The sequence below is a fragment of the Bufo gargarizans genome, chromosome 8 (genome assembly GCF_014858855.1).
Source record: "Bufo gargarizans isolate SCDJY-AF-19 chromosome 8, ASM1485885v1, whole genome shotgun sequence".
Taxonomy (NCBI): Eukaryota; Metazoa; Chordata; class Amphibia; order Anura; family Bufonidae; genus Bufo; species Bufo gargarizans.
Window position 1 is genome coordinate 2,292,733 of NC_058087.1, and position 288,358 is coordinate 2,581,090.

At 48.7% G+C, this 288,358-nt stretch overlaps 4 protein-coding genes and 1 non-coding gene across 9 annotated transcripts; 4 read left to right on the plus strand and 1 right to left on the minus strand.

Moving 5' to 3' along the window:
- Window positions 1–834: 834 nt before the first annotated feature.
- On the plus strand, window positions 835–34,830 carry LOC122945245. The gene is made up of 7 exons (XM_044304248.1): window positions 835–968; window positions 1,100–2,730; window positions 16,880–17,045; window positions 17,612–17,816; window positions 19,206–19,816; window positions 31,338–31,483; window positions 32,068–34,830. Exons 2-7 carry the CDS (start codon window positions 1,220–1,222, stop codon window positions 32,864–32,866), a joined length of 3,438 nt encoding a protein of 1,145 aa, XP_044160183.1. The 5' UTR covers window positions 835–968; window positions 1,100–1,219; the 3' UTR covers window positions 32,867–34,830.
- A 37,346-nt stretch (window positions 34,831–72,176) lies between these two features.
- On the plus strand, window positions 72,177–77,912 carry NIFK (nucleolar protein interacting with the FHA domain of MKI67). The gene is made up of 6 exons (XM_044303959.1): window positions 72,177–72,332; window positions 74,377–74,505; window positions 75,862–75,970; window positions 76,059–76,270; window positions 77,302–77,364; window positions 77,433–77,912. The coding sequence occupies exons 1-6, from the start codon at window positions 72,219–72,221 to the stop codon at window positions 77,622–77,624; spliced, it is 819 nt and encodes a 272-aa protein (XP_044159894.1). The 5' UTR covers window positions 72,177–72,218; the 3' UTR covers window positions 77,625–77,912.
- A 13,981-nt stretch (window positions 77,913–91,893) lies between these two features.
- On the plus strand, window positions 91,894–196,368 carry CLASP1 (cytoplasmic linker associated protein 1). 5 transcript variants are annotated; one of them, XM_044303184.1, is made up of 39 exons: window positions 91,894–92,023; window positions 98,508–98,940; window positions 120,841–120,919; window positions 121,780–121,883; window positions 121,977–122,068; window positions 122,143–122,218; window positions 125,150–125,247; window positions 131,690–131,757; window positions 146,098–146,253; window positions 146,816–146,889; window positions 147,586–147,678; window positions 147,918–148,063; window positions 148,223–148,358; window positions 148,441–148,511; window positions 150,086–150,145; window positions 151,099–151,176; window positions 151,464–151,631; window positions 153,919–153,968; window positions 154,054–154,224; window positions 157,461–157,568; window positions 158,183–158,344; window positions 161,968–162,075; window positions 165,893–165,996; window positions 166,338–166,361; window positions 169,210–169,454; window positions 170,165–170,228; window positions 171,643–171,645; window positions 173,645–173,808; window positions 175,110–175,188; window positions 175,322–175,465; window positions 185,126–185,269; window positions 186,370–186,476; window positions 187,829–187,979; window positions 188,110–188,356; window positions 188,442–188,632; window positions 189,006–189,134; window positions 193,322–193,528; window positions 193,613–193,729; window positions 194,093–196,368. In XM_044303184.1, exons 2-39 carry the CDS (start codon window positions 98,746–98,748, stop codon window positions 194,177–194,179), a joined length of 4,500 nt encoding a protein of 1,499 aa, XP_044159119.1. In that variant the 5' UTR covers window positions 91,894–92,023; window positions 98,508–98,745; the 3' UTR covers window positions 194,180–196,368. The 5 variants fall into 5 exon arrangements, with proteins under 5 accessions (XP_044159119.1, XP_044159115.1, XP_044159117.1 ...); XM_044303180.1 differs by lacking the exon at window positions 161,968–162,075 and having other exon boundaries at window positions 169,207–169,454; XM_044303182.1 differs by lacking the exon at window positions 161,968–162,075 and having other exon boundaries at window positions 169,207–169,454; window positions 175,322–175,456.
- Window positions 120,332–120,456, minus strand: LOC122945915. Its single transcript, XR_006391184.1, has one exon. It is a non-coding gene; the product is annotated as a U4atac minor spliceosomal RNA (small nuclear RNA).
- A 51,158-nt stretch (window positions 196,369–247,526) lies between the features above and the next one.
- Window positions 247,527–267,398, plus strand: TFCP2L1 (transcription factor CP2 like 1). The gene is made up of 16 exons (XM_044304826.1): window positions 247,527–247,795; window positions 253,061–253,215; window positions 258,262–258,338; window positions 258,418–258,523; window positions 258,626–258,732; window positions 258,816–258,968; window positions 260,800–260,910; window positions 261,382–261,473; window positions 262,214–262,262; window positions 262,878–262,922; window positions 263,010–263,103; window positions 263,396–263,486; window positions 263,572–263,672; window positions 264,166–264,308; window positions 265,416–265,467; window positions 265,551–267,398. The coding sequence occupies exons 1-16, from the start codon at window positions 247,734–247,736 to the stop codon at window positions 265,586–265,588; spliced, it is 1,476 nt and encodes a 491-aa protein (XP_044160761.1). The 5' UTR covers window positions 247,527–247,733; the 3' UTR covers window positions 265,589–267,398.
- The last annotated feature ends 20,960 nt before the right edge of the window (window positions 267,399–288,358 follow it).

Here is a 288,358-nt window from a genome sequence, read left to right on the forward strand (position 1 = left end):
TATATTCTTGTACATAGGAGCAGTTTTATAGTAGTTATATTCTTGTACATAGGAGCAGTATTATAGTAGTTATATTCTTGTACATAGGAGCAGTATTATAGTAGTTATATTCTTGTACTTAGGAGGCAGTATTATAGTAGTTATATTCTTGTACATAGGAGGCAGTATTATATAGTGGTTATATTCTTGTACATAGGAGGCAGTATTATAGTAGTTATATTCTTGTACATAGGAGGCAGTATTATAGTAGTTATATTCTTGTACTTAGGAGGCAGTATTATAGTAGTTATATTCTTGTACATAGGAGGCAGTATTATAGTAGTTATATTCTTGTACTTAGGAGGCAGTATTATAGTAGTTATATTCTTGTACATAGGAGGCAGTATTATAGTAGTTATATTCTTGTACATAGGAGGCAGTATTATAGTAGTTATATTCTTGTACATAGGAGGCAGTATTATAGTAGTTATATTCTTGTACATAGGAGGCAGTATTGTAGTCGTTGTAGTCTTTGATAGGGGGGGCAGTATTGTTTTCTTGTGCATAGAAGCAGCAGTGACTGGAATTGTTCTTTAAAGGGAACCTGTCATGTTTATCACCCCATGAACAAACTAGCCCTTATTTTAATTACTAATTTCAATAGTATATTCCTCCCCCTTTTTTTCACACTAGTAATATAGTACCTTTGCATTCCTCGTTATTCATTTTCCCACCAATTATTCAAATGAACGTATGACGTCACAAATCACGCCCCATTTTTCATTTTCTTATTATCTACAGCTCTCTTTTTTTTTTTTATTGTGGCTCCGAAGTCTCGTTTCAAATCCCGCGCATGCGCGCAGTAACTCCACTCCCACAGCCTTGCCACGCTGGACTCAAATCAGCTCATTAGCGTGCGGCGCGTGGCTTCTTTACGTGTCTTTTATGAGGCTATCCGGTTGTCACACCACGAGGTGAATAAATCGAAGGTACTTTTTTTACAGTTAATAATTGTATATAATGAGTTATATTAGAACCAGATACCCACATGACAGGTTTCCTTTAAATAAGGAATTAAATGCACCATAAACAATAACTTTTCCATGTCTTTTTTCTGAAGGCTACGTCACCTGATTGGATCCATCCGGCAATGTCGCCACCATGGTGTCCGCCTACAGTGCTCAGTCATTCTGGCAGAATGTGAGTACTCTCATCAGACTGAGCAGCTGCTTTCCATGTTATGGACGCTCGACATCATCACGGCTGCTTACAGGGACCCCTCTACCTCCTTCAACATCCGTGTGTAAAACTCCCATGTCCATCTGCTATGACATACATCCGTGCTGACGAAACGCTTGAACATTCTAGAGTCATTCCAAGTCCCCAGAATCTGCTGTGCACGAACCATGGCTTACAGGAGCCCTCACTGAGCAGCATGCATCCATTAAAGAATGTGGTTTGCCATCTTGCAGGCGGGCACTTTAACCCTCTGCAGGCATGTCATGCAGGTAGTGCACCAGCGGGCACGACTGTTGAGCCCAGGCTGTATCGAAGCTTGGAGAACCTACACTGGGCAGAATCAAGTGTGTTTGCACATTATAGGAGCACGGATAGTGAATTCATTCTGCACTGTAGAAGCACCAGGCACTTATCAGATGGATCTGCAGGAAATATGCCCTTTGAAGGCCTGTCAGAGAGGGTGGCAGCCCACCGGGACCTTCCCATCCCTCCTTTTGCCAAGGTTCCTCAGTGGCTTTTTCTTACAGCGGATGACAAGGTCTCCTATGGTGATGCCAAACGGGAACTGAAAGAGAAGCTGAGAACTCACAGTTCCAAAATCGTAGAACCCAACAGGCCCATCCGCCCCCAGGCTGGTTTGCTTAACTGCATGGCCAGGGAAGCCGCGGACAGATTATGCCAGCCCTGCAAACACAAGGTACCATGTAATGCACTTCCAGGCAGCACAATGCCAGCGAGCAGGCGATGCACAAGTGTTCTCCATCACAGAACCAGCCCAGAGCACATTAAGCAGGAGGCCAGGAGAAGGCTACAGCTCCGAAGGCAAAATAGTTCCCCAAACCTAACATTATACCAAGAAGAGAATGAAAACAGGAGTCTAGTGAAGTCAAAGACTGCAGAATCCTTCAAGGAGCAGAGGCCATGCCCAGGCAGAGTGCAAGATGGCGATACCACCAGAAGGCCCAGCAGCTCTCCGGCCCGGTTCTACATCCCAACATTTGAAGAATTCAAGAGGATGCGTGGCAAGGAACAGAACTGCTTGTCCAAAAGTGCAGAATCCTTCACCAGTGCAACCGGGTCTCCAAGCATGGACCATGTGCAAGACTGCACTCCTAATGTGCATGATGGCAGGGCTTTGCTGCACCAGCCCCTGCCTGACGCTGCAGATCCGTCCACCGTGCGGGACAGTTCATTAGACCGCAGAGCTCACCCTTCATGCCGGCCTGCATTCACAGCTCCCATTTGTTCCAGTCCCGTTTCAAGGTTTCCATTACAGACGTTAAACATGCATAGCACGAACGAGGAGCTTGTGGTGTGTGAGCCCCATGTGTCTGACCCCAGTAGCTCTAGTGGACTCCCCGGCATGGCTGAGCAGGGTCTCCCTTCTGAAGCCCATTCTTCTTGCTGTCCATCTTTGCTTTTAGAAGCAACTGACCTATCCGGTTATGGCGCCAAGCTGCAGAAAATGAAGGACGGCCTCCTAGGATCGGCTCTGGATCTGATCAAGAAAAGGTAGAGTGATGTCTGAAAGTTGTATTATACATGCTGTGGTGACATCGCATCGAGGGGGTGACATCTGCTGGACCCCTAAGAGATGATAACTATTCAATTCTCCCTTTACACGTAGTTATGTCATAAAATGGCCCGACGGCCCAGCTGCCCGCTTGTGCTCCCTGGATCTAGTATGTCTGGGGCTGTTCTCCTGGCTTTCCCTGTATTTCGCTGCATTGGTTTTTCGCGAGTCTTCCAGGACCTGCTTCATGGTTCGGTTAGAAATCTAAGGGGGGGTCTTCACTGTGTCTCGTCAAGCTGTAGAGCCTTCCCTGTCCTTGCACCGTGCACAGTATTCCCACAGGGAAGGCTTATCGCTTGTGATTGTGGGGTCCGACCTCTAGAGGCGCTCCCTGCAGAGGGATAACGGAGATATCCGAGCCCAGACTCGGCCTAGTACCGCTATCTCCAGCCGGCCCAGAGCTGTGGTCACCTACTCAAACACTGCTGAAACCGGGACATGGGACCCCCATTCTCCTGGTCAGTGGGGATCCCCATCATCCTGCACCAAGCAATCCCAATCCCTCTCCAGTTTATAGGTGATAACCTGGCATCCCTCGTGCATCTCTTGTGTCAGGTGGAGGGGGATTCAGTGCAGCAATCTCTTGTGTCAGGTGGAGTGGGATTCAGTGCTGCAATCTCTTGTGTCAGGTGGAGGGGGATTCAGTGCAGCAATCTCTTGTGTCAGGTGGAGGGGGATTCAGTGCAGCAATCTCTTGTGTCAGGTGGAGTGGGATTCAGTGCTGCAATCTCTTGTGTCAGGTGGAGGGGGATTCAGTGCAGCAATCTCTTGTGTCCGGTGGAGGGGGATTCAGTGCTGCAATCTCTTGTGTCAGGTGGAGGGGGGATTCAGTGCTGCAATCTCTTGTGTCAGGTGGAGGGGGATTCAGTGCAGCAATCTCTTGTGTCAGGTGGAGGGGGATTCAGTGCTGCAATCTCTTGTGTCAGGTGGAGGGGGATTCAGTGCTGCAATCTCTTGTGTCAGGTGGAGGGGATTTCAGTGCTGCAATCTCTTGTGTCAGGTGGAGGGGGATTCAGTGCGCAATCTATTATGTCAGGTGGAGGGGGATTCAGTGCTGCAATCTCTTGTGTCAGTTGGAGGGGATTCAGTGCAGCAGTCTCTTGTGTCAGGTGGAGGTGGATTCAGTGCAGCAATCTCTGTGTCCGGTGGAGGGGGATTCAGTGCAGCAATCTCTTGTGTCAGGTGGAGGGGATTCAGTGCAGCAATCTCCTTGTGTCAGATGGAGGGGGATTCAGTGCAGCAGTCTCTTGTGTCCGGTTGGAGGGGGATTCAGTGCAGCAATCTCTTAAGTGGATTCAGTGCAGCATCTCTTGTGTCAGGTGGAGGGGGATTCAGTGCGCAAGTCTCTTGTGTCAGGTGGAGGTGGATTCAGTGCTGCAATCTCTTGTGTCAGGTGGAGGGGGATTCAGTGCAAGCAACTATTATGTCAGGTGGAGGTGGATTCAGTGCAGCAATCTCTTGTGTCAGTGGAGGGGGATTCAGTGCCTGCAATCTCTTGTGTCAGTGGAGGGGGATTCAGTGCGCAATCTCTTGTGTCAGGTGGAGGGGGATTCGTGCAGCAATCTCTTGATGTCAGGTGGAGGGGGATTCAGTGCAGCAATCTATTATGTCAGGTGGAGGGGGATTCAGTGCAGCAATCTCTTGGGTCAGGTGGAGGGGGATTCAGTGCTGCAATCTCTTGTGTCAGGTGGAGGGGGATTCAAGTGCTGCATCTCTTGTGTCAGGTGGAGGGGGGATTCAGTGCAGCATCTCTTTGTGTCAGGTGAGGGGGATTCAGTGCAGCAATCTCTTGTGTCAGGTGGAGGGGGATTCAGTGCTGCAATCTCTTGTGTCAGGTGGAGGGGGATTCAGTGCTGCAATCTCTTGTGTCAGGTGGAGGGGGATTCAGTGCAGCAATCTCTGTGCTCAGGTGGAGGGGGATTCAGTGCTGCAATCTCTTTGTCAGGTGGAGGGGGATTCAGTGCAGCAATCTCTTGTGTCAGGTGGAGGGGGATTCAGTGCTGCAATCTCTTGTGTCAGGTGGAGGGGGATTCAGTGCATGCAATCTCTTGTGTCAGGTGGAGGGGGATTCAGTGCAGCAATCTCTTGTGTCAGGTGGAGGGGGATTCAGTGCATGCAATCTCTTGTGTCAGGTGGAGGGGGATTCAGTGCAGCAATCTCTTGTGTCAGGTGGAGGGGGATTCAGTGCGCAATCTCTTGTGTCAGGTGGAGGGGGATTCAGTGCTGCAATCTCTTGTGTCAGGTGGAGGGGGATTCAGTGCTGCAATCTCTTGTGTCAGGTGGAGGGGGTCAGTGCAGCAATCTCTTGTGTCAGGTGGAGGGGGATTCAGTGCAGCAATCTCTTGTGTCAGGTGGAGGGGATTCAGTGCTGCAATCTCTTGTTCAGGTGGAGGGGGATTCAGTGCAGCAATCTCTTGTGTCAGGTGGAGGGGGATTCAGTGCAGCAATCTCTTGTGTCAGGTGGAGGGGGATTCAGTGCTGCAATCTTTGTGTCAGGTGGAGGGGATTCAGTGCAATCTCTTGTGTCAGGTGGAGGGGATTCAGTGCAGCATCTCTTGTGTCGGTGGAGGGGGATTCAGTGCAGCAATCTATCTTATGTCAGGGGAGGGGGATTCAGTGCAGCAATCTCTTGTCAGGTGGAGGGGATTCAGTGCTGCATCTCTTCTTGTGTCAGGTGGAGGGGGATTCAGTGCTGCAATCTCTTTGTCAGGTGGAGGGGGATTCAGTGCAGCAATCTCTTGTGTCAGGTGGAGGGGATTCAGTGCAGCAATCTCTTGTGTCAGGTGGAGGGGGATTCAGTGCTGCAATCTCTTGTGTCAGGTGGAGGGGGATTCAGTGCAGCAATCTCTTGTGTCAGGTGGAGGGGGATTCAGTGCAGCAATCTATTGTGTCAGGTGGAGGGGGATTCAGTGCTGCAATCTCTTGTGTCAGGTGGAGGGGGATTCAGTGCTGCAATCTCTTGTGTCAGGTGGAGGGGGATTCAGTGCAGCAATCTCTTAGTGGCAGGTGGAGGGGGATTCAGTGCAGCAATCTCTTGTGTCAGGTGGAGGGGGATTCAGTGCAGCAATCTCTTGTGTCAGGTGGAGGGGGATTCAGTGCTGCAATCTCTTGTGTCAGGTGGAGGGGGATTCAGTGCAGCAATCTCTTGTGTCAGGTGGAGGGGGATTCAGTGCTGCATTCTTGTGTCAGGTGGAGGGGATTCAGTGCAGCAATCTCTTGTCAGGTGGAGGGGGATCAGTGCAGGCAATCTCTTGTGTCAGGTGGAGGGGGATTCAGTGCTGCAATCTATTGTGTCAGGTGGAGGGGGATTCAGTGCTGCAATCTCTTGTGTCAGGTGGAGGGGGATTCAGTGCAGCAATCTCTTGTGTCAGGTGGAGGGGGATTCAGTGCAGCAATCTCTTGTGTCAGGTGGAGGGGGATTCAGTGCTGCAATCTCTTGTGTCAGGTGGGGAGGTGGAATCTGATCAGTTCAGTGCAGCAATCTCTTGTGTCAGGTGGAGGGGGATTCAGTGCTGCAATCTCTTGTGTCAGGTGGAGGGGGATTCAGTGCTGCAATCTCTTGTGTCAGGTGGAGGGGGATTCAGTGCTGCAATCTCTTGTGTCAGGTGGAGGGGGATTCAGTGCAGCAATCTATTATGTCAGGTGGAGGGGGATTCAGTGCTGCAATCTCTTGTGTCAGGTGGAGGGGGATTCAGTGCAGCAGTCTCTTGTGTCAGGTGGAGGTGGATTCAGTGCAGCAATCTCTTGTGTCCGGTGGAGGGGGATTCAGTGCAGCAATCTCTTGTGTCAGGTGGAGGGGGATTCAGTGCAGCAATCTCTTGTGTCAGATGGAGGGGGATTCAGTGCAGCAGTCTCTTGTGTCCGGTGGAGGGGGATTCAGTGCAGCAATCTCTTATGTCAGGTGGAGGAGGATTCAGTGCTGCAATCTCTTATGTCAGGTGGAGGGGGATTCAGTGCAGCAATCTCTTGTGTCAGGTGGAGGGGGATTCAGTGCTGCAATCTCTTGTGTCAGGTGGAGGGGGATTCAGTGCTGCAATCTCTTGTGTCAGGTGGAGGGGGATTCAGTGCAGCAATCTATTATGTCAGGTGGAGGGGGATTCAGTGCAGCAATCTCTTGTGTCAGGTGGAGGGGGATTCAGTGCTGCAATCTCTTGTGTCAGGTGGAGGGGGATTCAGTGCTGCAATCTCTTGTGTCAGGTGGAGGGGGATTCAGTGCAGCAATCTCTTGTGTCAGGTGGAGGGGGATTCAGTGCAGCAATCTATTATGTCAGGTGGAGGGGGATTCAGTGCAGCAATCTCTTGTGTCAGGTGGAGGGGGATTCAGTGCTGCAATCTCTTGTGTCAGGTGGAGGGGATTCAGTGCTGCAATCTCTTATGTCAGGTAGAGGGGGATTCAGTGCAGCAATCTCTTGTGTCAGGTGGAGGGGGATTCAGTGCAGCAATCTCTTATGTCAGGTGGAGGGGGATTCAGTGCAGCAATCTCTTGTGTCAGGTGGAGGAGGATTCAGTGCTGCAATCTCTTATGTCAGGTGGAGGGGGATTCAGTGCAGCAATCTCTTGTGTCCGGTGGAGGGGGATTCAGTGCTGCAATCTCTTGTGTCAGGTGGAGGGGGATTCAGTGCTGCAATCTCTTGTGTCAGGTGGAGGAGGATTCAGTGCTGCAATCTCTTATGTCAGGTGGAGGGGGATTCAGTGCAGCAATCTCTTATGTCAGGTGGAGGGGGATTCAGTGCTGCAATCTCTTATGTCAGGTGGAGGGGGATTCAGTGCTGCAATCTCTTATGTCAGGTGGAGGGGGATTCAGTGCTGCAATCTCTTGTGTCAGGTGGAGGGGGATTCAGTGCTGCAATCTCTTGTGTCAGGTGGAGGGGGATTCAGTGCTGCAATCTCTTGTGTCAGGTGGAGGGGGGGATTCAGTGCTGCAATCTCTTGTGTCAGGTGGAGGGGATTCAGTGCAGCAATCTCTTGTGTCCGGTGGAGGGGGATTCAGTGCTGCAATCTCTTGTGTCAGGTGGAGGGGGATTCAGTGCTGCAATCTCTTGTGTCAGGTGGAGGGGGATTCAGTGCAGCAATCTCTTATGTCAGGTGGAGGAGGATTCAGTGCTGCAATCTCTTATGTCAGGTGGAGGGGGATTCAGTGCAGCAATCTCTTATGTCAGGTGGAGGGGGATTCAGTGCGCAATCTCTTATGTCAGGTGGAGGGGGATTCAGTGCAGCAATCTCTTGTGTCAGGTGGAGGGGGATTCAGTGCTGCAATCTCTTGTGTCAGGTGGAGGGGGATTCAGTGCTGCAATCTCTTGTGTCAGGTGGAGGGGGATTCAGTGCTGCAATCTCTTGTGTCAGGTGGAGGGGGATTCAGTGCAGCAATCTCTTGTGTCAGGTGGAGGGGGATTCAGTGCTGCAATCTCTTGTGTCAGGTGGAGGGGATTCAGTGCTGCAAGCTCTTGTGTCAGGTGGAGGGGGATTCAGTGCTGCAATCTCTTGTGTCAGGTGGAGGGGGGATTCAGTGCTAGCAATCTCTTGTGTCAGGTGGAGGGGGATTCAGTGCTGCAATCTCTTGTGTCAGGTGGAGGGGGATTCAGTGCAGCAATCTCTTGTGTCAGGTGGAGGGGGATTCAGTGCAGGCAATCTCTTGTGTCCGGTGGAGGGGGATTCAGTGCAGCATCTCTTGTGTCAGGTGGAGGGGATTCAGTGCAGCAATCTCTTGTGTCAGGTGGAGGGGATTCAGTGCAGCAATCTCTTGTGTCAGGTGGAGGGGGATTCAGTGCATGCAATCTCTTGTGTCAGGTGGAGGGGGATTCAGTGCAGCAATCTCTTGTGTCAGGTGGAGGGGGATTCAGTGCTGCAATCTCTTGTGTCAGGTGGAGGGGGATTCAGTGCAGCAATCTCTTGTGTCAGGTAGAGGGGGATTCAGTGCAGCAATCTCTTGTGTCAGATGGAGGGGATTCAGTGCTGCAATCTCTTGTGTCAGGTGGAGGGGGATTCAGTGCTGCAATCTCTTGTGTCAGGTGGAGGGGGATTCAGTGCTACAATCTCTTGTGTCAGGTGGAGGGGGATTCAGTGCAGCAATCTCTTGTGTCAGGTGGAGGGGGATTCAGTGCAGCAATCTCTTGTGTCAGATGGAGGGGGATTCAGTGCTGCAAATCTCTTGTGTCAGGTGGAGGGGGATTCAGTGCTGCAATCTCTTGTGTCAGGTGGAGGGGGATTCAGTGCTACAATCTCTTGTGTCAGGTGGAGGGGGATTCAGTGCTGCAATCTCTTGTGTCAGGTGGAGGGGGATTCAGTGCTGCAATCTCTTGTGTCAGGTGGAGGGGGATTCAGTGCTACAATCTCTTGTGTCAGGTGGAGGGGGATTCAGTGCTGCATCTCTTGTGTCAGGTGGAGGGGGATTCAGTGCATGCAATCTCTTGTGTCAGTGCAGCATCTCTGTGTCAGGTGGGGGGATTCAGTGCAGCAATCTCTTGTGTCAGTGGAGGGGGATTCAGTGCTGCAATCTCTTGTGTCAGGTGGAGGGGGATTCAGTGCAGCAATCTCTTAGTGTCAGGTGGAGGGGGATTCAGTGCTGCAATCTCTTAGTGTCAGGTGGAGGGGGATTCAGTGCTGCAATCTCTTATGTCAGGTGGAGGGGGATTCAGTGCTGCAATCTCTTGTGTCAGGTGGAGGGGGATTCAGTGCTGCAATCTCTTGTGTCAGGTGGAGGGGATTCAGTGCTGCAATCTCTTGTGTCAGGTGGAGGGGGATTCAGTGCAGCAATCTCTTGTGTCAGGTGGAGGGGGATTCAGTGCAGCAATCTCTTGTGTCAGGTGGAGGGGGATTCAGTGCTGCAATCTCTTGTGTCAGGTGGAGGGGGATTCAGTGCTGCACTCTCTTGTGTCAGGTGGAGGGGATTCAGTGCTGCAATCTCTTAGTGTCAGGTGGAGGGGGATTCAGTGCAGCAATCTCTTGTGTCGGTGGAGGGGGATTCAGTGCTGCAATCCTGTGTAGGGGGGATTCAGTGCAGCAATCTCTTATGTCAGGTGGAGGAGGATTCAGTGCTGCATCTCTTATGTCAGGTGGAGGGGGATTCAGTGCAGCAATCTCTTGTGTCAGGTGGAGGGGGATTCAGTGCAGCAATCTCTTATGTCAGGTGGAGGAGGATTCAGTGCTGCAATCTCTTATGTCAGGTGGAGGGGGATTCAGTGCAGCAATCTCTTATGTCAGGTGGAGGGGGATTCAGTGCTGCAATCTCTTATGTCAGGTGGAGGGGGATTCAGTGCAGCAATCTCTTGTGTCAGGTGGAGGGGGATTCAGTGCTGCAATCTCTTGTGTCAGGTGGAGGGGGATTCAGTGCTGCAATCTCTTGTGTCAGGTGGAGGGGGATTCAGTGCTGCAATCTCTTGTGTCAGGTGGAGGGGGATTCAGTGCAGCAATCTCTTGTGTCAGGTGGAGGGGGATTCAGGTGCTGCAATCTCTTGTGTCAGGTGGAGGGGGATTCAGTGCTGCAATCTCTTGTGTCAGGTGGAGGGGGATTCAGTGCAGCAATCTCTTATGTCAGGTGGAGGGGGATTCAGTGCTGCAATCTCTTATGTCAGGTGGAGGGGGATTCAGTGCAGCAATCTCTTGTGTCAGGTGGAGGGGGATTCAGTGCTGCAATCTCTTGTGTCAGGTGGAGGAAGATTCAGTGCAGCAATCTCTTGTGTCAGGTGGAGGGGGATTCAGTGCAGCAATCTCTTGTGTCCGGTGGAGGGGGATTCAGTGCTGCAATCTCTTGTGTCAGGTGGAGGAAGATTCAGTGCAGCAATCTCTTGTGTCAGGTGGAGGGGGATTCAGTGCAGCAATCTCTTGTGTCCGGTGGAGGGGGATTCAGTGCAGCAATCTCTTGTGTCCGGTGGAGGAAGATTCAGTGCAGCAATCTCTTGTGTCAGGTGGAGGGGGATTCAGTGCAGCAATCTCTTGTGTCAGGTGGAGGGGGATTCAGTGCAGCAATCTCTTGTGTCAGGTGGAGGGGGATTCAGTGCAGCAATCTCTTGTGTCAGGTGGAGGGGGATTCAGTGCTGCAATCTCTTGTGTCAGGTGGAGGGGGATTCAGTGCAGCAATCTCTTGTGTCAGGTAGAGGGGATTCAGTGCAGCAATCTCTTGTGTCAGATGGAGGGGGATTCAGTGCTGCAATCTCTTGTGTCAGGTGGAGGGGGATTCAGTGCTGCAATCTCTTGTGTCAGGTGGAGGGGGATTCAGTGCTACAATCTCTTGTGTCAGGTGGAGGGGGATTCAGTGCAGCAATCTCTTGTGTCAGGTGGAGGGGGATTCAGTGCAGCAATCTCTTGTGTCAGATGGAGGGGGATTCAGTGCTGCAATCTCTTGTGTCAGGTGGAGGGGATTCAGTGCTGCAATCTCTTGTGTCAGGTGGAGGGGGATTCAGTGCTACAATCTCTTGTGTCAGGTGGAGGGGGATTCAGTGCTGCAATCTCTTGTGTCAGGTGGAGGGGGATTCAGTGCTGCAATCTCTTGTGTCAGGTGGAGGGGGATTCAGTGCTACAATCTCTTGTGTCAGGTGGAGGGGGATTCAGTGCTGCAATCTCTTGTGTCAGGTGGAGGGGGATTCAGTGCAGCAATCTCTTGTGTCAGGTGGAGGGGGATTCAGTGCAGCAATCTCTTGTGTCAGATGGAGGGGGATTCAGTGCTGCAATCTCTTGTGTCAGGTGGAGGGGGATTCAGTGCTGCAATCTCTTGTGTCAGGTGGAGGGGGATTCAGTGCTACAATCTCTTGTGTCAGGTGGAGGGGGATTCAGTGCAGCAATCTCTTGTGTCAGGTGGAGGGGGATTCAGTGCAGCAATCTCTTGTGTCAGATGGAGGGGGATTCAGTGCTGCAATCTCTTGTGTCAGGTGGAGGGGGATTCAGTGCTGCAATCTCTTGTGTCAGGTGGAGGGGGATTCAGTGCTACAATCTCTTGTGTCAGGTGGAGGGGGATTCAGTGCAGCAATCTCTTGTGTCAGGTGGAGGGGGATTCAGTGCTGCAATCTCTTGTGTCAGGTGATGGGGGATTCAGTGCAGCAATCTCTTGTGTCAGGTGGAGGGGGATTCAGTGCTACAATCTCTTGTGTCAGGTGGAGGGGGATTCAGTGCTGCAATCTCTTGTGTCAGGTGGAGGGGGATTCAGTGCTACAATCTCTTGTGTCAGGTGGAGGGGGATTCAGTGCAGCAATCTCTTGTGTCAGGTGGAGGGGGATTCAGTGCAGCAATCTCTTGTGTCAGATGGAGGGGGATTCAGTGCTGCAATCTCTTGTGTCAGGTGGAGGGGGATTCAGTGCTGCAATCTCTTGTGTCAGGTGGAGGGGGATTCAGTGCTACAATCTCTTGTGTCAGGTGGAGGGGGATTCAGTGCAGCAATCTATTATGTCAGGTGGAGGGGGATTCAGTGCTGCAATCTCTTGTGTCAGGTGGAGGGGGATTCAGTGCTGCAATCTCTTGTGTCAGGTGGAGGGGGATTCAGTGCTGCAATCTCTTGTGTCAGGCGGAGGGGGATTCAGTGCAGCAATCTATTATGTCAGGTGGAGGTGGATTCAGTGCAGCAATCTATTATGTCAGGTGGAGGTGGATTCAGTGCAGCAATCTATTATGTCAGGTGGAGGGGGATTCAGTGCAGCAATCTCTTGTGTCCGGTGGAGGTGGATTCAGTGCAGCAATCTATTATGTCAGGTGGAGGTGGATTCAGTGCAGCAATCTCTTATGTCAGGAAGAGGGGGATTCAGTGCTGCAATCTCTTGTGTCAGGTGGAGGGGGATTCAGTGCTGCAATTTCTTGTGTCAGGTGGAGGGGGATTCAGTGCAGCAATCTATTATGTCAGGTGGAGGGGGATTCAGTGCAGCAATCTATTATGTCAGGTGGAGGGGGATTCAGTGCAGCAATCTCTTGTGTCAGGTGGAGGGGGATTCAGTGCAGCAATCTCTTGTGTCAGGTGGAGGGGGATTCAGTGCAGCAATCTCTTGTGTCCGGTGGAGGGGGATTCAGTGCTGCAATCTCTTGTGTCAGGTGGAGGGGGATTCAGTGCAGCAATCTCTTGTGTCAGGTGGAGGGGGATTCAGTGCAGCAATCTCTTGTGTCAGGTGGAGGGGGATTCAGTGCTGCAATCTCTTGTGTCAGGCGGAGGGGGATTCAGTGCAGCAATCTCTTGTGTCAGGTGGAGGGGGATTCAGTGCTGCAATCTCTTGTGTCAGGTGGAGGGGGATTCAGTGCAGCAATCTATTATGTCAGGTGGAGGTGGATTCAGTGCAGCAATCTCTTGTGTCAGGTGGAGGTGGATTCAGTGCAGCAATCTCTTGTGTCAGGTGGAGGGGGATTCAGTGCTGCAATCTCTTGTGTCAGGTGGAGGTGGATTCAGTGCAGCAATCTCTTGTGTCAGGTGGAGGTGGATTCAGTGCAGCAATCTCTTGTGTCAGGCGGAGGGGGATTCAGTGCAGCAATCTCTTGTGTCAGGTGGAGGTGGATTCAGTGCAGCAATCTCTTGTGTCAGGTGGAGGTGGATTCAGTGCTGCAATCTCTTGTGTCAGGTGGAGGGGGATTCAGTGCAGCAATCTCTTGTGTCAGGTGGAGGTGGATTCAGTGCAGCAATCTCTTGTGTCAGGTGGAGGGGGATTCAGTGCTGCAATCTCTTGTGTCAGGCGGAGGGGGATTCAGTGCAGCAATCTATTATGTCAGGTGGAGGTGGATTCAGTGCAGCAATCTATTATGTCAGGTGGAGGTGGATTCAGTGCAGCAATCTATTATGTCAGGTGGAGGGGGATTCAGTGCAGCAATCTCTTGTGTCAGGTGGAGGGGGATTCAGTGCTGCAATCTCTTGTGTCAGGCGGAGGGGGATTCAGTGCAGCAATCTATTATGTCAGGTGGAGGTGGATTCAGTGCAGCAATCTATTATGTCAGGTGGAGGTGGATTCAGTGCAGCAATCTATTATGTCAGGTGGAGGGGGATTCAGTGCAGCAATCTCTTGTGTCCGGTGGAGGTGGATTCAGTGCAGCAATCTATTATGTCAGGTGGAGGTGGATTCAGTGCAGCAATCTCTTATGTCAGGTAGAGGGGGATTCAGTGCAGCAATCTATTATGTCAGGTGGAGGGGGATTCAGTGCTACAATCTCTTGTGTCAGGTGGAGGGGGATTCAGTGCTGCAATCTCTTGTGTCAGGTGGAGGGGGATTCAGTGCTGCAATTTCTTGTGTCAGGTGGAGGGGGATTCAGTGCAGCAATCTATTATGTCAGGTGGAGGGGGATTCAGTGCAGCAATCTATTATGTCAGGTGGAGGGGGATTCAGTGCAGCAATCTCTTGTGTCAGGTGGAGGGGGATTCAGTGCAGCAATCTCTTGTGTCAGGTGGAGGGGGATTCAGTGCAGCAATCTCTTGTGTCCGGTGGAGGGGGATTCAGTGCAGCAATCTCTTGTGTCAGGTGGAGGGGTATTTAGTGCAGCAATCTCTTGTGTCAGGTGGAGGGGGATTCAGTGCTGCAATCTCTTATGTCAGGTAGAGGGGGATTCAGTGCAGCAATCTCTTGTGTCAGGTGGAGGGGGATTCAGTGCAGCAATCTCTTGTGTCAGGTGGAGGGGGATTCAGTGCAGCAATCTCTTGTGTCAGGTGGAGGGGGATTCAGTGCTGCAATCTCTTGTGTCAGGTGGAGGGGGATTCAGTGCGGCAATCTCTTGTGTCCGGTGGAGGGGGATTCAGTGCAGCAATCTCTTGTGTCAGGTGGAGGGGGATTCAGTGCAGCAATCTCTTGTGTCAGGCGGAGGGGGATTCAGTGCAGCAATCTCTTGTGTCCGGTGGAGGGGGATTCAGTGCAGCAATCTCTTGTGTCAGGTGGAGGGGGATTCAGTGCAGCAATCTCTTGTGTCAGGCGGAGGGGGATTCAGTGCAGCAATCTCTTGTGTCAGGTGGAGGGGATTCAGTGCAGCAATCTCTTGTGTCAGGTGGAGGGGGATTCAGTGCAGCAATCTCTTGTGTCAGGTGGAGGGGGATTCAGTGCAGCAATCTCTTGTGTCAGGTGGAGGGGGATTCAGTGCTGCAATCTCTTGTGTCAGGTGGAGGGGGATTCAGTGCAGCAATCTCTTGTGTCAGGTGGAGGGGGATTCAGTGCAGCAATCTCTTGTGTCAGGCGGAGGGGGATTCAGTGCAGCAATCTCTTGTGTCAGGTAGAGGGGGATTCAGTGCTGCAATCTCTTGTGTCAGGTGGAGGGGGATTCAGTGCAGCAATCTCTTGTGTCAGGTGGAGGGGGATTCAGTGCAGCAATCTCTTGTGTCAGGTGGAGGTGGATTCAGTGCTGCAATCTCTTGTGTCAGGTGGATGGGGATTCAGTGCAGCAATCTCTTGTGTCAGGTGGAGGTGGATTCAGTGCAGCAATCTCTTGTGTCAGGTGGAGGTGGATTCAGTGCAGCAATCTCTTGTGTCAGGTGGAGGTGGATTCAGTGCAGCAATCTCTTGTGTCAGGCGGAGGGGGATTCAGTGCAGCAATCTCTTGTGTCAGGTAGAGGGGGATTCAGTGCAGCAATCTCTTGTGTCAGGTGGAGGGGGATTCAGTGCAGCAATCTCTTGTGTCAGGCGGAGGGGGATTCAGTGCAGCAATCTCTTGTGTCAGGTAGAGGGGGATTCAGTGCAGCAATCTCTTGTGTCAGGTGGAGGGGGATTCAGTGCAGCAATCTATTATGTCAGGTGGAGGTGGATTCAGTGCAGCAATCTCTTATGTCAGGTAGAGGGGGATTCAGTGCTGCAATCTCTTGTGTCAGGTGGAGGGGGATTCAGTGCTGCAATTTCTTGTGTCAGGTGGAGGGGGATTCAGTGCAGCAATCTATTATGTCAGGTGGAGGGGGATTCAGTGCAGCAATCTCTTGTGTCAGGTGGAGGGGGATTCAGTGCAGCAATCTCTTGTGTCAGGTGGAGGGGGATTCAGTTCAGCAATCTCTTGTGTCCGGTGGAGGTGGATTCAGTGCAGCAATCTATTATGTCAGGTGGAGGGGGATTCAGTGCAGCAATCTCCTGTGTCAGGTGGAGGGGGATTCAGTGCTGCAATCTCTTGTGTCAGGTGGAGGGGGATTCAGTGCTGCAATCTCTTGTGTCAGGTGGAGGGGGATTCAGTGCAACAATCTCTTGTGTCAGGTGGAGGGGGATTCAGTGCAGCAATCTCTTGTGTCAGGAGGAGGGGGATTCAGTGCAGCAATCTCTTGTGTCAGGTAGAGGGGGATTCAGTGCAGCAATCTCTTGTGTCAGGTGGAGGGGGATTCAGTGCAGCAATCTCTTGTGTCAGGCGGAGGGGGATTCAGTGCAGCAATCTCTTGTGTCAGGTAGAGGGGGATTCAGTGCAGCAATCTCTTGTGTCAGGTGGAGGGGGATTCAGTGCAGCAATCTATTATGTCAGGTGGAGGTGGATTCAGTGCAGCAATCTCTTATGTCAGGTAGAGGGGGATTCAGTGCTGCAATCTCTTGTGTCAGGTGGAGGGGGATTCAGTGCTGCAATTTCTTGTGTCAGGTGGAGGGGGATTCAGTGCAGCAATCTATTATGTCAGGTGGAGGGGGATTCAGTGCAGCAATCTCTTGTGTCAGGTGGAGGGGGATTCAGTGCAGCAATCTCTTGTGTCAGGTGGAGGGGGATTCAGTTCAGCAATCTCTTGTGTCCGGTGGAGGTGGATTCAGTGCAGCAATCTATTATGTCAGGTGGAGGGGGATTCAGTGCAGCAATCTCCTGTGTCAGGTGGAGGGGGATTCAGTGCTGCAATCTCTTGTGTCAGGTGGAGGGGGATTCAGTGCTGCAATCTCTTGTGTCAGGTGGAGGGGGATTCAGTGCTACAATCTCTTGTGTCAGGTGGAGGGGGATTCAGTGCAGCAATCTCTTGTGTCAGGAGGAGGTGGATTCAGTGCAGCAATCTATTATGTCAGGTGGAGGTGGATTCAGTGCAGCAATCTCCTTTGTCCGGTGGAGGTGGATTCAGTGCAGCAATCTCTTGTGTCCGGTGGAGGTGGATTCAGTGCAGCAATCTCCTGTGTCAGGTGGAGGGGGATTCAGTGCAGCAATCTCATGTTGTATAGCTGACATCTTGTTTGCTGTTGTATAATTTTGTTTTCCTCACAGTTGCAGCTCAGAAAATGCTGAGACACCAACCAGTGCACCATGTGACACCCTAAAATCCGATACCGTACCAGAGCCACCGAGCTGTCAATCACCTACTGTAGCCATGGCAACAAAAAGTTGTGACAGCACGTCAAGCCATGAGTTGCCCTCTGGCCCCAAGCCTAATGTAAGTATGGAGGCAGCCGTGCATGGTATAATCACCTCGCCAGTCATGTGACACTTCCTCCACGTCCGCCATCTTTTCCTTTTGCCAGCTGTGCCACTCTGCATCTCATCTTTATGTTGACCTCACAGTTCAAATTCATTTCTTGCCTCGATTTGCACAAAATACCAGCGCAGTGATAGATTGTGGTGATAATGCTGATGGTGGACTGCTGCGCCGTCTGATAAGGATGCGATGGTTACGGATCGGCTGCAGCAGTTGACCCCAGCAGTAGATTTGCAGGGTACGATGTAATTTCAGCAATGACATTCGGCCTCACATACAGAGACATGGGACGTCACGTCCTCAGATGTCAACCTCCATGCCGCATCACAAATCTGCAGCAGTAACAGAGAGTCGCCCACCTGCTCCCACCGACTGCGGCACTGGACAGTAACCGCGCCGCCGACCCCGCCGTGACAGCCGACAACTCACCAGAACAGCTGGGGGGGTGAAGTCACAGGAGTGGGCGAGCGGCCGCGTTAGTCACCTGCCTGTGATCCTCGTTAAATGCCTGCTTTGTTTTTCAGATCTGCAGCCCTGGGTGTCGGAGGTCCAGCTCAGACATGACTCATGAAGCCGGAGAGTCTGGAAAGGCCCAACGCGGGTGTCGCCTGCGCCCACACTTCAGTGACCCCATGCCCACTGACGCCGTGAAGAGGAAACAGTTAGAGCTGAAAATCGCAGCAGCTGCTCGTCACCATGCTCAGAAAAGGAGGCAGGACAGAGAGCACGGTACCTGAGGACCATGCAGAGGCATTCAGTGCTCAAGTGTCATGCGGAGCTGCATTTATAATTCTGCTGCTTTTCTGTTAGCTTTCATGCTCCCCTCCATACACTACACTGTGCTGTACTGCATTGTGTGGAGGTGATGTTTACACCAGAGTCAGCACAACCATCTGCACTAAATGTGCGCACGGTGGGCGCTCGCGGCCGAGCCATACAGTCTGACACTGCAGTGGTAAAGAGGAAGGCAGCAGAACTGTGCACGCAGCTCCGGATATGGCTGGATAGTTACACAGGGTGTTACCTAAAGGGGTCTTGTCAGGATCCAGCAGGCCCCATAATATGGATTACCTATCCTCAGGATCGGTCATCAATATCAGATCGGTGGAGGTCTGACACCCGGCACCCCCGCTGCTCAGCTGGTTGAAGAGATGGCCACGCTCCATGCCAGCGCAGCCTTCCCTTCATTGTTTACCTGCTCGCCGTCAACATCGGAGCAGTGATCAGTGTACTTCCATTCACTTCTATGGACGGCTCCTTCCTATACATTTTAATACTACAGAGCCGTCCATAGAAGTGAATGGAAGTACACTGATCACTGCTCCGATGTTGACGGCGAGCAGGTAAACAATGAAGGGAAGGCTGCGCTGGCATGGAGCGTGGCCATCTCTTCAACCAGCTGATGGGTGGGGGGTGTCAGACCCCCAACGATCTGATATTGATGACCGATCCTAGGTCATCAATATTAAAATCCCAGAAAAACCCTTTAATTGCAGATAAAAGAAGAAAGTTTGTAATTTACTTACCGTTTTGAAGAAGTTGGGTGGATCGGCTGCTTGGGAATCTGGTCACCAGGTTTCTGGACTATGGATGGGACGGCACTTCTGGTCTTCTGCTGTAGACGGGTACAGAATTATTCCTGCACATGGGATGTATTCAGGACAGCAGAAGTGACTTCCCGTCCACAGCCCAGGCCGGCAAAAGACGTGATGAAGGCAGAAGCTGGATGATCATGCCTGGTACTACAAATCGGCTTCTTTAAAAGGAATATCAGACAACGCGCATGGTGCAGCTTCTGGATAAAACAAAGGAGCCTTCAAATTGTGTGATGTCCCTCCCTCAGATAATAGTGCAGTTCTGCAGATATTGTGGACATTTTCTAGCACCTTGTGACACTCTTGTGAGAAGGTGTTGTGCACAAGAGTGTCACAAGGTGCTAGAAAATGTCCACAGTATCTGCAGAACTGCACCATTATCTGAGGGAGGGACATCGCTTTCTCTGATTTGATTTGGAATCCCTGACATGTCCCCGTGATCAATACACAGAGATTTTTTGGGAGAGATTGTCACTGTCCTTGCCCTACTCTATTACTAATTGTCTTCTTCTGTATTGCCCAGGAGCGGTTCTGATGAAGGCCAACACCACAACATCCTGCAGCTCCAACAAAGAAAGCACTTACGCCCCAGGTCGCTCCTACCGATCGCGGCATCGCTGGAGTAATATCAGCAGCCTGAGCACTGACAGTGGGATTGTTGGGGTCAACGATGAGAGGGATGAATGTGAAGGAAACACAAGACCCGTAAAGCCAGGAGAAGTGGAGAGGGTGGACAGTGGAATTGGAGATGCACTTTCCAGAAAGTGGAGAGCTCGAGTAGCAGAAGCTTCTCTAGAGGCATGGGAGGCGCACCGGCCATGCATAGACTGTGGGGAGAGCAATTTATCTATGGACTCAGAGAGCAGAGGCAAGAGGAGAGAGACACTGTGCATGAAGTGCGTCACCCGTAGGATGGAACGTAAAGAGGCTGTTTTGGAATTTGTCAACACGGAATCGAGCTACGGTGAGGATCTGCGTATAATAAAAGAGGAATTCTATGTCCCTATGCAGACGGCAGGACTGCTGACACGGGAACAGCTGGCTGTTGTGTTCAGCAACATTCAGGAGCTCATCGACCTCAACGAGAAGTTCCTGGAGGTTCTACAAGAGGAAATTGACCAAGCCTTTGACCAGGTAATAAAGACAACATGAGAAGAGAACTAAATACCGCAACAGATTAAGGGTATTCTTAGTTTCATTTTTTTCTGACGACCACCAATCCTAATTCACATAACTCCAGTTGCTAGTTTCCCCTGAATGCCTCAGCCCCACCACAGACAGAAAGAAAGTGAAACTTGACATAGATATAGCTGATCCATCAACATGAGCTGGCATCCCATGAACTTCCATCAACATCAGTACACTACCTTACATCCCATGAAATTCTGTCAGCATGAGGATACTTCCTGACATACCATGAACTTCCATCAACACCAGAACACCACATACGGTCCGGTGTTGTTCGCTGTGACACTTTTGCCGTGTATGCTGATTGCCTTGGGCAACGAGTAGTTTATGCAGCATGTGTGTGTACTGCTCCCTATATCCTGGTTCCTTCCCTGTCTGGTACTTGTGGGGTTAAGTTCCTGGCCTGGGTGTGGTCAATAGGTGCTATTTATCCTGTTGCTGAGGGCCAGGAGTTTTAGTTGTCCACCAGCCTTTGTTTGGTGCTGGAGCTATGATCCTGTCCTGGGTGTTCCTTCTGCCCAGTTCTTGAGGGTCACCTAGTGAGATATTGATGTCACCTTCCCTTCCTACTCTGTTTCTATGTGTGGTATGGTTAATGTTACGGGTTGGTGTTGTATGTCTAGTTGTTGTCCCATGTATGGTCTGTTTCTGGTGTGTATAGTCCTGCATGGATGCTAGACATTTCCCCTGTCTGTGCCTTCAGTGAGAGGGCTCTTGGGTTCCCTGGAGGGGGAACAACGAGTCAGTGTGCAGCTCTGCCTGAGGCCGCCATCCATCCTCTCCGCATGGGGGTCCAGGCAGTTACGGGTGTGCTGGGTTCTGTGTTTGTTGTTTGTTCTGTGTCCTGTATGGAGTTCGGGTTCCAGTACATATGCATGGGTTCCAGTAGTTGTTGGGTGGACTGCTGGTGTTTCTTCCAGCAGCTGCGGCAGGTAAGTGGCCTAGTATACTGGTGCTCTTGGTGCAGTTGTTGTTCTTGCCACTGGTTTCTTATCTGCCGTTCCAGTTTTCTACTCACTGTCATCTCTGTGTGTGTGTGTGTGTGTGTGTGTGTGTGTGTATTGGTGTTACTTTCATTGTAGGATGTTCTAGGGGTCAGGGTGACACTTACTAGAACACTTCTGAAAACTTGTTGTTAGATGTTCTAGGGGTCAGGTGGACCCGCATTAGAACATGACAGTAAGTTTTATCTTCCTCTTTCCTTTGTTTCTAGGCCTGAGGGAGATTCTGGTTCATCCTTCTGCTGGAGGAAACGGTCATCTCTAGTCCTGACACTATTATCAGGGTTCTACAGGGTGCGTTAGGGCCCTAGGTTCCGGTGTATGAACTTCTCTGCCATCGAGGCCTTTTCATACTTATAGTTAGTCAGGACTTGCATTAGGGTTGCTCTAGTACAGTGGTGGCGAACCTATGGCACCGGTGCAAGAGGCGGCACTCAGAGCCCTCTCTGTGGGCACCTGCACCCTGGAAAAAGTCTATGGTGTACCAATATGCCTTAGACTTTTCCTGGCATTCATCAGCACAGGACGCACTATGAACAGCACAGGCAGCGCACTGAATGTAGGCAGGATATTATAGCTAAATGATAAAGTATATGGAAGATATACTATAGTGGACTGTGTTCTTCAGGGTAAATTGTCATGTTGGCACTTTGTGATAAATAAGTGAGTTTCGGGTTGCAGTTTGGGCACTCGATCTCTAAAAGGTTCACCAGCACTGCTCTAGGAGGTGACCAGCTCCCTTTCCCCAGTGTCCAGGCCTAGTTTCTGTTCCTGCTTCCCATCGGTGTTCGGTGTGGAGTTTTCCCCCCACACCGCACCGTGACAATACCATGAACTTCCATCAACTCTGGTACACCACCTGACATCTTATGAACTTTCATTAACACTAGTACACCACCTGACATGCCATAACCTTCCATCAACAACAGAACACCACCTGACAACCCATAAACTTCCATAAACAACAGTACACCACCTTACATCCCATAAAGTTCCATAAACACCAGGATACTGCCTAATATTCCATGAACTGTCATCAACACCAGGACACCACTTGACATCTCATAAACTTCCATCGACACCAAGACACCAATTCAAATCCCATGAAGTTCCATTGACATGAGGACACTTCCTGATATACAATGAAATTCCATCAATACAAGTACATCGTCTGAGATATCATGAACTTCCATCCACACGAGGACACTTCGTGACATCTCATGAACTTCCATCAACATCAGGGCACCACCTAACTTCCCATGGACGTCCTTAAACATGAAGACACCACCTGACTTCCCATGAACTTCCATCACCACCAGAAGATTGCCTAATATTCCATGAACTTTTATCAACACCAGGACATTGCCTAACATAAACTTGATATCCCATGAACTTCCATCAATACACCGATGGAGATCCTATGAATTTCCAGCAACGCAAGGACACCGCCTGGCATCTCATGACCGTCCAATAACACCAGGATACCATCTGACATCTCATAAACCTCCATCAAGACCAGACCAGGACACCGCCTGACATCTCATGAACCTCCATCAAGACCAGGACACCACCTGACATCTCATGAACCATCAACACCAGGACACCACCTGATATTCCGTGAACTTTCATCAACACCAGGACACCGCCTGACATCTCATAAACCTCCAACAACACCAGGATACCATTTGATATCTCATGAACTTCCATCAATATGAGGACACTTCCTGACATCTCATTAAACTTCTATCAACACCAGGACATTGCATGGCATCTCATAAACTTCCATGAATATCATGACACTGCCTGACATCTCATGAACCTCCATCAACACCAGGACACCAACTGACATCTCATAAGCCATCAACACTAGGACACTACCTGACATCTAATGAACATCCATCCTCTCCACAATATTGATGGACATCTCAGGCTTCTTATAAATTACTACAGCCAAGGTTTCTTTCCCTTAGGATATAGTCAACTGCAGACAAGTGAAATACTAGCTCAGTCCCATGTATACAGTGCCCTGAAAAAAGTATTCACACCCCTTGATCTTTTCCCAAAAAAATTCACATTACACCCAAAAACTTAAATGTATTTTATTGGGATTTTATGTGATAGACCAACACAAAGTAGCAAGTATGTGTAAAGTGAAAAGAAAATAATACATGGTCTTCAACATTTTTAATAAATGCAAATCTGGAAAGTGTAGGGTGCATTTGTATTCAGCCCCCTGAGTCAATACTTTTAAGGATCACCTTTTGCTGCAATTCCAGCTGCAGTCTTTTGGGGTATGTGTCTACCAGCTTTGCAAATCTAGAGGCTGTTATTTTTGCCCATTTTCTTTTCAAAATAGCTCACGCTCATTTAGATTGAATGGAGAACGTCTGTGAACAGCGATTTTTAAGTCTTGCCATCTGAAAAGTCTTGTCTTCTTCTAACACATGAATATGCTTTGATTTAAACCATTCCATTGTAGTTTTGGCTCTATGTTTAGGGTTGTTGTCCTGCTGGAAGGTGAATTTCCCTCCTAGTCTCTAGTCTTTTTCAGCCTCTACCAGGTTTTCCTCCAGGATTACCATGTATTGAGCTGCATCCATCTTCCCTTCAAGTCTGACCAGCTTCCCTGTCCCTGCTAAAGAAAAGCCTCTTCACTACATGACTTATAGTTGTCCTGTGGACAGATTCTCCCACCTGAGCTGTGGATCTGTGCAGGTCCTCCAGAGTGACCATGGGCCTCTTGGCTTCTGCCCTAATTAGTGCTCTCTTTGCCAGTTGGACGGCCATGTCTTGGTAGGTTTGCAGTTGTGCCAATTTTGGATGATGGATTGAAAACCATTCCGTTCGGTTCCGTAAAAAACGAGAAAACCATTCTGTTTATGTGAGATGTTCAGAGCTTGGGATAATTTTTTATAACTTAACCCTGATGTACATTTTATTACAACTCTATCCCTGACCTGTGTGATATGTTCCTTGGTCTTCATGATGCTTTTTGATCACTAATGTTCACTAACAAACCTCTGAGGACTTTACAGAACATCTGGAGTTATACTGAGAAGACATTACACACAGGTGGAATCGATTTACTAATTAGGAGACTTCTGAAGGCAATTGGTCACACTGGATTTTATTTAGGGGTGTCAGAGTACAGGGGGCTGAATACGAATGCACACCAGACTTTTTGTTTTTTATTAATCTTTATTCCAACATTAAAATATACAATGAAAACATTACACCAAAATTAATTTACAAAAAACAAAACGGCTGCACACCATGATATATACAAACAATAGAGCTAAGAAATGGGGGCACCAAAATTAATTTAGACATTTTCAGAAACCATACCCCTCACCCACCCACGAATCCCACCCACACCCTGAGAGCAGAGAGGAAAGGGGGGAAAAAAAATCCTACTATCCTTTTAAAGTTCTCCATAAATATCTTCCACTTTCACCATAATCTTTGGTGGATTTGCATTTTGTTTACTTTGATATAACCAGCTTTCTCAATAGAGCTATAAAGATTCATCATATTCATCCACTCTCTAACAGTGGGCACATCTGATCTCATCCATCTTCTAGCCACTAATAAATGAGCCATAAAGAGGATTTATACACCATAATCTGATTCATTCTCGATATATTATGCAGAATTTCTCCCAACACACAAATAAAAATCGAAAAAGATAAATTAAGACCAAAAATGTCTCCAATCATTTCACTGAGACCCTGCCAAAATGGTTGTATTTTAGGGCAACACCACCACATATGAATAATATCTCCTTTAGAGTTTCCACGTCTTGGACATGTGTTTACAGCACTCGTTGAAAATTTTTGAAGCCAGGCGGGAGTCACATATAAACGGTGTAATATCATAAATTGAGTGACTCTATGCGCTGGGTTCCTTAAGCATTTACTTCCTTGCCAATATCTCCTCCATTGTTCCTGCATCTTTCCCCTTTATCTATAATTCCTCTTAATTTTTTATATAATATTGACACCAATTTATAATAACCTCTCCACTCTAAAATACTTGGCAGTGAGCCTACACTATTATTCACTAAACACTTAAAAAAATCGACCTGCTCCCATTTCATTAACAGTGCAAGATTGGACACAAGGCAATAAAGCTTCATATCCGGTACCTCCAACCATCCATATTCATAAGCCCTAGTAAACCAACTTAATTTTTTCCTCATTCTCTTGCCTGCCCACAAAAGATCATTAAACAATTTCTCAATTTCCTTAAAAATAGTTTTACCTAAACAAATAGGGCAGTTTCTAATGACATACAATAGTAGAGGTAGAAAAATCATTTTAATTAATCCTACCCCATCGGCCTTATTTATGGGTAGCTTATTCCAGATCTTTATCCTGTCTTTGATCTTACGAAACAGTGGGTCAAAATTCAGTTCTACAAATCTAGAAGCATCCTTTATTTCGAAGCCCAGATATCAGAAGTTGTCCTGGTGGCCCAGAATAGTTAACATTTCATCCACTACCTCAAGCTTATCACATAACAGTAAAAGTATTGATTTATTCCAATTGTTATACCCAAGAGACTTCCAAATTCCTCCATCATTGCCATCAACTGTTTTAAGGCCCCATTGGTATCACCAAGAAAAAAAAGAAAATCATCTGCATAAAGTGATATTTTATCCTCACTTCCCTTTACTCCAAATCCCTCAATACCTGCATTCTGTCTAATCTTGGCTGCCAATGGTTCCACCACCAGGGCAAAAAGCAAGGGAGAAAGAGGGCAACCCAGCCTCATACCCCTCTCCATGCAGAAATTCTCACAATTGACCATTAACAGATATGCGTGCTCTCGGATCGTTATAAATGATCTTCACTCATAACCAAAACAAAAGTAACCCAGGGTTTCCCACAAAAAGCCCCATTCCGCGCTATTGAAAGCTTTTGTCGCATCTAGAGACAGAATAGAGCAACCTTCAGCATAATCATTACCCACCCATTGAATATTAGCGAAAATTCTGAAAAGGTTTAAAGAAGTTGGTCTTTCCCGAATAAATCAGTTTCGGTCCTCATGCACCAAGTGCGTAATTTCCCCCTTCAGTCTCCTCGCCAATATTATAGCAAGGATCTTACAGTCGTTATTCATCATTGAGATAGGACCGTATAAACCCGGGTCCAGACTTTCCTTACCTTCCTTAGGAATTAAGATAATTGTTGCTTTTCCCGTTGAGGCAGGTAAGCATGCCAAGTTGTTGGAGTATAGAAAGACCTCCAACAGTCTACTTCCTCAAAACTCTCAATTTTAAATATAATTCTATGGGTAAACCATCTGGGCCCGCTGCTTTACCAGAGGGAGCATCCGCTATTGCAGCTAATACTTCACTCAATGAGATGGGACTATCTAATGCTTCCCGCTGACTGACACTTAGTTTTGGAATCTTAATATCCCACCAAAAGCATTTCAATCTGTTATAATCAATTTGAATATGCGTAGAGTACAGATCTTTATAGTATTCTCTAAACACATCCAATATTTTGTCTGGATCATTATATACTATGCCTCCTTTTTCTAGAATTGACGCAATATTTACCGCCCTTTCCATTTTGCTAATAATCCCGGACAAAAACTTTCCAGGCCTACCCCCTCCCAATATCTTCTAGTTTTAATAAATAAATCAACGTTCTGTGTCTTTTTTTTAAGAAAGTTATCAGATTTATGCCTCCAACCAAGCCTCTCTAGATTTCACAATTTTTTGAGTTAGCATTGTTTCCTACATTTTTATCAATATTAACTTTAAATCATCTTCCTTCTTCTTAAACTCTTTTTTTTTTATTCTATAACCTTTTTATTTAGTAGCCCTCACACATAAGCCTTTGCAGTGTCCCAGACCACATGAACCCCAGCAGAAACTTTATTTATCTCAAAAAAGGAAATCAACTCTCTTTTAAGATTGCTTTCCTGTCCCGCTAGGTTAAGCCTGATAGGATTAACCAAATAAGGTTTACAAGTACCATTGACAACTTCTAGCTTTGTATCTACCTTTATTAATACTGGGGAGGGGTCTGAGACACACCTTGGCCCATACGAGACCGCCACTTTACTCTGAAATGTCAATTGATTTCCAAAGACCAGGTCAATCCTAGAAAGAGACTCATGAGTTTTGCTATAACAAGAAAACTGTTTCACTATGGGATTATGGATCCTCCATATATCACACCAACCAAGTTCTTGGGGTAACTTCATTAATGGTGTCCGCCCCACCTTTTTAAACATATCTTTTTTGCTCAATCTATCCAAATCTTCATTCACTGTGCAATTGAAACCTCCCAGCAATAGCATTGGGCAATTTTGCTTATCCTGTAGAAAATCATACAGTTTAAGCAACACCTCATGTTTATAAGGTGGTGGGATATAAATTCCTGCCACCACCCATCTTATCCCCTCGAAGCATCCATACAGAAAGACATAGCGCCCCGCTGCATCGATCCTTCGAGAAATAATTGCGCATGGAATATCTTTAGGACTCAGTATACTAACCCCCTGCTATACCCACTGTAAGCAGAATGAAATTGATGAGCTATCCATTTCCTTTTAAACAAGCCCAACCTTTCTTTTAACATATGAGTCTCCTTTAAGCATACTATTGCTGGAAGATATCTACCTACCACACTAAACACAGCAAAGATTTTTTTACTTTCTCCCCCAAACCTGTAACGTTCCAAAATAAGACTTTAATCACGAATAACTTTTTTTTCCCTTTTTTGAACAATTTCCTTAAAAAAAAAATATATAATCTTTCCCCATTCCCCTCCGCCCCCCCCACTGGTGCGTCACTCCCATGTAGAGAATTCACACCCTACTTCTGATGCAAAGTCCACCTCTCCTCCCCATCTATTCCATTTACCCTCAATCACGTACATTGCCTTCTTCTACTATAGTAGCACATAGTACCACCAAATCCTAAACCCACAGTTTCCAACCACTTATTCACCTCCTGGGACGAAGAGAAAAATCTAGTTTGATCCTTATATACAATTTTGCAGGATACAACAGAGAGTAAGCTGTACCCGCCTGGCGGGTCTACATTTGACATCAATGTATTTCTCTCTCTCATTTTGAGTCATTTTGAGTCATCCGGACAGTGATACTTTTGAACCATGTATTTCCACTGACTCAAGTGATCTTATTTTACGCATAACAACCTCCTTATCCTTAAACGGTGTGATTTTTGCTATTACTGTTCTTGGATAGTTGCCCACTGCCTTTTTCATTGGTATCCTATATGCTCAACTGTAAATGAGTTAGAAGGATTCCCCCCCCCCCCCAACCATATCAATAATCCATTTTTGAATATTGTGTGCACAATTTGCACCCTCCGTTTTCTCAGGTATACCTATGACTAATATTTGATCTTCTATCCCTATCTTCCAACTCTGTAATTTTCTTACTAAGGGCCACTTTCTCCCCTTTCAGGCTCTTAAGATCTTTAACAACACCTGATATTTGATCTTCCAACTCGCTTACCCTTTGTTCTGCGCAGGTGACTCTTTCTCCAACCTTCTTGCAATCGTCTCTAACCAATTGCACTTAATCCTTTAATTCTCCTATTTGTCTCGTCATCATCTCCAGCACCAAGTTAGACTTAGACCCTGCCGACATAATGTCAGATAGTGTCGGAGAATCTACTGTACCGGTTGGAGATGTTACACCCCCTCAATGTCTTCCATGTCCTCACTACTTCCCACCAAATGTTTACTCTAAGGGTTAGATTTACTCTGTCTCTTATTCACTATACTAGGTGGAGCCTGTAGGAATCTGTCCAGTTTTCCTTCCCGATCGCTTTTTGTTCTCGTCACCTCTTGCCTAGGACAGGCGTACACACAAGACCTCCTCTGCTCCACCACTTTTTTCCTTATCATCCTTCTTTTTAATCATTGTTACCTCCAGACTGTTATCTCCCTCCACCCAAAAAATTTAAATTTGAATTCAATACAGCTCATCCCTAACAAAACCCTTCCTTCCTCATATAAGTGTAAACAAAAAACTAAATGAATCCATAAACCCTAATAACACGCAAACAATGGTTAGAAAATTACTTCATGAATATAAGTCAGTTTAGGCACGATAGAGATAAGTTCAAAGTTACGGTAGTATTCTTAAGACCAGGTAGTAATAGTAGGATTTCCAAAGGGTATTAGGTGCCCTTGGCCAATGGTTAGCAGTTAGTATATTCAGATGTTATACCATAATTATAAATGTGAGTACCCCAGTCAGGCATTAGTCCAGAGTTAGTCTTTTTAAGGAAAAAAGAAAATAAGGTTAACTCAAATTTTCATGCTCAGCCTTCAGGCAGAGGCCAAAGGAAGATACAAACAAACTCCAAAATATTCCAGCAAGGCACGACAAAGGAGTCCTTCAAACAGGGTTTACCTGGTTTTGAACAGTCAGAAAACCTTCAGAGTAAAGCATTTTAAATAGCTTCATGCAGTTAATAAAACAGGTGATTAGCTGTAAACGTGCAAAAAAAGAGTCAGCCACTCTCAGGGTTGTTGTCACTTTGAAATTAATTAAGCAGAAACCATTAGCTCTTCTTATATTCTGGAAATCTGCAGAGTTCAGCCAGCCAACATATAGCCCAAGCTCCAACTCCCACGAAACTCATCCTCCTTTGCATCCCAGGAAGATATATACTGTATATACACGGGCTTGCCTGCACTCCTTCGCCCAAGTCACACAACCTCCCCCCTTGTCAGGTGAATGAGAAATCAATTTCACCCAGGCGACCCCCCTCATCCGGACAATCCATCCATCTCCTCCGCTACAGTAAAGGATAAATCCCCGTTGTCCTCCAGATAGGAATTCTGCTCTCCTTACCACCTCCTAGTCGCCGCCAACAGTTCACCGAGGAGCGAAGCACAGCCGACAGCCTTCATCAGAGAAGCAGGCATACCATACAGGGACATCCGAGGCGGAGCTCTTCATCCGGACCTGGAGGCGCCAAAGGTTGAAGCAAGCGGAGGGCACGCCAAGCAGCGGCAAGCGCTTCAAACTAGCGCGCTCATCATAGAACAGGAAGGGGAGGTGAAGCTACAGCAGACGTGTTACGGCATCCATGTCATGCCGGCGCGCCGCCCCCGCACACCAGGACCACCTTTCGCTGCAATTCTAGCTGCAGTCTTTTGGGGTATGTTTTTGCCCCAATCTAAAGGCTGAAGTTTTTGCCCATTATTTTTTCAAAATAGCTCACACTCAGTTAGATTGAATGGAGAACGTCTGTGAACAGCGATTTTCAAGTCTTGCCATCTGAAAAGTCTTGTCTTCTTCTAACACATGAATATGCTTTGATCTAAACCATTCCACTGTAGCTTTGGCTCTATGTTTAGGGTTGTTGTCCTGCTGGAAGGTGAATTTCTGCCCCAGTCTCAAGTCTTTTTCAGCCTCTACCAGGTTTTCCTCCAGGATTACCCTGTATTGAGCTGCATCCATCTTCCATTCAAGTCTGACCATCTTCCCTGTCCCTGCTGAAGAAAAGCCTCTTCACTACACGACTAATAGTTGTCCTGTGGACAGATTCTCCCACCTGGGCTGTGGATCTCTGCAGCTCCTCCACAGTGACCACAGGCCTCTTGGCTGCTGCTCTAATTAGTGCTCTCTTTGCCTGAGCTGTCAGTTTAGGTGGACGGCCATGTCTTGGTAGGTTTGCAGTTGTGCCATACTCCTTCCAATGTTGTATGATGGATTAAAAAGTGCTCTGTGAGATGTTCAGAGCTTGGGATATTTTTTTATAACTTAACTCTGATGTACATTTCGCTACAACTTTATCCCTGACCTGTCTGGTGTGTTCCTTGGTCTTCATGATGCTTTTTGATCACTAATGTTTACTAACAAACCTCTGAGACCTTCACAGAACATTTGGAGTTATACTGAGAACACATTACACACAGGTGGACTTGATTTGCTAATTAGGAGACTTCTGAAAGGCAATTGGTCACACTGGATTTTATATAGGGGCATCAGACTACAGGGGGCTGAATACAAATGCACACCAGACTTTTCAGATTTTTATTTATTAAAAATATTGGAAATCATGTATCATTTTATCTTAACTTCATACACACTTGCAACTTTGTATTGGTCTATCACATATAATCCCAATAAAATACATTTAAGTGTGTGGGTGTAACATGAACACATGTGAAAAAGTTCAAGGGGTATAAATACTTTTTCAAGGTACTGTACATAGTCAGTCCCACTTTTAATAATACAGTCTAATCACATGGAATTTACAGTCTCTTGGAGAGCTTAATGGAATACATGGCTGTAATAGATCACCATAAACCTGCAATTCAGACCTCTGTATTTTGCACAATAAGATCCCGCTCGGACTATGAAGAAGCAACTTCTTACCCTCTCGCAATTCAGTACTTGACATATTTAGTCTTCTAGCTTCAGCAGGTTCGTGCTAAATTGTGCTTTGTTGCTGCCTGCAGGGGGACGATGACCTGATGACCATCTGCATTGGGGAGATCTTCCTGGAGTTTGTGAACATGCTTCCCTCATTCCAGACGTACTGTCTCCAACAACCAACCTCCATGGCGACACTGAACACTCTAGAGAAAGAGAAGGAGCTTCTCAGGTGGGCCAATATGGGACTATCAGATACAGAGGAGTCTGGAGGAGGAAAAACAAGTCTGGAGGATGGACAGAGGAGTCTGGAGGAAGACAGAGGAATCTGAGGAGGATAGGGGGGTCTGGAAGAGGACAGCAGAGTCTGGGAGAGGATAGAGGAGGATAGAAGAGTTTGGAAGAGGACAGAGGGGTCTGGAGGAGGACAGAGGAGTCAGGAGAAAGACAGAAGAATCTAGGGGAAGACAGAGGGGTCTAAAGGAGGGGACAGAGGAGCCTGCAGGAGCACAGAGGAGTCTGGAGTAAGGACAGAGATGTCTGGGGTAGGACAGCAGAGTCTGGACGGGGACTGGAAGTAGGACAGATAAAGGTCCATTTATATATTAGTTCAGCCGCAGGGTTGTCTCTGCTATTATGTTATTTTGCCCCCTATTGCTAATATAAGGGTACTGCAGCATCTGCCTTTAGTGGTAATAATCAGCTTTTTTACATGGAGGAGCATCTGAGGCTGGTGCTACAGCAGTGGATGTGAAGTAGAGTATTGTTAATCGTCTTGACCATATCTAAGTCTTCTTCATCTTCTCTTCCTTCCAGAATCTTCCTGAATGTCTCTCAGAATGATAATACTGCCCTGCGACGTATGAACCTACGATCCTTCCTCATGGCTCCCTTACAAAGGGCCACCAAGTACCCACTTCTGCTGAGCCGGATCCTCAAGAGCACAACCGAATTTCATCCCGATCACAGCAGCTTGTGGGAAGCCAAGAGCAGAATCGAATCACACTTAGAGCACATAAACATGAAGACCAGGCAAGAGGGGAATCCATGGACATTACGCTCCTTCCGCCGGGATAGCAGGAAGAACCGGGAAGTGACCAACATTGAGATGAGAGAGATGGCCATCAAGCAGGTGGGCTGGCCGAGAGAGGAGACGCGCTTTATTAAAGAGGGTCTTCTGCAGATGGCACAGCCTACAGACGGACAATGGGTAAAGAAAGGGTGCAAGGCTCTGAAGTTCCACCAGGTGCATGCACTACTGATGGTGAACGTGAAGAGAACATCCGATTCTGGCCTGGATGGCGGCTCTTCTGACAGAACAGTGAAAGATGCGGTTTTAGTGCTTATAAAAGACAAAAGCAATGGAAAATTTGTATTGCTCAGGGACCCCCTGAGACTGGCCCACTGTGTGGTGTCTACTGATCCGGACTGTGAAGATACCTTTGAGCTCCTGGAGGTCAGGAGGGAAGGGTTTGTTTTTCGGGACAGTGACAATTCCCGAACTCAGCACTGGTTCCAGCAGATGAAGATCTATTCCAGCGAGCTAGGATCCTGGAAGAAACGTCGTAATGCTCTCCCTAATATAATGATAAGCACAGCACAAAGCAGATCCTGAACCCAGAACCTATGGGGGACCAGAAACCAGAACCTATGGGGAGCTTGGTGCAGAAACTAGAACCTATGGGAAGCCCAGAAACAGGAACCTATGTGGAGGGGAGACCTAGAAACCAGAACCTGTGGGAGGGGGGACCAAGAAACTAGAATCTAAAGGGATGGTGTGTCCATAAACCAGAACCTATAGGGGGCCCAGAAACTACAACCTACGGGAGGGGAGACCCAGCAACCAGAACCTATAGGGAGGGGGAGTCCAGAAACCAGAACCTATGGGGGCCCAGAAACTGGGATCTATGGGGAAGAGGGCCAGAAACCAGAACCTATAGGGAGCCCAAAAAACAGAACCTATGGGAGGGAAGACTGAAACCATAACCTATGGGGAGCCCAGAAACCAGAACTCTTTGGAGGAAGGGTCCAGAAATCAGATACTATGGCCAGCCCAGAAATCAGAACCTTTGGGAGGGAAGACCCAGAAATCAGAACCTATAGGGAGAGGGAATGCAGAAACCAGAACCGATAGGGACCCCAGAAACCAGAACTTATAGGGGGCCCAGTAACAGGAACCTCTGGAGATTGGACTAGAAAGTGGAAACTATGGAGAGGGGGACCCAGAAACCAGAACCTATGGAAAAGAGAAGGCCCTGAAACCAGAACCTAAGAGAGGGGCCCAGAAACAGTAATCTTTGGAGAGGGGGGTGAAGAAACCAGAACCTATAAGGAAATGGGAGAACAGAAATCAGAACCTATGGGGGCATAGTAACCAGGACTTATGGGAAAGGGGGGCACAGATATCTGCACAAATGCAGCTGATCATCCTAGCACAGGTCCTGCACATATGGAGCTCAGCTGAATGTTCTATATGCGTCCCTCATCCTAGGCTCTAGCTGCAGCTGGCAGGTTGTGGTCATCCAGCTGTGGTCAGCAGGTCGTGGACATCTGGCTACGGTTGGCAGGTTGAGGCCATCCAGCTGTGGCTTCTGATGCAGAAGCACAATATAAAAAAATCCTTAGACCTCACAAGGTTCAGGAGAAATGTTTACTCATATTCTGGGTATTTGTGACGTAGTTCGCATGAACTTTGCATATTATTAATCAGGGGACTTTAGGATATGGCCTCCTCCATCTGTGATGTCTGTTTCATGGTGTTACATTCTACGCAATGTCATCTGTCAGTGGGCACAAAGAGAGATGTGGGGTAGGGGTGGGGGACCATGTGACATCATCATAGGTATCTAACCTCATTTCTTTATTTTACACTTATAGCGCTGGCATATTCTGCAGGGCTTTACAGACATTATCATCATCATGCTGTCCCCAGGAGCTCACAATCTAATTTACCGCTCAGTATGTCCTTGGATCACCAATTTCTGGAAACAGAAACACTTCGCCACTATGTGTTTCGGTGTCAGTCCACCACCTTCATCAGGCTTATGGCGGACCCCCACTGAAATGCGTAGTTGTTTTTATGTTTTTTAATCAATCCTACCTACCTGAAGTCCTCCGGTGCAGTGCACTGTTTTTTCTGCCGCTGGTGAAGTGTTCCTGTTTCCAGTCTTCTCGGGCTTCCTGCTGTGTCCGGTACCAGCGTAGCAGCCTGGTCCCCTGCCCCGTGGTAGGGCTCTACACTAGTGTTGTGCCTAGCCCTACACAACACCAGCGGGTAAGGTACCTCCCTCGGTGGCTTTATCCTTATCCCCTGAGGATAATACACAGGGAGCGCCCCCTCCTCTTTTTGTTATCACCAACATCTGACATCATCACTGTCTGACATCATCAGCATCTGACCTAATCAGTAGATGACATCATCACCGTCTGACCCCATCAGTAGATGACATCATCACTCTCTGACATCATCCAGCTGTAAATATTTATACACTGTCTTTTCCAGTACATTTCAGTGTTTGTTGGGTTTTCTGCACTTTCCGAGGTCACTTCGGCCTCTGCTGCGAAGGTTTCTGAAGGTGAAGCAGATTTCAGATTCATCTTGTGCATATAAATCTGTAAAATGCAAATGATGTGCAAAATCCAGCATCAGAAACTCTCGAAATAAAATCTCAGCAGCTTCGGCCGTGTGCGTCTGTTTTACTTTGCTAAGTGATTCTTGCAGATCGGCCATCCTGTTCTGCACTACTTCTGTGGCGCTCGGCTGCGTTCACACCTCCTGGAAATGCTGCAGATTTGGGATAAGGCATTTTTGGTAGGATGTGGCCCTCGTGCCCCGTTAGTTGTGGGGTCCCACCCCCGTAGAAGCAAAGATAAAATAAACGTAGGCACCCCTTCGGAACTGTGTGAAGTATCGCGTTGATTGTTATTTGGTTTTCATATGCAAGGCAACTTATTCGTGTACATGTGACGTTTCGGTCCTACATGGACCTTTTTCAAACACTGGATAACGAATTACAGAAGAATTCATAGAAGAATCAAAAGATTACAGAAAATAAAATATAGTATAACAACGTCTGTCTGTGCTATACTAGATATAACAATGGGGTGGCCTAGAATGGTGAACTGGAATGTTTTATAAGACGTATAAAGTCGTGTAGTAGGTCTAGTGTGAAGGACAAATTTAAGACGATGAACAACAATTAAGGGGGGCAATGTTTTCGAAAGAAATCGGGACCCAATAACCACTCGATCACTGGTAAGACTGAACCATTGGTGATTAACATCTCATCTCAAATACTAAGCCCAACGAAAACATCAGTGCTACGGAAAGGATAGTCCTTCTGTCCCACTTACCCTTTGACACGTTTCAATTTGAAATTGATCTGCAAAGGTTCTATAGGAATCTTAGACGTAAAGCCCATTTTTCAGATAATCCGACGTATACCACAACGGAACTGTTTCCCTCCTCCTAGATCAACCTTAAATCACTGGGACTTCGTTTAAAGAGCACCTTTATGCCCCCTAAATCCTCTCCGGGGGTGGAGGCATTCATCGCATTGGTCAATAAAGATACCGAATCACGTATATGTAAAATGAAAGGGGGCGATTATCGTGTATCCCCCATTCTCAGCAATGTGGAGAGGCAAGCACTCTCCACTCTAACCAAAAATCAGAACCTTATTATTAAGCCGGCAGATAAAGGAGGAGCGAGCGTTGTCACAGACCGAACGGACTATATTGCGGAGATTCGAAGCCAGTTAGATGACACCACCGTATACACTAAGCTCAATTACAATCCTACCACAACAATCACCAATAAAATCAAGACAACCCTCACACAACATCACATGAGGGGCACAATTAATGAACAATTAATGTCTTTCTTAACCCTTACCCCATTACTCCAGTTTTCTACATGCTACCCAAAATCCACAAGACTTTGGAGAAACCACCAGGACGACCTATAGTGGCATCCACAGATTCTATTCTATCCCCTCTATCTATCCTCTTAGAGAAGGCCTTGACTCCTCTTATAAAAAAAACACCAGGTCATTCCTTCTAGACACTGCAGCATTTCTCCAGTTGATAGGACGGATAGGTCCACTCTCTGAAACATCTTACCTGGTCACTTGGGACGTCCGTAGTCTCTACACATCTATAGAACATGATAAAGAGATTAGAGCCACCAAACTTTTACTGCAAGAGGCCGATGCACCAGAGGCACATATAGACTTCGACCTGGATCTTCTTACCTTGGTACTTAAAGAAAATCACTTTATGTTTGAGGATAAAAATTTTTACAGAATCAAGGGACCGCAATGGGCTCACATGTAGCGCCTCCATCTACAAATGCATATATGGCACGGGTAGAAATGGAGCATATCTATCCTAACCCTCTCTATATCTATCCTAACCTACTATTAACTAATATTTGGAAGAGAAAACCTTACACATATTTCATCAGTTCATCAATAATATATAGCTCCAATTCACTATACATCACGACCAACACTCAATTAGCTTTTTGGATACCTTAGTCCTCAGAAATTCTGATGGTACACTTACCACAGATCTATCTGGTAAACCAACAGACCGTAACAATCTCTTACGTTATGATAGCTGCCATTCCACCTCCACCAAATGTTCTCTTCCTAGATCTCAATTCCCAAGAGTCAACAGAATAGTCACCAATGAACAAATGAGAAATGAGAGAATACAGGAAATGACAGAAATTCCGTGCCAGAGGTTACCCCCAAACCATAATCCAAAAAGGCCTTTCTCCCACCATCAATTAACCAAAAAATCCCAGTAAAAGAATACCTTTTGTACATACCTTTCATCCCTACAAAATAACCAATATTATAAAACTTCATTGGAATATACTAGCCAGATCTCATCCCAAAATTGAGGAGTTCCAACCACCCATTCTTTCATGCACTCGACGCCCTAGGAACCTCCATGATCAACTGCTTAGGGCCGACATAGACTCTAATACAAAAAAATCAAGACAACAATTCCTAGGGACCACAAAGAAAGGCACCTTCCCCCGTCTACATTGTGCTCAATGTTCTGATATACAGAAGGGAGACAAGACATCCACACACAGGTAAAGAATACCCCATTAAAGGGAAAAGCCATCCCAAACCGCCAGCAGTACCTTCAAGTAGCCGGCAGTGAGTTTCTAATGATGATTTTCTTACTACATTCAGATGAGGCAGAAGTATGAAAAACGTTCTTTTATCCTCCGTCCGCGCTATTTTCCAGTCAGGCTTGAAGTCAAGGGGCCATTTCTGCAAGCGCTCCATTATTATACATCATCATATATCTCTTTATCCCTACATTATAGCACATTTAATTTCATAATAGATACATATAATAGCCCCCTTCTCTTTTCCAGTAGTTTTCCATTTATTTTTACCCATTTTTACACCACATGCCATAGCCACTTCCTGGTCAGAGGTGACATGTCCTGTCCACATAGTATTTAAATCCTATCCAGTGCAAACATAACCTAGGAGACCACATGGTGAGAAGTCATCTTTTTCCCTACCTCCGGCCCTTCACACAGACGCACTACACGACTTTATACGTCTTATAAAACATTCCAGTTCACCATTCTAGGCCATCCCATTGTTACATCCAGTATAGCACAGACAGACGTTGTTATACTATATTTTATTTTCTGTAATCTTTTGATTCTTCTATGAATTCTTCTGTAATTCGTTATCCAGTGTTTGAAAAAGGTCCATGTAGGACCGAAACGTCACATGTACACGAATAAGTTGCCTTGCATATGAAAACCAAATAACAATCAACACGATACTTCACGCAGTTCCTAAGGGGTGCCTACGTTTATTCTATCTTTGCTTCTACGGGGGTGGGACCCCACAACTAGAGCACCCAACTAACCGAGGGCCACATCGAGGGCCACATCCTACCAAAAATGCCTTATCCCAACACGATACTTCACGAAATTCCTTTGTTTGTGATAAGGCAATCTGTAGTGTAAAGTGACCTGCGGTACGAATTCTGCACGCACAGTCACACCTTCACAATCCATAAAGTGAAATCTGCAAGAAAATTAGCGCGAGGAAATGAAATTTACTGCAAAATCCGCAAAGGATCATTTTCATGAGAACGGATCCTGAAAAACAATCAGGATAAGGTTTCTGAGGAACCGCTCTGGAGGTTCTGAGGTCTTTTTACTAATCCGGCCTTGTTCACACAGCAGTTTTGGTGCAGTTTTCACAATCAGTCTTTCCTTTCCCACCTCCTCCACTGGTGTCCAGGTAAGAGTCCGGCCACACGGTCAGGTCTCCTGATGCAGATTTGGAAACCAGAATCAGAAGTGAATCCTAAAAGGAGAAAAGGTATAAGGGACGGAGACGACTTCTCCTCGGTTTTTTATTTAGTTCACTCCTGTTTTTAACTTCCAAAACTGCATCAGGAAACCTGACCGTGTGGCCGGAACCTAAAACTTCAAAATTCATATTTTTCCTCCCCTTTGAGTCTTGTAACGCAGCCGGCGCCATCTTCTTGCTTTGGTGGGTGCACGGCGGTCAGCGACTGTTATATTACATGGTAAGTAACTATATATTCTGCAACATGCTATCAGTATTGTAACACCTCGCTGATCCCAATACCTCTGATTGCTGTGCAGCTATAGAATGTGAGGCTGAATGTTATAGCGTTAGGACATCAGTGCGATGGATTCTGGGTCTTTACTGCGCTGCAGGAAGGATCTGCGACGTCTAAAAGGTTCACAGTGACTTCACCCTGACCAGAAGGCAGGGTAAAGCAGAGAGCGGGCAGAGGCTTTAATAGATCACCACAAAGCATCATTATACAGCTGCTCGGTGAGCGGCTCCGGCGTGGATCGAGGAGAGTAAAACTCGTGAGCACACATGACATGACACGCGGGGTTGTCCAGTTGTGGTCAAGCCTCCTCATTCCGAACATTGGAGGTGAACGCTTCATGTGATGGTATCCTGCAGCTGTGCAGGCTGAGGTAGGGGAAGGAAGCGCTGCTCCAAAAGCAAGATAATTTTTATATTCAGTATATATATACACACACACACACACAAAATATAGTTTTTTTTTCGTTGTGATATGTTGTTGTTAAATGCCCCAAATCATTGTATATCCCCCCCAGCAGGGGCAGTTTACTGATATTGCGGTAGAATCGTTCCGTTCTGTTCCATCTCATCCCGACACAAGATCTGCAAACAAAGAGAATGAAGATTCTCATCACAAAAAGGAAAACTCAGAAGCAGAATATCAAGTATAGGAAGTAAAGAAAAAAAACGTGGCACCAAAGCGGTCAGGATAATCAGCATAGTCAGCAAAAGGGTCCAAAAACAGAGCCCGGAAACCAGTGGCGTGCCTAGGGTGTTTGGCACCCGAGGCGGGTCCTTTCTCTGCCCCCCCCCCCATACTTAAAAAAAAAGGTACCCCGTCACAGTAGTATTGCCCTCATTGTACAATCTCCACAGTAGTTATACCCACATTGTGCCCTCTCACAGTAGTTATGGCCTCTCTGTGCCCCTTTCACAGTTGTAATGCCCTCTCTGTGCCCCCTTCATAGTAAAAATCCTCATTGTGTCCACTTTATAGTAATAATGCCCGCTGTGCCCCCTTCACAGTAATAATGCCCACTGTGCCCCCTTCACAGTAATAATGCCCACTGTGCCCCCTTCACAGTAATAATGCCCACTGTGCCCCCTTCACAGTAATAATGCCCACTGTGCCCCTTCACAGTAATAATGCCCACTGTGCCACCTTCACAGTAATAATGCCCACTGTGCCACCTTCACAGTAATAATGCCCACTGTGCTAGTAATACTCTCTGTGCCCCCTCCATAATAGAAATCCCCATTGTGCCCCCTTCACAGTAATAATGCCCAGGGGTGTAGCTATAGGGGAAGCAGCTGCTTTGGGGCCCTGACCCCTCAACAGTATTACACAATGAAACTATATACAGTGACAGTATAGACAGTGTAGGAAACGGATGTAACAGCGGCCGGGCCTGGTCTGAGAGAGCGATCTTTACAAGCCACAGGAATGGGGGCGGAATGAAAGGACGGGGTCTCTAAAAAAATTACTGGGGGAGGTGGGCCCCATTAAAAAATTTGCTGTGGGGCCCAGTCATTTCTAGCTATGCCACTGATAATGCCCATTGTGACCCTTTCACAGTAATAATGCCCACTGTGTGTGCCCCCTTGACAGTAATAATGCCCACTGTGTGTGCCACCTTCACAGTAATAATGCCCACTGTGCCCCCTCACAGTATTAATGCCCATTGTGCCCCTTAACAGTAATAATGCCCATTATGCCCCCTTTCGCAGTAATAATGCCCATTGTGACCTCTTCACAGTAATAATGCCCACTGAGCTAGTAATGCCCTCTGTGCCCCCTTCACGGTAATAATCCCCATTGTGCCCCTTCACAGTAATAATCCTCATTGTGTCCCCTTTATAGTAATAATCCCCATTGTGACCCCTTTACAGTAATAATGCCCACTGTGCCCCCTTCACAGTAATAATGCCCACTGTGCCCCCTTCACAGTAATAATGCCCATTATGTAGGGGACACTAAGGGGGCATTCTACTGTGTCGGAGCCACTAAGGGGGAATTCTACTGTGTAGGGGGCACTAAGAGGGCATTCTACTGTGTAGGGGGCACTAAGGCGGCATTCTACTGTGTAGGGGGCACTAAGGTGGAATTCTACTGTGTAGGGGGCACTAAGTGGGCAGTCTACTGTGTAGGGGGCACTAAGGTGGAATTCTACTGTGTAGGGGGCACTAAGGTGGTATTATACTGTGTATGGGGCACTAAGGGGCATTCTACTGTGTAGGGAGTACTAAGGCGGCATTCTATTGTGTAGGTAGCACTAAGGAGGCATTCTACTATGTAGGGGGCACTAAGGGGGCATTCTACTGTGTAGGGAGCAGTAAGGCAGTATTCTACTGTGTAGGGAGCACTAAGGGTGCATTCTACTGTGCAGGGGGCACTAAGGCAGTATTCTACTGTGTAGGGGGCACTAAGGGGGCATTCTACTGTGCAGGGGGCACTAAGGGGGCATTCTACTGTGTAGGGAGCACTAAGGGGGCATTCTACTATGCAGGGGGCACTAAGGCAGTATTCTACTGTGTAGGGAGCACTAAGGGGGCATTCTACTGTGCAGGGGGCACTAAGGCAGTATTCTACTGTGTAGGGGGCAATAAGGGGGCATTCTACTGTGTAGGGGGCACTAAGGCAGTATTCTACTGTGTAGGGGGCAATAAGGGGGCATTCTACTGTGTAGGGGGCACTAAGGCGGTATTCTACTGTGTAGGTAGCACTAAGGAGGCATTCTACTGTGCAGGGGGCACTAAGAAGGCATTCTACTGTGTAGGGATCACTAAGGGGGCATTCTACTGTGTAGGGGGCACTAAGGCGGCATTCTACTGTGTAGGTAGCACTAAGGAGGCATTCTACTGTGCAGGGGGCACTAAGAAGGCATTCTACTGTGTAGGGATCACTAAGGGGGCATTCTACTGTGTAGGGGGCACTAAGGCGGCATTTTTACTGTGCAGGGGGCACTAAGGGGGCATTCTACTGTGTAGGGGGTAGAAAGGGGCCACTCTACTGTGTAGGGGGCAGTAAGGGGACATTCTAGTGTAGGGGGCACTAAGGGGGCATTCTACTGTGTAGGGGGCACTAAGGCGGCATTTTTACTGTGCAGGGGGCACTAAGGGGGCATTCTACTGTGTAGGGGGCACTAAGGGGCCACTCTACTGTGTAGGGGGCAGTAAGGGGACATTCTAGTGTAGGGGGCACTAAGGGGGCATTCTACTGTGTAGGGGGCACTAAGGGAGCATTCTACTGTGTAGGGGGCACTAAGGGGGCATTCTACTGTGTAGGGGGCAGTAAGGGGCCACTCTACTGTGTAGGGGGCAGTAAGGGGACATTCTACTGTGTAGGGGGCACCAAGGAGGCATTCTACTGTGTAGGGGGCACTAAGGGGGCATTCTACTGTGTAGGGGGCACTAAGGGGGCATTCTACTGTGTAGGGGGCACTAAGGGAGCATTCTACTGTGTAGGGGGCACTAAGGGAGCATTCTACTGTGTAGGGGGCAGTAAGGGGCCACTCTACTGTGTAGGGGGCAGTAAGGGGACATTCTACTGTGTAGGGGGCACTAAGGGGCCATTCTACTGTGTAGGGGGCACTAAGAGTGCATTCTACTGTTTAGGGGGCACTAAGAGGGCATTCTACTGTGTAAGGGGCACTAAGGGGGCATTCTTCTGTGTATGGGGCACTAAGGGGGCATTCTACTGTGTAGGGGGCACTAAGGGGGCATTCTACTGTGTAGGGGGCACTAAGGGGCCATTCTCCTGTGCAGGGGGCACTAAGAGGGCATTCTACTGTTTAGGGGCACTAAGAGGGCATTCTACTGTGTAAGGGGCACTAAGGGGGCATTTTTCTGTGTATGGGGCACTAAGGAGGCATTCTACTGTGTAGGGGGCATCTTACTGTGTAGGGGGCACTAAGGGGGCATTCTTCTGTGTATGGGGCACTAAGGGGGAATTCTACTGTGTAGGGGGCATCTTACTGTGTAGGGGGCACTAAGGGGGCATTCTTCTGTGTATGGGGCACTAAGGAGGCATTCTACTGTGTAGGGGGCATCTTACTGTGTAGGGGGCACTAAGGGGGCATTCTTCTGTGTATGGGGCACTAAGGGGGAATTCTACTGTGTAGGGGGCATCTTACTGTGTAGGGGCACTAAGGGGGCATTCTACTGTGTAGGGAGCACTAAGGGAACTGGGCAGGATTGGATGGAGTTAGAGACATGGCTTAGTATGAAAAAGAGTTTCTGTGGTGATAATTTCCCTCCTTGGCCTTTCAAAAAGTTGGGCGTTCTATAAGAATTTACTATTTCTTGGGCCCCGCTGATAATTGAGGTCCCGGGCCCCCATTCTGGAGGGGTTAGATTGGAGCAGTGATTACGGATTACAGTATGGGGCTGAGCAGCGGGTGCATGTGTGACCACTGCTCCACCAAACTCCTCCTCACTATGGCAGGAATGGGGGGCTCTGGACCCATGTTTTAGTGATCACGAGGCCCCCAACCTATCACATAGTTGCCAACTGTCACGAATTTGCTGGAACTGTTACTGGTTTTCACAGACAGTCCTAGGCTGAAAATGGGTGGGGCTAATGATAACCCCGCCTGTAAGTGGGTATTCACAGGAGGAGTTGGGGCGTTTCCAGGGGGTGGGTATTAAATGTCCCAAATTTCTTAACCTTAGCGGTTAAGCGGGGTTCCGCTCTCTGACGCCTCCACCAATCAGCTGCCAGGGGGGCTTCGCGGGCTCTGTGACCTCTTCACTGTGTGCTGGCCATGGACTGATGGATGTGACGTCACAAGTCGAGGAAGAGACCACATAACGCATAGCGGGGAAAAATGGCGACTTTCCATCACTCCTCACACTGTGCAGACGGTTATGGCTCTTGGAATATCTTGGAATATGGTGACACTTAAAACTTAAATATGAAGCACTTGGTGCAGATCAATAGGGGGCGGATGTTCCTCTGCTGATATCACTGGCAGGTATGACTGTTGTAATTTAGCATTTTGGCCACTAGGTGGCGCTTGTGTAGGAAATTGCTATTTACCAGCAGGAGTCGCTTCCTTGGACTATTTCTGCTGTTCTGACACTGATGTTGTTATGTGTAGTCTCCGTCAGCGGTCGCTTTCTTAAGAAAATACTGTTGCTGTTTTGCAGATTCACCACTAGATGACGCCCCAGTTGTAGGTTGTTGTTATTATCAATGTTTACCAGCAGGTGTCACTGTATTGAGGACCTGTTGTTATTTTGCCGTTCCACCAACAGGTGTCGCTTCACTAAGATTTCTATTGTTGTTTTGCAGATTCACGGATAGGTGTCACTTTACTTGGGAACTGATGTCATTTTGCTTATTCTCCACTAGGTGCCGCTTCAGGAATAATTTGTTGTTGTTAAATTCAACATTCACCAGCAGGTGTCGCTTTTCGAGGATCTGATGTTATTTTGCTGATTGACCACCATAGGTCGCTTTAACCCCTTCCCGACACATGACGTACTACTACGTCATGAAAGTCGGTGACTTACCGCATCTTGACGTAATAGTACGTCATGGATAACTCTGGTCACCGTGCCGAATCGCGCGGTGACCGGAGTAAGCTGACTGCACTAATCGGCAGTCAGCCATCTTGGCTGAGGGAGACCAGTAGTTTCTCCGCCCCCCTGCAGCGCCAATCGCTGTGATTGGCTGGCTAGTGAAGGGGGGCACGGCTAGAGGTGGGAGGGGGCTGATGACATCATTTAAGTAATATTGGAGATATGGCACTTAATATCTGGAAAGTTTGCTCAAACAAGTCACTTTATTGATGCAATAACTTTTTTAAAAAATAATTAAAATGTCATACAAAGTACGTAATTTGTACAGAAATTAAATAACATAATGATAAAAATGTCACAGTTAACAGTATAAAAAATCACTTATAGTGTATATGTACACACATCAGACAGCAAATGGGTGCTTGTCTGTAGTCTGATTGAATGGATCCAGAAAGTTAAATTCCCAACACTAGAGCCCTGGATATGTTATTGCTCAGTAGTTTTCAATTGAGAAATTAATCGAATGTCACCATTAATTTGGTATAAAATAATCGCCGATTATCATTATTGTGGCGCAGTCGCAGGATTTTCGGATTTAGTTGTAGAAGTTATTCCGAATATGCTATATATCACAGTTCATGGAACTTATCGGATTTAAGTTCAGAAGTTGTTCGCTCTAGGTGGCGTCCCACCTTTTTTCAAGCTATTTAAATCCCTTACCTCCACTTCTCGATACGGTTTTTTCAGTCACCGTTTCCTCAGCGTCCCAAATATTCGATTTCTCCTTACTTGTAAATCAGAGTGTATCACTCTGAGGAGTTTTTGAGCTTGATGTAGGACGAGTTGATCACTTAGGAGGTTATTGGTAAGGGAGGTGTAGCTGTAGATCTCCTTGCGTACGCCAAAAAATGGTGGTAATGTGGGGTCCAGACTCCTCCCAGACGCGTTTCGAAGTCCCAAGGGGTGCTGACTTCTTCCTCAGTGGTGACCTGGCTCCCCCTAAACCACCTTTTTTATACCATCTTTGTTAATTGGTTCCAGATATCCCAAAGATCAGTCCTGGATCACAATCCAGGTACCATAGTGACAAAATCTGGTCTGGATTATTACAATATACTATACACATTGATAAAATTGAATATTTTTAATAATAAAGTCAATTCAATCAGAGATATAGCTCCCACATTTCTTCCATAAGTATAATACATCGAAATCTTGCTATTTTTGAAAACAACACATGTGCGGTAATGGTGCGGTTTCCATGCGTTTTTTTTGGGTCGATGCGGTTTTTTCAGAAAAGCTGCTGAAATTACATCCTTAATCATTTACATAAGGGATTTAATGTTATTTGCTTCCTTACTCTCATTATTCACAATAACATGAATTAAAATGTATAAATGAATATAAAAATATTTAATTAATAAAAAATATAGTAAATAAATGCACCTTCGCATATTTTTTACATCTAAAAGTAGATGAATCAACTGACTCAATCCAACATGGAGGGCTGTTGTCAGATTGGATGAACACGAGATTGTGGCTGAATAGGCGGTGGGTGCCGTCCACCAAGACACGGTCCGATGTACATGATTATTATACCATCCGACCATGTGTCGGTGGAAGGCAACCACCCCAAGTTTTCATCTGCTACAAGAAGCCAAAGATTTCTAACTCTGCATTTAATCCATGTGGTCTAAGGGTGTCCAGTTCAAAGATCCATCTTGATTCTATTCTGGACATTTTCTCCACATGGTTACCTCCTCTCCAATCTACTTCCACTTTCTCTATCGCTGCAAAACATAGATCTGTTTGTTGACCATGATGTTCTTTGAAATGTTTTGACAGTGGGTGGTCCATGTGGCCTTTCCTAATATTATTAAGATGTTCTGCAATTCTTTTCTTTAATGTTCTTTTTGTCCTTCCCACATAGATTTTATTGCATGGGCAACTTATTATATAAATAACACTGGTAGTGTTACAGGTGAGGTATTCTTTTATTTTATGTCTGAGTTGGTTAGTCGGGGATATTATTTCCTGTGTCTTTCGTGGGAACTTAGTCGATCGGCAGTTAATACAAGTGCCGCATCTATAAAAACCTTTGATATCCAACATTGTCTGTATCGTGGGTTTGTTGGTTTTCTTCATTTTTATTGTCGGAGCTACCTTTAATCCTAAATTGGGGGCCTTACTATACACAATGTGTGGTGTGATCGGGATCAATGGGCCTATCAATCTATCTTCTTTAAGAAAATGCCAATGTTTTTTAATTATATGTTGTATTTTTCGGTATTGGGCATTAAAGGGTAAGACCATTCTTATAGTCCCCTCATCTTTATTTTTCTTTTTCACTTTAGTTAGATTGAAGAAGGATTTTCTGTCTAATTCTCTCACCTTACTTAAAGATGAATCTACTAATATTTCTGGGTATTCTCTAATTACAAATTGTTCCTTCATTTTGCATGCTTCCTCTTCAAATTGCTCCTCTTTAGTACAATTACGTTTTATGCGTCGGAACTGTCCATATGGTATATTTAGCAGCCATCTTGGTAGATGTCCGCTGGTATAGGGGATCATACTATTTTTCGCAACCTCCTTCAGAAAGGTATTACAGATTACTCTCTCACCTTCAATTTGGATATTAAGGTCCAAGAATTCGATGTTTCCATCATATATCTTGGATGAAAGGTATATATTTCTGTCATTCCAGTTTAATCCATCTATGAAGGAGGTTAGCGAACCAGTGTCCCCATTCCATACTAGAATAATGTCGTCAATATACCTATACCATAGCACCAGGTCCGTCCCCAGTCGCAGTAAAACAGACCTCTCCTCCCAATCTGCCATGAAGAGGTTCGCGTAACTGGGGGCGAACCTGGTGCCCATGGCGGTACCGCACTTTTGTACATAAAAATTTGAGCCAAAACAAAAATAATTGTGGGACAGAATGAAGTTAACACTTTCTTCTAGGAAGCTTATCTGTTCTTTTTTGAGTCTACCTTCCATTAATAATTGATCCTTCATAGCTATCGTCCCTTGTTGGTGGTCAATAATTGTGTATAATGACCGTACATCTAATGTGCACATTGTCCACTTGGGGTCAAATTTTAACTTTTCTAGAATGTCTATAACTTGTGTCGTATCTCGAATGTAAGTTTTCATATTTTTTACTGTCGGCTGGAGGTGGGTGTCAATATATTTTGACAAATTGCTTGTAATTGTCATGGAACCATGAACCAGACGTACAACAAGAGATAAGTGGAAATAAGAAGGCTTTATTGAAAATCAAGCTGTAAGCAAAAGTCCAAACGGATGGCTAAACCGAAGCAGGGTCTTGCGTAGACAGAGGTAAGGAACCAGAAGGGTAGTCAGACGAAGCCTGGATCAGGAACCAGCAGGGTAGTCAGACGAAGCCAGGATCAGGAACCAACGGGGTAGTCAGACGAGGCCAGGATCAGGAACCAGAAGCAGCAGCAGTCTTAGAAGCATGTGAACACAGGAGGACCAAGCAAGGAACTGAAGCCACAGACCTCCTATATATATGAGCTAGGCATCCAGCTCCTCCCAGTGGGAAGGAGAAGCCGCAGGGTGGGAGGCTACAAGAAACCCAGAAACCAAGATGGCCGCCAGCACATGTCAAACGAAGGAGAACAGTAAGAAGGTAAGACCATGACAGTAATTGAACCAATCCCGGAAATTATGGGTCGACCGGGTGGTTGTATTGGGTTCTTGTGTAACTTCGGCAGACAGTAAAACATTGGCATTCTTGCCTGTGTATCACATATAAACTCATATTCTTGTCTATTTATTACATTTTGGGAGATTCCTCTTTCACACAGTTGTTTCAACTCCTCTTGATAGACTTTAGTCGGATCGACTTTTACTCTCATATATGTAGTCTCATCTTCCAATTGTTTAAGACATTCCTTGTTGTAATCTTCCTCACCCCAAATAACAATGGCCCCTCCCTTATCTGCTGATCTAATCACTATTTTTTCTTTCATTTGTAGTTCCTTTATGGCTTTTATTTCCTGATTCGAAATGTTACATCCCCTATTGTTATTTTTGATCTTTCTTAGGTCATATTCAACTGATTGACGGAAAGCAATGATTTCCTGACTTAATTCCTGTATAGGATACTTCTTAGATTTCTTTTTTAAGTCTGTATGGGTATATTCTTGTGTAACCGTCACTGGTCTCTCCACAGGGTTTTTAAGGTGGTATTTTTTAAGACATAACTTTCTAACAAATTTCTCGACGCCAATATAGGCATCGAAATGGTTTAATTTCTGCGTGGGTGCGAACTTTAGCCCCTTGTTTAGTAAACGCATCTGTGTTTCTGTTAGTGTTGTATTACTTAAATTGACCACTAAATTTTGTGTCATATCTTCTATCTGTGTTTTCGTGCCCCTCTTCCCCTTTCCCCGTCGTATCTTCTTCTTTTTCCCTCCCAATGTGTATCTCTCTGTTCCCGTATTGGGGATCTGTGTCTTGTGTTCTGAATTTCCTGTTGGCCTGGTGATTTGTGTCTCACCCTGTTCTGTATTTCTTGGTGAGTTGGTGTCCTTTGTCTCATGTAATTCTGTGCTCTTTCTCCATAATTGTGACTCTGATCTGTCAGTCTGTGTCGTAGATTGTAATGATGTGTCCCTGGTGAATTCTGTTGGTGATTCCGTACTGGGGAATGTTGTGACCTCTCTCGTGTGCGTACCCTGTGATGTGAAGGGGTCACATCTAAAAAATGCTCCTCTGTCAGTAAATCAAATTTGTTACTAACCGGGATAGTGTATTTATTACTCCGGTCGTCTTTTTCTTGTCTCTCCCTTGTTGTGTCCTTATTACTATTTTGTGTTGTCATATGTCTATTTGGCTCTTGTTTGTTGTCCGAATAATTTTTCATTATTTTTTTGGATTTCCTACTTATAATTTCTTGTTCTGTTTTATCAAGACTTTTTATTAACCTTTGTTGCCACAACTCGTATTCATCATCCCTGGACAATTTATCTATTTTATCTTTTACTAGATTCAATTGACTCATTATATTTTCCAACATCACAGTCCTCCTTTTTATAATTAGCAATACCAACATTTTAGACTGTTCCTTCAGCAACGTGTTCCATTCGATTTCAAATTCAGGGTCCCATAGGTCCTGAGCTGGTATCTTACTCAAACTCAGTCCCCTTGGGATAATATCACAATGGATATATTGTTGTAGGGATTTAATTTCCCATCTCTGCCTTAGTTGTTTTAACAGCAGAGTTTCAGCTTCTCTGAATAAATCAGTGGTTGATTGATTACAAATGGTCACACTTGCCTCAGAAACCTCAAAGTTGAACGCCTCTACATTTAGTCTCTTGCTTTCAGCATGATTCCAGATATCCATCCCAGTGGACCTAGTGAGCTCTACTCCAATTGGAGTTATAAAGAGTTAAAGATTAGCAAAATGGAGTGGCTCTACTACTCCGTAGGATAGAGAGGTGCTCAATATCTAGGTGTGAACTCCAAACACCAGAAAGTAAAAAATTCTAAGTAATATTGGAGATATTGCATTCAATATCTGGAAAGTTTGCTCAAACAAGTCACTTTATTGATGCAATAACTTTTTTTAAAAAATAATTAAAATGTTATACAAAGTACGTAATTTGTACAGAAATTAAATAACATAATGATAAAAATGTCACAGTTGACAGTATAAAAAATCACTTATAGTGTATATGTACACACATCAGACAGCAAATGGGTGCTTGTCTGTAGTCTGATTGAATGGATCCAGAAAGTTAAATTCCCAACACTAGAGCCCTGGATATGTTATTGCTCAGTAGTTTTCAATTGAGAAATTAATCGAATGTCACCATTAATTCGGTATAAAATAATCGCCGATTATCATTATTGTGGTGCAGTCGCAGGATTTTCGGATTTAGTTGTAGAAGTTATTCCGAATATGCATATATCACAGTTCATGGAACTTATCGGATTTAAGTTCAGAAGTTGTTCGCTCTAGGTGGCGTCCCACCTTTTTTCAAGCTATTTAAATCCCTTACCTCCACTTCTCGATACGGTTTTTTCAGTCACCGTTTCCTCAGCGTCCCAAATATTCGATTTCTCCTTACTTGTAAATTAGAGTGTATCACTCTGAGGAGTTTTCGAGCTTGATGTAGGACGAGTTGATCACTTAGGAGGTTATTGGTAAGGGAGGTGTAGCTGTAGATCTCCTTGCGTACGCCAAAAAATGGTGGTAATGTGGGGTCCAGACTCCTCCCAGACGCGTTTCGAAGTCCCAAGGGGTGCTGACTTCTTCCTCAGTGGTGACCTGGCTCCCCCTAAACCACCTTTTTTATACCATCTTTGTTAATTGGTTCCAGATATCCCAAAGATCAGTCCTGGATCACAATCCAGGTACCATAGTGACAAAATCTGGTCTGGATTATTGCAATATACTATACACATTGATAAAATTGAATATTTTTAATCATTTACATAAGGGATTTAATGTTATTTGCTTCCTTACTCTCATTATTCACAATAACATGAATTAAAATGTATAAATGAATATAAAAATATTTAATTAATAAAAAATATAGTAAATAAATGCACCTTCACATATTTTTTACATCTAAAAGTAGATGAATCAACTGACTCAATCCAACATGGAGGGCTGTTGTCAGATTGGATGAACACGAGATTGTGGCTGAATAGGCGGTGGGTGCCGTCCACCAAGACACGGTCCAATGGACGTAATTATTATACCATCCGACCATGTGTCGGTGGAAGGCAACCACCCCAAGTTTTCATCTGCTACAAGAAGCCAAAAATTTCTAATTTCAGCCCATGTCTTCTCCTAGGTCAGGGAGGGGACACGTGACACTGATGTCACCTCCTAGCTCTGCGATTGGCTGGAACAACGCTCCAGCCTATGGCAGCGCTATGCAGCAGAAAGAACCGTTGGTGCCTCTCTGCAGGCAGCCATTCTAGCTTGGTGACTGCTTGCAGAGAGGACCTGTGCCCCTCTGTGCTGCTTGTTGTCGGCTGGGACTTGTAGTACAACCACATAAATCAGTGCTGTCCATTCAGTGCTTTTCAGAAGAAGAAGAAAAAGAACATCTGGAACAGCTGTAGTGAGCTTTGGCTCATCTGTCCCTGTCCCCCCCTCTCCCACCCCCCCTTCTTAATCGTAGGTCTTCTGAGAGCTCTTTTGTGCGAGGCATCAGTCACATCAGGCAATGCTTCTTGTGAAAAGCAAACCCAGAACTGGTGTGTTTTTTATAGGGCAGCTGTAACCAACACCTCCAATCTCATCTCATTGACTGGACTCCAGTTGGCCGACACCTCACTCCAATTAGCTCTTGGAGATGTCATTAGTCTAGGGGTTCACATACTTTCTCCACCTGCACTGTGAATGTTTACATGGTGTGTGCAATAAAAACATGGTAACTGTGGCGAAACCAACCTCGCCACTGTGTTTTGGAGGGGGCTGGTTGCTAGCCTCTTGCCCCAGGATTATGGCCCATACTAACTTTAAAGAAAACAGGCCGGCCGCACAGCTTAAATCTGTCTGTAGAATTGTGTTTTATGTTATTATGCGTTCGGTTAGATTGTATGTCATGTGAGGGCACCCAGATAGCTAATATTATTGTATTCGTGTATTCTGAGTGCTATTCACCTAATGATATGCACTCAGACTTGAGCTATCTGGGAATATGTTAAATGTCTGTGGTTGCTGGGAGGGTGTGACATTGTGTGTTTAACTGGTGATTTCTGTCCTGTTGTCCCCGCATGTGTATTGGCGATCTCCCCTTTGTCCTGAGAGATAATTGGATTATCCCTCGGTTGTCTCTGGGACAGAGAGGAGGAAACCATGATGCATTGTGGGGATGTGTTATATCTGTTCGGTGTGTCGCAGTCTCCATTCTGGTCCCCTGGGGGCGTGTCTACCAGATGGGGACCTGCATAAATACGGGCGGGTAGCCCTCAATAAAGTGTTCCTGTTTTATCCTTCATCATGCTGAGACTGGTGTTTGGATAACTGATCAAACTGGGGGATTGCTATACGCTGAAGATTTGCTATACTCCCCTGGCATAACTACGAGCTCTTGTAAGAGCTGTTCCTGCTCTCTGGCTGTAGGAGAGGTTCACCCACTGGAGCCTGGAGCCTTGTAGTAGGTCCAGCGTGGGTGGAGGACGGTGAGACCCCAACCAAGCTGCGGCGGTTCGTGGGGTCTGCAGGGCGTACGGTGTCAAGTGGAGTGCTTGGAGTCCTCGGAAAGCACTAGGAGCATCTATCGACGGAGGTACCCGGTCGGGGTGCCAGGCGTTCCGTTACAGTAACATTTAACTCTTTGTGTGTTATTAGGTTAAGCAGACTGTGATTGTCTATTGTTGTGACTTAGATGAAGATCAGATCACATTTTATGACCAAATTGTGCAGAAATCCAGATCATTCCAAAGGGTCCACATACTTTTTCTTGCAACTGTACATATATATATAAAATATTTCATTGCGCAGCACTTCCAGAAAAACGTGAGTTTATTCACCAAAGATACAGCAACGTTTCAATCCTCTCAATGGGGTCTTTCTCAAGCAATAGTGATACAAAGTAATGCTCAAACACAGGTGTATAAACACCCACAAAGCAATTAATTAATGAAAAGAGTTAAAAATAAGTAATACAAATAACTTCAATAACGATATGAAAAAATACATAAGTGAAAGTCCATCATCTGAGTATACTGTAGGTGAATTGTGACTTGATGAAATACAGTGATTATATATCATATAATAATATAAAAGCCAGGATCCATCATCAATGGTGATAATTACATAATTAGAAAAACCTGTGAAAAGTAAAAAAACAGCTTTAAGCAATAAAAGTTACCAAGGGGGAACCTGCCTGACAGTAAGGATACCCCGCTACCCACGCCACTCACTGTCCGCCTAGCCCTTTTTTGTTTTGTTTTCTTTTTCTTTTCCTTTGCATCACTGTTTTTCTCTTTCTCCCTTCTTTCTCTTCTCCTCCCTCCTATTTTTCTTTTCCTTTTCCTTTGGGGTCTTCCAATTTTATCTGCTCTCATTACTTGAGTATGTGTTTATGTATGAAAATATTAGTTTACTAATTTCTTTCTATTTTTGTTTTTATCAACAGTTGGTGAACGGGGAGCAGGTGGTTTTCCTGGCCAGCCTGCGACCATCTAAAGCCTATCAAGGTCACTTTTATGATTTTTTTGGTCTTTGTATGTGTGACATGGCTTACTTATATATATAGTGTATGGGGGAGGCCAATGATACTCCATGTGTATTTCTCCATTTTTCACTTTTTCTTTTATTAATAAAGCAGTGAAGACTGAGCTAAGTGTGAGGACTACTGTCTCTATTGGTGTGAATGAGCCCCCTTTGCTATGTATATGGTAGGGGCCTCTAGCACCTGGTGCGGGATGGACACCCGCCTTGGGGTATCCTTACTGTCAGGCAGTGAGTTTCCCCCTTGGTAACGTGATCGGTGACCCTACACTACTATGTGGTGTCTACTGATCAATGGATGCCATTTTCCCCTCCTGATTTTCTCCAATACGCTCCCATCTTTATACACCGCGCACTCCTTTCATTATTCCCGCGATTGACGGCTATCGCCATACTCTTCGACGAGAGCTGGATGTTGCTGTCAGCAGCACGAGGAGATGATGCTGTTGATGTACTTCCATTCTAGTACTTTATGCCCGCTCTTTATATTATTTCTTATTTATGAACTGTTATTATTTATTTATATAACATTTATTTTATGGATGATACTAATGGAGTGAAGTATTGGGTGACCACCCGTGGATACTGTTTAGATCTACGTCACGATAATAAAGCCGTTTATGTTATCATATTGTAGATTATCTAGTTCTGGATAACATTCCTATAATCTTCTATGCGTCACCACAATAGACGACCATGGGATTTTTTTTTGGTGGTCACATGATAGTGCGGGCCCCTGGGTGCCTTGACAGTCTATGGTGAAGATACCTGTGACTGCAAGGACCTTTGGTGACGCACTATGTAGTTTGAGAGGATTGAAACGTTGCTGTATCTTTGGTGAATAAACTCAAGTTTTTCTGGAAGTGCTGCGGAATTCAAGATTTTATGTAAGTTAGGTGGGTGGATCGCCCCCAGCCATTTTCGTTCATTTTTGGCTGTGCTGCCCTTGTTTTGCATATATATATATATATACACTCACCTAAAGAATTATTAGGAACACCTGTTCTATTTCTCATTAATGGGATTATCTAGTCAACCAATCACATGGCAGTGGCTTCGATGCATGTCGGGTTGTGGTCCTGGTCAAGACAATCTCCTGAACTCCAAACTGAATGTCAGAATGGGAAAGAAAGGTGATTTAAGCAATTTTGAGCGTGGCATGGTTGTTGGTGCCAGACGGGCCGGTCTGAGTATTTCACAATCTGCTCAGTTACTGGGATTTTCACTGACAACCATTTCTAGGGTTTACAAAGAATGGTGTGAAAAGGGAAAAACCTCCAGTATGCGGCCGTCCTGTGGGCGAGAATGCCTTGTTGATGCTGGAGGTCAGCGGAGAATGGGCGACTGATTCAAGCTGATAGAAGAGCAACGTTGACTGAAATAACCACTCGTTACAACCGAGGTCTGCAGCAAAGCATTTGTGAAGCCACAACACGCACAACCTTGAGGCGGATGGGCTACAACAGCAGAAGACCCCACCGGGCACCACTCATCTCCACTACAAATAGGAAAAAGAGGCTACAATTTGCACGAGCTCACCAAAATTGGACAGTTGAAGACTGGAAAAATGGTTTCTTGAACATGACAATGAGTTCACTGGACTAAAATGGCCCCACAGTCAACAGATCTCAACCCAATAGAGCATCTTTGGGATGTGGTGGAACGGGAGCTTCGTGCCCTGGATGTGCATCCCTCAAATCTCCATCAACTGCAAGATGCCATCCTATCAATATGGGCCAACATTTCTAAAGATGCTATCAGCACCTTGTGGAATCAATGCCACGTAGAATTAAGGTAGTTCTGAAGGCAAAAGGGGGTCCAACACCGTATTAGTATGGTGGTCCTAATAATTCTTTAGGTGAGTGTATATATACACACATATAGTTGCAGAAGAAGAAAGAAGATGAACCTTTGGATGGCGCTGTCAGCAGGAGTCAGAAGCGGGTAGGTATTGATAACAATACTTTTATTTTCAGTCAACGCGTTTCAGGGGCGGAGGGCCCCCTTCATCAGGACAGTATACAATATAAAACAGCATTCACATGTGGCGGTTATTTAAACTAGAAAAAGGCGCGTGGGGCCAAACAAAGGTGGAGCAAGGGGAGGGGGTGGGGGGGGGCGGGGAGTGGGTGTGTATCTAAAGCTATGGAGAGTTGTCGCCGGGCACTCAGCTGTTTGCTGATCCTTTAGACATATATATATAGAATGGACCCATTTTGTTTTGAAACAGGAAAATAAAATATTTATATGTTAAGTTGCTCTGGGATATAGCAATGCTGTAGTAGTTTAAAATTGGGCCATATTTAAATTTATGAATGGATCGGTCTAGTAATAAAAGATATTTTTGGGGAAAAAAGGCTAGGCATGAAATGGTATAAAGCATGGTGGTTATATAGACAATGAAATACATATATATATATACATACAGTATATAAACACATATATATATATGCACATATACATGATAGGACACCTATACATGATAGGACACCTACAACCAAAACCATATATATCAAAATATATACATATATATACAATGCACAGAAAATACAACAACATATATATAAAAAAAATATAATAAAAAGGAAATAGAATTATATATATGATAATATACATCTTATGTCGAGATGAATTTTCCTGTTTCAAAACAAGTTGGGTCCATTCTATATATATATGTCTAAAGGATCAGCAAACAGCTGAGTGCCCGGCGACAACTCTCCATAGCTTTAGATACACACCCACTCCCCGCCCCCCCCCACCCCCTCCCCTTGCTCCACCTTTGTTTGGCCCCACGCGCCTTTTTCTAGTTTAAATAACCGCCACATGTGAATGCTGTTTTATATTGTATACTGTCCTGATGAAGGGGGCCCTCCGCCCCTGAAACGCGTTGACTGAAAATAAAAGTATTGTTATCAATACCTACCCGCTTCTGACTCCTGCTGACAGCGCCATCCAAAGGTTCATCTTCTTTCTTCTTCTGCAACTTACTTCTTCCCGACGAAAGCTTCCAAGGCACGGGGCTGGAACCTAGGCAGCAGCGCAGGCACCCCGCACGCTGATCGGGAGAATCAGCCCAAGCTTCATATAGGTGTTGTGACTTTTCACAACACCTTCTGGTAAGAGTTTTTATCTATCTCTTGCACCTATTAGTATACAATACCACACATGAGGCGCTGCCTCCTATCTCTCTTTTATCTTCACATGTGTCCGGAGCGGCGTTCATTTTAACTGCAACCGGAGGACATCCAAGTCCGTAATTTTACACTTGGAGGACCTGCAGCCCATTGTGTGGTGTGTTTACCGTATCTGACACGAAGAACTAAAGGTTCAGAATAAACAGAGACCAAATATGGAATACTTCTCTCAGCGGGTACAGCAGCGCGAATCCCTGGTGTCCCGCTATACTACCAAGAATGCAAATCTTACATCCCAATTGGACACCTTGAATATGAATATAATAGGCCAACCTCCTATAGACACCAATAAGATGCTTGAGCTTTTTAAAGAACTTGAGGACAATTTTAAGAGCGAACTGTTGCACTCTATAGACATCATGTTTCTGAAAATATATCTGCAAGAGAACATTTCACCTAGAGGTTTACGCATTAATATCCCTCCCACCTTCCCAGATGATCCAGTTTTCACCTATGAGTGGAACAACTATCTGGATCAGTGTGCAGCTGGCTTGATTAAAATCATCATAGATAAAAGAGAAAAAATTGCAGACACTTGCACCAAAGTCATTGAGAAAAATATATCTTCTCTGCGCAGCTTCTCCCGTCACCCTGATTTTTCTGTTATCAACCATAATCTTACCAACAGGCTCTATCAAAACGAACAGAATATTATAGCCAATAAATCCAATAAATTACAGAGGGACAGAATGGACAAAGATCAAAATAAATACAGATTAAGCAAGATTACAGAGCATGACACTCACCACCAGGCTACAAACAGGGAAATAGGGGGACAGACCAATACACCAGTTACAGCAAACCAACAGAGACCAGTACATTACGCCAACACTAGATCGCGGTCCTTTATCAACAACCGCTACAAGAAGAATAACGTTTCCAACCAACAGTATGATAAAGGTGAAACGAGGACGGACCCATGCCGCCCCCACCACATTGCTCGTAAAAACCCAGCCTCAACACCTCACCCCTTGGCTGCCAATACTCCTTCTAACAATCCTCACTCATCCCACACCAGACACCATCCCAGTCCTCACCAGTGGCCACCCCTCCTTACGGATGATCATCATCCTCCTTCTGCAGTACCCAGCAATCACATACCGCTCAGTACCCTGCCGACACTCATGCCCACCTCAGCAGCTTCTTCTCACACACACTCCAGCCATCACATACCACCCAACATCCTGCCGACCCTCATGCCCACTCCAGCCACATGTCAGCAACAATACTCCAGCAGACATATATCACCCAGTTCGTTGTCGGCATCCCTGCCCACCCCAGCAGCCCTCCAGCCCACACAAACCAACGCAAATGAGGATTTTATAGAGAAATTTAGGGCTCTAAAAACCAAATATTTTGAACACAAAAACCGATCACGACATTCATTAATAGATCCCCCTTCTCAAGAACCCTCCAATCCTCTAGAGGCCTCTAATCTTAGCCTCTCTTTTGAGCCCCTGGTGCCCTTGCCAGCTCCCCACCCTCCCACTACCATACGCATTAATCCGCTCTCCCCCACCCCCCATATACCCACATCCTCCCTAGATAGTCCCACCACGGACATCTCTTCACTGTGTAACCTCACCACGCATGACACATCACCATTAGCAACCGCAGTTAAAAATCAGGTTATTACCATAGACAACTCACATTCTGGTCCCTCTGCGCTAGTACCTTTTTTAGGGCATGCCAAAACCACCCCACCCCCTGTCAGTCTGGCCCAGCCTTCTCTACACCCCCCACACTACCAAAAAACTGCTTACCAGATCACACAATACTTCAGACCAATCCCCGGAAAAAGAAAACTAGAACACGAGGCTGCAGGGGAGGTACCCAAAAAAGGAAAATCGTCCAGGCATTAGAAAAAACTAAACATACCACCAGTGTCGGACTGGGGTACCTAGGGCCCACCAGTAAAAAAAATTTTGGGGGCCCACCATTTGGATACATTTAAATATAATAAATAATCTAACAAGTTTTTTTTTATATGAACATAGGCTGGCTGAGGTGCTGTACACTGAATATATGTATGTAGTGCAGTAAGACTACTGTGTTATGTACCACTTGTGCAGGGGGTGGGAGACTAGGGGCCCATCTTGCTCAGGGGCCCACCGGGGGATTCCCCTGTACCCCTGTGGGCCAGTCCGAGCCTGCATACCACCACCTCTACCATAAAAATCTTTAACCTTTCTTCCCATACACTGACTGCAATAGAAACTAAAGTCCTTGAGAAGGGATTATCTTTCTGCCCTTTCAACACTGTCAATCCCTTTGAGTTGTTCTTAGATATACAAAAATTTAGGCGAAATCTTACAATCAAAAGGCATTTTGAGGTTGAACATATTAAATTTCCCCCTAAAGAAAAAATAGACCAACCAATAGAGACGGAATCATCCTCATTTACACACCAAGATGTTAGACCAAAGTCCAATTTCTTTCCCCTTCAAAGTCAGGGACATCACATCCCCACCTTCTTTGACCTTATATCCTCCGACATCAAAAAAATGACCACCATACCAATCATGCCAAATAGAAAAGATAATCTTAGTAAACCAGAAAAAAATGCCTTGAAAAAACTCAGTGTAAATGAAAATATAATTATCCGCCCAGCAGATAAAGGGGGTGGGATAGTTATCCAAGAGTTTGCGGACTATGAGAAGGAGGCACAAAATATCCTCAATGACACGGCTTATTACGAAAAAGTGTCAGAAAATCCCTTCCCAGGTATAAATAAAAATCTCATAAAAATAATAAAGGACACCCATGATAGAAATTATATAAACAAAAAAGAAAAAAACTTTCTAATGCCAAGAGCCCCCTGCACCCCCTATTTTTATCACCTCCCTAAGATACACAAGAATACAACGCACCCACCTGGCAGACCAATTGTGTCAAACACAAAATGCGCCACAAGTAACCTCTCACACTATCTAGATCTTTTCTTGCAACCATATGTGCGCACACTACCCAGTTATCTTCACGATTCCAGTCAGCTAATTAGGGAACTAAAAGACATCACCTGGAAAGAGTCATACGCACTATTCACCATGGATGTCACAGCCCTCTATTCAAACATTGAACATAACCTGGGCACACAGTGTATAAAAACCGTTCTAGAGGGAGATCCCACCCTAAAACCACCTCAAGTAACTTTTCTTATAGACAGTCTCCGCTTCATTTTGGAGAATAACTTTTTTATCTACAATAGCGTAACATACCATCAACGCAGAGGTACCGCTATGGGGACGAAAGTAGCGCCATCTTTCGCGAATCTTTTTATGGGGGAATTTGAAAGGCTACACATTCAAAACACTACACCCCAGATCCAACAACTCGTATACTATAAAAGGTACATTGACGATATTTTTATCATATGGGATGGTGACGAAAATACTGCTTTACAGTTCTGTAATAATATAAGCAATACAGGTCGGGGAATCAAATTCACCCCGAAATACAGTAAAAGTGAGATTGAATTTTTAGATATCATTATATCCACCAAAAATAACCAACTGGCCACCCAAACATACTTCAAATCCATTGACACAAATAGTTATATTAATTTTTCAAGTTTTCATAACAAAAAATGGTTGGAAAACATTCCATATAGCCAATACAAACGAATCCGGCGAAATTGTACCCTTGATAGTGTTTTTAAAAATCAGGCAAAAATTCTTAAAAAACGTTTTATCGAGAAAGGCTACCCAAGGAAACTTATAAAAAATGCTTACAAGAGAACCATCACTGACACACAAGATACCTGTCTACAGCCCACAAACAGAAAAGGGACACATACAGAAATGAATATAAACTTTGTCACGCAGTTCAACACATCAAATAATAATATACGCACAATTTTTTCAAAATACTGGCATATCCTACTACAGGATCCATACCTTGCAAAACACCTGCCCCCTAAGCCCAGAATGATCTACAGGAGAGCCCCGACGGTTAAGAACCTACTTGCCCCCAGCAAGCCAAAACAACATAAAAAAGCCAGTTCGGCCATACCACAGATACCACCCAAAAAACTAGGCAGCTACAAATGTGGAAAGAGTCGGTGCCTATGCTGTAAAACCATAACCAATAAATGTACACATTTTTCGTCCAATAAGAATGGGACCACCTTCACGATAAAGCATCACCTGACATGCCAGTCCAGCTATGTAATCTACTTAATTGAGTGTAGCTGCGGGCTTCAATACATAGGCCGCACCACCCAGGAGTTGCATTGCAGGCTAAACCAACATAGGCACAACATCCAAAAACACTATCAAAAACATAGCCCCTCCAGACATTGTGCCTCCACATCAGAGAAAGAAAAACATCCCATCAAGATTACACCAATTGACCACATACCACAAAACCCATACAATCGGTTCAGTACACTACAGCGACGAGAAGTCTATTGAATGTATCAATTAGATACCCTTGCGCCTCAAGGGCTGAACGAAATAAACGAGACCATCCTCTAGTATAAACTTTCCCAAAGGACATCCTCTCGTCGCCTGGTAGTCCACCTTGAATATTAACAGAATACTCTATAATACTCTAGGCTACTATATTTATACTTCTTTCTGAATGTTGGATCCGACCAGGGCTAAGAGGGGCCTCAGTTTTACCTCCCCATTTCTATCTTTATGTAACAAACATCTGCAGTTCTACATCACTGCCTAAAAAATTCCTGCCAGTTACATTTGTGAAACTGTGTCCATGATGGACAATCAGGTGATTTTCCTATTTCATGACGTAAAGTCATGATTTTATTAAAGACACGGAGGCGAGTATTGCTATTCTCCTTCTTTACTCTGACCAATAGCAGCAAAGATAAAAAGAAAATATTGAACATTTGAACAGCCCCTCCCCATAGTCCCAGTATAACAGGCCACTCCGCCTGCAAATCCCCCTCTTTCTTTGTAACTCAAGTCCGAACATCCAACAGAACCGGAAAACCAAGAGTCCAGAACATCATGGAACAACAACCGCCTTCCAGCCGGAAGCGAAACGGGAAGAGCCGGAAACAGCGCCGAAGGATGCTCCTCGTCCTGTCCACATCAACCGAACGGCCGGAACCAAACTGCCGACGACGTAGACCAACAGACACCGCACACCGGGCCGGTCTCAACCTGAAAAGGTGAAAAACAGAAAATGACAGTAACAAAATTGGGACATGGTATCCAAAACCAACTGGTTGCGATAAACCTACTCAGGAAAAAACTCATAGAGTTAAGATCAACATGCGTATGACAACAAATCAATAATATCTGCAGAATAAACATCATTCATAATAATAAACATACATATAGGGAGGGAACTCAGGGTGGGCAATACTCGCCTCCGTGTCTTTAATAAAATCATGACTTTACGTCATGAAATAGGAAAATCACCTGATTTTATTACAAGACCCGGAGGCTCATATTGCAAGTTCAAAGTTAAGACAAATTCTCAATGATTGATGAGAAAACGTGAGGACCTGGCCGAAAGTAAAATTCTCTGAACGTGGATACCCTGGACCAGTCCGCCAATTTCAAAATGTCCTCCAACCTGGCGCCAGACACCGCCAAAGAAGTAGCGGATGCCCCCCTAGCAGAATGTGCCGAAAAAATGGAAGTGTCCACGCCCGCCAATTCCATGATCCACTTCATCCACCTAGCCAGCGTGGGAGTGGTCACCGGGGCAAACGGACGAATGGTAGAGAGGAAAAGATGAGAAAACTCCCGTGATCGATGAAGGGAAGTGCGAGCTTCATACTCCTTGAGGCATTCCACCGGACAGAGAGAAGGCGAGGCCGGGAAAGCCGGATAAGCGACTGAGCGTATGTGAGACTTGGTTCTCCTAGAGATGTCAAAGGAGACCCCCTCCGGAGTATACGAGCGGGCATCATAATCCAAAGCCCGGACGTCAGACACCCGCTTGCAGGAGATTAGACAGAAAAGAGTGACGAGCTTCGCCGACAGTTGCCGTAAGGACAGGTCTGAATTCTGAGGCCAAGAAGATAGAAAAGAAAGAACACAAGACACGTCCCAAGTCGCCGAAAATCTAGGTCTAGGAGGCCGAGACATCCGAGAGCCACGCAATAGACGGCATACCAAAGGATGTTGCCCCGCAGGATTACCGTCAAACCCCTGGTGGGACGCAGAAATGGCCGACCTGAAAAGGCTGATCGTGCGATAGGCCTTGCCCTGATCGAAAAGAGAAGATAGGAAGTGCAAGATCTCCGTCACAGGTGCCGAAACGGGATCCAAGTCCCTAGCCACGCACCAGCGATCCCAAGATCCCCAGGCAGACCGGTAAGATCTTCTGGTTCCTGGGGCCCAAGCGTTCTCCAAAAGGACTCTAGCTGTTCCCGAAACTCCCGGGACCTCCCAGGGTCCCCTGAAATTCGACACGCCAACAGGCGCAGAGATCCGTCCAGGAGAAGAGGATGTAGCTGGTGATTCGGACCTCGGAGGAGAGTCTGAGATGTCGGGAGCAGGTACGGGGTCCCTATCATCATCTCCAGAAGGTGAGGAAACCACGACTGGGAAGTCCAAAACGGGACCAGCAGAACCAGGTCCGCTGAATGACGGCGTACTTGAATCAGGGTCCTGGGAATCAGCTGGAAGGGGGGGAATGCGTAAAGCAGGCCCCGTGACCAATCCTGTAGGAACGCGTCCACAGCTTCGGCCTCCGGGTCCGGGCGCCAACTGTAGAAACGTGGCAGCTGCGTGTTCAGGCGGGAGGCAAACAGGTCGATACAGCAAGGCCCCCAAAGAGACGTTAAGGAACGGAACACCGCTGGATCTAACTGCCAGTCGCTGGAGTCGGAGAGATATCGAGAGCTCCAATCCGCCCGAATGTTCTGGACGCCCGGAAGATATTCCGCCAAGACAATCAACTCCTTGTCTAGACAGTAGTCCCAGAAATCCTTCGCCAACCGAGATAGGATGGTGGAACGTGTACCGCCCATGCCATTGATGTAACGCACTGCCGACACGTTGTCCATGCGAAGTTGAATGCAGGCCTTGGCCGTGTCTCTCGTGAAACTCTTGATTGCGAACGAACCTGCCAACAGTTCCAGCGCATTGATATGGAATCCCGCTTCGTCCGCTGACCAGCCGCCTCCGGTTGAGATCCCCTCGCAATGAGCTCCCCAGCCCGACAGGCTGGCATCCGAATCCACCACGAAGTCCGGACGATGACCGAAAATAGCCTTGCCGTTCCAAGCTTGTAAATTGTGGATCCACCAGGACAGCTCCTCCTTGGTTTCCTCGTCCAGGGAAATCCAATCCGCATAGGAAGCCCCCTTCCGGAGGTGGAAAATCTTCAGACGCTGGAGGGCCCAGTAATGTAGTGGGGCTGGGAAGACCGCCTGGATAGATGACGCCAGTAGGCCTATGATCCTGGCTAGTTGACGCAACGGGATCTGGGAGGACGACTTGACTCTGCACAACTCCTTCCGAATGGACCGAACCTTGGTCGGTGGTAGGCTGAGAGTCCCTGCCGTGGAATCCACCAGAAACCCCAGGAACTCCATCTCGCGAGCCGGGGTGAGACAGGACTTCTCCTGATTGAGAAGGAAACCCAGATCCAACAGGAGACCCATCGTCCAGCGAAGGTGATTTAGTAACACCGCATGATCCTGTGCCATGATCAGGATGTCGTCCAGATAGACGATTAGGCGAACTCCCCGACTGCGTAACCAGGCCATAGCAGGGCGCATCAGCTTGGTGAAGCACCACGGAGCAGAAGAGAGGCAGAAAGGGAGGCATGTAAACCGCCAAATTCTGTCCTTCCAAAGGAAACATAGAAGGTTCCTGGACGCGTCCTCGACAGGGACGGTAAGATAAGCGTCCTTCAGGTCCAACTTGACCATCCAATCGCCCACTTGAAGTAGGTCCCGAAGGAGATGGATGCCCTCCATCTTGAAATGGCGGTACCTGACGAACGCGTTGAGAGCGCGCAAATTGATGACGGGCCGTAGCTGGCCCCCTTTTTTCGCCACCAAGAAAATGTTGCTGATTATCGCACCAGGGGAAGCCGGAGCCGGCTCTATGGCCCCTTTGCGAAAGAGATCTGATAGCTCTGAGTCCACAAGCCTGCGGTTCTCTACCGACAGCACTGCCGGGTGTGGGGGCGGAATGGATAGGTGGGAAGATGTCAGCTCTATGTGGAAACCCCTGACCGTGGAGAGAATCCATCGGTCCGAGGTGATGCGTGACCAAGCTCGGGAAAAGAGCCGGAGTCTCCCCCTACACAAACAGTTAAAGAATTGAAATGAGGCATTGGTCTTACCATAAGGTCGTCTGGAACCAGGGTTTCCTCTGTATCCTCTAGGTCTCCAGGATCCTCCCCGGGAAGGGAAAAAGGAAGATGTCTCTCGCCTCTGCTCCTGGAACGCAGGTCTCTGGGAGAAGGAGCCTCTGCCCGTAGTACGGGACTGAAAATGGGCACGGCCGGACAGACGGCCCCTGAAACTGCCGGCCCTGGTAGAGACCCTACCGTGAAACACCCGTTTCATTGAACTCTGGGCTTTATCGAGTGCCGTAAAAGCACCGACAAACCGTCCTAAGTCCTTAATAAAGGACTAGCCAAACAGCAGGCCCTGGGCCTCCTTACCGGCTTCGGTAAGCGCCAAGTTGGATAGTTTAGGCTCAATCTTGAAAAGTATGGCCTTGCGCCGTTCAATGGCCAGGGACGTGTTAACGTTTCCTGCCACGCAAATCGCGCGCTGCACCCACTCGAGCATCTCTAGAGGGTCTACTTGCTTACCCTCGGCCTTGGCAGCCTCGGGCCAGGTCAAAAATCTTTGCCAGGGGGCCAAATACGTCCAGGAGCTTGTCCTGACAGGCACGCAGGGCCGACTCCAGACCCTTCCTCGGATTCCACCCAGATTTGGTGAGGAATTGGGTCATTTTGGGGTCTACCGCTGGAGTCTCGCAAACCCTGTTGGGAATTATGGGTCTGGGGCATTCAGCCCTAAGCTTGTTGCGCGCCTCTTTGGAGAGGGGGCAACGCACGCGGGCCCCCAAATATTTGGAGACATGCTCCAACGGAAACCACTCCGCTGACCGAGGGTGGTGTAGGGAATCCGGGTCAAAGAGAGGTTCCCCTGATGGGTCAGTCAAGGACACATCTGCTGCCGAAACCATGGAGCTGCACCCGGGTAAGGGGTTAGAATCTATGACCCCGGAAGGGTCGTCCTCTGCCTCCTCAAAGGCGTCATCTATGGCCTCCTCATCAGAACCGACCTCAGAGCCGGAAGCTGTATCCTGTTGTGCTCTAGCACTTTTCCAACTGCGCGTATGTTCTGCCTGACGCGTACAGGCTCTCTTGCGCGAACCCAGCGCGCCAACATTGGTGGAGACAACGTCACCGGTCAAGCGTGTTCTGGAGGCAAGCCCCGGCCCGGTTGGTTTAGAAACCGTAGCGGGCTGTGGGGCGGTAGAGGCGGCTGGATGGGAGGCAAGGGCCTGGGCAATAGACTGGGATATGACCGAAGTCATTGATCCCATAGCCGCAGCAATCGCATTGGATAAGGTATTTTGAAAAACCAGGGAAGGATCCGCAGAGGGCGTCCCAGTATCACAATCATCCCCAGAAGGGGTTAAATCAGCCTGAGGCATATCCTCTTCCATAGGGCCCTGCCCACTGAGATCTGTATTGGGCATAATCACACAGCCCGCCTCTATATCTGTAGTGAAGGGGTTAATCTGAAAACTAATCCTACCCTAAGTACTCCGCTGGTGAGGATTTTCCCCAGCCAGGGAGAGGAACTAGAGTGGGGAAGAAAAAACCTGACAGAGGGTAGGAGCCGGAGAGCAGAGAGGCTGCCGAGCACAGGAGCCGGAGAGCAGATGCAGAGCAGGGTGCGCCGAGACTCCGGAGCGCCGCACTGAAACCGGAAGCGGAAGCGCCCGAAATCTCGCGAGATCTCGGGCGGAGCGAAGCGCGGCAAGCAGGAGCGCCGGCGGCAAGATCAGAGGTGAGCCGCGGCGCGAAAAAGAAGCCGATGGGGGAGGGAGACCGAGGGGAAGTGCGCAGTGTGAAAGGGACTGAGGGAGAAAACTCAGTCAGATGTCAAAAAGTAAAAACCCTGATAGGGGAAGGGACAGACAGAAGGGGATGATAACCCCAAAGGGGATAATCGGAGACACAGGGGTACTCCTGAATAGCAGGGTCACCAGAGCTGTGCCAAGGAATTACGCAGCATCAGACAATGGGAGATCCCACAAAACAACCTGCAAACAATAGAATATCCCACAAAACTAAAAAAGGGGGGAAAAAACCAATAAGAGAAACAGTAATAGTAATCAGACAAATATCACAGGTACTTATCTCTGCGGTCAGCAGCAAAGAAAGAGGAGGATTTGCAGGCGGAGTGGCCTGTTATACTGGGACTATGGGGAGGGGCTGTTCAAATGTTCAATATTTTCTTTTTATCTTTGCTGCTATTGGTCAGAGTAAAGAAGGAGAATAGCAATATGAGCCTCCGGGTCTTGTAATAAAATCGATACAGCCCTATGAAATAACTACAACATTGTATCAGTAGCGCTGCAATGTATTCTCTCCCTCGGATTCTAATCAGGTTAATCTCCTAATATTGCCCTCCCCTACACAACCACAAAATTATCTATATATTTAAAAAAAAAAAAAAAAAATCTTTTAAAAAAAATTAGCTAACAACCCCCCTTCCTCCCCCCCCTTTTTTATTCACCAATATATGTATTTTTATATACAGTGGATGTACTTTTGTATATTTTTATATATATTAATATAGACCACGGTACAATTTTGTGTATATGCTGGTGTATATATATATGTATAAATTTTGTGTATATGCGTATACACATACATATATAATATAATTTATCCATTTATCGAGATATACATATTTTATATACGTTTTAATCAATATAACCACCATGCTTTATACTACCCCCTTCACCATTCATTGCATTTTATCCATTCATCTCGACATAAGATGTATATTATCATATATATAATTCTATTTCCTTTTTATTATATTTTTTTTATATATATGTTGTTGTATTTTCTGTGCATTGTATATATATGTATATATTTTGATATATATGGTTTTGGTTGTAGGTGTCCTATCATGTATATGTGCATATATATATATGTGTTTATATATGTATATATATATATGTATTTCATTGTCTATATAACCACCATGCTTTATACCATTTCATGCCTAGCCTTTTTTCCCCAAAAATTTCTTTTATTACTAGACCGATCTATTCATAAATTTAAATATGGCCCAATTTTTAATCATTACAGCATTGCTATATCCCAGAGCAACTTAACATATAAATATTTTATTTTCCTGTTTCAAAACAAGTTGGGTCCATTCTATATATATATGTCTAAAGGATCAGCATACAGCTGAGTGCCCGGCGACAACTCTCCATAGCTTTAGATACACACCCACTCCCCGCCCCCCCCCCCCTCCCCTTGCTCCACCTTTGTTTGGCCCCACGCGCCTTTTTCTAGTTTAAATAACCGCCACATGTGAATGCTGTTTTATATTGTATACTGTCCTGATGAAGGGGGCTCTCCGCCCCTGAAACGCGTTGACTGAAAATAAAAGTATTGTTATCAATACCTACCCGCTTCTGACTCCTGCTGACAGCGCCATCCAAAGGTTCATCTTCTTTCTTCTTCTGCAACTTACTTCTCCCCGACGAAAGCTTCCAAGGCACGGGGCTGGAACCTAGGCAGCAGCGCAGGCACCCCGCACGCTGATCGGGAAAATCAGCACAAGCTTCATATAGGTGTTGTGACTGTTCACAACACCTTCTGGTAAGAGTTTTTATCTATCTCTTGCACCTATTAGTATACAATACCACACATGAGGCGCTGCCTCCTATCTCTCTTTTATCTATACACACATATAGATATATATATATAAGTCAATTTTAGTTAGTACTAGTTTAGATTTTTGAACGCACACACGTGCCATCTGCGTGTGTGGGTCCTGCACCTGCTGAGCGCCGTCAGTACTGTCAATTACTGACTGCGTCTGCTCAGGTTTAGTGCCTTTTTATTTTTTATATTTTTTTGCCTTTTTTTCAAAAATGTTATCTAATTCTTTTACTTATCTTTTTCTCTTCTTTCTTTCTCTTTTTTTCTTTATCACAAATTTTATTTTAATTAATTCATTACAAGTCCCCTCACGTGTTAAATCACTACATACAACCCCCTGACACTCTTCACTTTACACACACCAATGTCCCATCCATCCCAGAGAATGTTCTCCGCTGAAGAGGCTTACGCCATCCTTGCCTCTGATACGGAGTCTGGAAGTGAGGGAGAAGAGGAGGCCACATTCCTCAACTCCTTCATCATCATCGTCATCCGGTGATGAGGGACCCTCAAGGAGACGCCCCAGGAGAGATGAAGTAGCCCCCCCCCCAGTGATCCCCTATGGTCCACACCGCCTGAGGATTAGGAGCCCCAAATTCCAGAGTTTGTGGGAAACTCTGACTGCACGGGCTTCACAGAGATAGATTTTTTCTAAATCTATTTCTCTGACGAATTCATAAATTGGATGGTGACCCAAACAAGATTTGAATTAATTTTGAAATTCCTACATTACAATGATAATACACAGTGTCCCCCCAAAATGACCCAAATTGTGACCGTCTATTCAAAATAAGACCCCTCCTGGAGCACCTCAACTTAATTTACAGAAGTGTTCACCCCAGAAAAGGTGACAGTAAGGCTCTCCTCCATGAGAACATGCTGGCAAGTACAAGGACAAGAGGGACATCTTTGTACTGACCACCATTCACACTGACACCAGTTCTCCTGCCCGAGTGCGAGGTTCCACTACCCCTGTCAACAAGCCTGACTGCATCCTTGATTACAACAGGCACATGGGAGCGGTGGATCTGTCCGATCAAGTTCTGAGGCCCTACAGTGCCATGCGTGAAACTAAGGTGTGGTACAAAAAGCTGGCCCTACACCTCGTACAGATGGCACTGTACCATGCATACATTTTACATCGAGCTGCAGGCCACACAGGAACTTTCCTTCAGTTCCAAAAGGCGGTAATCAAGGCCCTAAATTTCCAAAGTCAGGAAGGGGAGGCCCGAGGACTTCAGGAGGTCATGGTGCCCGTGTTGTACCAGGGGAACATTTCCCTGGTGAAGTCCCACAAACAGCGAAGAGGGGAAAGACCCAAAAAAGATGCCGGGTTTGTTACAATTGTTACAAAAGGGGAATACGAAAGGACACCATTTATCAGTGCGACACCTGCCCTGATGAACCCACCGCTCATCCATGGATTTCTAATGTCACCCTTTCTGCTCCCGGTAATATTTCCGTATCTCTGATTTAGTCCACCTCTCTGTATACCCACTGTCCAACAACCGCTACATAATCTTTTCTGCTTGGTAAAAAGTACCCTTTCCACCACTTAAAATGTCAGTACGGGGGTGCTCTTACCGAAAGTGGGGCACTTCTTGGGGTTTTTCATTTCTGGGGACCTCTGGACATTTTTTAAATGCGACATGGCAGCTAAAACCCATGTCTGCCAATTCAGGCCTGCAAAAACCATATATTGTACTTTTCCTGTAGCGGCGCCAATACAGAAGGCTACCAGCACATATGGGGTGTTTGCAAAATGGGGAGAAAATGGGGAACATATACTGGGGGGCATTTTCTCCTTTAACCCCTTGTGAAAGTGAAAAATTGGGGTCTGCTAGCAATTTTTCATTTTTACAAATGTGTGCTTTGAAATCCTCTCTCTAGTTTTTCTACCTTCTGTGAGACACCTGTTTGGTAAAAAGGACCCTTTCCACCACTTAAAATGTCCGTACGGGGGTGCTCTTTCCAAAATGGGGTCACTTCTTGGGATTTTTGATTTCTGGGGACCTCAGGAATTTTTTTAAATGTGACATGGCAGCTAAAATCCATGTCTGCCAACTCAGGTCAGCAAAATCCATATTTAGCTTTTTGTGTCTAGAGCCCTGCCATGCGCCCATACATCATTTTATGAGCACATATTGGGTGTTGGCGGATTCGCGGGGAAACGGGGAACAAAATGTGGGGTGCGTTTTGTCCTGTTACTTATTGTGAAAGGGAAAAATGTGGGTGTAAAGCAACTTTTTCTGGAAAAAACTTGAAATTTTTCATTTTCACAGCCAAGCGTTTCCTAATTCTGTGAAACGCCCGATGGTTCAAAAGGCTCACTACACACCTTGGAATATTGCTTGAGGGGTGTAGTTTCCAGAATCGGGTGACTTTTTGGGGGGTTTGCACTATAGGGCCACCTCAGGATGTCTTCACATGTGACATAGCTCTCAATTACCATTCCAGCAAAATCCGCTCTCTTAACGCCATATGGCGCTCCTTCCACTCTGAAGCCCGCTGTGCGCCCATGCATCAGTTTTTGAGCACACATGGGGTGTTTCTGTAAACCCCAGATTCAGGGTAATAGATTTAGAGTTTTGTTTGGCTGGTAATCCTTGCTTTGTTACTGGAACAAATAGATTAAAATGAAAAATCTGCCAAAAAAGTGAAATTCTGAAATTTCATCTCCATTTGCCATTCACTCTTGTGGAACACCTAAAGGGTTAACAACATTTGTACAATCAGTTTTGAATCCCTTGAGGGGTGATTTATGGGGGGTTTCTAATATGTAAACCCCAGAAAGTGACTTCATAACTGAACTGGTCTTGATGTTAAGATTTGCTTCTAAACTTCTAAGCCTTCTAACATCCCAAATAAATAATAATTCATTTTCAAAATGATCCAAACATGAAGTAGACATATGGGGAATGTAAAGTAATTACTATTTTTGGAGGTTTTACTATCTAGTATAAAAGTCGAGAAATTGAAATTTGGAAATTTGCTAATTTTTTTATTTGATATGTTTTAATATTTTTTTTACTCCATTTCACCAGTGTCATGAAGTATGATATGTGACAAGAAAACAATCTCAGAATGGGCTGGATAGGTAAAAACGTTTTTAAGTTACTACCACATAAAGTGACACATGTCAGATTTTCAAAAAATGACGTGGGCAGGAAGGTGAAAACAGGGGTTACATTATTTTTTTACTGTTGTCCTATTAGCGGTTCCGCAGTTTGTTGCAGTTGTTATGTTAAAGATTCACCAACAGATGACGCTTTTTGAGAATCTTTAATTGTTATTATGAAGATCTACCACCAGGGGTCACTTCAATTAGAGAATAGCTGATGTAATTATAAACTTTACCGACAGGTGTCGCTGTATGAAGACGCGGCAGCAGGTGTTGTGCTTCCTTTGCTATTTCGCACATATCCGCTAGATGTCACTAGTCAGCAGGGTGTCGCTGGAGGTGTGGCGAGTTCCTCCGGCCGCTGGGTGGCGCTGCCGCCGCTCACATCCACGTGTTCCGGACGGACTGTGGTGGTGATGATGGCGCAGAGTGCGGAGCCGCGGAGCTCCGGGGGCCCCCTGATCTCCCTGGACCCCAAACTGCAGGAGGAGTTCACGAAGAAAGTGCAGCGAGTCCGCAATAAACAGCAGGTAACGCCGACTGACAGGCTGCGGCGGGTGTGCTGTACATACATGTATACATACGCGTGACCGGCGGTGTATATGTGCGCTACAGGGCTGCAGACTACACACATGTGCCCGGGGGAGGGGTACAGACTGTACATACGTGTGCCCGGGGAGGGGTGCTGACTGTACATGCGTGTGCCTGGGGGAGGGGTACAGACTACATACATGTGCCCGGGGGAGGGGTGCTGACTGTACATGCGTGTGCCCGGGGGAGGGGTACAGACTGTACATGCGTGTGCCCGGGGGAGGGGTACAGACTGTACATGCGTGTGCCCGGGGGAGGGGTACAGACTGTACATGCGTGTGCCCGGGGGGGGGGGGGTACAGACTGTACATGTGCCCGGGGGAGGGGTACAGACTGTACATGTGCCCGGGGGAGGGGTACAGACTACATACATGTGCCCGGGGGAGGGGTACAGACTACATACATGTGCCCGGGGGAGGGGTACAGACTACATACATGTGCCCGGGGGAGGGGTACAGACTACATACATGTGCCCGGGGGAGGGGTACAGACTGTACATGTGCCCGGGGGAGGGGTACAGACTACATACATGTGCCCGGGGGAGGGGTACAGACTACATACGTGTGCCCGGGGAAGGGGTACAGACTTCACATACGTGTGCCCGGGGAAGGGGTACAGACTGTACATACATGTGCCCGGGGAGGGGTGCTGACTGTACATGCGTGTGCCCGGGGGAGGGGTACAGACTACATACATGTGCCCGGGGAGGGGTGCTGACTGTACATACGTGTGCCCGGGGGAGGGGTACAGACTGTACATGCGTGTGCCGGGGGGGGGTACAGACTACATACATGTGCCCGGGGGAGGGGTGCTGACTGTACATACATGTGCCCGGGGGAGGGGTACAGACTACATACATGTGCCCGGGGGAGGGGTACAGACTACACACATGTGCCCGGGGGAGGGGTACAGACTGTACATACATGTGCCCGGGGAGGGGTGCTGACTGTACATGCGTGTGCCTGGGGGAGGGGTACAGACTACATACATGTGCCCGGGGGAGGGGTACAGACTGTACATACATGTGCCCGGGGAGGGGTGCTGACTGTACATGCGTGTGCCTGAGGGAGGGGTGCTGACTGTACATACATGTGCCCGGGGGAGGGGTGCTGACTGTACATACATGTGCCCGGGGGAGGGGTGCTGACTGTACATACATGTGCCTGGGGGAGGGGTGCTGACTGTACACACATGTGCCCGGGGGAGGGGTACAGACTACATACGTGTGCCCGGGGAGGGGTACAGACTGTACATACGTGTGCCCGGGGGAGGGGTGCCGACTGTACATACGTGTGCCCGGGGGAGGGGTGCCTACTGTAAATACGTGTGCCCGGGGGAGGGGTGCCGACTGTACATACGTGTGCCCGGGGGAGGGGTGCCGACTGTACATACGTGTGCCCGGGGGAGGGGTGCCGACTGTACATACGTGTGCCCGGGGGAGGGGTGCCGACTGTACATACGTGTGCCCGGGGGAGGGGTGCTTCCTGTCTCTCCAGAATAGTATACATCCATGTAGTATGTGTCCTGTACATGCAGTGTGTATATTGTGCTCTGTACATGTTCACCCGTGACCCGTGTAGTATGTGCTCTGGCCGTGTCGGGATGTTACTTCCATTACTGCAGCGTCTCCTGATTCCTCCGTGTTGTGATCAGCGGCGCCTGCGTCCGTTATTGGTGTCTCCCGCAGCGTTCCATTCGTTTCTACGCAGCGTTACATAGATTGCGCCGTAGATTGTTGTTGCCGCATATGAGAGAGGCGCCGCTGTTCTCTGTGGTCTCAGGACAGGTCCCGGGTTTACCGCGGGGGAGGGCATGGACTGCTCCCCCCTCAGTCTGCTGATCGCCTCCACTCTTCTCTCTCTGGTTAATCCTGGTGCACACACTGATCTCCCTGTATAATGTGGAAGAGTGCCGAGCATGCAAGTCAATGGGGGGGGGGGGGGGCCGTCTGTGATCTGTTACTTATAACTTCTACCCCCTCAGGCGGAGACCCTCACCCCCGGCGTCCTGTACCTCGGACACATTCCCCGCGCTTTGGCTGAACCACAACTGAATGAATATTTCAGCCAATTTGGAACAATCTCCCGACTCCGGTTGTCCAGGAGCAAGAAGGTAACATAATCAGCAGCAGAACAGTGAGTGCAGCTCTGGAGTATAATACAGGATGTAACTGAGGATCAGTACAGGATAAGTAATGTATGTACACAGTGACTGCACCAGCAGAATAGTGAGTGCAGCTCTGGAGTATAATACAGGATGTAACTCAGGATCATTACAGGATAAGTAATGTATGTACACGGTGACTGCACCAGCAGAATAGTGAGTGCAGCTCTGGAGTATAATACAGGATGTAACTCAGGATCATTACAGGATAAGTAATGTACGTACACAGTGACTGCACCAGCAGAATAGAGAGTACAGCTCTGGAGTATAATACAGGATATAACCCAGGATCAGTACAGGATAAGTAATGTATGTACACAGTGACTGCACCAGCAGAATAGTGAGTGCAGCTCTGGAGTATAATACAGGATGTAACTCAGGATCATTACAGGATAAGTAATGTACGTACACAGTGACTGCACCAGCAGAATAGTGAGTGCAGCTCTGGAGTATAATACAGGATGTAACTCAGGATCAGTACAGGATAAGTAATGTATGTACACAGTGACTGCACCAGCAGAATAGTGAGTGCAGCTCTGGAGTGTAATACAGGATGTAACTCAGGGTCAGTACAGGATAAGTAATGTATGTACACAGTGACTGCACCAGCAGAATAGTGAGCGCAGCTCTGCAGTATAATACAGGATGTAACTCAGGATCAGTACAGGATAAGTAATGTATGTACACAGTGACTGCACCAGCAGAATAGTGAGTGCAGCTCTGGAGTATAATACAGGATGTAACTCAGGATCAGTACAGGATAAGTAATGTATGTACACAATGACTGCACCAGCAGAATAGTGAGTGCAGCTCTGGAGTATAATACAGGATGTAACTCAGGATCTGTACAGGATAAGTAATGTATGTACACAGTGACTGCACCAGCAGAATAGTGAGTGCAGCTCTGGAGTATAATACAGGATGTCACTCAGGATCAGTACAGGATAAGTAATGTATGTACACAGTGACTGCACTAGCAGAATAGTGAGTGCAGCTCTGGAGTATTATACAGGATGTAACTCAGGATCAGTACAGGATAAGTAATGTATGTACACAGTGACTGCACCAGCAGAATAGTGAGTGCAGCTCTGGAGTATAATACAGGATGTAACTCAGGATCAGTACAGGATAAGTAATGTATGTACACAGTGACTGCACCAGCAGAATAGCGAGTGCAGCTCTGGAGTATAATACAGGATAAGTAATGTATGTACATTTACAAGGTGAAGTGATTTCCTCTGCAGAGGAGACTTGTGATCGGAGGTCACCCCTTTATGTCAGTTCTGTTTTCCCTCTTTTTTGCAGACAGGGGGCAGTAAAGGTTACGCTTATGTGGAGTTTGAATGTGATGAAGTTGCTCGGATTGTGGCGGACACGATGAATAATTATCTGTTCTGTGAGCGGCTCCTGAAGTGTAAGTTTTGGCCGTTCCTCTCGTCCCCTCCTTGTGCTGATCCTTTGCTGTGGAGCCGGGAACGATCCTGCCTTCCTTTTCTCTTCAGGTGAATTGCTGCCCCCGGAGAAGGTCCCCCCCAAGCTCTTTGTCGGCTGTGACTCCATATTCAAGAAGCCGTCTCAGCCGGCGGTGAGGAGATACAACATGAAGCGGAGCGTGACGCAGGAGAAGAAAATGACGACGAAACTCCTGGAGAAAGAGAAGAAACTGCGGAAACGCCTGGCGGAGAAAGGCATCGACTACGACTTTCCCGGATTTGTAAGTGTCAGTGTGGCGTCCGGGCGTGATATGGTTAATACGGCCCGCGGCTGCTTCACGTGTGCGGCTGCTTCTTGTACCAGGGACTGGATGAGCCGCATGTGTTAAAGGGCCGGCGCAGGCCTGTGTAAATGAAGAGAGCTGTCATTGTAAAATTCTTCAACTTTGTAACTGGCTTTGGGTTTCAATCCTCTTTCAAAACCTCTGCTTGCTGTCAGTGAGTAGAGACAGTAGTGTAGTTTCAGAGGCTGAAAGCTTATACAGACCTCGCACTTCTCACAGCTGAGTTTGCACAGCCCCAGCACAGGGTTTGTTGCAGTGTGACAGTCTGGAGTCACAAGTGATGGTCTACACCGAGCGGTGAGACGTATGAGGCTGTGAACAGATTTTGGTGCAGATTTGCTGTGGATTTCGTAATTTGCATCGCAAAGGGGGGAAATCTGAGGTGACGGGGATGAGAAATCCACAGCGTGCTCCTAAAGCCTCATTCACACGTCCGTGCTCAAATCCGTGAGCAGGTGGTCAGTGATGCATCCGTGAAGGGTCCGTGTGTCCGTTTTTTGCTGTCCATGTTTCATCCGTGTTTCACTGACACTGCAATGCTGAAAAATAATTTTCAAAGCATCTCTTAATGATCCGTGAAACACTGATGCAACACAGATGGCATCCGTGTTGCATCCGTGGTTTTCACGGACCATAGAGATACTGGACGTGATGGGCCCGTGAACACGGACAGAATAGAGCTTGTATCCGTGCTAAAAACGCTGATGTCTTCATACACACATTAAATGAATGGAGGCGTGTGCAGCCTGCGGAGAACACGTACAGCACACGTCTGTGAAACACTGATGTGCGAATGAGGCTTAATTGCTGCAGGTTTTGTCTGCTGTGTCCTGTAATCTGCCGTGTGCATTCGGAGGTAAAGGTTTCTATTCACTGACAGCTAGAAGAGGTATTGAGGCACAGAATATATTAGAAGGTTCTGCCGCTGCAGGAGGTGCCCACAGTGATCTTCTGTCTTCTGCCCGCAGGCTGCCAAGAGGAAGGTACAGAGACCGTCCGCGGCTGACGCCGACACCTCCGTGAGCAGTCAGGTGAGTGGACGCTGAGCCGCGGGCACCAGACTGCCCCTGTCAGAGACTAATGAGCGCTTTGTGTTTAGGACGTGACCCCGGTGTGCACCCCGGCCGTGCTGGCGAGGAGGAAGTCTGCCCGTCTGGAAGCTGAGGAGGACAGCGACGACGACGAGATCACGCTGAAGTTACCCAGCGCCAAAACCTCGGAGAAACGAACAAAGCTCGTCAGGACCGAGAAGAGGAAGAAGATCAGGAAACTGAAGTTCCAGACAGATTAATAAAGACTGGCGGCCGCAGGAACTAGAGAGCAGCGGCCAGAAGAAAACCCCGCGAGGAGGGCGCCTCTCCTGTGTACGATGTCCCCGGAGCCTCAGCGGGCACAGATGGCAGCAGAACAAGGACTCCGTTAAGAGTCTGCTCAGCCGCTTGGACCTTACGCCCCCATTTTTCTTGGTGTCGCCCACATGTTTGTTTTCACTGATGGTCGGGACTTACCTCGCGGCGTCTTTTAAAAAATGATGTGGATTTTTGTCACTAATAAACCAGGATGGTTGTCTCTTTCTGTACCGGTGAGGTGGTTGTCGCTTTCTGTACCGGTGAGGTGGTTGTCGCTTTCTGTACCGGTGAGGTGGTTGTCGCTTTCTGTACCGGTGAGGTGGTCGTCTCTGTAGCTTCTGTCATTTAGATCAAGATGTAAGGCCTCTTTCACACTTGCGTTGTTCGGATCCGGCGTGTACTCCACTTGCCGGAATTACACGCCGGATCCGGAAAAACGCAAGTGAACTGAAAGCATTTGAAGACGGATCCGTCTTCAAAATGCGTTCAGTGTTACTATGGCAGCCAGGACGCTATTAAAGTCCTGGTTGCCATAGTAGTAGTGGGGAGCGGTATACTTACAGTCCGCGCGGCTCCCGGGGCGCTCCAGAGTGACGTCAGAGCGCCCCATGCGCATGGATGACGTGCCATGCGATCTTGTCATCCATGCGCGTGGGGCGCCCTGACGTCACTCTGGAGCGCCCCGGGAGCCGCACGGACGGTAAGTATGCTGCTCCCCCGCTTCCCACTACACTTTACCATGGCTGCCAGGACTTTAGCGTCCTGGCAGCCATGGTAACCATTCAGAAAAAGCTAAACGTTGGATCCGGCAATGCGCCGAAACGACGTTTAGCTTAAGGCCGGATCCGGATCAATGCCTTTCAATGGGCATTCATTCCGGATCCGGCCTTGCGGCAAGTGTTCAGGATTTTTGGCCGGAGCAAAAAGCGCAGCATGCTGCAGTATTTTCTCTGGCCAAAAAATGTTCCGTTCCGGAACTGAAGACATCCTGATGCATCCTGAACGGATTTCACTCCATTCAGAATGCATTAGGATAAAACTGATCAGGATTCTTCCGGCATAGAGCCCCGACGACGGAACTCTATGCCGGAAGACAAGAACGCAAGTGTGAAAGAGCCCTTAATTGGGGCTCTCAGTGGGGGAATTATTTGAGGGTGACACCTATAACTCCAGTCTTCATCTACTTTGTGGTGTTGAGATGCACACGCCTATTAACCCCTTCCAGACCAGGGCATTTACTCCCTTCCTGCCAAGGCCTAATTTTGCAAAGCTGATGTGTCGCTTTGTGGTAATAACTTTGGAATGATTTTACTTATCTAAGCCATTTTTAGATTATTTTTTTTTATTTTTTTGTGACACATTGTACGTCATGTTAATGGAAAATTTGATTCAATGTATTTTACCTTTTTTTTTTTTGAGAAAAATCCCAAATTTACTGAAAATTTAGAAATATTTACTGCTTTTAAATTTTGAAGTTCTCTGCTTTTAAGAGAGATAGTGATACCTCATGAAATAGTTATCAGAGCTGAACCCGGACATATCCCCCTTCTTCACCCCCGCAGCCCCCCCCCCCCCCCCCCACCTGTGCTGTATCGCGCAGGGCAAGGGCAGTTTGTTTTACATGTTGGGTCAGCGCTGAAGCCCATCCATTAGTGCTGATGACGTCACCGCGCTCAATGCCTCCACCTAGTTTATTCTTGTTCGCTTTGCTTAGTTATATTAATGGCTGTCCGTGCCATTCTGCAAATTGTGGACCGCAAAACACACAACGGTCGTGTGCATGAGGCCTTATACTAAAATGAGCGCACTGATTCCAAATATCAACTTGGAATTTGCCTGACATGTCTAGATTTTAACCCCTTAAAGACCCTGGGATTTTCCATTTTTGCGTTTCCGTTTTTCACTCCCCACCTTCCCATAGTCCTAACTTTTTTATTTTTCCATTCACATAGACTTATGAGGGCTTATTTTAATGCGGGACAAGTTGTACTTTCTAATGGCACCATTTATGGTTACATACCATGTAGTAGGAAGCAGGAAAAAAATTCGTAATGGGATAAAATTGGGAAAATTCTGATAAAGGTTTTTGTTTGTATTTTTTTACACTGTACACTATGCGGTAAAATTGACCTGTTATCTTCATTCTCCAGGTCAGTACGGTTACAACGATACCACACTTGTATAATTTATCTTGCGTTTTAATACAGAATTTTTTTTTTTAACCTTTTAAGGAAATATTTTTTTATTTATAACCATATTCTGACCCCTATAACTTTTGGGTAGTTGTGTATGGGGCTGTGTGAGGGTAAATTTTTTTTTTTTTTGCGGGACGATCTGTTCTTTTCAGTGATACCAATTTGAAGTGTGTGCGACTTTTTGATCACTTTTTATTTAAAAAAATAATAATTATTGGGTAGTTGAAGTGCCAAAAAAATAGCAAATTGGCTTTTTTTATTTTTTCGTTACGCCATTTGCCTTATGCCATTAATATTGTTATATTTTAATAGTATGGGCATTTTTGCACGCGGCAATGCCCATGATATTTATTTTTTATTGTAAGTATTTTTATTTTAAGGAAAGGGGGGTTATCTGGACTTAGATTTTATTTTTTATATTTGCAAAAACTTTTTTAAGTCCCCTTGGGTGACAACTGGCAATGATTATGATGCCTATTAATAGACCCCATTGAACACTTCATTTGCACTATACCAATACAATGCTGACACCTAGTGGCCTGTATTGGTATAGTCATCTAATAGGCACCGAAGCCTGCTTGAGGCTTTAGCCTATTAGATCAATGTAACAGGTTCCCCGATCTCAGCCGGAAAACTCTGTTACCGGAGCGGAAGTGCGCAGATGCCGTGGTCACACTTGACCACGGCATCTGAAAGGGAAAATCTACGCGATCAGCCTTATGGATGATCGCATACATGTGCCGCGGGTCTCTGCTATTTAAAGTAGCAGAAATCCGGCAGCTATGGCACCCGCTGCACGTGCGAGCGGGCGCCATGTTTGGGGACCGGACTTCTGCCGTACATGTACGGCGGAGGTCCTTAAAGGGTTAAGTTATACATGCAAAGCCTATTCAGTTATAATATTAATGCATTATATTGGAGATATTCCAATGGACCTTTCCAGACCTGTCTGGACGCACTCGGGCTGATGTCAGCAGTAAGTATATAAGGCAAGCTGGACAGATTTTGATAAAGTGATCTGTTATAGCGCTATTAGTTTTGAAACTTATGATGGATAAACGCAAATGTGTTAACGATCCAGACAATTTCTGCTACATATGTGGCAAATACACGACTTCTGATCAGCGCCAGAATCTGACGAAGTGAGTGCGTCTTGCAGCTCGGATGCGTTTGTGCTCGTAGTGCAGAACTTCCTTGGAACAGACGCGCTGCAGACTCTGCTGAACTAGTAGACAACCTGCTTCCAGCACATGAACAGCTTGGCTGCCGAATGGCAGTGAAAGTGCATTTCTTACATTCCCATCTTGACTTTTTCCTACCCAATTTGGGACACGTAAGTGACGAACATGGAGAGCGGTTCCATAAAGATATTTCTACAATGGAGAGCAGGTATCAAGGCCGCGGGAATCCCAACACGATGGCGACTACTGCTGGTTTTTGCAACGGGAAAATATGACCGTTCACAAAAGCGGATGCCTGAAGCACTTTACCAGCACTGGGCCTCGCTCGAGTAGGACTTTTGAACTGAAAAACGAGACTTTTTGAAATTTTGTTATTCCATTACATTTCATACACCGTTAACTGCGCAAACTTTATGTAGATCAGGAAATTGCTGGAGTAAAACTCGTTCTGTTCAAAATAATTCAATGCTTTCCAAGTGCTTAATTAATTCAGGCAGACTTAAGCAGAGCAAAATGACACGACGTGTTGCAACAATTCTGACTTCGGATTTGTACTCCGCACACTCCATTTAGTATGGGACAGATGGTTTTAGCCCAGTAGCAGGTGATCTGACTTTCACTGATGATCACACAAGGATCTGGAATCTGTCGAGCAGAAGGCATCTGATGAGGATGTGATGGAGCAGCTTTTATTTTCAGACTCTGTCCCGGAAGTTTACTGCAAGCGTCTGATAATCCAGAATCCGATTCCTCTGCGCAGTGTGTCAACAACCTGCAGGGAGGAGACATTCTGGGTGTAGGATGAGTTCCTGGGCTGAAATCTATATCCAGAGTGGGGAGTGTCACGGGGGGATGACAGATTCTCTGCTTGGACTCTGTTCACATGAGGCAGATTTGTTGCAGATATTTGTGCTGCCGTCTTATTCCTCTGGGTGCAGTTTGCAGAAGATGATGTACTTGCTCCTGAAACAACCGCATTCACATGTGTAAGACTGATTTACATCATGTGTGAAGCGTCCGACCTCTCGGACCCCCTTAGATTAGTGAATTCTCATACACTTTGCTGGCTCTGTATAATGCTGCAGACTCCACACAGAAAACCTGCAAGTAATCTGCAAAGTGGTTATCCAATCCCTATAATGACCCCCCGAATGACCGGGCCCCTCCTCTAGAGCATACTTACCTGCCCCGTGTCCCTCTGAGTCCTTGTACGGCCGCCGCTGCATCTCCCTATCGCGCAGATCAAAACATCCGGCTCTGGGAGGGTGCAGCCAATAGCAGGCCGTGACGGCGACCTGCCGCCATAGCCGCTGGGGGCCCGGGCATTCTGGGGGTCATTATAGGGATTGGATAACCCATTTAAAGTCAACCTCCAGTTATGGAGCCAGTAACAAGCGATTCTCGTCGTCCCTCTGTATACCCCACCCCCCATATACCAACATCTTCCCGTCTCTGTAATTTTCAGGGTGTATAAATGTGGGGCTCTGGGCCTTGAAGTGAACAGGGCGTCATCTTTTATGGTGATGTCCATGCGGGAGATGGTGAATACCTTTTATTACGCGTTTCGTCTCTGCTCAGACTGTTCCGCCTCTACCTTTTTCTCACAGACCCACATCTTACAGAGGTCACATCCAGAATCCCAGAGGTAAGTCATTGGAGGTGGCGAGCGCCATCATGGCTGACGAGTAATGGTAAGTTCCACCTCTGTCTCTCTCACTTCACGCTCACCTATCTATATACAGGGGGTGCAGCTATAGGGCGGTATGGCTGTGGCCCATGCTCCTCGTACCTCACTAGCCCTAAAGGTTAATTTGCCCATAAAGCCTTATTCACACGGCCTGTTCACAAGTGGGACCGAAATAAGAGCTGCACGTGTACATAACGCTAACTCTGCACTCCTCTCTATCTCTGCGCTCCTCTCCCTGTCTCTGCACTCCTATCCCTCTCTCCGCAGCCGTCATCACACAGTGTCAGGCCTCATGCACCCACCCGTATATATTTTGTGATCCGCAGACTATGGATACCGTATGTGTTGCGTCTGCATTTTTGTGGACTCATTGAGTTTAATAGGTGTGTAGTGCGCACTTTGCGGCCAAGTGTAGGATCTTTTTACGGATCATCCATGTGCTTTCCACATCTGTATGTCCATTCCACATAAAGAATGTCTGCAAAATGCACACAACGAACCCTCTGAAGTCAATGGGTCCACAAGAAAAAAAGCAGATGGGACACAGCCGTGAGCTTGGGCCTGGAGATTGAGTTTAATGGGCAGGAGTCCTACGTCTAGAGTCAGGGCTGTTCGTACAGATGATTCCTGCCTTTAGATTGTAAGCTCTTCTCAGCAGGTGGTGATCCACGGGATATCAGATCTCCACACATAGGTTCAGTAGGGAATTTATATTCCCGAGACTCCATTCTTCAGGGTTTTTTCTTGGTCTTCCTCTGGATCACTGGGTTGTGGTTCTTCTCTCCTCACTGTAGGCCTAGTTCAGTGATTTCTATCCATGATTGTGAGCCAAAACCAGTAATGCAGGGTACACAGAGATAAAGCATGAGGGACAGATCTGCTCCTGTTCTGTGTTTCTGACCTGCACCTGGTTTTGGCTCGCAATGGAAATCACTAACCGAACTAGGCCTTAGAACGTCACTTTAACCACTGGACCTGAGAGAAGAACCACAACCCATCATTTCATATCATACAAGCCATTCCGTTTAATGGCTCCTCTGCTTATTGATAATAAAAGGTGTAGAATCAATGGCTTCTGTGGCATCTTCTCAGTGATCGTCCCATAGCCAACGTTTCTATCTGCCAAATATAAGACTCTATTCACACTGTCTGCAGCGTTCACCCCAGGTGCATGGCATGCTAAAGATACCAGACCATGTGGCATACTGGATGGCTCAGTATGGACTATCGCACACTGCGGCCCTACTTCATGCAGTAAAAAAGAGGAAACCCCAGAGATACACCCAACGGGGCAGAAAGAATAAACTCCTGGAGTCTGTCAGTATAATGGGGGCTCATAGGTCATGGACGGTAAGTCCCGAGAGCATCATACATACACACAAGTATGAGGAAATCTGTCTAGCTGTGCAGGCTCATGGTGCTAGCTGAGATATCACTCTCCGGCTGCCTGCACACATGCATGGTTCTTTATGCAGTTTCAGAAGCCAAAACCAGCAATGAATTAAAAAAAGATGTCGTCTTCGTCCTTTATACTTTTTCTCTTTTTATAAGCCACTCTGATTTTGGCTTTCAAAACTGCACCAACAAACCTTACCATGAGGCCGTGCCCTTAGAAATCGGATCAGGAGCAGGATTTACAGGTTTTAACTCTCATTTCTGACATGGTTTCTATATCTCGGGCTGTATGGCAGCTAGAACGGCTACCCTGGTCTTAGAGTCTTAGCTTTACAATGAGAGCCCGCTCATATGTCTAGGTGCTATACGGCCTGAGTTACAGAAGCCCACTTCAGCTGGTCAACATAGAGGAAAGGAGTTCAGTGAGGGAGATGCTGACAGGCTGCAAGGAAAATAGGAGGGACAGCGCTGACAGGCTGCAGGGGGATGGGGGGGGAGAGATGCTGACAGGCTGCAGGAGTGCAGGAGGATGAGGAGGTGGCAGTGAGGGAGGTGCTGACAGGCTGCAAGGAGGGTACAGTGAGGGAGGTGCTGACAGGCTGCAGGGAGATAAGGGGCAGTGAGGGAGGTGCTGACAGACTGCAGGGAGAGAAGGAGGGTACAGTGAGGGAGGTGCTACAGGCTGCAGGGAGATAAGGGGCAGTGAGGGAGGTGCTGACAGGCTGCAGGGCTTCTCTCAGCCTGCCTGCACCTCCCTCACTGCCCCTTATCTCCCTGCAGCCTGCCTGCACCTCCCTCACTGCCCCTTATCTCCCTGCAGCCTGCCTGCACCTCCCTCACTGCCCCTTATCTCCCTGCAGCCTGTCAGCACCTCCCTCACTGCCCCTTATCTCCCTGCAGCCTGTCAGCACCTCCCTCACTGCCCCTTATCTCCCTGCAGCCTGCCTGCACCTCCCTCACTGCCCCTTATCTCCCTGCAGCCTGTCAGCACCTCCCTCACTGCCCCTTATCTCCCTGCAGCCTGTCAGCACCTCCCTCACTGCCCCTTATCTCCCTGCAGCCTGTCAGCACCTCCCTCACTGTACCCTCCTTCTCTCCCTGCAGCCTGTCAGCACCTCCCTCACTGTACCCTCCTTCTCTCCCTGCAACCTGTCAGCACCTCCCTCACCGTACCCTCCTTGTAGCCTGTCAGCACCTCCCTGCAGCCTGTCAGCACCTCCCTCACTGCCCCTTATCTCCCTGCAGCCTGTCAGCACCTCCCTCACTGTACCCTCCCTGCAGCCTGTCAGCACCTCCCTCACTGTACCCTCCTTCTCTCCCTGCAGCCTGTCAGCACCTCCCTCACTGCCCCTTATCTCCCTGCAGCCTGCCTGCACCTCCCTCACTGCCCCTTATCTCCCTGCAGCCTGTCAGCACCTCCCTCACTGCCCCTTATCTCCCTGCAGCCTGTCAGCACCTCCCTCACTGCCCCTTATCTCCTGCAGCCTGTCAGCACCTCCCTCACTGTACCCTCCTTCTCTCCCTGCAGCCTGTCAGCACCTCCCTCACTGTACCCTCCTTCTCTCCCTGCAACCTGTCAGCACCTCCCTCACCGTACCCTCCTTGTAGCCTGTCAGCACCTCCCTGCAGCCTGTCAGCACCTCCCTCACTGCCCCTTATCTCCCTGCAGCCTGTCAGCACCTCCCTCACTGTACCCTCCCTGCAGCCTGTCAGCACCTCCCTCACTGTACCCTCCTTCTCTCCCTGCAGCCTGTCAGCACCTCCCTCACTGCCCCTTATCTCCCTGCAGCCTGTAGCACCTCCCTCACTGCCCCTTATCTCCCTGCAGCCTGTCAGCACCTCCCTCACTGTACCCTCCCTGCAGCCTGTCAGCACCTCCCTCACTGTACCCTCCTTCTCTCCCTGCAGTCTGTCAGCACCTCCCTCACTGCCCCTTATCTTGCAGGGAGATAAGGGGCAGTGAGGGAGGTGCTGACAGGCTGCAGGGAGATAAGGGGCAGTGAGGGAGGTGCAGGCAGGCTGCAGGGAGATAAGGGGCAGTGAGGGAGGTGCAGGCAGGCTGCAGGGAGAGAAGGAGGGTACAGTGAGGGAGGTGCTGACAGGCTGCAGGGAGAGAAGGAGGGTACAGTGAGGGAGGTGCTGACAGGCTGCAGGGAGATAAGGGGCAGTGAGGGAGGTGCTGACAGGCTGCAGGGAGATAAGGGGCAGTGAGGGAGGTGCTGACAGGCTGCAGGGAGATAAGGGACAGTGAGGGAGGTGCTGACAGGCTGCAGGGAGAGAAGGAGGGTGAGACCCTCCTGTCCATGTGTATCTGTACATGACCGCAGGAAAAGGTACGGTTGGGTTCACTCTGGTATTTTTATATTCCTTTGTTATCCATTATAAAAGCACAACAATGAAGAGGAAGTAAATTGATGGAAACAATCGTCACCTTCCAATCCAAACTGAGTCAAATGGGATCTGGTCCTTATTAGAAAACCCAACTGTGTCAGTCCTGACTCCGCTCCGCCATGTTCCTGTTATTATTACCACAGATTTCAGGGCTGTGATATCAGCGTCAGTCCTGACTCCGCTCCGCCATGTTCCTGTTATTATTACCACAGATTTCAGGGCTGTGATATCAGCGTCAGTCCTGACTCCGCTCCGCCATGTTCCTGTTATTATTACCACAGATTTCAGGACTGTGATATCAGCGTCAGTCCTGACTCCGCTCCGCCATGTTCCTGTTATTATTACCACAGATTTCAGGGCTGTGATATCAGCGTCAGTCCTGACTCCGCTCCGCCATGTTCCTGTTATTATCCCCACAGATTTCAGGGCTGTGATATCAGCGTCAGTCCTGACTCCGCTCCGCCATGTTCCTGTTATTATTACCACAGATTTCAGGGCTGTGATATCAGTGTCAGTCCTGACTCCGCTCCGCCATGTTCCTGTTATTATCACTACAGATTTCAGGGCTGTGATATCAGCGTCAGTTCTGACTCCGCTCCACCATGTTCCTGTTATTATTACCACAGATTTCAGGGCTGTGATATCAGCGTCAGTTCTGACTCCGCTCCGCCATGTTCCTGTTATTATTACCACAGATTTCAGGGCTGAGATATCAGCGTCAGTCCTGACTCCGCTACGCCATGTTCCTGTTATTATTACCACAGATTTCAGGGCTGTGATATCAGCGTCAGTTCTGACTCCGCTCCGCCATGTTCCTGTTATTATTACCACAGATTTCAGGGCTGTGATATCAGCGTCAGTCCTGATTCCGCTCCGCCATGTTCCTGTTATTATTACCACAGATTTCAGGGCTGTGATATCAGCGTCAGTCCTGACTCCGCTCCGCCATGTTCCTGTTATTATTACCACAGATTTCAGGGCTGTGATATCAGTGTCAGTCCTGACTCTGCTCCGCCATGTTCCTGTTATTATTACCACAGATTTCAGGGCTGTGATATCAGCGTCAGTCCTGACTCTGCTCCGCCATGTTCCTGTTATTACCACAGATTTCAGGGCTGTGATATCAGTGTCAGTCCTGACTCCGCTCCGCCATGTTCCTGTTATTATCACCACAGATTTCAGGGCTGTGATATCAGCGTCAGTTCTGACACTGCTCCACCATGTTCCTGGTATTATTACCACAGATTTCAGGGCTGTGATATCAGCGTCAGTCCTGACTCCACTCCGCCATGTTCCTGTTATTACCACAGATTTCAGGGCTGTGATATCAGCGTCAGTCCTGACTCCGCTCCGCCATGTTCCTGTTATTATTACCACAGATTTCAGGGCTGTGATATCAGTGTCAGTTCTGACTCCGCTCCGCCATGTTCCTGTTATTATTACCACAGATTTCAGGGCTGTGATATCAGCGTCAGTCCTGACTCTGCTCCGCCATGTTCCTGTTATTACCACAGATTTCAGGGCTGTGATATCAGTGTCAGTCCTGACTCCGCTCCGCCATGTTCCTGTTATTATCACCACAGATTTCAGGGCTGTGATATCAGCGTCAGTTCTGACACTGCTCCACCATGTTCCTGGTATTATTACCACAGATTTCAGGGCTGTGATATCAGCGTCAGTCCTGACTCCACTCCGCCATGTTCCTGTTATTACCACAGATTTCAGGGCTGTGATATCAGCGTCAGTCCTGACTCGGCTCCGCCATGTTCCTGTTATTATTACCACAGATTTCAGGGCTGTGATATCAGTGTCAGTCCTGACTCCGCTCCGCCATGTTCCTGTTATTACCACAGATTTCAGGGCTGTGATATCAGCGTCAGTCCTGACTCGGCTCCGCCATGTTCCTGTTATTATTACCACAGATTTCAGGGCTGTGATATCACGTCAGTTCTGACTCCGCTCTGCCATGTTCCTGTTATTATTACCACAGATTCCAGGGCTGTGATATCAGCGTCAGTTCTGACTCCGCTCCGCCATGTTCCTGTTATTATTACCACAGATTTCAGGACTGTGATATCAGTGTCAGTCCTGACTCCGCTCCGCCATGTTCCTGTTATTATTACCACAGATTTCAGGGCTGTGATATCACATCAGTTCTGACTCCGCTCCGCCATGTTCCTGTTATTATTACCACAGATTTCAGGGCTGTGATATCAGTGTCAGTCCTGACTCCGCTCCGCCATGTTCCTGTTATCACCACAGATTTCAGGGCTGTGATATCAGTGTCAGTCCTGACTCCGCTCCCCCATGTTCCTGTTATTATTACCACAGATTTCAGGGCTGTGATATCAGCGTCAGTTCTGACTCCGCTCCGCCATGTTCCTGTTATTACCACAGATTTCAGGGCTGTGATATCAGCGTCAGTCCTGACTCCGCTCCGCCATGTTCCTGTTATTATTACCACAGATTTCAGGGCTGTGATATCAGTGTCAGTCCTGACTCCGCTCCGCCATGTTCCTGTTATTATCACCACAGATTTCAGGGCTGTGATATCAGCGTCAGTTCTGACTCCGCTCCGCCATGTTCCTGTTATTATTACCACAGATTTCAGGGCTGTGATATCAGCGTCAGTCCTGACTCCGCTCCGCCATGTTCCTGTTATTATTACCACAGATTTCAGGGCTGTGATATCAGCGTCAGTCCTGACTCCGCTACGCCATGTTCATGTTATTATTACCACAGATTTCAGGGCTGTGATATCAGCGTCAGTTCTGACTCCGCTCCGCCATGTTCTTGTTATTATTACCACAGATTTCAGGGCTGTGATATCAGCGTCAGTTCTGACTCCGCTCCGCCATGTTCTTGTTATTATTACCACAGATTTCAGGGCTGTGATATCAGTGTCAGTCCTGACTCCGCTCCGCCATGTTCCTGTTATTATTACCACAGATTTCAGGGCTGTGATATCAGTGTCAGTCCTGACTCCGCTCCGCCATGTTCCTGTTATTACCACAGATTTCAGGGCTGTGATATCAGCGTCAGTCCTGACTCGGCTCCGCCATGTTCCTGTTATTATTACCACAGATTTCAGGGCTGTGATATCACGTCAGTTCTGACTCCGCTCCGCCATGTTCCTGTTATTATTACCACAGATTCCAGGGCTGTGATATCAGCGTCAGTTCTGACTCCGCTCCGCCATGTTCCTGTTATTATTACCACAGATTTCAGGGCTGTGATATCAGTGTCAGTCCTGACTCCGCTCCGCCATGTTCCTGTTATTATTACCACAGATTTCAGGGCTGTGATATCACATCAGTTCTGACTCCGCTCCGCCATGTTCCTGTTATTATTACCACAGATTTCAGGGCTGTGATATCAGTGTCAGTCCTGACTCCGCTCCGCCATGTTCCTGTTATCACCACAGATTTCAGGGCTGTGATATCAGTGTCAGTCCTGACTCCGCTCCCCCATGTTCCTGTTATTATTACCACAGATTTCAGGGCTGTGATATCAGCGTCAGTTCTGACTCCGCTCCGCCATGTTCCTGTTATTACCACAGATTTCAGGGCTGTGATATCAGCGTCAGTCCTGACTCCGCTCCGCCATGTTCCTGTTATTATTACCACAGATTTCAGGGCTGTGATATCAGTGTCAGTCCTGACTCCGCTCCGCCATGTTCCTGTTATTATTACCACAGATTTCAGGGCTGTGATATCAGCGTCAGTCCTGACTCCGCTCCGCCATGTTCCTGTTATTATTACCACAGATTTCAGGGCTGTGATATCAGCGTCAGTCCTGACTCCGCTCCGCCATGTTCCTGTTATTATTACCACAGATTTCAGGGCTGTGATATCAGCGTCAGTCCTGACTCCGCTCCGCCATGTTCCTGTTATTATTACCACAGATTTCAGGGCTGTGATATCACTGTCAGTTCTGACTCCGCTCCGCCATGTTCCTGTTATTATTACCACAGATTTCAGGGCTGTGATATCAGCGTCAGTCCTGACTCCGCTCCGCCATGTTCCTGTTATTATTACCACAGATTTCAGGGCTGTGATATCAGCGTCAGTCCTGACTCCGCTCCGCCATGTTCCTGTTATTATTACCACAGATTTCAGGGCTGTGATATCAGCGTCAGTCCTGACTCCGCTCCGCCATGTTCCTGTTATTATTACCACAGATTTCAGGGCTGTGATATCAGCGTCAGTCCTGACTCCGCTCCGCCATGTTCCTGTTATTACCACAGATTTCAGGGCTGTGATATCAGCGTCAGTCCTGACTCCGCTCCGCCATGTTCCTGTTATTATTACCACAGATTTCAGGGCTGTGATATCAGCGTCAGTCCTGACTCCGCTCCGCCATGTTCCTGTTATTATTACCACAGATTTCAGGGCTGTGATATCAGCGTCAGTCCTGACTCCGCTCCGCCATGTTCCTGTTATTATCACCACAGATTTCAGGGCTGTGATATCAGCGTCAGTCCTGACTCCGCTCCGCCATGTTCCTGTTATTATTACCACAGATTTCAGGGCTGTGATATCAGCGTCAGTCCTGACTCCGCTCCGCCATGTTCCTGTTATTATTACCACAGATTTCAGGGCTGTGATATCAGCGTCAGTCCTGACTCCGCTCCGCCATGTTCCTGTTATTATTACCACAGATTTCAGGGCTGTGATATCAGCGTCAGTCCTGACTCCGCTCCGCCATGTTCCTGTTATTATCACCACAGATTTCAGGGCTGTGATATCAGCGTCAGTCCTGACTCCGCTCCGCCATGTTCCTGTTATTATCACCACAGATTTCAGGGCTGTGATATCAGCGTCAGTCCTGACTCCGCTCCGCCATGTTCCTGTTATTATCACCACAGATTTCAGGGCTGTGATATCAGCGTCAGTCCTGACTCCGCTCCGCCATGTTCCTGTTATTTGTGACAGTAGTAAATGTCTTGTATGCAGAATAACAGGTAAATGATGGAAAAGAAGGTGCCGAATATCTGAAAATCCTTGGTTTCGGAGAACACTGTGTATTAAGCCCCAAAACCTACAACCCCTATTTAACCCCATAAACTTGGCCAGTATTTTCTGTTGGTAAAGATGGCGGCCCTAAGTCCAAACAACCGGGTTCAGAGAGTGTCAGCTCTGAAGGTCCAGGCACAGGAGATGAGGATGTGGCGGAGCAGCAGTGACTTCTGATGGGTGACTGGACATACTCCGCATTCTAGCGTGATGAGCATTGTCTGTATTGCCCACAATAAAGATGGCGGCCATAGTCTCCAGTGACCAGCACAAGATGGCGCAGTTGCCCCGGTAATCGCCGTTCTGGCTCTTCACTTCTCTATGGTGTATGAGTCTGCGCTTGCGCAGTGATTTTTCCTTTCAGCAGCCGGGGCGGGGAGACGGACGCAGACAAGCGGGCAGAGAGTGGAGCGATGCGGCGGGGCCTGGAGCGGCTGCTGTAGTGCGAGGAGCGGCCTCCCCGTCATCCTCTGTCAGGTACAGTGAGCTGGGAGGGGCGGCTCGTCGCTCGGGCCTGGTGTCGGCTCCACCCGGGGCCTGTTGCATCGTGTGTCAGCGTTACCCGGAGCTGAGGCTGCTGGTCCCGACACTGACAGCAGCAGCCGCGCCTGGGCCGGATTACTGGAGGACTGCACAGCGGTGAGGGCCGGACAACCGGGGGCTGCAGCGGGGTGAGGACGGGGGGCTGCACAGCAGTGAGGGCCGGAATCCGGGGGACTGCACAGCGGTGGGGCCGGACAAGCGGGGGCTGCAGCGGGGCGAGGGCCGGATTCCTGGGGGACTTCACAGAGGTGAGGGCCGGAAAACCGGGGAGCTGACTGTACCCCCCCCCCCCATATATATATATACCTGTGTACACTGACTGTACCCCCCCTGATATATATACCTGTGTACACTGACTGTACCCCCCCCTGATATATATACCTGTGTACACTGACTGTACCCCCCCTGATATATATACCTGTGTACACTGACTGTACCCCCCCCCTGATATATATACCTGTGTACACTGACTGTACCCCCCCCGATATATATACCTGTGTACACTGACTGTACCCCCCCGATATATATACCTGTGTACACTGACTGTACCCCCCCCGATATATATACCTGTGTACACTGACTGTACCCCCCCCCCCCGATATATATACCTGTGTACACTGACTGTACCCCCCGATATATATACCTGTGTACACTGACTGTACCCCCCCCGATATATATACCTGTGTACACTGACTGTACCCCCCCCCCGATATATATACCTGTGTACACTGACTGTACCCCCCCCCGATATATATACCTGTGTACACTGACTGTACCCCCCCCCCCCGATATATATACCTGTGTACACTGACTGTACCCCCCCGATATATATACCTGTGTACACTGACTGTACCCCCCCCGATATATATACCTGTGTACACTGACTGTACCCCCCCCGATATATATACCTGTGTACACTGACTGTACCCCCCCCCCGATATATATACCTGTGTACACTGACTGTACCCCCCCCCCGATATATATACCTGTGTACACTGACTGTACCCCCCCCCCCCCCCGATATATATACCTGTGTACACTGACTGTACCCCCCCCCCCCCCGATATATATACCTGTGTACACTGACTGTACCCCCCCCGGATATATATACCTGTGTACACTGACTGTACCCCCCCCGGATATATATACCTGTGTACACTGACTGTACCCCCCCGGATATACCTGTGTACACTGACTGTACCCCCCCCGGATATACCTGTGTACACTGACTGTACCCCCCCCCCGATATATACCTGTGTACACTGACTGTACCCCCCCCCCGATATATATACCTGTGTACACTGACTGTACCCCCCCCCCGATATATATACCTGTGTACACTGACTGTACCCCCCCCCCGATATATATACCTGTGTACACTGACTGTACCCCCCCCGATATATATACCTGTGTACACTGACTGTACCCCCCCCCCGATATATATACCTGTGTACACTGACTGTACCCCCCCCCCGATATATATACCTGTGTACACTGACTGTACCCCCCCCCCCGATATATATACCTGTGTACACTGACTGTACCCCCCCCCGATATATATACCTGTGTACACTGACTGTACCCCCCCCCCCAGATATATATACCTGTGTACACTGACTGTACCCCCCCCCGATATATATACCTGTGTACACTGACTGTACCCCCCCCCCCCCGATATATATACCTGTGTACACTGACTGTACCCCCCCCCCGGATATATATACCTGTGTACACTGACTGTACCCCGCCCCCCGGATATATATACCTGTGTACACTGACTGTACCCGCCCCCCGGATATATATACCTGTGTACACTGACTGTACCCGCCCCCCGATATATATACCTGTGTACACTGACTGTACCCGCCCCCCGATATATATACCTGTGTACACTGACTGTACCCTTCCCCACTGATAGAGAGATATATAATTCCCCCCCCCCCCCATAAAGACACATAGACGGCAGTTACCACCGTATACAAGGACAACGCAGGCCTTCATCATATATATATACATTCACATGTGCAGGACGTCACCTCTCTATATACTTTACTTTCACATATGCAATTCTCTTTCCGGTTTTGAGGTTCGGCAGAGGATCTGACAACTGGAGGAAAAACGCTTCTGTTTTTTTCCTATTGATTGTCAATGGGGACAAAACTGAGGAAACTAGAGTGGAGAGCAGCGGCGCCCACTTCGTCCTGTGACCGGACACAAAACCGCTGCAGATTGTGTTTGTGTCAGTGTGGGAAACTGAACGAGCTGGATCTGGCACTAAAAACCATGTACGTTAATGGTGCCGGATCCGTTTTTTATTTTTTTTATTATTTTATTTTCGGGCAGCCCATTGACTTACTATAGTGTCAGTTACGGATCCGGTTTGTTAATTTTCGATTTAATACAACCGAACGGAACGGATGCAGCCGGTTGTGTTAAATCAAACTAAGGCTACTTTCACACTCACGTTTTTTGAGGATCCGTCATGGACGTTCAGATAATACAACCGTCTGCATCCGTTCAGAACGGATCCGTTTGTATTATCTTCAGCATAGCCAAGACCGATCCGTCTTGAACACCATTGAAAGTCAATGGAGGACGGATCCGTCTGCATTGACTTACATTGTGTGTCAGAACAGATCCGTTTGGCTCAGTTTCGTCAGACGGACACCAAAACGCTGTGCCGTGTATAATGGGGCGGCGTATATATAGTGGTGCCGTGTATAATGGGGCGGCGTATATATAGTGGTGCTGTGTATAATGGGGCGGCGTATATATAGTGGTGCCGTGTATAATGGGGAGGCGTGTATATATAGGGGTGCCGCGCAGGATGGGGCGGCGCATATAGGGGTGCCGCGCAGGATGGGGCGGCGCATATAGGGGTGCCGCGCAGGGTGGGGCGGCGCATATAGGGGGTGCCGCGCAGGGTGGGGCGGCGCATATAGGGGGTGCCGCGCAGGGTGGGGCGGCGCATATAGGGGGTGCCGCGCAGGGTGGGGCGGCGCATATAGGGGTGCTTTATCTTTCGTACTGTAATATGTGGTTGCAGTGCATGTCCGGTTTTCTGAAGCTGTAAGCCCTGCGCTGATTGATCTCCAGTGATTTACACGGATGCGTCGACCGCGCCTGTCAGGTGTTCCCAGGTAATGGTGCGGCGTCTGCGGCTCCTGTAATGAGGTGTCGCTGTGATGTGCCTCCTATAATGCAGGGTTAGTGATGAAAGCGCTTGCCGGGGATTACTAGAGGCTTTCACGCGGGGGGTGAGATTACAGGAGACGAGCCGTCATTCTGCCGCACGGCTCGTGTTTAGTCGCTCGTCCTCCATGTTTGGTCAGGGCGTGTGCGGAGATTGGTGCAGGATGCGCCTGGGATTAGGCCTCAGGACCATGATGAAGGGGTTTGCAGCAACCGCTTCATCCTGTATAATGTGCCGGCTGCCAGGAGGCCCATTGATTATCCGGTGACGTCATGTTCTCCGGCTGCAGTCTGCTGAAACCAGAGAACAGACGAGGACGCCACGAGACGCCCCCTGCTATAGGTCGTGCCTGAGCCTTACCGGGGCTCTAACCTACTCCTGCAGCTGTCAGTGAATAGAAACCCGCCAGCTGAGAGATTCGGTTCACTTTCATCTATTTCTTCTCTGCTTTTCCAGAGCGGTGGCCATTACAGCCCCTATAGATCTGGTCACCGAGGTCTTCCAGACTCCTGAGAGTAGAACTTGGAGGTGACAACCTGTGCTGGAGCTGTAATGGGTGCCATTCCTGTTGTCAGAAGGAGATAGAATGATTGAACTTGAAGGAAGAAAGTCAAAGGCGACCTTTAAGTCAAGTATTTAGCGGCCCAACCGATTCCCATTGTGTTCAGTGGATCAGTGGTCTCCACGTGTTAATTAACCCACAAAAGCCGATATAACTTTGGAGCAAAACTGTGATTTAACTGCTGCGTGTGAATGCACCCTGAACCTTGGCGAGTGTCTGGAGAGTTTGTACTGGTCCTGGCCGCTTGCACCGAGCGCTGGTCCCTTCTCTGTACTGGGCGATGCGGGCAGCCGCAGGGTGACTTGGAGATGCTGCTGACACTGCGTCCAACACTTAACCCTTGGTGACACAGAAGCCCTTTACTAGGGGGTATATTTATAAGTGGAGAGGATTAGACTGTAATTATCTGCGTCCGACCTCCTCATCGCTTCTCTCCTGGTGCAGGACAATGTCGCCTGCGTAGCGCCTGCATATTCCCCCGCGCTGTACAGAGGTTGTAGGAGATCCTGCAGGACGTTGTTGGAGCGCACCCTCAATTTTAATTTCCTTGTTTGGCCCTTGATACCTGCAGCAGCACTGCTCTGTATGCACAAGACCCCGTGTACCTGCTGCCCAGAGGGGTTATAGCAGGTAGTAGCCAGATCTGAGCTGTTTAACCCTTTCAGCTTCCCTTGTGGTCATGTCTTGGGCAGCTGTAATCCCTGTCGTGACTCGGGAACGGTATTTGACGCGCTCATGGTTGCGGGATAGAGATTTGCATCCGTCACCCCTGGTCTTCAGTTTTCTCACAGATGGGTTAATGGTTTTAGATGATGACTTGTGTTAGGTGAACAGGAGCTACAGCGGGGGTCAGCAACCTCCAACACTACAGCTCCCAGCATGCACACTTGCTGGGCTGCTTTCCCATAGAACTGAATGGAGCATGCTGGGAGTTGTAGTGTCCAGATACCTGGAGGTTGGTGACTGCTGGAATGCAGTATAAATCTGCAGGGGGGTAGTTGTCGGCTTTTACAGGTCAGACGGTTGTGTGCACTGCAATGTGGGAGCCATTAAAGCCTAGTATGGCGTGCTGCATGTTCGGTTGTTGTATCTAGGGGTGCGAGCCTTCGATTCGGAGGAATTTTCAGCGTCTTTGTTCTTGATAACCAAATTGAGTTGAGTTGGGATCCTCCCATAAGAGCAGAGATGACTTCAGTCTCGCATGGATTTGCTTTTAGAGGCCTTTGTGGGTTTCTCCTCGGGGTGTTTGCTGGATGCAGGGTCCTGGCGGCGGTTCTGCTGTGACGTGTTGCACCGAGGTCTGCTCGGCTGTTTCTCAGGATACCGGCCATTGTGTGAGGTTTCGGGTTTTGTGGCTGCATCGAGTCGAGAGGCACCAGGGGTGATAATCCCTCATTCGACGAGCATTGCCGCATCTGTAGATTGAAGGATGGAGGCAGGATCCTGTGTGGGGCCACACATGGCGTGCTGGGGGTAGTAGTTTGTTGCAGTGAACATTGATGGTATTATATGATGGTTGTAATACCGCGCAGTAGTCGTCCCCTTTGGTGGCGGCGGTACCGCGCAGTAGTCGTCCCCTCTGGTGGCGGCGGTACCGCGCAGTAGTCGTCCCCTCTGGTGGCGGCGGTACCGCGCAGTAGTCGTCCCCTCTGGTGGCGGCGGTACCGCGCAGTAGTCGTCCCCTCTGGTGGCGGCGGTACCGCGCAGTAGTCGTCCCCTCTGGTGGCAGGACTTGTGGCAGATCTGCTTCTCAGAGTAAACCCTGCTTTGTTTCTTGGCTGTTTCTGTGGTTTGGTCGGTGGCGTTAATATTCGTGGTCTTTCTGTCCGTGGATGTGCTGCATTGTTGTGGTGCGGGCGCTCAGCCATCTTCCGCTTATATATTTCTAACCGGACAAGGTTCCTGATGACGTGTTAATTTAGCTGCGAGGATCTCGGAAGGTTTCCCTTTCTAACTTACCTCGCCCCTCTGTTGGTGATGACGCATTTACTATCGGGCAGGTGCTGACAATGGGCGATGTGTGTCTTGCGATGATGCCAATGATCACAACAGAAATGCTGCTTACACCTGCAGAGCATCGCGCCCTCCAATCTGCCCCGTCAGGGTATGTTCACACGTGACATGTGCTGGAATTTCTGTTGCAGATTCAAGTGTGGAAAAGCGTCAGTTTATTACGTGGAAATTTTACAAAATCCTATCGTGGGCTATGGAGTCTGCGTGACTTGACCTGACTTGGGTTTTATGCAACTGATTTCACGCTTTGTACTATGGATTCTGTGCGAAAATCTGCACCATATAGAAAATGCTCAGTGAACTCGTCCCGTGTGCATATACCCTGCAAGGGACTTCTGTGGACTGGTCAGTGTGGGGGAGGGGTGGCTGGTGGAACTGGCAGCGGGACGGTGACTCTCACTGAATTAGTGGGGGAGGACTGACTTTCACTTGGAGCTGATCACATTGGTCTGAGAAAACCTCCTAGTGATAGAATAATCCCGGGACGTGTCCCCTGTTATCCCACGTTAGCGCTGCATCCTGCCGTCACCTTTGACATAGCTGTCATAGAGTACAGAGTGGCGGTTATTTATGTACCGCGCTGCGGCTGTATATTAATACCAGAAAACAGTGAAGTTTCTATTCTTAACTGTGACTTTCTCTCTCCCCAGGATTTCGGCAGAACTATGTACCTCGGGACCCGCGTCTCAGTGCCTCTCCCCTGATTGCTGCATATTTACATCCGGCTTTTAATATCCCAGCAGCTGCTCACAGACACATGGTGGATAGCTGTCATTCCCAGGATTGCCAAGCCCTCTCCAGCCTATCTCACGAGGATCTGATCCCTGACGGAGCTGCTGCCCCCTGGTTTGTCTCCTCCACTGGTGTGTGCTCCAGCGCCCCCTAACCATGGAGCAAGGAATGGATTACTGGGTGGCCCAGATACAACAGAAGGATGTTAATAAAAGGCTCCAAGTGGGACCAGACCTAATCGATTTCTTCTCGGATCGGCAGAAGTCTGCGGACCTTGAACAGGACCAGACTCTGCTGGATAGGATGGTTGATGGCCTCGCAACCTCCTGGGTCAACTCCAGCAATTATAAGGTATGAACGAATGTCCTTTCTGGCACATCGCCGTCTAGTGAGGGATGTCCCTGCGGCTGGTACAGATGTGTTGGCCCTGTCTATAGTCTGTTATTACAAGATATCCTAAAGGGCTTCTCCGTATGTAAGAAGCCCCAATAAAGGACTATTTCCATCTTATTATTTCTAGAATGCACCATCCCTTTATGATTGCAGGGGGTTCTGACCTCTTGGACCCCAACTGGTTCTGTAATGGGTGCACTGCTGGGGCCCCTTCACTGTTTTTCCCCGCACAGCAGCACCTTGGCGCTCTACTCCGCTGGAAAGGGCAGCACAACTCCATTCAAATGAATTGTTCTGTGCAAAGGTGGTCGGGGTGGCGCTGTGCAGGGCACGCAGTGTTCAAATAGGGTTGCTGCCCCTTCGTTCACAGCCTTCGTGATGTTGTGCTCCCATCCTAACAGTAATAAGATGGGCATATCCCTTTAACCAGTTCATGAAGAGGTACTGCACCCCTCAATCCATTAACCTTCACATCCGGTGAGGCCTTAGGGTACTTTCACACTTGCGGCAGGGGATTCCGGCAGACAGTTCGGTCGCCAGAAGTTTCTGCCGGATTCGGCAATGCGTTTGCATTTGTGAGACGGCTGCGGATCCGTCTCACAAATGCATCGCAATAGCAGATCCATCTCTCCGGTGTAACCCGGAAAAACTGATCCGGAATCCGGATCCGTTTTGCTGGAACACTTAATGCCGGATCCGGCACTACTACACGTCAATGTAAATTAATTCCAAATCCGGCATTCCGGCAAGTGTTCAGGTTGTTTGGCCGGAGAGAGAACTGCAGCATGCAGGGGGACTGAACTGATGCATCCTGAACAGAATGCTCTCCATTCAGAATGTATTAGGATAAAACTGACCAGTTCTTCTTCCGATTATTGAGCCCCTGGGACGGAACTCTATGCCGGAAAAGAAAAACGCAGGTGTGAAAGTACCTTTACAGAGGGGTGAAGCGGCTGGTGGTCTGGTCGTTCCCTCTCTGCTTGTCCCCACGCCTTCTGAGCAGGTTTTCTGGTGAGCGGTCCTGCGGTCTATGTCCAGAGCTCTGGTCACACTGCGTGAGGCCGTGGTACATGACATGCAAGTGTTTCTATGTTGGATTTAACTGGTGAAATCATGGGCAAATACGAGCCCACAGGATGGTGACGAGTGAGCCCGACACAGCCTCGTGTGTGCTTAGTCCATGGCGTACATCTGGCGGTTTGTACTCCAGCATTTGTTTTTCTGCACAGATTTATGAGACAGAAAGTTGCCATAAATATATATCAAATGTTTTGATCTGTGGGGTCTGAGTGCTGAGACCCCCATTGATCGCTATAGCGAGCAGAGAGAACTTCTCTCATAGCTGCTGTCTCTACACACTTCAGGAGACTGAATGAAGACGGGTCCATAGACTTTCTATCGAGTCCACCTTATTTCCTATGTGAGCGCTTCTCTCTAATTCTATCAGAGGGAGTCTCATCACTCGGAGCCCCATCGTTCAAAACCTTTGATATATCTCTGTGACATCAAAAATGTGATGACTCTTCCCTAGGGCGTCAGGTTGCTCTTGCTAATGGCAGCCATTGCTGTGCAGGTTCCATCCTTTGTGTTTGGGTCAGTGGACGTTTACATCCGGCCGGTGACACGAGGCCGGCGCTGATTACACAGGGTTCACTACAAAGTGCAGGAAGTTCCACATTTCTCCATCAGAAGTGAAACTGCACATTTCTCCTGAGAGTCGTCAGCAGCGAGTGTGCTCCAGAGCCCGCGGCCATTGCTCCCTGCAGTCAGCACTGGTTGTGATACCGGGTTTATCTGGACCAGGATGCAGCAGCCAATGCATCTAGAAATTTGCTGATACCAAAGGAAGCCATTGACTGTCTACAAACTGCAACCTGGAGCAAGGGGTGAATCTTTATGGGGGTCCTGATGGGCATGGGTGACTGTGTAAGGTGCATATTGCAGATTTGGTGTTTTTGATCTGCCACAGCCAGGTTTGGATGCAAAAGAAGAATTAAATCTTTCCTCTCATCTTTCCTTGTGTACGGTCCGGTCCTAAGGCCCAGTCACCCTGCGGTTTCAGCTTTCTCTGTGTATACAGTCCAGTCCTAAGGCCTGGTCACCCTGCGGTTTCAGCTTTCTCTGTGTGTACGGTCCTAAGGCCTGGTCACTCGCGGTCTCGCCTTTTTGTGTGTAGGGTCCGGTCCTAAGGCCTGGTCACCCTGCGGTCTCAGCTTTCTCTGTGTGTACGGTACAGTCCTAAGGCCCAGTCACCCTGCGGTTGTCTGGTCAGTATTTGGTCAAAACCAGTTGTGGAACCTCCACCTGCAAAATACTGACCAGAAGACGCAGGTGTGACCTCAGGGTGCATTCTGACACACTTGGAGGATTTCTGGCTTTGGACTTTGATTCAGCTCAGTTGCAAGGGGTGATGGACGCCTGTTTGTGGCCAGCATGGCGTCCTCTCCTGGCTTGTATTTTTCTGCCTTTTTACATCTGTATAGCGAGGGCCGTTCAGATGACAGATCCGTGGCTGTACATGTACGCGAGACTGAACAGGATGGAATGGTTTTCCAGGATCACCTATGTTTAGGTTGTGGGGTGTAACCTCTAGTCCCTGTCCTAGAAGATAGATTCCTCCTCGGTGGGCAGCACTGTCTGGGACCCCCTGAGTGGTGAACAACCTCCTTTTCTCATAGTCGGCGGTCTTGGCGCTTGCGTTGTCCTGCGACACACTTTGTTGGGATCAGAGCGGTGGGATCTGGGAGCCTGCCGACATCTGCAATTTACGTTGTAAACCTAAAGCCATGTTCACACACGTCTTGTTGATTCCTTTTTACATGGAAACCATGGTGCTGTGCTGGATCTAGTGCACGGCTCACAGGACGGGCGATGGACCCCATAGATTATCACTGATGACCATATGCATATAAAAGTCGTCCTCATTTGTCTCATGTTGCTGGTCATCAGTCAGCGTGTACGCGGATGTCTGCGGCACGTGAACGCCCCCAATGCTTGCATTGATTACAGCGCTGTTTGTGAAGGAGTCTTTACACGTTCAGTCTGATCTGTCTTGTAAAGGACGTTCGGGTTGTAGAAGCCTCTCGCCGCGTCATTGGCGTTTGTCGTGTGCCGCTCCCTGACTGGCAGCTGATTTTCTTCCCATTTGCAGCCATAGCTGTGCGCTCCCTGCTCGTTGCTGATGGGTCTCTGCTCTGCAGGCGGAGGTGTGAACGCGCTCCAGCTGACTCGGGCAAAAAGCAAATATAGTTTTGACCTTGTTGCTGCGAAGCAGGAACTGACGGTGACGTAACCTCGACTGCAGCTGAAAGCGGAAGCTGTGAGGACCTGGCGGGGTATCATGTCTGCTTCTCTCCACCGCATACAGTTCAGTGATCTGCAGCCGGACGGCCATAATGGGAGGGGAGTGGTCCTTGCACGAAGAATTGCATAGTCATGTCCTCATGTTAAGAACAGCGTGGGTTTTTTATTTATTTTTGTCATGTGTGAACCAGGACTTTACTGTAGTCCGGGGACCGTCCACTCGGCAGTGTAATACACCACATGCCCCTTGTTCCCAGCAGTCTGGAGGATTTCCCTCTGTGGTAGGAGTATAATATGGAGGTAATGCGCAGTATGCGCTGCTGCAGACACACGTCAGCCATACGCATGAAATAACTTCTGACGGTACAGTCCGGCAGCGCTGTCTCCTGAATGCACCATAAACTTGTAGTCTCAGCCAAATGTGGGGCGAGCGGCATAAGGACACTGATCCAAAGGATGGGACATGCTGAAAACATGCCCAATACATTTTGATCTGCTGTCGGTGGAGTCAGGATGCCCCCACACGCAGTGGTCTGCCACTGAATCACTGTTTGGGTGACATTAACTGAACGTCTCGTGTATGGCCCCCGTGCAGGAATACAAGATTTTGGCCTCTGTGTGCTGATGACTCTTCTGACCCCATCCCCCTATAGAAGAGTAACGTGGCAGAGTCTTTCATAGCAGTGGCCGCCTCTGAATGCTGTTTGTGTGCTTTGCTGCTGTTGACTTCTCTTTCCAGGCCGGGTGCAGGGTTTCTGCTGTCACATACCTGAAGCCCCCCGAGTACTCGCTACAGTCGGCCCTTGTTCTTCTCCAGACCGCGTGTAAACCTTTCAGTCATTTTTACAGGTCGTGTTATAAACATGGGCGCTGCTCGTGTTCAGCGCTCTGAGACCCCAGATGTCAGCCTCTGAGGGGGGTCTCACTGGTGGCACAGGATGATGGCGATCAGACACTGGGGCCATAAATACATAGCCATGCCGGTCTGCACCCAGGAGCAGGCACCGGAGACTCCAGCTGCTGTGAAACCACAACTCCCACCATGCACACTTGCTCTGCTGTTCTTGAAAAATCCCATAGAAGTGAATTGAACATGTTGAGAGTTGTAGTTTCAGGACAGCTGTAGTGTTGAGCCCTCCTTTAGAGGTTGAGCTTAGGTTTTGTGTGGACTTGTCAGACATGGGTACAACTGGGAGAGTCGGGCACTAGGGGCAGGTTTCTTGGCATATTGACCGCCTGGCTTCCAGGAGTTGTCCTGCTCTCAGATGCATCCCCGACCCGCGCGCTCAGGGTATTGTGAAATCGGCAAAGTGCAGCAGTTTTGTGAGAACCGGAGCATTTGGCCACAGTTGTCTTCCAATTGCAGACAATGATTTGACCCTCTGAGATTCGGGTGCGGCATTACTCAGTAGAGGTTCCCGTCGTTCTCCAGTCGGTCTGTGCTGATTTTTCTTGATTGATTTTAATCAAGGGGGAGACAGAAAGCATGGAAGTAAGAACAAAACCAGTGTCCATTCTGCCTTCTGATGGTTTCCATACAGTGCCAGCGACACATCTTATTAGTACTTGTGCAGTGGTGGTTTTTCTCTGTTTTGCACTGCGCCACTTTTGCTGCATAAGGGTCCATTCCCACGTCCGTAAGTGTTTTGCGGATCCGCAAAACATGGATGCCTGCAATTTGCGGACCACACTTTAGACACTATAATAGAAAATGCCTTTTCTGGTCCGCAATTGCGGACAAGAATAGGACATGTTCTATTTTTTTCAGGAACGGAATTGTAGATCCTGAAAAAATGGATGCGGATCCCGAAAATGCAGATTTGCATCCGTTCCAGCCCTATTGAAAGTGAATGGGTCAGCAAATTGCAGAACTAATGCGAACCCAAATTACGGACATGTGAATGGACACTTAATGTGCTCTTCATGCTCCTGTAAAGACTGAGACTAACAAGCATCTGTAGTTGGGGGTCCGGCGTATGTCAGTAGCTTGGCTGGGGGTCTCTTTTGATCCCCCATTCATTTCTATATGATTGACAATAAACCGAAGGTACTCGGCACGTCTCGCCGCCATCTGCAGTAATGTCGCTATGTGTCCCTGGTATCTACTGGTGTAATCGGCTCGATTACTGGTCATGGGACATTCCAGGGTGTCTCCTCTTCCTTGGTCTTGCTTGCAGGGTCGGAGAGCCTGAGGATTCTTTTTGGGCCACTGTGCCTCCGGTCAGTGGCTGCCCCTGGTCTCTTCCCGTGGTGACATCACCGCCTCATTAAGGACCTGCAGGTAATTAGTGGAGCTGCTGTGCTCAGGGCGGACGTCTGCACTTGTGATAATTGCAGGGTGGTGATCGTTCCCACCCGTGGGCTGTGGTCTCTGCACGTCTTAGGAATGAGATAACCTGTCAGGAGCTCGGGTGTCTAGTAGGCAAAGTGTATAAGCTGCGCCCATTACAACCTGCAGTGCCCACCTGCATGGCAGATATGGTGGTACGGCAACCCAAAGCACTGCTGCAGCCGTCAAAGGGCACAGAGAACAGAAGTGTTTTATCCCTGAGCCCAGCCGAGTGTCATAGTGGGTGTGCAGGATGATAACTGTGTAAAGCAGTATTTCCCAACCAGTGTGCCTCCAGCTGTTGCAAAACTACAACTCCCAGCATGCCCGCACAGCCAAAGGCTGTCCAGGCATGCTGGGCGTTGTAGTTTTGCAACAGCTGGAGGCACACTGGTTGGGAAACACTGGTGTAAAGAACCGCCATGATGTCACAAGGTGATGAGGCCTCACCTACACGTATCATGCCATATGCATGTATGTATCAGTAGTGCTGCATGTCGCAGAGTTAAACTTGGTTTTTCAGCTCCTTTATCCTGCGGTCCCACCGGCTGTGACGAGCGAGCGATGTGGTCTCCATGTCAGGAAGCTTAGGTTTCATCGGACGACCTTGCTGCGGGCTATTACATCACATGATGTTGGGGCCCCTGCCCCATAACTGCGCTGTATGGGAGTAGTGATTGGTCTGGTTTCTTCTTCTCCTGTTTCTGATGTTGGGGGTTATTATCTGTACACCTTCCCCTGTACAGAGCGCTGATGGCACAGACTTCTTGCCTGGTACACTTTGGGTTGACCTGGCGGTATGGTTGGTTTCCGCGTCCCCTGCAGCTGCCATCGGCCCTCGCTGACAGAGGCCTCATTGTCGGGACTTGTTTCCTTGACATACCCAAACTCTTCCATCTGCTCCACAACAGCAGTGTCTGTGCTGATGTCAGTGTGAAATTCCTGTGGATGAAATCATCAGCACAGAGCGGAGGTTGAGAGTGATCCTCCATCAGGCTTGTGCTGACAGTGACCTACTGGTAGTACGAAATGCAAATATGAAAGCAGCACCAGTGTCCCTTTCAGACCTCCGGGGATGCCTCAGCCTGTCCGCAACCACATGGTGATCGCTCCATGTAAACGGCACCAAAAGGAATGGACGGCAGCGTGTCCTCCAAGGATTCTTCAAAATGGATCAATAAAAATGTACAAAGCGCAAAGAAAGTGCCAAAAATAGTTCTACGTTTCCACTACAACATAGTCTTTTTCAAGCAAAAACTTGAAAAATACTGTATTATAGCGGAAACGTTGCACTTTCTTTGCGCTTTGTATATTTTTATGGACCCATTTTGAATGAAGAATCCTTGGAGGACACGCTGCCGTCCATTCTGTTTTGTGACTTGGGAGACTTATCAAAGCTGTTGGAAAGGAGGGGCGTGGCCCAGAGCAGCCAATCAGATTGCAGTCGTTGCTTTTCTACAGGAAATAAAAGCAGCGACCTCATTGGCTGCGGAGTATCGCTCGCGCGCTTATCCTTTGCACTGATTTTGGTAAGTCTCCCCCTGTGCACGTTATAATACATTGGTGGCGACCCTTGGTTTCCGTGGATTGCAGCGACACACAGGTGCAGAAATCACATTTTTCAGAACATGGCTCTAGTCGAGTGCATCCTAAGGCTCCATTCACACATATTCATTTCAGTGGGTCTGAAAAAAATGCGGACAGCACACCATGGTCTGTCCACATCCGTGAGTCCTTTCCGTCACGCCACAAATAAGATAGAACATATCCTCGTCTTGTACATTTTGCAGACAAGAATAAGCATTGTTACAATGGGCCTGCAAAAAAATTAAAAACAGATGCAACGTGGACATCATCCTTATTTTATGTGGACTGCAAAATATACACTGTCATGTGAATGCACCCTGAGCAAAAGGCCTAGAAGATTCTGGAGCCTAAAGGAACATGACAACAGGATGAACCCTATTAAACAGACACACTACATGGTAGGGTTGATCCTGCTGATTAAAATGATACCTGTCTTGTAAGAAAACAGTTGCGGCGTTCCCGAAAAAAAACTTTATTCAGTATGCATTTGAGGTGCACCGATCGATGCAGGCCCGACTGACCGGCTGACACTGGGTATTGGAGCCCCGGCTGACACTGGGTATTGGAGCACCGGCTGAATAGTGATGGGCATGAGATCTTCAGTAGGAGAAACACCAGACTTGCTCCTGAGGTCCAGTTCAGTACCATGTACCGTTGGTAGACATCCAGGTTCTCTGGTGGTCGTCCTCCTCAATCAGCATGTGAGGCCTCCTGTAGTTTCAGTCCTAGTCAAACTTTTCCTACACTTAAGCATTCCCACCCTCAGACCAAACCTGGAGAGAGACTTGAACTAACACCTGGAAAAAGATGGTACCGCATACATTTATAACCAGCCTTGGTAGCAGGGTGCACATGGGAAGGCTTACAACAATAGAAAACACAAAAATTCCCCAGCACACCTGCTACAAAACAAATTGCCCCGTCTAATAGTATACCTTAAAAGCTGAGGTTTTAGTTGTATAAACCTTTGGCCAAAAATATGTAGAGGCCGCACCGCCACCGTCAAGGTACCTCTGTAACGTGTGGTCCTAGCTCTATTTATAGGAGTCTCCAAATAGGAGCAGATTGATTCAGTCGGTAAATTAAATGCAAGTGAACCTGAAGGTGGCCTCCTCTCCTCACAAGGTGCAGGGACTCATTGGAGGCCCAGCAACCACAGATGCATGATAGACTAAGACCTGAGCCGGAGCGATGGCTGACCCTGCGGCTAGCTTTGTGAATAATCCTTTACATTTCTAATAGCCGCTGCACAAGAGATAGTAGGGGCGATGCGAGCCTAACGTCACTCAATAGGAGAACTTAAGTTGTGCAGATTTTGAAGGCAATTCATTGAGGTTTAGACATTATGGTGCATTAAGCTCTTTTTACATTAAGCTAAATGTTTTCAAAAAGGAATAAAATAGTTGAATGTGAATAACTTTTGGTATGTTTTCTCAAATGACCCAAAATCTTCAGAATATGTTGCCCTAGAGAGCGTCTAGTAGGATGGGAAGTTTGGGGGAAATCGGTTTACATCTAAATTGTTTCTTGTACGTTAAGCTTAAAGAGGACCTTTCACTACAATAAAAAATCTAAACTAAGCATACAGACATGGAGAGCGGCGCCCAGGGATCTCCCTGCACTTACTATTATCCCTGGGCGCGCTCCGGTATCTTCATATTTTCGGCTCAACTGGGTGGAGCCTGCCGGCGCCTCCTTCTCCCAGGCTGTAGCACTGGTCAATCGCAGCGCTCGGCTCATAGCCTGAGAGTTTTTTTTTTTTCTCTCTCAGGCTATGAGCGATTGTCCAGCGCTACAGCCTGGGAGAAGGAGGCGCCGGCAGGCTCCACCCAGTTGAGCCGAAAATATGAAGATACCGGAGCCTATACTGGGAGAACGGAGCGGCGCCCAGGGATAATAAGTGCAGAGAGATCCCTGGGCGCCGCTCTCCATGTCTATGCTTAGTTTAGATTTTTTTTTTTTGTAGTAAAAGGTTCTCTTTTAATGTCACTCATTTGCCTTGTGGGTGACCAAAATCCGTGAAACATCCAGGATGGGTTTGGGAATACAAATTTGTAATACAAATACAGGAGGCGGGTGCCGGAATCAAATAGCCGGCACCCGACCTTTGTGACGGGGAGCTGCGGTCAGCGGCAGTTGAGTTTAACCCTTCAGGTGTGGTACCTGAGGGGTTAACTGCCGCTGATTGCAGCTCCCCGTCACAGAGGTCGGGTGTCGGCTATTTGATTCCGGCACCCGCCTCCTGTATTTGTATAAGAAACATTGGTGGCTCAGTGGGAAGTGCCAATGAGGGTTAAAAAAATAAAATAAAAATCGCCTCCTCCAGTTGATCGCGTAGCTACCGGTCTCCTGTTTCTTCAGGACCTGTGTTGATGTCACTGAGCTCATCACATGGTCCATTACCATGGTGATGTATCATGTGATGAGCACAGTGATGTCACCACAGGTCCTTTCGACAGGTCCTGAAGAAAGAACAGGAGACGATCAATTGGAGGAGGCGAGTTAATTATTTTTTAACCCTTATTGGCACTGCCCACTGCACCACCAGTGTTTATTATACTGGAGTTGGGGCGCACTGCGCCACCAATGTTTATTATACTGGGCTGTTAGGGGCGCACTGCGCCACCAATGTTTGTTATATTGAGGGGGCGGCACTGCGCCACCAATGTTTGTTATATTGAGGGGGCGGCACTGCGCCACCAATGTTTGTTATATTGAGGGGGCGGCACTGCGCCACCAATGTTTGTTATATTGAGGGGGTGGCACTGCGCCACCAATGTTTGTTATATTGACCTTCTACTATGCATTCTGTATTAAAGAATCCTATTATTTTCACTTAGAACCATGTTATAAGGGAAAATAATACAGTGAATAGACTTTTATCCTAGCAACCATGCGTGAAAATTGCACCGCATCCGCACTTGCTTGCGATTTTCACGCAGCCCCATTAACTTCTATGGGGCCTGCGTTGCGTGAAAAACGCACAATATAGAGCGTGCTGCGATTTTTATGCAACGCACAAGTGATGTGTGAAAATCACTGCTCATGTGCACAGCCCCATAGAAGTGAATGGGTCCGGCTTTAGTGCGGGTGCATTCCGGTATTTTGAATGCCAGATCTGGCACTAATACGTTTCTATGGGGAACAATGGCATTCAGGCAAATCTTCAGTATTTTTCGCCGGCGATAAAACTGTAGCATGCTGCGGTTTTATCTTTTGCCTGATCAGTCAAAATGACTGAACTGAAGACGTCCTGATGCATCCTGAACGGATCGCTCTCCATTCAGAATGCATTAGGATAAAACTGATCAGTTCTTTTCCAGTATTGAGCCCCTAGGACGGAAAAGAAAAACACTAGTGTGAAAGTACCCTAAAATATTAAGTTTAAATTCCCAATTTTACATAGAAAATATATAAACATATTACATAGCGCCGTCCAAACTATTAAATTATTAAAAAATATCTATGCGGTGAGCATTCGACATTTTTTAGTCGCCTTGCTTTTTTTGGTGTGTTTTTTTTTTCTCGGTATTGAGTATCGCAATACTTTTTTATGGTGACGAAGGCGAATCAAAATTTTGGTATCAAAACAACACTACGCCAATCTGATTGGCGTAGTGTTGTCACGATACCAAAATTTTGTTTCGATTTAGCGACTAAAAATTTGATTTGGCTCCTAGATTTTTCAGTTCAGGAGCCGATGGCTGCTAGGTATTTATTTTTTTAAGTCTGGAGCACTGCACATTTTTTTTTTTTTTTTAAATGGCGTTCACCAGACGGGTTGGATCACATAGTATTTTTATAGAGCAGGTTGTTACGGACACAGTAGTGCCTAATATGTGCATTTATTTTATTTTACACAATAATTAAAAAAAAATTCTTTTTTGAGTGATTGTCTTAGGCAGAGTCAAATTTTTTGCAGGATGAGGTGACTGGTACCATTTTGCAGCACATATGACTTTTTGATTGCTTGGTATTACACTTTTTGTGTTGTAAGGTGATAAATAAAAACCGGGCCAAAAAAAGCCTTTTTTTTATTTACGGTGTTCACCAGACGGCTAAGGCCTTGTTAACACTTCAGTTATTGTGAGACAAAACCAGGTGCAGGTCAAAAACACTAAACTTTTCTTTATACCATATCTCTGTGTAGCCTCTACCCCTGGTTTTGGCTCACAAAAACTGATGTAAATAACTGATGTGTGAACAAGGCCTTAGTGGGGAGGGAGAGGCAAACAGTGCGCGCTCCCCTGTGCACCGCAGGCTGTAGAACAAGAACGAAAAAAGAAAGATAAATGGAACCAATGGGAGAAATTATCTTCTCCACAAAATAAATTAGTGTAAACATTATTGCAAAATAATCTTTGACGTAATCGCGCTCACCGCGTGTTGAGTGGTGACGTCAGTGCAGGTCCTGCTGATTGAATTTTTTTTAACCCTCAATGGACATTTTACTAAGCATTCTGTATTAAAGAGTGCTATTATTTTCCCTTATAACAATCTACAGAACACCAAACCCAAAACCGAACTTCAGTGAAGAAGTCCGGGTTCCGGTCTCGGTACCACATTCAGTTTTTTCTCACGCGCGTGCAAAATGCATTGCACTTGCACGGAAAAAACCTGTACAACACAATCTCATACAAAACTCGCCCCACTCACAGGCAAAATCACACTATTTCCCCGCGACACACCCGCATCCTATCCAGCCCTCACACACGACGCCCGTGTGAAAGAGGCCTAAGAGTGCTGCACTCCTGGGGCCCGAACGACTCCCCAGAGATGAGATTGAGGGGCCCTGTTCACTTGCTGTGGTGGCCTCAGGCTTTCTGAATGCTCTGAGGTCTGCCACAGAATAGGAACTTAATGAAACTCCCATAGCCTGCAGTGTTAAATCATTATAGTCTATGGGAAATTCTATCAGACAATCACATGTTCAAGTCCGTAGGGATGTGTGAAAAAAAAGTGACAAAATAAGTGGGGGAAAAGTGAAAACTTTTTAAAAAGTGTGTGCCCGAGCTATTAAATTATAACCGTATTCATCCCCGTACAGTGAACGCCCTAACTGGGAAAAAAAATAAAAAATCTAAATTGCTGATTCGTCTTATGTCCATTCAGCTCCCCCCAAAAAATTTTAATAAAAAGTGACCAAAAAGTCACAAATATTCCAGAAGGGAATCAATGAAAACTATAGATCGTCCCCAAAATATAAACCCCCAAACGGCTCAAATATAAAAAAGCCATGTGGGTCAGAATATGACGATGAAAAAAAAAATCATTTTCAGTTTTAATATTTTATTTTAGAAGTATTAAAACACAACCAGAACCATATAAATGTGGTATCGCTGTAATCGTACTGACCCGGAGAATGAAGGGAATGGTCATGGTGGAATTGGGAGGTGTTTTTAATTCAGCGCTTACTGCTTGAAACAAGAGTGGGGCTTAGCAATGGGGCCGAGACCTCGCTCGCCTGACAGAAGCTGTGGTGAATATAGCGTTTCTGGCACACAGCTGATGCAGCCCCTGTTTCCCCAGTGTTTCGGGTTCTTGCCCCTCGTCAGTACAGAGCAGGTAGTCGTCTGGATGAGTCGCCTCGGATGCAGCTTCTCATTGAGGAGACCCAGCGGTGTATGGAGGCCGATCTTTCGGGCCGCGCTCCATGGGAATATGGAAGTGAGTGGTTTGCAGTTCCCTCTGAGAGCTCGGCTCTGTCCTGGTCTCCGCGCCTGCGTGACTGGAGGAAGGTTGGGCGAATCTTCTCCGTCACTCACGACCTGCGTCTCACAGGCCTCGCCGCCTCCCGGCTCGTCCTGCTCAATGCAGCATTGTTAGAGATGTGGGGCGGCCACAATGATGTCTGTGTCACGTCTCTTGGCTGCTCCCCAAAAACGCACCAGTGTCATATTGTACAACTCCGGCATCAGATATAAGAGGAGCACAGCGCATGTGAAGTCAAACCTGCGCGGAGATCGGGGCAGTGAGCGGAGCAAAAAGAACTCCACGTGAAAGGGATGTGAAAGACGGACGCACAGGTGCACGGCTCGTCCCTAGCTCTGCTAACTGCAACGAGGCGGGACTGATTTATATCCAGTGCGTGTAAACAGTGGCTTATCTATTAGATGACAACAAGCAGAGATGTTGAGGAACTGATGGACTTTAAAAAATGGCGCAATATTTCATTAGATAAAGAATAGCCTTTAATCGCCCTGATCTGCAGACAACATGGCGGTGGTTATCTGTTTCTCAGCCATATATGTTCTGTCCGGCGGAGGCTGCGCCCCCAGCCCGTGTGTCCGGCGGAGGCTGCGCCCCCAGCCCGTGTGTCCGGCGGAGGCTGCGCCCCCAGCCCGTGTGTCCGGCGGAGGCTGCGCCCCCAGCCCGTGTGTCCGGCGGAGGCTGCGCCCCCAGCCCGTGTGTCCGGCGGAGGCTGCGCCCCCAGCCCGTGTGTCCGGCGGAGGCTGCGCCCCCAGCCCGTGTGTCCGGCGGAGGCTGCGCCCCCAGCCCGTGTGTCCGGCGGAGGCTGCGCCCCCAGCCCGTGTGTCCGGCGGAGGCTGCGCCCCCAGCCCGTGTGTCCGGCGGAGGCTGCGCCCCCAGCCCGTGTGTCCGGCGGAGGCTGCGCCCCCAGCCCGTGTGTCCGGCGGAGGCTGCGCCCCCAGCCCGTGTGTCCGGCGGAGGCTGCGCCCCCAGCCCGTGTGTCCGGCGGAGGCTGCGCGGAAGGAGGATGTTGGGTGTGAAGTGAGTGACACCCTCAGCTGTAGAGCGCACGTAGGTGACACTGCTGTCTTTACGAGCGCCGGCCGTCTCTGCAGAGGTGACTTTGCACACGTCTATTTTCAGTCGAGGATCTGACACGTGTTTGCCGCTCCTGTTTGTAGAGTGTCTGCTCCGGGGCCCGGCTCGTTCAGCACATGAAACCAATACTGACGAGGCTGCAGCGCCTCCTCCCGCACCTTTTATTTTTGTAACTTTCTCCAGATTGCGCTGCATGAATATTTTATCCCCCGCGCTGGTGGAGGGGGGGGTGTTGTTTTCTCACTCTTTCATTTACATGGATATGTTTCCGCCCTGTGCTCCTGAGCCGCCAGCCTGTTTGCAGCACGGTGCGGTAGTATTATGTATCCGGTGGCGACTCCAATTTATTGCGTTACTACAGTTCAGTGGCAGCAATAAAGTGTAACGATGGCAGCGCAGATTTTTACAGCCACCTCGTCTTTGCCTTTCCCAGAGAAACCCGCGCAGCGCCTCACAGCGCCCTCATCCGTCCTGCGAATACTAGACTATTGGGCCGCTCTAGACATGGCTTGGTTCCGGTTATATTTTCCAGTCCTGCTTGACATGAGCTCCGGATTGCAGGACGTTTCAGCAGGTTTAGGCTACATGCAAACGAACGTTGTTTGTGTCTGTTCCGTCTTTGTTTTTTGTTTTTTTTCCGTATAGGATGTGGACCAATTCATTTCAATGGATCAGCAAAAAATGCGGACAGCACACAGTGTCCTGTCCGCATCAGTATGTCAGTTCTGTAGCCCCGCAAAAAAATAGAACATGTCCTATTCTTGTCCGTTATAGGCATTGTTACAATGGATCCGCAAAAAAAACGGATGTCATATGGCTGTCATCCGTGTTTTTTTTTTTTGTTTTTTTTTGCGGACTGCAAAACATATGGTCGTTTGCATGTAGCCTTAGTCGCATAGTCAAGTTGCGATGCTCTGCGACGCCTCATCTGGGATGAAGGAGGTCACATTAGATCCTCTTATAATCAGTCGAGGTTTATCCTCGGACCGCCTCACCTCGCCCTGCTGCCCCGGACGCTCCTGGCTCAATGCTTCGTAATACTGGTAATAATGGTGCAGTGACTGAGCGGTTCTCTAACGGCATGACGTCCGCCAGGCTGTGAACCTGATATTGAGCAGCCAATCAGATTCCAGATCTTATTTCCAGTGCAGGTTAGAAAATGAGAGCTGTGATCTGATAGGTCGCTGTTGGACGCGCTCGTATTGCGGACGGCAGAGGCGATGTGACCACTCCAGGTTCTGTCCGCCGCCTTCTCCCTGTGTTGTGCTACTTTAACACTCGCGTTTTGTGCGGATTTGTCATGGATGTTCAGATAATACAACCGTCTGCATCCGTTCAGAACGGATCCGTTTGTATAATCTGTAACATAGCCATGACGGCTCCGTCTTGAACACCATTGAAAGTCAATGGAGGACAGATCCGTATTCTATTGTCAGATTGTGTAAGAGAAAATGGATCCGTCCCCATTGACTTACATTGTGTGTTTGGCTCAGTTTCGTCAAGCGGACACCAAAACGCTGCGAGCGGCCTCCAGAGCGGAATGGAGACGGATCGATGCATTCTGAGCGGATCCTTATCCATTCAGAATGCAAACTGATACGTTTTGGACCACTGGTGAGAGCCCTGAACAGATCTCGCAAACGGAAAGCCAAAACGCGAGTGTGAAAGCCGTATTTCTATGGTTGCTTGCTCCCTTGTCCAGAAGTCCTGGAGCCGCCGGATGTGAAGCTCACGAGCTTCTCCGTCAATTATTACCCTGTATCCTGCGCTGCTGGTTATACATACACAGACGGAAAATTCCAGCGGTGTCCGGCCCGTGTCTGCACAGCGATAATGTAATATAGCACGGGGACATTTCCAGCATTGGCGTCAGTGGTGGGAGAGCCCCCATTTTATATAATGGGTGGGTGAAGAGGGAACCGGTCCGGCAGGAGTCCGTACATCGGATGTGATGTCTCTGGTTATTTATAGCCCTCTACCTCGTTTCCTGCGGTCTTGGTACCAGCTGCGCCGGTTCATGTAGCGCCCGGACCCCTCATACTGGCCTGGGGGAGGGGGCAGTCACGGCAAACAATTCTCAATCTGACACTAAGGGCCCTTGCACACGACCAGTATGCCCTCTGTAGGGCTGCAACGATTAATCGATTATAATTGATAACTGGATTAGTTGTCGACGAATCCCGTTATCGAATAATCGCCGATTCGTTGCTATGCGGGCGGGCGGTCACTGCATCTTTATTTTACCTTTTTACAATGACGCTCCAGTAACAGGCAGAGCGGACGGCGGCGTAACGTCACTTACTCACGTGACTCACCTGCTCCGCCTCCTTCATTCATAAAGTGGGCGGAGCAGGTGCGTCACGTGAGTAAGTGACGTTACACCGCCGTCCGCTCTGCCTGTTACTGGAGCGTCATTGTAAAAGGTAAAATAAAGATGCAGTGATTAGTCTGACTAAGCAGCGGGGCCGGGGCTGCTATGGGGAGGGGGGGTCTGTGTATGGCACTGCTATGGGGAGGGGGGTTTGTGTATGGCACTGCTATGGGGAGGGGGGATCTGTGCACTGTTATGGGGAAAGGGATCTGTGCACTGTTATGCCCATAACAGTGCACAGATCCCCCTCTCCATAACAGCGCCATCCACAGATCCCCCTCTCCATAACGGCGCCACCCACAGATCCCCCCTCTCCATAACGGCGCCACCCACAGATCCCCCCTCTCCATAACGGCGCCACCCACAGATCCCCCCTCTCCATAACGGCGCCACCCACAGATCCCCCCTCTCCATAACGGCGCCACCCACAGATCCCCCCTCTCCATAACGGCGCCACCCACAGATCCCCCCTCTCCATAACGGCGCCACCCACAGATCCCCCCTCTCCATAACGGCGCCACCCACAGATCCCCCCTCTCCATAACGGCGCCACCCACAGATCCCCCCTCTCCATAACGGCGCCACCCACAGATCCCCCCTCTCCATAACGGCGCCACCCACAGATCCCCCCTCTCCATAACGGCGCCACCCACAGATCCCCCCTCTCCATAACGGCGCCACCCACAGATCCCCCCTCTCCATAACGGCGCCACCCACAGATCCCCCCTCTCCATAACGGCGCCACCCACAGATCCCCCCTCTCCATAACGGCGCCACCCACAGATCCCCCCTCTCCATAACGGCGCCACCCACAGATCCCCCCTCTCCATAACGGCGCCACCCACAGATCCCCCCTCTCCATAACGGCGCCACCCACAGATCCCCCCTCTCCATAACGGCGCCACCCACAGATCCCCCCTCTCCATAACGGCGCCACCCACAGATCCCCCCTCTCCATAACGGCGCCACCCACAGATCCCCCCTCTCCATAACGGCGCCACCCACAGATCCCCCCTCTCCATAACGGCGCCACCCACAGATCCCCCCTCTCCATAACGGCGCCACCCACAGATCCCCCTCTCCATAACGGCGCCACCCACAGATCCCCCTCTCCATAACGGCGCCACCCACAGATCCCCCTCTCCATAACGGCGCCACCCACAGATCCCCCATAATTTTTCAAGTAAAATCATATAAACCTCTTTGCTTTGTAATTTTGTCGTTTTTTCCCGATTTAATCGTAGAAATTAATCGGCAACTAATCGATTATTAAAATAATCGTTAGCTGCAGCCCTAGCCCTCTGAGTGGGCCATATGTCCTGGAGCGGCATTGATTGTGTGCCGGGGAGCGCACAGCATTGTATGATCTTATGAGTGCAGGACAATAGCCCCGCAGGCGGCCCAACGTGTAATCTGTGATGCTGTGTGGACGATCAATGCCGCTCCAGGACATAAGGCTCGCTCTCGGAGGTGCAAGGGCCCTTATTTTGGTTTTGAGACCGTTTGCTGCTTCAGTGTGTTTGGATATTTTTGTCGGATGTTTCTACAGTAACTGGAGGGCAATTAATGACTTGTGGGCCAAATCCTGACCGATGACCCATTTGCCCAATCAGTGCTTGGAGTTTATCATGGTTTCAGGGTTTTTGTTTGAATTGAAATCTAGGGAGTTTCCTGGCCGTGGGTCCAGAATTTCGTAATGTTGTGCGTCCATCCTGCTGGAAGAAGCGTTGTCCGTCACCACATTGCTCAGGGCTGGGTAGAGGGATCCCTAGCTGATGGCCAGGGGCAGAGGTCGCCATAACGCCTGTACTGGCGGCATTTTACTCCCTGGAAAAAGACTCCTGTGTATTTTTCCGCACTGTCTTTTTCTAGTCAGGAGCGCTGTATCGGAAGCTGCCAGGTCCGCCACACATGAAGCACCGCCCCTCACGGACATCTCTCACCAGGAACAGCTCCAGAGTCTGGACTAAACATTACATTGTGGTTACAGGACCTGTGGTGATGTCAGTCATGTGATCAGTGTGGGAGGAGTTAGGGGAACACGGGCTCCGTGTGGGACTGTGCTGGTGGAGAATGCAGAGGTCCTCTATGTATGGAAGGTGTGTATAAAGCAGAGCACACAGTAGTTCTATCTGTGTAACGGACATGTAGCAGAGCTGTGTGTGTGATATATACACCGCACGTTTTTTTTCTTTGAAACCCTTGGTGTGCTGCTGGCCTTCTTTCATCTCTACTGAATTTGGTGCTGGTCCACACTGGCTTGATTTGCACCTGAACAAGAAAGTGTGCTGCATCCTCACTTTCCAAGTTTATATACAGTACAGACCAAAAGTTTGGACACAGCTTCTCATTCAAAGAGTTTTCTTTATTTTCATGACTATGACAATTGTAGATTCACACTGAAGGCATCAAAACTATGAATTATCACATGTGGAATTATATACATAACAAAAAAGTGTGAAACAACTGAAAATATGTCATATTCTAGGTTCTTCACAGTAGCCACCTTTTGCTTTGATTACTGCTTTGCACACTCTTGGCATTCTCTTGATGAGCTTCAAGAGGTAGTCACCGGAAATGGTCTTCACTTCACAGGTGTGCCCTGTCAGGTGTAATAAGTGGGATTTCTTGCCTTATGAATGGGGTTGGGACCATCAGTTGCGTTGTGGAGAAGTCAGGTGGATACACAGCTGATAGTCCTACTGAATAGATTGTTAGAATTTGTATTATGACAAGAAAAAAGCAGCTAAGTAAAGAAAAACGAGTGGCCGTCATTACTTTAAGAAATGAAGGTCAGTCAGTCCGAAAAATTGGGAAAACTTTGAAAGTGTCCCCAAGTGCAGTCACAAAAACCATCAAGCGCTACAAAGAAACTGTCTCACATGCGGACCGCCCCAGGAAAGGAAGACCAAGAGTCACCTCTGCTGCGGAGGAGAAGTTCATCCGAGTCACCAGCCTCAGAAATCGCAGGTTAACAGCAGCTCAGATTAGAGACCAGGTCAATGCCACCCAGAGTTCTAGCAGCAGACACATCTCTAGAACAACTGTCAAGAGGAGACTGTGTGAATCAGGCCTTCATGGTAGAAGATCTGCTAGGAAACCACTGCTAAGGACAGGCAACAAGCAGAAGAGACTTGTTTGGGCTAAAAAAACACAAGAAATGGACATTAGACCAGTGGAAATCTGTGCTTTGGTCTGATGAGTCCAAATTTGAGCTCTTTGGTTCCAACCACCGTGTCTTTGTGCGACGCAGAAAAGGTGAACGGATGGACTCTACATGCCTGGTTCCCACCGTGAAGCATGGAGGAGGAGGTGTGATGGTGTGGGGGTGCTTTGCTGGTGACACTGTTGGGGATTTATTCAGAATTGAAGGCATACTGAACCAGCATGGCTACCACAGCATCTTGCAGCGGCATGCTATTCCATCCGGTTTGTGTTTAGTTGGACCATCATTTATTTTTCAACAGGACAATGACCCCAAACACACCACCAAGCTGTGTAAGGGCTATTTGACCATGAAGGAGAGTGATGGGGTGCTGCGCCAGATGACCTGTCCTCCACAGTCACCGGACCTGAACCCAATCGAGATGGTTTGGGGTGAGCTGGACGCAGAGTGAAGGCAAAAGGGCCAACAAGTGCTAAGCATCTCTGGGAACTCCTTCAAGACTGTTGGAAGACCATTTCAGGTGACTACCTCTTGGAGCTCATCAAGAGAATGCCAAGAGTGTGCAAAGCAGTAATCAAAGCAAAAGGTGGCTACTTTGGAGAACCTAGAATATGACATATTTTCAGTTGTTTCACACTTTTTTGTTATGTATATAATTCCACATGTGATAATTCATAGCTTTGATGCCTTCAGTGTGAATCTACAATTGTCATAGTCATGAAAATAAAGAAAACTATTTGGCCTCGTTCACACTTCAGTGTTTGGTCAGTGATTTCCATCAGTGATTTGTGAGCCAAAACCAGGTGCAACTCTAAACACAGAACAGGAGCAGATCTTTCCCTTCTACCTCATGTGTGTGGAGGCTCCACTTCTGGTTTTGGCTCGCAAATCACTGATGGAAATCACTGACCAAACACTGAAGTGTGAACGAGGCCTTTGAATGAGAAGGTGTGTCCAAACTTTTGGTCTGTACTGTATATTTATGTTAGCGTCAGGTGGGCGCTGTGTATGGCAGCAGTGGTCTTATGTTTAGTGTGTGATGTTGGATAATTGTACAATCGTCTACATTTATTTCTGCGGGAGACTCGCAATGGTTCCCTGCAGTAATATCCGCCTCAGAACGTTGTGTGGGCCTGTGCATTATGTATAAGAATTACCGCATATTCCTATTCCTCCGTGGCCCAAAATACTCCTCAAAATTAAGAGTAGTATTTTTACTCTTCTGGAAAAAATGTAGTGCGACCTCTGGCCGGGGGTCCGACCTCTCCCCGGTCTCCAGACCCCAGCGATCAGCTTGTTGTTATCCCCTGTCCTATTGATTTAAGACCTGATTTGTGGTGGATTTTTATAAAAACCCAATTTCTCTATCCTTCTCAGTGGGAAATCACAATCCGCACCAAAATCGTCATGAACCCAACAATGCACCTGCCTCTTGTGAAGACACTAACAATGCATTATTGGGGGTCACCTTCCAGGGGGGCTCGCTGCCATGACTGCTGATCCTGTTTATTCCATTTGATGTGTCTTCTGATTATACTGGGGACTGGCATACAGATTGGCACCTCTCGCCTGGCTCTGCGTTCTGTGGGTGACGCTCTGCAGGACGGGCTGTGCGTTCTGTGGGTGACGCTCTGCAGGACGGGCTGTGCGTTCTGTGGGTGACTCTCTGCAGGACAGGCTGTGCGTTCTGGTGCTGATGCTCTGCAGGAGGGGCTCTGCCTTCTGTGGGTGACGCTCTGCTGCCCTCTGCTGGTTTATTCTGGTTTTATTTCCTTTGTAAAGCCTTTTGTTAACTCGCAGGAATGGGGGTTCCAAAAATTGCACCGTGCTAGCGTCTGCACACTAGTGGCGCGCTGTGTTGTCAGTGGTGTCAGCAGGACTGCCCTCACTATGCGTTCATTGGACAGTCGCTCACCCCAAGACCAGGATGGTTGACGTACCTCACTACTGGAATTTGCTGGGAAGATCTGACATTTCTTTTACCTTGCGGTGACACTTTGTGCCGGTGTGTCTGAGATTGCCAAATTGTTCCAGACATGAGTGCAGGTCGGGGGGCAGCGTTCATCGTGAGCTACCCCTTTAAAAATGCACCGAAACGCCCCTTTATCTTCAAGGAATGTCATTTACCCATAATGCATTGCACTGTCTAATTTGCATGTCAGTGAAATCTGATCTGTGTGTGCGGAGCTGCTGGGACGGACGTTCTGGTCTTCACCCGTCACCTCGTGACACCCCTCCCCCCCCCCCCTAAAAATAAAAAATAATAATAATTTTTTCTAATTTTATGTATTTTATTTTTCCCTTTTTCTGCCGCAGGTCGCTCTGCTGGGGATGGACATCTTATCAGCGCTGCTGACACGGCTGCAGGATCGCTTCAAGTCACATATTGGGACAGGTGTGTTCTATATAATATACCCCTCACCTGTACATTATATGGAGGGGATCTGCACCCCCCCCTACTGTTCTATATAATATACCCCTCACCTGTACATTATATGGAGGGGATCTGCACCCCCCCCACTGTTCTATATAATATACCCCTCACCTGTACATTATATGGAGGGGATCTGCACCCCCCCCTACTGTTCTATATAATATACCCCTCACCTGTACATTATATGGAGGGGATCTGCACCCCCCCCCCACTGTTCTATATAATATACCCCTCACCTGTACATTATATGGAGGGGATCTGCACCCCCCCCCCCCACTGTTCTATATAATATACCCCTCACCTGTACATTATATGGAGGGGATCTGCACCCCCCCCCCACTGTTCTATATAATATACCCCTCACCTGTACATTATATGGAGGGGATCTGCACCCCCCCACTGTTCTATATAATATACCCCTCACCTGTACATTATATGGAGGGGATCTGCACCCCCCCTCTGTTCTATATAATATACCCCTCACCTGTACATTATATGGAGGGGATCTGCACCCCCCCACTGTTCTATATAATATACCCCTCACCTGTACATTATATGGAGAGGATCTGCACCCCCCCACTGTTCTATATAATATACCCCTCACCTGTACATTATATGGAGGGGATCTGCACCCCCCCACTGTTCTATATAATATTCCCCTCACCTGTACATTATATGGAGGGGATGTGCACCCCCCTCTGTTCTATATAATATACCCCTCACCTGTTCATTATATGGAGGGGATCTGCTGATTGTCGTGACCGTTGCGGTATTTTGGCGCTGCGCCGGCCGCTCTTCTGACTCCTCCCCTTCTCTCCTAGTTCTGCCCAGTCTGATCGACCGATTGGGGGATGCGAAAGACTCGGTGAGAGAACAGGATCAGACGCTGCTGGTGAAGATAATGGAGCAGTCGTCCAACCCGCAGGTGAGGCGTCCGGACATGTAGCTGCAGGTCTAGTCGCTGACTATACGGCTTGATGTGTCCAGGGTTAACCCTTCCTCTCCTGTCTCCCTCCAGTATGTCTGGGATCGGATGCTTGGAGGCTTTAAACACAAGAACTTCCGCACTCGGGAAGGCGTCTGCCTCTGCCTTATTGCCACTCTTAACTTGTGAGTCACCCCTCACCCGCACACTCCTTCATGCTTTTACCTGCAGCACTGACGGCCTTCTCTTCTGTCCACAGATATGGAGCAAACAGCCTGACACTGAGCAAGATTGTACCTCATATATGTAACCTGCTTGGGGACCCCAATAGCCAGGTGAGGCGCGCTGGCATCCCTGGGCCCTTACATGACCGCTGGAGCATGTACACGTGTGCACTGGTATACTGGGAATAGAGGATGTATGTGGCTGGTCATTACCCGGGGGGGGGGGCCTTACATGACCTCTGGAGCGTGAACACGTGTGCACTGGTATACTGGGAATAGTGGATGTACGTGGCTGGTCATTACCCAGGGGCCCTTACATGACCGCTGGAGCATGTACACGTGTGCACTGGTATACTGGGAATAGAGGATGTACGTGGCTGGTCATTACCCGGGGGGGGGGGGGGGGGGGGGGGGCCTTACATGACCTCTGGAGCGTGAACACGTGTGCACTGGTATACTGGGAATAGTGGATGTACGTGGCTGGTCATTACCCAGGGGCCCTTACATGACCGCTGGAGCATGTACACGTGTGCACTGGTATACTGGGAATAGTGGATGTACGTGGCTGGTCATTACCCAGGGGCCCTTACATGACCTCTGGAGCGTGAACACGTGTGCACCTGTATACTGGGAGTAGAGGATGTACGTGGCTGGTCATTACCCGGGGGCCCTTACATGACCGCTGGAGCGTGAACACGTGTGCACTGGTATACTAGGAATAGTGGATGTACGTGGCTGTTCATTACCCAGGGGCCCTTACATGACCGCTGGAGCATGTACATGTGTGCACTGGTATACTAGGAATAGAGGATGTACGTGGCTGTTCATTACCCAGGGGCCCTTACATGACCGCTGGAGCATGTACACGTGTGCACTGGTATACTGGGAATAGAGGATGTACTCGGCTGGTCATTACCCAGGGGCCCTTACATGACCGCTGGTGTGTGTACACGTGTGCACTGGTATACTGGGAGTAGAGGATGTAGGTGGCTGGTCATTACCCAGGGGCCCTTACATGACCGCTGGAGCGTGAACACGTGTGCACTGGTATACTAGGAATAGTGGATGTACGTGGCTGTTCATTACCCAGGGGCCCTTACATGACCGCTGGAGCATGTACACGTGTGCACTGGTATACTGGGAGTAGAGGATGTACGTGGCTGGTCATTACCCGGGGTGGGGGGGCCTTACATGACCTCTGGAGCGTGAACACGTGTGCACTGGTATACTGGGAATAGTGGATGTACGTGGCTGGTCATTACCCGGGGTGGGGGGGGCCTTACATGACCTCTGGAGCATGTACACGTGTGCATTGGTATACTGGGAGTAGAGGATGTGCATACTCTGCAGGAGTGCTTCTCACACCCCGACATGGAGGTGGGGGGGTTCACTGCAGTCCTGTCACAAGAGCAGTCCTTGTGTGCTATGGATGGACTGCTTCCTGCGCTCATACCTGTGAATGTTACTATAGACTCCCACACTTTGCCCCCTGCAGATTGCTGCTTACATGGCAGAGCTGCAGCCATTTGTGTGACTGGCACATCCATGTATAGGGCCCTGGAGGATGTAGGCTCCACAAACACATTGGGAACTGAATGAATGACGCTTCTCCCTCTACTGGTGGGAAGCGGTATAGCACTACGTCTGATACTCTATGGTAACTGGCACTGGCTATTGGTGAGAAGCGGTATAGCACAGTATCTGTTAGTCTATGGCAGAGATGCCCAACCTGCGGCCCTTCAGCTGTTGCGAAACTATAACTCCCAGCATGCCTGGACAGCATACAGCAGGGCATGGTGGGAGTTGTAGTTTTACAACAGCTGGAGGGCCGCAGGTTGAGCGGCCCTGGTCTATGGTAACGGACTCCCTCTGTGGGTCGGAGGTAGTATTCCATGTTAGGTGATGTTTGCTATCTTGCTATTGGTTAGAGGTGGTATGGCGCATTCCCTTGTTCTTGCTGGTCTATAACAGTTTGATTGAAGACGTTGCAATGGATTAACGGTACGATGATGAATGCTGATGTGAGGATAATAGTTTATGGATGATGTCCTGGCCATGAGGATGGGTAGAACAGTAGCTGCACCGAGCCCAGGGTGGAGAGGTTGCACTGATGGACGCCTGCTGACCGGTCAGGCTGTTCGTAGCTCTCAGACCTGACATCATTGTAGAATCATAGCCATTATTCAGATATTTCCCTATTGGCAAAAGTATAAAAGCTGGTGCAGAGTGGAGAAGAGGAGTAGTAGTCCACAGCTGCTCTTGGTCGTCATGGGCTGCTTTTGTTTAGCACTAGTTTTGATGAATCTCCCTCGGTGTGGTCATGGTGTTGTAGCCATCGGATGGCGCAGTCTTCCCCTCAGACGCTTTGTTCCCCGTGTATCTTCATATGTTCTCTATTAGACTTTTACGTGTAAGAGCCGTGTTATCGCCCCTTCCGTGATGAGAACTTCGCAGTATTTGGCCCCGGTCATCAGCGCCGCTCACAAACCTTTGCCATAGGATAAATGTATGTCAGACGAGGTCTGTAGGGTGGGTTAAAGGGGGCTTTCAGCCTGTAGATAGTGGAAGGTCATTAATATCAGACCGGTGGGGTCTGCCCCCATAGCTGCACCTTGTGGGAAGCTCTGATTCTGGTGACCTCTCTTCTAATATAAGAAGCCCGGCCGAGTTTGGAGGAGGACATGGATTGGCCTTTATATAAGATAAGACGGAAAGAAATGGAAATTGTGACCCACTTCCTGCAGCACGTCCTCTAGTGAAAAGTCCAAACCTGCCTCGTTCATATTGGGGTGGGGGGCACACGGTGCAGGTCTCCGGGACTGCACATTGGATCCATCATGTAAATGTGTTTATTATCCACCTCAGGAGCTGCGTGCGATGCTTCCTCCTCCCTGCAGCGTTCAGCTTCTGTATCTCATTTCTAGTTACATTGTGCGGAGGTCGAGCTGCGCGCTGTCCTTGTGCTCAGGGTCACCTGCGCAGCCCCGATGGCCACTTTCAGAGCCTTGTAGTAATGGCCGCCTGTTCTGTTTGTCTCTACAGGTCCGAGATGCTGCAATAAATTGCCTGGTTGAAATCTACAGACACGTTGGAGAACGAGTGCGCTCCGACCTCAGCAAGAAAGGGCTCCCTCAGTCCCGGTGAGTGTTCACGCGGACACCTCCGCTCACTTATTCATATTGTATACAGATTCTGCTGAAGTGTAGGAGGACTGTGTATTAGTCGCACCTATACTTCCTGGGCCCCGGGTGTATGTGGAGCACGGGACTTCTCTGGTCTTATGATGTCTGCACATCGCTGGCGTCGTGTTATTCAGAGATGGCGGTCAGACACGAGCGCTTTACTGCTGTGGACAGGACGACCCTCTGTAGACGAGATGATGGGAGGATTGTCAGGTCTTCCTGGTGATATGACAGCATTTCCATCATGGTAGATGACCCTGGTGGCCGCTTCTGCCGGTCAGGTGTCATGTTCTGGATGACTTGGTGGCGGTCAGCAGGACCCCAGACTCACGGGCAGGAGCACTGCACTGGGGGATTTGTCGTTACATTTGCACTCGTGTGAAACCTAACATTTTTACACAGAATCGTTGTGACTTTTTACTCTTTTGCACTATCCTTGCCACTTTTGTAAAAAGTTGACACGAGGGAGCAGGGCTGGGCAGACGACAGATTGTCCCATTGCAGACACAGGATATAGGATAGATCTGTGGGGCCCCTGATGATCACAATAATTGGGGCACTATGGTTCCCAGTTTGAATGGAATGTTAACACACATTGCTGCTCCATCCAGCACAGACGTGCGGAAATACACCAACATTAAGGGGCATCTTAACGCCAGCCTTGATAGTTCACCCCGTGGCCTGTTCACATATTCACATCCCCCCCTTTAACCTCCTCAGGACCCCCGTACGCAGGATTGCGTCCTGGCGGCGGCCCTGCTCTTCTGGGTGAACGCATATACGCGAGATTTCCTGTGAACGCGCGCACACAGGCGCGTGCGCTCACAGGAATGGAAGGTAAGCGAGTGGATCTCCAGCATGCCAGCGGCGATCGCTCGCTGGCAGGCTGGAGATGTGATTTTTTTTTTAACCCCTAACAGGTATATTAGACGCCGTTTTGATAACAGCGTCTAATATACCTGCTACCTGGTCCTCTGGTGGTCCCTTTTGTTTGGATCGACCACCAGAGGACACAGGCAGCTCAGTAAAGTAGCACCAAACACCACTACACTACACTACACCCCCCCCCCCCTGTCACTTATTAACACTTTATGAACCACTGATCACCCCTGATCACCCCATACAGACTCGCTGATCACCCCCCTGTCATTGATCACCCCCCTGTAAGGCTCCATTCAGACGTCCGTATGATTTTTACGGATCCATGGATACATGGATCGGATCCGCAAAACACATGCGGACGTCTGAATGGAGCCTTACAGGGGGGTGATCAATGACAAGGGGGTGATCACCCATATACACCCCCCTGTCATTGATCACCCCCCTGTCATTGATCACCCCCCTGTAAGGCTCCATTCAGACGTCCGTATGATTTTTACGGATCCACGGATACATGGATCGGATCCGCAAAACACATGCGGACGTCTGAATGGAGCCTTACAGAGGGGTGATCAATGACAGGGGGTGATCAGGGAGTGTATATGAGGTGATCACCCCCCTGTAAGGCTCCATTCAGATGTCCGTATGTGTTTTGCGGATCCGATCCATGTATCCGTGGATCCGTAAAAATCATACGGACGTCTGAATGGAGCATGACAGGGGGGGTGATCAATGACAGGGGGGGTGATCAATGACAGGGGGGGTGATCAATGACAGGGGGGGTGATCAATGACGGGGGGGTGATCAATGACAGGGGGGGTGATCAATGACAGGGGGGGTGATCAGGAAGTCTATATGAGGTGATCACCCCCCTGTAAGGCTCCATTTAGACATTTTTTTTGGCCCAAGTTAGCGGAAATATTTTATTTTTTTTTGTTTGTTTTTTCTTACTAAGTCTCATATTCCACTAACTTGTGTCAAAAAATAAAATCTCACATGAACTCGCCGTACCCCTCACGGAATCCAAATGCGTAAAATTTTTTAGACATTTATATTCCAGACTTCTTCTCACGCTTTAGGGCCCCTAAAAAGCCAGGGCAGTATAAATACCCCACATGTGACCCCATTTCGGAAAGAAGACACCCCAAGGTATTCCGTGAGGGGCATATTGAGTCCATGAAAGATTGAAATTTTTGTCCCAAGTTAGCGGAAAGTGAGACTTTGTGAGAAACAACAAAAAAAAAAATTTCCGCTAACTTATGCAAAAAAAAAAAAATTCCTATGAACTCGCCATGCCCCTCATTGAATACCTTGGGGTGTCTTCTTTCCAAAATGGGGTCACATGTGGGGTATTTATACTGCCCTGGCTTTTTAGGGGCCCTAAAGCGTGAGAAGTCTGGGATCCAAATGTCTAAAAATGCCCTCCTAAAAGGAATTTGGGCCGCTTTGCGCATCTAGTCTGCAAAAAAGTGTCACACATGTGGTATCGCCGTACTCAGGAGAAGTTGGGGAATGTGTTTTGGGGTGTCATTTTACATATACCCATGCTGGGTGAGATAATATCTTGGTCAAATGCCAACTTTGTATAACAAAAAATGGGAAAAGTTGTCTTTTGCCGAGATATTTCTCTCACCCAGCATGGGTATATGTAAAATGACACCCCAAAACACATTCCCCAACTTCTCCTGAGTATGGCGATACCAGATGTGTGACACTTTTTTGCAGCCAACGTGGGCAAAGGGGCACATATTCCAAAGAGCACCTTTCGGATTTCGCAGGCCATTTTTTACACATTTTGATTGCAAAGTACTTCTCACGCATTTGGGCCCCTAGAATTCCAGGGCAGTACAACTACCCCACAAGTGACCCCATTTTGGAAAGAAGACACCCCAAGGTATTTTGTGATGGGCATAGTGAGTTCATGGAAGTTTTTATTTTTTGTCACAAGTTAGTGGAATATGAGACTTTGTAAGGAAAAAATAAATAAAAAATAAAATAAAAATCATCATTTTCCGCTAACTTGTGACAAAAAATAAAAAATTCTAGGAACTCGCCATGCCCCTCACGGAATACCTTGGGGTGTCTTCTTTCCAAAATGGGGTCGCTTGTGGCGTAGTTATACTGCCCTGGCATTCTAGGGGCCCAAATGCGTGAGAAGTACTTTGCAATCAAAATGTGTAAAAAAAAAAAATGGCCTGCGAAATCCGAAAGGTGCACTTTGGAATATGTGCCCCTTTGCCCACCTTGGCTGCAAAAAAGTGTCACAGATCTGGTATCGCCGTACTCAGGAGAAGTTGGGGAATGTGTTTTGGGGTGTCATTTTACATATACCCATGCTGGGTGAGAGAAATATCTCGGCAAAAGACAACTTTTCCCATTTTTTTTTTATACAAAGTTGGCATTTGACCAAGATATTTCTCTCACCCAGCATGGGTATATGTAAAATGACACCCCAAAACACATTCCCCAACTTCTCCTGAGTACGGCGATACCAGATGTATGACACTTTTTTGCAGCCTAGGTGGGCAAAGGGGCACATATTCCAAAGAGCACCTTTCGGATTTCACCGGTCATTTTTTACAGATTTTGATTGCAAACTTCTTCTCACACATATGGGCCCCTAGAATGCCAGGGCAGTATAACTACCCCACAAGTGACCCCATTTTGGAAAGAAGACACCCCAAGGTATTTCGTGACGGGCATAGTGAGTTCATGGAAGTTTTTATTTTTTGTCACAAGTTAGTGGAATATGAGACTTTGTAAGAAAGAAAAAAAAAAAGAAAATCATAATTTTCCGCTAACTTGTGACAAAAAATAAAAAGTTCTATGAACTCACTATGCCCATCAGCGAATACCTTAGGGTGTCTACTTTCCGAAATGGGGTCATTTGTGGGGGGTTTCTACTGTCTGGGCATTGTAGAACCTCAGGAAACATGACAGGTGCTCAGAAAGTCAGAGCTGCTTCAAAAAGCGGAAATTCACAGTTTTGTACCATAGTGTGTAAACGCTATAACTTTTACCCAAACCATTTTTTTTTTTTTTTTACCCAAACATTTTTTTTTTATCAAAGACATGTAGAACAATTAATTTTGCGAAAAATTTATATATGGATGTCGTTTTTTGGCAAAATTTTACAACTGAAAGTGAAAAATGTCATTTTTTTGCAAAAAAATCATTAAATTTTGATTAATAACAAAAAAAGTAAAAATGTCAGCAGCAATGAAATACCACCAAATGAAAGCGCTATTAGTCAGAAGAAAAGGAGGTAAAATTCATTTGGGTGGTAAGTTGTATGACCGAGCGATAAACGGTGAAAGTAGTGTAGTGCAGAAGTGTAAAAAGTGGCCTGGTCATGAAGGGGGTTTCAGCTAGCGGGGCTGAAGTGGTTAAGTGCCGCTCACACCGTGCTCCAGAAAGTTCTCCCTTCCGTGAGTGCATTAACGCTCCTCCTGCCCAGAACGTGTTAGAGGAGCAGCGTTGTCCCTCCAGAGCGGCTTCTCTCTACACAGAAAGCTCCATCCTTAATCAACCACTTGGAGACCAAGACGCAGAGTCCCAGACACTTAAAGGGGTTGTCCAAGGAATTCAGCTGTCCACCAGAGATGTTCTAGCATAAAAAAAAAATATCAAACATTACTCACCGATGTGCCAGTGGGCGCTGCCAATCCAGTTGGCCAGCCTTTGTCTATGGTTCCCTGTACATCCATGCAACCAGTCGCTGGCCGCAGTGGTTGTGTGCCGTACATGCTGACACCACCACTGAGACCCCTGACTGGCTGTAGCAGTCGTTAGGATGGAGGGTGCCCATCACCAGACTGGCCGGGGGGATCTTCAGGGCTTCCCAGGTGACTAATGTCTGATTCTCACCTCGGTCACCGCACTCTCCCCTCTTCTCCCGCTGCCCCACGTCTCGCTCAGTCTTGTGATGCCACTGCTAGAATTGGTGCACATGGGGAAGGTACGTCTACACGGAGGTAGGTTCTCCCACATGCAGCCGGCAGCTCCAGTCCTGTTCATTTTAATGTGTATTTCCAGATATTTGGGTTAAAGGGAATCTGTCACCAGTCACTTCATTATGAATCCCCCTTACATGCAAGATGCCTGCTCGTCAGTACTTTCCAGTAGAGATTGGCAGGCGCTCCAGCCAAACACACTGCCGCGAGACCTCGGGGCCGGGCAGGAGTCTTCACCGCCTCGCCCTGTCCACCAGGTGGAACGCTGCCGATTTCTCCACAGATTAGGGTGTCCTGACAAGTGCGTCTGGTATGGAAGATGGATTCCTAACAATCTGGTGACAGATTCCTTTGTAGGTAGATACGAGAACCCGACCGGCCCGATGTGCCGTGTAGTGGTCAGCTATTAGGAACATGTCTGCTGTTCTCTGCTCCACTGCCCCCATGGCAACCCTTCCTGCTCTGTGTTCTACAGCTTCACTATTAAAGGGGTGGTCCATTTTAGAAGACCCTTCTTTATATGCCTGGTTAGTGAATTAGGGGTTAGGAGGGAGTCCTGTGGTGCAGCAGGTTAGTCTCTTGCTCCAGACGAGGCGTCCTATATTACACAGACACCGTGCTGATGAATGGACAATCTGTAGTACTTCATTTTCCCTGTGGGGGTGCTTTAGGGAAATTGAACAATTGCTGCCAGCTTTACCCATGGATTCCAGCTGATTGCCAAGGTCCCAGCAGGGGGGCACTAAAACTTATTGTCAAGGGACCCTTCTAACCAGTAGAGATTAAGAGCGGAGAGTCCTTTTAACTTCAGGGCATTATGCAGTCGCATCAGTGAGGGCAGGAGAACCGTTACCTTGCTGTGAATGGAATCTTAGGAGACGGCTTTATATCGGTGTTAGTGTTGAGCGAAGTGTCTCCGTACAGCATTTAAACAAAGTGTTAGAATGAATTGATTTTGGATCTATGATATGAAGCTCGATTCGCTCAAGCCTAAATTTGTTATCATAACCCTGATCTATCAGAACACAGTAAGTGTTGTCATGGGGGCACAGATCGGGGGCTGCAGGCCGGTGACTTCCATCAGTAGTCGGTGCGCTGCAGATCTCCGACGTGATGGGGTCCATATGGTCAGTGGTCGTCCTGCAGTTCAGATCTGGCTATTCTAGGGCCAGACTCGGTGTCACCTTTTTGGTGTCGCTTCCCCTTTAACGTGTGTGTGGAGCCCTGTGTGCGCGGTCCTCCCGCTCTCTGCCTCCTCCAGCATCAGGACTCTGCAGACGTCTCTGTCTATAAATCCTTGGCAGCAGGCGGCCTCTGACATTTCCCCCTGAATTGTTCGGGAGCAGAGAGCAGCGGCGTTGGTCAGGGACATCTCGAGCAGCGGCGTCCGTGTGGTGGATCCTATGATGCTGCGTCTGCTGACTGAATCCAGGCCAGATCTTCCTTGTGCACTTGGAGTTTGGATGGAGCTTTGCTAGAGGGAGCTGTGCGCTGCTGCCAGGCTGCATTCATGTCATCGCCGCCGCCGTTCCCAGCTCCCTGCCTTACGCCTCTCTTTATTTTTACAGACTGAATGTGATTTTCTCCAAATTTGACGAAGTCCAGAGATCGGGGGCCATGATCCAGTCGTCGCTGGGTGAGTAACGGTTCTGTCTTCTGCTGGTGTCGTAACGTGAAATGGTTCCCAGTGCGAGGCTTCAGCCCGTCGGATATAATCTCTCCATGTTGCTAGGTTACCCCGAGGACTCTCTCGTCCTGGCGCATTCGTTAGCAGACCCCTGACTGGTTTGTCTGTGCGCTTTTTGAGCCTGTAATTATATGTTGCATGTAATTATACAGATGGCTCGTCCTCTGCTGCGCGTGGTCGTCAGACCCGGCCTCTGGTGTTTATAGGCCGCGCATATTGGTCGCAGCATTTCACCAGAGCCATCCTGCCGCTTACTGTGCCAGGGGAGAGGATGGTGGCAGCTGGCACTGCATTGCTCCAGTCAGACAAGACACAAAACAAGGTCAGTGGATCAGTTGTTGTGAGGCCCCCCCTCCCCCGCTGCCCACCCCCAACTCTGATCCACTTACTGTCTGCGTTAGGAGCCCCAGAGCTGCACTCCTGGGCTTTGTAGCATGATACATTCAGCATTTCTAGATACATTGTTGCTCATGGTCTGATCATTGACTGGGTGATACTTATTTTAATGTAACTCATGAATGTCCTGAGAGCTGCCGATCCTTAAGGGATGCGTCTCTGAAGCCATCATGGGACCTTGCCGCGTTGGGCGTCCGGTGAAGGCGGTTTTACCTTATTTCTGATGCCGCTCTTTTGTGAGCCTGTTACAGGTATAACGGGAGATGGGTTTGCATTTGTTTGTTTTTTGTATTTGTTTTGCTGGGTTTGGGTAACGTAATGACGGTCGATAATTATCAGGGCTCTTTCCGGATGAGCGGCTGGCGTGTTGTGCGATTTCACTGCTTCCTGCGTCTTCTGCTTCGCGGTAACCATATGGCGCGTTCTGTGACCGGGAATATAAGCCTCTTGGACAAGGAAAGGGATTATCTTGTGAAACTAATTCCTGCTTTTGATGCAAGTCTTCACATTCCCGAGCAGAGACTTGAATGGCGCCATTCAGATGAGCCGGGGCTGCGGGCAGCTTTTATTTTGGTCGAGAGCGCCCATCTTCTGTTTCCTCCGCTGCGGCCGCCTGCCGCGATCGCTTGAAAACGTACTCGTCCTGCCGTTTATTCTCTGCCGCCTCCATGTCATCGGGGATCATTTACTTTCTCTTTTAAAGATTAATGTTCTGAGGCACAAATAACCGTAAGAGGGTGAAATGACCCAGAAACCCTTCTGTTAACCCTCACACTGCTGCAGCCTTCAGCTCTCTGCCCCCATATAGATAATCCATATGGCTGGAGACTTCGTTGTGCAGATTAGTGACCAGGACTTTACGTCTCCTCGACGCCGTCAGAGGACGAGTCGTATGAAATCGGAACGAGACATTTCTGTCTGACCGGCATGTACGTGTGCCACGCGGATTAGACGGCTGTATATCACTGACCTCTCATTATACGGAGTCTATAGGTCTAGAGCTGTATATCACTGACCGCTCATTATACGGAGTCTATAGGTCTAGAGCTGTATATGACTGGTCATTATACGGAGTCTATAGGTCTAGAGCTGTATATCACTGACCGCTCATTATACGGAGTCTATAGGTCTAGAGCTGTATATCACTGACCGCTCATTATACGGAGTCTATAGGTCTAGAGCTGTATATGACTGGTCATTATACGGAGTCTATAGGTCTAGAGCTGTATATCACTGACCGCTCATTATACGGAGTCTATAGGTCTAGAGCTGTATATGACTGACTGCTCATTATACGGAGTCTATAGGTCTAGAGCTGTATATCACTGATCGCTCATTATACGGAGTCTATAGGTCTAGAGCTGTATATGACTGACTGCTCATTATACGGAGTCTATAGGTCTAGAGCTGTATATCACTAACCGCTCATTATATGGAGTCTATAGGTCTAGAGCTGTATACCACTGACCGCTCATTATACGGAGTCTATAGGTCTAGAGCTGTATATGACTGGTCATTATATGGAGTCTATAGGTCTAGAGCTGTATATGACTGGTCATTATACGGAGTCTATAGGTCTAGAGCTGTATACCACTGACCGCTCATTATACGGAGTCTATAGGTCTAGAGCTGTATATGACTGACCGCTCATTATATGGAGTCTATAGGTCTAGAGCTGTATATCACTGACCACTCATTATACGGAGTCTATAGGTCTAGAGCTGTATACCACTGACCGCTCATTATACGGAGTCTATAGTTCTAGAGCTGTATATGACTGACCGCTCATTATATGGAGTCTATAGGTCTAGAGCTGTATATGACCGCTCATTATACGGAGTCTATAGGTCTAGAGCTGTATATCATTGGCCGCTCATTATACAGAGTCTATAGGTCTAGAGCTGTATACCACTGACCGCTCATTATATGGAGTCTATAGGTCTAGAGCTGTATATCATTGGCCGCTCATTATACGGAGTCTATAGTTCTAGAGCTGTATATGACTGACCGCTCATTATATGGAGTCTATAGGTCTAGAGCTGTATATGACCGCTCATTATACGGAGTCTATAGGTCTAGAGCTGTATATCATTGGCCGCTCATTATACGGAGTCTATAGGTCTAGAGCTGTATATCATTGGCCGCTCATTATACGGAGTCTATAGGTCTAGAGCTGTATATGACCGCTCATTATACGGAGTCTATAGGTCTAGAGCTGTATATCACTGACCGCTCATTATACGGAGTCTATAGGTCTAGAGCTGTATATCGCTGACCGCTCATTATACGGAGTCTATAGGTCTAGAGCTGTATATCACTGACCGCTCATTATACGGAGTCTATAGGTCTAGAGCTGTATACCACTGACCGCTCATTATACGGAGTCTATAGGTCTAGAGCTGTATATGACTGACCGCTCATTATACGGAGTCTATAGGTCTAGAGCTGTATACCACTGACCGCTCATTATATGGAGTCTATAGGTCTAGAGCTGTATATGACTGACCGCTCATTATACGGAGTCTATAGGTCTAGAGCTGTATATCACTGACCGCTCATTATACGGAGTCTATAGGTCTAGAGCTGTATATCATTGGCCGCTCATTATACGGAGTCTATAGGTCTAGAGCTGTATATGACTGACCGCTCATTATACGGAGTCTATAGGTCTAGAGCTGTATATGACTGACCGCTCATTATACGGAGTCTATAGGTCTAGAGCTGTATATGACCGCTCATTATACGGAGTCTATAGGTCTAGAGCTGTATATCACTGACCGCTCATTATACGGAGTCTATAGTTCTAGAGCTGTATATGACTGACCGCTCATTATACGGAGTCTATAGGTCTAGAGCTGTATATGACTGACTCATTATACGGAGTCTATAGGTCTAGAGCTGTATACCACTGACCGCTCATTATACGGAGTCTATAGTTCTAGAGCTGTATATCACTGACCGCTCATTATACGGAGTCTATAGGTCTAGAGCTGTATATGACCGCTCATTATACGGAGTCTATAGGTCTAGAGCTGTATATCACTGACCGCTCATTATACGGAGTCTATAGGTCTAGAGCTGTATATCGCTGACCGCTCATTATACGGAGTCTATAGGTCTAGAGCTGTATATCACTGACCGCTCATTATACGGAGTCTATAGGTCTAGAGCTGTATATGACTGACCGCTCATTATACGGAGTCTATAGGTCTAGAGCTGTATATGACTGACTCATTATACGGAGTCTATAGGTGTAGAACTGTATACCACTGACCGCTCATTATACGGAGTCTATAGGTGACAGTTCTGCTTCCTAGCGCAGTAATGTGCGTCACGGGGGGTTCAGGCAGGAGGAAGAAAAGCCCAATCTTGTATTTTCTAAACATGCTAAGAATGTACAATTCTCCTTCAGTAATGGAGCGAGCACTGATCAGGCGCTGGAGAGCGCAGCAGCAGGGCCTTGGCGGTGGAGGGGCGGTGATGCTCGGCCTTGTCTGCTGCTGTCACTGGGGGGGCTGTGCGGAGGGGCACACCCTGCCGATTATCAGCTGTCTTTGGTGGGGTGTGTGCCTCACTCCTTGTATCATTCTCATTGTGTGGTCAGGACACTGCCCAGCATAGTAATGACCCCAGAGAAGGAAGGCGGGCGGGCGGCGGGGGGGGGGGGGGGGGGGCTGTATACCGCCATTCTCCTCACTGTCCAGGTCTATGCACATAGTGCACAGCAGTGCAGACGGTAAATGTCCGGTAATCTGGTGCAGCGCAGTCTGTCTTGTCACGGGCAGACTCTGCCGCTGGTGATTTATTGAATCCGATGCTCCAGAATCTGCACATTGCTGAGCGTCGTCCTCGTGTGTGCGGTTATCGGGCTTCTCATCGCAGCATCTGATGAGTTCTTGTCCTGTGGCTGTCCGGCTCTGCATATTTTCTGATCACAATGGGTATGCACTCCAAAAACGGAACAAAAAATTTCCAGAAAACCCCAGTCAGTGTGCTGTGTGACCGCAGCCGGAATCCACCGCAACTTCTGAGACGTCCTAAGGGTCCATTCACACGACCGTAGTGTGTTGCGATCCGCAACACACCCGGCCGGCACCCCTATAGAACTGCCTATAATAGGACATGTTCTATATATATTTTTTTTTTTCTGAGTCACGTACCGGAAGATCGGGGGCGCGCTCTGGAAATGCAGATGCGTACAGCACACTGTGTGCTGTCCGCATCCATTCCTGCCCCATAGAGAATGAATGGGTCCGCACCTGTTCCGCAATTTCTGGAACGGATGCGGACCCATTCTACGGACGTGTGAATAGACCCTAAGAATAAAACCTGTAAGGCGGTTCCTCTAACTAGGAGCAGTCAGTGGTTTGGTCTTTGGGGGGTTTTTGGGGTGGATTTTTGCTTATTTTGCTGTGCATTTTTGCAGTATTTTTTTATGCAAAAAACCCTCCAGACGTCGGATGGAAATCTAGAGGAAAAGTCTTTTTTTGTGGTGTTTTTCCATTTGCGTTGTGCTCTTTGGATGAATGGCGTTTTAGTTTGGTTTTTTAATCTCTGGGTGGGGCATTTTTTTCCCTCCCTTTCAGACTTTATTGTCCCGTAGACATCCATGGGTTTTTTGGTCCTGCTTGAATAAATGGATGTCGGTGTGTTCTGTGTTTATGGTATTTCCATGTTTTGTGTTTTTATTTTTTTTCCCTGTACTTTTACTCATATTTATCTGCAGAGGAAGTGACAACAGAACGGGGGCATATTGTTCTATGGAAAAACACAAAGCTTGCAAAACTGGATGTGGGAGGTTATACAGAAAAGTGATGGAAAAGTCACAAACAGTGTTTGTTGTTTTTTGTTTTAAATGCCACCCGGAACCAATGATGGCACAGTGGGGGGGGAAGGAGGGAGGCGATGGCACAGTGGGGGGGGAAGGAGGGAGGCGATGGCACAGTGGGGGGGAAGGGGGGAGGCGATGGCACAGTGGGGGGGGGGGGAGGCGATGGCACAGTGGGGGGGGGGGAGGCGATGGCACAGTGGGGGGGGGGGAGGCGATGGCACGTGGGGGGGGGGAGGCGATGGCACGTGGGGGGGGGGGGAGGCGATGGCACGTGGGGGGGGGGGAGGCGATGGCACGGGGGGGAGGGGGGAGGCGATGGCACGTGGGGGGGGGGGGAGGCGATGGCACGGGGGGGAGGGGGGAGGCGATGGCACGTGGGGGGGGGGAGGCGATGGCACGTGGGGGGGGGAGGCGATGGCACGGGGGGGAGGGGGGAGGCGATGGCACGGGGGGGAGGGGGGAGGCGATGGCACGGGGGGGAGGGGGGAGGCGATGGCACGGGGGGGAGGGGGGAGGCGATGGCACGGGGGGGAGGGGGGAGGCGATGGCACGGGGGGGAGGGGGGAGGCGATGGCACGGGGGGGAGGGGGGAGGCGATGGCACGGGGGGGAGGGGGAGGCGATGGCACGGGGGGAGGGGGGAGGCGATGGCACGGGGGGGGAGGCGATGGCACAGTAGGGGGGGGGAGGCGATGGCACGGGGGGGGGGGGGGGAGGCGATGGCACGGGGGGGGAGGGGGGAGGCGATGGCACGGGGGGGGGGAGGCGATGGCACAGTGGGGGGGAGGGGGGAGGCGATGGCACAGTGGGGGGGGGAGCTGATGCACTTGGGCTGAGTTTTTATAGAGGAAAACAGTCTATTAATTCATTTTTTTCTTATCAGATTACTCGATTAATCGTAAAAAAAAATCGATGGAATACTCCATTACTAAAATAATCGTTTACTGCAGCCCTAGTTGCAAAATGCCAATCTAATCTCCCCCCACTATTTTTGTTATAAAAATGCCTTAAAAAACTGGGACAAGGCTGGCTTTCTGGATGCTTTTTTTTTATTTTTTTATTAGAAAAAACAATATGAGAGAGACCAGAACTTCTGTCAGGACATATTTGTGTCTCTTTCTTCTGCTGTTCTGATCCTGGAGCCGCAGACGGGAAGTAGAAGCAGGATAACTCTAATACCGGGCGCAGTATTAAATTCCCCCCCCCCTCCCCCCTTCTTCCCCTGCTCCTGGCCAACTCCTAGGGGTCTGCAGTGGCTCTTCTCCTCCCTTCCTTCTCTGCTCCTCCCTTACTCCTGGGGGTCTGCAGCGGCTCTTCTCCTCCCTTCCTTCTCTGCTCCTGGCTGACTCCTGGGAGTCTGCAGCGGCTCTTCTCCTCCCTTCCTTCTCTGTTCCTGGCCAACTCCTAGGGGTCTGCAGCGGCTCTTCTCCTCCCTCCCTTCTCTGATCCTGGCTGACTCCTGGGGGTCTGCAGTGGCTCTTCTCCTCCCTTCCTTCTCTGTTCCTGGCCGACTCCTGGGGGTCTGCAGTGGCTCTTCTCCTCCCTTCCTTCTCTGTTCCTGGCCAACTCCTAGGGGTCTGCAGCGGCTCTTCTCCTCCCTCCCTTCTCTGATCCTGGCTGACTCCTGGGGGTCTGCAGCGGCTCTTCTCCTCCCTCCCTTCTCTGATCCTGGCTGACTCCTGGGGGTCTGCAGCGGCTCTTCTCCTCCCTCCCTTCTCTGCTCCTGGCCGACTCCTAGGGGTCTGCAGCGGCTCTTCTCCTCCCTTCCTTTTCTGCTCCTGGCCAACTCCTAGGGGTCTGCAGCGGCTCTTCTCCCTTCCTTCTCTGCTCCTGGCTGACTCCTGGGAGTCTGCAGCGGCTCTTCTCCTCCCTTCCTTCTCTGCTCCTGGCTGACTCCTGGGGGTCTGCAGCGGCTCTTCTCCCTTCCTTCCTTCTCTGCTCCTGGCTGACTCCTGGGGTGTGTAGCGGCTCTTCTGCTCCTGGCTGACTCCTAGGGGTCTGCAGCGGCTCTTCTCCTCCCTTCCTTCTCTGCTCCTGGCTGACTCCTGGGAGTCTGCAGCGGCTCTTCTCCTCCCTTCCTTCTCTGCTCCTGGCTGACTCCTGGGAGTCTGCGGCTGCTCTTCTCCTCCCTTCCTTCTCTGCTCCTCCCTTCCTTCTCTGCTCCTGGCTGACTCCTGGGAGTCTGCGGCTGCTCTTCTCCTCCCTTCCTTCTCTGCTCCTCCCTTCCTTCTCTGCTCCTGGCTGACTCCTGGGAGTCTGCAGCGGCTCTTCTCCTCCCTTCCTTCTCTGCTCCTGGCTGACTCCTGGGAGTCTGCGGCTGCTCTTCTCCTCCCTTCCTTCTCTGCTCCTGGCTGACTCCTGGGGTGTGTAGCGGCTCTTCTGCTCCTTTCCACCCCTGCTCCTGGCTGACGCCTGGTTCTGAGCCTCAGTCGCCAGTGTCGGGGAGGTAACCGTACGGTGTGCGGCTGCAGCTCCTGCTCGGCTCCGTGCTGGGAGGGAAGACCCTGAAGATTATTGATCCCCGCAGCTCTGCATCTAAATGACCTGATAATGATGGCAGCTCGTCGCGCGCCGCTGTGTGGGTTCCTGGTATTAAACAGCTATGGGTCTGTCCGACCTCCAGTTGTGAGGACAAGCCATGAGCAGCCGGGCCAGGAGGAGAGTGATATGCTGCCCCCTGTGCCCGCAGCTTGTGCCCACTGTGGTCTGTGGATGAGACCTTTTCATATCGATTGGTACTGAGAGCACAGACCACATCACTGTGATGATTGATGCATGCATGTGAGGATCAGAGGATGCCAGTGAATATGGCGCCCCCCTTCCAGCTCTGTCATGAGGTCTCTTTTTACTCTTTCCATATTTCCATTGCAGCCGCTGTCTCTTCTGTCTGTCAAGTAGCCATGGAATAAGAATTGGTGTTTTTTTATCTGATGCTCAAGGCTTCCCATCAGTTTAACCACTAGGTGGCACTTTTACTTACCAGAATTGTCATTTTCCGTGCTGCTTCGACTTACAGCTCTGCGGTACTGAAGCTGACCAGGGGTCTTTTTGGAAGGTGGTCTCTCCTATATTTCTAGTCTAGGTCGTCATCTGCTTTGCCTCCTTCTGGATATTAAGATTTTGTTGCTTGCCTTCTTACCTCAGGGATTCTACTGATATATTGTTGCTTGATCTGCTCTTTAGTTCTTTAAGCGGTGGTTCAGTTTAGGCAACCCTTTGACAAATACCCTGATTGTCCAGCACCTGGATCTGAATATATTTGTAATTGCAGGTAATAAAAAAATTAGTTTAGCCGCTGAGTTATTCAATAAAATGTATTTGCATAGCGCCACCTGCTGTTTGTTTCCTTTCTAACTTTTGTCCTACTTGCTCAGGAGGCCGCACATGCTCAGTTTAATTCTTCAATTACCTCTTAATCGGTGGTAGGGTGAGAGCTCCAGGAGACACGCCCCTCTGAGAAAGGACACGCCCCCTAAGAAAGGACACCCCCCCCCGAGCTGTCGGCGTGTTATAAGTCTAGCAGAGCAATGACTGGGGAGATCTCTGGACCCATGTGAGGTGCCGGGCTGGTTCTAGGTTTATTAGAAAGAGATCGTCATGTTCTATATGGATTTTCATTTTTTTACATTCATTATGGGAGAACCCCCTTTAAAAGAGCGAGGCACCGTATCATGGCCTCTGTTATAAACAATCCAAGATGTAGATGTGGACAGAGCCTTACTCTGCTCAGACATTTTCTGTGTGGTCCTCGGGACTCCTGATATCAGCACTTCTGCAGAAAATCTGATGGACAAGGCGGCTGAAGGACCCCAACATTCTGCTCAGTCCTGTAGAGGGACGTAGTGACCTCAGCCTGATGGGAGCCCATCATCCCACTCATCATCCTCATCATCCTCATCATCCTCATCATCCTCATCACATGTCCTCACCCCAGTTCTGCTGAGCACTGGTCCCTTCTCTTGTGATGAGTGATGCTATTGTTGACCGTGATCTAACAAGTATCATAATCAGTGCCAGACAAAAACTACATGGAGTTCATTGTTGGGCTACTTGTCATAATCATTCACTTCAGGTGCTTCATTCATTGCCATTACCACAGGTGTATAACATCCAGCCCCTGGCCATGCAGTCCGCCATTACCACAGGTGTATAACATCCAGCCCCTGGCCATGCAGTCCGCCATTACCACAGGTGTATAACATCCAGCCCCTGGCCATGCAGTCCGCCATTACCACAGGTGTATAACATCCAGCCCCTGGCCATGCAGTCTGCCATTACCACAGGTGTATAACATCCAGCCCCTGGCCATGCAGTCTGCCATTACCACAGGTGTATAACATCCAGCCCCTGGCCATGCAGTCTGCCATTACCACAGGTGTATAACATCCAGCCCCTGGCCATGCAGTCCGCCATTACCACAGGTGTATAACATCCAGGGCCAATGGGCTCTACACATTTATCGTCATTCACATCAGTGTTCTGGCTTAAATGAAGACCGAAATCTAGAGCGACTTGGAGCTGTCGTAGAATTCAGTTTAGGTGCATGGACTGCCGGAGGTTGCACCTAACTTATAAGGAGGCCTGCGTCTTGTCATAAATTAGGTACATTCTCTGACAGTGCATGGGATATTATAGATTGGCGTCTTGCCGCAGTGTTTTCTTTATGGCATTTTTCCCCTATAGAGAAGGTGAAACTCCAAGAGCTCCAGCATGTCATGGTAAAGAAAAAAGACAAAAAAAAAATAAATTAACAAAAACACCAGGAGCAAGAAAAAAGTGCTTGTCCTTAATTTAATATTTCCCATAGCCTTTCAGCTAACATCTGGAGCTGGTGCATTTACAGCGAAAAACACCGGTGCAAACGGTACAGAAAGACGCCAACAAAACCCAGTGCGTGAAAGCAACGTCTCCGCAGCCCAGAGTGGCTGATAACAGGGAGCAGTAGAGAACCACAGACTGTACAGTACCGGGATACGTTGCATCAACCACCGCAGACTGTACAGTACAGGGATACGTTGCATCAACCACCGCAGACTGTACAGTACAGGGATACGTTGCATCAACCACCCCAGACTGTACAGTACAGGGATACGTTGCATCAACCACCGCAGACTGTACAGTACAGGGATACGTTGCATCAACCACCCCAGACTGTACAGTACCGGGATACGTTGCATCAACCACCACAGACTGTACAGTACAGGGATACGTTGCATCAACCACCGCAGACTGTACAGTACAGGGATACGTTGCATCAACCACCCCAGACTGTACAGTACCGGGATACGTTGCATCAACCACCGCAGACTGTACAGTACAGGGATACGTTGCATCAACCACCGCAGACTGTACAGTACAGGGATACGTTGCATCAACCACCCCAGACTGTACAGTACCGGGATACGTTGCATCAACCACCACAGACTGTACAGTACAGGGATACGTTGCATCAACCACCGCAGACTGTACAGTACCGGGATACGTTGCATCAACCACCGCAGACTGTACAGTACCGGGATACGTTGCATCAACCACCGCAGACTGTACAGTACCGGGATACGTTGCATCAACCACCGCAGACTGTACAGTACAGGGATACGTTGCATCAACCACCGCAGACTGTACAGTACAGGGATACGTTGCATCAACCACCCCAGACTGTACAGTACCGGGATACGTTGCATCAACCACCGCAGACTGTACAGTACAGGGATACGTTGCATCAACCACCGCAGACTGTACAGTACAGGGATACGTTGCATCAACCACCGCAGACTGTACAGTACCGGGATACGTTGCATCAACCACCCCAGACTGTACAGTACCGGGATACGTTGCATCAACCACCACAGACTGTACAGTACCGGGATACGTTGCATCAACCACCGCAGACTGTACAGTACCGGGATACGTTGCATCAACCACCGCAGACTGTACAGTACAGGGATACGTTGCATCAACCACCGCAGACTGTACAGTACAGGGATACGTTGCATCAACCACCCCAGACTGTACAGTACCGGGATACGTTGCATCAACCACCACAGACTGTACAGTACAGGGATACGTTGCATCAACCACCGCAGACTGTACAGTACAGGGATACGTTGCATCAACCACCGCAGACTGTACAGTACAGGGATACGTTGCATCAACCACCGCAGACTGTACAGTACCGGGATACGTTGCATCAACCACCGCAGACTGTACAGTACAGGGATACGTTGCATCAACCACCGCAGACTGTACAGTACAGGGATACGTTGCATCAACCACCGCAGACTGTACAGTACAGGGATACGTTGCATCAACCACCGCAGACTGTACAGTACCGGGATACGTTGCATCAACCACCGCAGACTGTACAGTACCGGGATACGTTGTAATAACTTTAGGGCCTGTTCGCTTCACTATTCTGACTTTCAAAAATGAATGCAGTTTCCGAGATTTATGGCGCTGTTCACATTTGGGTCATGGTTAAAATGACCAGCAGAAATGACAGCGCTGTGTGAGCAATAAACATGGGATTTACATGTAGGGTACCTGCGCAGTACAGTACCTGCAAAGTGTAAGAGAATAGACAGATCTCATGTACACGTTGCGGATGTTTTCCGCGTGGATTTAGAAATCCACAGCCTGTCGGTTACATATGTGGTTTTATTTGCCCATTTCACAATTTTAAATGAAGGATCAGATTTGGGGCAAAACTGCATCAAATATGCCCCAAAAACTGCTGTTAGAAATTGCGTTTTTTGGTGTTGAAACAGACATTTGTGCGGCTCTTCTACCCTAGTAAATGCACCGCCTGTGGTGACTAATGGGGGGCCCATGGGTTCTGCTGTGGTGTCGGGTGCTGCCCGTGGCGCCTTTACTCCTTGTATAGTACAGTCCATGTATAAAGTGGATCCGGAGGGCGGTGGGAGCAGGCCATAATGAGGTGTGTAATAAAGGGGGAATGAGACCCTCATAGTGAATAACTGCCATGTATGTTCTGTAAGGGGCGACCCCTCTGCTCTTAGGTTTGTCTTTAGGTTGGATTTTGGGAGGATGCTGATCCCTCGCCATGTGCTGCCCTCTGTCCGTCTCCATTTTGTCTGGCTGTCAGGACCCTGTTGCCGGGTGAGCGGCGCAGCGTCGAGGCTCTGACTCAGACTGAGGCGTGCAGGGAGTTGTGGCCCCCTGTGGGGTAATTGTGGATGTTGACAGTCCTCGCGGTGAAGCGATGTACACCACCCTCCATGACATCACCGTGCTCCTGTGCTGCAGAGACGGCTGACATGTAAGGTGTGTGTTCAGCCCGGCCGCCCTCTCGTCTGGTGCAGCTCTCCATTTTCTCATCCCTGTCAGTACCTGCTGGCGTCCATGTAATCGCATCCATTCATTACAGCATTGTCTCCAGTCCCTGGGGGGCGCATCTATTAGTCGTGGCCAGAGAGCAGCTGTTTCAGTTGCTGCTGCTCCTCCGGGATCAGCTCGTTCTTCCTCCGTCAGGCGGCCGGTGGAGGGGGCACCTCACATCGGGGGAAGGTGCAGCCGGAACCACAAGGATCTGATCCTCCCAGCATGTCCGCTGCCCCCCTGTGTGTGCAGACAGCGCAGCTTCTCCTTGCACTAAGACGCTTCCAATGTGGACCCGGTGTGGGAGGAGAGCGGAGGGATGCTGAGGAAGCTCATTTGCCAGCGGATATGTACCAGTAAGAGCTGCGGCTTGGTTCTTTGTGGATTGCGTGTGTCCCCAGCCTGCAGATTGTCTGGGTGGGTGATGGAGGGAGTGGTGGGGTCTCGGCCCTGAGGCTCTGCCGCCATCATGCACAGTGACTCTCTGCAGATCAGCAGCGGCTGCAGCCTCTCCGGTGACAGCTCCGCACCCGGCATTTTCTTTGTCTTGCTGTCTGTAATGGAGGAGACGGCTGTGTGTGCAAATCACTGCGTCTGCTAACGAGCGGCACCATGTGCACATCAGCCGCACGGGGAATGAGATCTGTGCACACGTATGTGAAACTGGTGTGTGTAATGTGTGTGTGATGTATGTATAATGCGTGTGTGTGATGTGTTTATAGCTTGAAAAATATCTATCTGCACAGTGTATGTATAATGGGTGTATTTCCATATTCCATAGAAACTGGTGTAAAAACCAGATCTGTCTGTGTAGTGTGTACATGTGCGTGTATGTATAGTGTATGTATAATGGGTGTATTTCCATATTCCATAGAAACTGGTGTAAAAAACAGATCTGTCTGTGAAGTGTGTGTGTGTGTATAACGTATAGTGTATGTATAATGTACAGTGTGTGTGTGTGTGTGTATATATAGCATGTAGTGTATGTATAATGTACAGTGTGTGTATATTTATATATAATCGTTTGTTACCTCCTGATGTGAGGATTTCTCCGCTCTCCGGGCCGCGGTTCAGGTGGTTCTCCAGGTCCGAGATCAGCGGTGATGTACATCTGTAAAGCCGCTGGGTCAGTGTTCCCGGTTCCCATGTGCTGGGATACATCTGTGTCATGTCTTAGTGGATGATGGGTGTTATGATGGCAGAACATTCTGGAATACGGCTGTTGTGTACATCAGTCTGTACCGGGGACGCCAGACTGGACAGCGTGCTGTTAGTGCTCAGATGTCAGTGGGTTGGGGGTCACTATACTGTCACCCATAAAATATAAACGGCACAGACACTTTGTACCAGAATGGCGGCTGCTTTATTTTTTTTCCATCTTATTTGCTCGTCCTTCAGTGCACCCTAATAATTGTCCTCCCCACAAATATTCCTCCAGTGCCGCCATCATCTGCTAATATTCTGTGTAATGGCATGGTAGTGGGAGGGGCATCTACTCTGGCCCCGCCCACAGTCTCCTGATGGCAGGGAGGATATCCTGCCTTCATATCTGCTCTGGCCCTGCCCACTGTCTCCTGGTGGCAGGGAGGATATCCTGCCTTCATGTCTGCACTGGCCCCGCCCACTGCCTCCTGGTGGCAGGGAGGATATCCTGCTCGCGCTTTTGTCTTGCACCTCTTTCTCATTGTACATTTAACCATAAAACCTCATAATCTTATTTTCCAGATAAAAACTTTGATGATGAAGATTCTGTCGATGGGAACAGGCAGTCATCCGCCAGCTCCACTGCATCCGCTAAAGTGCCGCCATCTGCCCGCAAACCGGTGACTATGGGGACGGCTCGGAGGCCGGGGACGACTGCAGTGTCCACCAAAACTGCAGGTGAGTTTGATGCCTGAGGCGGCCATTGTGCACATAGTGGCCCCTCACAAGGCTCAGCACATCGTCGGCCCAGTGCAGTCGCAAAGAATGCAGCTGAAGATTTCCGCTGTCCTCCATGTGTCCTTTGTCATTAGATTCTCTTGAGAAATCCGTAAACCCCATGGAGACCGGGAGCTGCGTCCTCCATGCCGCGCACTTTTTTTTATTTTTATTTATGCGGTTTACCTTTTTACTTTGACTCCTCGCCTGCAGTAAAATGGAGTCGCGTCCGCCTGCGCATCTTAATCATTCATCTGCAGAAGTTGATGTCCCGAGCTTCTGCAGAATATAGAGAACCCCAGCAGTTGTAATGCAGAAAGGTGAAGCTTTATTGAAGTGCGGCGTTTAGATACCGTACACGTCTCTGCGTTACAACTGCTGGCGTTCTCTTCAATGCTATATACGTGGTGGGAACCCAACTCCGAGCACTTATTGGTGGAGTGCCACGAAGTTCCACGTCTGAAAAGCTTCTAGAGAAGACGGGCCGTCAGGGAAGTAAATATTATTTTCTTGAATGTTGCAGGACCCAAGGAAGGGGCTGGCGCAATAGACGAGGAAGACTTCGTCAGAGCCTTCGAAGACGTCCCCACCGTGCAGGTAACGGCCGCTGACCTAGTCTGTCACGTGTACTGTATTGTGCGCTCGCTGAGCTCTGGGTTAATTCTGTGATCGGAGGTGTTCTTTATATTACGGATTGGACATTGACTGTGAAATATGGAGCCCCTCTCCGCCATCAAAATAAGGCGCCAGTATTATAAATGGCAGATGGGGCCCTCTTACAGATTTTAGACTTATCAGCCGTTATGAAGTGGCTCCTGCGCTGGAGGTCCGCGCCATTGTGCGTCAGGTATCATTCACTTCAGCGGCAACAGCGCTGCAGTAACCAGCTGCGTCCACTACATGATGGGTGGCACTATACTGCAGGGTGCCGGACCCCCTACAATCAGATATTTTGTCTATCCTGAGGGTAGGTCATCGATGTAAAAGAACTGGAAACCCCCTTTAACATCCGGATGAAATGATGTCTGACAACTTGTCTGTAACCTTCTTGATTCGCTCCGTGGCCTCCAGATTGACTCCTTTGCTCTCCTTACATCATGACACTGCTCCTATCACTTGCGTCTCTGTTCTCCATGTCATCAGTAGGATCAGCACACTTCTCTCCTGTAACCCTCTGTGCTGCTGTTACCAGCAGAGTTCAGACTGTGGCTTCCCGCTCTGTCCTTGCAGTCCTGTTCTCCTGATCGTTGCTCTGTGTGAACTGCTCCAGCTTATCCATGTCTCATCTTTCAGATCTACTCTGCCAGGGACCTGGAGGAACAAATCAATAAAATCCGGGAAATCCTGTCTGATGATAAGCATGACTGGGAGCAGAGGATCACGGCGGTACGTCCCATGGCTCTGCAGGGTCGGGGCCCCCAGGGTGGGAAGTTTATTCATGATGAGTAGGGCCCTTGTCTGACAGTGGGGTACACCCTGATACGACGGTTGCCCTGCACTACAGACGTCACATTGTGAGATTTGCTGTGCTTTTTTTTGTGCAGCATTATTACTCTTTTGTGAGGTCCGGAACATGTATAATAACAATCTGTCTGACTTGGTTTTATCTTCTGCTTCTTTTGCAGCTTAAGAAGATCCGCTCTTTGCTCTTGGCTGGAGCAGCAGATTACGACACCTTCTTCCAGCACCTCCGTCTGCTGGATGGAGCGTTCAAGCTTTCCGCCAAGGACTTGCGCTCCCAGGTGGTTCGAGAAGCCTGTATCACCCTGGGGTGAGTGGAGCAGACGGGTCCTGGTAACGTGCACCTTCTTCAGGTCACACAGCATCGCACTGTCCGCGCTGCTGCTTCTATCAGCCGCCGCTGGGCTCTAAGCTGCTGTGGTGAGGTTTTTACTTGCTTATTTCTGGATTCCATTTTGTTTTACGTCAGGCATCTCTCGTCCGTCCTGGGGAATAAATTTGACCATGGAGCTGAAGCCATTATGCCTACAGTTTTCAACTTAGTTCCCAACAGTACCAAAATCATGGCGACCTCTGGCGTGGTAGCCATCCGGTTAATAATCCGTGTAAGTATCTGTATACCCTCTTTGTGTAATTCTGAACATTAATAATGGAGAATAATTGAGGTTTTTCCCTCCATGTTGGCAGCAAACACATGTCCCGAGGCTAATACCGATCATTACGAGTAACTGCACCTCCAAGTCTGTGGCGGTTCGAAGGTTTGTGGTGTATTCCCTTATTCTTTATCTGTGGAGTCCTGCGGTAGACAGCCGAATGGCTGGATCCTTCCTGTGTGTCTGTAGTCACCTGCACCGTGTATATCTGGGTGTTCCAGAGCTGGAGATCTGTCACCACCATCCTGCTGCACTTAAAGGGGTGGTTCAGGTTCAGAACTGAACCCGGACATGCCCCTGTTTTCACTCAGGCAGCCCCTCTGATGTGAGCATCGGAGCATTTCTTGGTCCAATCAAAGTGCAGAGCGTCACAGCCAGGGAGAAAAATAACACCTCATCTTCTCCCTGGCTGTGACGCTCTGCGCTGGACAGCGCTACAGCTTGCGAGAAGGAACGCCCATTGAGAAAAAGGGCAGTCGCCTCCGCATTGCTCTGATGCTAGCAATTGGCACACAGAGCTGGAGAATATACCGGGGGCCACAGCGGGCGAACGCATCGGCGCCCAGAAATAATAGTAAGTGCAGTGAGATCCCAGGGCGCCGCGCTACATATCCTGATAGTTAGTTTACAATGTTTGGACCCATGAAAGGTCCTCTTTAACCTTTAATACAGGAGGCGGGTGCCAGCAGCAGAATCACATAGCCGGCACCCTGCCTCTGACAGGGAGCTGCGATCAGTGGCAGTTAACCTGAGGGGTTAACTGCCGCTGATCTGCTGCCGGCACCCGCCTCTTGTATTAAAGGTTAATTATCATTGGTGGCACAGTGCACCCCCCCATTATTAAAAACATTAGTGGCAGTGGCCACAGGGTCCCCTCCCCTTCTCATTGGTGGCAGTGGCAGTTCTGATCGGAGCCCCAGCTGTGTAATCCTGGGGCTCCGATCGGTTACCATGGTGGCCAGGACGCTACTGAAGCCCTGGCTGCCATGGTAATCTCCCTGCTGCTGTGTGTACTATGCACAGGGCAGCAGGGAGAGTGGGAAGTCCTATTCACCACAATATAAAAAAAAAAAACCACCAAAATATTAAGTATTAAATCACCCCCTTTCCCAATTTTACATATAAAATATATAAACAATAAATAAACATATCGCCACGTCCAAACTGTTAAAATATTTTAAAAAATCTCCTATGCGGTGAACGCCGAAACAGAAAAGGAAAAAACAAACTGCGTGATTCGTCATTTTTTATAATGCGAAATGCACTCGGCTGTTTTGGTGGGGTTTTTTCCGCGTTGTATCGAGTATCGCAATCCTTTTTTATGGTATTGAAATCGAATAAAAATTTTGGCATCGCAACAACCCTAGCACACGCGTGTGTCGTCCCTGCACAGGCGTATACCGCGTGTGTGTTGTCCCTGCACAGGCGTATACCGCGTGTGTGTCGTCCCTGCACAGGCGTATACCGCGTGTGTGTCGTCCCTGCACAGGCGTATACCGCGTGTGTGTCGTCCCTGCACAGGCGTATACCGCGTGTGTGTCGTCCCTGCACAGGCGTATACCGCGTGTGTGTCGTCCCTGCACAGGCGTATACCGCGCTCCGCCCTCACTTCCCCTGTAATTTTACCCTCTTCTCTTAGATGCCGCCATGTCTGACTCTCTTCACATTTTTCTTTGCAGACGTTGTTATGAATTTCTGGATTTACTTCTACAAGAATGGCAGACGCACTCTTTGGAAAGGTAAGAAGGTGGCGGATGTTGGGGGTCCCTGGTGAATGCTGGTGCTTCTGGTCCTCCAGGATTTTTGTCTCAGACGCTTCTGGATCTTTCATTATTGTGAATTTTAACTGATGACTTTTTGACCCAGGTTCTCTAGTTTTCAGCTTATCTTCTGCTATCACCAGGGTCTCTGACAGGAGGGTTAATGGGGGGGACTGGGCGTTGCCACCATAATATGTCCAGTGATGACCTCTGGACTTCTCACTTCTCTGGAGCTATTTATAATGATTGTACCACAGATTAAAGATCCAGCACAGGAGATTAGAGATGTGTCAGTCCATACTGATGACGTTTGAAACCGTCCCTAGTTGAGCGTGCTTCTGCATCGGGTGGGGGCCATCTTGCCTCTTTGCTCTTGCTGGCGGTTTGTATCAATACGTGATGTCAGCTCTTGCTGTGAATGTTGACACATCTGCATGAAGCCGTGTCACCGGCGGCCGTGGCCTCCTGTAAATCTATGGGCCCCCAGATGCTGCCTGACAGGTGGTAGGCAGGACATAAAAAAATGGGATGACTAAATCTGAAACTGACAACCAAATTCTTACCCCAGGCGGGACACTCGGGCCCCACTGCCACAGTCTGGACTGGGTGCCTGGTCTTGTATGGCTGGTGATGCACATAAAGCAGATGTATGGCCGTCTGCTGCCTTCACAGGGGCGGTGACGCGAGTCGGCCATGTCTGAGATGCGATATTCTAGTCGTCTGTATGAGGACCTGGCCTCGTCTTTGTGAGACCAATTATATAACCCCCTCTGTCCTCCTGAAGTGTTTCTATCACAACCAGAGGACGGGGCTGAGGAATGTGGCCTGAGCCTGGTCACCCCATTCACTGACGGCCTGTCATGAGATTGGCAGGGGGTTTGTTGCTGGGTTGTCAGGACGGACATTATTAACATGAGCTCTCTCCACTCCAGGCACATATCGGTGTTAGCGGAAACCGTCAAGAAGGGAATCCATGATGCAGACTCCGAAGCCAGAATTGTCGCTCGAAAGTAAGTGGAGCAATGGCTGCATGACCCTCGGACATCACTGTGTGGGTTGTCTGCATGATGTGTATGAAGATGCAGGTATTGCTGATGGTGTGGGGGGGGGGGGGGGCTTACAGATCACACCGTCATGGGTAAAATGTCTAAACTGTGGAGACCTCTCTAGTGTTCATGTCTCCTGCGAAGCTGTTGTCCTGGAACGAGGCTTCCATATTCCACGGATCATCTGTCTGTATTCTCTGGGCACCATGTGTCCCCCTCGATCTGATGTCTGACCCTCCTGTGTTTTCTAGATGTTACTGGGGTTTCCACAGTCACTTCAGTCGAGAAGCAGAACATTTATACCACAATCTGGAGTCCTCCTATCAGAAGGCTCTTCAGTCTCATCTCAAGAGCTCCGACAGCATCGTCTCCCTCCCTCAATCAGACCGCTCCTCATCCAGCTCCCAGGAAAGTCTAAAGTGAGTCTCGCATCTGCAGCGTCCGCTTACCGTTCTGTAAGAGTCCAGAAATTTCTTACTGCCACTTCTGAGATAAATGTACCAGTGTCAGTGGATCCTTCTCAGTGGGAAAAAGTGCCACCAGCCGTCTGCTTTCTTCTGTAGAAGACCACTGGTGTGCCGGTGCTCGTCCGACGTCGAGAAGACTGGTGCCAGTCCTCGTCCGGCGCAGTGCCATCGTGCACAAGAGCCTGTCTCATCAGGCCTAAGTAGAACGTCCTCATGATTAGCATCGCAAGTAGAGATGAATTGATGGCCACGTTTTTGCAATTTGTTGCATTGTATGTATGTGGAACGTATGACTCTGTAAGGCCGGAATCGGATAACGCAGGCGTGGACACAGAGAAGTGTCCGCCTAAGAGCCATTGTGGCAGATGTACTAATCCTATAGATGACGTAACCGCAGTCCAGTACTTCACCAGATTTATACTTTTTTCTTACGCTGTGCGGGATGTCCAGTTTAAGGATTTACCAGATTATCTGACCAATTTCTGTTTAGTCAGACCAATAGTTGGATCTTTTGTTATACACACCGTGTGTGTAAAGGGCCGTCTGACCAGTGATTGGTCAGAAAATCTGTCGGTGTAATACAGCCCTTAATTTGAGACAGAAAAGTGGTTCAAAATGTGTATTAAGCCCACTCCCTGTTTTTAAAGCCACATCCTTTTTGAGTAATTTACACCCGGTTGCTGGGCTAGCCACAGATAATTTCTCTAAACATAGATGACCATTTTGGCACAATTTGCACACAAATCTAGGTGCACTCATGTTATTATGTGTTTATCTGCCTTTTAAATGGCTTCTCCGGGAATTAAAGGGGTTGTCTGGGTTCAGAGCTGAACCCAGACATACCTCCATTTTCTCCCAGGCAGCCCCCCTGACTTGAGCATCGGAGCAGTTCATGCTCCAAAGCTCTCCTTTGCCCGGCCTCTCCATGGGGCTGCCAGGAAGCCCGGTGATGTCACTGCGGCGCTGCCCTAGCCAGTAAACGTCTAGCGCAGAGCTAAAGTATGCCCATCTGAGTCGGTGACGTCACCGAACACACTGCCGCCTGGTAGTGTTATTGTAAATAAGAGCCCTTGCCCTGTGCGATCTAGCGCAGGAGCATTAGATGCTCCGATGCTAACATCAGGGGGGCAGCCTGTGTGAAAATATGGGCATTTAAGAAAATAATATCAATGAAAATACTTAAGTGTTAGAATATTATAAATATATTCCCAAATACCTTTTATTAGTTATAATATCTCATTTTGTCTGGGGGGCAATCAATGGGGGAAAATAAAATGGCCGCCATCCTGTTAGTGCACACAAACCTGTCCTAATCACACAGCAGGACAGCACTGAGCTAAAGAGCTGCCTCATCCTCCTCTGTGCTCTATTTGTCAGGTTATCATCCTGAATACAGCTGATAAGATCCTCAGCTGAATCTCTGTAGGAACGGAGTCCATGAGGAGACATGAAGTACAGAGGAGGATGTGGCTGATGAGCAGCAGCTCTTGTCTGTAGTCTCCATTACCACAGTCTGTCTTGTCTGCCTCTCTGTGCTTGATTCCTCATGTGCTCCATTGCTACAGAGATTCAGGATCATTATCTCTGATAAGCAGAGCGGAGGATGAGGCGGCCCTTTAGCTCAGTGTTGTGAAGTAACTTGTTCTACTGTGTGATTAGTAGGGTCGAGCGAATCAGGCTTTGGATCATAGATCCGAGGTCAACTCGTTAACAAACTTTGTAATGTTTTCGTACAGCACTGAAATGTATGGGCTCCGTGTAGGAAAACTTTAAAATAGGAATCCGAAGTCCACCTTGGTACTGGCGGCTGCCTCGTTACTGAAGACGACTTCGGATTTCTATTTTAAAATGTTTTGAAATACGCAGCTAGGAATACGGAAGTAATTTACTGAAATCTCGCGCAATTTCGGCTGAGACAAAGTTTTCCTACGTGGAACACATACATTTTAATGCTGCAAACAGAAACAGCATTACAAACTACGTTTTTTAACAAATTGACTTCTGATCATCCGAAGTTAGATTTGCTCAACCCTAGTGATTAGGACGGGTTTGGTGTGTACTTATAGGATGGCGACCATTGTTCCCCAGACAAAACGAGTCATTATAACTAATAAAGGGTATTTAGGAATATATTTATAATTAATATTTGAGTATTTTAATGTTCTTAATTCCTGTAGAGCCCCTTTTAATGTTTAAGCTTTATAGCCGTGTCTGATCCAAGATTTTGTCCCCCTCTTAGTCGCCCCCTGTCTGCCAAGAGAAGTCCCCCTGGAAGTTCAGCATCTAGAGGTTAGTGTCGGCCGTGCTGGAAGTCGCACCCGGCCCCCACATTTCTCAGATTGGTAAGGTTATGGTCTTTCATTTCTGGTTGCAGTTTCTACAGCAGCGGCGAAGACTGCAGCAACTCCGGGCTCCCTGCAGCGCTCCCGCAGCGACATTGATGTGAATGCGGCAGCCAGCGCCAAGTCTAAAGTAGCGTCCTCTGCCACACCTGCACCTTTCAGTTCAGCAGCGGCGCTGCCCCCCGGCTCCTATGCATCTCTAGGTGAGACAAACCTTGTTCTCAGCCATGCACCAACCTCACTCCGTGCAGCCTGGGCACCTCACAGTATATTGCAGCCAGCTCACAGTCTCGGATATGTCACGCTCTCTTTGCTCCTCTTTTCTTCTTTCTGTCAGAATAGGTTTAGATGAGAGTGGGACATTCACAGGCCTCATGGGCATTATAGGGCGTACAGCCTGTGCTGCAGGCTCTCGGGGCTGACGGGGTTAATCATCACTCACTAATTGCTTAATCTCTACATCTCACTAATTCTTCCCACTGTTTCCTCTCCCTTTTGTTGAATTTGCCTAAAGACGGTCCCACAGCTAAATCTGAGGGTAAGCTTTGTGTGCCGCAGAGCTCTGTCCGCTGGGGTGTTGTACCGGGTACTCATTTGTGTTGGTCTGCATGCTGTTCTCCGCTTGGTTCCCTCACCATGTGTCTGTGTCCTGTCCATTCACCTCCTGGATCTGCCTGCTAGCAGCTCTCATCCGGCAGGCAGGATACCTCCTGCTCATTACACATGGATTATTTATGTGGCCCTGAATGTCGGGTATTATGGCTCCCTGTCATCTGTGATCCCCGTGTCTGCGGCGTCCCCACCAGGACACCATTGGTAACGCTGCAGGTTTAGTGTATACACTGTGTGGTCTCTCTGTATGCTGCAGTAAGATCATTCCTGCCGAGGTGGAGGATGAAAGCCGAGAAGCGTCCCACTTCTGGTTAGAGGACGCTTCTCCTCCTTACTGATGTTGTTATTGACCTCATCCAGAGCTGCTGAAGAGCGGGAAGTGTCTTCAAAGCCGCAGAGGCACACTTGATGGTCTCTGTGGTCTGATGGATCACAGCTGAGGGTGCGCTGCACATTGAGGGTGATTGTCCAGCAGGAGGATTACATTCAGAGTCCGGTGGCGTGATGTGTGTGTTTGCATTGCCCTCATATGGCAGATTCATGGTCATCAAGGGCATGTGTCATCGGTACGGATGAGCGAACCTGAACCTCACCGGGTTAGTGAAGGGTTTCCATTATAACGGAATGTTATAGAACTTGATGACGGAATGCAAAACGGAATCAAAGTCCTGCATAACGAAAAACCAGACGGATCCGTTATGCTTGGCCATAGACTTCTATTATGACGGATCAAAAAGGAATGCCTTTCGTTTTGGATTCAGACATCGAATTTCTTTTATAGTCCGTTATAACGGAATCCCTTCACTACCCGAACTCGGTGAGGTTCGTGTTCGCTCATCCCTAGTTATCAGCTGATGGTCCCAGGTCCTGCTCCAGACACTGCTGGTCAGGCGTTTCCCCTGTGGTGTGTTACATGGCGGTTAAAGGCCATCCATGAGTCTGCCGGACCAGCGTCCGCTCGGATACAGAAGCTCTCCGTTATGGCTCATAGAGGGCGATCCTCAATGGAGACTCCACTCCATGTGTCCTATTTGGCCATGTGGGGCTGTCCGCATGAGAGGAGAGAGTTGACCCTCTGTGATGAAGGTGGTGCTCAGTGGTATATAGGGTTCATGCAATTGAACGGGTTGTCTTCATCTGACATTTCATTGACCATTCCTGAATATCAGTCCAGCCTTCCCCTGATCTGGAATGATGTCTGGTACTGTCATGGCAGCAGCCGTAGATCCCGTTCTGTGCCCTGAGGCTCTGGAGGGCATCTCATGGCAGATCTGGGTCTGATTGTGCACCCTGTTCTTGGCGTTATATTTGCTTGTCTTTCGGACACGACTCTCCGGAGATCATGCAGTGGCGGTGTCTTTGTACAGCAGAGACTCATGTGCACCTCTTTTTATTCTTTGTAGTTTAGATTTCGCTTTTTTATATATAGTATTATTATTATTATTTTTTATATAGAGCTGCGCACCATTGTCGCTGTAACGTATGGCATGCTGGAGACACAGCGCAGAATCCCAAGAGGATTGTGTAGCTTTTGTGTTTGTGTAGATTGCGTGCACTTTATTCTGAATATTTGTTGGCATTTACAGCAAATTTTGATCGAATCACCATAGACATAAAGGTCTCCAGTTTGTGACTCTCCATCTGTTGCAAAACCACAAACTCTGCGTTCAGTTCATACTGGGAGTTATAGGTTCTTAACAGCTGGAAAACCACATGTTGGAGACCAATGTACTATCTGCTCCTCCTGCTAAAAATTGCCAATAGATATCTGATGTCTGTGGCCGCCTGACAGCTATAGATGAGGTGCAGCCGCTTCTAACTGCTCTATAGCCTCATGTAGGGAGGGTTCTGCAGAACGGTGGATGTTAATCTAGCGAGCTTTACACTGTATGATCCAGGATTATTCCAAATCAGCTGTGGTTACCATTATTTTACAGCCCATGTCCACCTCTGATCACCATTTTATATTTTGATATATGAAGTTAATCTCCAAAAAACATAATCACTGTGTACATACATTACATTACTGATCCTGAGTTACATCCTGAATTATACTCCAGAGCTGCACTCACTATTCTGCTGGTGCAGTCACTGTGTACATACATTACTTATCCTGTACTGATCCTCAGTTACATCCTGTATTATACTCCAGAGCAGCACTCACTATTCTGCTGGTGCAGTCACTGTGTACATACATTACTTATCCTGTACTGATCCTGAGTTACATCCTGTATTATACTCCAGAGCTGCACTCACTATTCTGCTGGTGCAGTCACTGTGTACATACATTACATTACTGATCCTGAGTTACATCCTGTATTATACTCCAGAGCTGCACTCACTATTCTGCACACAGATCTTACTCTGGTTATTCACATACCACAAAGTGTTCTGTGCAATCAACAATTACATATCCTGCATTTTAGGAGCTCAGCTAGGCTGTTGTGGGGTTTGTCCACAGGATTGCTGACTGTTTCCAGGTCAGTTTGCAGAATTGTGGTTGCTGCACTGGGGTACACCCTACTTGTCTGTAACTCAGTGTTTAATGTGACGCGTTCTGTGGAGATGAATTCCATATATAAGGTTTGCTGCTCAGAGCTGCGGACATGGAGCGTCGCTCTGCTGTAGGGTTTCTGTAGTTCTGCTCCGTGTGTGATGTACGTTGCCTGGTGCTGTATGGGGTTGGTTGTGCGGAGGTTACAGGTTTGTCCTAAGTTTTTGTCACTCATTGTCATTAATTTCATTCTATGAAGATTCACAGGATTTGGATGTTTCCAGCCGATTTGAAGGACGTCAGTGATCACTTTAAGTTTGTGTTTTCGCACAGGACGGATCCGCACGAGGAGGCAGAGCTCAGGAAGCAACAGCAGCGCCACCGCCGCTCAGCCGGACACCCGGGGACGAAGCAGAGCCAAGATTGTGTCGCAGTCGCAGCGTAAGCACCTGGAGTATGAATTGTTGTGTGGCGCCCGCCGGTCCATGATTGTCCTCTGTCTTTATGACTGCTTGTTTTTACCTTGTGCGACCTTCTCTAAATCCCTCTTTACTGTCCTCCTCCTGCTTCCATACTCAAGGATCCCGATCAGCAAACCCAGCGAGTGGTAAGAACCTGCCCCGGCCTCCCCTCCCTCCTCATCACCCTGTTGTTCATTTTCGTGCAGTAGCTGACGGCAGACTCCCTGGCACTTCTCCCCTGTGTGGGGACCACGGCCGTCTGTGCCAGGTTCTCACAAATGGGGGACAATGAAGCTTGCAGAGCACCCGATGGCGTCGGGCCAGACACATCAGGCATTTGGCTGAACACTCCTGAGATAGCGGACAGTGTGTTCTCTGTGAGACGGCCGAATTGCACTGTCGTCTCCCACCCAATGATGGAATACCCCAGATTTTCTATTCACGTGTATAGAAGTGTTCAGGGGGAGCTGCTGCGCTGCGTTGTGGTGATGTGCCCGCCATTAGTGAGGTTACTGTGCTCCATAGCATCATCTATGTAGAGAATTAGTGAGGTCACAGCCTGCGTCTCTGCTCATTCACCTTCTCTCCATTCAGCCGGCAGCCGCTCCAGTTCTCCGGGCAAATTGTTGAGCAGTGGATATGGTCTAGCAACCAGTGCGCAGAGGGTCCCGCAGATCCCAACCTCTGAGAAGCGGAGCAAGATCCCCCGCAGTCAAGGCTGCAGCCGCGAGACCAGCCCCAGCAGGATAGGACTAGGTAAGGATGCGGCGCATTCATTTGAGAGATTTTACCTTTTCTTCCATATGTTTAAAAAATTAACATTTTAGTGCGAAGATTGGAAGCCGTATCTGCTTTTTTTTTTTTTTCTTTTTTTCTTTCTTATTTTATGGTGACATTATATTCCAGCAGATGAGTCATGTGAATAGTTGAGCCGTCAGTCCAGTATTGTATCTCGTAGCCCGGGCCCCAGGGACCACAGTGCAGGTTATGACCGCTACTTTACTAAGACACATAGCAGATCCTTCGGATCCCTGATCCCATCGGGTATGATGAAATCCGAGCCATACATTCCCTTGGCCAATGACGGTAAAGTAGTGATGTATGATGGTGGTAGATTATCATCTGCCATGTGGGTAATCGGATCCCCGGTGTGGAGCATAGAGCCTGCTGCACCCTGTTCTACATCGCCTCCCGTCCCCACATTACACACATCCATGTTCTGCTGGAATCGCAAATATGGAATATGAGACGACCACAGACACGGGAAGTATCAGGAGCAGTATGAGCGCTGTCACACCAATTGTCCTCGTCCCCCCGCAGCGCACACTGGGGGCTGTTTGTGACCCTCATTACATAAATGTTATGAATCCATAACTTGACCTTTGGTTACAGATTTCCCAACCTTGTTATAGTAAACTGAATCCTGATATTGGGGCGTGCACCAATCCTAGTCTGCCCCTGCCCTTACAGCATGGCTCTCTGCCTCAGTATATACACTACTCACAAAAAGTTAGGGATATTTGGCTGCTTTCAGGTAAAAATGTATGGAAAATGTAAAAAGTCACAGCTCCAGTGATATTATTTAATAAAAGTTGGGCGTTTAAGTCTCACCAGCCCCAGTGCTAGGTATACCGCCACAAGATGTCAGTGTCTCACCGACCCCAGTGCTGGGTATACCGCCACAAGATGTCAGTGTCTCACCAGCCCCAGTGCTGGGTATACCGCCACAAGATGTCAGTGTCTCACCAGCCCCAGTGCTGGGTATACCGCCACAAGATGTCAGCGTCTCACCGACCCCAGTGCTGGGTATACCGCCACAAGATGTCAGCGCCTCACCGACCCCAGTGCTGGGTATACCGCCACAAGATGTCAGCGCCTCACCGACCCCAGTGCTGGGTATACCGCCACAAGATGTCAGCGCCTCACCGACCCCAGTGCTGGGTATACCGCCACAAGATGTCAGTGTCTCACCGACCCCAGTGCTGGGTATACCGCCACAAGATGTCAGTGTCTCACCGACCCCAGTGCTGGGTATACCGCCACAAGATGTCAGTGTCTCACCAGCCCCAGTGCTGGGTATACCGCCACAAGATGTCAGTGTCTCACCGACCCCAGTGCTGGATATACCGCCACAAAATGTCAGTGTCTCACCGATGCCAGTGCTGGGGTTACTGCCACAAAATGTCAGTCTCTCACAGACGCCAGCGCTGTGTTACTGCCACAAAATGTCACAAAATATCAGTGTCTCAAACTTGTCCTGTGGCCTTGTGCATCAATTCCAGCCTGACAACGACGTCTCCTGCTGTTCACAGGTTGCCTTATTGTCCTCTGAGGCATGGCATCCCACTCTTCTTGAAGGGCAGCCCTCAGATCATTGAGGTTTTGGGGTAGAGAGTTACGCGCCTCTACACAGCACCTCAGCTGATCCCATATGTTTTTAATGGGATTCGGGTCTGGAGAAAGTGCAGGTCACTCCATGTGAGGTCTCCAGCAGCCGTTCCTTAATGATGCTACCTCGATGAGCTGGAGCATTGTCCTCCATGAAGATGACATTAGGCCTGTGCTGTTCCTGCAGAGGCACCATGACTGGAGTAATGATGGTCTTCAGGTAGTCTGAGCTGTCACTGGACCAGTCACACAGTGTAGGGCAGGTCTGTACAGACGAGACGCACCGGCCCGCACTGCGACACCACCAAAGGCTGGTCCGGTGACCACAGTGGCTGATGCAGAGCGCTCTCCTTGACGTCTCCAACATGGTTGGCGGCCATCATCTCTGCTCAGCGTGAATCGACTTTCATCAGTGAACAGCACTGAGGCCACTGGTCCCTCGTCACCAGCGTAGATGTTCATTTGCCCATGCAGGACAATTCCTGGTGGTGCGGTCAGGTACCCTTGCGGGTCGTCTAGCACGCTGATATAAACGGTTTCCAATGGTCTGACATGATACTTGGGTGCCTTTCACCTCTCTTAAATGTGCCAAAAGTTGTATGGCATTCATCGTCCGGTTCCGCAGTGCATTGCTCACAATGAAGCGGTCATCCGTGTGGGATGTGGCCACTTCTCTGCCTTTCTGTGACTCTTCCAGTCTCTGTATCTCTGATGCAACCTGCTGATGACTCTCTGTGACACTCTTAGCTCAGGGGCCACTTCCATCTGAGAACATCCTGCTTGAAGCCTCACAATGACTAGGTACTGCTGATCAATTGTTAGGTGTCGTCTTGGTCTTATGATGTCAAAATGTGAGCAGCGTGATGAGGAGGACGGTTTAATACCAATTCTAATTGAGCCAGGAAATTTATTGGACGATTCATGGATTAAACACCTCTTGTTAAATTTGCCGTTAAGCTCCTTGTTAAGAAAGTTGTCCAAAAAGTCCTGAAATATTGAAGAGTTGGACGTGTGCATCCAGAAGGTTAGAGAAGATCACATTAAATTATCCTGTAAAGGTCAGGGACATTTTAAGCAAATTAGGAAGTTTCACCCAGAAGCCAAATACTTTTTGTGAGTAGTGTATGTAGTATATTGCACGTGGTAAGTGATTCATAGATTAATGGCTGGACACTGCTGTTTGCAGGAATGCTTTTATATAGTCATACTAATCCACGGTCCAGTCCACAGCGCAGTCCACTCTGTATTCACCAGTCCACAGCGCAGTCCACTCTGTATTCACCAGTCCACAGCGCAGTCCACTCTGTATTCACCAGTCCACAGCGCAGTCCACTCTGTATTCACCAGTCCACAGCGCAGTCCACTCTGTATTCACCAGTCCACAGCGCAGTCCACTCTGTATTCACCAGTCCACAGCGCAGTCCACTCTGTATTCACCAGTCCACAGCGCAGTCCACTCTGTATTCACCAGTCCACAGCGCAGTCCACTCTGTATTCACCAGCCCACAGCGCAGCCCACTCTGTATCCACCAGCCCACAGCGCAGCCCACTCTGTATCCACCAGCCCACTCTGTATCCACCAGCCCACAGCGCAGCCCACTCTGTATCCACCAGCCCACTCTGTATCCACCAGCCCACTCTGTATCCACCAGCCCACCTTGTATCCGTGTGAGGCCTTTAATGATGGCTCGTCCTCAGCAGGGGGGCTCTGGGCGGGGGTCTAGGATGCTTTGCACTTCCTCCCCCTAGGGGGGCTGTTGCTTGAACTCTTCTTCCTATCCTGTTGCTTTCTTTCCTTGTGAGCTCTCTTTCCTGAGCCGAGACTTGGGTGCCGCTCGTCATTTGGCGCCGCTCCTGTGCGTGTGATTGAGGGTGTCATTTGGTCATTGATGTAACAGCATTAACCACTTGCTTGATTGAAGATTTTCTCAGTTATCTGCCTGTTAAATGTGTTTTAAATTAATGTGCTGCTTTTCCACATCGCATGCTAGCCCGGAGCAGCCGCATCCCCCGACCCAGCATGAGTCAGGGGTGCAGCCGCGACACCAGCCGAGAGAGCAGCCGGGATACAAGTCCCGCCAGGGGCTTTGCACCTCTTGGTAAGTATTGGCACCATGAAATCCCTTAATCCTAGCTGACCCGTCCCGCTAATCACTGTGCTGACAGCGCCCAGGTCTGTGTCCTCATGTCCATTGTTTGACAGACTCCCTCTTCACTATATTATCTGTAGGGTCCCTAGCCGTACAGGTGGCCATTAGTGCGTGTGCTGCTCGTCTGAGAGGTACATGGGCGGGCACCTCGTTAGCTGCTGCCATGTTTTCTAGTCTGGTTCTGAGATGTATTAAATGGCCGCTCTATAGGCCCTTATGTCCAGCAGCGTCCACCCCCCGGCTGTTACGCCCACATGTCCGCCTTTCCCTTCTGTAGGGGCCCCACATTCTTCTCATGCTGTGGTCTCCTGCTCCTAGTTTATCATTGTGTATTAGGAATATGCGGTTTGTATGGCGTGTCTTACAATGCATGGTTTTTAACCCTTACTAAACCCTACCTCCCATCTCCTGTGTGTGTCTAAGTGTCGCTGTCGCATGGACGTACCCAAAGTCTTGTCCTGTTTTCTGGTCTTTGTGTTGTAATGTGTCTGATATTTCCCGTTCCTGGATGTGAATGGTATTAATAATCCAACCTATACAATAGTGTTGCATCAGACTATAAGTCCTATCATCTCTTCCACAATCAGACTGGGCTGCTGGGTGTAGTTGTAACTGACATGTAATGAGGATGTGTTACCTCTGGTGACCAGTAGGGGTCATGACATGTGTAATGCGTAGAAGGTAGGAGACTTCACAGGTAAGTACCATCACCTGGAGATCTGGATCTTCCGCTCTCTGTCCCATTGAGCTCACACTCTGCTTCTCGTCACATATCCACCTCCCCAGGATCCGCTGTAATCTCGGGCTCACGTGTGTACACTGCTTCTGTCTCTGTTATCTGTGTTAACCCTCTGGGTGTTTGCCATTCCTTCTTCTTGCAGCCTCTCGACGTCATTCCAGGTCCACTAGTGCGCTCTCCACCTCCGAGTCTGTGGGGCAGTCAGGTGATCCGGTGCTAACTGCATGCCCGCATCATTCTCCCATCTGCTTCTATCCGCCAGCATGTGCATCGCATCCGTCACCTCCTGCCATATTGTTTTTTGTCATGTTGCTGTGTGCAGCTGCAGTCGTATTTCTGTTCCTCTCATTCTCCTTATGATTTGACTGTTTACATGGATTTTCGGGGTGCACAGTGTGGATTATTATGTGGAGGCCTAGTCCTTCTGCTTATCCTGCGGTCCGGTCGCTCCTCTTCCCCTGTGTCCATGTAGAAACGATCGGCCATTGCCTCCATCATGTACACTGTGCTGGCGGCCATGAAGGTGTTGATCTAGTGACTCCTATGTAGCGTAAGACCCTTGGGGGGCAGAGGTGTCGGTCCTAGTTCTAGACTATGAAGTCCTATATTTCCTCGTGTACCAGTTCCAGACGCTCTCCATTGATGAGGTCAACTTACCAGCAAACTTGTAGGGTGGAGGTGACTGGTGGGCATCATTGTTACAGATTTATCCGGTATAAAAAGGATAGAGTCCTGCAGTGGATGCTGGTGGTTGTAGTTCACCTCCAGAACGTCTCCATAATTCTGTGGGTTTGTATCCCTTTCCTCCCTGATCTGCAGTGCACAGGAGGGGGTTATATTAGTCCAGGTGGATCTGGCTCGTCGGGTAATCGCTGCCCAGGCCTCTGATAGTGATGGATGTCAGCGTTCACTAGGGTGGGTGTATCTTCAGGGATGAGATGGCGATGGCCCCTCGTACAGGGCTGTGCACTGTGATCCCTGCCTCCCATCAGTGCTGAGTAACTGCAGTTCAGGGGCCTCGGTCCTCGTCTTTTTGCTCCGCAGTCGCCACAGCCAGTGACCCTTTATATAATCCTTTCTGTTGGTTATTCATCCCATCGCAGCTAACTTTCTTTTCTGCCATTCCTCCTCATTTTACTTCCATACAGGTTATAAACTGTGACCCAAAGCTGTAGAGACACTGCTGTCCGTTGGTGCAGGGGGCCCCATCCCCTAGCTCTGACTCTACAGCTGTGAAGTACAACTCTCAGCATGTCCCCTGGTCATGTCACGGCTATAGAGACACTGCTGTCCATTGGTGCAGGCGGCTCCATCCCCTAGCTCTGACTCTACAGCTGTGAAGTACAACTCTCAGCATGTCCCCTGGTCATGTCACGGCTATAGAGACACTGCTGTCCATTGGTGCAGGCGGCCCATTCTCTAGTTCTGACTCTACAGCTGTGAAGTACAACTCTCAGCATGCCCCCCGGTCATGTCACGGCTATAGAGACACTGCTGTCCATTGGTGCAGGCGGCTCCATCCCCTAGCTCTGACTCTACAGCTGTGAAGTACAACTCTCAGCATGTCCCCCCGGACATGTCACGGCTGTAGGGACACTGCTGTCTGTTGGTGCAGGGGGCCCCATCCCCTAGCTCTGACTCTACAGCTGTGAAGTACAACTCTCAGCATGTCTCCCCGGTCATGTCACGGCTGTAGGGACACTGCTGTCTGTTGGTGCAGGCGGCTCCATCCCCTAGCTCTGACTCTACAGCTGTGAAGTACAACTCTCAGCATGTCTCCCCGGTCATGTCACGGCTGTAGGGACACTGCTGTCTGTTGGTGCAGGCGGCTCCATCCCCTAGCTCTGACTCTACAGCTGTGAAGTACAACTCTCAGCATGTCCCCCCGGTCATGTCACGGCTATAGAGACACTGCTGTCTGTTGGTGCAGGCGGCCCATTCTCTAGTTCTGACTCTACAGCTGTGAAGTACAACTCTCAGCATGCCCCCCGGTCATGTCACGGCTATAGAGACACTGCTGTCCATTGGTGCAGGCGGCCCCATCCCCTAGCTCTGACTCTACAGCTGTGAAGTACAACTCTCAGCATGTCCCCCCGGTCATGTCACGGCTGTAGGGACACTGCTATCTAGGGGTCCAGTTAGAAGCTGGTGCCGTCTGACACTCGGTTCCTACACTTTGTCTTGTCGGCTCCTGATGGGCAAACCGCCCCCATTTTGGGGTCATTAGGATCCATTTGCCTCATAAAATCTGCTGTGCTCTGCCGAGTACGGTTGACCTTTGACTCCAAGTGATGAGACGCCATAGCCCTTAGGACCCATTTACATGACCGTATATTTCTCTCTGCATCCATTTGGCAATTTTGCTGATCGGATGCAGACCCATTCATTTCAAAGGGGTCGTAAAAGATGCGGACAGCACACTGTGTGGTGTCCGCATCCGTATGTCCATTCCATGGCCCCGCAAAAAAGATAGAACTTGTCCCATTCTTGCCTGTATTTCCGGACAAGAATAGGCATTTCTATCGTGGAGGAGGATGTTCCGTTCTGCAAAATGCCAAAGACATATGGTCGTTATCTGCAATATGCAGTCCACAAGAACTGATACGGTCGTGTGAATGAGCCCTTAGGCTGCGGCTTACAAGTGGCCCCCAGGAGCAGAGACGGCAGCTGCCAATCACCTCCGCTGCCGTTTATCTGTGAAGCGACAGGATTGTCTGGGGTGCGGTCTGCTCGCTCTGATCCCTGGTTTCCCCTGAGATTGTCATCTGCCAGAATCCACAGGCAGGTCTTGGGTCCACCTGTCATAGAGGCACTGGGTTATTCGGCGAGCCCCATGTCTGCGTTCTGCCTGGCTTTCGGGGAATCCCCGGGTCAGGTTGGATGGTGACCCTTGGCCGGGTTCTGCCGCACAGACGCCTCTGGACTACTAAGGGTTTTGCCTGTCAGGAGCCTCCTAGATTTCAGCTGCTGGATTTCTGCCTCCAGACAAAGCTTTTGACATTTCGCTTTTCTTTCTTTTTTGACAAGATCGCTATGGGATCGGCCAGTCGGGCAGAATACCGTCCTCCATGAACGCCATGAGGGTGCTCAGCTCCAGTACAGACCTGGAGGCCGCCGTGGCTGATGCACTGGTAAGGTGAAGCGTGTCGGCACGTGTTCTCCCACTGTCCTTTGTGAAATATGTGGCTCCAGTACGTGGTCCTAGCTGTCCCGTCATCCATGTAAATATCTAGCGCAGAACTCAAGCTGGTGACTGATCCCAGAAATGGGCAAAGCCTGTGTGACTTCTGCCTTGTAGTGTAGACTCGAGATCATAGACAACGCTAGACGAGCCGCCGACCCTCGCTGTGTGTTGTCCGTGTCCGCTGTGTAGACATCCACCCGGGGACCTCGTCTTGTGTGTCTCGTGTCCTCATCTCCATTTAACCCTTGATTTTCATCCTTCTAATAACATTCTTAATTTCTTGTTTAGCTGCTGGGAGACCCCAGGAATAAGGTACGGCCATTTTTGTTATGTTAAGCCACGCCCACGTGAAAATGAATGTCGTTTCTATTCAGTGATTTTTATTTTTCAGGGTCCTTTCAGCTCCGTCCTGGGGGTTGTTTCCTTCCGTCACCATTTTCAAGATCCCGGCTTACTGTCTCTAAATGACCATTTTCTCATTGACTACTAGAGCCTGAAGATAAGGTCCAGAGCCCGTCCCAGTCCTGGTCACACAGCTGATGGTTTGCTACAGTTTATCCAGTGCAATTGATTGAGTTACATTGGCTCAGCAGTTTCTCTGCGGGTTTGGTGCAGTGTGTAAGGTTGCAGCAACTCACAGTGGATACAATGCAGCAAACGCTCAGCTGTTGTACATTGTTACATATAAACACATCTATCCCCATTCTCTGACACTGAGCCGAGAGGTTGATGATGGCGAGGAATCGAAAAACCAAGGATATGAGAAAAGTGCAGAGATTATGTGTCTGCTCTGTGGGGTCCCAGCTCCGACAGGTCATATTCTCAGTGGCCTCATAACACAGAGGCTCACAAGTTTCTCTTGCTCCAGGGAGTTCAGGGGCCCCTCACTGGCCCTGGTGTTTTAAGGTCCTGCATGTCTTTGTGGGTGCATGCTATTATCCCTTGCAGAATAGACATGCCGCTTCGGAGCTGCCGCCCGCGATTGGAACTGCTATAGGATTTGGGTGATCGCTCTCTTTCACAATACGTTAATCCCGTGTTCCCTGGGATCCTTTGGGTTTTCATACACCTTACCGTCCTTGTGTAACCAAATCTGACAAATCCCCTCTAAAAACTTAAAAGGGGTTGGCCTATCTCAAGCATTGGTGGCATATCGCTAGGATGTGCCAGAAATGTGTAATGGGTGTGGGTCCCAGAGGTGGCACCTATCCCTAGAGCTGAGCTTCCAAAGTAAAGGTGCGTGGCTGCCCTCCATTCATTTCTATGGGACTGCCAGCTATTTCTTTCAGCCCCATAGATGTGAGCGGGGCGGCGGTCGCGCTTGTGCGGTGCACTTCCCATTCATTTCCGTGGAACTTCCAAAAGGCTTTTTTCGGCACTCTCATAGAAAATGTGCGGAGGGTCCTGCACCTATCGGACATCGGTGGCTGATGCTTGGGATGGGCCAAGCCCTTTAACTCTCTGCCGTTGTATTTCTCAGCTGGGGTTATAACGGTAAGGCCTCATGCGCGCACTGCTGATTTGCACCTGGCAGAGGGGTGAAGTCGTCCCTGAGGATTCCTCTGTTCAGGATTCAGATTTAGTCATAAAAAAAAAACTAAAACCAAATCCCGATCCCATACACAAGTGTGAGTGAGGCTCAGTGTGTACGGGCACAATATGGGAATAAGACTGTGATCGCTCCCTGGTCCTCTGTGAAGACAAGTAGACATGGCGTCCACATCACGTAACTCAGATGGGCAGGAGGCGGAAGATCGCCCCTACTGCAAACGACTTCTCACTTTGTAACTATGTCCAACGTCATCCAGTCCTGACGACCCCGGCGACTTCCACCATGAACCAGGTGACATCCTGTAGATCAGGGTCTTGTCGCTCATCCGGCGTCTGCGCTGAGCAGAGTACGTTCTGCACCTGAGAAGCGTCTCCAGCAGGGCAGCGCCGCTGATTATGTAGAGCAGTATTGATGTCACATTCAGTCTTTGATGCCATCAGATGATTGCTTCATTGTGTCATCAGAACATGGAGGCCTCATCCTGTTTTTCCAACCCGATTGCCTGGTGTCGGACACTCAGATTTTATTGCCTTTTATTAATTTTTCGCCTCGCTGCACTTTTTCATGACCAGTCAGTTCATGCGGGAATATAGTGCAGTCCTTTATACGGATATGAGAGGGATCGGACTGTGGAGCATTGCTCTATACAGCGGCCTCGCGGAGGGCACCACGTGTGTCCTTCACTCCATTGAAATGTGGGAACTTGGTTCCTGGTCTAATGATCAACGGGGGCCCCGGCGGTCTGAACCATTCTGATCAGACACCTATCCCCTATTCACAGAAGTTGTTGTAATTGGACAAGCCCTTTAATAGTGGGAAAATCAGTGTATAGCCTGAGGACCGGTCTCCATGTAGCAGCCACGGGGAGGTAGGTGAATGTAATGCTTTACCTGTAATGGCCTAGACACCACCACAATGCACGGTGAGCAGTACCAGTAACCCGGCCGTATAGACGGGAGATTCCTGCCTCCTCTCGTGTGCAGCGGCCGTTCATTGGCCATCCCTTCATATTGGGGGCCAGGTCCAGCTGACCCCCACAATGAAGTCAGCACCACTTGTGTTTGTAGGGTATGTGGAGATGTGGCTGCATTGACCTATGACGTTACAGCATTTTAATTGTGTTTCTATTTCTGAGATTTTCATTACATTATATATAACGTATGGAAGACCTGTCCTAAGGCCAAAAAAGCAATGGAAGCAGCCCCGACACCCCCAGCCCCAAAGTAAAGTGCGCTTTTAATTCCACGATGTTCCTCTTGTCACACACGATGAGGCGCCGTCCCATCACCTGCACTGAAGACTGTCAGGAGCCATGTGTGATCAGTGGTCCAGGACTCACAAAGTGATAATGACCTCTGTCCAATCTCAGAGGTCATTTGACCAGTTGTGCGCTGTATATATGATTTACAGAGGAGCTGCGACCGGCGTGCAGGTGAATGAGCCCGGACCGTTATAAATGCCTCCAGCTCCCATAAGTTCTGCAAACCTTTATTGTGCAGTGTGTGGAGTATAACGCCCATCTTCACCAGTGTCCCAGTAACTGTCTGCTAGTGACGTGAAGCACTCCGCGCACTGTCCGTAACTAATGTAACATTTTTTTTTTAGCAGAAAAAGCCGGTGAGGAGGCGATACGAGCCGTATGGGATGTACTCAGATGACGATGCAAACAGTGACGCCTCTAGTGCGTGCTCAGAAAGATCTTATGGTTCAAGAAATGGTGGGATCCCTCACTACCTGCGCCAGACCGAAGATGTGGCAGAGGTGCTGAACCACTGCGCCAGCTCCAACTGGTCAGAGAGGAAAGAGGGGCTGATTGGCCTGCAGAACCTGCTGAAAAGCCAGAGGACGCTCAGGTAGGTGATCCAATGTGTCCCTCCAGTGTGTGCAGTCTACAGAGCTGGACCGGACGCCTCTCTGTATGTACCGTGAGCAAGAACCAGTGATCACGGGGTCCGCAGTGTCTGATGTCAGCCGGAGCTATCCGCTGTCTCTGTATGTGCTGTCTACAGCAATCCAGTGATCACAGGGTCCGCAGTGTGTCTGTGTCAGCCGGACCTATCCGCTGTCTCCATATGTGCCATCTGCAGTGTCTCTGTGATGTCAGCCGGACCTATCCGCTGTCTCCGTAAGTGCTGTCTGCAGAGATCCAGTGATCACGGGGTCCGCAGTGTGTCTGTGATGTCAGCCGGAGCTGTCTGCTGTCTCCGTATGTGCTGTCCGCAGTGGTCGTGGGGTCCGCAGTGTGTCTGTGTCAGCCGGACCTATTTGCTGTCTCCATATGTGCCATCCGCAGTGTCTCTGTGATGTCAGCCGGACCTATCCGCTGTCTCCGTATGTGTCATCTGCAGAGATCCAGGGTCCGCAGTGTGTCTGTGATGTCAGCTGGAGCTATCCGCTTTCTCCGTATGTGCTGTCACATACGGAGAAAGCGGATAGCTCCAGCTGACATCACAGATCGCGGGGTCAGCAGTGTCTGTCATTTCCACTGGATGCACCATTGTTCCTGTTTTCTTGGATCTGGTGTTTTTGTCTGTAAACTGATGTTGATGATCTTGTTTCCCAGCCGCGTGGAGCTGAAGAGGCTCTGTGAAATCTTCACTCGGATGTTTGCAGACCCCCACAGTAAGGTACGTGCCCCTCACACACACACAGGGAAAGTTCTGGCTTTTATCAGAGACGTTTCTTTAGGACGCAGGCTGACAAGGCGGCAGATTTACTCTGTATAGTCCCATATGGAATGGCTTGCTTCCCTCATTGCTTGCTGCATGCATCCTGTAGTGCTGCTGTACAAGCAGATTCTGGGGGCACCGGGGATGGGGGGCAGGGGGGCTCTGTCTGCTTGAATGGCTGAGATGCTGGAAGCCTGGTTAGTGGAGCCCAGTGTGTCATCCTTACATTATTTCCCTGGGCGGCTTGTTTTTATGTGGGAATTAAAAGGGTTTTCTGAGATTTTTTATTTTTTTTTCCCCCCACTTATGACCTCTCCTCAGGCCAGGTCATCACTATCTGATTCGTGGCGGTCCGACACCCCGCTGATCAGCTGTTTGAGAAGGCACTGGCACTGTGAGCGCCATACATTGTATAGTGGCCGTGCTCTGTATCACGCCTAGCCCTATTCACTTCGGTGAGCTGCTCCTAGGCCACGTGACCAATGAATGTTGTCTCTGCTGTGGCTGATTGGGCGGTGGCATTGCATGGCATATTAGGGCTGCATAGAGGAAAGGGTGGTCTCTTATGGGGGCCTGCTGTGGCTGATTAGCTGGGTGCCCCTGAACAGAAGCCCCATCTTTCGAGCCATGAATAGTATCTGATGGACATATGATCAGTTTGGCCATTTATCGCACATTATAGATTCCGGGCGGTGGTCCGGTGGTTACTGGGGTCCGTGCCGCTCATGTTTTCAGTTACTGTGCCTCGCTATGCTGTGCGGTCTGTAGGGCGGAGTGCAGCAGGTTCATGTGGGGAGCACTTGGCGCACACGTGGCAGCTGCTCCACCAGCATTCTTAGTTCCTCTCTGTAAAGCTGACCGCTGCTGCTGTGTATGTAATGGCGTCCAGCTGCTTCATCGCACATGCGCAGGTTATTAATCTGTAGTGTGATTGATGTGCCATGTCACTGCTTGAACTGCGCAGCAAGGGACGGAGAAGCCATCTTTATGGACTGTGTAATAAACGACCCGCTAAAGTGTCAAAAGGGTGGGGTCTGTGCAGTCACATGATGTATCACATGATCTCTCGCCATCAACCATGACAATGATCATGGGAAATAATCCATGACTCCTGTTCCTGAGCATTTGTGGCCTGTCGCGTGGTCTGCGCCGGAGCTGCTGACTGCCTGGCGTGGATCATGTGACTGCAGAAGCAGGGGACGCTTTATTTTCGTCCGCCTTGCCCCGTTTGATTCTTGGGCGGTTCAGTGGGGGCAGATTCTGACGTATCGCCGCCGGTGAGAGGACTGTGCGGGGGGCTCTGTATCATGACCTGTACTAACGTGCGGTTTGTTTTATTGCATGCTCTGCCGTGCTGTGGATCTCACCCCAGAGAGTAAGTGTCGTCTTTTTGCCTCTTCTTCTCCATACTTGTGTTTTTTCTTTCAGATTTGCAGCACGGGGGTTTCCTGGAGTTTGGCTAAACCTTGGCTCCCATTATAAAAATATGCCGCATTCTTAGGGTGTAACTGGAAATATTTGGGGTCGATCCTGTGCGTTCGGGGCAGGTTATGCCAATTATTAGGATAGATGAGAGCTCTGATTGGTCACTGTGGCGGCTGGTCTCCATTTTACACATCACATTTATAGACCAGTCCTGGAATCAGACGTGACCTCCCCATGTAATCCTATAGGAGCCGTGCATTATACATGACCTTGTATAGATGGGACCCTATTCGCATTCTACAGGATGGGTGGTAATTGTCTGATCCGTGGGGGTCTGACTGCTGAGACCGCCCGCCCCCCATGGATCAGGTCCTCTGTTTCAGTAGCGCACATTGACGCTCCATGGCTGAATGCCACACTTGCCTGTCTCCAGCAGTCCCATAGTCAGGATGGGGCAGCAGTGCGCATTGTCAACCACTGCTTCACGAAAATGGGGACATGGGACCCCAGGTGTCGGGACGGTCAGTGTTCTCAGCCGTTAGACACCCACCAGTCACCCATCCTATGGAAAAGAGATAAATTCTCTCTGAGAGAACACCAATTAAATTATAACATTCTGCATTTAGCGACCAAATACAGATTATACAGTCACCACTAGGAGGAGCTCACTACATACAGATTATACAGTCACCACTAGAGGGAGCTCACTACATACAGATTATACAGCCACCACTAGGGGGAGCTCACTACATACAGATTATACAGTCACCACTAGAGGGAGCTCACTACATACAGATTATACAGTCACCACTAGGAGGAGCTCACTACATACAGATTATACAGTCACCACTAGAGGGAGCTCACTACATACAGATTATACAGCCACCACTAGGGGGAGCTCACTATATACAGATTATACAGTCACCACTAGAGGGAGCTCACTACATACAGATTATACAGTCACCACTAGGAGGAGCTCACTACATACAGATTATACAGTCACCACTAGAGGGAGCTCACTACATACAGATTATACAGCCACCACTAGAGGGAGCTCACTACATACAGATTATACAGTCACCACTAGGAGGAGCTCACTACATACAGATTATACAGCCACCACTAGAGGGAGCTCACTACATACAGATTATACAGCCACCACTAGAGGGAGCTCACTACATACAGATTATACAGCCACAACTAGAGGGAGCTCACTACATACAGATTATACAGCCACCACTAGAGGGAGCTCACTACATACAGATTATACAGCCACCACTAGAGGGAGCTCACTACATACAGATTATACAGCCACCACTAGAGGGAGCTCACTACATACAGATTATACAGCCACCACTAGAGGGAGCTCACTACATACAGATTATACAGCCACCACTAGGGGGAGCTCCCTATATACAGATAATACAGCCACCACTAGGGGGAGCTCCCTATATACAGATAATACAGCCACCACTAGAGGGAGCTCACTATATACAGATTATACAGCCACCACTAGAGGGAGCTCGCTACATACATACAGATTATACAGCCACCACTAGAGGGAGCTCACTACATACAGATGTATATACAGCCACCACTAGAGGGAGCTCACTACATACAGATGTATATACAGCCACCACTAGAGGGAGCTCACTACATACAGATGTATATACAGCCACCACTAGAGGGAGCTGACTACATACAGATTATACAGCCACCACTAGGGGGAGCGCACTACATACAGATTATACAGCCACCACTAGGGGGAGCGCACTACATACAGATTATACAGCCACCACTAGGGGGCGCTCACTACATACTTTGGTCTTTTAATTCCTGGGTCACAGTCGCCTTATGTCTGATTCAGCATTGATGTGGGGGCGCCTGTGTTTTCTGCAGACCCTCGTCCGTGTTTTGCTCCCTGTAACGCCCGTATTCTCTTATCTCAGGTCTTCAGCATGTTCCTGGAAACATTGGTGGATTTTGTCATCATCCATAAGGACGATCTCCAGGACTGGCTTTTCATATTACTCACACAGCTTCTGAAGAAAATGGGCGCCGACCTGCTCGGCTCTGTGCAGGCCAAAGTGCAGAAGGCCTTGGATGTGACCAGGTGCGGAGAGGGCGATGACCCCGGCCTGGGGCGTGCCCAGCCTTTTATTGAGAACATCTTGTCCATTTCACCTGTAATAGGGAGCGATGGAGCTGTAAAGTAAATGAGCTGTTGTGAAGCAGTCTGTCAGCTGCTGCTTATGGAGGATTGTCAGGCAGCCGTCCGCTGCGCTAATGACATTTCCACAGAATTGGTGGCTTTCTGAGCTTGCAGAGACATGTGGAACTGGGGGGGGGTTGTTTATGATAGGCCATGAGCATAACGAGTAGGTATAACGCCCCTCAGGATAAGCCAACAGTATCTTATAGGAGGGGTCTGACACAAAGCGACCCTGCTGATCAGTCGTTTCCAGATAGCTTCGGCATCAGAAGTCGGTGAGAACTACATGGGTCTATTGGGTGCTGGAAACTGCAGCTCTGGTCTATTGAAGTGAATGGTAACCGGCTGCCACTACACAGTGGGCTCAGATGGGCAGATCTGGGGCCAAAGCCACTTGGGAACAGCTGACAGCAGGGTGTCAGATCCCTGCTGATCACATATTGGTGGCCTGTCCTGGACAACCACAAATCTGAGCAGTAGAGAAATGATCCATGCAACAGGACCTGTTACAGTATGGGTATGATGTGTAATAGAAACATGGCAGTAATGCTGCAGAGTAATGATGGACGACATCCATTTATCCTCCCCTGATCAGCATGCAATATGCAGCATATAAGATCTCATCTGGTCACCGCTCTGTGTGTCCTGTGATGTATAATATCCCATCATGTCTCAGAGCTCGGGGTGGGCGCCATGTTTACCGCTGTGTATGTCTCCTGTGGCGTATAATATCCCATCATGTCTCAGAGCTCGGGGTGGGTGCCATGTTCACCGCTGTGTATGTCGTCTAATATCCCATTGTGACTCAGGGTGGGCGCCATGTCCCTCTCCCCCATGTATGTGTCCTGTGACGTATAATATACCATCATGTCTCAGAGCTCAGGGTGGGCGCCATGTCGTTGTCAACACCCCCCGAACCCCCTTCCCCGTGTATGTGTCCTGTGGCGTATAAGATTCCATCATGTCTCAGAGCTCGGGGTGGGCGCCATGTTTACCGCTGTGTATGTGTCCTGTGGCGTATAAGATTCCATCATGTCTCAGAGCTCGGGGTGGGCGCCATGTCGTTGTCAACACCCCCCGAACCCCCTTCCCCGTGTATGTGTCCTGTGGCGTATAAGATTCCATCATGTCTCAGAGCTCGGGGTGGGCGCCATGTTCGCCCCCCGTGTATGCGTCCTGTGACATCATGTTTCTTTCTGCAGGGATTCCTTCCCATTCGATCAGCAGTTTAACATTCTGATGAGATTCATCGTGGATCAGACGCAGACTCCGAACCTGAAGGTTGGTGCCTCCATCTCTTCTGCATCGATCCCCTGTAGTTTGACCATGGCGGGATCTTTGGTCCCTCTCCGTTACCAGCGCTGTGAACCTTCCTTCGCATTCTCTTCCATAACTCACTATTTGTCTCCTGTAGGTGAAAGTCGCCATCCTGAAGTACATCGAGTCTCTGGCCCGGCAGATGGACCCCACAGATTTTGTGAACTCCAGTGAGACACGACTCGCCGTCTCCCGAATTATCACATGGACGACGGAACCAAAGAGCTCAGATGTAAGAAAGGTGAGTGAGCGTCCATGTGGTTATGACCTCACATGTCCAGTTCCTCCTGCTCTGCGGCCTCTCTCTGTGTAAAGGCCTCGCGTGTCCTGGGGCTGGATGATGAGACTCCTCGTTGTGCTGCAGGCCGGCTGTTGCGTCGGTCATTTGTTTTTGTTCTGATTTCCCCTCTGTAGGAAGCAGAATTCGCTCCTGACCCCGGACTGATCTTGTCATTAGGGCCTTAGGGCAACTGACCTGATGTAGAATGTGTGCTAAACATGAAAGTAAGCCCAGGATAAACCTGTAGGCGCCGCTGACCCCTGTTCACATTCTGTCTTTTGTGCGTTTGCTCTATATGGGACAGTGATTAGGAGTAGTAGTCCCAGCCAGGCCATGGTTGGGTTCTGTCCTGTGCTTCCTCATCATCCTGTGCCATCTCTGGCACCATTTCACCATAGGAATACAATGTTCTGCACGCCCGTCACCTCTGCCTGTGATTGACAGTGATCGTTTACATCAAATTCAGGGACAGACAAAATAATCAGATCTCAGGAACCAGTTGGGCGACTCCAGGAGCGAATTCACTCTTTATTTTCTGTTGGTAAAAACTGAAACCACTTCCAAAAATTCTGCGGTAGATTTCAGTGCGTGGGACCCCCGGCCTCCTGGGATGTGTCCGGCAGGAGGTCCTCTGCAGCTTCGTATCTGGAAGTGATAACCTGCCTCTTCTCTGCCCCTTACTTGTATTTACCTGTAGCAGCGGCTGCCCCCGAAAGGTATATCCTCACATCCCCAGCGCGTGTTCTGTCCCTTCCCGTCTGATGTCTATGCCCCCCCCCCCCCCAGTGTCACTCCATGTAAATAAAGAGGGGAATCGATAGAGCCGTCCAATCTGACAGTGCAGTTTTTCTTTTTGCTTTTCACCCAAAAATAGCTTCCTTGATGTCGACTGCCTGACATGGCAATGCTGCAGAACCTGTTCCTCCGACATGACAGGCAGTGTGTTTAGTGGCTGCAGTAAGCGTGGCCGGGGGGACGCTGCTCAGGAGTCCTGCAGCCATGGCTGCTCCAGAACAGCAGGATTTGGCTTTTATTGCCTCCTCAAGGCTTTCTTTTTGTCAGGTTTATGCAGAGATAAATTCAAAGAGGACCTTTCACTTTTATTTTTTATTTTTAAAGTACCTTGTACAAGCGGGTTGCGCTCTGCCGATGCTGCTAGAACTCCGTTTTCGCACCCTGTATGCTAATGGCATTGACACAGGGAAGAGGCGACGCCAGCGCTCCTCAATGGATGTCTCCTTCTCCCTGGCTGTGGCTCGGACCACGTCACAGCCAGGGAGAAGGGGAAGGGTCTTCTTTAAGACTCTGTGCCATTAAGGGCTCATTCAGATGGCAGTATGTACGGGTCATCATCCATTCCACAATTTTGCAGATCAGATGCGCACCAATTCATTTCAATAGGGCCGCAAAGGATGCAGAAGGCACACCGTGTACTGTCCGCATCCGTATTTGCGTTCTGCAGCCCCACAGATAATATAGAACATGACTGCAATCGCGGACAAGAATAGGTATTTGTGTATGGCGCTGGCCCTGTGTGTTACGTAAAATGCACAATGCTCGCGGCTGGTATACACGGTAAAACACAGCCACCTGAATGAGCCCTAACACAGATGCAAGGCCGAATGTCACCTATGAAGCGTGTAGGACTGTGTAGTCGTGGGCTGTAGCTGGTGGTCCTACCTGTTTTGCCATGTTCTCTGCTTCAGAGCTGCTCTGAAATCCTACGTCTGCTGCCATCACTGGCCCCGTAACGAGCCTCTGCTCATTAGGTGGGAATGGTTTCTGTGCACATTAGTGGACTGTGTGATGGAGCCGGAATGAAGATTGCTCCTCCAGGCGCTGAGCGCTCCGCTGGTTAGCAGCTTGTAATATAATAAATCATTACAGGAGCTGGGAACCCGCCCAAGGTGGAGAACTTAGCAGAGACCGGAGCTGGAGCCAGTTCTGCTGATCACACAACGTTGTGTATACAGAGCCTTACATGTAGCAGAGCCGGAGCCTGTACGTCTTGGTGTCTGCAAATTCTCGTGATTGATCCAGATGAATCCTTTTGTTTTGTTTCCTTTGATCGGCCTGATGACTTGTACACAGTGTGGCGCTCATGCGGACTCCGCCGTGTCCACAGACGGGATCTGTGACAATCTGATCAGGATTGCAGCTGGTTTCTGGGAATTTTTTGGCTCCATGTTTTTCCTCGTTAATCAGTTCCTAGTATCTGTGCGCTCGCGCTGTTTCACGTCTCACCAGTATGTTCTTGGGTCGCCGCCATCAGAACAGAATGATCCTTGCGTTTTTCAATCTGTTTCCAAAATATATGTGTTTGTTGTGAGGGTAATAATGGAGGCTTTATGAGAAGACTTAATAATGCTCCTCAGTCCTAGAAAAACAAAAAGCCTCCAACATTCACCCGCCGTCATTACAGCGTACCAGTCCATCGCTGTTCTTCAGGAGAGCATAGCTTGTTGTCCTCTTAGACTGTAAGCCATGATGGACGCAGTAAACAATCCAATCCTCGTCTACCGGGGTCGGTGCACAGACTTGTCTTCTGGGGTCCTTTCTGGAGGCCTGTCGGTGCACAGGCTCGTCTACTGGGGTCCTTTCTGGAGGACTGTCTGTGCACAGGCTCGTCTTCTGGGGTCCTTTCTGGAGGCCTGTCGGTGCACAGGCTCGTCTTCTGGGGTCCTTTCTGGAGGCCTGTCGGTGCACAGGCTCCTCTTCTGGGGTCCTTTCTGGAGGCCTGTCGGTGCACAGGCTCCTCTTCTGGGGTCCTTTCTGGAGGCCTGTCGGTGCACAGGCTCGTCTTCTGGGGTCCTTTCTGGAGGCCTGTCGGTGCACAGGCTCGTCTTCTGGGGTCCTTTCTGGAGGCCTGTCGGTGCACAGGCTCGTCTTCTGGGGTCCTTTCTGGAGGCCTGTCGGTGCACAGGCTCATCTTCTGGGGTCCTTTCTGGAGGCCTGTCGGTGCACAGGCTCGTCTTCTGGGGTCCTTTCTGGAGGCCTGTCGGTGCACAGGCTCGTCTTCTGGGGTCCTTTCTGGAGGCCTGTCTGTGCACAGGCTCGTCTTCTGGGGTCCTTTCTGGAGGCCTGTCTGTGCACAGGCTCGTCTACTGGGGTCCTTTCTGGAGGCCTGTCTGTGCACAGGCTCGTCTACTGGGGTCCTTTCTGGAGGCCTGTCTGTGCACAGGCTCGTCTACTGGGGTCCTTTCTGGAGGCCTGTCTGTGCACAGGCTCGTCTACTGGGGTCCTTTCTGGAGGCCTGTCTGTGCACAGGCTCGTCTACTGGGGTCCTTTCTGGAGGCCTGTCTGTGCACAGGCTCGTCTACTGGGGTCCTTTCTGGAGGCCTGTCTGTGCACAGGCTCGTCTACTGGGGTCCTTTCTGGAGGCCTGTCTGTGCACAGGCTCGTCTACTGGGGTCCTTTCTGGAGGCCTGTCTGTGCACAGGCTCGTCTACTGGGGTCTTTTCTGGAGGCCTGTCTGTGCACAGGCTCGTCTACTGGGGTCCTTTCTGGAGGCCTGTCTGTGCACAGGCTCGTCTACTGGGGTCCTTTCTGGAGGCCTGTCTGTGCACAGGCTCGTCTACTGGGGTCCTTTCTGGAGGCCTGTCTGTGCACAGGCTCGTCTACTGGGGTCCTTTCTGGAGGCCTGTCGGTGCACAGGCTCTTTTCTTGCTGCTGCAGAAGGATCTAATTATGGTTTTAGTGAATGCCCAGATACAGTTGCTTCAGTCTGAGTATATATACCCACTGTGATCAGCCTTACAGCCCATTCTTTACAGGGCACCTTTACACAAAGAGTTAAAGGAAACGTTTCACGTTTTATCGGATAGCGGCACATATACTTTATTTTCATTTTTTTTATCTGTTTTTATTTCATGATTGAGGCGGCCATCTTGCCTGAGCTGTTCTTAACGGCATTTACAGAGCACTAAAAAAAAATCTCTTCGCAACAGCCCAATTGGCCATAGACACATGGTCAGGAAGGGACCACACTGACTTCTATGGGAGAGTCTTCTAGGCTCTGTGACCTGTGCAGAGGTCATTGTGCAGGGAGGGAATAGATGAGCTCTGACAATCGCCTCTTATGAATGGTGGATCCCGTCTTATTTATACACAGAGGTGATCTCTTTACAGGCAGGATTAGAATAACATATAACTGCACTAAAGTGATCTGTGCAAAGCAAGACGTTGCAGAAATTATTAGAGAGAGGCCAGTGCAAAAACGGCAGGGTTTTATCTATTTTTGTTTAAATTAAAAACATCATCCAAATTTCTTTAAATGTTAAACACAAAAAAGTGATACATTTTATACAGCATTCCCTTTAAATAGAGAAAAGGTAGGATCCGTTAACAGCAGCTCAGTTTAGGCAAACTGCGCACAAAGTAGGAGGATTCATTCTTGTGTTGGGCTCATCATCCCCATCCAATAACTCTGTTTCCATAGCATCATCATCACGACGGCATACGAGGAGATTGACCCCTCACCTCTGTAGGGGCAGGAACATTCCCCCGTCCAACACCAGTGTTTCCTGTCCCTACAGAGGACAGGGCAGAGAAAGGTCTCCCTGGATGCAGGGAGATGACTCTTCTACCATCCGGTGTGGTTACCTTTTTTTCTTTTCAGCGTACACCATCCTGGATCATGGTGTTCTCCTGCCCTCCCGCGGTCCTGGTACTAACGCTGGGCAGGGAATGGATCGGGAGGACTCGCTCTGGTCCTATCTGGAGCCTGCTCTCGGGGCGACGTCTCCCGCCTTACCTCCAGCAGGTCAAGCCGGGTTTGCACTTTGGGCGCATCTTCATGACGTCACTTCCGTCGGACGGAGTGACATGGGCAGGTGTGCAGCGTACTTCCGGCTAAAAGCCGAACAGTGTTCCGAGCTAGAATATTAGGGACATGATTTTGGAGGAGTGTTCTGACCCTGAAAAACGTTTAGGGGTCTCCACCGCCTTAAAAAATCGATTTTGTTATTTGATCCTGAGGAGTCCAAAATTTTTAATGAGATCCCGAAGATCGATGTCCAGGTGTCAAAGGTGAATAAAAAAAACAAAAAAAACCATCTCTTCCCTTTGATAATGCTTCCCAGTTAGGGGATTCCATGGACAGGAAAGCAGATAGCCTCTTGAGGCTATCATGGGAGGCCGCAATGTTTAACGTCAACCTCCTTGGCCAGATCTATGTTCCTCTGGCTTAATGAATTGGAGGACCACATTAAAAATAAAACCCCCTATGGAAGAGATCCTAAATTCCCTACCCCTTCTCAAATCGGCCGCCGCATTTCTGGCTGACGCCTAGGCCGAGTCGGTCTGATTCTCAGCTAGGGATGGTGCCCTCTCCAACGCTGCCAGAAGGGCACTTTGGATGAAATGTTGGTCAGGGGATAAAACATCTAAAATGAAGCTCTGCTCCATTCCATTCTCGGGAGAATGTGTTCGGCCCTGTATTGGATAAGATCTTAGAAAAGGCATCTGATAATAAGAAGGGTTTTCCTGAAGACAGGCCCTATAAATGCTGTTATCCCTTTTGTTCCTCCTCAAATCAAGGCAGATCATACAGGGGGAAAGGGAAGACCGGGCGCTGGAGCTACCCCAAAGGGGGTAAAGAAGGAGGTTTCCCTACCTCCCACTCTAAACCAAACGATAAACAATGAGGCTGCGGTGGGGGGAAGGCTCTCAAACTTCCTGACATCCTGGGAATTGATCTCCCAGAATGCTTGGACAAGAGAGATCATAGGCTCAGGATACAGGATAGAGCTGTCTTCAAAACCCCCAAACAGATTTTCAATAACGCGCTTCCAGATGAATCTATTGCAGGAAATTCAAGACCTTCTAAAAAAAAAAAAAAAAAGTGATTACTCAAGTTCCCCTCCTACATCAGGGGAAGGGATTCTACTCGAACCTTTTTCTGATGAAGAAAAAGGAGGGTTTGTTCCGTATGATAATAAATTTGAAACTTTTAAACAAGTTCATCTTGTATCGGAAGTTCAGGATGGAATCCCTGATATCGACAGTACCCTTGTTAACCCCAAATGTCCTGATGTGTACGATAGATCTACGAGATGCCTACTATCACATCTTAATCCATACCAACTCCACAAAATTCCTCCGGTTTGCCACCAGAGACGACAGAGGCCGAATCCATCACTATCAATTCAGGGCACTCGGCCCCGAGGATCTTTACAAAGTTAGCAGTGCAAATGGTGGCGTTCTTAAGGAAAGGGGGCCTGACGCAAGTTCCATACCTAGACGACTTCCTTCTAATCAGTCAGATGGGATTAGACTTAGACACCCTTCTATGAACACTAGACAGGCTGGGATGGATGGTAAACAGGAACAAGTCTGTCCTTTCACCTTCCACAAAAATACGATTCCTGGGGATGATCCTAGACTCCCAGGCCCAGTCTACCTTTCTTCCCCAGGACAAGATCTCAGCTCTACAACGGAAAATCGGAACATTCCAGGGGAAGAAAACATTCTCAATAAGAGAAGGAATGAGCCTGTTGGGTCTATTAACCTCATGCATTCCAACAGTACCCTGGAGTCAGAATGATTTGACCCTTACAAAACTAGATCCTCAGACGACAATCCTTGCTAGACTGCAAAGTATCTATCCTACCGCCAGTAAAGAAGTCCCTAGATTGGTGGAAGTTTTCCTCAAATCTGTCCAAGGGGACACTGTGGCAGAAGATTCCCTACATTCAAGTTGTTACAGACACAAGTCTTTCAGGCTGGGGCGCAAAGGTTGGAGACATCTGTTTCAGGGGACCTGGCCCCAATCAATCAGGTCACGGTCATCAAATTACAGGGAACTGATGGCGGTCTGGGAGACCCTAAAAGTGCTGGAGAGGATTCTTCAGGGTCACCATGTGAAGATCCTCAGACAACACAACATCCATTGCTTATCTCTCACACCAAAGTGGGACACGGTCAGCTGCTCTTCAGTCACCATCATCCAAGATCTTCACCTGGGCATAGCAAAAAGTGAGCTCCATCCCAGCGGTTCACCTCAAGGGTGTATTAAACCAAGAATCAGACTTCCTCAGTCGCCACAGGCTAGACCAGACAGAATGGTCCCTGACCGAAGACGTGTTCCAGATGGTGGTGGACAAATGGGGAAATCCCGAAGTGGATCTCTTCACCTCAAGGGCAAACTCGAAGGTGGGAGTATTTTGCTCCCCAAACCCCAGGGACAACCCATGGGCCTTGGATGCATTCGCCTGAAGATGGCATTGGAGACTCTGTTATGCCTTCCCTCAACTACTATTGATCCCGAAGGTAATTCAGAAATTACATCAGGACAGATCCACCTTAATCTTAATAGCCCCGTTCTGGCCAAAAAGAGGCTGGTTTTCTTCTCTCATGAAGTTCTCCATCCAGGAACCTTGGCCTCTTCCCATCAGGAAGGACCTTCTGCATCAAGGTCCAGTCCTATACCCCAAGCCACAGTTTCTGAAACTGTTTGCCTGGATCCTGAGGCCCAGCTCCTGAAAAGACTGGGATTGTCGGACAAGGTAATACACTGAAAGCCTCTAGGAAGAAAGTGACCTCAGAAATCTATTTAAAAATATGGTCGGCGGATGTTGCTTCAAATAAAAAAAAAAAAACATTCAGAAAATTCTAGACTTTTTACAGCAGGGTCTTGATTTAGGATTGAGAGCTTCCACTTTCGTGACCCCTTTAATAGTCCAGCAGGACTAATCATCCTTCATATGGAGAGGGTGATAAGTTTGGTTAAAGCACCCCGTGACCGATCCTTCCCTGATGGACATGAGATTGTCGGACCCCCGTAGTCCCTGTATATTTGTGGTTTTCAGGGGCATCTCCACTGAGTGCATCCACTGTCTGTGGCAGCAGCTCTGACCTGTCCTCTGTCAGTCCTGTATGTCTCCCCCCCCCCCCCCCCCATATTTAGAGGCCATGACTGTCACCAGGGCAGCGGACGCTCCAAGCTTCATGTTTGTTCCTGCTCTGTCACATTCACCGGGTAATGATTAATGAGAGGATCCTAAATATAGAACCGTTACAGGAGCGGAGTGCTGAATATTACCGTACTCCCCGTGCATGGCATCCGTCCAATGGATCCTGAGCGCCCACTCCACAGACGAGGACGGGATGGCCCGGCATCCGCTTCACATGTCTTGAATATCTCTGGGACGTCATGCCCATTTATTGAGAGCTTGTCTGGTTTTGGCAGAAATTGCATAGATTAAAGGCACAGTTCTCACCAGTTGCCCTCGCCAATTTTACTGGTGCAAATTATGCCGCTAATGATTTTGGACTGACGTTACTTGCAATGAATGGTCTACCCCCCTCCCCACAGAGATAAATATAGTGATCAAGAGAAACCAAAAACTGAGTGGCGACAGGAGCCAAGAGTGATCTCTGATAATGTCTGATCGCCCAGCGTCCCTCATCTACAGTCCCTTATTGTGTACGGTCCCTCTGTCTGCTCGTGGTCCTTGGTTGTGTACGGTCCCTCTGTCTGCTTGCGTTCCTTGGTTGTGTACGGTCCCTCTGTCTGCTTGCGTTCCTTGGTTGTGTACGGTCCCTCTGTCTGCTTGCGTTCCTTGGTTGTGTACGGTCCCTCTGTCCGATCGCGTTCCTTGGTTGTGTGCGGTCCCTATGTCTGCTTGCGGTCCTTGGTTGTGTGCGGTCCCTATGTCTGCTCGTGGCCCTTGGTTGTGTACGGTCCCCCAGTCTGCTCGTGGCCCTTGGTTGTGTATGGTCCCTCTGTCTGATCGTGTTCCTTGGTTGTGTACGGTCCCCCTGTCTGATCGTGTTCCTTGGTTGTGTACGGTCCCCCTGTCTGCTCACGGTCCTTGGTTGTGTACGGTTCCCCTGTCTGCTCACGGTCCTTGGTTGTGTACGGTCCCCCTGTCTGCTCACGGTCCTTTGGTTGTGTACGGTCCCCCAGTCTGCTCACGGTCCTTGGTTGTGTACGGTTCCCCTGTCTGCTCACGGTCCTTGGTTGTGTACGGTCCCCCAGTCTGCTCACGGTCCTTGGTTGTGTACGGTTCCCCTGTCTGCTCACGGTCCTTGGTTGTGTACGGTCCCCCTGTCTGCTCACGGTCCTTTGGTTGTGTACGGTCCCCCAGTCTGCTCACGGTCCTTTGGTTGTGTACGGTCCCCCAGTCTGCTCACGGTCCTTGGTTGTGTACGGTCCCCCAGTCTGCTCACGGTCCTTGGTTGTGTACGGTCCCCCAGTCTGCTCACGGTCCTTGGTTGTGTACGGTCCCCCAGTCTGCTCACGGTCCTTGGTTGTGTACGGTCCCCCAGTCTGCTCACGGTCCTTGGTTGTGTACGGTCCCCCAGTCTGCTCACGGTCCTTGGTTGTGTACGGTCCCCCAGTCTGCTCGTGGCCCTTGGTTGTGTACGGTCCCCCAGTCTGCTCGTGGCCCTTGGTTGTGTGTGGCCCTTGGTTGTGTACGGCCCCCCAATGAAAGGAGTCTGCCCCCCCCCCCATATTCCTGACCCCCGAGAGGTGGCGATGTGAATGTGGTTACTGTGTGGTCTCCGCTCGCTAGATCTAGAACTTTCGCTCTTGTCTCTGTATCCAGGACCTCTTTCTGATGTAGATTGTGGCCCCCAGTGATCCCTTCTTCATCTTCCTGACTCTTCTCATTTTAGGCGGCACAGATTGTCCTGATCTCTCTGTTTGAGCTGAACACACCGGAGTTCACCATGTTACTGGGAGCGTTGCCGAAAACCTTCCAGGACGGCGCCACCAAACTACTGCACAACCATCTGAAGAACTCCAGCAACAGCAGCATGGTAGGAGCTCCGCGCTCAGTGTGTGGTGCCTCGCACCTCCCATGCTATGGATTCCCTGAGAATCATGTGGATGACTGAAATTACTGCAGTACTACGGAGAGCATCTCCCGCTGCCCCATGCAGCAAGAACGCCCGTCCGAAAGCGGCCCCCACCCAACTAGAGATAGAACTGCTAGCCCAGAGCGCCCCCTGCTCCCCAGCAAGAGCTGCTAGCCCAGAGCGCCCCCTGCTCCCCAGCCAGAGCTGCTAGCCCAGAGCGCCCCCTGCTCCCCAGCCAGAGCTGCTAGCCCAGAGCGCCCCCTGCTCCCCAGCCAGAGCTGCTAGCCCAGAGCGCCCCCTGCTCCCCAGCCAGAGCTGCTAGCCCAGAGCGCCCCCTGCTCCCCAGCCAGAGCTGCTAGCCCAGAGCGCCCCCTGCTCCCCAGCCAGAGCTGCTAGCCCAGAGCGCCCCCTGCTCCCCAGCCAGAGCTGCTAGCCCAGAGCGCCCCCTGCTCCCCAGCCAGAGCTGCTAGCCCAGAGCGCCCCCTGCTCCCCAGCCAGAGCTGCTAGCCCAGAGCGCCCCCTGCTCCCCAGCCAGAGCTGCTAGCCCAGAGCGCCCCCTGCTCCCCAGCCAGAGCTGCTAGCCCAGAGCGCCCCCTGCTCCCCAGCCAGAGCTGCTAGCCCAGAGCGCCCCCTGCTCCCCAGCCAGAGCTGCTAGCCCAGAGCGCCCCCTGCTCCCCAGCCAGAGCTGCTAGCCCAGAGCGCCCCCTGCTCCCCAGCCAGAGCTGCTAGCCCAGAGCGCCCCCTGCTCCCCAGCCAAGCGAGTACTGACAGCCCAGCTGAACGGAAATGGAGCTTCATTATTGAATAGTGTAAAGTTCTGTAGGTTTCTATTTCTAGATCTCTGCTTGCTGTCGGAGTACACATACTGGACAATACAAGCCTAATATGTCACACAGTTAGATCCAGTCTAGACATTTTTTGCTGGTAGTCCAGATGTTGACCTGTGAGAAGCTGGGAAATCCTCTTCGGGGCGAGGGTCAGGCCGTGGGGTCCTCCCTGTTGAAGGCTGTTTTTCTGTGTTTGGTTGATGACTCATAATAATCATCTCTTTCTTATTTTAGGGCTCCCCAAGCAACACAATGGGCCGAACCCCTTCCCGACATTCAAGCAGCCGGTCAAGTCCCTTAACGTCTCCAACTAACTGTTCTCACGGTGGCCTCTCCCCGAGGTAATGATTACAAGAGGTTTCATTGTCCTGTTAAGTAGGAAGAGCAGTTGTTGGGGAGGAAGGTGGGAGTGGTTGTCCTGAGAGAGGTGGGAGGCGTCATCCTGGGGTGGAGGCAGGTGGGAGGAAGTGTCATCCTGTGGTAAGGCAGGTGGGATGAGGGGTCATCCTGGGGGGAGTCGGGTAACATAAGGCATCATCTTGGGTGGAGTAAGGTGGGATGAGGCGTCATCGTGGGGGGAGTAAGGTGGGATGAGGGGTCATCATGGGGGGGGGGGGGGGGGGGCGTGTCGTCCTGGGGGAGAGGGAGGTGGGAGGAGGCATCGTCCTGGGGGAGAGGGAGGTGGGAGGAGGCGTCGTCCTGGTGGAGAGGAAGGTGGGAGGAGGAGTCGTCCTGGTGGAGAGGAAGGTGGGAGGAGGCGTCGCCGTGAGGGAGGTGGGAGGAGGAAGCGTCGCCCTGGGGGGTGGGGGAGAGGGAGGTGGGAGGAGGAGGCGTCGCCCTGGGGGGTGGGGGAGAGGGAGGTGGGAGGAGGAGGCGTCGCCCTGGGGGGTGGGGAGAGGGAGGTGGTAGGAGGAGGCGTCGCCCTGGGGGGTGGGGGAGAGGGAGGTGGGAGGAGGCGGCGTCGCCCTGGGGGGTGGGGGAGAGGGAGGTGGGAGGAGGCGGCGTCGCCCTGGGGGGTGGGGGAGAGGGAGGCGGGAGGAGGAGGAGGCGTCGCCCTGGGGGGTGGGGAGAGGGAGGCGGGAGGAGGAGGCGTCGCCCTGGGGGGTGGGGGAGAGGGAGGCGGAAGGAGGAGGAGTCGCCCTGGGGGGTGGGGGAGAGGGAGGCGGGAGGAGGAGGCGTCGCCCTGGGGGGTGGGGGAGAGGGAGGCGGAAGGAGGAGGAGTCGCCCTGGGGGGTGGGGGAGAGGGAGGCGGGAGGAGGAGGAGTCGTCGCCCTGGGGGGTGGGGGAGAGGGAGGCGGGAGGAGGAGGAGTCGTCGCCCTGTGGGGTGGGGGAGGGAGGCGGGAGGAGGAGGAGTCGTCGCCCTGGGGGGTGGGGGAGCGGGAGGAGGAGGAGTCGTCGCCCTGGGGGGTGGGGGAGAGGGAGGCGGGAGGAGGAGGAGTCACCCTGGGGGGTGGGGGAGAGGGAGGCGGCGTCGTCCTGGGGGAGAGGAAGTGGGAGGAGGCATCCCTTGCCATCAACCTAAGAGGGAGGAGTTGTCCTGGTGCCCCAGCACACGGAGCGCTGCTCATATTGGCGGCCGGCATGTTCTCTCCGGAATCTTCCGATCCAGGATGATCTGCTTGGTTTTGTTGCCGCCATGCTGGAGTGTGATTAGCGCCTTCATTAGTTTTTCTTGTGTTTTCTCATCTGCAGTTTGCTGGATTATGACACTGAAAACCTGAATTCTGATGAAATCTACAGTTCCCTCCGAGGAGTCACTGAAGCCATAGAGAAATTCAGCTTCCGCAGCCAAGAGGATCTCAATGAGCCGTTGAAGAGGGATCCAAGGAAGGACGGCGATCTGGTAAGATCTACGAGCAGTGAGCGATGCCTGGGACAGTGTGATCCTTGTGATCTAAAGGAGCCAGCTCCCGGCCCTCCAGCCGCCCAGGCAAAGAGGTGTAGACTGACACGATTCCTTCCCTTCCCCCGAGGTCTCCCGTGAGGCTGGAATGGCGTCTCCTGTCAGCGACCTCCGTAGCGGATCAGACATGGTTGAAGGCGGTCGGATGGCGCTCGACAACAAGACTTCATTGCTAAACACCCAGCCGCCTCGAGCGTTTACTGGGCCACGTGGGCGAGACTACAGCCCCTACCCCTACTCTGACTCCATCAACAGTTATGACAAGACCGCCCTGAAGGAAGCCGTGTTTGACGACGACATGGACCAGCTACGAGATGGTTTGTTGCGTCTTATGTGTCGTGGATTCTCTGTGGTTCTCTTTCAGTAATTTATGCGCTGATACGTTTTCCTTCTGCCCTGCAGTTTCTATTGACCACTCTGACCTGGTCGCCGACCTCTTAAAGGAACTGTCTAATCACAACGAGCGGGTGGAGGAGAGGAAAGGCGCGCTGTGCGAGCTGCTGAAGATCACACGAGAGGACAACCTGGGGGTCTGGGAAGAGCATTTCAAAACCATCCTCCTCCTCCTCCTGGAGACTCTGGGAGACAAAGACGTAAGAGTTTCTCATAGACATCACCCCATTAGAGTAGGAGCCGCGTGGCCCTCGGAGTAGTCCCTTTAAAGGGCCGGTGCCCAGGCTTCTGTAAACATGGTGGTTACAGATTCAAATGTTTTGTAACTTCCTAATTGCTCATCTTATTAATTTTCTGTCAATGGAATGGAAGTTGTACAGACTAGGATAGTTTGCCTCCAGAATGTGAATGCTTGTTTCTATTCACTGACAGCAAGCTGCGATCTTGACATTCACATGTGTGCAGCACGATTAGCAGAGGCCTGGTTATTCTCTGACTTCCGGCCATTGATTCAGTTCTCCATTTTCAAGCGACATTTCGTCTTCTCACAGATTTTTGTTTTTCATTTCTCAGCACGCGATTCGAGCTTTGGCGTTAAGAGTTCTGCGGGAAATCCTGAGGAACCAACCGGCGAGGTTTAAAAACTACGCAGAGCTGACGATCATGAAGACGCTGGAGGCGCACAAGGATTCTCACAAAGAGGTAAAGTCACGGCCTGTTCAGTGCAGAGAATAAAAGGGAGGCAGACCCCTCAGAGCGGCCTCCACGGCGGGATCATTGGGACATAGAAAGTACTTGTACCATCTATGTCAGGCATCCTCAAACTGCGGCCCTCCAGCTGTTGTAAAACTACAACTCCCAGCATGCCTGAACAGCCTACAGCAGGGCGTTGTGGGAGTTGTAGTTTTACAACAGCTGGAGGGCCGCAGTTTTAGGATGCCTGATCTATGTGAATGGAAATATCTCCCCTCACCCAGAGGCTGAGATCCTGTCCCGACCTCATCGTCCTTACACATTATCCTTGCAGACTTGCACTAATGCATTGTAACGACCCATCCACTGTGAGCAGGACTAGGCAAGAACAGATTTTCAGCATCTGGGTTTACACCCTGACATTTCCATTCACTAACAGCAAGCAACACTTTTGACAATGGCAAGTCTCTAATAAACGTCCTTGTATAATGATTCTGCTTTCAGTACTACCACCCCCATTGTGGGCTGATCTCCTGGACCGCTCCCCAGGGTGATTTCTGGTTTGTACCGCTAATTCCGCCGTGGTGTGTACACCGCCTGTCTCTCTCACCTTCTCCCCGCCGCTCGCTCTGGCAGGTTATACATGCAGCGTCACAGGCGAACAGTCAGAGGTTTGTTAGATTTGCTGATAAGATTCCAGGAGACATTGTGTTCTGGCATCGCTCGTCCGATGGCTTGACTCCTCGCCAAGGGCGCTTACTAGAGAAACTGTGCCATCCGGGGCTGTAGCTGCACATATCTGAGCAGATTGTATTGGGGGCGCATGCCCCCCACAGCCGGGGTGCTGGATATGGTCATCAATCTATTCATAGCTGCTGAATCTCATTGTGAGGGGCCCCGGAGTCCACCTGCAGGAACCTCATGCTGAGGAGCAGGGACTGAATGCCCTATACGGATCCTTCACATCTCTAGTGCACACGTAGATCAGGAATGGCATGTTCATATAGAGGTCTATGTACATGACATGTGACGTGTACACTGTACGTGTGACATTTTTTAATGACTCTTCTTCCAGATTTGCAGTTGATAAAACACTTCTTTTACTCTTTTTTTCCCCCCTGACACCTAGTCTGTGCTGCACGTCTGGGGTGGAGCGCAGTGCGGGTTAATATTTACAGGTGCATTCCTGTGCACGCAGCCAACGCGACTAATGAGCGAGAGCCGCTCCGGAATACATTACCCTCAGGCTGCACACAGGAAGCTGGTCCTCGGCTGGAGGTGACACAGGACTGCAGAGTGGTCTCCTGTCCACCACCTACAGCTGGGTGCACAGTGACCTGCCCCAGGAGACGGGGGAGGGGTGACACAGGACTGCAGAGTGGTCTCCTGTCCACCACCTACAGCTGGGTGCACAGCGACCCACCCCAGGAGACGGGGGAGGGGTGACACAGGACTGCAGAGTGGTCTCCTGTCCACCACCTACAGCTGGGTGCACAGCGACCCGCCCCAGGAGTCAGAGGAGACGGGGGAGGGGCTGTCAGTGTATGGCCGGCTTTACAGTGATGTAGATTACTGCCCCCCCACCCATCTTCTCTCACCCTACAGCTCAGGAGCTTCATAGACCAGAATCCGACACTGGGGTCCGAACAAGAGGCTCCCAGCTCCCCGGCTTCGCTCAGTCAGGGGCCGCGGCCCCACATTTACTTTCATTCCTTATGATAAGACTTTCGGATCCGTCTCTCCAGCAGTTCCTCCATCTTTGAGCCGCTGCCAATAACTGCATCCTCCATGTATTACCTATTCCCAGAAAACATGAGAAGTCTTCCACGTTGTGACCTGGGCATCCCAGTCATGTCCAGGGAAACCAGTTACCTGAAGCCCCTTATAAGCACCACATTCCTAGGTACCGGCCCAACAAGCCTGATCCATAGTGAAACCAATATCCGATCCAGCGGAAGGATCCACCCAGCATGGGCATCCTCCATCATCATATAGCCTTCATTGTAGACGCTCACTGCTTCTGGTCACAGGCACTACTACCCCCATCAATCAGCACGACCAGAAATCTCAGCAGATTCTGCTCCAGCGGCAGGAATGGCATCGCCGACGTCTTCTGTAAAGGTTTATGGGCCGTATACATGACGGCTCTGCGGGATGATTAGAGCGAATGCACGGCACAGATTCGAGACCCTATGATGTCATCTAGGGCTGCAACGATTAATCGATGTAATCGATAACTGGATTCGTTGTCGACGAATCCAGTCATCGAATAATCGCCGATTCGTTGCTATGCGGGCGGGCGGTCACTGCATCTTTATTTTACCTTTTACAATGACGCTCCGGTAACAACTAACAGGCAGAGCGGACGCGGCGTAACGTCACTTACTCATGTGACGCACCTGCTCCGCCTCCTTCATTCATTAAGTGGGCGGAGCAGGTGTGTCACGTGAGTAAGTGACGTTACGCCGCGTCCGCTCTGCCTGTTAGTTGTTACCGGAGCGTCATTGTAAAAGGTAAAATAAAGATGCAGTGATTAGTCCGACTAAGCAGCGGGGCCGGGGCGGTTATGGGGAGAGGGAGGATCTGTCTATGGCACTGCTATGGGGAGGGGGGTCTGTGTATAGCACTGCTATGGGGAAAGGGATCTGTGCACTGCTATGGGGAAAGGGATCTGTGCACTGTTATGCCCATAACAGTGCACAGATCCCCCTCCCCATAGCAGTGCCATACACAGATCCCCCTCTCCATAACAGCGCCACCCACAGATCCCCCCTCTCCATAACGGCGCCACCCACAGATCCCCCTCTCCATAACGGCGCCACCCACAGATCCCCCTCTCCATAACGGCGCCACCCACAGATCCCCCTCTCCATAACGGCGCCACCCACAGATCCCCCTCTCCATAACGGCGCCACCCACAGATCCCCCTCTCCATAACGGCGCCACCCACAGATCCCCCTCTCCATAACGGCGCCACCCACAGATCCCCCTCTCCATAACGGCGCCACCCACAGATCCCCCTCTCCATAACGGCGCCACCCACAGATCCCCCTCTCCATAACGGCGCCACCCACAGATCCCCCTCTCCATAACGGCGCCACCCACAGATCCCCTCTCCATAACGGCGCCACCCACAGATCCCCCTCTCCATAACGGCGCCGCCCACAGATCCCCCTCTCCATAACGGCGCCGCCCACAGATCCCCCTCTCCATAACGGCGCCGCTCACAGATCCCCCTCTCCATAACGGCGCCGCTCACAGATCCCCCTCTCCATAACGGCGCCGCCCACAGATCCCCCTCTCCATAACGGCGCCACCCACAGATCCCCCTCTCCATAACGGCGCCGCCCACAGATCCCCCTCTCCATAACGGCGCCGCCCACAGATCCCCCTCTCCATAACGGCGCCACCCACAGATCCCCCTCTCCATAACGGCGCCACCCACAGATCCCCCTCTCCATAACGGCGCCACCCACAGATCCCCCTCTCCATAACGGCGCCACCCACAGATCCCCCTCTCCATAACGGCGCCACCCACAGATCCCCCTCTCCATAACGGCGCCACCCACAGATCCCCCTCTCCATAACGGCGCCACCCACAGATCCCCCTCTCCATAACGGCGCCGCCCACAGATCCCCCATAATAGTGTCGTCCACAATTTGTTTTAATATGGCCTTTGAACATAATTTTTCAAGTAAGATCATATAAACCTCTTTGTTTTGTAATTTTGTCGTTTTTCCCGATTAATCGATTAATCGTAGAAATTAATCGACAACTAATCGATTATTCAAATAATCGTTAGCTGCAGCCCTAATGTCATCAGCGCAGACATTATATAATGTACACCATATTCCAGTTATGTGAACACCATCCAGCGTCTAGAGTCATTCCGATTTCATCTTGCAGGGAGTTTCAGATTTCATGTAAAACCTCTCACTGCTGAGGGTCTGTTACAGGTGAATCTAGTTTAAGCCAAACATTTCACCTGCACTGATACATTGTAGCAAAGTAGCAGGACAGGAGAGAGATCTGTGATGCTGATGTATTTAGCTCACAGTTCGGCCTCTGGATGTGAGCAGTTAATGCTGCCATTCACGAGAGCAGGTCTTGCGTCTACACTGAGGGAGTCCGTGAGAATGACGTCCGTCTGTGCAGATGCTTCAGGTTGTCAGTATTTGACTGCTGTGTGTTTCAGGTTGTCAGAGCGGCAGAAGAAGCTGCCTCCACCCTGGCGAGCTCTATCCATCCGGAGCAGTGCATCAAGGTCCTGTGTCCCATCATCCAGACGGCCGACTACCCCATCAACCTCGCCGCCATCAAAATGCAGACTAAAGTCATTGAGCGCATCTCAAAGGAGTCGCTGCATCAGATCCTGCAGGATATCATCCCCGGCTTATTGCAGGTGCCCCCCATGAGGTCTCCTCGTCCCCTCTGTGCGCTGTTAGCTTTGTCCTGCACGGTTACTGAGGCTTTATTCTCTCTGCAGGGCTATGACAACACGGAGAGCAGCGTCCGTAAAGCGAGCGTCTTCTGTCTGGTAGCCATTTATTCTGTGATTGGAGAGGAACTGAAACCTTACCTGGCGCAGCTCACAGGCAGTAAGGTAAGATGGGGGCGTCCTGCATCATTACACCCCTCACCGGTGTGTGGACGACATCCCTGGCGATCACAGCGCTCGCCCTGGCCTCGTTCGCACAGCAGCGGTGACCTCTGACATAGTCTTAATGTCGAGGTGCGGACTCTACTAGTGCTGACGTCTCCTGTTACATAAACTCGAGCAGCCGCCAGAACACGCACAGGATGCCATATTGTTTGCGCTGTGACAGAGGGAAGTGCAGAGCTAGGAGGGTCCTAAATGTGGCCTAGGGAACTCTGGGAACTCCCACATCCTGGTCCGGTCCTGCAGACAGTCCGCCGTCTCATCAGGTGACGAGTTTATTATTTATTTTCTTTTTCTTTTCCTCAGATGAAACTTCTGAACTTGTACATTAAAAGGGCGCAGACCACGAACAGCAATAGCAGCTCGTCCTCCGACGTCTCCACACACAGTTAGTGGCATCGTTCTGTCCTGGAGCGGCTTCTAGAAAGTGGTATCTGAGCGTGCGCCAGCACCTTCCGTGCGCAGGACGTGTCCGGTGGCGGCCACAACTAACACTAATAGAATGGACGACTTCACCACTGGAGAAGCCGGCGAGGCTCCCAGGGCTCCAGCGCTGAAGGGCTTTTATTTGTCCAGAAAATGCCGTTTCTCTTTTCCATTTGCTGAAACTTCCGGAAAAAAAAAAAAAAAACTGCCCCAATTCAGAGCGGCGAACGAAGACGCCATCAGCTGCGCCCCTCGAGGGTTGATGCAATCAGTATTTTATTTAAAATGTATATGAATTCTCAGCTTCTCTTCTTCCTTCATAAATTGAATGTAGAGATTCCGGATCCAGTGATGAATTCCTCCAAGGAAAACCGCCGCTCAGCGTTGGCGTTAGACGCTGCAGGCGCTGATGGTTTGCATCTCTTCTCTTTCCTGTCTTTCTTTCTGCTGTTTTAATTTGTAAATACTCTGTGCTCGTTTTTACCGCTGCCGGCGCCGTATCCGCAGAGGGAGCTGGTGACACGGTGAGGGTCAGCGAAACACATTAAAACTATTTCACATTCAGCGAATGGACAAGACCTTAATTAGATGTCCTCAGCGCGTGCGTCTGTCCTGCTTAAGGTGCCATCTTGTGTGCACAGGAGGGTTCAGCAGCAAAGGCGCCATTTTATTGTTTCAGTAAAACGTCTGTCCAGCGCGATGCAAGCGTCAAAGCTTTTAAAGGTTTTTTTGTTTTGTTTTTTAACTTTATCTGAGTGGTGACGAGAGTTGTCAGGGCTTTTTCATTTTTTTTTTTTTTTTTTTTTTTTTTTTTTACATTCTCGACCTTTCGCTGTGACTGAAGCTGCGCATTGCGGAGAAAGCTCCGACTCCTTCCGGTAGAAGAGTCGTCGTTTTAAGTCTTAGTCCAAGTCTTTCTCCTGTGTAGACCTCACAAGATGGCGGCTGCCGGGGCAGAGCTACAGATGATGCATGAGATGGTGTCTCCTATGAGGACTTGCAGCGGATGTACCTCAGTCACCATGCATAAAGCCCCGACTCTGCTCCTCCCGCCGCAGTCTAGTCACCTCTGTTCTCACTGCGCCGCCATCTTGTGCATCCATCTACTCATCACGTGAGGCAGTTTTTGGTTCTTTACTTTGTTCCTTTATTTATAAGATATTTAATCACCCTGTAAATAGGAAGCTCCACATGTTCCTCGTGAGGTTGAGGCGCCTGCCCTGTATGTATGATGCTGTGATGGAAGGCGTGGATCAGCTCTCCTGAACCTGATCTACTCCACCAGTGCTCCGGGCAATTTGTATATGTATCTTCGTGGCCTGTTACGCCAGGTGCCCCCCCACCACCACCACGCAGGTGGAGTGCACCTCGGCCTTCAGTTTTGGAGTGCTCTGCTTGATCCTTATTGACTGTTAAGGTGTAAGTGTGGCGGCCGAGCCCCTCAGCCTCCGCGCTCCTGCGTACTTGTCAGAAGTGGCTGTCGGTCTAATAAATTAAACATTACTTGGAAGGATTTCTTTTTCTTTTCTTTTGTGGCCTCTTCTTTTTCTTCCACCTGAATGCAGCTTCACTGATAAAATAACCAACGGCTTGTCAATGGCTCCGACCTCCAGCCGTTTGAGAGCCGGAACCACCGCGCTTTATAACTAATGAAAACTCCACGCAGAAAGATAAGAAAACAAAGCAGCTTTCAAACCAAATCCCACCTTGTAGTCTCTTAGTATTGCGGAGTGGTCGCAGCATGTGTCCCAGCTCGTGGTCAGAGTGTGGCGCTCTGGACGTTGCCTACTAACAGCCTGTCCGATCCCAGCTCCATTGTCCTATTATCACTTGTCCCCCTGATGAGCATCACACCCTGCGTATTCTGCCCGGCAGGGTCACCATTGCACCTCGGGGGGGGGCTGCAGCACCACCACCATTTACAGTGCAGAACTGAGGAGTACATGGGGTTAATGTGCATGGATTATAGCTCTGTATTTATAATATCTGGATTGTTCACTTTCCCCGGGTATCATGACGATTGTACAGATGTTTTTCCCCCATTTTTTTTCTTTTGTTGCATTAACCTGTATGTGATTAGAATTTGCTATAAAAGAAACAAGGTGAAAAGAAAAAAAATCCTGAGTTTGCTTTAGAATAAATTCAATTTATGTTTATGTGTGGAGTTTTTAATTCAGGGGACAGGTCCCTGTGGCTGCTGTCCCATAATGGGAGAGCAGCAGCGACAGGAACCGCTGATCAGTCACTGCTATGGAGAATACGTCCTCCAGGGGATGTGATAAAGCTGCTGCATTTCCATTTTTACAGAACTCTGTGCACATCCGGTGTTTGCTTTTTCGGAGATCCAGACGCCCAGATCCTCGTCTGTATTTATGGTGTAATAGCCCAATCTGTGCACGGGAGTGAGAAAAATACAGGATGCACATAGAAGATGTCCCTAATCTGCAGACCAAAGTCACACCAGGCAGATCCAGTGCAACGGAAGAATCCATTCACCAGCAAGACCATGGATTTCTGCAAGAAATCTGTTACATGTGAACTGTTCAGGAACCAAATTGCAAAAAGTTTAGGGAAGTTTTCCTTTGATGTGCATGCGGGGACAGACGAATGTGAGTAATGCAGTGGTGATTGCACTAGATCTGCCCTGTAAAAACGATTTAACCCCGGCCCTCCAGATGTGGCGGTGACACAAAGACCCTGGAAGATCTTTAAAGGTAGAGGGTAAAACGAATTCAGCAAAAACCTGCTCCAGTCTGTACAAGATGGTGAGAACCTCTGCTGCGTCCCAGCACTAAAACCGTAACCTGAATGGCTTCTGTCAGGCTTAACATGGCGGCACAAATCCCACCGAACATCATCCAGCTGTTGAGATACTGACAGGAGGGGAATTTTGTGCCGATCAGCTCGGTCTGGACTGTGAAGCTGTGACAGTCGGATCCTCCATCTGAAAATGTCTTCAGGGGAGGGGTGACATTGTATGTAGCCCCAAGAGGAGGTTAGATAATCTCTGCTGCTTCCGAGATCCTGACTTTCCTCCTCGGCCTCCTTGCAGCGAATTTCCATGGAGACGGACCCTGGATAATTGGGTGTCAGGAAGCGGACGGAGTGACACAATTAGTGCAAAATCCCCATTAAACTGTCAGGTGTCGGAGAAGAAGTAAACATCAGGTCATTCTCGCTGAGGAGGAAGATTTCATACGTGGACTGAAACTGGGAAAATTGCTTGAAGTTTCCAGTAAGACCCAAGTCAGAAATGAGCAGTTTCTTGAGAGTGAACGCAGCCATCGATCATAAGCTACCGGGGCGACTGGAGAACCTGCGTCCTGCGGTGTCCTCTCTGCTCCAGGACCCCCCAGAGTCTGATCAGCAGTTCCCAGCATGTCCTGCAGACTTCTCCATCACATCACTGGTCGTAACAGGACCCGCTGCTGGCCGGGTAAGAATGGACAATTATTGGCGACTAAGGGTATTAAGCACCAAGGTTTAAATCTCCAACATTACAAAATCTACAGAAAAGCAAAAAGGAAAGGATCCTCCATATCAGGCCTCTTGCACAACCGTATGTTTTAGGGTTTTTTCAGTATTTTGCGGAACAGTTTGCCCCTGATTAGAACAATACTATTCTTGTCCGTTATGCGGATGATAATAGGACATGTTCTATCTTTGGATGGAAATACGGAAACTGATCGCAAAAAACGGAACATAAACAGAAAAAAAAAAGAAACGTTTGTGTGCCAGATATACACGCTATGGAGAAAAGTATTGGGGGCGCCGCTCCATCGCTGAGTTCACGTGTTTATGAATGGGCAAAAATTCCATCCCAAAAGACCCTCTCCAGAATGTAGTGGAAAGCCTTCCCAGACCAGCAAAGGGGAGCAACTCCATACTAATGCCTATGGATGTAGAATAGGATGTCCATGTACCTCCACCCAATCAGTATATATCTCCATATAAGCTGACGCACCACCATCAAACCCGATACATGCCACCATGTAACCCCCTCGGTGCATACAGATCCTGAGGAGTTTGTGAAGGGATAGAGGAAACGTGTTCTTCCACATTCTCCTGGGTTCACTTGCTGTGCACTATGAAGCCTGACGCTTAGTCCATGGATGGATGGGGCAGTGGTGACAGCTCTGAGGTCAGTAATGCTGGCTCCGATGCCAGGGAACAGGAGATGGGATGTTCAGCCATGTAAAGGGAGTGTGATCTGTCCGCTCCTGAGTCATTGCTGGATATGGAAATATTCACAGGTGTCCCCACCTTGCCCAACAAATCGTGAGAGGACAGAGGAGCAGCAGCTAAACGTGTGTCTATGGAGGACAAGACATGTCTGGCCTTACCCGGAGCCCCAGTCTCGGGTCCGGCCTCTGCCCCGTCATCTGCTCCATAGCCCCGCATCATAAAGCCTCGCTCACATTAACCACTGTTCAAACAGCGGAGGAAGCAGCGGCCGCCGCAACAATTCAGGGTGAATTACAAGATAAATATCAATTAGGGAGGTTTCTTATTTCAAACAGTAGATGGAAATGTCTTACTGCAACAAGCAGGCAGGGAAGGGGTTAAAAATACAGGGAGGGGAACGTGAAGGGTAAAAAGGAGAAGGGTTACTGGACTCGTATGATCAGGAAAACCAAGCACCAGTAGGGCTGCTTTCACACTGGCGTTTTGGCTTTCTGTTTGCGAGATCCATTCAGGGCTCAGCGTCCAAAACGGATCAGTTTTGCCCTAATGCATTTTGGATGGAAAAGGATCCGCTCAGAATGCGTCAGTTTGCCTCCGTTCAGTTGCCTGCAGCGTTTTTCTGTCCGCGATATGGTGCGGAGCAAGACGGATCCGTCCTGGCACACAATGTAAGTCAATGGGAACGGATCCGTTTTCTCTGGCACAATAGAAAACGGATCCGTCTCCCATTGACTTTCAGTAGAGTTCATGATTAGGGATGAGCGAACTCGAACTGTATAGTTCGGGTTCGTACCGAATTTTGGGGTGTCCGTGACACGGACCCGAACCCGGACATTTTCGTAAAAGTCCGGGTTCGGGTTCGGTGTTCGTCGCTTTCTTGGCGCTTTTGTGACGCTTTCTTGGCGCTTTTTGAAAGGCTGCAAAGCAGCCAATCAACAAGCGTCATACTACTTGCCCCAAGAGGCCATCACAGCCATGCCTACTATTGGCATGGCTGTGATTGGCCAGAGCACCATGTGACCCAGCCTCTATTTAAGCTGGAGTCACATAGCGCCGCCCGTCACTCTGCTCTGATTAGCGTAGGGAGAGGTTGCGGCTGCGACAGTAGGGCGAGATTAGGCAGATTAACTCCTCCAAAGGACTTGATTAACTGATCGATCTGCAGCTGTGGATCATTGAGCTGCTGATCCTCAATTGCTCACTGTTTTTAGGCTGCCCAGACCGTTTGTCAGTCACATTTTTCTGGGGTGATCGGCGGCCATTTTGTGTCTTGTGGTGCGCCAGCACAAGCTGCGACCAAGTGCATTTAACCCTCAATGGTGTGGTTGTTTTTTGGCTAAAGCCTACATCAGGGTGAAGCTGTCACACCAAGTGCATTTAACCAGCAATAGTCTGTTCATTTTTTGGCCATATACAAAATCAGGGGCAAGCTGCGCCTGTCACCAAGTGCATTTAACCCTCAATGGTGTGGTTGTTTTTTGGCTAAAGCCTACATCAGGGTGAAGCTGTCACACCAAGTGCATTTAACCAGCAATAGTCTGTTCATTTTTTGGCCATATACAAAATCAGGGGCAAGCTGCGCCTGTCACCAAGTGCATTTAACCCTCAATGGTGTGGTTGTTTTCTGGCTAAAGCCTACATCAGGGTGAAGCTGTCACACCAAGTGCATTTAACCAGCAATAGTCTGTTTATTTTTTGGCCATATACTACATCAGGGGCAAGCTGCGCCCGTCACCAAGTGCATTTAACCCTCAGTAGTGTGGTTGGTCAAGCTGTGACACCAAGTGCATTTAACCAGCAATAGTCTGTTCATTTTTTGGCCATATACTACATCAGGGGCAAGCTGCGCCCGTCACCAAGTGCATTTAACCAGCAATAGTGTGGTTATTTTTTGGCCATATCCCAGTCTAATTCTGTCACTAAATCCATACCGGTCACCCAGCGCCTAAATACTAGGCCTCAAATTTATATCCCGCTAAATCTCTCGTTACCGCTGTCCTGTTGTAGCTGGGAAAGTTATTTAGTGTCCGTCAAAGCACATTTTTTGTTCTGGGTTGAAGTACAATTCCCAATTTAGCAATTTCATAATTTAGTGGTTTCTGCTATATCAGAGCTATTTGAAATCTATCCCTAAAAGGGTATATAATATTCAAGGTGCACATTGGGTCATTCAGAATAACTTCACACACACCCGCTACTGTGTATTTTCAAGTCTAATTCTGTCACTAAACCCATACCTGTCACCCAGCGCCTAAATACTAGGCCTCAAATTTATATCCTGCTAAATCTCTCGTTACCGCTGTCCTGTTGTAGCTGGGAAAGTTATTTAGTGTCCGTCAAAGCACATTTTTTGTTCTGGGTTGAAGTACAATTCCCAATTTAGCAATTTCATAATTTAGTGGTTTCTGCTATATCAGAGCTATTTGAAATCTATCCCTAAAAGGGTATATAATATTCAAGGTGCACATTGGGTCATTCAGAATAACTTCACACACACCCGCTACTGTGTATTTCCAAGTCTAATTCTGTCACTAAACCCATACCTGTCACCCAGCGCCTAAATACTAGGCCTCAAATTTATATCCTGCTAAATCTCTCGTTACCGCTGTCCTGTTGTAGCTGGGAAAGTTATTTAGTGTCCGTCAAAGCACATTTTTTGTTCTGGGTTGAAATACAATTCCCAATTTAGCAATTTCATAATTTAGTGGTTTCTGCTATATCAGAGCTATTTGAAATCTATCCCTAAAAGGGTATATAATATTCAAGGTGCACATTGGGTCATTCAGAATAACTTCACACACACCCGCTACTGTGTATTTCCAAGTCTAATTCTGTCACTAAACCCATACCTGTCACCCAGCGCCTAAATACTAGGCCTCAAATTTATATCCTGCTAAATCTCTCGTTACCGCTGTCCTGTTGTAGCTGGGAAAGTTATTTAGTGTCCGTCAAAGCACATTTTTTGTTCTGGGTTGAAATACAATTCCCAATTTAGCAATTTCATAATTTAGTGGTTTCTGCTATATCAGAGCTATTTGAAATCTATCCCTAAAAGGGTATATAATATTCAAGGTGCACATTGGGTCATTCAGAATAACTTCACACACACCCGCTACTGTGTATTTCCAAGTCTAATTCTGTCACTAAACCCATACCTGTCACCCAGCGCCTAAATACTAGGCCTCAAATTTATATCCTGCTAAATCTCTCGTTACCGCTGTCCTGTTGTAGCTGGGAAAGTTATTTAGTGTCCGTCAAAGCACATTTTTTGTTCTGGGTTGAAATACAATTCCCAATTTAGCAATTTCATAATTTAGTGGTTTCTGCTATATCAGAGCTATTTGAAATCTATCCCTAAAAGGGTATATAATATTCAAGGTGCACATTGGGTCATTCAGAATAACTTCACACACACCCGCTACTGTGTATTTCCAAGTCTAATTCTGTCACTAAACCCATACCTGTCACCCAGCGCCTAAATACTAGGCCTCAAATTTATATCCTGCTAAATCTCTCGTTACCGCTGTCCTGTTGTAGCTGGGAAAGTTATTTAGTGTCCGTCAAAGCACATTTTTTGTTCTGGGTTGAAATACAATTCCCAATTTAGCAATTTCATAATTTAGTGGTTTCTGCTATATCAGAGCTATTTGAAATCTATCCCTAAAAGGGTAGATCATATTGAAGGTGCACATAGGGTCATTCAGAATAACTTCACACACACCCGCTACTGTGTATTTCCAAGTCTAATTCTGTCACTAAACCCATACCTGTCACCCAGCGCCTAAATACTAGGCCTCAAATTTATATCCCGCTAAATCTCTCGTTACCGCTGTCCTGTTGTAGCTGGGAAAGTTATTTAGTGTCCGTCAAAGCACATTTTTTGTTCTGGGTTGAAGTACAATTCCCAATTTAGCAATTTCATAATTTAGTGGTTTCTGCTATATCAGAGCTATTTGAAATCTATCCCTAAAAGGGTATATAATATTCAAGGTGCACATTGGGTCATTCAGAATAACTTCACACACACCCGCTACTGTGTATTTCCAAGTCTAATTCTGTCACTAAACCCATACCTGTCACCCAGCGCCTAAATACTAGGCCTCAAATTTATATCCTGCTAAATCTCTCGTTACCGCTGTCCTGTTGTAGCTGGGAAAGTTATTTAGTGTCCGTCAAAGCACATTTTTTGTTCTGGGTTGAAGTACAATTCCCAATTTAGCAATTTCATAATTTAGTGGTTTCTGCTATATCAGAGCTATTTGAAATCTATCCCTAAAAGGGTATATAATATTCAAGGTGCACATTGGGTCATTCAGAATAACTTCACACACACCCGCTACTGTGTATTTCCAAGTCTAATTCTGTCACTAAACCCATACCTGTCACCCAGCGCCTAAATACTAGGCCTCAAATTTATATCCTGCTAAATCTCTCGTTACCGCTGTCCTGTTGTTGCTGGGCAAGATATTTAGTGTCCGTCAAAGCACATTTTTTGTTCTGGGTTGAAATACAATTCCCAATTTAGCAATTTCATAATTTAGTGGTTCCTGCTATATCAGAGCTATTTGAAATCTATCCCTAAAAGGGTAGATCATATTGAAGGTGCACATAGGGTCATTCAGAATAACTTCACACACACGCTTCTGTGCATTTCCAAGTCTAATTCTGTCACTAAATCCATACCGGTCACCCAGCGCCTAAATACTAGGCCTCAAATTTATATCCCGCTGAATTTGAATACAATACATTGGGCCAAATAATATATTTGTTGTTGTGGTGAACCATAACAATGAGAAAAACATCTAGTAAGGGACGCGGACGTGGACATGGTCGTGGTGGTGTTAGTGGACCCTCTGGTGCTGGGAGAGGACGTGGCCGTTCTGCCACATCCACACGTCCTAGTGTACCAACTACCTCAGGTCCCAGTAGCCGCCAGAATTTACAGCGATATATGGTGGGGCCCAATGCCGTTCTAAGGATGGTAAGGCCTGAGCAGGTACAGGCATTAGTCAATTGGGTGGCCGACAGTGGATCCAGCACGTTCACATTATCTCCCACCCAGTCTTCTGCAGAAAGCGCACAGATGGCGCCTGAAAACCAACCCCATCAGTCTGTCACATCACCCCCATGCATACCAGGGAAACTGTCTCAGCCTCAAGTTATGCAGCAGTCTCTTATGCTGTTTGAAGACTCCGCTGGCAGGGTTTCCCAAGGGCATCCACCTAGCCCTTCCCCAGCGGTGAAAGACATAGAATGCACTGACGCACAACCACTTATGTTTCCTGATGATGAGGACATGGGAATACCACCTCAGCATGTCTCTGATGATGACGAAACACAGGTGCCAACTGCTGCGTCTTTCTGCAGTGTGCAGACTGAACAGGAGGTCAGGGATCAAGACTGGGTGGAAGACGATGCAGGGGACGATGAGGTCCTAGACCCCACATGGAATGAAGGTCGTGCCACTGACTTTCACAGTTCGGAGGAAGAGGCAGTGGTGAGACCGAGCCAACAGCGTAGCAAAAGAGGGAGCAGTGGGCAAAAGCAGAACACCCGCCGCCAAGAGACTCCGCCTGCTACTGACCGCCGCCATCTGGGACCGAGCACCCCAAAGGCAGCTTCAAGGAGTTCCCTGGCATGGCACTTCTTCAAACAATGTGCTGACGACAAGACCCGAGTGGTTTGCACGCTGTGCCATCAGAGCCTGAAGCGAGGCATTAACGTTCTGAACCTGAGCACAACCTGCATGACCAGGCACCTGCATGCAAAGCATGAACTGCAGTGGAGTAAACACCTTAAAACCAAGGAAGTCACTCAGGCTCCCCCTGCTACCTCTTCTGCTGCTGCCGCCTCGGCCTATTCTGCTGCTGCCGCCTCGGCCTCTTCCTCCGCCTCTGGAGGAACGTTGGCACCTGCCGCCCAGCAAACAGGGGATGTACCACCAACACCACCACCACCACCTCCGTCACCAAGCGTCTCAACCATGTCACACGCCAGCGTTCAGCTCTCCATCTCACAAACATTTGATAGAAAGCGTAAATTCCCACCTAGCCACCCTCGATCCCTGGCCCTGAATGCCAGCATTTCTAAACTACTGGCCTATGAAATGCTGTCATTTAGGCTGGTGGACACAGACAGCTTCAAACAGCTCATGTCGCTTGCTGTCCCACAGTATGTTGTTCCCAGCCGGCACTACTTCTCCAAGAGAGCCGTGCCTTCCCTGCACAACCAAGTATCCGATAAAATCAAGTGTGCACTGCGCAACGCCATCTGTAGCAAGGTCCACCTAACCACAGATACGTGGACCAGTAAGCACGGCCAGGGACGCTATATCTCCCTAACTGCACACTGGGTAAATGTAGTGGCAGCTGGGCCCCAGGCGGAGAGCTGTTTGGCGCACGTCCTTCCGCCGCCAAGGATCGCAGGGCAACATTCTTTGCCTCCTGTTGCCACCTCCTCCTTCTCGGCTTCCTCCTCCTCTTCTTCCACCTGCTCATCCAGTCAGCCACACACCTTCACCACCAACTTCAGCACAGCCCGGGGTAAACGTCAGCAGGCCATTCTGAAACTCATATGTTTGGGGGACAGGCCCCACACCGCACAGGAGTTGTGGCGGGGTATTGAACAACAGACCGACGAGTGGTTGCTGCCGGTGAGCCTCAAGCCCGGCCTGGTGGTGTGTGATAATGGGCGAAATCTCGTTGCAGCTCTGGGACTAGCCAATTTGACGCACATCCCTTGCTTGGCGCATGTGCTGAATTTGGTGGTGCAGAAGTTCATTCACAACTACCCCGACATGTCAGAGCTGCTGCATAAAGTGCGGGCCGTCTGTTCGCGCTTCCGGCGTTCACATCCTGCCGCTGCTCGCCTGTCTGCGCTACAGCGTAACTTCGGCCTTCCCGCTCACCGCCTCATATGCGACGTGCCCACCAGGTGGAACTCCACCTTGCACATGCTGGACAGACTGTGCGAGCAGCAGCAGGCCATAGTGGAGTTTCAGCTGCAGCACGCACGGGTCAGTCGCACTACAGAACAGCACCACTTCACCACCAATGACTGGGCCTCCATGCGAGACCTGTGTGCCCTGTTGCGCTGTTTCGAGTACTCCACCAACATGGCCAGTGGCGATGACACCGTTATCAGCGTTACAATACCACTTCTATGTCTCCTTGAGAAAACACTTAGGGCGATGATGGAAGAGGAGGTGGCCCAGGAGGAGGAGGAGGAGGAGGAAGAGGGAGGTTTTCAGGCCAGTCTCTTCGAAGTGACTCAGAGGGAGGTTTTTGGCAACAGCAGAGGCCAGGTACAAATGTGGCCAGCCAGGGCCCACTACTGGAGGACGAGGAGGACGAGGATGAGGAGGAGGTGGAGGAGGATGAGGATGAAGCATGGTCACAGCGGGGTGGCACCCAACGCAGCTCGGGTCCATCACTGGTGCGTGGCTGGGGGGAAAGGCAGGACGATGACGATACGCCTCCCACAGAGGACAGCTTGTCCTTACCCCTGGGCAGCCTGGCACACATGAGCGACTACATGCTGCAGTGCCTGCGCAACGACAGCAGAGTTGCCCACATTTTAACCTGTGCGGACTACTGGGTTGCCACCCTGCTGGATCCACGCTACAAAGACAATGTGCCCACCTTACTTCCTGCACTGGAGCGTGATAGGAAGATGCGCGAGTACAAGCGCACGTTGGTAGACGCGCTACTGAGAGCATTCCCAAATGTCACAGGGGAACAAGTGGAAGCCCAAGGCCAAGGCAGAGGAGGAGCAAGAGGTCGCCAAGGCAGCTGTGTCACGGCCAGCTCCTCTGAGGGCAGGGTTAGCATGGCAGAGATGTGGAAAACTTTTGTCAACACGCCACAGCTAACTGCACCACCACCTGATACGCAACGTGTTAGCAGGAGGCAACATTTCACTAACATGGTGGAACAGTACGTGTGCACACCCCTCCACGTACTGACTGATGGTTCGGCCCCATTCAACTTCTGGGTCTCTAAATTGTCCACGTGGCCAGAGCTAGCCTTTTATGCCTTGGAGGTGCTGGCCTGCCCGGCAGCCAGCGTTTTGTCTGAACGTGTATTCAGCACGGCAGGGGGCGTCATTACAGACAAACGCAGCCGCCTGTCTACAGCCAATGTGGACAAGCTGACGTTCATAAAAATGAACCAGGCATGGATCCCACAGGACCTGTCCGTCCCTTGTCCAGATTAGACATTAACTACCTCCCCATAACCATATATTATTGGACTCCAGGGCACTTCCTCATTCAATCCTATTTTTATTTTCATTTTACCATTATATTGCAAGGCTACCCAAAGTTGAATGAACCTCTCCTCTGCCTGTGTGCTAGGCCTAAATATATGCCAATGGATTGTTGCAGTGGTGGCTGACGTGAAGCCTCATTCTCTGCTATGACATGCAGACTGATTCTCTGGTGACATGAAGCCAGATTGTCTGTTACGGGACCTCTCTCCTCTGCCTGGGTGCTGGGCCTGAATTTATGACAATGGACTGTTGCAGTGGTGGGTGACGTGAAGCCTGATTCTCTGCTATGACATGCAGACTGATTCTCTGGTGACATGAAGCCAGATCCTCTGTTACGGGACCTCTCTCCTCTGCCTGGGTGCTGGGCCTAAATTTATGAAAATGGACTGTTGCAGTGGTGGGTGACGTGAAGCCTCATTCTCTGCTATGACATGCAGACTGATTCTCTGCTGACATGAAGCCAGATCGTCTGTTACGGGACCTCTCTCCTCTGCCTGGGTGCTGGGCCTAAATTTATGAAAATGGACTCTTACAGTGGTGGGTGACGTGAAGCCTGATTCTCTGCTATGACATGAAGACTGATTCTCTGCTGACATGAAGCCAGATCCTCTGTTACGGGACCTCTCTCCTCTGCCTGGGTGCTGGGCCTAAATATCTGACAATGGACTGTTGCATTGGTGGCTGACGTGAAGCCTGATTCTCTGCTATGATATGAAGACTGATTCTCTGCTGACATGAAGCCAGATTGTCTGTTACGGGACCTCTCTCCTCTGCCTGTGTGCTAGGCCTAAATATATGCCAATGGATTGTTGCAGTGGTGGCTGACGTGAAGCCTGATTCTCTGCTATGACATGCAGACTGATTCTCTGGTGACATGAAGCCAGATCCTCTGTTACGGGACCTCTCTCCTCTGCCTGGGTGCTGGGCCTAAATTTATGAAAATGGACTGTTGCAGTGGTGGGTGACGTGAAGCCTGATTCTCTGCTATGACATGCAGACTGATTCTCTGGTGACATGAAGCCAGATCCTCTGTTACGGGACCTCTCTCCTCTGCCTGGGTGCTGGGCCTAAATATCTGACAATGGACTGTTGCATTGGTGGCTGACGTGAAGCCTGATTCTCTGCTATGACATGCAGACTGATTCTCTGCTGACATGAAGCCAGATTGTCTGTTACGGGACCTCTCTCCTCTGCCTGTGTGCTAGGCCTAAATATATGCCAATGGATTGTTGCAGTGGTGGCTGACGTGAAGCCTGATTCTCTGCTATGACATGCAGACTGATTCTCTGGTGACATGAAGCCAGATCCTCTGTTACGGGACCTCTCTCCTCTGCCTGGGTGCTGGGCCTAAATTTATGAAAATGGACTGTTGCAGTGGTGGGTGACGTGAAGCCTGATTCTCTGCTATGACATGCAGACTGATTCTCTGGTGACATGAAGCCAGATCCTCTGTTACGGGACCTCTCTCCTCTGCCTGGGTGCTGGGCCTAAATTTATGAAAATGGACTGTTGCAGTGGTGGGTGACGTGAAGCCTCATTCTCTGCTATGACATGCAGACTGATTCTCTGCTGACATGAAGCCAGATTGTCTGTTACGGGACCTCTCTCCTCTGCCTGGGTGCTGGGCCTGAATTTATGACAATGGACTGTTGCAGTGGTGGCTGACGTGAAGCCTGATTCTCTGCTATGATATGAAGACTGATTCTCTGCTGACATGAAGCCAGATTGTCTGTTACGGGACCTCTCTCCTCTGCCTGGGTGCCGGGGCCTAAATATCTGAGAATGGACTGTTCCAGTGGTGGGTAACGGGAAGCCAGATTCTCTGCTATGATATGAAGACTGATTCTCTGCTGACATGAAGCCAGATTGTCTGTTACGGGACCTCTCTCCTCTGCCTGGGTGCTGGGCCTAAATTTATGAAAATGGACTATTACAGTGGTGGGTGACGTGAAGCCTGATTCTCTGCTATGACATGAAGACTGATTCTCTGCTGACATGAAGCCAGATTGTCTGTTACGGGACCTCTCTCCTCTGCCTGGGTGCCGGGGCCTAAATATCTGAGAATGGACTGTTCCAGTGGTGGGTGACGGGAAGCCAGATTCTCTGCTATGGAACCTCTCTCCAATTGATTTTGGTTAATTTTTATTTATTTAATTTTTATTTTAATTAATTTCCCTATCCACATTTGTTTGCAGGGGATTTACCTACATGTTGCTGCCTTTTGCAGCCCTCTAGCCCTTTCCTGGGCTGTTTTACAGCCGTTTTAGTGCCGAAAAGTTCGGGTCCCCATTGACTTCAATGGGGTTCGGGTTCGGGACGAAGTTCGGATCGGGTTCGGATCCCGAACCCGAACATTTCCGGGATGTTCGGCCGAACTTCTCGAACCCGAACATCCAGGTGTTCGCTCAACTCTATTCATGATGGATCCGTCATGGCTGTAGAAGACCTAATACAACTGGGTCTGTTCATGACTGATGCATGCGGTTGTATTATGGTAACAGAAGCGTTTTTGCAGATCCATGACGGAACCGCAAAAACCGCTAGTGTGAAAGTAGCCTAAGAGGCAAGTCAGGAAGGTAATAAGGATTACATTATTACTTTTTCGACACTAAGGGTACTTTCACCCTAGCGTTTTTCTTTTCAGGCATTGAGTTCCATCACAGGGGCTCAATACCGGAAATCATAATGCATTCTGAATGGAGAGCGATCTGTTCAGGATGCGTCAGTTCAGTCCCTCTTACGTTTTTTGGACGGAGAAAATACTGCAGCATGCTGAAGTTTTCTCTCCGGCCAAAAATACTGAACACTTGCCGGCATTAATTTACATTGAAGTGCATTAGTGCCGGATCTGGCATTAAGTGTTCCGGCAAAACTGATCCGGCTTTCCGGATCCATCAGTTTGCGTCCGGATTGCTGGATCAGGCAGTCTGTTCCGGGCGACGGAACTGCCTGCTGGAATCCTCTGCCGCAAGTGTGAAAGTTACTAAGGGGCGGGACTGTGACCACCTCTAAGGCCTCATGCACACGGACGTAGTTATGGTCCGCGTCCGAGCCGCAGTTTTTGCGGCTCGGATGCGGACCCAGTCACTTCAATATATAGAATATATATAAAAATATAGCATGTCCTATTCTTGTCTGTTTTGCGCACAAGAATAGGCGTGTCTACAATGGGCCGCCCGTTCCGCACCGCAAATTGTGGAAGGCACACGGGCGGCTTCCGTTTTTTGTGGACCGCAAAAAACTGCACGGTCGTGTGCATGAGGCCTAAGACATGATATACAGGCAGTTTTTTTTTGTTTAGTTTTTTTTTTACCAAGTCTCTTTTTATTACAAATGTTGGTACATATCAGTGAGTAGTGATAACATCTTAACAAAGAACAAAACATAATAAAATGTTCGGTACAAGCAGCGGAAACTTGTCATGTCTCCGAGCTAGTAAATATTGATCCGAAGACACTGTCTGATGATAGACAGGCGATGAAGAGCGGTACATGAAGATAAATAACTGAGAAAAATGAGGTCAGAGATAGAATTAGAAGAATATAGGGGGGGAGGATCTAAAGAATGTGCTATGAGAGCAGAGGCTGTAGGTGATGACATTTTTAGCTTAATTGAGGGTCTTCAAATCATAGAGGGACATGAGGCCTGTGTTTGGGGATGTCTAAGCGCTCATCATTAAGGCCATTGAGTTAAATATACATTGGATGTCATAATTTATAACTAGATTCTCAATCACTTGTGTGTTCTAAGAGATGCATATACATAGTTGTTCCAGAGGAAAGATAAGACTTTATGGACTAAAGCCCCTGAAGAGCTTCCATGGGTTCCAAATTTTTAGGATTGACTGTCGAGTATGAGTTTCCCAATGAGCTAGTTCTTCAAAGCGGTATAGCTGATCTACCTTTGCTCCGACTACCTCTGCTTGGATAGACGAGTTGTCCCTAAAAAGGGATATGTAAGTGGGCTGCTGTGATGAGCATGGGAGGCAGGTTGTGGGGAGATGGCGTAAAGGTCTTGTTTGGGCACCATAGCAAAATCAGTTTGGGATCCAAAGTGATTTTCGTGGGACAGATTTGGTGCATCGCTGAGCTTATTGCAGTCCAGAAAGGTTTTATATGGGGCAGTTTTACCAGATGTTGGAAAGGGAGCCCACATCCATCCCACAACCTCCAGCAATGATCGGGGTTAATCATATGTAGGAACTCTGGGGTTTTATACCACTGCGTCAGAAGCTTATACGAATTTTCTTGTATTTTGATATATCTGTTAAATCCGTGAGAGTGAGCTAGGATGAAAGCTTTCTCAGGTTCTGTGAGATTGATCATGAGCTCCTCCTCACAAGCCCTTAGGAAGTAAAGGTTAGGACTGAGGACGGTAAGGATATGTACGTTGGGGAAAGTAACTTTTTTGGAAGCTGTTTCACCTCAATCAGTTTCCCTAGCCAGGTAAGCGTTCTAGGTAGGCTATCAGGTAGTGTAAGGCTCTTTACATCTCTGCGGAAATCCAGAAAATGCAAAAAAGGTGCTTTTTGTATTCTGGGGGAGTGTAGAATTTTGTCCCAGTCAAACTTGTCCCCTGGTAAGGAAATCTCTCTCAGGGATATGTTGGTCAGGAGGGACCGAACTCCAGACGCTTCTGTAACATTAGGATGGATATGGGGTTGTAGTAAGTTTAGGTGTATGTTGGGGTGTGGGAACCTGAGAACTTGTCTTTTAAAGCAGCTCTCTGTGGAGGGTCGGAGATGTCTCTCTAAAGATGAGCAGAGGCTCAGGGGTTGTGGTGTCAGTAGTGATATGCTCCTGTGCAGTTGTACAGATTTATAGTATAAATGGACATCTGGGAGCCCAAATCCCCCAAACTTCTGTACTCTCGTTAGGAGAGAGTAAGCTATTCTAGGAGATCTGCCACCCCAAAGGAAGGAGGAGAATGTTTTAGACTTCCAAGAAAAAATGAGTGAGGGAGCCAGATTGGAAGCGTTTGTAGTAGGTAAAGGAACTTTGGCACAATGTAGGTTTTGAGGTGCGTAGTTAAGGGCGAATAGCCCAGGTGAAAGAAGTTGATCACTTCAATGTGGAGATAGTCGTGGTGGGGCAGGATATATTACGTTCCATTGATTTGCTGTAGTTTATTTTGAAATTGGAAATAATACCGAGATCCATTGAAGATGGTCATAAGCCTAGGGAAGGATATTAAAGGGTTGAAAGTCATAATAAGGAGATCATCAGCAAAGACAGCGGTGAGATGAGTAGAAGTGCCTATAGTGGTACCCCGAATCAGTGGGACTTGCCTGATTCGGCATAGTAGGGTTTCCGTCACAATTACAAATAGGTTTGGAGAGAGCGGGCATCCCTGCCGTGTACCAGTGCGGATGAAGAAAGGGGGGAGATAAAGTGCCGTTAATCTTGACCCTGGCAGAGGGGCCAGAATATAAAGTGAATATCGCCCGAATAAACTGGTCTGGGACATATATGGCCAACTTACCCTGTCGAATGCTTTTTCAGCGTCGGGTTAGGAGTCTGAGAAGATGTATTGTGTCTGTCAGAGACTAAGCCAACTTGCTCCAGGTCTATAATAATAGGGAGAATTGTTTAGAGGCGTTGAGCTAATATTTTCGCCCACCACTTAACATCTGTATTTAATAGGGATATTGGGCGATAGCCTCCGCGTTCCAGTGGGTATTTCTTATCTTTGTGGATTCCAGTGCTATGTGCCTCTAAGGCTTGGTTCGGGAGGGATCCTCCATTAAGAAGAAAGTTACAGAGAGTTTTAAAATGAGGGAGTAGACTATCTCTAAAGGTCTTGTAGTATTGGATGGTAAAACCATCTGGTCCCGGACTCTTCCCTGATGGGATAGAGGATAGAACCTTGCAGATTTCTGTATCAGTGATGGGCGCTAGAAGCCGCGCAGACTGGGAGGGAGATGAGGGTAGTTTGAAAGATGAGAGGAAGGCCTTCGTAACATCTGGGATAGTGTGCGGTGCAGCTAAGGAGGTAGGTTGTCATAAAAGCGCTGAAAGGCTTTTGCTACATCTGAAGTGGATTTAAGCAACGAGCCTTTGTCATCCCTGATCGAGGGGATGAAAGCATTGGTTTCTGTTTAAGTGGGGCCGACATGAGCTTATTCCACCGGTCACCATGTGCATATGCTTTGAATTTAACGCGGAGGAGGGTCTTGGCTGAGGTGACATTGAGAAGATTCTGTAACTCATTTCAGAAGGTCTTGAGCAATCGCTCTGGCTTTGGTCTGCTTATGTGTGATTTCTAACTTGGAAATCTTGGATAAGAGGCCCTCTAATGCTAGTAGGCGTTTCTTTTTAATTCTGGAGCCAAGGACAATAAGCTCACCCCTGATCACTGATTTATGAGCCTCCCAAACAATGGAAGGAGATGTCTGTTTGTAGGTGTTGAGTTTAAAATACTCTTCTAGGAAGGTTTTGAAGTTGTGAGGCGTTTTAGGGATCATCTATCAGTGTGTCATTCAGGTGCCAGGCCCACTCCCTCGGCGGTAGATCTCTCAGAAATACGTGTAACTAGATTGGTGCATGGTCAGAGAGAGCGATGTCGCTAATATTGGCCTTCGTTGAGTGATGTGAGCGGAAGATAAGAGAAGGTAGTCTAGCCTATGAAAGGAGGATCTTGAGTTGGAGTAGAAGGTGTAGTCGATAGATTCAGGATTGAGTGTTCTCCAAACGTCTAACACCTATTTCCTTCAGGACAGTCTTAAGTTTCCTCAGAAGTTTGTGGGAAATGTGTAAACGTTTGGAGGAGGAGTCGAGGTCTGGGTCCAAGGCGATGTTAAAGTCACCTTTCTTCAAAGACGCCAATAGCTTGAGGGTCGGAACGAGCCACTGAACCTGACCTCTATTAGGAGCGTAAAGATTCGCCAGCGTGACTGACGTGTTTGCAATTGTGCCTTTGACAAATAAGTAGCGGCCATCTGGGTCAGTAATGGAGGCAGTATGCTGAAACGGTAACTGTTTGTGGATGGCTATACTGTCGCCCTTGCTGGCAGATGTGTGTGTGCAGTGAAACCATTGAGAGAATTGTTTGGGGGGCAACATGGGTATCTTACTCGTTTGGAAAAGGGACTTCTGGAAGATGATGATCGAAACCTTGTCCTTTTGGAGGAGAGAGAAAACTTGGGATCTCTTGTGGCTCGTTTAGACCTCGCGCGTTTAAGGATGAGCCTACCATAGAACCCATCACATCAGTTTCAAACACAATAAATCAGCGTATACATTCCCCAAGGTATACGAGTCGTCAGAGGAGAGGGAAGGAGGATAATGCAGGAAGGAAGTGAAAGGTAAGTAGCAAAAATGCACCGACGAATTCAAAATGTGTGGTTATCAACCACATAACTGAGTAAAACAATTACTCTACAGAGCACCTGAAAGGGTGTAATGCTTCCCCAAATAAGACATAATCATTGGGGTTCCCAAGAAGAATGAGAGGGTCTGTCAGAGACCGTCATGATCAAGGTAGAACCAGATTAGGTATGATACCAGCCAAACCCTCTCTGAAGGTGTATATGAGAGGTCCTGAGTTATGGAACAGTGAGAACCAACATGAAGTATACAATGAGAGTGTAAGAAGGAAAGAAAGGTAGGAAATAGAAAAAGAGAGAGTAAAAGAAGTGTATCACATGCCCGAGTGAGATCGCTGGTGTCTGTGGAGTTTCCTTCAACCCTGGGATCAGTGGAGAGAGTTCCAAGAAGCCAGTGAGGCAGGTAACCTCTGCGAGCAGCAATGTCCCAGGATGTGTTCAGGGCCTGCGAGCATAGGAGCTCTATCTGTAGGGTCCCGGCTCGCAGAGGGTACGATGGTGGGTACAGTTCACAGAGAAGTTACTCAGGTTATGAGCCCCGACGTACGGCTTCTTCTAGCTGCATCCCTCTTCCCCAGGGAAACCGTCTTCCAGGAGTCCGGTCGAGGAGGGCTCGGTAATGCACAGATTATACATAAAATATTTGTTGCATTCAAAACCAGTTACTGAGATACTGATCATAGAAATACCTTAAAATTGCTAATTTCATTTAACCCTTTCTGGATATAGTGGCCCAGATTCAGGTAGATTTGCCCATTACTTACACCTGAGCCGCTCAGCTGAATTTCTCTGCGCTGGAGCAATTTTGCCAAATTGCCACCTGATTCAGGAATCGTTTGTTCATTTAATTTGCTCCTGTTTAAGGCAAAGCTGAGGGCGCAAGGCCGTGCAAGTCAAAGTGGGTGTGCCCCTATGTAAATGAGGAATTTTCGGCTCAGCAGAGGTTTGCTAGCATAATTTCAGGGCAAATCCTGCTCAGCTGCTTGCACTGAGCAAATAAATAGGAGCAGACTTGCGCAGGTTCTTTGCTGAATTTCATCCTGCTTTTTCCTACCCCCCCCTGAGCAAGGAAATTCAGCCCTTTTGCAAGACATGGCACCTCCCAAAGGGACCAAAATAAGGAAGGCCAACTTTGTGGCTGCAGAGATGGACATCCTGATTGCTGCACTCCAGCAGCATAAGGAAGTCCTATATGGTGCCCAGCGGGCAAACACCACCATTGCCCAAAGGAGGGCTATATATGAAGCCATTGCCCTGGACATCAATGCCCTGGGTAATGAAGTGCGTACCTGGGATGACATCCAGAAGAAATTAAATGATATGAGACATTTGGCCATCTTTTGCTAACTTGCCCCTGCTTTTAACAGGAGCAAGTTTGCCCAGGGAAAAAAGCTTGCACGCTTCCAGCGCAAGATGCGCATCACACGCGCATGTTTCTGAATCATCGGCAGTACCTAATTTGCATATTCGCTGAGGGAATTCCATGAAGGCGCAACTTACACCCCGTGCAAAATTGCACGAAAATTGCGCAGGAACAGCTAGGCTGCGTGCGCGGGAAAATGGCCGCTTTTCAGGCTTAACTGGTTTACAGAATCAGCCGCAAATTTGCATAGGAGCAAATCAGTACTTGCGCGGCGCAAATCACACTTGTTCCCGCGCAAGTGCTTCTTGAATCTGGGCCAGTGTGTCCATTTTCATTATCCATCTAGTCTCATATTGTGGCAATCTCTGTTTATTTTATGCCAGAGCAGGACCTCATTAATGCAATCCAGCACCAGCCATTTATGTTTCATTTCATAACCGTGTTGCAACAATGTAGTTTCGCTATACTTGTTTTCCTTTGTTTTACCTGCATTCACCTCCTGCATTTCCATATATTGTCAAATATTAGATTTGTGTTCGTTTAATCCTACCTTTTATTTCTCTTTTTTATCTGTCCGATGGACCATAAACTACATGGACATCGAATGCCGTAAACGACATTATTTGTCCGACATCTCCTTTTAAAATGGAATTGCAGTTAGTGCAGGATAAACATGGGAAGGTCCCTTTCTTCCTTGCAGCTAAAAATGTCTGTTTTTCTTTTTTGTTCTGATGTCACCTCTGATAAGTGTATTCCCTACCGTTCTACCTCTCCTAAATGAAAACTAGGTTTTTCTTTAACCACTTCCAGACCAGGCCACTTACCCCCTTCCTGATCCGACATGTGTCACTTTATGTGATGATCACTTTGGGGCGCTTTTACTTACCCGAGCCATTCCGAGATTGTTTTCTCGTGACACATTGTTTTCTAAGTTTGAATCTCTCTGCTTTTAATGCCTCTTGCACACGAATGTATTTTCTTTCCATGTCTGTTCCGATTTTTTTTACGGACCGTATGCGGAACCATTCACTTTAATGGGTCCGCAAAAAAATCTGAAGTTACTCCGTGTGCATTCCATTTCCGTATGTCCGTATTTCCATTCTGCAAAAATATAGAACATGTCCTATTACTGTCCGCATTACGGACAAGGATAGCACTGTTCTATTAGGGGCCGGCTGTTCCGTTCCGCAAAATATGGAATGCACATGGATGTCATCCGTATTTTTTGCTGATCCGTTTTTTGCGGACCGCAAAATACATACGGTCGTGTGCAAGAGGCCTAAGACAGATAGTGAAGCCTCATAAAATATTTATTTATTAATTAACATTCCCAATATGTCTCTTTTATGTTGGCATCATTTTAGTAATGTCATTTTATTTTTTTAGGACGCTATAAAGTTTAGAATTTTAGAAGCAATTTATAAAATTTTAAAGAAAATTTCCAAAGACAACTTTTTTAAGGACCAGTTCAGTTCTGAAGTCGCTTTGTGGGGCTTACATAATAGAAACAACCCATAAATGACCCCATTTTAGAAATGACACCCCTCAAACGATTCAAAACTGGTTTTAGAAATGCTGTTAACCCTTTAGGTATTTCACAGGAATTAAAGCAAAATAGAGGCGAAATTTCAAAATGTCACTTTTTTTTTGCAGATTGTCTATTTTAATAAATTTTTCCTTAAATTGATTAAAATGGAAAATCTGCAAAAAAAATTGACATTTTGAAATTTCACCTCTAACAACAAAAACAAACCTTAATATTTTTTACCTTAATTCTGCAGTTTACAGAAACGCCCCATATGTGGTCGTATACCGCTGTTTGGGCACATGACAGGGCACAGAAGGTAAGGAGCGCCATATAGTTTTTGGAGGGCAAATCTTGCTGGAATGGTCTTTGGGCGCCATGTTGCATTTGAATACGCCCTGAGGTACCCCACAGTAAGAACCCACAAAAAGTGACCACATTTTGTAAACTACACCACCCAAGGAATTTTTAAAGGGTGTAGCGAGCACTTCACTCAACAGCTGTTTCATAGAATTTTTAAGGGGTGTAGCGAGCACTTCACTCAACAGCTGTTTCATAGAATTTTTAATACTTTGGTGTGAAAATGAAAAATAGCATTTAATTTTTTTTTTAAGAAAATGGTGCTTTAGGCCCAAACTTTCTTTTTCACAAAAAGATAACAAGAGAATATCCCCCCCCCCCCCCCCCGCCCAATTTGCTACCCACTTTCTCCTGAATACAGTAATGCCCCAATTGTGGTCGTAAACCATTATTTGGTTGTAAACAATTTTTTATATATATATTTTTACGTTTTACACAATAAAAACATTTTTAGAAAAAAAATCATGTTTTTGTGTTGCCATTTTCTTAGAGCCATATATTATTTTTTCCCACTGGCCTGCGCCCCAAAATACTGTTTAAAAGACTATGTTCTGATGGTACCGATGTAAAAATTATTTATATATATATATAAAAGCGAAGAAAAAGCGTGTGTGTGTGTGAACATATATATATATATATTTGTTGTGATGGAAAGAGTTGTGCGCATAATTATGTCTAACATCGATGTCAATCATCAATAATTCATATGGATAATAATTGATGTAATTTGCTTTGTTTATAGTATGGTTTCTGAGATTTCATTAAGCCCATATGGTGCACGGGTGTCCGGCTGGTATATCCAGGACAACCCTCTCTTCTGTAGAGTATTGAATCCTATTAAAAGGATTTTCTGGTATAAAATCAATTGGGGTTATGGTTAGGGGATGTTTTTATTTTTCTATTGTGGACGCACAATGTCTGGAGAGGCTGCGTATATTATATCTGTGTTGGTTTACACGGTTATGTAGGGCCTGGGTCGTGCGTCCGGCGTACTGGAGGCCACATTTGCACTCAGTGAGGTATATTACATAACACGTTTGGCAGGTCATATGATGTCTAATCATGAAGGTGGACCCATTTCTGTTTGAGGTGAATTGTGTGCGGCTATGTGTGATAACCTTGCAGCATAAACAGGTTTTTATTCCGCATTTAAAGCTGCCTTTCCGGCCTGGCTTGTCCCTTTCTGAGGTTTTTTCATGTTTTGGTTTGCTCGGAGCTAACATGTTTTTCATAGTGGGGGCTCTTCTATAGATTATTCTTGGTTGTGTTGGTAGGAATTTGTCCAGGTAGGGGTCTTGTTGTAAAATATGCCAATGTTTGGCTAGTATTGAACGGATGGATTTGTTGGATGTGTTATATTGGGTGATTAGGCTTGGATGCATTTCAGATTTTTGTTACTTCTTGTTCCCTCTTTCTAGGTCTTTTGTGATATGTGTAGTTTTTTCGTATGCATCTTTTATTAGTTTCTTGGGGTATCCTTTGTCACTCAATCTTTTTTGTATTATTTTAGCCTGTAGATCAAAATCTTCCCTTTGTGTGCAGTTCCATCTAATTAGTTTGTATTGGCTATAAGGGCAAAAGCCATTTTTTGTGGTGGAAGCTTGTGAAATGTATATAGCCATTTGTGTCCACTGTTTTAAAATATGTTTTGGTTACGAGATGGTTGTCTATACTGGTGATGGTAATGTCCAGAAAATCTATATGTTCCTTGTTAAAATTTGGGGTGAAGGAGATTCCCCAATCTGTGGCATTTAGCTGGGTGCAGAAATCTTGGGCCTGCTCTTCATTCCCATCTCGGATGATGAACAGGTCATCTATGTATCTTTTGTAATAGACAATATGTTTGGTTTTTACGTGTTTGTAATGAATTTCTTTTCGAATTCGCCCATGAAAAGATTAGCGAAAGACGCTGCCAATTTCGTCCCCATCGCAGTCCCCCTGCATTGATGGTACGTAGTGTTGTTATAGATGAAGACATTGTTTTCTAAAATGAATTTTAAGCTTTCTAAGAGGAATGTTACCTGTGGTGGTTTTAGTTTCCCATCATTGGACAGTACTGTATTTATGCATTGCATCTCTAGGTTATGTTGTATATTAGAATACAGTGCAGTGACATCCATGGTGAACAGGGCGTATGTGTCTTTATATGGAATACCACTCAATTCTCGGATCAGTTGGCAAGAATCATGTAGATAGCTGGGGAGTGAGCGGACATAGGGTTGCAAGGTTAAATCTAGGTAATGAGACAGGTTGCTGGTGGCTGATTTCGTGTTGGATACGATTGGTCCACCTGGAGGTTTATCAGGATTTTTGTGGATTTTTGGGAGGTGATAGAAATATGGGGATACGTGGGGATTTTGGTCATATAAAGTTTTTATCTTTTTTATTTATAAAATGTTGTTCACATGCGCTTTTAATTTGATTAGTGAGCTCTTTATTAAGGGCCGGAAAGGGGTTTTCAGGGACTGTTCGGTAGGAGATTGGGTCTTTCAGAATGTTCTGTGCCTCATCCTCATAGTCTATATAATTTTGTAGGACAATGCCACCTCCCTTGTCAGCTGGACGGATTATGATATCCTTATTGTCTTTAAATTTTTTCAGGGCAGTTTTTTTCTATTTAAATTTTCTATATACATAGATCTTTTTGTTTTTGCCGTCATCTTTTTTATATCTGTTGATATTAGATCAAAGAAGGTTGGTATGAAATGTCCCTGGCTTTGCAGGGGGAAGAAGTTGGACATCGGGTGCACCTCTTGATGTATATACGTCGGGGGATCATGGGGGATTTCAGGGTTTTGTACTGGAAATTCTGTATTTTTTTTATATTTTTATTTATTCAAAATGCCTTTTAATAATGAGATTTTTTTTCAGAATTTCTGTATGTCTAGATATAGTTCGAATGGGTCAACCGGGTTATACGGACAGACCTTTCTGTAATAATCTATTCTCAGATGTAGAAAGGGTGTGTGATGAAAGGTTGAATATTTTTACTGTGGTTGCTGAGTCTTTTTGGAATATTTCTTTTTCCTCGGGAGGGGGTTTGTCATGTCTTGTTTTGTCTAAGTGGACTTTCCCTTTTTGTTTGCCTCCCCTACATCCTCGTGTTCTAATTTTATTTTTCCCGGGTTGGGTTTGTAATACTGGGTGATGAGGGATGGAATAATTTTTGGGGGGACTTCCTCGGTGCTTGTTGGTTTGTTAGTATGTGTGTAGGAGGCAATATTCTTGCAGAGCCTAAAAAAGGAACCAGGGCGGTGGCTCCCGGGATGTCAATGATAGTGTGGCCGGCTATATCTGTAATGTTATGTCATGATGTCTCGTGTACAGTTATATTAGTGATTGAGGTGTCCAGTAAGAGGTTGGTTTCTTCTAAAGCAGGGGTAACGTTGTGTGGTTCCGTGTTGCGGTGGCTAGTGCGGTTGCCACTTTTTTCCTCAGGCGAATGGATTGGGATAAGGGGTGTATTTATATTGTCAGAGCGGATCCTGGATGACACATTATGCTTGGATTTATATTCAAAGTATTTGGTTCTGAGGGCTCTGAATTTCGTTAGGAATTCATCGGAGGAGGAGTTATCAGTATTGTCAAGTAAAATAGGGATGGTGGGCGCACTGTGAATGCTGGTCTCGGGGTGGTTGGATGGGGACTCTAAAAGATCCTTGTGTGTATGGCCAGGGGGACGCCTAGGTGGCTGGGTTGTGATTTCTTTTGCTGAGAAAGGTGTGGGCAGTAAAGGTGATGGTAGGGATGGTGCTGTCCTGCTGGTAGTGCTGAGTACTGCAGGGTTGGTATATGTATAGCGCGAATCCCTACTTGTGGTTTGACTGTTTACTGGTTTTCTAGGGCCCTGATTGCTAGGTTTTCTGTAGAGATTGTTTGTAAATGAACAGGTTTTAGCGTTATATGGTGGTGTAGGCCTTTGGGTTTTGTGTATTTGTTCTTGGCAATGTATTTTGGCTGGGGGGTCTTGTTGGCCTCAAGGATGCATATCTGCACATTCCGATTCAGCCTGCTTCCAGGAGATATCTCAGAATCGCGGTCCAGGTTTCGGGTGTCATCAGACACCTTCAGTTTGTTGCACTTCCTTTTGGCATTTCTTCTGCCCCTCACACTTTCACCAAGGTGGTGGTTTCTGTGGTGGCGGCTTTAAGACTTCAAGAACTGACCATAATTTCTTATCTGATTTCTTTGGCTTTTAAAAGCATCTTCTCTAGCGGTCCTAACCCACCATCTTCATGTAGCAATCTCCTTTCTGTTCCACCTGGGTTGGATCATCAACTGGCAGAAGTCGAACATGAGCCCGTCAACTTCAGTAAGGTATCTAGGCTTCATAATCAACTCCGTCGGGATGTCTCTTCAGTTGACTCCAGAAAGAAGATCCCGAATACAGAACACGCCAGAGTTCCTATCTGTTCCTCGACGAGTCCCAATTCGAACCCTCATGAAGATGTTGGGGCTCATGTCAGTGTCTGCGGAAGCAGTCCCTTGGGCTCTTTGGCACCTCCGCCTGCTACAGTCAGAGGTCCTCTCCAAATGGAATGGCAGCCCGCTGGGCTAAACTCCCTGTGCTCCCTGTCTTGACAAACTCTGTATTCCCTCAGGTGGTGGTCCCATCTTTCAGACAGGAAGTCTGACCCAGCCAACCTGGATCATATTGACAACGGATGCATCCCAAGTAGGCCGGTTCACTCACCTAAACGACTCTCCAGTCCGCGGAACCTGGTCTCCTCAGGAGCGGCTTCTCTCGTCCAATCTCCGCGAGATTCGAGCTATCCGGCTAGCCCTCCTTCACTTCGCCCCTCAGATCTGGAGCAAAGCGGTGAAAGTCCAGTCAGACAGTATGACTACGGTGCTTTACATCAACAAGCAGGAAGGCACAAGATCACTTCCCCTCCTATCAGAGATCTGGGCGATTCTGGATTGAGCAGAGTCAAACCTTTCCCACTTATCTGCTATCCACATTCGAAGCTCCCTCAATATGATAGCGGATCGGCTGAACCACGGTCTTCCAACAGTGGAGTGGTCTTTATATCCGGAGATATTCAAGCAGATAGTCCTCAAGTGGGGGATGCCAGAGGTGGATATTATGGCAACAAGGTTCACTGCCAAGGTAGAGAGGATTCGCTCCCTTTACATGGAATACAACCGCCTGGCGATAAATGCTCTGTCAATATCCTGTAGGTTCAGGCTGGCTTACATCTTCCCTCCATTTTCCATGATTCCGAGGGTATTGATGAAAATCCATCAGGATCAGGCCTCGTGATAGCCATCATACCGTTTTGGCCGAAGAGGTCCTGGTTTACCCAGCTCACCCAGATGAGCCGAGGGCAGTATTGGAGGCTCCCCCCTCAGCAGACCCTGGTGTTGTGGGACACTCACCTCTGCTCAGATCTGCACAGCAGGTTCAACCTGACAGCCTGGAGGTTTATCAGTCCCTTCTCAGAATAAAAGGGCTTTCAGAGTCGGTCCAGAGAACGCTGTCTCATTCAAGAGCGGACTCTTCCAAGAAAGCCTACTCGTGGATTATGAGGATATTCTCATCCTGGTGTACCTCAAAGGAGGTGGCATCTGCAGATCCGCCCCTCTCCGCTATCCTTCAGTTCCTACAAGACGGCCTTGAAAAGGGCCTTGCTCCATCTACTCTGAGGGTTCAAGTTTCAGCCATCTCAGCTTGCCTCAACAGGTCTTTTTCTCAGGACCTGCTCATCAAACGGTTCCTGAAAGGAGCTGAAAGGTTAAAGCCTACAGTATTGAGACCCATTCCTCTATGGGATTTATCAGTAGTTCTCAAGGGGTTAGCATCCCCCCCCCCTTGAGCCTTTGGAGGAGGTGGATTTCAAGTTCGTCACATGGACACTTGTTTTTTTTCCTTGCAGTGACTTCAGCCAAGAGGGTCTCTGAGCTTCAAGCTCTCTCAGCACACGAGCCCTATACCATATTTTTGCAAGACCGGGTCCTTCTAAGATTTCTCCTGTACTTTAGGCCTAAAGTTCCTTCGTTCCAGAATATCAACCAGGTGATATCCCTCCCGATTCTTTCTACACTTTCTACCTCCTCCGTGGAACATTTTAGACATCCTCTGGACGTCTTGAGATGCCTCTGGATCTATGTGGATAGATCAAAGGAGTTCAGGAAAGATGAAAATCTTCTAATCCTGTTTGCCGGTAAGTTTAAAGGCCATAAAGCATCTAAACCTTCCATCAGTCGATGGATTAAGGAGGCTATTAGGGAATCCTTTGTATCCCAATCTCTGGACCCTCCGGAGTTTGTAAAGGCCCATTCTACCAGGGACGTAGCTACTTCTTTTGCCAAGAGGAGTCTTCTTCCTCGCGACATAATTTGCAAGTTTGCTTCCTGGAGCTCTGAATCAACATTCATCTCCCATTATAGATTGGATGCTAGATTAGCTGAATACTCGGCCTTTGGGCAGCCTATACTTGGTTCTGTCAAGCATGATGGCCCTCCCCAGGGGTTCTTCTTGCTATCTCCCCATCTGTGCTGCTGGTAGGACGTAAGGGAATCGTTAATTTCTAACGATAATTTTTCCCTTAGTCCTAACAGCAGCACACAAATATCCCACCCTAGTAAGGCTAGTTCTCTTCTTGCTATAACACAATGGGCTGGGGGTGACTCCCTCCTTTATAGGGGAGACTTAAGTGCTTGATTGTTTTATTACTTGGGCTCATTAAAAATTCTTCTGCTCCTACCAGTCCACGGGGGGGTTAACCCCATCTGTGCTGTAGTTAGGACTAAGAGAAAACCAATTATCATTAGAAATTAACGATTAGTGCAATTGAAATTTTATAGTTTATGGTACATCGGACAGACAAAAAGAGAAATAAAGGTACGATTAAACGAACATAAATCTAATATTAGACGATATATGGAAATGCAGGAGGTGAATGCAGGTGAAACAAAGGAAAACAAGTATAGCGAAAACAGTGCCCCGCCGGACTTCTCCCGCTCAGTATGCTAATACTGAGCATCGGCGCAATGCCACAAGCAAAGCTTCTAAAGAGTGAGTATTATTTATACCTCACAAATAACCTTTTGAAGCCATTGCAGCCTGAAGACAGCCGCTCGCTGACACAATGGTATCTGTATCGTCCCATAAACCGCACAAACCTGTGCCGGAGGCGTCAATGCCGAGGTGCTGATCGCTGGTGAGGTGCGGGAGTGACATGCCGCCCAGATCCTCACACTGGGGATATAATCCCTTCATCTTTGCTGTATCGGTTGGGAAACAGACTGTAACCAGGACTATCCAGAGGCCGAACTAATCACCATCAAAGCACAGACTCCCCAAAACCTTTGAGGTGTAGGTTGCTTTGTGGGTCCTCCATGGATCCCACGGATTGGATTGAGATCTAGAAATTTGGATACAAATCATCACCTTGACCTCTTTATCAGGACCTCGTTCCTGGACAGTGTGGCCGCGTCATTATCGTACCGAAGGAGGGCACTGCCATTAGGGGACACCGCAGCCATGAAGTAAGGATGGGGGGTGGAGGTTACTTGTCTGTACAATGGTTAGGTAGGTAGAAGGAAGATGGCTTAAAGTCCAGAACAGGAGGAACACATCGCCTACGCTTTTCGACCGACACAAGTGGTCTTATACAAGAACAGGATTTAGAAAGGATCGCAGAACCAAATATAAGGTAAAAGATTGTTTGATTCTGTGATCCTTTTTAAATCCTCTTCTTGTAGAATTCTTTTACACTATGATGGCTTGTGTCGGTCGAAACGCGTAAGCGTTGTGTTCCTCCTTTTGTGGCGTTTGTCACTTCAATCTTCCTATTGTTGGACGCTAAGCTGATATCACCTTTGCTATTGTGGTCAGGTCATTGCTTAGAGCATCGCACTGCCTTCGCCGGCTTGTCTTCTTCCCGTAGGGCACCTAGTGCCATCTCTTCCCCGGCAGAGACGCACACACACCCGGCCCGTCCACATGATGTAATGTGATTCCTCCTCTACCACAGCGGGAACTCCTAGAGGACAATACAAACACCGCGGCCTTCATGTTGTCTCCTGTCTCTGAGCTGAATTCCCCTCCCTCTTCCAAACTGCATTAATATCTAGGGTGACGTTAAGTGCCGGATTAACAGGACTAATGGACGCTGCTGGAGGAAAACCTTACAGGCTTTTAATATTTTGGAGCTGAAGGGTTCATGGTTATCACTCCATTTTTGTCACTCTCTCATGGTTTTGTCCTTGTATCATCTCAATGCTAAATGTTGGAATTCAAGGCCCCTAAACAGCTAAAAAAAAAAATCTCTCCTCTAGAACCAGGACGCGGTGGGCATTCATCCAGACAACTCCCCACCATTACAGTGTTAACCCTTTGTATCTTCATGGCGTTTGTAGAAAGCGAGTCCACCATTCACCACACATTGTGGATGTAAAAGGGAAATATTAATTAATATTTTGTGTTGATATTAATATTCATAAATATGTGTGAGTCGTCTATTGATGACTCCGCCTATATATACTTTAAATACTAACTAACTTAGTTGTTGCACTTACTTTGAACTGAACTACGTGCGAATTACTACGACGGCAGTGACTACTACAATAAATGGCTATACGCTGTACTATGAATAATAACGTAATTATTACACAATAACAAGTCTACAGTCTAATTATTGCTATAACTATAGATATTTATATCAATGGACATATAAATATATATAATTATAGTCGCACACAGTAATATATTAACAACACTACAATACACCTAACTACACTAAACACAATACAATATCTTACACAATTACACCCCAAACTCTACCTAAAAATACACTTACTCACACATGTTTTTTAGCAGCCCACCTGCCTGGCTCTATACACTGTCCCTACTGATTATAGAAAGGGTTAATTACAATCAAGGGTTAAACAGGATGGAAGGGGTAAGGGTTTGATGCGGTGGAAATGGCACTGCAGGGGTATATAGAGTAATGGGCAGGGATACAGATGTTATAATATAGCAGTGGTCTAGTATTGGTGGTTCAGGGGTTAATGAATGAGATAACTGTGGGCTATTACAGGGGTTAATGTACATTGGTAAAGGGAATAGGCAGGTACACGTGGGCTGGCGTAGCGATATGACGTCACCGCACCAGCCCGCGCGTGCTGTGAGGCGGGGGGATGCTTTGATTTTTCCACCTGTGAAGTGACCACTTATCTCCGGCGTAGTAATTACTGCGCCGGAGATACGCAGCAGGGGAGAATGCAAAGCATCTCTGGCACTTCCGGAGGCGCTATCTAAAGGCAGAGGATCTATTGATCCTTCTGTCCTTTGAAGTGGCCGACACTGGACATGACTGTCCAGTCGCCTAGGCGTCCTTTCCCTCCTGCAGGCGCGCTGGCATGATCAGTTTGTGGGGGGGAAACTCCACACTAAACACAGGAGCGAAGGGGAACAGTAACTGGGCGAAGAGTGAGAAGCGGCTACTTATGGGAAAGGTAGTTTGCCAACAAGCAACACCTGAAGCAAGGGGTGCGGCCTTCACCAAAACACAGACACAGGGAACTTGTCAATTTAACACACGAGTTGCCAGTCTCTCCGATCTCCTGGTACCTGCCACGTGAACATCTGTGAGAGTACCCCCCTTTCTACGGGTGACCACCCAGGGCCGACCTTATACGGGAGAGATCTATGAAAGGCATTCACTAAACTGGCTACAGAGAGCTGGATCGTTCCACTCAGTATCCGTAGCTCAGCTCCTAAATTCGGAACAATAGATCTCCACCGAACGCTCTCCCTGGCGCAGGCCGCGTAATTTAGTCTCAGCCAGGGAGGTTCGGTCCAGGTCATCATAGATGAGACCTAAAGATCCGAAAGAGGAAAGGTTCAAAAGGAGGAAGGAAAAAGGGAGGAAGAATAGAAGGGGAGAAAGAAGTAAAAGGAGATACAAAGGAGAGTATAAATTAAAAGAAAAGGAAGGAAAGGGGGAGAGAAGGAAAGAAAAGAGAGGGAAAGGGGAAGAAGGGAAAGGGAAAAAAAAAAAAGTACCATTTGCTCGCGTCCCTGAACCGAATAAAATTATCACTTCCCCCCAAGCATCTATCCGGGAGAGCAACTTTAGGTTCAGGACAGGTCAGGTAACCACTACTAGAATCGGCCAACAGTGGTCTCTGTATCTGTGAGACAGTCATGCGGAGGTCATCCACCTTCAGAGACAGCCCCTGAAGCTGTCCAGTCAATGTAGCAATAACATCCATGGCTGAACTGATACAGACAACAAAATGACGGTTAATCGGCGGTTTTTAATGTCCCGATCAGTGTGGGGGGAAAAACTCCACACTAAACACAGGAGGGAAGGGGAACAGTAACTGGGCCTGGAGACTAGGGAAGGAACAGGTCACCTCTAGACAATCCTAATCCAGGCCCTAACTACCTATCAATATGACTAGAGCTTAAAGGTAGGAATATTCGTATGCTGGATACCTAGGCCCTTTATGTCCCTAGAAGTCCCTGGAAAGAGGTTAGGAGCAGAGACAACCCCTCCCTCCCCAGATGGATGAATGGAAGTCTCTGTCTCAGGCCCAGATACAAACAACAGGGAATATAACAAACTCAATATAACAAACACAAAACAATAAGAACAGACAAGACTTATCTGAAAGTAGAAAACTGCCGACTGCAGAAGCCGCACAGAGTACGACCGAGCAGCCAGAGGACGACCGAGCAGCCAGAGGACGACCGAGCAGCCAGAAGGCAGGAAGACAATCTATAAACCGCACCTCCAAGAGCGAGGAGCGGCTACTAATGGGAAAGATAAATTACCAACAAGCAACACCTGAAGCAAGGGAGGTGGCATTCACCAAAACACAGACACAGGGAACTTGTCAATTTAACCCACGAGTTGCCAGTCTCTCCGATCTCCTGGTACCTGCCACTGGAACGTCTGTGACACATGCGCTTGCAGGGGGGAAAATCAGCTGGGGGGCACCCGCGATTGGGGGAAATCTTGGCCGCATAACATAAGTATATATATTTATATAGATACCTGGGGCATATCTATATACATATACATGAGATAAACCTAGGGCATAAATGAGCAGCAAAACCCATATACAATGAGCCCCACTGGCTATTGAGGGCCAACATATATATATATATATATATATACAGACGTGGACAAAATTGTTGGTACCCTTTGGTCAATGAAAGAAAAAGTCACAATGGTCACAGAAATAACTTTAATCTGACAAAAGTAATAATAAATTAAAATTCTATAAATGTTAACCAATGAAAGTCAGACATTGTTTTTCAACCATGCTTCAACAGAATTATGTAAAAAAATAAACTCATGAAACAGGCATGGACAAAAATGATGGTACCCCTAACTTAATATTTTGTTGCGCAACCTTTTGAGGCAATCACTGCAATCAAACGCTTCCTGTAACTGTCAATGAGACATCTGCACCTCTCAGCAGGTATTTTGGCCCACTCCTCATGAGCAAACTGCTCCAGTTGTGTCCGGTTTGAAGGGTGCCTTTTCCAGACTGCATGTTTCAGCTCCTTCCAAAGATGCTCAATAGGATTGAGGTCAGGGCTCATAGAAGGCCACTTTAGAATAGTCCAATTTTTTCCTCTTAGCCATTCTTGGGTGTTTTTAGCGGTGTGTTTTGGGTCATTGTCCTGTTGCAAGACCCATGACCTGCGACTGAGACCAAGCTTTCTGACACTGGCTAGTACATTTCTCTCTAGAATTCCTTGATAGTCTTGAGATTTCATTGTACCCTGCACAGATTCAAGACACCCTGTGCCAGACGCAGCAAAGCAGCCCCAGAACATAACAGAGCCTCCTCCATGTTTCACAGTAGGGACAGTGTTCTTTTCTTGATATGCTTCATTTTTTCGTCTGTGAACATACAGCTGATGTGCCTTGGCAAAAACTTCGATTTTTGTCTCATCTGTCCACAGGACATTCTCCCAGAAGCTTTGTGGCTTGTCAACATGTAGTTTGGCATATTCCAGTCTTGCTTTTTTATGATTCGTTTTCAACAATGGTGTCCTCCTTGGTCGTCTCCCATGTAGTCCACTTTGGCTCAAACAACGACGGATGGTGCGATCTGACACTGATGTTCCTTGAGCATGAAGTTCACCTTGAATCTCTTTAGAAGTCTTTCTAGGCTCTTTTGTTACCATTCGGATTATCCGTCTCTTAGATTTGTCATCAATTTTCCTCCTGCGGCCACGTCCAGGGAGGTTGGCTACAGTCCCATGGATCTTAAACTTATGAATAATATGTGCAACTGTACTCACAGGAACATCTAGTTGCTTGGAGATGGTCTTATAGCCTTTACCTTTAACATGCTTGTCTATAATTTTCTTTCTGATCTCTTGAGACAGCTCTTTCCTTTGCTTCCTCTGGTCCATGTCGAGTGTGGTACACACCATATCACCAAACAACACAGTGATTACCTGGAGCCATATATATAGGCCCAATGGCTGATTACAAGGTTGTAGACACCTGTGATGCTAATTAGTGGACACACCTTGAATTAACATGTCCCTTTGGTCACATTATGTTCTGTGTTTTCTAGGGGTACCATCATTTTTGTCCATGCCTGTTTCATGAGTTTATTTTTTTACATAATTCTGTTGAAGCATGGTTGAAAAACAATGTCTGACTTTCATTGGTTAACATTTATAGAATTTTAATTTATTATTACTTTTGTCAGATTAAAGTTATTTCTGTGACCATTGTGACTTTTTCTTTCATTGACCAAAGGGTACCAACAATTTTGTCCACGTCTGTATATATACACATACACATACATCATATATATATATATATCTCACTTGGCTAATACAGGGGGTATATACATACGTATCCTCACTGGCCATAAAAGGCCAATACATATATGTATATTACAATGGATATACATATATACTGTGTGTGTGTGTGTGTGTATATATATATATATATATATATATATATATATATATATATTTAAATATCACACTTCCCTCTACAGTGGACATCAGAACCTTCAGGCAGGAGAATCCTGGAGGGGGAAGGGGTCTATACCCACCATACCTCCCAGCTATTGAAAAGCCCAAAGAGGGACAATAGCTGAGGGGTACTGTCACGGTACCTTCTGTAACAGAGGTTAGGCGATCGGAGAGACTGGCTGCAGGTGAGGTTACCGGACAGTCTCTTGACTCTCAGTGTTGTGGTTTGGTAATGACCACACCTCTTGTCAGGTGCAGCCTGTGGCCATTACTGCATTCCCTACTTAGTTTGATCTCACACTTCATACCATGCGGTTGATATTCTCTGCTTAGATTTGGAAGAGTTGGTGTGTGGACCTTAGCTGTGTTCCTGCTCATACATTTTCTAGAAGATAAGTTGTACTGCTCTTTGTATTTGGATGTTCCCCTGTGCTTGTTGTTACTAAGCCTGAGGGAGACGCTGGTTCGTTCACCTGGGAAGGAACCAGTAGTCTCATTCCCTGCCACTACCTCTAGGGCATTTCAGGGCTCTTAGGGTCTAGGTTCCGGCGTATGTATTTTCCCACCTTCAGGGTCTATACATACTGACAGGAGTCAGGGTCAGGTTTAGGGGCTTCCTAGGAGGTGGCCTTTTCCCTCACCCTAGCCTTAAGGTCTAGTTCTGTCTCCCTCCCCTGTATTCATGACAGGTGCTATGTGCGCTGCTGCAAATTTAATTTATAGTAAGCCGCGCCTCTAACTCCACCCAAAACCTATCCATGCACATCCAATCCTGTCCAACTCAATATGAAAATAATAACATTTCTCCAGTTTTTGAACTGATATTTAGTGGCATCACCGTTGTTTCTGAGAACTGCTTGACATTTGTGCTGCATGGAGCCGACCAACTTCTGTCCCTCTGAACAGGTCTTCTAGTCCAGGACTATTGAACGACATTCCACGATTCTTCTGAACTTTTTATGCCACAAGTTCTCTATGAGACTGAGGTTGGGGGATTGGGCGGCCGTTCCATTCCCTCAGTCTCCTTTTCTGTAACCCATCTTCTCTTACTGCAGTGTTTTGGGTCATTGTTGTGTTGAAATCTCCATTTCAAGGGCATTTCTTTGACATAGGACAACATGATCTACTCAAGTATTTTTTTTTTTTTTTAAACTGTCTTTATTAACAGAAATGGGAATACAACATCATCATACACTTGTGTTGTCAAATACAAAGTATACATGGAAGGTCCAAGACCTTTATGGTCCAAATTGCATGATACATGAAACAGTAATAATAATACAGTAACTGTTTTAACGATGCCTCTAACCAGCCAATGCAACGTTACCCACTCTTTATTTCGGCATTTAAAATATAATGATTTTGATGCTTACAGGTTTCCCCCTACATCCACCGAGCCATGCCTCCTCGAGATGTTGCTATTGCTTGTCGTAGTCTCGAGGTCGAGTACGTAGTCTGTGCTGCTCCACACCATAGGCCCCACACTTTGTCAAACTGTTGTGGTTTGTTGCGATGTTTATATACTAGTACTATGTAGGGTAGGATCTGATTTATTTGTAATTTCCACATGGTCAGGGTCTGTGTGTTGGGGCTGTACCATCTCAGTGCTATACATTTAAGTGCCATAAATAGGGATTCCCTTGGGAATATTGTCGTATGGTGATCCCAATTATCATCACTCATTATACCTAACAGGCAGTCCTCGGGAGTACAAGACACCCGAACCGGCAGTAGTGAGGAGAGAAGATCCATCACCTCCCTCAGGTTGCAGCTCCAGATCATGTGCCATAAGTCTGCCTCCTGTTCCCCACACCTCGGACCTCGGACATGCTGCAGATGCCACGCTACCCGTTCAGTACATCCTAGTTGGTGTTAGATATGATTGATGAATGATATGAAGTTGAATTATTTTATTATTTTTCGCGGGTGATACTTATAAATGCGATTCCAATAAATCCGTTATAGATTAATTTGTAAGTGTGGCTATCCTTTTTTTCCATGTCAATTACAGGGAGGGGTTCTGAACTAATCTTTGCTTGAACTACATGCGAATAAATTGCCGAAACTAATCCTTCGGGGCCCTGGGCTTGGATACTCTGGTGCTGTTGTGTGGAAATTTGTTCTGTACTGCAGCCCTAAGTTGTAGGTACGAGAAGTGGTGGGTACGTGGTACTGTATATCATATTTTAGAGTCAAGGCCTCAAATGTCATCATGATTCCTTGATCATAGATATCGCCTAGGGTCCTAGCTCCCGCTGATTTCCATTTGTCTGCTCCCATTATTCCCTGCATAGTTGGTATGGCTTGGTTATCCCACAAAGGTATGTCCGAGATTACCGCAGCAAATTTGACTAGCAATTTAGTCTCTTTCCAATCTGTGTAGTGGTAGCATTGGCTTTTGGAATTTGGCTGACCCCTCTAATACTGCCCATAAGGTATTGCATTTAAGGTAGGTTTTTAGGAAGTATTCTGATATGGGAAGATCCTCTGTTGTGAACCAGGTATGAATGAGCCGTATCTGGCCGGAGAAGTAATATATAAAATAATCTGGTAAGGCCATACCTCCCTCTACTTTTGGACGCTTTAACGTATCACTCGGGATCTGCCCCATGTAAATATCCTAGTTATGGTATCTTATTCTTTGAAAATTGATTTGGGTATATGTACCTCAGAGTGCTGAGCAGCATGCAGCACTTTTGGGAGTATAATCATTTTCACTAGGTTAATACGTCCTGCCACTCAGATGGGTAACGGTTTCAAGTTTTTAAATTTATTCCGGATATGTTCGATTAATGGAAGTATATTGAGTGACAGTGCCCTGGAATGTCGCTTGATGATATGAACACCTAGGTATTTGAAGGAGTCTACCACTTTCAACTGAGAAACTTGAGAGGGTCCACTCCATTCTGCCCTGCCCAGTGGCATGTACACCGGTTCTCCCCAATTAATTCTTAGGCCTGAGTAATTCCCAAATTCGTCTATCAGGTTCACCGCATTATTGAGAGACGAATCAGGTGAAAACAGGTATAGAATCATGTAGTCAGCGTATAATCCTATACGAACCTCCCTCTCCCCCATGGTTACTCCGGTTATATTATTACTGCTCCTCACCCTAATGGCCGATTGAATTGCCAGGGCGAATAAGAGTGGCGATAAGGGGCAGCCCTGTCTCGTCCCTCTATGAAGGGGAAAGCTGTCTGACAGTTCTCCGTTGACCAATAGCTTACTTATCGGGTTGTTGTACAGGATGCTGACCCATCTGAGGAACTGAGGTCCAAATCCAAAGCCTCTAAGACAGCCAATCTGATATCGCCATTCTATGGAATCGAACGCTTTGGCTGCGTCCAGTGAGGCAAGTGCCCAGTCTGCGTTCATAGAATGTCCCAGCTGTGTCACCACCTGTACCCTTCTTATGTTCTCTGTGGTGGATTACACTGGCATGAAGCCTGTCTAGTCCTCGTGAACCAATGAGAGAATTACTCGGTTAAGGCGAGTGGCTAAAATTCTGGTTAGGATTTTATAATCCACATTTAGCAGTACTATGGGTCTATAGGATCCGCAGTCCAGAGGATCTTTGTCGGGTTTGAGTAGAAGTACTACTGTGGCTTCCCTAAATGATTCCAGTAGGTGTCCCATCTTCAAAGCCAAGAGAAAAGTGGTCAGCAGTTGGGGAGCTAACACCTCCGAATACCTAGCATAAACTTCCTTGGGCCTAGAGATTTCCCATTGTTGAGATCTGCTATAGCTTGCAGTACCTCCTCCAAGCATATAGGTTGATCTAATTGGGTACTTTGAGATATAGTGAGTTTGGAGAAGGAAATATCTTCTAGATATGTGGCCATCTCCGTTTCGGAAACAGTTATATAGGATCTGTATAAGTCACAATAGAAACATAGAATGTGTCGGCAGATAAGAACCATTTGGCCCATCTAGTCTGCCCAATATACTAAATACTATGGATAGTCCCTGGCCCTATCTTATATGAAGGATGGCCTTATGGCTATCCCATGCATGCTTAACCTCCTCCACTGTATTTGCAGCTGCCACTTCTGCAGGAAGGCTATTCCATGCATCCACTACTCTCTCAGTAAAGTAATACTTCCTGATATTACTTTTAAACCTTTGCCCCTCTAATTTAAAACTACGTCCTCTTGTAGCAGTTTTTTCTTCTTTTAAATCTTCTCTCCTCTTTTACCTTGTTGATTCCCTTTATGTATTTAGCAGTCTCTCTCATCTCCCCTCTGTCCCGTCTTTCTTCCAAGCTCTACATGTTAAGTTCCTTTAATCTTTCCTGGTAAGTTTTATCCTGCAATCTATGTGTGTGAAGACATGAAGAATAGTTTATTGGGTTCATGTCGGATTAACTAGGCTAATAGCTTAGCTGATTGATTTCCCAGCTCAAAGGCAGTTTGTTTCATAAAGAACAGTTTCCGGTCCGCATTATCTTAGTATTGTTAGATAGTGTCGTCCCGCCTGCAGCCATTCATTTCTGTCGGCGTCAGTCGGGCGACTAATATATTGTTGTTCCAGTGTAGTGCCCCGGGACTCCAGCTCTGATCTTTTAGTATCTCTTTTAATGTAGGAAATATTACAATGCATTGCCCCACGCAGTCCAATATTAGTTTCACTTTCGTGCGTTTTAGGGAACTCCTGTATAGGATATGATATCCCATCTGATGAGCCCATGAGGCTCAGCCAGAATGGCTGTATGTTCAGTCTATACATGACTGAGGGGACACTGTGAATCAGTCTGCCAAGTATTGGCGAGTGAGCCGAGATTCCCTGGGGCAAGTATATTATGGACCTCAAGTGTAACAGTGCTGATTCATTACCTAGTATATAGTCTATCCTGGTTAGGGAGTTGTGACTGTTACTGTGACAGGAGTATACTCTAGACCTGGGGTATCTGGACCTCCAGAGATCGAACCACCTAAACTCTGTTAAGAATCTTCTTGAGGGGTTCCCTGTTTTGGGTAGGCTTGCAACATCATTAAAGCGATCCAGCGAGGAATCTAACATCATATTTAAGTCTCCCATGCAAATTATTTTGGCGTGTGGATACGCAGCTGCAAAGGTGACCGCTAGATGTAAAATCTGCATAGATCCGGGGGAGAAGATTACAAACACCTAGAGCGTGTACAAAGACATATCTGCCTTCCGTATCAATAGCTAGATCTTTTGCCTCCCATCTTAGCTGTTTATATACTAATAGGGACACCCCCTTGAGGAGGAGGAGTGTGCGGACCACTGTACCCACGGTTTCTTTTGCCCCAGAGATGTATTATTTATTTTCTGCACTTATATAGCGCTACTATATTCCACAGCGCTTTACAGACATCAGCATCCAACTGTCCCCAATGGGGCTCACAATCTAAGGTCCCTATCGGTATGTCTTTGGAGTGTATTAGGTGTAAGGTGTGTCTCTTGAACACACAGTATATGCGGGCAGGCATTTCTGATAAAAGTATGCACCATTGACCTTTTTTGTGGAGTGCCTAATCCCTGACATTCCATGAGAGAATTTTAAACTCAGCCATGGAATCCTGGGCCTGTAGGTAATCTCAGGAGTTGAGCATACTGCATTGGCTATGGTAATTCTGATCAGCCTGGTTTAGTTAACCATAAACATGCGAACAGTAGCAACTAGACAAAGAAAACTTTAAGTCTTAACAACGTAATATTCGTAGTTTAGGTGTTATGTCTGGTGTAGCTGCCCACGTTCCAGACTCTGGGCCAGTAAAACAGGGATGCCTCTGTCTTTAGTGATGGTTTGACAGAGGCATGCCGGCTACAGCAACTGCCATAAATTTCTATCTAAGCACAGAATTATAGTGAATGTGGCCCTAAATACTTAACTGAAACCTATCTTCACCTTTCGCTTTTTAAAACTTAACAATAAAACAGAACTCATCATCTCCAACCCCCCCCCAACAGACCTATCTATGACGATCAATGGCTGCACGCTCTCCCCGGTCAACCAAGTCCGCTGCCTTGGAGTGACCTTGGATTCTGCCCTTTCCTTCTGACCGCACATCCAAGCGCTTTCATCCATTTGCCACCTCCAACTCAAAAACATCTCCCGAATCCGTGCTTTCCTTAACTTTGAATCTGCGAAAATGCTTGTACATGCCCTTATCTCCCGCCTAGACTACTGCAACACTCTCCTCTGTGGCCTTCCATCTAGCACTCTCGCACCCTTCCAATCTATCCTCAACTCTACTGCCAGACTAATCCACCTCTCACCCTATTACTCCTCTGCCTGTCCATTCACTGGCTCCCCATTGCCCAGCGAATTCACTTCAAAGTACTAACAAATACATACAAGGCCGTCCATAACCTGTCCCCTCCCTACATCTCTGAGCTACTTTCCCGGTACATCCCCACATGCAATCTCCGATCCTCACAAGACCTCCTTCTCTCCTCTTCCCACAATTGACTCCAAGATTTCTCCCGTGCATCCCCCATAGTCTGGAACTCCAACATATAAGACTCTCACCTACAAGTGGAATCCTTCAAAAGAAACCTGAAACCCCACCTCTTCAGACAAGCCTACAACCAGTGACCCTGCTGCCTCTATACTGCCAAGACCAACTTCACCCGCACCTACTGTGTCCTTCTCCCATACCATGTAGATTGTAAGCCCTCACGGGCAGGGCCCGCTCTCCTTCTGCACCAGTCTGTAACTCGTCTTGTTTATGATTAGTGCAATTGTCTGTATTATGTATGTGCACCGCTTATCATATGTACAGCGCTATGGAATGAATGGCGCTTTAATAATAAATAATAATAATAGGCCTAGACCAGAAGCTATATATAAGAATGTTTGACACATATCAACTTAGCCTAGCCACTCCGCTGGCGTCATCTGGTGGCCCTTCTGCAGGTGGTTTCAGGAGCTTCATAGTCTTGGTGATCTCCATAGGGTTACTCACTCATTGGCTTCTCCAGGACAGGTAAAGATCGCTCGATCCCCGTCTATTATTCTTAGTTTCGCTGGGTAGCCCATGGAGTAGGGTACGTTGGCATCTCTCAGCCGCCGCTTGATGTCCATGAAGGTGGCATGCTGTTTCTGCAGTTCCATGGAAAAATCTGGGAAGATGGAGACTTTGATGTTGTCGTATTTGATTTCCTGTTGTCTTCTGGCTAGAGCCAAAATCTTATCGCTATCTTTTCAATTGAGAAACCTTGTGAGCATGGGTCGAGGCGGGGCTCCAGGTGGTGGCAGTCTTGATCCCTGGTCCATCAGTGATAAATTGGCCAAAACCTTGGTATGAGAAATATCTCCAGATCATGACTTCTGCCCCACCATGCTTTACTGTCTTCACAGTGTACTGGGGCTTGAAATCGGGGAGGGCGTCTGATGTACTGTCTGCGGCCACTAGTCCTGTGATGACTAACCTCTGGCACTCCAGCTGTGGTAAAACCACAACTCCCAAGATGCACACTTGCTTAGCTGTTTTCAGAACTCCATAGAAATGAATGGAGCATGCTGGGAGTCGTAGTTTCACCATAGCTGGAGTGCCGGAGGTTAGTCATCACAGCATTAGACCCAAAAAACAACAATCCTACTTTCATCAGTCCACAAAACGTTCCACCATTTCTCCTTCCGTCAATGTGTTTCTTAGCAAATTTTAAAAAGCCTCTTTTTTTCAGCACTCTGACTTTGCAAGGAGTTCTCGCTGGTAACTTCGGATCCTTGCATCTTTTTGGAGGTGAACATTGGCTGGGCCTTTGCCATTTTGGCCATTCTTCGTTCCTTCGAACAGGAGTTCCCTGTCTTTCAGGTATTGGTTGCTCCTTCAAGGCATCTGAGATCATTTTTGCTGAGCAGCCTAGAATTTGCTTACTTCTCCACAAGTTTTTCCGTCTTCAATCAACTTTTTAATCAAAGTACACTCTTCATCAGAACAATGTCTGGAACAACCCATTTCACCCAGTATTTCAGAAGGAAATGCACTATAACTAACATGTGTCCTACCTGAAATAAGAGCCAGAGTGACCCATGTAATTTCACAGAATGAATGACTTTGCCAGTTTAATCCTCACTGCTGTTCTTTTGAGCCCCTTTCCAGTAATAAGTGCAGCGTGCACGTCCTGATTGTTGAGGCTGTTTTTTCCATTACTCTACTACACTAAGCATGGCCGCACATGCTGCGGATTACACTTTTTTTCTGCGCCAATCTATGTGCAGAAAAACTGTGGTGGAATATAGAACCAGCAGAGTCTATGACATTAGACAAATCTCATGCATACTTTGCTTCTGATTCCCGTGTGGAAATTGACCTGACATACGGATTTAGAAATCCGTAGATTGTCAATTGTTTATGATTTTTGGTGCAGATTTCCCCCTTTTCATTGCAAAGGTAAAATCTGCGGCAAATCTGCACCACAAACTGCATTTTTTTGGTGAAGATCTGGTCCAGAAGGGCGCCTTCACACAATGCGGATTTTGTTGCAGAAATTTCCGCAACTGAACGTTGGTTCTATACATCTGAACGGGGAGGCAGAAACATGGATTTCTGCAAGCCCCATTCAGATGAAAGGAACTGATTTTCAGTCGTGGAGATTTCAGTGAGTAATTGCACCCTCACAGGTGAATCATTTGCTATGTAGAAATATCACTTCTACTAAAAACACTGCTTTTCAGGTTAATGATGTTTGACTGCTATTTTTTTTTTAACACTACTATATATCCATCTACATGGAGCTCGTATACAACGTGGGCAGCAGCACAAATCCCTCTCCTGATGGTTTGTCACAATGTATCAATGCAGGAGGTCCAGGTGGGATGCAACTGTAACAAGCATTCAAAGGCGAGAAGTCTGTTGGTTTAGAAAAAAACAAAAAAACACTGTCCCTAGTCACTGACAACAAGCAGAGATCAGGGACTACGTGGAGGAATTTGATCTCCCTGTTGCACAGTGATTTATTATACAGTGATTAAGCTTCATGATCAATGGATGACAACCTCTTTTACAGACATATGCTCTGATCAGTTGTCACTTCCCTCCACTCTTTTCACACTGCATCTGCAGCCTGAGGTTTCCGCCATATTGCATTGGATGCATGTGTTTAATGGGTGACACTAAGTGGCGTTCGTCATCCATACGTGCCCATGGTGCCTCCCTGGCATCAAATGTCCACAACATGCGGCCATGGAAGGAAGAGGCTTCACTCATCCCCCGACATCTGCAGCAGCCTTTCTGAGGGACAATTTCTGAAGGTCACCTGCGGTCAGTGCACACACCTCCAGTCATCATACTGGGCAGGCAGGTCGGACGTCCACGTGACTGAAGAAGGGGAGTGATCGGGAGTCTCTGCATTGTCCGCAGCCTCGTAAAGGCCGCCTATTGTTCACCCTCAGTCCGGCAATTACTGAAGATCAAAGTACAGAATCTGATATTTGCATCTTGGATACAAAAGGGGTAGAAGGAGTTATCTGCAGAGCAAATAGTCACAAATTCAGGGAGGGCCAAGGCTCCCGACAATCGCCTGCAGAGGGCACGAAGTCCATCCCCGGAGACCCCTGCTGCATGGGGTCAATGATTTATCCGCTCTGATACAAGTGCACGTCATATGGTTGGCTGCACACACACGGAGGATAGACTGTTATATCTGAAAGACCAATCTTCACAGGCCGTGTACCCACCACCATAGCTGTACGCCCGGCTGCACACTGCGTCTGAGCGCCAATGATCTCCTAGGCATTTATGAATAGTATCGGGATATTAGCCAATATCTAAGGTGATGCTGGGATAATTTGTCTGATCCATCGCCGCTGCCCCGTCATCAGGATAAATCTGTTTTTGATGCTCATCAGGTTGGAAAAAATTACAAAACCATCTCCAAAGAGTTTGGACTTTTCCAATCCGCGTGGGGGTCATTTACAAAGACCACCAGCATGCATGCCTTGTATCCAGGAGTAAATGTTAATAATTAGTTGGGGTCAATGTCCCAGCAAAAATGTCCATGCAACAAAATACTGTTTCACAGGTGTTTAAAAGATCCCAAAAAGGGGTTTTGCTACGACTTTTAATGCCAAAAACTGGCGTCAAAATGTTAGTGAATAACCCCCAACACAGAAGGATCAGCGGGCATTCTCATTACAGAACTATATCTCGGTAACCTGGGGGGGGGGGGGGGGGCGCTTTAATTCCCGGACACTTCCTGATCACCCGCTTCAATCTTACATTTAGGACATCACGGGTTCCTTCTATTATCCATCTTTGATGTTGGGTTCCTCGAAATCTGCGGGATGCCAGATGTATGTTCTCCAGTTCCTCCTATTAACCCCCAAAAGGCAGAGGCGGACTGGCTATAGACCTTACAGGCAATTACAGCATCAGGCACTTGACCGGCAGCTACAGGTGCCCTCCTGAATTCACTGGTATCACTGTCCTCAGCACGTTGACAAAGTGGAATACTGCAGCGCGGGCGCCAGTACTTTGTGCTGCACTGTGGTACTTGGTTCTGCTGGGGCGGTATTTTGTGCTGCGCTGTGGTACTTGGTTCTGCTGGGGCAGTATATTGTGCTGCACTGTAGTATCTGGTTCTGCTGGGGAGGTATATTGTGCTGCACTGTGGTATCTGGTTCTGCTGGGGCGGTATATTGTGCTGCACTGTGGTATCTGGTTCTGCTGGGGCGGTATTTTGTGCTGCGCTGTGGTATCTAGTTCTGCTGGGGCAGTATATTGTGCTGCACTGTGGTATCTGGTTCTGCTGGGGCAGTATATTGTGCTGCACTGTAGTATCTAGTTCTGCGGGGGCGGTATTTTGTGCTGCACTGTAGTATCTAGTTCTGCTGGGGCGGTATTTTGTGCTGCACTGTGGTGTCTGGTTCTGCTGGGGCGGTATTTTGTGCTGCACTGTAGTATCTAGTTCTGCTGGGGCGGTATATTGTGCTGCACTGTGGTGTCTGGTTCTTCTGGGGCGGTATATTGTGCTGCACTGTGGTATCTGGTTCTGCTGGGGCAGTATATTGTGCTGCACTGTAGTATCTAGTTCTGCTGGGGCAGTATATTGTGCTGCACTGTAGTATCTAGTTCTGCTGGGGCAGTATATTGTGCTGCACTGTAGTATCTAGTTCTGCTGGGGCAGTATATTGTGCTGCACTGTAGTATCTAGTTCTGCTGGGGAGGTATTTTGTGCTGCACTGTGGTGTCTGGTTCTGCTGGGGCGGTATTTTGTGCTGCACTGTAGTATCTAGTTCTGCTGGGGCGGTATTTTGTGCTGCACTGTAGTATCTAGTTCTGCTGGGGCGGTATTTTGTGCTGCACTGTAGTATCTGGTTCTGCTGGGGCGGTATATTGTGCTGCACTGTGGTATCTGGTTCTGCGGGGGCAGTATATTGTGCTGCACTGTGGTGTCTGGTTCTGCTGGGGCAGTATATTGTGCTGCACTGTGGTATCTGGTTCTGCTGGGGCGGTATTTTGTGCTGCACTGTAGTATCTAGTTCTGCTGGGGCGGTATTTTGTGCTGCACTGTGGTGTCTGGTTCTGCTGGGGCGGTATTTTGTGCTGCACTGTAGTATCTAGTTCTGCTGGGGCGGTATTTTGTGCTGCACTGTAGTATCTGGTTCTGCTGGGGCGGTATATTGTGCTGCACTGTGGTATCTGGTTCTGCTGGGGCAGTATATTGTGCTGCACTGTGGTATCTGGTTCTGCTGGGGCGGTATTTTGTGCTGCACTGTAGTATCTGGTTCTGCTGTGGCAGTATATTGTGCTGCACTGTGGTATCTGGTTCTGCTGGGGCGGTATATTGTGCTGCACTGTTGTATCGGGTTCTGCTGGGGCAGTATATTGTGCTGCACTGTGGTATCTGGTTCTGCTGGGGCGGTATATTGTGCTGCACTGTGGTATCTGGTTCTGCTGGGGCGGTATATTGTGCTGCACTGTGGTGTCTGGTTCTGCTGGGGCGGTATATTGTGCTGCACTGTGGTATCTGGTTCTGCTGGGGCGGTATATTGTGCTGCACTGTGGTATCTGGTTCTGCTGGGGCAGTATATTGTGCTGCACTGTGGTATCTGGTTCTGCTGGGGCAGTATATTGTGCTGCACTGTGGTATCTGGTTCTGCTGGGGCAGTATATTGTGCTGCACTGTGGTATCTGGTTCTGCTGGGGCAGTATATTGTGCTGCACTGTGGTATCTGGTTCTGCTGGGGCAGTATATTGTGCTGCACTGTGGTATCTGGTTCTGCTGGGGCAGTATATTGTGCTGCACTGTGGTATCTGGTTCTGCTGGGGCAGTATATTGTGCTGCACTGTGGTATCTGGTTCTGCTGGGGCAGTATATTGTGCTGCACTGTGGTGTCTGGTTCTGCTGGGGCAGTATATTGTGCTGCACTATGGTATCTGGTTCTGCTGGGGCAGTATATTGTGCTGCACTGTGGTATCTGGTTCTGCTGGGGCAGTATATTGTGCTGCACTGTGGTATCTGGTTCTGCTGGGGCAGTATATTGTGCTGCACTGTGGTATCTGGTTCTGCTGGGGCAGTATATTGTGCTGCACTGTGGTATCTGGTTCTGCTGGGGCAGTATATTGTGCTGCACTGTGGTATCTGGTTCTGCTGGGGCAGTATATTGTGCTGCACTGTGGTATCTGGTTCTGCTGGGGCAGTATATTGTGCTGCACTGTGGTATCTGGTTCTGCTGGGGCAGTATATTGTGCTGCACTGTGGTATCTGGTTCTGCTGGGGCAGTATATTGTGCTGCACTGTGGTGTCTGGTTCTGCTGGGGCAGTATATTGTGCTGCACTATGGTATCTGGTTCTGCTGGGGCAGTATATTGTGCTGCACTGTGGTATCTGGTTCTGCTGGGGCAGTATATTGTGCTGCACTGTGGTATCTGGTTCTGCTGGGGCAGTATATTGTGCTGCACTGTGGTATCTGGTTCTGCTGGGGCAGTATATTGTGCTGCACTGTGGTATCTGGTTCTGCTGGGGCTGTATATTGTGCTGCACTGTGGTATCTGGTTCTGCTGGGGCAGTATATTGTGCTGCACTGTTGTATCGGGTTCTGCTGGGGCAGTATATTGTGCTGCACTGTGGTATCTGGTTCTGCTGGGGCAGTATATTGTGCTGCACTGTTGTATCGGGTTCTGCTGGGGCAGTGCACCCCTCTATCCTCCTCCTGGGGTCACCTCACAGGTCAGTGCACCCCTCTATCCTCCTCCTGGGGTCACCTCACAGGTCAGTGCACCCCTCTATCCTCCTCCTGGGGTCACCTCACAGGTCAGTGCACCCCTCTATCCTCCTGGGGTCACATCACAGGTCAGTGCACCCCTCTATCCTCCTCCTGGGGTCACATCACAGGTCAGTGCACCCCTCTATCCTCCTCCTGGGGTGACATCACAGGTCAGTGCACCCCTCTATCCTCCTCCTGGGGCAACATCACAGGTCAGTGCACCCCTCTATCCTCCTCCTGAGGTGACATCACAGGTCAGTGCACCCCTCTATCCTCCTCCTGGGGTCACCTCACAGGTCAGTGCACCCCTCTATCCTCCTCCTGGGGTGACATCACAGGTCACTGCACCCCTCTATCCTCCTCCTGGGGTCACCTCACTGGTCAGTGCACCCCTCTATCCTCCTCCTGAGGTGACCTCACAGGTCAGTGCACCCCTCTATCCTCCTCCTGGGGTCACCTCACTGGTCAGTGCACCCCTCTATCCTCCTCCTGAGGTGACCTCACAGGTCAGTGCACCCCTCTATCCTCCTCCTGGGGTCACCTCACAGGTCAGTGCACCCCTCTATCCTCCTCCTGGGGTCACCTCACAGGTCAGTGCACCCCTCTATCCTCCTCCTGGGGTTACCTCACAGGTCAGTGCACCCCTCTATCCTCCTCCTGGTTCTATCTGGTTCTGCTGGGGCAGTATATTGTGCTGCACTGTGGTATCTGGTTCTGCTGGGGCAGTATATTGTGCTGCACTGTGGTATCTGGTTCTGCTGGGGCTGTATATTGTGCTGCACTGTGGTATCTGGTTCTGCTGGGGCGGTATATTGTGCTGCACTGTTGTATCGGGTTCTGCTGGGGCAGTATATTGTGCTGCACTGTGGTATCTGGTTCTGCTGGGGCAGTATATTGTGCTGCACTGTTGTATCGGGTTCTGCTGGGGCAGTATATTGTGCTGCACTGTGGTATCTGGTTCTGCTGGGGCAGTATATTGTGCTGCACTGTGGTATCTGGTTCTGCTGGGGCAGTATATTGTGCTGCACTGTGGTATCTGGTTCTGCTGGGGCAGTATATTGTGCTGCACTGTGGTATCTGGTTCTGCTGGGGCAGTATATTGTGCTGCACTGTGGTATCTGGTTCTGCTGGGGCAGTATATTGTGCTGCACTGTGGTATCTGGTTCTGCTGGGGCAGTATATTGTGCTGCACTGTGGTATCTGGTTCTGCTGGGGCAGTATATTGTGCTGCACTGTGGTATCTGGTTCTGCTGGGGCAGTATATTGTGCTGCACTCAGCTACTGCTGTTCACAACTACTTGTGTTGCTCGCCTTCTGTCAATTTGGACCCAGTTACACCAAGGGGCTTCTGTTAGTTTTTCCACGGCCACTTTAAAGGGAACCAGTCACCTGGATTTTGTGTATAGAGCTGAGGACATGGGTTCCTAGATGGCCGCTAGCACATCCGCAATACCCAGTCCCCATAGCTCTGTGTGCTTTTATTGTGTAAAAAAACTGATTTGATACATATGCAAATTAACCTGAGATGAGTCCTGTCCCTGACCCATCTCATGTACAGGACTCATCTCAGGTTAATTTGCATATGTATCAAATCGTTTTTTTTTACACAATAAAAGCACACAGAGCTATGGGGACAGGGTATTGCGGAGGTGCTAGCGGCCATCTAGCAACCCATGTCCTCAGCTCTATACCCAAAATCCAGGTGACAGGTTCCCTTTAAGTTCTCAGTTCGCCCCTCCCTATAAGGTTCTGGGAAATTAGACTGTCAGCTCCTGGGGCTAGATAGAAAGTCCAGCACTGCTTGGTGAAATCCGGATAAATGGCGCATTACAGCGCTGAGCTGAACCTTGTGTATCGCCCCCAGAGAAAGAGGGCAAGATGGCGGCTGCTCCAGAGAGTAGAGGAGATCAGAGATGTTCACGGCCCTGAATGATGCAACCCGTGACCAATAGATGAAGTCACACGACGTATGTGTCCTGAGCACGGATTTGCGCACTGCCCGCTGCTTCCTGTTGTCATGGTAACTATTTACTCTGCACAAGTCTCCAGGTGATTCCACATACATGAATCCTACAAAGCCATATACGCCGGCGCTATAGAAACCATACGGACCGAGTACACGGCCATCACCCAGCGACACAGAAGGCTCTGGCTCATCGCATAAGAGATTTATAAGGTATACAGAAGAAGAAAAGCGGATCCATCGCCCAATCAGGTCGAAGAGAGGACTCCCTTTAGTGCCCCGGATGCAGAACCCACCAATTAATGGTCTCCTAAACACAGCCACGACTGGACCAATCACCAGACGCGGTTCCTCCGGGCACTGTTTTCACCAGTAAAGCCGCAGCGTTTTAAGAATTTTTCAAGAAAAGTCGATTCAAGGTGAAGGGCTGCGAAAAGGAGCAAAGGCCGCCTCTTCCTGAACACTGAGGGGAACCAATTTGATGTTTTCAGACCCCCGGCCGGTCATCAACCCCTCTTCTAAATCACCCACAATTCCACAGGTGGAGGTGGACAATGTCTAATCATCTGGCTCACCTCCACCCTACAATGGCGCTGCGCTCCCAGACCCCTCAGAACCTGGCGCTGTAATGTGGAGCGACGAATACCACCAGTAACCCCACAACACGCACCTCGCCCTAAACTGGAAAGCTTATCAGCACATAAGTGCGAGCACTTGACGGAGCCCAATGGGCCCTAAAACAAGTACAAGGCCCTCAGAAATACTCCCCCGGGTCACACCCAAGGGTAGATCTCGCCCCACTCTACCTCAGGGCAGCAGATCAACATCTGCCGAAATCAGAGAGCAATATAAAATCCAGCTCTCAGAGCCGGTGAGGAGCGGGGACATCAACGCTCAATTACTGGGAACCCCCCTCTATCCTCCTCCTGGGGTGACATCACAGGTCACTGCACCCCTCTATCCTCCTCCTGGGGTGACATCACAGGTCAGTGCACCCCTCTATCCTCCTCCTGGGGTGACATCACAGGTCACTGCACCCCTCTATCCTCCTCCTGGGGCGACATCACAGGTCACTGCACCCCTCTATCCTCCTCCTGGGGCGACATCACAGGTCACTGCACCCCTCTATCCTCCTCCTGGGGTGACATCACAGGTCACTGCACCCCTCTATCCTCCTCCTGGGGTGACATCACAGGTCACTGCACCCCTCTATCCTCCTCCTGGGGTCACATCACAGGTCAGTGCACCCCTCTATCCTCCTCCTGGGGTGACATCACAGGTCAGTGCACCCCTCTATCCTCCTCCTGGGGTGACATCACAGGTCAGTGCACCCCTCTATCCTCCTCCTGGGGTCACCTCACAGGTCAGTGCACCCCTCTATCCTCCTGGGGTCACATCACAGGTCAGTGCACCCCTCTATCCTCCTCCTGGGGTCACATCACAGGTCAGTGCACCCCTCTATCCTCCTCCTGGGGTGACATCACAGGTCAGTGCACCCCTCTATCCTCCTCCTGGGGCAACATCACAGGTCAGTGCACCCCTCTATCCTCCTCCTGAGGTGACATCACAGGTCAGTGCACCCCTCTATCCTCCTCCTGGGGTCACCTCACAGGTCAGTGCACCCCTCTATCCTCCTCCTGGGGTGACATCACAGGTCACTGCACCCCTCTATCCTCCTCCTGGGGTCACCTCACTGGTCAGTGCACCCCTCTATCCTCCTCCTGGGGTGACCTCACAGGTCAGTGCACCCCTCTATCCTCCTCCTGGGGTCACCTCACTGGTCAGTGCACCCCTCTATCCTCCTCCTGAGGTGACCTCACAGGTCAGTGCACCCCTCTATCCTCCTCCTGGGGTCACCTCACAGGTCAGTGCACCCCTCTATCCTCCTCCTGGGGTCACCTCACAGGTCAGTGCACCCCTCTATCCTCCTCCTGGGGTTACCTCACAGGTCAGTGCACCCCTCTATCCTCCTCCTGGGGTTACCTCACTGGTCAGTGCACCCCTCTATCCTCTATGACCAGCCAGGCAGCGACCCGCTCTCTCGGTAGCTCAGGTAACGCCGAAGACTCCGCCCCTCACGTCGTACGTCACGCACTTGAGCAGGACTCTTATGATTTACGTTCTGCCTTGAACCAATCAGCGTCCAGGGGGCGGGAGGGTATATAAGCGCGGGGCCGTGGTGAGGCGATGCAGAGACTCCGTGTCGTGGCGGTGTGCGGGTGCAGTGCGGTCCGTGGGGCTCGGGCGGAGGACGGGCTGCGCTGGGCGGTAGCGGTGTCCTCGGTATGACAGGGGCAGCCCCGCTGTAGACAGTGCGCTCTGCCGGCTCCACACACAGGGGTCCGCGCCGCTCTGGATCGTGTCCTGCTCCCGGATCATTCCGCTGAAAATGCTCTTCTGGCACACGCAGCCTGAGCACTACAACCAGCACCCGAGCGGAAGCTACCTGCGGTGAGTGCGGGGCCGCCGAACGCTGCACAGCTGAGGGGTTGTCACAGTGTGTCAGCTCAGGAGCAGCACGGTTCCCTGTTTTGTTACAATGTATCAGTTCTGATTGGCACTGTTTCAATTCACTGACAGCAAGCAGAGATGTGGAAAATGGTGATATTATTATGCCAAGTTCTGCAACTTCGATATACTTTGTGTTATATTTATAAGTATGTGGAGGTTGCAGAACTTGTCCTCATGCAGAGACCGTTCATGTAGATAGGACCGGCTGCCCCTTAGGGTGACCTTTTAGCTCCCCATCCCTGACCGTTATCCACCTGGTAACCCATGGATACCCGGGGTGACCTGCTGGGGGAGGGTGATTGTGGCCCCTGGGCTCGGTGACCTGCTGGGGGAGGGTGGCTGTGGCCCCTGGGCTCGGTGACCTGCTGGGGGAGGGTGGCTGTGGCCCCTGGGCTCGGTGACCTGCTGGGGGAGGGTGGCTGTGGCCCCTGGGCTCGGTGACCTGCTGGGGGAGGGTGGCTGTGGCCCCTGGGCTCGGTGACCTGCTGGGGGAGGGTGGCTGTGGCCCCTGGGCTCGGTGACCTGCTGGGGGAGGGTGGCTGTGGCCCCTGGGCTCGGTGACCTGCTGGGGGAGGGCGGCTGTGGCCCCTGGGCTCGGTGACCTGCTGGGGGAGGGCGGCTGTGGCCCCTGGGCTCGGTGACCTGCTGGGGGAGGGCGATTGTGGCCCCTGGGCTCGGTGACTCCTCTTGGGTTCTGTTTGATCTGATGAATCTGTCCTGTCCCGTTATTGGCCCCACATACGTGGAGTCCCCGGCGCGGTCCTCACTGCAGGGGACACATTTGCAGGCTGCACATGTGAGCTGATCCTCTGGGGACTGGTGACTTCTGCTCTGCAGTGAGGACTGCGCTGTAGACGGGGCCCCTACCATGTGGCGCTCTACACTGCCGTCCCTGTTGGAATAACTTGCAGCCGTATTGATCAGACATTCGTGCACAGTCCACGTGCATCCCTGGCCACCTGACCTGTGCAAATACATAAAACGTGGGGTTATCAAGAGCGCTAGGGCGGGTTTGTAAAGCAAACACGGAGTCTACAGATTGCCCTGCGGCCGGTGAGTCGGGGTGACCGCCTCTGTGGTGGGGGCTTTATCACTGGGGAAGAGTCTGCGCTACTGTCATTTGCGCTAAATTAATTTCCGTCTAGATGTTCCAGATTTTTAAGCCCCCCCCCCTATTAGAGTATGATTGCGCCTTTGGGGGATCGACTTTTCTAAAGTTGCATTTGATAGATCTCGCTTGTGTCCAATAAATGGTTAACCACTCCTAATTTGGTGGCGCGGTGTAAAATCATGGGAAGTTGCACATTTTCGTGCAGAAATGACAGGCACCAAAGTCTGCAGCTTCTTGCACTCCTGGCGCAGTGTCCTTTCCCGCGCTCATGCGTTTTCTGTCCGGGAGGTCAGTGCCATTGACCATCAGTGGTCACTGACGGCGATGATATTGGTCAATATTGTGTATTGTTTTTGGTTGCGTTGTCGCGCCGGGGGGACAGGCTCTTCTCCCATGAGCATTAATATCCTAGACACTGAGCAGAGTCTTCCCCGCTGCCGTGTTGTGCGGAGTTGCACCTCTTGCGGTTAGCTTAGCAGTGGCGGTCTCCGGTATTCTGGGATGTTGACACTCCGCCCTGTTCCTCTCCCTCTGATATTATGTAAGACGTCTTGCAGCAGACTCTGGATCGCCTCTGGTCGTTGGCAGGCGCAGGGCCTGACGCAGCTGAAGCTCGACTTTCCACGTCTATTTCTGTCCTTCGTCAGGGCTGAGGAGACTCGCCAGGGTTCTGTGCGCTGCCAACGTCTGTCCTCATCTGGCGTGACCTGAAATGCATGGTGACCTCGCGTCACCCCTTGTGTCCCGCAGATGAAATCTGGCTCCAACAGAGGAAGATCTGTGATAGTCGCTGGCCTGACTCTGTGTAATGTTCCCGACACGAAAAACTGTGGTAATGAGCGCATTTCACGCCATCCGGGCTGTTGTATGAGAGCATGCAGAGGCTGGGGGTTGTAGTGACTGCAGAACCTACCTTCAGCCTGTAATGCGCATGGGATTTAATGTCTCCATGTTACGGGGAAAGGCGTCCGCCGTGTCCTGCGCATGTTCAGGCCAAACATTGCTGGTAATCTGACGCTGCAATCCAAGTAGAGAAATAACCACAAAGTGACAGATCTCTTTATTTATATTTATATATTATTTTTTTGCAGTGCAGGAGTTGACCTGTCGTGTGGATTTTTAAATCTGCAGCATCTGAATTGCTTCTGTGGATTTTTAGTGCAGATTTCACCTTTTGCAATTCAAATCCACCAGAAACAAAAATCTGCAGGGATCTTGTCTGACAACCCGCACCTCCCAGTATCTTACGGGTCACTTTCTGGTCAAGCTGCAGATTGTGGATCATTGCACAACTCTCATCCTCTGCCCCCCCAGTCCACATTGGGTGCCAATTTTAGGTTGTTCCCATAAAGCTCAATGTGTAACCCAATTCCTCCAAGGAAACAAGTTGCCCACTTTTAGACCGTCCAGAAATCTTTGGCCGGTTGACAACCCCGATGGCCACCAGCATTGCATCATGTCCGGCGAGACATCTGCCGATAAGGATTGCCTCAAACATAAAGCCCATAGGTGCGTTCACACAGATTTGGTGTCGCTTTTTAAGGCATTTTTACAAGAGTGTAAGTAGAGTATTTGGTGGAGATTTCTCTGCTCCCCATTGACTTCTATGAAATCCTCAATCAATGCTTCCAGAAGTCACCGCTCCGTCTCTAAATCTACTGAAAAACCTCCACCATTTTACACTGAGCACAAGGTGGAGTTTTTAACATTGAAGTCAATGGGGAAACTGGTGGAGTTGCTGGGGAACCAGTGGCAGACTTTAGCAGTGTGAACATGTCCTTAGGGTGCCTGCGCACAGTGCAGAAAATCGGCAACAAAAACACAAATCTGTGCACCAAAACTGCAATAAATGGTGCAAACTACTGACTTGCTGTGGATTTTAAAATCCACGTAAGGCTACTTTCACAGTATTTTCTATTCCGGCACGGAGTTCCATCAAAGGGGCTCAATACCGGAAAAGAACTGATCAGTTTTAGTAATCCGTTCAGGATGTCTTCAGTTCAGTCATTTTGACTGATCAGTCAAAAGGTAAAACTGTAGCATGCTACGGTTTTATCTCCCTGGCGAAAAAAAAGTGCCGGATCCATGCGCAGACCGAAAAAGGTGAGAAAAAATAAATGCCGGATCCGCAGTGCCGGATGGCACTGGAAAGACGGATCCCATATTTCAATGCATTTTTCAGACCGCTCAGGATCCTGATCAGTCTTACAAATGCCATCAGTTGGCATGTGTTTTTGCCGGCAGTTCCGGCAACGGAACACTATGCTGCAATCACTATGCCGCAAGTGTGAAAGTAGCCTCACAGGTCAGTCTCCGTACCTGAGATGTCGCCTCTCACTTTGCTGGTGCTGTTACGCCGCAGGTTTTCCCATTCGTAGTCCGCATCGTGTGCAGCCACCATTCAACTGCTCTGCCCAAAAATCCCCCATGAGCGGCCCTCTATTATTCCAACTGTATGAAGACTGCCCCAGTATAGAGCGCCCACTGCATGGTACCAGCAATGGGCACTGCTGGACCCTGGACTCTCCTCACTTTGTAGGCAGAGGAAGGTGTCAGCGATGTATAAAACGTGAATGGCGACAATGTTACAATGTGTCCGCAGTGAGAAGCTTCCTCTCTGCAACAACGTTTCCTGTTCACCATATAATGACATGGAGGCGCGCTCATCTCCAAGCTTATGGAACACAACAGAAATAGTCGCGCTTTGCACAAGCCGTATGACATTGCTCATATATTGTGGTTATAGGCAAGATATCTGTAGACACAAGTCATTGCTGGACCGGTCAACCGCTGAACGTCGCGTAAATGGAGACGGGAATCCTGTCCAGGTGTCATTATGTAGCTATAGAGAAAAACTGTAAAGGCTACATTCACACTCGCGTTTGGTGCGGATCCATCATGGATCTGCACAGACGGATCCTTTAAGATGAGACAAACGTCTGCATCCGTTCAGAACTGATCCGTTTGTATTATCTTTAACATAGCCAAGACAGATCCATCTTGAGCACCATTGAAAGTCAATGGAGGACGGATCCGTTTCCTATTGTCATAGAAAACGGATCTCTCCCCATTGACTTGCATTGTGTGTCCGGACGGATCCGTTTGGCTCAGTTTCGCCAGACGTACACCGAAACGCTGCAGGCAGCCTCCAGAGCAGAATGGAGCCAAACTGATGCGTTTTGGACAGCAGAGCCCTGAATGGATCTCAGAAACGGAAAGCCAGAACGCCAGTGTGAAAGTAGCCAAACTTGTGTGTTTTTGGCTGATTGCACTATTTTTGGGGTCTCTTATAATGGAGGGGGATCCACAGACGGTGAGATTTTATTGTGGGGATTATTCGCTTGTGCTCCAATCTCCTGAGCTTGAGAAAAATTAAAATAAAATTAGTTGCTTTTGTTACGGATGTACTACCGCGTCCTCCGCGCTCTACCGCCTCCTGCGCGCTCTTCCCTTGGGTGTTGCCATGTAAATGGGGGCATGATTGCGTCAGGGTTTGCGAGTGCAGCCCTGCTGCATTCTGGGAGGTATTTTTAGTTTTCAGCTCTTGTTTGAACCGGATGGATCCGGACGAGCGGAGTCTTGTTGAATTTACTCGTGGGCAGCGAACATCAATCTTCACCATGTTCTGGATTATGCAGGTTATGCGGAAAGTCAACTTTCTGCTCGTGTCGCAGGCCTTGGAGGGTTAAAGGGGAGAAAATAAACCTAAAGCTGGGATCCAGCCGCAGGGATTAATGCGGATCTGCATAATGAAGTGGATTAAGGCGTTTGGCGTCCCGCTGAGCTCCAGCGCCGCACAGCAGTAAAATGTAATTTGGGGAATTTGGGCCGAACAGTGATGTCATTAAATCTGCATGAAGCTGAAGTTGTGGGAAATTTGGATCAGAGCAAAACACCATTTTTCACCCTGTCTCGAGTCTTTGCCTCCACTTTAACCCCTCATCTGCCACATGTTGGAAATGGCCAGGTTATCAATTGCAGAACGTGGGAGAAGTTCTCAGTTTATGAAAACTGTCAAAATCTATAACTTTTTGAAGTTCAGAGTTGATTTGTGTAGATCCTGCAGAGTATTTGACGCTGCTCTCTTATTCTAGTGACGTCCTTACTTTACCAATTTTTAAGCAAGAGGAGCATAATCACCTCTCTCCCGACACGGATGCAAAGCTGCCCCCCTTCCAGTATGTCCTATGTACAGCCACTTCCCCGGCTATTAAGCTGCATGAAGAGAGTTTGACCTATCTCAACCAGGGTAAGTGGCCGGAGCTTCCCCAGCCCAATATGCATGTCGTAGAAGAGCCTATAGAATGTACATCATCTTCTGTTTGGATGCAATTAACCCTTCTCATTACACACTTACAGGATTATGGCTGAATCGGGGTGGACAGGAGCCGACCCTCCGGCTCTGATCTCCTAGCTTATTCCTTAGTGCAGCCCCCCCCCCCTCAGAATTGCGCTGGCTCCTTTGTTAGGACATAGAACAGAATCGATTATCCCCCCCCCCCCTCTCCCCCCCGACTTGCATACATTACACAAATGCTGGCTATGTGGCCAGTGCACCAAGGGGCCGCTTGGTGTCCACGGTTTGTATGTAGGGTGCATGTCCCCTTGTCGTCTGCAGCTCCTATGCAACCATTAAATCTTTTTTTAAAGGGCCGCACTGCGTTTGGAAATGCTGAGATCCTAGTGCCGCCAACTCCTAACTTATAGCTGTCTTGTCGGGTACTTCAACCACTCGCCTGTAGCTGGCTCTTGTGGCGCCTCGCTAGCCCCGGTGATGAGGTAGGCCCTTCGGCCTACAGTGATGCGGACGTACGAGGGGTCCGATCCCACCTTGGACAATCACAAGGTCTTTGTGCTTCTATGGCCGCACTGCTCCCCTGGAGTTAACGATATTTTGTACGGTATTTGTCCACACAGTCAGAGCTGTGGTGTTAGCCCCATAGGGCGGAGGGTTGGGCAGCGCCTTGAGTATTGTGCACCAGTTTGAGCTTTGTCTGTGGTGTGACCCTTCCACGTCCTTGTCTGATGCTCCGTGGCCATGGCGCTGCCCACAATAGATCTGTAAAGCCACCCTTTAACCTGCTCAGTGTCCCCAGAATCTTTACCGTCTAGTAATGGAAGACTCAGATTAAGTCTTCACGGTTGAGCGTCTTGTGGCTTTCTTTAGCCAGTGAGACAAGATGTTCCCATTGAAGATCTCCCCAGATCCTGTTGCATAGTATTGGGCCCTGTGTGACAGGTGCACTTATGTACAGGGCCCTGCATCATGGGCTGGGAAGCCTCGGGGCCAAAATACAGGTGACCCTTTAAGAGCTCATGTCGTATGACATGCATGATGCTACCATGCTGAGGCTTGTATAGGGCACCATTGATCAGGAGTTGCAGATTAAGTACACACGTCGGTTCTTTCTGCTGATTCCACCCACGGCAAAGCATTTGTGGCGACGCTTATCTTTTTTTTTTTTTTTTTGTATTTTTTCCCTTCTGTTGTCTAGAGACTTGTCCTGTTACATAGCGCCAGAGTAGAGATGTAGACCCCTGACAATACATAGGGAGTATAGTCGATGTACAGAAGACCAGTAGGTAATGTTAAGCAGTAAATGTATGCCCCGTGTCTCGCAGAAGCTCCATGGAGGAGCTGAAACTTTGTTCTGAGAAACTTGGGAGAATCCATTTCTTCAACTCCATTCCATATAGAGCTGCTTCTTCTGGATATTGGTTGAATTCCCTCAGGTCTTCTAATGCGTTGGCCAGGAGCTCCTGAAGGTGCCATGTGAGTGTCCTAGTTGACTGGAGGTTTCCTTTTAAAGGGATATTCCGGTTGTATAAAGTAGGATAGGGGATAACTATTAGACTGCTGGGACCCCCAACCATTCACCAGAAGGGGGCCCCATACCTCCTGCATCCCCCTGTAAAGAATGGAGTGCAGCAGCTCCATTCATTTCTATTGGAGTTCCAGAGATGGGTGCGCACTCTACTCCTCCAGAACCTCATAGAGAACAAGGGAGTGGCCGGTCACATGTGCGTTCATTCTGGTGGGTACAGGGCCTTGTTCTCATAATCAATGGGAGTCCCAGGACCCCCACCAATCTAATAGGTTTCCCTTATCTTGTGGATAGGGGATAACTTGATGCAACCGGAATACCCCTTTTAAGTGTTTCTGACTAATTATGAAGCTTCTCTGAGGCTAGCTGCCATCTTGAGTGGTGCTACCTAGCATGCCCAGGGTGGCTCTGCCTTGTAGACCACAAACAGGACCATCTCCAGTTTCTTCTGTAGTATTTGCTGAATGGCGCGGGTGTGGCTGATGACCCTCCTGCGTGCCCGCGGCTGTGACCAGGTCAGTGCAGGAACGTCCTCCTAGTAGGTCAGGGACTGCAGAACATGGTTTACATCTAGTCTGTGTGACCTGCGACTACTCATGGGATGGAACGGATATGGACAAGCTGGTGTTGAGGCGATGAGAATCCTGCTTCCTGGGCTGAGATTCCATCTTAACGCCAAATTGTCATATCCCGTTCCGCCACTTCTCGTTGCACCGGGGCTGTCGCTCGCCACTGTTCATACTCCCCAGCAATGACTGTCTCAGAGGGGTCATGAAGCCTTTGGCTTTCCACCGGCTTGTGGAGCTATGAGATCTGACTTGTAGCTGCAGAACTGGTGGGGAGCCACAGGCCTGGCCCCTGGTACAGAGGAGGATGGAGCTTCTACTACCCTAAATTTTGCATCTCCTTCTCATATATTTACCTGAACCGGAGTTTCTTCAGGGTTCAAAGTAAGAGATTTTGCCGTAATGTGACCAGACACCTTGAGCTTCATGTCAGGACATGGCTGGCTTGATTCCAAAAAATGGAAGGATCTCAAATGAGTGAAAAGTTGTCCTCTATCTGCTGGCGTAGCCGAGGGGACTAGTGCCCTGAATGTTTGGCCTTCAGTGGGCTCTGAAGAAACGGACATGTGGCCCCCGGGGAATCAGACTTCCAGACACATTGTATCCAATCAGTCATTTCTGGGGATCCCGTGTAATGTGTGTGACCTCAGCCGTCTCTGCAGGATCGCTCGCCGTCGCCCGCTCTTTATGATTTCTGTGTCCTTGTGTTTGCCAATCTGAGGGAGTCTTTTGTTTTCCCAGTTCTGACCTGTTTTCTTTCACCTGTTTCCCTGTGGAGAAAAGCTTGTACTTGAGAAAGGATTGGCCTGCTTGGGTGATACTCAGAGACCCGCGCCCTGCTACCATTGTGTAGGTGGGTGGGTAGAGAATTCCTGATGTACAACATATGGAGGTGATGCTAAAATTTCTCCCTTCTCACAGGTATCTATTTTGCTTTTCTCCCTCTACCTATTTGCATTGAGTCTTATACCGGAGGAGGGTCTCACGGACCTGCTTGTAGGAATCCAGAGCTTTGACCCCCCAAAGAGAATAGATAATCAGTAGAAATCAGTAACTCGTTTCATGTTTGCTGTGATTGGAGAATCATGTGTGCGGTTGGCGTGTTACGTGTGGGGGTGAGACGAGTGCTGCTGGCTGTAAGATTGAGCCCCTCGGATCGCCTGGGGATATTGTCTGATGGGTGCGATTGGACTGGGTGAGTGACTAAATCATGGTGAGTGCGTTCTGAAAATCTGGCGCGGTCATGTCTTATATCCTCATTTAATTGTAGATAAAGCTGTGGTTCGTAAATTCTCTGCCCCGTGCATAAGATGCCGAGTGTCCTGACAGACTGGACGCCATGTAATTCCTGCCCCAGAACTGGGACAGCGCTGCTCCTTACAATGTGTCGCCAGCAGTAGTTGGCGTTTCACGCTGCAGCCATTGGTTTAGTGTGTGGCCCCCGGCTGCTGTTAGATCCCCCTTCACTTGGCTGTTGCTTGTTACAATGTATCACCCCCACCCCCCATCCCTAGGTGCAGGTCCATGTCAATCAAGCCAAAAAATGGCTGCACAACATTTCACATACAAACAATAGAGCTGAAATTCTAAATTAAATACGCCCGCTGGTTTAGTGTAAAGCCCATTCTCCCCATTCCCCCCCCCCCCCCCCCTTCCCCAGCCACTGGTGCTGGTTTAGTGTAAAGCCCATCCCAAAGCCCCCGCCATACACCCCCCCCCCCCCCCCCCCCAGCCGGCCGCTGGTTTAGTGTAAAGCCCTACCCCCATCTCCCCCCCCTTCCCCAGCCACTGGCGCTGGTTTAGTGTAAAGCCCCCGCCATACACCCCCCCCCCAGCCGGCCGCTGGTTTAGTGTACCCCCGTGTCGGCCAGTGCGTGGCCCCAGCTGTCAGATTGTCAGGTTGTCCCTGTTCTGACAGCTGACGAGGAGTCGACTTGTGCCAGTCCTTTGTCCTTTTCCGGGATCGTTGTGTACATTTAGGTGGAGAATCTGAGTAATCTGGATCTTTGATGCTCTCCTTGTAACGTCGTGCCCGCCTGTAGGAGCTCGTTGACATGGGAGGTCCTACCACGCTGATACTAGTATTACAATGTTACTTTCTTGTCCTGATTGCAACAGTTGGCAAAAGAATTGGCTGCTGGTCTGAAAACAAAGTAATTGCAGAGTACAGATTTAATTACTAGGCATCGAGCGTTTTATAGGCAACTGCTCGTCATTGATGGGTGGAATAGCCTGTTACCTGGAACACTCTGCTCCGCGGGCGGTTTACTGCCAGTGATAAGGGGTCATGTGTGTCCTGGCAGTGCCCGTCAGGAGGGCCGCCTCTGGCTACTGCCCTGGGTTTATTTTATACCTGTCATTTCTTGGCCGGGTGTCAGCACCCTGTATGAGCCTTGTGTATGACGTCCATCTGTGAAATGGTCCCCATCGTCCGCGCACCCCCATTCATAAGAGGTTTCTCCATAATGTGTGCGTCACTGGCTGTCTCCTTGCTTGAGCTGATGAATGGAGGACACTAACTGGTGGTGAAATGCGTTGGGTGTCATCTGTACCAAGACCTCTGAGCCCAGGATTTGGGTGATGCTATGTCTTATGGAGAGTCTGAACGTCTAGTATCCAGACAACGCTCCTCCGGAGTTCTGGGTAGAGGGTATACAAAATGAGAGACCAGTTATTACTGGGACAACGGTTTTACCTCCAACTCCCCCCTCCCCAGTTATTTTGTGTTGGTGGTCTACGGGCCACTCGTCTGTTTTCGGTATGTTAGAAGTGACCCTGTGTGTTGGGAATGCCTGCGGCCTGTCCTGTCACCTATCCAGATGTATGTTCCCCGACTGTGACCTAGTAAATGAGTAACTGCATCTCTAGTGAAGGCTGATCCAGGGTTTGTCTCATTAATTCCAGGACAATCTTACGAAGTTCGCCTTCTGGACAATAGAAAACTGGGAGAATTCCAGGATCTAAGTAGTAAGCATATCAAGGTAGGAGGCTGCGGATGATGAGCGCTGTGCTTCTGTGCTTCCGACGTCCAGGCGGCTGATGCTTTCTCCTGTGTTGTAGAGCATCATACGTGTAGTATTCCATGACCGCCGCCTGCAGTACACGGAGCATCAGCAGTTAGAAGGCTGGAAATGGAGCAGGCCTGGAGATCGCATCCTTGACATAGGTCTGTACGAGTATCGAGCGGCGCTGTCCGGCTCCTCTGCGTGAGACCCTTTACCATAAGCCCCCCCCCCCCGAGCTGATGTGTATTTAATGCTCCTTGCAGATATCCCACTGTCTGTCGGTATATTGGATCCCCGAGCGAGCCCAACGCGGCTGAATACTATAGAGTTCTTGTGGGATCCCAGCAAAAGAGCCTCGGCGTTCGTTCAGGTAGCGGGATTTACTATAGAAGTGATCAGTTCGTCTTAAATTCTGCATTCACCTCTGACCCCTGACCTCTTCACTGTCTGAAGGTGCACTGCATTAGCACAGAGTTCACACCTAGGAAGCACGGAGGAGAGAAGGGCGTGCCGTTTAGGATCCAGATTGACACGTTCAAACAGAATGAGAATGGAGAATACACAGAACATTTACACTCGGCCAGCTGCCAGATCAAGGTCTTCAAGGTGAATGATGGAATCTGCCAAAGTGATAAATCAAATTTATTATCCAGAGTCATTCTGAAATATGGGGACAGAACAAGTCCGACAATGAATGTTTTCCTATAGAAACTGTACACGGTTTACTGTGCTTCTCCCATACTGATCCTGTAATGTATTCCAGAGCTGCACTCACTATTCTGCTGGTGCAGTCACTGTGTACATACATTACTTATCCTGTACTGATCCTGAGTTACATCCTGTATTATACTCCAGAGCTGCACTCACTATTCTGCTGGTGCAGTCATTGTGTACATACATTACTTATCCTGTACTGATCCTGAGTTACATCCTGTATTATACTCCAGAGCTGCACTCGCTATTCTGCTGGTGCAGTCACTGTGTACATACATTACTTATCCTGTACTGATCCTGAGTTACATCCTGTATTATACTCCAGAGCTGCACTCGCTATTCTGCTGGTGCAGTCACTGTGTACATACATTACTTATCCTGTACTGATCCTGAGTAACATCCTGTATTATACTCCAGAGCTGCACTCACTATTCTGCTGGTGCAGTCACTGTGTACATACATTACTTATCCTGTACTGATCCTGAGTTACATCCTGTATTATACTCCAGAGCTGCACTCACTATTCTGCTGGTGCAGTCACTGTGTACATACATTACTTATCCTGTACTGATCCTGAGTTACATCCTGTATTATACTCCAGAGCTGTACTCACTATTCTGCTGGTGCAGTCACTGTGTACATACATTACTTATCCTGTACTGATCCTGAGTTACATCCTGTATTATACTCCAGAGCTGCACTCACTATTCTGCTGGTGCAGTCATTGTGTACATACATCACTTATCCTGTACTGATCCTGAGTTACATCCTGTATTATACTCCAGAGCTGCACTCACTATTCTGCTGGTGCAGTCACTGTGTACATACATTACTTATCCTGTGCTGATCCTGAGTTACATCCTGAATTATACTTCAGAGCTGCACTCACTATTCTGCTGGTGCAGTCACTGTGTACATACATTACTTATCCTGTACTGATCCCGAGTTACATCCTGTATTATACTCCAGAGCTGCACTCACTATTCCACAACAAAGCTGAACTTTCCCAGCATTCTCTGCTTGCACAGAGGTCACTGGTCGCTTTCCATTCTGTGCAGTCATCAGAGGTGTGAAGAACAGCTCCTCTCATCCAGCAGACGGGAGACGGCCTCTGTAGAATGTAATACATTGTGTACGGTTATGTTCACACACTGCAGATTTCTTGCACGTGCTGCAGTAATCACGCCTTCACAGGTATGGAATGGATTTTCAGTTACAGAAGTTTCTACAATAAATCTGCTGTGTATGAATGTGCCTCAGCGTTGCGGTCATGACCGTCAGGAAGGCGAAGTATTTGCAGTGTTACCTGTGCTGCAGGATTCGCTGACACAAGTTTAGGCCCCTCTGAGTCCGGAGATGTCGGCCATGCGCCTGTCCTCATTCCTGTGGAGCTTTGGTGTCGCCAGGTCTTCTGGACCTGCTCCAGGCCTCACTCAGCTGCGGCCAAAATGTTTCTTTTAGTTAAATATTTAACCAAGAGCATGCAGCCAACCTCGCAGCAGGAGGGGTGCGCGGGGACTTGCCTGTCCTCGCTCGAGAGGTGACGGCCTCTGTCATGTAACGTGTTGCTGTGCATTCTGTTGGCAGTAGATGTGATCATCCAGCGGCCGGGGCTGTGACGACGGCGACCAGCTCTTCTATGTAATATCGGTGTCGCACATTAACCAACTGGGTGACACGTCTGAGGCCTACAGCAGGTGACCGTTTGTTTGTTCTTTGGTAGCCCAAAGGAGCAGACAGGAAACAGAAGACTGATCGGGAGAAGATCGAAAAACGGACTGCGCAGGAGAGAGAGAAGTATCAGCCATCATATGAGACCACCATTCTGACTGAGGTGAGGAGCCATCATAGATCGGGTGTCCTGCTCCAGTCACCTCCAGAGCTGTGCTCCTTCCTGCAGGTTTCCTGCTCGCAGAGTAGTGCATTGTGGGAACCCGGAGCACGGTTACGCCGGCCGGGCTGATTGCAGATTGTAGAGAAGCCTCAGGACTTTGCCAGGAAAAGTAAGCAGAATTCTGCACACGGCTCTGGATCTGACTGAAGTAAAGTGATCTGAATGGAGTTTTTTATTCTTTTTATTGCTGTTTTGTTAGTGCATCAGTGTAGACAATCCACTGTGTGCAAAACATGGCAGCGCAAACCTACCATGACACATTGTAACAGAAGGACAGTTGTTTACCTTTACAGCATTGAAGGCAGGGGCCATTAGAAATGTTCTATAATGCATTAGAGAAGTTTTATTTTCAGAAGACTGTACTGGCCCTTTAAGACCTGGTGGTGATCTTTGTGTCCTGATTTTTCCTAGTGCTCGCCTTGGCCGGATCTGCCTTATCAGTCCAACAGCTCCTCTTCTCCGGGATACAGCAGCTCCCCGAATAGCTTCCACATCGGAGACGGGTACGCCGGATTGTCTCCTCGCGTAGACAAGTGGTGTGATCTAGTGTCATAGCATATAATGTAACCTAGTATAATAGAGCACAATGTAACAGTGTCATATAGTATAATATAGTGTAATCTAACATGGTGTCACATAGTATAATAGAGCACAATGTAACATAGTGTCATAGTATAATAGTGTAATGTAACGTGTCACATAGTATAATAGAGCATGTGATGGTGTAATGTAATAGAGCACAATGTAAGTGTCACATAGTATAATGGAGCATAATATAATAAACCAAATATTGCCACAACTATGGGATACACCATCCCTAACTGGCGCCATCCTGGAGGGGGCACAACATGGGTAACTGTTCTTTGTCTAATTGACTTCTGTATGTTTCTCATACACTTGCACTTGAATTATTTTTGCCTAGCATATGGACATCTGTAAGAACTGTTATCTGCTGTGGTCTCCCTCCAGGTGTTGCCATTTTCCCTGCACTTGAATCCTCTTTTTACCACTGTATTTGATATTCCATAATAAGCGGTCTGGTAGTGATTTATAGGTGTAATAGATTGCAGGGAGCTGCTGCTGCCGCCTGTGCTTGGCTTCTGCATGAGGTTCCTGGTGTAGGTGCTGCTCTCCGGCTGTCAGCAGGTTTTCAGCACTGCTCCTGTGGACAGCGGCATGTGGTTGATCCGCTCGTCGCTCCTGCCCCGGATCCTGTTTCTCATACGTGTTTTGCTTTTTTTAGCAACTGTTCTCCAACCCCTCAGGTGGAGCCGGCTGTTCTGCGGAACGATGTAAGTATGAGAAGTATGTGCAACCTTTTCCATACAGAGAGGCGGCGCCTGGTGGCTGATCTCGGCCGGCTTCATTTCACAATAAAAATGCATCATTGCTGCAGCCTAAATTCTCCGGAATTCCAACAGTCAGAAACTGGCGTCCTGTCTTGGGCTACTTTCACACTTGCGGCAGAGTGATCCGGATCAGTCTATAAATGCTGTCCGTTTGCATGCAGATTATGTATATAATTTTTTTTTTTTTTCAGCATTGCAGTATTTTTATAAAACTGATCAGTTCTTTTCTGGTATTGAGCCCCTAGGACAGAACTCGGTGCCGGAAAATAAAAACGTGTGACAGTACCCTTAGAGGGATGTGCACCTGTCTCTGTACTTGGAGAATAGCGGGCGCAGTGGAGACCCCCCTTACAAGGCGCAGCCCCTCATTCTATAGAACCAATCTTGCTCCTTGGTTACTTGTGTTCAGTCTTTATACTTTTTCATTAACCTCTTAATGACCTCCCAGTGTCTTTTGACTGCAGGTAGCTTTTCAGGACGTGCACAGAATTTAGTGTTTTTATCATTTAGGATCCCCCCCCCCGTCATTAAGGAGTTAACAGTATTTATCTTCCATAGAAAGCCATTCCTGGATATAACGAGACTTGGACTCCAGAGGGGAAGGTAATTGCCGCGGTCGCCATCCTCTGCTTTCAGTGACTTTTTTTATTTTCGGGGGACCTCACTTCTTGTCCCATCTCCTTCCTTCAGCATCTGGTGCCGTCGGCGACCATCCAGGACGTGCAGCAGTGGCTTCAGCGCAATCGCTTCCCACAGTACTGCAGGCTGCTCTCCAGTTTTTGCGGTAGGTCCAGTCGCCTCTCCAGTTATCTTATGTGGGTGCTGTTCAGAAGGACGTGCGCGCGCCACTTATGGCGGTGCCGGTCTACAAGCCTGCTGACGGTTTCCAGCCCAGGATGCAGCTCTCTATATGAACTGTATGCTGGTATTTTGTGAGCTGAAGTCTGGCAGCCATTTTTTATTGATTTATTTTTGCCAATTCTTTCATGTTTAGCTCTAAAATGCGCTGGAGATGGATCGTTTTAATAACGATCGCCGGGTGATTACCGGCTCGTCTAATGGATTTTGTTCTACAGGCGCTGACTTGTTAAAGATGAGCAAAGAGGATTTCATCCAGGTCTGTGGCCCGGCCGACGGCATCCGGCTCTTTAATGCAGTGAAGGGAAGGTAGGTACAGGCCTGCTGCGGGGGGCGATCAGCTGCGGGGGGCGATCAGCTGCGGGGGGCGAACCTCATTTGTCTCTTCCTGCAGGAATGTGCGGCCCCGGCTGACCATCTATGTCTGCCACGAATCTGAGCAGAACCGATCTGTCCCACAGCACAAACGGGAGGCCGACAACTCCGCTGTGTGTGGTAGGTGACCGCTATGCATTAACCCTTTATTGGACACGTACATTTTTGCTGCGTTATTTTTTTCAAGTGTTTCCATGAGTGACTGATGGGTGTGGGGTGTCGTACACAGGCTCTGTTGTGTGGAGCGTGTTGTACACATGGTGAGGGGTTAATGGTCTGCAGATATTACTGGAGGGCGGCACGGGGGGGGATTGGTGCCGCTATGTAGGGGCTTTTCCAGAATCTTGGGATAGTGTCCAGCCCGGGCAAAATGAGAACCCGCAGTCCTGGGGGTGACGGGGACGAGTCCTTTGTGCGTTTGGAGGGATGTTGTCTCTGGGTCTGTATTTCCTGACACGGCTTTCTCTGACCAAAGAGTGGTGCCCCTGCTGAAGGTACCGTGCCTCCGGGTAATCTGGGTAGACGTCTGTGCCCTTTTTAGTCACCCTCTTGTATCACCGCGTCCTGCGTGTTTCTGCCGCTCGGCCTGGCTGATGACGTGCTCTCTCTGCAGTGTACCATGCGATTTTCTTGGAAGAGCTGACTGCTCTGGAGTTAATGGAGAAGATTGCGAACCTGTATACAATCTCACCGCAGCAAATCAACCAGATCTATAGACGGGGACCGACTGGAATCCACGTGGTTGTAAGCACAGAGGTGAGTCCACGTCCTCTTCCATTACGTGCTGGAAATCTCCATGAAACTGGCCATAGATATCAGACTATTCAGCTGCCACCAGTCGGGTATCTTATCCTGGTGGTGGTGGGGGGGTACAGGGCTGAGCAGCGGCAGGTGTCCGTAGCCCCTTATCTCCACATCTAACCAGTGGATTGAAAACTAGGGATTCTTCTTACAGAAATATATACAAATGGACGACATAGAAGAGCGCAGGTATGGTACCAGTGTGGCCATCTGTCTAATTGACCTCTCCAAGATGTCACATACTAAGCACACAGGGAATGCAGAGTGCAGCTCTGGAGTATAATACAGGATGTAACTCAGGATCAGTACAGGATAAGTAATGTATGTACACAGTGACTGCACCAGCAGAATAGTGAGTGCAGCTCTGGAGTATAATACAGGATGTAACTCAGGATCAGTACAGGATAAGTAATGTATGTACACAGTGACTGCCCCAGCAGAATAGTGAGTGCAGCTCTGGAGTATAATACAAGATGTAACTCAGGATCAGTACAGGATAAGTAATGTATGTACACAGTGACTGCACCAGCAGAATAGTGACTGCAGCTCTGGAGTATAATACAGGAGGTAACTCAGGATCAGTACAGGATAAGTAATGTATGTACACAGTGACTCCACCAACAGAATAGTGAGTGCAGCTCTGGAGTATAATACAGGAGGTAACTCAGGATCAGTACAGGATAAGTAATGTATGTACACAGTGACTGCACCAGCAGAATAGTGAGTGCAGCTCTGGAGTATAATACAGGAGGTAACTCAGGATCAGTACAGGATAAGTAATGTATGTACACAGTGACTGCACCAGCAGAATAGTGAGTGCAGCTCTGGAGTATAATACAGGATGTAACTCAGGATCAGTACAGGATAAGTAATGTATGTACACAGTGACTGCACCAGCAGAATAGTGAGTGCAGCTCTGGAGTATAATGCAGGATGTCATGTACGCACACAGTGACTCCACCAGCAGAATATTGGGTTAGTGTTTTTGTTCCAATAAAAATGAGTTAAAAACAAAGCCTTTATTTATTTTGGTCTGTGTCACATTTTCAATCTCTTCCTCAGATGATCCAGAACTTCCAGGATGAATCCTGCTTCATCCTCGGCACCATGAAAGGTGGGTGCTCTGAGGCCTGGCTGGTGGTCTGTGGGGGTCCCCCTCACTGCCTGTATTAATCATGGCTGTGCTCTGTCTTGCAGCTGAGAATGGCGCTGGTTATCACATCATCCTAAAGTGAAATCTCCTCCACGTTGTCAAGATAAAGACTTTAAACTCTGCTGCGGGGGCGTCAAGTGGCCGGTGAATAACCCCCCAGAGCCCCCGTCAGTGCGTAGCAGCATAGATCCGGAATGCAGACATTTTGTCCGGAAATCCTTAGGTTTGTTGACCCGGTGCCCGGCAGGCGTCTCGCGGCTGACATGTACAGATGTAAATATGTGATCCGGGCCGTGTAATCATGTTTGATCATGTACATACCAGAAGCTTTCCAAACACTGGACCCCAGGTGAAACTCGGGACCCCTATGAGAGAAGGAATTGTACAAATACCAGATCCGTTGTGCCTTCCATGTAGTCTCTGCCGCCCGTTCACCAGCGCAGTGTCCCTGTGCTGCTGTACGGCGCCTGCACAATGCCCACTGATGGCGCAGACCACGAATGTATGCTCATGCTGGTGTTGTATATACACGACCTGGAAAATCCATGTATTATGCCGCCCCTCCCCCACACACATATTTTCTGCAAAAAAAATGTTTTCTGTCTTTACATCTGTGCTGCTTGTACGCTTTGCACTCTGATAAGGTACTGCGCACACTACACGGGGCTAGGGGTCTTTTAGGTCATGGGTCTACGCTATGTAGGACATGGACATCTGGTAAACTTGAGCCTTCGACCTGGCACAGCTTGTCTTGTCTGGACCCCAATGAACGGGGACGAGTCTCTGCTCCCCGATAACGTTTTGCTGTGTCAGGTTTTACAAGCTGCTGATAGATTTTTGTGCCTTGCAAATCCCCTTCCCCCAACACTGCTGGTGACCTCACAATGCAGGGACCGGTGTCTTATCGTGATCCCAAAAATCTGAGCCACTCGTTACCTGGGGAAGCGCTGGAGCCATTGCACTCGGGTCACATTGCCATCCGTACAGAATGTATTGTGTGTAAGGCAGGCACATGTGATTCTCCTTTGTATAATCTTCCCTCCTCGTCTTGTTTCATTCACTTAGGTCTGAAGTAGTAAATGAGTCCCAGTAAGATTACAGCAGCGGAGAAGCTGAACAAGCAGCAGTAGCTCCAGATGCTTGAGCTCACATGTCCCTGTAGGTGCAGTCATTTCCATCTGAATGTAGAAATCCTTTCTGGGTTGGTTTGTGAATTGGCTGCTGCAGGGAACGTGGTTATGGCTGCTCCTCCGGGGCGGGAGCTTGGCTACTACAAAGTAACAAAGTATCCCTTATGTAAACATTGAGAGCATGTCTGCCTAGCACTACTGACGAGGATTTCACTATGGTGCTGGGTATAATGCAATAAGATGGGGGCACCAGAGGTTTGTGGGTGTTCGGGGCAGAAGTACAATCCGCGTGTAAGTGCTTACCCTGCATATCGAGGTTTCTTGTGGGATTTTCTTCTTCCTTCTGTTACATTTTTTTCCCTCCCTCTCTTCTGTGGCGCATGGGGGGGACCTCAGCCGGCCTGAGCGCTCGGGTTCCGTCCTGAGGGTCGGCGCCTTGCGTCTCTTACCCCCACGCTCCCGCTATTTCTCTTAGGGGTAATCTGTTTCCTGGAGGATTGTATTGAGGTGAAGGTGTCGTCTTTATTGTTTCCTTCCTGGTGCCTAATGTTTTATATTCGGGGGTCGGGTTTCTATTTGCTTCGAGGTTTCTTGTGCATTAATCAGAACTCTCTGCGTCGATGACTGAACCATTACTGCCACTGGGAATCGTGTTTTGTACGTGTAGTGGATGAAGCAGATTTTGCACTGACTTCAGCTCTACAGGAACCTTCTAGAACTGGAATCTGTATTAAATGCAAATAAACCTGTTTATACAAAAGAGTCGAGACTTTGTGCTTTATTGTGAGAAGGTCGTAAACTGCAAACGCAGAATCACGGATTTTACATAATACAGAATATTGTGTAATGTAACGTGTGGCCGGTGATGAGACGTCGCTGCTTCCAGGGAGACCCGTAAGGAAGCAGTAATGTGGACTAATTGCAGTTTTTCCACTGGTAAAGGGGCGACATAGAAAATCAAAGAATTTTAAATAAAGTCTGAAGACTAGAATAAGAGTCCAACTCAAACATTCTTGCCTTCATAAAACACTGTCTTCAGAAAATATTGTCAAAAACGGCGCACCTACATGGGTAAAAACCGCCTAGAAATCGCACAATAAAATTATGGACTAGTGAAACACCAAGAAAGTATGCAGATACTCACTCTCAAAATAACGGGAATTAATTAACAAAAAATAGAAAATAAAATATAAAGCAATATAGTTCATATCAAACCAATGAAAAACAGGAAGCAAAACCTGAGTCAGGATCAGCTACTAATAGAATGACAAACACTTAAATCCATATAAAAAATAATGAAAATCGCAGGAGAAACACATAACAAACGCGATGACTGTTTTCATAAAAAACGCATGACAACCGCATAGCAAACGCATGGACTGTAAACATCAATAATGGAACACACATTGTAGCCATATGTAGATATATGTGAATATACATCTAAAGGATAGTATAAACCAAGGAATAGAAACTTAAGTCACTTACCAGTTTTAAATAAAAAACCATATAGAAATACTACACTACCACTGAGACTATGGAATAAATATTTTTAAACACCCACTGATAATTACCATACAGGCATACAACTGGAATATATTCACAATTGGAAGACAACAATGCCATACTTAAATAGAATGCAAATAAAACACAATATAAACAAAACGCAGTACAAATAAAATCTAATCCCCCCCCCCCCCAAAAAAAATCTTAAAAAAAGCATCAAATTAAACGCATTATAATCGCACAACACAATGCAAGTATTAGATATTGCGCTTGATGTAAATAGCAACAGCCTCTATAATCTAATGCTCAGTCTCACAACATAGGACCATATCCGATCTATAGTTACAGCAAGGAACAACTCTAATGCATTTAGTCTCCCACCATACTTTAAAACAAACAAGGTCAAGAAAATACTATCCAGTGACAAATGGATCCAGTCCAGTACTTGGAACCAACTCAGCGAAATTAAGACAACACCCCCTTAAAGAAAACCACATATAAATCCTCACTCGCTCCGGACATACCAGTAATTGACCACTGAGGAAGGGACCAGAAAGTGTCCTGAAACGCGTCTGGTCTGAATAAGCGGTGAGGACTACTAAGGATTCAAGAATTTAAAGATTTTAAAGAGAAGAATAATCGAGGAAATTATTTGTTACCACGACAACATTTTAAACCTTCGGACAGCTAAACAGGATTGGCCAATCAGCAACCAGATCCCGTGTGATGTCAAGCCGCATCATCAGCATCACGTGGTAAGACAAGCGATCACGTGGGACGCCACGCAGGTCCTTGCCAAACAGAAGAAACCGGAATAAACTGAAGAGGGGTAAAGTAGCATACACCCTTATTTATACATATGAAATTTTACTAAATGTACTTTTAATGGTGTAGACAATATACAGCAATAGCACTCGGAGAACTTATATGCAAATTCGAGCAAATCTACCATTTACAAGGAGGATCGCTCTCTAAAAGGCGGGCACTCCATGACCTGAATATATCCGAGAAAATACAAGATATACAACGGGTACGACTACAATAACATCGATCTTATCGTGATCCAACACATGAACAGTGTCTGACACATATGTTACAATTCACATTTCCAAAGCATTCTTATGGACATTAGGATTATTTAATATAGGCGCTTTGTTGTGCACAACACGTTTTTTACTCAATTGAGTTATAGATTTTTCATAACTTTGCATAGGAATTTTTATTTTCACTTTTATTCATATTTTTATCCACAGTGGATTTTATAAGAGGAGACATTGTGCACCTTTTTGTCATTAGAAATCACGCTTCTGTTTTATGTGATCACACGTTTATGAATTGAGACTATAATTACTATTTGAACATTGGACTACCATCCTTGTTGGGAAACACTCCGACCACTTTCCATCATCTTCTAACAGATATATCCGAGTCCAACCGACTCATATACATCTCGATTGATCTAATGTCTGCAAGTTCTTTAAATGCGATACTATCATTTTTATTTATATCTACCTCTATTTAAAGAATCTTAATTAAAAACTTTTATTAACAATAAAATAATTTTATTCAACAAAACCAAATGTGAGTGTGCCATCACAATTCTCTTGTCATATAACTTTGCTCTACAGTTTTTAGGTGCACTGGTGATTGAGCCCCTCTATCCATATTGACCGTCTGAGCCTCAGAGACCCTTTCTATCTATAAAATGGTTTAGTGCTTATTCCCATTATGCATAGTTCCACATGTCTCTGGATACAGGCTGCAGTGTAAAGAACAGAGGCTAATACTAGTCATCATATCATGGGAGAGTTTTGTATACACCTTTGTTTAGAACCTGGTGTAAACCCCATTCTCAAGACCTTTTTCAGAATCGTGCTTTGTCTCTTTAAATGGTCGTCACATTTTAGTTCTGCATGAAAAGGAGATGTCGGGCCTCAGTCACCTTTTTTGCAAAAAAGTTTGCATTTTACCATAATCGGGTCTATTCAACAAACCAGACAAACACGTAAATCCTCCCTAAGCCACGAGAGATGTGAAGCTCTGGGCTCCAGTGTGAACGGCACCTTCCTGCCATGAGGTTTCCATGGAATCTGTGGGAACGTTTCCTACATCACAAGCGGAATTTTCAGGCGTTAATGCCGGTTGTGCCTAATTTATCTGATGTTGCTCAATGTTTGGAAAACTTGGTGCATCTCTTAGTTCTGGATGTTACTGCTTCGCTGGAGAAGATGGGGAGAATTTTTGAGACTTTTCTTATTTCCCTGCGGCTTCCTGCAGCTCCACTACACGTCCGATCTCCTGGTGGGTTTCCTCCTTTGACAACCTGGATGGGAGTTGTTGTTGTGTATAACCCCCAGCAGGATGGTTGGTAGATTTTGGGTAGTCAGTTGGAAATGAATTCTTGCCTGCTTGTGCAGTAATCCTGGAGCCCACGCCTGAGGAGCCACTGGTGGCGCATTATATAGGGAGGCGCAGTGCGCAGTCTGTAAAGGGACAAGAGTAGGACATGTTCTATATTTTTGCAGGGCTGCAAAACTGATGCGGATACCACACGGTGTGCTGGCCGCATCTTTTACGGCTCCATTGAAGTGAATGGGTCCGAATCCGTTATGCGGAATGCACATGGCTGGTGCCCTGTGTAGTGCAGAACCGCCGTATGCGGCCACGGGAGCGCTATGGCCGTGTGACAGAGGCCGAACCGCTTTGCTGCAAAAAGGCACCAAAATCCTATGTGAATCCCCCTTGGGCCAGTTTCACATGTGTGATTTTGGTCAATCTGACCTCGCTGAATCTGATTGCTGTACTTCTGTTTAACCACTGCAGCCAGTCCCTGGTCTCAGCAGTGATACCAGCGGAACAGCACGTCCTGTCCTCTATAGAACAGTCCTATCCTAGTCTGGAACGTGCACAAGAATAGGTCATGTTTTGTTTTTTGCGGATGGCACGCGTTGTGCTCTACGCATCTTTTGCTGAAGTGAATGGGTCCACGTCTGACCCGAGTGGAGGAACGCTGCTTTTAGGGGCCACTCTAAAAGAATCCAGGCTGAATGGGCGCACAAGTCCATGTGTAGCCCTTGGAGACCTGAGCTGCTGGTCACAATGCTGTGGCCGCCACGTCCACGGTCTTGTAGTTTCGTCGTCTTACCTGTCCATGGCCTCATCATCTTCTCTGCAGCCGCTGAATTGGTTAAACTCCTGTCTGGCGCCCACACAGACGAGGATGGGTAAAAAAAAAAGTCACGGCCTTAAACCACTCCACCATCTTGGTTCCCATGGACGCCACAGTGGCGGGATGCTTCCATATCTGGGAAACGGGCAGCCGGGTGCACTGCAAGGTGCCTGGCAGATCAGCGTGGTGGCAAACGTTACAATGTCACGACCTCCGCCTTGTGGGAGTCTGCTACATTGTCTGATCGTTGTTCTTTTCCATTAAGGTGACCGGTCGCCTCCTGCCCCAGGCGCGGACTCTGCCGACCCCACTTCTCATTACTGCTGACGGTTTCCATGCAGGATCGGTCGCGCCCCTCCCCCCCCCCCCCCCCCCCCACTGGTCGCCTCCTGCCCCAGGCGCGGACTCTGCCGACCCCACTTCTCATTACTGCTGACGGTTTCCATGCAGGATCGGTCGCGCCCCTCCCCCCCCCCCCCCCACTGGTCGCCTCCTGCCCCAGGCGCGGACTCTGCCGACCCCACTTCTCATTACTGCTGACGGTTTCCATGCAGGATCGGTCGCCCCCCCCCGGCCGCTTTGTTGCATTTTAACCTTTAATGAGCTGAGTCCTGGAGCAAAACTTAATGAGCGGCTGAATGTAGATCAGATGGTTAATGGTCCAGGAAATGACTTTAGTATAAAAAAAAAAAACAGAACATTGCGTCCCGGTGCGCGGCTCGTCACACGGCTAAGAATAGCTGGCGGGTGGAGACTGCAGGATCGACGACTGTTATTGGAAAGTTTGATGTGTTCTGTTCTTCTGGTGACGGATGACCAGAGCGCTGCCAGGAGGTCAAGGGGCGCCAATTCTGCTGCATCCAGTCCGATAACGTGTATTTGCTGGGGTTGTATAGGTCGTGGCCCTCAGGGGCCACCTGCCGCTCGTGTTCTCAGGGTTTCCTTAGTATTGAGTGGGTGATATCATCAGTGTCCATGGGTCAGACTAGGGATGAGCGATCGGCTTAAGAGGAAACATCCGAAGTCTATTCGCATAAAACTTCGGTCCAATACTGTACTTGGCGAGCGCTCCGTACAGGATTAGAATGTGTTGGCTCCGATGAGCCGAAGTTATTGCTTCACGAAGTCTCACGTGACTGCGTAATAATTTCATAGATTCATTTTTACTGAAGAAAAAAACATTTCCTGAACCAGAATTCTGGAAATGATTGTTTTACAGTAAAAACGAATCTATGAAATTATTACGCAGTCACGCGAGACTTACCACAGGTCTTTTTTTCATGACCGGTAGGTGGCCCTGAGGAACACAGCTAGAGGTGACAGGGGGCCGCTCACAAATGGCGGGATTTCCACCGTGGCTTCTGCAACAACATCTGTCCACGTGTGGATTGCATCCTGTGAATCGCACTAATTCACATCTGAGGAGTTAAAGCCGCACCGCCCGTGTGGGGCCAGTGACTGCATTACATAGTGGAAGGAGCAGGGTCCCCAGCAGCACAGAGGATTTCAAGAGTAGTGTGCTGATCGTGTGAAGGTCACAGGATGAGTTACATAGTGGAAGGAGCAGGGTCCCAGCAGCACAGAGGATTTCAGGAGAGGAGTGTGCTGATCTTGGGGAGGTCACAGGATAACAGTTACATAGTGGAAGGAGCAGGGTCCCCCCAGCAGCACAGAGGATTTCAGGAGAGGAGTGTGCTGATCTTGTGGAGGTCACAGCATGAGAGTTACATAGTGGAAGGAGCAGGGTCCCCCCAGCAGCACAGAGGATTTCAGGAACGGAGTGTGCTAATCTTGGGGAGGTCACAGGATGAGAGTTACATAGTGGAAGGAGCAGGAACCCAGCAGCACAGAGGATTTCAGGAGAGGAGTGTACAGCAGCTCATGTCACATGGATACAGTAATAATGCAGGTATGCCCCCCTGTGCTCTTGGCCCCTCAGGACCCCCACCTCTCCACTCTTTCAATCGGCCATTATTAAGATGTATGTCTTTTCCCCGGAGTTATACATTAATCGGGAGGGTTATATATTAATGGCGGCCTCGCTCGGGGGGCTTTACATTCCCTGCGATCCGTTTCATCTATTACAAGTTCTGACACGAGGCAGAACCACAATTCAGGAATCTTCTGGATCAGCACCTCCATTATTACAGATAATGACCAGCAGGCGCACAATGTACAACCTGTAGCCTTTGGCTGCTGCTGGTGCACTACAACCCCCAGCATGGCCTGACAACTGCAGACTCTCGCGCCATTAGGGGTTGTCTGGCCAATGAGTCGTTTTTAAATCGGCTCCAATATGAAATAAGTGATGATCAGCGGATGGGCAGTGGATGACTTCATTGCTGCGCAGCAGCGGAGTGATGCCCCCCGGACATGGTGACTGCCCTGGAGCCCTCGCTGGACCGGTTTACATTCCTTCCTGTTTTTAGTAAATATTGACACCCACTACGAAAATATTATTCTGCAGCACCTTTAATTAGAACTTTGCATTGTGCTGTTCCTCTGTTGTTCCTCCTGGAAATGTATGAATAAAGTGACCTCTCAGTGTTGGGCCTCTTTCACACGGGCGTGACGGATTGGGACCGGGTGCGTTCAGTGATAATCGTGCAATTTTGCTTGCGTGTGCAGTCTGTTTTTTATTCGGTTGCATTGCGTTATTGCGTTTTTCAAAAAACGGAAGGTTTACAAACAACATCTCTTAGCAACCCTCAGTGCAAAACACATCGCACCCGCACTTGCTTTTGGATACAATGCGTTTTTCGCGCAGCTCCATTCACTTCTATGGGGCCAGGGCTGCGTGAAAAACGCAGAATATAGAACCTGCTGCAATTCTCACGGAACGCAGAACTGATACGTGAAAAAAACCGCTCATGTACACAGACCCATTGAAATGAGTGGGTCCGGATTCAGTACGGGAGCTCTGCGTTCACGTCACGCATTGCACCCGTGTGAAAGGGGCCTTATACTTTGTAACAATTTTCCATTCAGTTGTCGAGGAGATGTGGAAACCTACGAGGAACTTTACACCCCGTCCACGTTTCCGTGTCATTTTCAAGTCTTAGTCCGTGAAGATGTCCGAGAAGGATCTGTGTTCGGTCCGTGTGTCCGTTTTTACCCTCCGTCTGACATCTGCCAGTTTTTAGTGAAAAACAGACGCACCGTGGATGCCATCCCTGTTGTGTCTGTGATTTTCACAGACCCATAGACTTCAATGGGTGCGTTTTGTCCTCATCACAATTAGTGCAGGTCTCCGTGATTTTATTTTTTACTGACCCATGGTCCGTAAAATATACCGATCTGTGGACAGACACATGGAACTCAATGGGTATGCTGTCTGCAGAAAATGCGGACAGCGCGCGTCAGTGAAAAACGGAAATGTGGTTTTCCCAGAGAGGGGGAAAAAAAAAGGCAATAGTGATCTTTGCAGCCAGATATTAGCGTTTGGCTCCAGCTCCGCCGGCGTGTCCACGTGTGTCCTGGGTCTTCAGTCACCCCCCAGCCAGTGGTTGAGCCGCGACATGGACTCACAGCAGGGACTGTTCTTAAAGGACCCCCTAATGAATCCACCATCTCACAGTGCAGGGGCCCCCGTGCTGGAGGTTAGGGCCATTGGTCGGCCGTAGATTTGTGAATGCATTTGTTTATTGGGGGCCGAGCACCCGATTATCCAGGGTGTGATACGGAGCAGCTGCCGTCTCCTGGATACGTGGTCCGGGCGAGTCCTCGGTGAACCGGTCCCCGGTGGCTGCGGCCGGCTGCAGACTTATCTCAGGAATTTCAGCTGAACTCCAGCCGGCTGCAGCCAGTTCTGAGCTCGGAGCAACGTCAGGGCTGGAGCCCCTGCGCCTCATCTGTGTGGCCCCTGAGAGTCACTAGAGCCGGCGTCAGGCTTAGATACTGGGGCGTGGATCCAGCAGCTCAGCAGACTGTATCACACGGGATCGGATTAGATACACAGCTCAGCAGACTGTATCACACGGGATCGGATTAGATACACAGCTCAGCAGACATGTATCACACAGGATAGGATTAGATACACAGCTCAGCAGACTGTATCACACGGGATCGGATTAGATACACAGCTAAGCAGACTGTATCACACAGGATCGGATTAGATACACAGCTCAGCAGACAGTATCACACAGGATAGGATTAGATACACAGCTCAGCAGACAGTATCACACAGGATAGGATTAGATACACAGCTCAGCAGACAGTATCACACAGGACAGGATTAGATACACAGCTCAGCATACAGTATCACACAGGATAGGATTAGATACACAGCTCAGCAGACTGTATCACACAGGATCGAATTAGATACACAGCTCAGCAGACTGTATCACACGGGATCGGATTAGATACACAGCTAAGCAGACTGTATCACACAGGATCGGATTAGATACACAGCTCAGCAGACAGTATCACACAGGATCGGATTAGATACACAGCTCAGCAGACAGTATCACACAGGATAGGATTAGATACACAGCTCAGCAGACTGTATCACGTAGGATAGGATTAGATACACAGCTCAGCAGACTGTATCACACAGGAGAGGATTAGATACACAGCTCAGCAGACTGTATCACACAGGATCGAATTAGATACACAGCTCAGCAGACTGTATCACACAGGATCGAATTAGATACACAGATCAGCAGACAGTATCACACAGGATAGGATTAGATACACAGCTCAGCAGACTGTATCACACAGGATCGAATTAGATACACAGCTCAGCAGACTGTATCACACAGGATAGGATTAGATACACGGCTCAGCAGACAGTATCACACATGACAGGATTAGATACACAGCTCAGCAGACAGTATCACACATGACAGGATTAGATACACAGCTCAGCAGACAGTATCACAGTGGATAGGATTAGATACACAGCTCAGCAGACAGTATCACACAGGATAGGATTAGATACACAGCTCAGCAGACAGTATCACACTGGATAGGATTAGATACACAGCTCAGCAGACAGTATCACACAGGACAGGATTAGATACACAGCTCAGCAGACAGGATCACACAGGACAGGATTAGATACACAGCTCAGCAGTCAGTATCACAGTGGATAGGATTAGATACACAGCTCAGCAGACAGTATCACACAGGATAGGATTAGATACACAGCTCAGCAGACAGTATCACACAGGATAGGATTAGATACACGGCTCAGCAGACAGTATCACACAGGATAGGATTAGATACACAGCTCAGCAGACAGTATCACACATGACAGGATTAGATACACAGCTCAGCAGACAGTATCACAGTGGATAGGATTAGATACACAGCTCAGCAGACAGTATCACACTGGATAGGATTAGATACACAGCTCAGCAGACAGTATCACACAGGACAGGATTAGATACACAGCTCAGCAGACAGTATCACACAGGATAGGATTAGATACACAGCTCAGCAGACAGTATCACACAGGGATAGGATTAGATACACAGCTCAGCAGACAGTATCACACAGGATAGGATTAGATACACAGCTCAGCAGACAGTATCACACAGGACAGGATTAGATACACAGCTCAGCAGACAGTATCACACAGGATAGGATTAGATACACAGCTCAGCAGACAGTATCACACAGGATAGGATTAGATACACAGCTCAGCAGACAGTATCACACAGGATAGGATTAGATACACAGCTCAGCAGACAGGTATCACACAGGAAGGATTAGATACACAGCTCAGCAGACGGTATCACACAGGATAGGATTAGATACACAGCTCAGCAGACGGTATCACACAGGATAGGATTAGATACACAGCTCAGCAGACGGTATCACACAGGATAGGATTAGATACACAGCTCAGCAGACGGTATCACACAGGATAGGATTAGATACACAGCTCAGCAGACGGTATCACACAGGATAGGATTAGATACACAGCTCAGCAGACGGTATCACACAGGATAGGATTAGATACACAGCTCAGCAGACGGTATCACACAGGATAGGATTAGATACACAGCTCAGCAGACAGTATCACACAGGATAGGATTAGATACACAGCTCAGCAGACAGTATCACACAGGATAGGATTAGATACACAGCTCAGCAGACAGTATCACACAGGATAGGATTAGATACACAGCTCAGCAGACAGTATCACACAGGATAGGATTAGATACACGGCTCAGCAGACAGTATCACACAGGATAGGATTAGATACACGGCTCAGCAGACAGTATCACACAGGATAGGATTAGATACACAGGCTCAGCAGACAGTATCACACAGGATAGGATTAGATACACAGCTCAGCAGACAGTATCACACAGGATAGGATTAGATACACAGCTCAGCAGCTCAGCAGAAGTATCACACAGGATAGGATTAGATACACAGCTCAGCAGACAGTATCACACAGGATAGGATTAGATACACAGCTCAGCAGACAGTATCACCAGGATAGGATTAGATACACAGCTCAGCAGACAGTATCACACAGGATAGGATTAGATACACAGCTCAGCAGACAGTATCACACAGGATAGGATTAGATACACAGCTCAGCAGACAGTATCACACAGGATAGGATTAGATACACAGCTCAGCAGACATGTATCACACAGGATAGGATTAGATACACAGCTCAGCAGACAGTATCACACAGGATAGGATTAGATACACAGCTCAGCAGACAGTATCACACAGGATAGGATTAGATACACAGCTCAGCAGACAGTATCACACAGGATAGGATTAGATACACGGCTCAGCAGACAGTATCACACAGGATAGGATTAGATACACGGCTCAGCAGACAGTATCACACAGGATAGGATTAGATACACAGCTCAGCAGACAGTATCACACAGGATAGGATTAGATACACGGCTCAGCAGACAGTATCACACAGGATAGGATTAGATACACAGCTCAGCAGACAGTATCACACAGGATAGGATTAGATACACGAGCTCAGCAGACCGTATCACACAGGATAGGATTAGATACAGAGCTCCAGCAGACAGTATCACACAGGATAGGATTAGATACACGGCTCAGCAGACAGTATCACACAGGATAGGATTAGATACACGGCTCAGCAGACAGGTATCCACAGGATAGGATTAGATACACAGGCTCAGCAGACAGTACACACAGTGATAGGATTAGATACACCGCTCAGCAGACAGTATCACACAGGATAGGATTAGATACACAGCTCAAGCAGACAGTATCACACAGGATAGGATTAGATACACAGCTCAGCAGACAGTATCACACATGGACAGGATTAGATACACAGCTCAGCAGACAGTATCACACAGGATAGGATTAGATACACCGGCTCAGCAGACAGTATCACACATGGGATAGGATTAGGATACACAGCTCAGCAGACAGTATCACACAGGATAGGATTAGGATACACAGGCTCAGCAGGACAGTATCACACAGGATAGGATTAGATAACGCTCAGCAGACAGTATCACACATGGATAGGATTAGATACACGGCTCAGCAGGACAGTATCACACAGGATAGGATTAGATACACAGCTCAGCGGACAGTATCACACAGGATAGGATTAGATACACAGCTCAGCGGACAGTATCACACAGGATAGGATTAGATACACAGCTACAGCAGACAGTATCACACAGGATAGGATTAGATACACAGCTCAGCAGACAGTATCACACAGGATAGGATTAGATACACAGCTCAGCGGACAGTATCACACAGGATAGGATTAGATACACAGCTCAGCGGACAGTATCACACAGGATAGGATTAGATACACAGCTCAGCGGACAGTATCACACAGGATAGGATTAGATACACAGGCTCAGCGGACAGTATCACACAGGATAGGATTAGATACACGGCTCAGCAGACAGTATCACACAGGATAGGATTAGATACACGGCTCAGCAGACAGTATCACACAGGATAGGATTAGATACACGGCTCAGCAGGACAGTATCACACAGGATAGGATTAGATACACAGGCTCAGCAGACAGTATCACACAGGATAGGATTAGATACACGGCTCAGCAGACAGTATCACACATGATAGGATTAGATACACGGCTCAGCAGACAGTATCACACAGGATAGGATTAGATACACGGCTCAGCAGACAGTATCACACAGGATAGGATTAGATACACGGCTCAGCAGACAGTATCACACAGGATAGGATTAGATACACAGCTCACCAGACAGTATCACACAGGATAGGATTAGATACACGGGTCAGGACACAGTATCACACAGGATAGGATTAGATACACAGCTCAGCAGACAGTATCACACAGGATAGGATTAGATACACAGCTCAGCAGGCAGTATCACACAGGATAGGATTAGATACACAGCTCAGCAGGCAGTATCACACAGGGTAGGATTAGATACACAGCTCAGCAGACAGTATCACACAGGATAGGATTAGATACACAGCTCAGCAGGCAGTATCACACAGGATAGGATTAGATACACGGGTCAGGACACAGTATCACACAGGATAGGATTAGATACACGGGTCAGGACACAGTATCCTGGGATTCCCATCATTCGCGGGCTGCAGCGGTCATTGACCTCTTGGGTGCTGGGCTGTCCCTCTTCCCGTTCTCGGTGCCACTCCTGATAATTAAAATGTTCTTGAGGATGCGTTTCATCAGCGATGTCTGTACCTGTGCGGGGTGAGGCGGCTGAGCCAACATAGCAACTGACAGCATGTAGCTACAGCACGGAAACATCGGGATTATAACCCCCATCATGTTGCCCCTGGCTGATGGGTTAATTGATAGTTCCCGATCTCTCAGATGTTTGTGGTGTCAGACATGGTTACGATGGAGGTGACCCCGCGAGACACGACCCTGGTCAATCTGAGGGACGGAGAAGAATCTGCAAAAACTGTCATTGACAACCCAAGAGCTTCTGCCGGGCGCAGGTGACGTGAGGAATGTGCAGCTCATCGCACCGCGGCCCCAGGAAGCCATTGTGAACCTACGTATATATATTACTAAGCGCCTCCCTGATGTAGGACAGGATCGGCTCCAGGGGCCGGCGGTAGAGGGCCCGTGCAGGACCGTATGCGGCGCTCTGCCCTCCATCGGCTCGGTGCGCTGCTCCTCCTTTTCCATCCTGAAAAGTCCAGCAAAAAAAAACATATATTTTATTTTACAATGAAAATCTATGGTGACGGATCGCACAGCGGGAGGACCGGCCTCGCGGTCTGTCCTCTATGTGGCAATAAGTATTGTATCTACTTCAGCGAGTGCCGCTCCTCTTCTCTGTACAGCAGCGGGACGCCGACCCTGGACACGTGCACCGCGCATGAATATTGCAGTGCCGGCTGCCTTACTCTCTGGATACCACAGTATGGCGTTCGTCTGAGGCATCCGATAACGTATACGTTTTCTTGTGTACGTTAAATGCATGACAAAAACGTGATGTGAACCCTGCCTTATGCCTCATTCACTTGTCAGTGTTTGGTCAGTGATTTCCATCAGTGATTGTGAGACAAAACCAGGTGTGCAACAGATCTGCCCCTGTTCTGTGTTTGACCTCACCTGGAGGAGTCAGGTAGGTGCACGCTGGTCCTCTGTGTCTAGTGCTGGAGGAGTCAGGTAGGTGCACGCTGGTCCTCTGTGTCTAGTGCTGGAGGAGTCAGGTAGGTGCACACTGGTCCTCTGTGTCTAGTGGAGGAGTCAGGTAGGTGCACGCTGGTCCTCTGTGTCTAGTGCTGGAGGAGTCAGGTAGGTGCACGCTGGTCCTCTGTGTCTAGTGGAGGAGTCAGGTAGGTGCACATTGGTCCTCTGTGTCTAGTGCTGGAGGAGTCAGGTAGGTGCACACTGGTCCTGTGTGTCTAGTGGAGGAGTCAGGTAGGTGCACACTGGTCCTGTGTGTCTAGTGGAGGAGTCAGGTAGGTGCACGCTGGTCCTCTGTGTCTAGTGCTGGAGGAGTCAGGTAGGTGCACACTGGTCCTCTGTGTCTAGTGCTGGAGGAGGCAGGTAGGTGCACGCTGGTCCTGTGTGTCTAGTGCTGGAGGAGTCAGGTAGGTGCACGCTGGTCCTGTGTGTCTAATGCTGGAGGAGGCAGGTAGGTGCACACTGGTCCTGTGTGTCTAGTGCTGGAGGAGTCAGGTAGGTGCACGCTGGTCCTGTGTGTCTAGTGCTGGAGGAGGCAGGTAGGTGCACGCTGGTCCTGTGTGTCTAGTGGAGGAGGCAGGTAGGTGCACACTGGTCCTCTGTGTCTAGTGCTGGAGGAGTCAGGTAGGTGCACACTGGTCCTCTGTGTCTAGTGCTGGAGGAGTCAGGTAGGTGCACACTGGTCCTCTGTGTCTTGTGGAGGAGTCAGGTAGGTGCACACTGGTCCTCTGTGTCTAGTGCTGGAGGAGTCAGGTAGGTGCACACTGGTCCTCTGTGTCTAGTGCTGGAGGAGTCAGGTAGGTGCCCGCTGGTCCTCTGTGTCTAGTGGAGGAGTCAGGTAGGTGCACGCTGGTCCTCTGTGTCTAGTGGTGGAGGAGTCAGGTAGGTGCACGCTGGTCCTCTGTGTCTAGTGGAGGAGTCAGGTAGGTGCACACTGGTCCTCTGTGTCTAGTGGAGGAGTCAGGTAGGTGCACACTGGTCCTCTGTGTCTAGTGGAGGAGTCAGGTAGGTGCACACTGGTCCTCTGTGTCTAGTGCTGGAGGAGTCAGGTAGGTGCACACTGGTCCTCTGTGTCTAGTGGAGGAGTCAGGTAGGTGCACGCTGGTCCTCTGTGTCTAGTGCTGGAGGAGTCAGGTAGGTGCACACTGGTCCTGTGTGTCTAGTGCTGGAGGAGTCAGGTAGGTGCACGCTGGTCCTGTGTGTCTAGTGCTGGAGGAGGCAGGTAGGTGCACGCTGGTCCTGTGTGTCTAGTGGAGGAGGCAGGTAGGTGGACACTGGTCCTCTGTGTCTAGTGCTGGAGGAGTCAGGTAGGTGCACACTGGTCCTCTGTGTCTTGTGGAGGAGTCAGGTAGGTGCACACTGGTCCTCTGTGTCTAGTGCTGGAGGAGTCAGGTAGGTGCACACTGGTCCTCTGTGTCTAGTGCTGGAGGAGTCAGGTAAGTGCCCGCTGGTCCTCTGTGTCTAGTGGAGGAGTCAGGTAGGTGCACGCTGGTCCTCTGTGTCTAGTGGTGGAGGAGTCAGGTAGGTGCACGCTGGTCCTCTGTGTCTAGTGGAGGAGTCAGGTAGGTGCACACTGGTCCTCTGTGTCTAGTGGAGGAGTCAGGTAGGTGCACACTGGTCCTCTGTGTCTAGTGGAGGAGTCAGGTAGGTGCACACTGGTCCTCTGTGTCTAGTGCTGGAGGAGTCAGGTAGGTGCACACTGGTCCTCTGTGTCTAGTGCTGGAGGAGTCAGGTAGGTGCACACTGGTCCTCTGTGTCTAGTGCTGGAGGAGTCAGGTAGGTGCACACTGGTCCTCTGTGTCTAGTGGTGGAGGAGTCAGGTAGGTGCACACTGGTCCTCTGTGTCTAGTGGTGGAGGAGTCAGGTAGGTGCACACTGGTCCTCTGTGTCTAGTGGTGGAGGAGTCAGGTAGGTGCACACTGGTCCTCTGTGTCTAGTGGTGGAGTCAGGTAGGTGCACACTGGTCCTCTGTGTCTAGTGGTGGAGGAGTCAGGTAGGTGCACACTGGTCCTCTGTGTCTAGTGGAGGAGTCAGGTAGGTGCACACTGGTCCTCTGTGTCTAGTGGTGGAGGAGTCAGGTAGGTGCACGCTGGTCCTCTGTGTCTAGTGCTGGAGGAGTCAGGTAGGTGCACGCTGGTCCTCTGTGTCTAGTGCTGGAGGAGTCAGGTAGGTGCACGCTGGTCCTCTGTGTCTAGTGCTGGAGGAGTCAGGTAGGTGCACACTGGTCCTCTGTGTCTAGTGGAGGAGTCAGGTAGGTGCACGCTGGTCCTCTGTGTCTAGTGCTGGAGGAGTCAGGTAGGTGCACGCTGGTCCTCTGTGTCTAGTGGAGGAGTCAGGTAGGTGCACACTGGTCCTCTGTGTCTAGTGGTGGAGTCAGGTAGGTGCACACTGGTCCTCTGTGTCTAGTGGTGGAGGAGTCAGGTAGGTGCACGCTGGTCCTCTGTGTCTAGTGCTGGAGGAGTCAGGTAGGTGCACACTGGTCCTCTGTGTCTAGTGGTGGAGGAGTCAGGTAGGTGCACACTGGTCCTCTGTGTCTAGTGGAGGAGTCAGGTAGGTGCACACTGGTCCTCTGTGTCTAGTGGTGGAGGAGTCAGGTAGGTGCACGCTGGTCCTCTGTGTCTAGTGCTGGAGGAGTCAGGTAGGTGCACGCTGGTCCTCTGTGTCTAGTGGAGGAGTCAGGTAGGTGCACGCTGGTCCTCTGTGTCTAGTGCTGGAGGAGTCAGGTAGGTGCACGCTGGTCCTCTGTGTCTAGTGGTGGAGGAGTCAGGTAGGTGCACGCTGGTCCTCTGTGTCTAGTACTGGAGGAGTCAGGTAGGTGCACACTGGTCCTGTGTGTCTAGTGGAGGAGTCAGGTAGGTGCACGCTGGTCCTCTGTGTCTAGTGCTGGAGGAGTCAGGTAGGTGCACACTGGTCCTGTGTGTCTAGTGCTGGAGGAGTCAGGTAGGTGCACGCTGGTCCTGTGTGTCTAGTGCTGGAGGAGGCAGGTAGGTGCACGCTGGTCCTGTGTGTCTAGTGGAGGAGGCAGGTAGGTGCACGCTGGTCCTCTGTGTCTAGTGCTGGAGGAGTCAGGTAGGTGCACACTGGTCCTCTGTGTCTAGTGCTGGAGGAGTCAGGTAGGTGCACACTGGTCCTCTGTGTCTAGTGGTGGAGGAGTCAGGTAGGTGCCCGCTGGTCCTCTGTGTCTAGTGGAGGAGTCAGGTAGGTGCACGCTGGTCCTCTGTGTCTAGTGGTGGAGGAGTCAGGTAGGTGCACGCTGGTCCTCTGTGTCTAGTGGAGGAGTCAGGTAGGTGCACACTGGTCCTCTGTGTCTAGTGGAGGAGTCAGGTAGGTGCACACTGGTCCTGTGTGTCTAGTGGTGGAGTCAGGTAGGTGCACGCTGGTCCTGTGTGTCTAGTGGTGGAGTCAGGTAGGTGCACGCTGGTCCTGTGTGTCTAGTGGTGGAGTCAGGTAGGTGCACACTGGTCCTCTGTGTCTAGTGCTGGAGGAGTCAGGTAGGTGCACACTGGTCCTCTGTGTCTAGTGCTGGAGGAGTCAGGTAGGTGCACACTGGTCCTCTGTGTCTAGTGGAGGAGTCAGGTAGGTGCACACTGGTCCTCTGTGTCTAGTGCTGGAGGAGTCAGGTAGGTGCACACTGGTCCTCTGTGTCTAGTGCTGGAGGAGTCAGGTAGGTGCACACTGGTCCTCTGTGTCTAGTGGAGGAGTCAGGTAGGTGCACACTGGTCCTCTGTGTCTAGTGGTGGAGGAGTCAGGTAGGTGCACGCTCGTCCTCTGTGTCTAGTGCTGGAGGAGTCAGGTAGGTGCACGCTGGTCCTCTGTGTCTAGTGCTGGAGGAGTCAGGTAGGTGCACGCTGGTCCTCTGTGTCTAGTGGAGGAGTCAGGTAGGTGCACACTGGTCCTCTGTGTCTAGTGGTGGAGTCAGGTAGGTGCACACTGGTCCTCTGTGTCTAGTGGTGGAGGAGTCAGGTAGGTGCACACTGGTCCTCTGTGTCTAGTGGTGGAGGAGTCAGGTAGGTGCACACTGGTCCTCTGTGTCTAGTGGTGGAGTCAGGTAGGTGCACACTGGTCCTCTGTGTCTAGTGGTGGAGGAGTCAGGTAGGTGCACACTGGTCCTCTGTGTCTAGTGGAGGAGTCAGGTAGGTGCACACTGGTCCTCTGTGTCTAGTGGTGGAGGAGTCAGGTAGGTGCACGCTGGTCCTCTGTGTCTAGTGCTGGAGGAGTCAGGTAGGTGCACGCTGGTCCTCTGTGTCTAGTGCTGGAGGAGTCAGGTAGGTGCACGCTGGTCCTCTGTGTCTAGTGCTGGAGGAGTCAGGTAGGTGCACACTGGTCCTCTGTGTCTAGTGGAGGAGTCAGGTAGGTGCACGCTGGTCCTCTGTGTCTAGTGCTGGAGGAGTCAGGTAGGTGCACGCTGGTCCTCTGTGTCTAGTGGAGGAGTCAGGTAGGTGCACACTGGTCCTCTGTGTCTAGTGGTGGAGTCAGGTAGGTGCACACTGGTCCTCTGTGTCTAGTGGTGGAGGAGTCAGGTAGGTGCACGCTGGTCCTCTGTGTCTAGTGCTGGAGGAGTCAGGTAGGTGCACACTGGTCCTCTGTGTCTAGTGGTGGAGGAGTCAGGTAGGTGCACACTGGTCCTCTGTGTCTAGTGGAGGAGTCAGGTAGGTGCACACTGGTCCTCTGTGTCTAGTGGTGGAGGAGTCAGGTAGGTGCACGCTGGTCCTCTGTGTCTAGTGCTGGAGGAGTCAGGTAGGTGCACGCTGGTCCTCTGTGTCTAGTGGAGGAGTCAGGTAGGTGCACACTGGTCCTCTGTGTCTAGTGGTGGAGTCAGGTAGGTGCACACTGGTCCTCTGTGTCTAGTGGTGGAGTCAGGTAGGTGCACGCTGGTCCTCTGTGTCTAGTGCTGGAGGAGTCAGGTAGGTGCACGTTGGTCCTCTGTGTCTAGTGCTGGAGGAGTCAGGTAGGTGCACGCTGGTCCTCTGTGTCTAGTGCTGGAGGAGTCAGGTAGGTGCACACTGGTCCTCTGTGTCTAGTGCTGGAGGAGTCAGGTAGGTGCACGCTGGTCCTCTGTGTCTAGTGCTGCAGGAGTCAGGTAGGTGCACGCTGGTCCTCTCTGTCTAGTGCTGGAGGAGTCAGGTAGGTGCACTCTGGTCCTCTGTGTCTAGTGCTGGAGGAGTCAAGTAGGTGCACGCTGGTCCTCTGTGCCTAGTGCTGGAGGAGTCAGGTAGGTGCACACTGGTCCTGTGTGTCTAGTGGAGGAGTCAGGTAGGTGCACGCTGGTCCTCTGTGTCTAGTGCTGGAGGAGTCAGGTAGGTGCACACTGGTCCTCTGTGTCTAGTGGTGGAGTCAGGTAGGTGCATGCTGGTCCTCTGTGTCTAGTGGTAGAGTCAGGTAGGTGCACGCTGGTCCTCTGTGTCTAGTGCTGGAGGAGTCAGGTAGGTGCACGCTGGTCCTCTGTGTCTAGTGCTGGAGGAGTCAGGTAGGTGCACGCTGGTCCTCTGTGCCTAGTGCTGGAGGAGTCAGGTAGGTGCACACTGGTCCTGTGTGTCTAGTGGTGGAGGAGTCAGGTAGGTGCACACTGGTCCTCTGTGTCTAGTGGTGGAGTCAGGTAGGTGCACGCTGGTCCTCTGTGTCTAGTGGAGGAGTCAGGTAGGTGCACACTGGTCCTCTGTGTCTAGTGGTGGAGTCAGGTAGGTGCACGCTGGTCCTCTGTGTCTAGTGGAGGAGTCAGGTAGGTGCACACTGGTCCTCTGTGTCTAGTGGTGGAGGAGTCAGGTAGGTGCACGCTGGTCCTCTGTGTCTAGTACTGGAGGAGTCAGGTAGGTGCACACTGGTCCTCTGTGTCTAGTGCTGGAGGAGTCAGGTAGGTGCACACTGGTCCTCTGTGTCTAGTGGTGGAGGAGTCAGGTAGGTGCACGTTGGTCCTCTGTGTCTAGTGCTGGAGGAGTCAGGTAGGTGCACACTGGTCCTCTGTGTCTAGTGCTGGAGGAGTCAGGTAGGTGCACACTGGTCCTGTGTGTCTAGTGCTGGAGGAGTCAGGTAGGTGCACGCTGGTCCTCTGTGTCTAGTACTGGAGGAGTCAGGTAGGTGCACACTGGTCCTGTGTGTCTAGTGCTGGAGGAGTCAGGTAGGTGCACACTGGTCCTGTGTGTCTAGTGCTGGAGGAGTTAGGTAGGTGCACACTGGTCCTCTGTGTCTAGTGCTGGATGAGTCAGGTAGGTGCACACTGGTCCTCTGTGTCTAGTGGTGGAGGAGTCAGGTAGGTGCACACTGGTCCTCTGTGTCTAGTACTGGAGGAGTCAGGTAGGTGCACGCTGGTCCTCTGTGTCTAGTACTGGAGGAGTCAGGTAGGTGCACACTGGTCCTCTGTGTCTAGTGGTGGAGGAGTCAGGTAGGTGCCCGCTGGTCCTGTGTGTCTAGTGCTGGAGGAGTCAGGTAGGTGCCCGCTGGTCCTGTGTGTCTAGTGCTGGAGGAGTCAGGTAGGTGCACACTGGTCCTGTGTGTCTAGTGCTGGAGGAGTTAGGTAGGTGCACACTGGTCCTCTGTGTCTAGTGGTGGAGTCAGGTAGGTGCACACTGGTCCTCTGTGTCTAGTGCTGGATGAGTCAGGTAGGTGCACACTGGTCCTCTGTGTCTAGTGGTGGAGGAGTCAGGTAGGTGCACACTGGTCCTCTGTGTCTAGTGGTGGAGGAGTCAGGTAGGTGCACACTGGTCCTGTGTGTCTAGTGCTGGAGGAGTCAGGTAGGTGCACACTGGTCCTCTGTGTCTAGTGGTGGAGTCAGGTAGGTGCACACTGGTCCTGTGTGTCTAGTGCTGGAGGAGTCAGGTAGGTGCACACTGGTCCTCTGTGTCTAGTGGTGGAGGAGTCAGGTAGGTGCACACTGGTCCTCTGTGTCTAGTGCTGGAGGAGTCAGGTAGGTGCACACTGGTCCTCTGTGTCTAGTGCTGGAGGAGTCAGGTAGGTGCACACTGGTCCTCTGTGTCTAGTGCTGGAGGAGTCAGGTAGGTGCACACTGGTCCTGTGTGTCTAGTGCTGGAGGAGTCAGGTAGGTGCACGCTGGTCCTGTGTGTCTAGTGCTGGAGGAGTCAGGTAGGTGCACGCTGGTCCTGTGTGTCTAGTGCTGGAGGAGGCAGGTAGGTGCACGCTGGTCCTGTGTGTCTAGTGCTGGAGGAGGCAGGTAGGTGCACGCTGGTCCTGTGTGTCTAGTGCTGGAGGAGTCAGGTAGGTGCACACTGGTCCTGTGTGCCTAGTGCTGGAGGAGTCAGGTAGGTGCACACTGGTCCTCTGTGTCTAGTGGTGGAGTCAGGTAGGTGCACGCTGGTCCTGTGTGTCTAGTGGTGGAGTCAGGTAGGTGCACACTGGTCCTCTGTGTCTAGTGCTGGAGGAGGCAGGTAGGTGCACACTGGTCCTCTGTGT

Coding starts and splice junctions, on each gene's coding strand:
- LOC122945245 (XM_044304248.1), top strand. CDS start 1,220: ATGGACGCTCGACATCATCACGGCTGCTTACAGGGACCCCTCTACCTC. Junction 17,046..17,611: donor CCTCTGGCCCCAAGCCTAAT/GTAAGTATGGAG, acceptor TTTGTTTTTCAG/ATCTGCAGCCCTGGGTGTCG. Junction 17,817..19,205: donor GAGGCAGGACAGAGAGCACG/GTACCTGAGGAC, acceptor TGTATTGCCCAG/GAGCGGTTCTGATGAAGGCC.
- NIFK (XM_044303959.1), top strand. CDS start 72,219: ATGATGGCGCAGAGTGCGGAGCCGCGGAGCTCCGGGGGCCCCCTGATC. Junction 74,506..75,861: donor GGTTGTCCAGGAGCAAGAAG/GTAACATAATCA, acceptor TCTTTTTTGCAG/ACAGGGGGCAGTAAAGGTTA. Junction 75,971..76,058: donor CTGTGAGCGGCTCCTGAAGT/GTAAGTTTTGGC, acceptor TTTTCTCTTCAG/GTGAATTGCTGCCCCCGGAG.
- CLASP1 (XM_044303184.1), top strand. CDS start 98,746: ATGGAGCAAGGAATGGATTACTGGGTGGCCCAGATACAACAGAAGGAT. Junction 146,254..146,815: donor AGTGTCCACCAAAACTGCAG/GTGAGTTTGATG, acceptor TGAATGTTGCAG/GACCCAAGGAAGGGGCTGGC. Junction 148,512..150,085: donor AAGTCTGTGGCGGTTCGAAG/GTTTGTGGTGTA, acceptor TTTTCTTTGCAG/ACGTTGTTATGAATTTCTGG.
- TFCP2L1 (XM_044304826.1), top strand. CDS start 247,734: ATGCTCTTCTGGCACACGCAGCCTGAGCACTACAACCAGCACCCGAGC. Junction 258,969..260,799: donor GCCAGATCAAGGTCTTCAAG/GTGAATGATGGA, acceptor GTTCTTTGGTAG/CCCAAAGGAGCAGACAGGAA. Junction 264,309..265,415: donor ACGTGGTTGTAAGCACAGAG/GTGAGTCCACGT, acceptor TCTCTTCCTCAG/ATGATCCAGAACTTCCAGGA.